General features: G+C 40.4%; 7 protein-coding genes and 1 non-coding gene across 14 annotated transcripts; all 8 read right to left on the bottom strand.

Moving 5' to 3' along the window:
• Positions 1 to 53,148: 53,148 nt before the first annotated feature.
• Positions 53,149 to 53,276, bottom strand: LOC114910799 (U6atac minor spliceosomal RNA). The gene has a single exon (XR_003797804.1). It is a non-coding gene; the product is annotated as a U6atac minor spliceosomal RNA (small nuclear RNA).
• A 3,247-nt stretch (positions 53,277 to 56,523) lies between these two features.
• lhx5 (LIM homeobox 5) lies at positions 56,524 to 62,490 on the bottom strand. The gene is made up of 6 exons (XM_018736706.2): positions 62,415 to 62,490; positions 62,099 to 62,308; positions 60,249 to 60,472; positions 58,520 to 58,782; positions 58,157 to 58,328; positions 56,524 to 56,684 (listed from the first exon to the last, which is right to left on the bottom strand). The coding sequence occupies exons 2-6, from the start codon at positions 62,266 to 62,268 to the stop codon at positions 56,524 to 56,526; spliced, it is 990 nt and encodes a 329-aa protein (XP_018592222.2). The 5' UTR covers positions 62,269 to 62,308; positions 62,415 to 62,490.
• A 12,929-nt stretch (positions 62,491 to 75,419) lies between these two features.
• On the bottom strand, positions 75,420 to 83,204 carry mzt2b (mitotic spindle organizing protein 2B). Of its 5 annotated transcripts, none has more exons than XM_018736661.1 (5): positions 83,066 to 83,204; positions 82,034 to 82,224; positions 79,234 to 79,385; positions 77,925 to 78,062; positions 75,420 to 76,499 (listed from the first exon to the last, which is right to left on the bottom strand). In XM_018736661.1, the coding sequence occupies exons 2-5, from the start codon at positions 82,216 to 82,218 to the stop codon at positions 76,348 to 76,350; spliced, it is 627 nt and encodes a 208-aa protein (XP_018592177.1). In that variant the 5' UTR covers positions 82,219 to 82,224; positions 83,066 to 83,204; the 3' UTR covers positions 75,420 to 76,347. The 5 variants fall into 5 exon arrangements, with proteins under 5 accessions (XP_018592177.1, XP_018592178.1, XP_018592179.1 ...); XM_018736662.1 differs by having other exon boundaries at positions 83,110 to 83,204; XM_018736663.1 differs by lacking the exon at positions 83,066 to 83,204 and adding an exon at positions 82,938 to 83,051.
• Positions 83,205 to 85,908: 2,704 nt separating this feature from the next.
• Positions 85,909 to 92,462, bottom strand: LOC108925026 (uncharacterized). Of its 2 annotated transcripts, none has more exons than XM_018736726.1 (8): positions 92,335 to 92,462; positions 91,508 to 91,706; positions 90,159 to 90,349; positions 89,663 to 89,836; positions 89,318 to 89,473; positions 88,661 to 88,798; positions 87,403 to 87,495; positions 85,909 to 87,041 (listed from the first exon to the last, which is right to left on the bottom strand). In XM_018736726.1, exons 1-8 carry the CDS (start codon positions 92,347 to 92,349, stop codon positions 86,628 to 86,630), a joined length of 1,380 nt encoding a protein of 459 aa, XP_018592242.1. In that variant the 5' UTR covers positions 92,350 to 92,462; the 3' UTR covers positions 85,909 to 86,627. The 2 variants fall into 2 exon arrangements, with proteins under 2 accessions (XP_018592242.1, XP_018592244.1); XM_018736728.1 differs by lacking the exon at positions 92,335 to 92,462 and adding an exon at positions 92,120 to 92,305.
• Positions 92,463 to 95,266: 2,804 nt separating this feature from the next.
• LOC108925045 (cytochrome b ascorbate-dependent protein 3-like) lies at positions 95,267 to 97,626 on the bottom strand. Its single transcript, XM_018736752.1, has 5 exons — positions 97,440 to 97,626; positions 97,139 to 97,347; positions 96,634 to 96,788; positions 95,675 to 95,825; positions 95,267 to 95,420 (listed from the first exon to the last, which is right to left on the bottom strand). The coding sequence occupies exons 1-5, from the start codon at positions 97,624 to 97,626 to the stop codon at positions 95,397 to 95,399; spliced, it is 726 nt and encodes a 241-aa protein (XP_018592268.1). The 3' UTR covers positions 95,267 to 95,396.
• Positions 97,627 to 110,281: 12,655 nt separating this feature from the next.
• Positions 110,282 to 113,904, bottom strand: ddias (DNA damage-induced apoptosis suppressor). Its single transcript, XM_018736705.2, has 5 exons — positions 113,741 to 113,904; positions 112,852 to 113,013; positions 111,601 to 111,715; positions 110,847 to 111,500; positions 110,282 to 110,323 (listed from the first exon to the last, which is right to left on the bottom strand). Exons 1-5 carry the CDS (start codon positions 113,860 to 113,862, stop codon positions 110,282 to 110,284), a joined length of 1,095 nt encoding a protein of 364 aa, XP_018592221.2. The 5' UTR covers positions 113,863 to 113,904.
• Positions 113,905 to 116,015: 2,111 nt separating this feature from the next.
• Positions 116,016 to 130,973, bottom strand: tnfrsfa (tumor necrosis factor receptor superfamily, member a). 2 transcript variants are annotated; one of them, XM_029252995.1, is made up of 10 exons: positions 130,782 to 130,973; positions 123,591 to 123,744; positions 122,658 to 122,786; positions 119,972 to 120,083; positions 119,717 to 119,835; positions 119,263 to 119,370; positions 119,086 to 119,126; positions 118,660 to 118,929; positions 117,494 to 117,530; positions 116,018 to 117,209 (listed from the first exon to the last, which is right to left on the bottom strand). In XM_029252995.1, exons 1-10 carry the CDS (start codon positions 130,800 to 130,802, stop codon positions 116,908 to 116,910), a joined length of 1,293 nt encoding a protein of 430 aa, XP_029108828.1. In that variant the 5' UTR covers positions 130,803 to 130,973; the 3' UTR covers positions 116,018 to 116,907. The 2 variants fall into 2 exon arrangements, with proteins under 2 accessions (XP_029108829.1, XP_029108828.1); XM_029252996.1 differs by lacking the exons at positions 122,658 to 122,786; positions 123,591 to 123,744; positions 130,782 to 130,973 and adding an exon at positions 122,480 to 122,651 and having other exon boundaries at positions 116,016 to 117,209.
• Positions 130,974 to 148,720: 17,747 nt separating this feature from the next.
• Positions 148,721 to 268,205, bottom strand: unc5da (unc-5 netrin receptor Da). The gene is made up of 17 exons (XM_018736713.2): positions 267,790 to 268,205; positions 199,659 to 199,874; positions 193,540 to 193,683; positions 192,465 to 192,568; positions 184,207 to 184,387; positions 182,256 to 182,423; positions 179,558 to 179,722; positions 178,813 to 178,845; positions 176,967 to 177,152; positions 168,518 to 168,868; positions 166,566 to 166,647; positions 159,003 to 159,174; positions 155,781 to 156,008; positions 154,133 to 154,282; positions 152,529 to 152,693; positions 151,998 to 152,176; positions 148,721 to 149,359 (listed from the first exon to the last, which is right to left on the bottom strand). The coding sequence occupies exons 1-17, from the start codon at positions 267,869 to 267,871 to the stop codon at positions 149,173 to 149,175; spliced, it is 2,793 nt and encodes a 930-aa protein (XP_018592229.1). The 5' UTR covers positions 267,872 to 268,205; the 3' UTR covers positions 148,721 to 149,172.
• Positions 268,206 to 270,811: the final 2,606 nt, after the last annotated feature.

Below are 270,811 nucleotides of genomic sequence, written 5' to 3'. Positions count from 1 at the left end.
AACTAAACCTCCAAGTCCACAAATGCCAAAATGAAAGAACCACCACTTCATTTCAATCAAAATAAGTATAAGGAAGAATAGAGCACACGTTTTCAGAACCGTTTGTCCCAAACGGGGTCGCGGGGAACCGGAGCCTACCCGGCAACACAGGGCGTAAGGCCAGAGAGGGAGGGGACACACCCAGGACGGGACGCCAGTCCATCGCAGGGCACCCCAAGCGGGACTTGAACCCCAGACCCACCGGAGAGCAGAACTCGGTCCAGCACAACTACATAAAAAAAGAAAAAAAAAAAAAAACTTTTTCATGTAGTACTTTGCAGGGGGAGTGGTGGTGCAGTAGGTTTGGTGGCTGGTGCCCACTGTGTGGGGGGTCTGGATTCGAGTCCCGCTTGGGGTGCCTTGTGATGGACTGGCATCCCATCCTGGGTGTGTCCCACCCTCCCTTTGACCTTGTGACTGTATTGCCGGGTTAGGCTCCGGCTCGCCACGATCCTGCTCAAGCCAAGCAGTTGTTGACATTTGGTTGGTAGAACGCTTTTCTGTTTTAACTTTAGTTTCAATTGAGCTTTAAGTGAAAACAACCCGTCTGATTCTTCCATTATTATTCCTAAGTGTTACAAGAAGGAATGAGATCAGACCTCTGACAGGAACAGCAACTGGGGAGCTGTGGGAAGAGCAGGTGGTGATCTTTGACATTGTAAAGCATGAGATACTATTTAAAACTCAGGAACATACCTCTGAATTCAGACCTTTTTAAACAACTCCTGCCAGGACTGCAGTCACAAGTATAAAGACTTTTGGGGATTTGTGTAGAAAAGAACCCGGTAAGGGGATGGGGCAATGTGGGGTATACCATGAAAATTAGGTTTTTACAACATAATTGTGATCTTTTTTTTTTCTATACAGTTCACACCTCAGGATAAAAAATTTTTGCGGTTTGTAAAGGTGCGTCTTCTCCTATAAATATCATTAATTCCAGAGCTCGAACTGAGCCTAGGACAGATCTGAATACCTGGAAGGAGACAGCTTTTTTTGGAGGAAGCCCTTTAAATAAATCAAAATACGTTTTGTGCTATTAAAAAAACAGGACTGCAAAACAGAAGATATGAAGTTTGTGCAGATGCACTGTACTTCAACATATATTCTGAATTTACATCTGGGAGTACAGCATCATAATAGGTAGCGCTCTTCCCTCATTGGCCATGGATTTTATGTATTTCATCTGATATATTTGTTTTTTTTTTTTTTTGCATTATGTCTGTGTTCAAGTGCTCTGTGTCACTGTGTGAGAAGAGTGCTCTATAAAAATAAATTGAATTGGGCAAGTTCTTTTTAGGACTTGTCAAAATATTTTGACATACATTTACCTGATGCTTTTCTCAAAAGCAGCTTACAATTATTTACCCATTTATACACACACACTGGCTGAAGCCGCTTGTCCTGAGCAGGGTCACGGCAAACCAGAGCCTAACCCAGCACCACAGGGCATAGGGATGGAGGAAGAGAGGACACACCCTGAATGGGACACCAGTCGATCACAGGGCACCCCAAGCAGGACTCGAACCCCAGACCCACTAGCGAGCAGGGCCTGGCCAAGCCCGCTGCGCCACCACACCCTCTGCCTATTTATAATGTTTCATAATTTTACTGGAGCAATTGAGGGTAAGTAGACTACATTGCTAATAGACACACAGAGCGGGTAGCATAGTGATTAGAGATGCTACCTTTGGACCCAAAGGTCACAAGTTAAATTCTCACCCTCCTTTAGCAACATACATGCCCTAAATTACTCTAGTAGAGTTACCCCACTGTATAAAAGCATCACTTAAATGAACAAATGTCATGTTCAAGGTCAAAATGGAAAACCAATTGGCAGCATTGCTAGCCACCATGCTGTTTGTTATCCCTCTTTTGACCACTGCATGGGTGTGCACCCTGAGATGGACACCACCTCTTTCTATGAACTATTTTAGGACTATTTTGTTATTCAGTGGTCCAGAGACTCTCCCAGAAGCACAGGGTGTGAGGCAGGGTACAAGTGAGACAGGATGCCAGTCCATGATAGGGCAATCACACACTATGCACTATTAAGAGTTAAAAGTTCACCTATAGCACATACTTGGACTGTGGGAAGAAACTGAAGTACCTGGAGATGCATCATGCAAACATGAAGAAAACATGTAGCCTCCACAGTGACCGAGCTTTATTAAAATCCATGCCAGACCCTCCACACCAGATGCTGTCAGGCACCGGTGCTAATTGCTGGACCACTTTGTAACCCTGAGGTATAACTTAAAAAAAAATTAAATGCTAACCGCGTAAACAAAAAAGAAGGTATACAAATGCAATGGTAAAACCAAAGGAGACAGGAGATCAGAGCAGCTTAGCCTATAGACTTGAAAGTATATCACATTACTTCATTTAGCAGATGCTTTTGTCCAAAGCAACTTCCAATGAACACTACATAGTGTTACCAGGCCACACACCTTATTCACCAAGGTGACTTACTGCTATACACACAACTTATAGCGGGATACTCATCCATACATCAGTGGAACACACTCTCCCTCAAACACTAAGGGGAGAACCAGAAGAGCATGTCTTTCTAAGGAAACCCACACAGAGACAGAGAGAACATACAAATTCCACACAGACATATTTAAAAAAAAACAATAACCATAATACACACACACACACACACACACACACACACACACACACACACACATTTTCAGAACCACATGTCCCATACAGGGAACCAGAGCCTACCCAGCAACACAGGGCGTAAGGCCGGAGGGGGAGGGGACACACCCAGGACAGGACACCAGTCCATCGCAAGGCACCCCAAGCAGGAGTCAAACCCCAGACCCACCAGAGAGCAGGACCGTGGTCCAACCCACTGCACCACCGCGCCCCCATAACCATAATATTTATCTGCAAATAAGCCATCTGTCATAATCCTGTAAATTCATTATACATCAGTACACTTCTCTTTAAACATTATTGTACAGTTTTAATCCACAAAGTTTTCAATGAATTTATTTGCATTTTCATAATTTCTGTTAATTAATAAGTCTATTTAGAGTACATACAAGTCTTTACTGAGATTGTACCAACATAGTCGTAGAAATATTTGAATTTTGGAAAGGTTGCATTTCAAAGTGAGTAGTCACAACAAAGTGACTACACAAGATTACTGTTTTTCACAATTGCTTACACTGTGATTGAAACTGCAGACACAAAGATCAAATGTTATACCTCATTTAGCACAACCACAAGCCCCGTCTGCAGAGTTTCAAAAATAGCATTTGCAGTGGCTGTAAACACTTTTGCCAAAACATTACACACATGTACTTTTTCATTGTGTAGTCTATTGTGTCCTTAACACAAAATTCATGTCAAATTGTCAGACTGAACTTGACAGTCAATTCCAGACAATCCCATTTTTCATAACTCCAGCTCTCTAGCATTAGAAATAACAGAGCTTTGCAACTTAAGTGTAAAATAAAACACACTTTGTAATTTTTTTATAAGTTTGTCTTTTTTTATTACCGACTCCATGTTGCACAAAGATGTGCATGATGGAATCATTCAGTGTTTCTACTCATCATCCAGAGCAGAGGTGATGTGGTTCCCCTTTTACAAATGCCATCTGTAATACACTCAGTTTCTGGCATTGAGATAAAATGAAACTCTTCAGAAATGCCTAAAAGCCCACTCCTTTTGAAGCCAAGCTAACTCTAAATGAAATAAGATGAACCACCAAATGTATTCTCATTGGCAATTGAACCTGATTCAATCCTTCTGCACACCTGGAGAAATGCCCTTCTCCATAAAAAACCTACTAACTTGTAAGTCTTGAAATTGATTAAAGCAGTTTAAAACTTAGCTGTTCTAAGGAAAGCAAATAGCCTGGTGGGCAAGGACTTTGCCTTTCGATGGATCTGGAGTTTGTTCAAGTCTCTTGATGGAATCTAATGTACTCATTAGTGATGTGTGAGTATAGAACAGTAATGTCTTTAGTAAAATGCCTTATACTGTTTATAATAATAAACAGTTACAGTAAAACACTGCAAGGCTAATTAATGAATTTTTTCCTATGCAGCTATAAAATAAGTAATTAAACAAGACTCCAGTTGCCAAAAGATCAAAAAGTGAATTAAAGCTCATTTCCTTAAATTACACATTTCAGCAGAAAAACTTCTCATTATATTCATGCACGCAAATTAGCAAAACCCATATGTTGACGATTTAAAAAGCCATCTGTTATGTGGCCTTGGGTAGATTCATCCCAGCCCCTTATTGCTGACCTGCATGTGTTTCTTGGTGAGAATGACAGACAAGCTGAACCCAAACAAAGATTTTGGAAAACTGTGTACTCTGGAATATCGTATGTTTCATTTTCAGCAAATAACACTAAACAGCAGTGCAAGACCTGAATACAATTAATATCAAAGGGCATTTTTGTTAATGTATTTACCATGTGTCCTTGTTACATACTATCATATGCCATGATTTTTTTTCTCTTTTAAAAAATGACTTAAAACATTGCTCCATCCATTTTTGACTACTAGAGATAATTTTCCTTCAGAGAGATGTAAAATATCCTCAGTATTAATACAGAAATTTGAGTCGGTCAATATTTATATCGATGATTTAATGGCTATCTTCAGTGCTGAGTTTGTTTTTGTCAAATTTCTGAAATGTTAAAATTGTATTTATCCTGAAGGAAACTCACTCATTTTGAAACTCGCTTATGAGAAACTCATTCATTTTACCCATCTCCTCGGTTAAGAGCCTGGGAGTGATGATTGACTAAAGTCTATCTTTCCCTCAGCAGACTGAAGCCACAACCCAGACATGCAGATACATCTTGAATAACATCTGCAGGATTTGTCCTTACCTCACAACAGACTCCGTGCAACTACTTGTCCAGGCCATGGTGACATCCCGTCTAGACTACTGCAACCCTCTCCTGTCTAGACTTCCTGCTACTGCCATCAAACCTCTACAGCTGATGAGAACGCTGCTGCCCAAGTTGTGTTTGACATGCCAAAGTGGTCCCATGTATCTCCTCCAATCATTTCCCTGCACTGGCTTTCTATAGCTGACCGTATCAAATCTATGACCCTAGTTATGGCCTACAAATGCATCAATAGAACTGCTCCCAGCTATCTACAGGACTTGATCATCTGCTACACCCCATCCAGACCGCTTCACTCTTCTGCATCTGCCCGCTTGGTGGTCCCGCATACGAAAGGTAAAGCAAGGAGGTTCTTGGTTCTGACTCTGTTATGGTGGAATGACCTCCCCCTCTTGCTCAGAACTGCTGAAACTCTAAATTTAAAAAGGGTCTTAAAACTCACTTCTTCCAGACTCACTTTGCCCCTAATCTCTTAAATTCATGTAAGGTGTAAATGTTCATGCACTAAAACTTTTAAGATCATGCCTGGATAAACCTTTACGCAGCTACTCCTGTAATGTAACGCAAATGTTTATATGTGTATTTCCCAAAAAAACAAAGCAAAAAAATAAAAAATTACTAGGAAGGTGATCAGGAATCGTGAATATTCTGATAAAGTTTTATGCAGCTACTTGTGTGATGAACATTGATTTATACGGTGGAAAGAAACTAACTGCACTTAAGCATCACACGTCTGCATCTAAGTTTCTCTTCCTGCTAATGTAATGCACACATTGTATTTTCCATGAGCTGTATGTCACTAGGTGGTGGGGTGGGTTGGCCCAGGTCCTGCTCTCCAGTGGGTCTGGGGTTCGAGTCCCGCTTGGGGTGCCTTGCGACAGACTGGCATCCTGTCCTAGGTGTGTCCCCTCCCCCTCCGGCCTTATGCCCTGTGTTGCCGGGTAGGCTCTGGTTCCCTGTGACCCTGTATGGGATAAGCGGCTCAGAAAGTGTGTATGTTGCTTTGGAGAAAAGCATCTGCTAAATGAATAAATGTAGGAAAGATCTGAGCTATGAATCTATGACACATTCCACAAATATAAGGTGTCAGTAGTTTCCAGTTGCTGTTCTGGATTACATTGCTCAATTCATTATTTACATGTAATATTGTTGACAGGATGATTTTAAAAGTGTCATACCAATTATGTCACATGTGCATGGCCAGAAATAAGTCTACTTGTGTTAGTGAATGTGGAAGTGAAGATTTTTGCACATAACCTTTAACATTTTTTTTGATAGACTGGGGATAGACCAAGAAGAAGGATCTCAGAAAGATTTCAGCATATTATCTTTTTTCGTTGGTTCCTGCTGAAACCTAGTAGTGTGTGTGAGGTGCAGGAAATCCCTCTGTAAACCAAGTTTCCAGTGAATGTATTCTATTTACAGCATTTATTGGGTATGGTATTACGAAATGCACAAATTTAGTTTTCAGTGACAGCCGGACAAACATATTCCACAGGATCTTTATTGACTATAACCATTTTTGTTTGTATAATTTTAATTTTGATAATTATTCTCATGAGTACAGATTTGTTTTATTCTAATTTTTGTATTATATGCCTCTGTGAGCAGATCTGACCCCTGCTGAGTTTCGGTTTAAACTTGAGCAATGATGCTGTTTGAATTCCAAAATACCAATTGTATGTAAGCACTAAAGACACATTCCATCAACTTCTGAGAAAACACAAATGTCTTCCCAGTTAAAACTGCTGAGCCAAATTTAAAAGTTTCAATTGTCCAACAACCATCAACCAATGGTTTGCTCTTCATATAATATTGGGCAAATTACTGTGCACGTGTACAAGTTTTGACTTTTTCCTATAAGCATTTCTGACTCCTGAACTCAGTGAAAGTTTATATTTGCCTCTGGTCAAAACAATGCATTGTCCCCAAAGCATTCAAGCATGTACCCTAGAACATCTATTGCGTCATGGCTTCTACAGAAAAAATTTTTTCGAAATTATGCGAATGCCACAAAACTGCGGACAAAAAATTCCAAACTCCAAACAGATAATAGCGCAGCTGTTCACATTGTTAGAGTTTGTTTAGTATAGTTACATGACATGCTTTCCATGGTTCCTGGCAACCTGAACAACATGCAGCCCATGAAAGGCAGAAAACAAATATTGTGCTTTTAAATGCAGTTTTCCAGGTTAACAGCAAAACACTGGTGGTGAACTCCACTTAGCAACTCTGAGTTTGGATCTGATTTTGACTTTAAAAACATTGAAATACGTTAATATTTGACAAGGGAAGAACTGAACTGCATGTGTGACTTTTCTCGTTATTCCTTGCAGTTGCTATATGAAAGATATATGCATACAGAACATTGGTATTTCTTTTTGTCTGGACTTCATTATGCATTACATTATTGTTATTTATTTGGTAATTATTTCTCGAGTGTTTCAAAGTTTTTAATTGATACAATATTTTCTTGCCCTGAGAAGTTCATGTCGTAATTTTAGCGAGGCTCTGTCATCACCCTCTCCTCAATTGTGCAAGGATTTCTTTTGTGCCAGTGTAGCATCAGTCTGTAAAGAGCAATTATAGGACCTCCCAGTGCACTTAATACCTGAGGTGGGTAGTAAAGGTTTGCATTTACTCTGTCACATGTACCTAAGTAGTTTTTTTTAGCATTAATACCTTTTTTAACTTTTTCTCAAGCAAATCTGAAAAGAAAAAATACATTTACACTCCATTGTATTTCTGTCACCCTCTCCTTGTTTATTTTTATTTTTTTTTTTGCATTTAATCATTTAACTGTTTGTTTATGACCTGAGTGAGCTTCTGTTGCAAGATTCCGTACATCTACGTAGGTCCATGCCACTCATAGCACATCCAACCCCCCACAGTTAATCTTGCAGGTACCGAGCCCACAAGATGGCTCCATATTGCCACTTCAGGCTGAGCCTGGCACTGCTATGGGATCTGACTGGTCACCAGGTTGCTGCAACTCCAAGGCCTGCCTCCAAGCATGGGTCTCAGTAACCCCAGTCTGGGAAAGGTAAACTTGGCTGTAATTTGTGAATTCATTGAGACTCTTTATGGGCCACTCTTAGAGTCTCCCCTCACAGCTGTACACAAAGGAAGACAGTACCAGCACTGGAGTAGTTCCTGTCCTTGTTGTTTTTTAGTTATTTGGAGAGTGTTTGTTCCTGCATTTTCTTATTATGTGGCAGATTGTATTGTAGCAGCTAGGGGTCATGACCTTTAACCTTAAGGTTGTGAGTTTTCCTGCTACTGCTGCCTTACCTGTGACCATTATGTTTAGTGCTCCAATATCAATATCCTGATCTATAAAGTAAACAGTAAATTGGCTAAATGGCAAATGAAATGACATAACTTTTTGCTAAGGGGAGCAGGAAACACGGTGGTTAGAGCTGCAATCAAAGAACAATACTTCAAGTCACAGCTCCTGCATTTGCACCCTTGATTGAAAAATTTACCCTCATTTGCCCCTGAAATTATTACAGAAGCAAATATTAGACTGTGGTATTTCTTTTTAATTTACTTATTAAAAAAAAAAAATAAAAAAATACAGCTGCCTCTTATTTTTGTAAAATTGCTCAGAGTCGTAGAACAGTAAGGACCCTTTCTGATCTGAACTGTAGATCCTTAGTCTCACAGTCATTACTCAGTCCAGCTGTATGGCTGTGGAAACACTTTGTATTTGTGTATTTGTCAGTCTCTTATAGACCATGAGGGAAAAAGTGGTGCATGGCATGCTACATTTTTAAGAAGGTACACAACATAGGGCTATTTAAAACATAGTGGAAATGTCTATAACCTTAGCAATCTTATCACACTCTTGATGACTTACAGAAGGAAGGCCTTTCCTAATTAAAGACGTGGTTTGACTAATGAGAGACTGATGATTATAAGAGCAAGTTGTGGTAAAGAGGAAGGCTGATATGATGTCAAATGGGAACACTGTAAGAGGGTTTTATGTTCTTTTCTTTGGTAAAATTGTTTGTTTTTGACCTCGTCCTGCGCCTTCTGCATAATCCATTAACTAAGACCTGGTCTTCCTGAGGATATGTGGTTTTGGTCTGCTCGTACTCAAACCACAGGTTCCCATTCCCATGGCCCAATCAAGTTTAAGGAGAAGATAAGTCATTTGTTGGGTTTGAAATGAAAGGGTGGACTGAGAAATGATGCAAAGGCTGTTTAGTCTTCTCTTAATTTTTCATAAGGACTGCAAATATGGATACCATTTCAACTTTGCAGAATGTGAAACATGCTATTCTGCTTGATCGCAGTTAGTACTGAAAAAGTACACTAAGCTACTATAGAGTGACTAAATATTGTAACACAAAGACAGTGCAACAATAGGTTCATCAAATGATGTGTACCAGGGCAGACTGAGTGATACCAGTCCTCAAATCGCTGTCTTTCATATAGTTAGAGGTCTGTTTAAAAAAGGCTTTTACAGTGTGATTACTCACATGTGTGTAAGAATCTGAGTGTGAATGTGCATGTGGTTAACAAAATCTGAGTGTTTCTTTCTCCCTCTTTCGACTCCTTCAAAAACATTGGCTGTGCTGGAAAAGGCAATATAAAAGTGAAAGGCAGGACTGTAATTTGCTTTAAGTGTAAATCCACAGTGGCCACTTTATGTCTCTTCACAAAAGCCAGAGAAAAACCTTTGCACAGAAAAATCCATTGCATAGGGGTCAGTGACTTACCTGTGGAAATACTGGGAGGGAAATAGTAGAATCATCTTAAAGCAAAGACATTAAAAAAAAGAAAGCTGCCAAATTTGGCACCAAGCAACCTAAATTTACAATCTTTCTTTCCAGAACTATATTCGAAGATAGTATTTTTGTTATCTTTTTGAAATCCTGAAAATGGATGTCAGTATAAGTAAGATTTCCGGTTGTGGAACAGCGCACGTAAACTTTTAACGACTAGCACAAACATATTGTAAATACCCATCTACAGCCATCCCAGTGCTAGTCTGGATATTTCTTCTGTCACATTTGCATGCTACTTGTTTTAAATGTTTAACTTTCAATGTGGATTTTAGAACTGATTGAAAGACTTGAGACTGAAAAAGTTTCGGAAGACTCCTGCAACAAAAAGTGTCCACAAGAAACCTACATCCTTGTTGTAACAATTACTTCATTCAGCTATAAAATCTTCTTTGCCACCATAGAGATGTTCTGCAAACCTCTAGCTGCAGCACTGTATTGTGCAACTTGGTCCGGTAGTACAGTACGTCATATTGTTTCATTGTCCTATAAAACCACAATAAGGTTACAAAATCATATAATTATAGGCTGAAACGGGTCCCTTGTGCACTTTGACAATTTAAACATTGTGTTCCTAGGTAAATATATTATTGCCGTGACAGAGAACAGCTGAGCCAAAAATATCTGAAAAGCTATGACCACAATATAACTGCATCAGATTTCAGAATCTACTGGCTCTGCAAATTTTGGCTATCCTTATGAGACTTTTCCAGCAAACAAATGCTGGAGCAATGATGGACACCAGATATCACAAACTATAAACTCTTCAGCTAGCAGGCTGCACAAGATGCCACAAAAGTTTCATTTTGCTAAACGTTTCAATGAAGTAAGGTAAACATTGTGTCCCTTATATCAAAAAATCTGTTGTTTTCAACTTACAGATAAAAGCTCAGCATTTTTTTAAAAAATATGTTTTTTTTTAAAAGCAAAGTTACTCAGATGTTACCTTTCAGAGTGAATATACTGTAGTCTACACAAACATAAACCATTCTGCTTTCAACATTTGCACACTAACTGCACTGAATGCAATGCAACTGATCCAAGTCTGTTTCCTTTTAACCCTCTTAGGAACAAATCAATACTAGCAGCAGGAAATGCTAGTATTAGTAGTCAATTAGTGATGCTAATTTGCAACATCGGCCTGGAGATGGTTAAGTAAAAAACAAATGTTGGTTGTTAGCATTAATGGACCTGCAATGTGCAAAAGGTCCATGTTACACGAACATCTCCCCACCATTGCCAAGAACCCTGGTAAACAAAACTGACAAAAAATAACTAGCATTTAATGTTTCTGTCATTGTGTTATAATGTAATGAGTTTTGCAGCCACTGAAATAAACATGTTGGTGAATTATATTGAAACCAATCAATGCAAGCATGTGCACAAACAAATGAGAAAATAGCTGTTTGATGAATGCTCTCCAGAGAGGCAGATGGATGATATAAACACTTTGCAATTCAACCAAGCTCAAAGTAACACTGTTATGTTCTTGTTGGAGTTGTGTATACACCGTGTGTTTTGCAATAAGTTTTCTATTACTGTATGCATGGACTGTACTGCCAGGTGAATATCCTGTCTGTTAGGACTGTATTGGCTGTGGTATCTCATTCAAAGACAGCAAAGAGCCAACGACAAGTGAAAGCCTTCAAAGGTGTCTTTTTGCAGCTCTTATTTTTGTTTATTTTCTCTATTTCTATTAGCAGTGTAATCAAAAGGCACTGAAGGCAAGTCATAACCAGGGATTCCAGATATAACAGTGATGTTTTTGAAATAAATCAGAAGCTTTGTCAGTTCAACTATGTTCAACTTGACGTAGCTCTTGTGCTACTGCATTACACTCATAAACTTGCACTGTCTGTATGAGCACAGTTTTTCAACCAAGAACCATTTTTTAGCCACAGCTACCCCTTTACGGAAATAACTCGCTAAACTGGTTACCCTCCAGTCCTGTATTCTAGTGACTGTAGAAAAAAGTGTTTTATGTGAACTCATAAATTGGCTATCAGAAAACCAAACATCAAATCTTAGTTATGATATATTATATTATCCAAAATCTGTCACATCCATCCATCTGCCCATTTTCAACAACCCCTTGTCCTGAACAAAGTCATGGTAGTTCCAGAACTGTTTCCAGAAACACTGGGCACAAGGCTGAGACGGCGTACACTACGGAAGGCATGCTAGTCAATCATAGGGTAGCCATACACACAGCCACAAAGGGTGATTCAGCATCACCAAGTCACTTGATCTGCATGTCTTTGGACTGTAGGAGACAACTGGATCACCTTAAGGAAATCCACGTAGACACAAGGAAAACATGTAAACTTTACACTGAACTGGATTCCAACCTATGCCCTAACGGCCCAGGCACTGAGAGGCAGCAGCAGCACTCCTTGCACCACCATGCCACCCACAACCTGTGACAGTAATTTCAATATTGCATTTCTGAATCATATGCTGATGTGGCATTAGGTGCATAAATAGATATAAAATGAAGAATGGCAAAAACATAATTTTAACTTTTAACTTTAACTTAATTGGACAAGGCTACCTTGCATGTCATTCTCCATCCCCAGAAAAAGAATACTGAGGACTACAGGCAGGCATAAGCATACAGCTCAGATTGTACAGGCTTAAATCATAACCCATGCTCTTTCACCCCTTCCCTTTGCTGTCTTTCTCTCTATCTCTTTTCCTCTGCACATGTTTCACACCATCTCCTACAATGTGATTCCAAAGTAGTCCACCAGCCCTAATCTGTACACCAGATGTCTTATGGAAGAGACTCCAAAACTGAATTCTCATGCATGGTCCGCAAGCAGATGTACACTTTTCCATCTCCCAGGGCTCAGATGTCAAAGGCCTGATCTCCTGGTTTCTACAATTCATCTAACAGAGGAGATCATCCACCTCTCCCTCCTCCTCCATCTTTCCCTCCAGTATTCCCACATCTTACCTCTCTCACCCTCAGGTTTATTTCATTTTTTGTTTCAGTTTCCCCCACTTTAACAGATGATCTTTGAGAAACATTTCACAGACAAAATTTCTGTCACCTCCACATACTTTTCTTCATTCCCATTTTTTTTTTGGTTTCTGACCAAACTGTCTAATGTTTCCAACCATTGAGACATGTGGAACCCAGCTTGTTCCCTTGGCTCAACACTGTTTTTTTTTTCCTCCTTTTTTTTTTTCCTTTCACTGTCTTCACGTCCTGGCAAGTTGATGTAATAAATTAAACATTGCAGACATGCTGTAATAATAGAGACCAAATGTAACAGTAGTGTAAAGGTCACTGTCTAAGATACAATTCCTATGATTGGGCCTCATCAACGCCAGCTCTGTACCATATAGTAGGTTATCACAGGTGTCAGAATCCAATTTTTATCTTAAACACCATGCAAATGTTACATTTACCTGACACTTCTCTTCTAAACAACTTAAAATGTTAAGTTACTTACTCATTTATAGAGCTGAGTAACTTCACTGGAGCAATTTAGGGAAAGGACCATAATCAAGGGTGTGCCAGTTGGAGGTGACCTGCAATGTTTGGGTCCAAAGGAAACACCTCTAGCCACTAGGTAACCAGCTGTCCCACTTTTGGAAACATTTGGTTTATACTGCACATACTTCTTTGATTCATATGTAATAAACATTGTAATACAAACATCATTTGTAATATACTCGGCATGACTTCGCAAATGAAGATTAACAAGGATAGGATCTACGTCTGCTGCAGGCACGCTGGTGGCTGATAAGACCAATGCCAGACAGGCAGAGTCTGCCACAACAGCTGCATGGGAGGGACTGGTTCTTTCGCTTTCTAAAGGAGTCACTGATGTATCCTAAAGCCTGCGCAAAGGGGCTTTTAGGTGGAATACAGTGTGCGCAGAGCTGATCCCACCCTTTATGCCCGAGGTTCATCTGCCATAGCCTAGCAAACTGGGACAGTGACGATGAGGTCCTCAAGCCGTAGGTTTTGTGTTGGAGTTTCCCTCTCCTAGGCAGACTGCTGACCAAAGCTGGAGAGGTCTGCCTTCCCTGTTATTTCAACTATAGCTAGTAGGCCACAGCTACTGTCCACAGTGAACTAGAGGCGTGCCCTGGTCACAAACACTTGGTCAGTGAGATCTCCATGGCTCTCGACATGCTGAATCATGCATGCAGAGATGCAGTGTTAGAGATGCCAAATTAGCATCTCCCCCTCACACATGGTTTAGCCGGCCAGCTGAGGCCATTGCCCGGGGTGTGGTACTCAGAGCCACCACATGAGAGATTTGTGAGATGGAAGGGGACCAGTGTCTCCGGCCATCCTATTGGTAGGATTCAGCTGTCAAAAAGCAAAGGCGCTACCCCTACCCAGAGCCCCCTTACACCCCCCATTTGTAATATAGGCATTTACTAAATACCATCACCATCAAAGTTTCAGTTTTCTATAATTTTATACTGTGAAAACTGTACAGTTTCCTTGGGATAGGTGGATGTAGACTCAATTATTTTCGTTGACTGTAACTTTACTTCAGGCTTCAAGAAAAGAAAAGAACTGTAGGCAGAGACTCTGACTCTCTGATCCTTCTCGCTTCTCACTACAGCTGCAGGATTTAAAGGTCTCCTCACTGAGAACAGAAGGGGCTTGAACAGTGAGCCATGGTAACACACTTTCAAGCAATCATAGCCAATGGTAGTCAGACATGTCAATGTTATTTGTTAGTTGTGGTTTGTTATGTTAGCTCTAAACAACACAGATTGCCAGGTGTGAGTGGTATGTCTTAGAGTCAAGGTGTCAGGGTGTGGTCGGGTATGGCTGTGTACCACATATACATTTTCATAGAAAATCAGTATTTAAAATGTTGACCCTTTTTAACAAATGGTACTAAACTGTTGATAAATACTGTACATAACTGGTCATAGTACAAAGTCAATTTTGAACTTAGGCAAGTTACCAGTGATAGCAGACACCCATACAATGGGCAGCAAGAAGCAGATGGTCCGAATCTTGAGCAAGGTACTCTCTCTTATATTGCTCCAGTAAAAAGAACAGCTTAATTAGCTTAACATCGCAAGTTGTTTTGAAGAAAAACATGAACTAGGTGAATACATGTACTTTAAAGTGACATTTGGAATGATTATACAAGTATTCTGCCAAGGTCTGGCAATAGTATGTGCTGAGAATGTTTCCAAGAGGAAAGAAGCTTGCAGAATAGACTGGTTCAAAATTAGCTCAGCTGATTTATTTCAGCCCATTGCTTGATTTGTTAACCAGGTGTTTGGCTCTAAGCAACAGAATCAATGGTTTCCTGTCTAAAGAACAGAGGTAGTGCTTCACAGTACATAAGTGCAGTTACTTTCAAAAAAAAAAAAAACATAAAAAGTACTAATCCAAAAATTTACTGGAGCAAAAGTGGAAAAAAAAAGTATCAGGTCAATATACTTCTCAAGTGTCAGTTTACTTTGATTCAGTTCAAGTTTTTTGTTATTATACAGTAACAGTAACAATAATAGGGAGTCTACCAACAGAGACCACCGGCTGCGTGTTCTGCGAGGGATGTTGCATCAAACATGTCGACCATCAAAGTTGTCTACGGCAACCAAGCTGTGCGACACCGCCACCACTGGAGACCTGAAAGCTCCTGCTGCTACAGTAACCTGGTTTATCTTCATCTGTCAAACCCTCCTTCCTGCTTCAGTTTCTCCATGGGACTCTGGAACTGCCAGTCTGTGGTGAGAAAGGCTGACTTCATACCAACCTTTCTTACCGCCTTCATACTCCTCCCATCTCTCACTGGACCTCCTGGCCATAACTGAAACCTGGATCACCCCAGACAATACAGCCACACCTGCAGCTCTCTCCACTAACTACTCCTTCTGTCACACCCCTTGTCCCTCCAACAGAGGTGGAAGGACAGGCCTGCTCATTTCTACCCGGTGGGAGTATTCTGTTCTCGCTCTCCACTTGCATGATCTGTCCTCCTTTGAATAGCATGATATCTCTATCACTACCCCAATCACTCTTGTTGTGGTTGTTCTTTATCGGTCTCCTGTCCCTCTCGGCTGCTTCTTTGAGGACCTTGACATCTTGTTGAGCTCTCTCCCAGGGGACAACACTCAACCTGTATGTCAATGACATTCATGCAAGCGGCCTTCTGTTGCTCCTACATTCCTTTGATCTCTCCCTGTCCCAATCCCCCGCGACTCACAAAGTAGGCAATTGCCTTGACCTTATATTTTTCCCTAACTGTGGCTGTCTTGTCCTCTGCATCTGTTACTCTGCTGCATGTCTCTGATCACTTAAAAACTCTGCCGCAACTTAAAATCTCTCTTGCCTTCCTGCTTTGCCTCTGCCACACTGTCTGCTTTCCCTTCTGCTGCACAGTTCTCGGATCTGTCAAAAGATAATGCCACTAACATTTTCCTCTCTCCTCCCTTGACTATCTCTGTCCACTGTCTTCCAGACCAGAACGCCCCAGTGCTACACCATGGCTGACTGAAATGTTTCTTGCTAACAGGACCAAACTCCGGGCTACAGAGTAAAGATGGCAAAAATCCAAGACTCGCTTGGACCTGGATGCCTACAAACTACTCATAGCTACTTTACACTCTGCTGTCTCCTCAGCTAAAACAACCTTCTACCACAACAAAATACAGTCTGCAGTTAACAAAACCATACAGACTCTTTGCCACCTTCTCATCCCTTCTGTGTCTTCCTCCTCCTTCTCCTCTCACTGCTGATGACTTTGCTTTGATTTTCAGAGACAAAGTCAATGCAATCACGAACAAGTTCTCAGTATCACCCTGCCCGGTTCCCGCTAGACCTCTGTGCGAAGTCATGCTCTCCAAATTCAAACTGCTCTCCGAATCCGAAATCTCCGACCTCCTGATACTACATAGAGCCACCACCTACTCGCTTGATTCGATCCCATTGTCACCCCTACAGAACATCTCTCCCAACTCTCCACCTACATCTCGAAGATCATCAACTCCTTGCTCTCCTCTGGCTGTTTTCCAGCTGCCTTCAAAACTGATCTCATTTCACCTCTGTTAAAGAAACTCTCCCTGGATCCCAGCTCAGTCCAAAAGTACAGACCAGTCTCTCTCTTCTCCTTCTTGTCTAAAACTCAGGAGCAGGTGGCCTATGATCAACAATCTGAATTCCTTACCTGGAACCATCTCCTCGATGAATATCAGTCTGGTTTCAAAGTTGGCCACTCCACGGAAATGGCATTTCTGGCACTGTGTGATGCTCTCCACTCAGCTACAGCCGCCTCCCTCTCCTCGGTCCTCATCCTCCTCGATCTGTAGCATTTGACACTGTCAACCACTGGATTCAACTATCCTGTCTTAGTCAGCTTAAGATCAAAGGAGCAGCACTAAGATGGTGGGAGTCCTACTTATCTGATAGATCCTATCAAGTAGTCTGGTGGTGCTCCCATTCTTCTCCTCTACCTCTCTCAACCGGTGCCCTGCAGGGCTCTTCTCTTCTTGATCTACACCTCCTCCCTCTGCCCAGTCATACCCTCCCATGGATTGAAATATCACTACTACACTGATGACACCCAGCTCTTCCACTCATTTCCACCTGGAGCATCAGACATTTCTGCACGCATTGCTGCCTGCCTGTCAGACATCTCTGCATGGATGTCTGATCACCACCTTCAACTCAACCTCTCCAAAACAGAGATTCTTCAGCACCCAGCTGGTCTGTCCTCCTGTCACAATCTATTGATCAAACTGGACAACTCACTCATTTTGCCTACCTCCTCGGCTAAGAGTCTGGGAGTGATGATTGACTCAAGTATATCTTGCTCTTAGAACATCGAAGCCACAACCTGGACCTGCAGAAACATCCTGCATAATATCCACAGGACCTGTCCTTACCTCACAACTGACTCCGCCCAACTACTTGTCCAGGCCATGGTGACATTCTGTTTCTCTCTTGTGTGGCCTTCTTGCTACTGCCATCAAACCTCTGCAGCTGATATAGAATGCTCCTGCACGAGTTGTGTTTGACTTGCCAAAGCATTTCCATATATCTCCTCTACTTGTTTCTCTGCACTGGCTTCCTATAGCTACCCAGATCAAATTTAAGACCCTGGTTATTGCCTACAAATGCTAAATGAATAAATGTAAATGTGAACAACAAAACAAAGTCCATAGTTTGCAAGGTATCATAACTCACTATTGACAATAGCTTGTCCAGCACAGGGTGACAATGATTGTGAACTTATCCCAGAAACATAGGCTATAAAATGTGATGTGATGGACCCTAGATGGGAGCCCAGTCAGTCACAGTGTAATCACACCGAATCTCATTCACTCACACATACAGACACAAAGGGGAATTTAGACATCAGATACATGTCTTTGGACTGTGGGAGGAAAACCATATGAACGCAATAAGAAGATGAAAACTCCAAACAAGGTAAGCCAGATTTAAACTGACATCTGATTGCAAATCCATTCACTGTAGGGCACCAGTGCTATATAGCACAAGTGATTGATAAAAATGGAAAAAAGGAAAATTTTATATACTGGAGCACTTCAGGGTAAATGCACTGCTGAAAGGCAAAACAGCAGTGGCAGAAGCAGGATTTGAATCAAGACCCATTAGACATTTTCATCCATAACCACTACACCAGTGACTTGCAAAGTGAGAAAACCCAGACACTATATACCGTTAGCCACGTTCTCTGAACTTGCTTTGCTCAGTCAGTCTCTCATATATTTAGCTGTGTTATTGATTTAGGACAAGTGGGAAGCATGGGGTTCACTCATTTAAGCACCATTTCACTTCAAATGGTGACACAACATCCTGCTTAGAAAGAACACGGACTGTGTTGTTTAATTAGTTAATAGTTAGCATCCTAGCTACACAACAGGAGAATAGCAAGAACTTACTCTAAAATACCCCTGGATTTTTCTGTTTCTGGAATGGATATACACTGAGACTCACATCCTTGGGCAGACAAGGATATCAAATCTCATCTGAGATATAAGCGGATGTGTAGCCAGTATACCCCTTAAGCTGGATAACCCACACATAGACAGCTGGCTACAAAGAAAGGTAGTGATGTGCAAAATGTTTAACTTATGAATGCCTTGAAAAAAAATGTGATGAGATAATCAATATTCTTAAATTTATGAAATAGCAGCAATGCACAAATAGCTTGGTTTAAAAATAGTGAGACCTGATTAACTGTCAGAATATGAGAAAAATGTCTTAACTTATTAAAAATATTCAAATTCTTTTTCTTCTCTGAATTTGTTTCCCCTGCCCATAAGTGAAATAGGTTGACAAACAATGAGAGATGAAATCCAACACTAAACTCTCACTGGTGTCACTGCAGGGAAAACTCTAAAGAACAGCTAACTTTGGCCAATGAAATCAACAAAGGAAGTCATGTGACAATGAAGAATTGCTGTTGATGGTTCACGATAAAAGGCTGAGGCTGACAGCTGAAATAGCCAATGAAATCCACAGAAAGTGTCAAAGCTTGCGGTAACAGTGACTTTATTAGTTTTAAGAAAGCTAAAAACATCCAAAAGGAACAAAAATGTGAGTTGCAACTGCTCACCTCTTCTTAAACAATGATGGATGAAGTACTAAAATTATTTTCCTCACAAGTCATACACTGTCAGAAAGATATAGCTTGAAGTAAGAGTAAAAATGTTACAAAAATGTACAAAATGTTACATATGTATTAATCAGTAGAAGTATAGATACTTTTCAACAGACAAAACAGACATTTCCTAAATGTCAGTCAACTTAAATATGGAACTATTGCATATTTTTAGTTAATAAGATATGAAACACCAGACAACATATGACTGTATATTTTACTATTGAGTCTATGGGTTGATAATCACTTTGCATTTTTGCTGACCATGGCTTTGTTCCCCCCAGTGTTCCTTCCAGTCTCCAAACAAGCCTAGTGTGTTCCCATGAATAACTGAACTGAATACTACTACTACTGCTAATATATTTATGGTCTGCTAATAGTTTACCAGTTGGTATGCCCCTGACTGAAACTGCTTCTCCCAAGTTGGGTTGTGGTGCCAAATCTGGCAACACAGGGCACAGGGCTGGAGGGGGAGGGGACATACCCAGGATGGGACACCAGTCCACTGCAGGCCACCCCAAGCGGGACTTGAACCCCAGACCCACCCAAGAGCAGGCACAAACCAAACCCACTGTGCCCCAAGCCCCCCACTTTATTAAACTAAAATTGAACTAGTGGTAAAGTATTACCACTTTTATGCTTCATGAATCCTGTGCCTCACTTACTGAAATGCAAATCAGTCACTGAAGAAAACTAAGAAAATGTTTAGCTAAATCATGGGGGTGTGGTGGCGCAGTGGGTTGGACCACAGTCCTGCTGTCTGGTGGGTCTGGGGTTCGAGTCCTGCTTGGGGTGCCTTGTGACGGACTGGCGTCCTGTCCTGGGTGTGTCCCCTCCGGCCTTACGCCCTGTGTTGCCGGGTTGGCTCCGGTTCCCCTGCGACCCCATATGGGACAAGCGGTTCTGAAAATGTGTGTGTGTGTGTGTGTGTGTGTGTGTGTGTGTGTGTGTGTGTGTGTGTGTGTGTGTGTGTGTGTGTGTGTGTGTGTGTGTGTGTGTGTGTGTGTGTGTGTTTAGCTAAATCACCATTTGTAAAACAAAAGGTTTTGCTAAACCTCATTTGGCAGAATTTGCTCCCAGAATAATATTTGTCTTATTTTGCTGGTTCCTTTAAAACAGTCCACACCAAAATTTTAGTACATTTCATTACCATGAGGCAAGCCTTTTTAAACAGTCTGCTTTTACAAAAAAAAAAAAAGTATTATTAAACCAAGGAACATATGGTTGGAGAAACTGCTTCACTTACCATCTCCCCTCCCTCACAGTTTTCTGTGAAATTACTCAGCTCAGTCTCTGTGCCCCAGCCATGTTGGTCCATTCAGCAAATGCTGGGGTACTTTGTAGTTCCTTGTGTGAGAGATTGTTCACTTTTCTCCACAGCTGACCTCAATGACAGTACAAGTTCTGAACATGAGTCAGAACCACACAAAATTTCCTTATACTCTACCGCAGACTGAAGACCTTATCAGACTCTATAGTCAGAATCATTTTTTACTGATTCTTGCTTATGTTGTTTAAGCAGAGTATTTTCAGTGTTGGTTTATTGCATCAGTAGTGTAACTAAAATCTAGTACTGCTCTAGGTTTGGCCATTACTTATCTTCAGGACAAGAGAATGTTCCAAGTGTATAAAGAGAACTGTGCATTTTACTTATTAATGATTTTATAGAATTTGTGTAGCCTGGGGTCTTCCAAATATTGAACCTCCAAAATATCAACTTCCAGGTCAGAATTTTGCTGTGGTCAAATCCTCAATTAATTCCTTTTATGAGAATCAAAAAATTCTACAAAATCTTCAAGAAGCAAATTTTCACAAGTAAATTAAATTCATTATCCAAGGAAAACTTGTATATTTTACTAGTATTTTGTTACTACAAACAATAGCAAAAGTTAAATTAAAAGCTGATTTGTTACATCCTCACTTTCTGTTACTATATCCATGATCATAGTAGTGCAACAGTTTTCTTTTAGCTGTCCTTTTAATAATGCTAAAAAAACAGGAAGATGAGTGCTGCGATATGTCAAAGTATCCTACAATGGTGACTTGTGTTAAGGACACTGCTTAAGTCGCTTTAAATTTCTAAAATATTTTTATGAAGCTGATGGTATACTTCAGGCATTAAAGCTAAGGGAATTTAGTGTGTTCAGCCTGTCACTATGTTGTGTATGTTTCATAAACACAGATTATCAAGAGATCCACACAGCATTTGCACTCATGATCCACATCCAAGTCAGTGCATTCAAGACATTCATCCAGACATGGTTAATTGATGAGTCATGTGATGCATTTTAACATTGCTTTTATAGATAGACTTCAGGTGAATGAATGCAATAAACAAAGGAAACAGGGTAAACATGGCTATTAAGGTTGAAAAACAAGACAGAAATACTGATGAATGTCTAATGACTACTAATGAATGTCTAAGGATTCAAAAGTAGAACACATTTTCCATGTCCTTTTTTGTTTGAAGATCAGCATAATTAAAACCTGTTGTTTTATGGCAGATTTCTGTCTGTAAAAGTTAAAAAGCAAATATCCAAACTGTGATGAAGGAATATATACTTTTTGAATAAACAATGTGGAGGTTTTAATTTTTTTGTGAACCTGTGTGCATTATATGTATGTCCCATAAAAACAAAAAACCCTGAAAATACAAAGCTATTATTAGTTATTAATTATATGTTATTGTAATAGGGATATCCCCACAAAACATTTTTTAATTGAAATAAATAACTTGGCTTTAAATTAAAAGTTTTACATGCAAAAAAAAAGAAGCTATTTTTTTTCTCATCATTCTTTTTTATTTTAAGTTTCATTAGAATGAAACTGAGACACATAAATTGCATTATGGGAGTAAAATTGCCAGAAAGAAAATCCTAGTTTTTGGTGAGGTAGCAAGGCACACACACATTTGAAAACCCAATTTGTTTGTGCTGTCAAGGAATCTTCATTAAAATACAGACATGAACAGCCAATGGTTCAAGTATGCAGACAACCACTGGGCGATGACTAGGCAAACAAAACCCGGAGTTCTCTGAGAACTTTCCAGGACAAATATATCTGGAGAGATGCGGGTGGAAAGGAAGGGAATTCTCAGCATTTTTTTATGGATTTTTAAGCACGAGACTGAAGACAAATCTAGCATTTGAACATGTTATTCATATCAAGCCCATATCCAATTTACCCTGTAATACCACTATCTTCAGTTTCATTATTACATGTCTGAAAATACTCACTCTCATTCACTGTCATTAAACACATGTCCGAGTCTGAGTTGCCGTGGTTCAGAGCCTTTCCCAGAGGCACAGGACATAAGGTGAGGTAGGGTACACCACAGACATAACAAGAATGCATCACAATTGCATTTTGATTTAATGGCACTGGGATGTATCATTCATTTAATAGTAAATGAACAATTACATTTATCTTAAAAATATTCCTGTGACAGACTGCCATTCCATCCAGCTTAAATTAGATTGATGGATTGGAAAACTAAGCTTAACTCATTTTAAGGTTGCCATGCTCAATTAAAATTCCAGTGTAGATGTTAATAGTAGTGTTTATTTTTGGAAATTCAATTATTAAAAAATTCAACAAGCACAAATAGATTACATCTGGTATCTAAATTCCCAGCTATTAACTCTACTTTCTGAAGTTAATTAGGGGATTCCCAGCTGAGAATACGTTTCCAGGCAGCTTATTAGTATTCCCTGTACCACCAAATGAAAACTCTGTGTCACATTTAGTGGTGACACAGACAGAGACGTGTATTACAGTCACGTCCAAATACGCACGTAAAAGATGATGATCTTAAGTGCAGAGTGGATATACAAGTGCACGGTGTAAAGTAAGAAATGAAGTACTGATGTGCTACAAGGGTCACGAAACAAAGAGACACACAGAGTGTTCTCACAACAACCACAAGTGGAACCAAACAGGTATACAGAAACATGACTTAGACAGGTCTGGGACATGGGACTAGGACAGGAACATGGCAAACATACATGGACAGGACCAGAGCATGGGACTGGCAAAGAAATACACTGTGAATGGTACTTTGGAAACAGGCAAATGAACAATGCATCTTCCTTCACATTTGTGCATTTAACAGACACTTTTCTCCAAAAAGACTTCCAGTGAACTCTATGTAGTGTTATGAGCCCACACACTTTATTCACCAAGGTGACTTACACTGCTAGATACATTACTTACAAGGAGTCACTCATCCATACATCACTGGAACACACTCTCTGTGTCTCTCACACTATGAACCTGAATAGCATGTCTTTGGACTGTGGAAGGAAACCAGAGCACCCAGAGGAAACAGACACAGGAAGAACATGCAAACTCCACACAGACTGAGTGGGGATCAAACCCACATTCTCTTGCACCACCATGTGCTGTAAAAAAGCAGTACTACTTGCTGTGCCACCATGCCGCCCATCAGCTTTAAATCTTATACTTGAACAGGATAAAATGAAAGATTTTGAGAATGTTCAGAAACCTCAGGCACATGGGTCTCAGTGTATTGTGAAGAATCACAAATGCAATCTTCAAAGCGTGATACGATGGCAGCCCAGGAATAGTCTAAAGATGATAGATCTCCACTTGCTTCATCCTCACTCCCCACCACATCCATTTTACAGCCTTCTTGCATAATGGCAGATGTGATGCTACAGCAGTCAGTGCAGCCTGAATATAGGGTCTTGTATCACAATGCTCTTGTTTACATTCTGTCTGCTATTCTTATGGTTTTCCCAGCTGTGCAGACTAAACAGAGCCAAGTAACAGAACAGTTCTCTTTTCCAGAAAGAACAGTAATAATACAGCATACAATGAATTCCACTTATGACCATGATATAAACTACACTGATGTGCTGTACTGTTCTGAATTTCTCATTTTTAATAATAATAAAATCGGTAATTTGAAAAATTACGTTTTTTTTTTTCCTTATTCCCATTGTACCAAAACAGAACTAAACAGAAATACAATAAAAGCAAATCCTTATTAGAAAAAATACAGCAGTTTGTTGTATTCCCAATGCTAAAGTATAATTTTGGGTCATTAAGTGTGCACTGGAATTCCAGTCCTCCACGCACTGGTAATGACACACAGCAGAGAACAAAAAACATGAAGTAAAATGTATGCATGAACTGATAAAGGACTGAAAGACAAATTATCCTTGTAACAGTGCTCAAGACATGCTTTATGTCTGAGTTCACCCTTCACTTATGTTAGCAGACTAAAATCTTAACCAAATTTTAGACCCAATGCTTTGTTAAGTGATCATAATTAGTAGTCTAACCTTGATCATGGAAATTATGGAAAGCATGATTTTAAACTGTTATACTAAATCTTTGTGCCCTAATGGTGTGCATCTGTACAGGAATTCAAAGCAAAATACATGTGTTCTCGCTATACACAATCATCACTGTTTTGAGCTGGAGGGAAATCCTGTATAGATTTAGGCATGAAGTGTAGTACTGGTCTCTAAGGAAGACTGGCAAAGTTTCTAGATTTATAAGAAATTCTAAGGAACTGAGGAGGTGGAAACATTTTGATTGGAAGATTGGGACTGTAAGTGATTATGCTGCATAACTCAGAAATGCTATACCAAGACACTCATTAAAAGTCTGTACAACATTTTGTACTCATTATCAGCCATGACCTAAGTGCTATTAAAGGTGAGATAAATATGTTGTGGGCATTTTAGCACAGAAGCACAGCAACCACCTCGATATTCTGCCAGTAGACATGTGCTACAAAGAATTTCAGATGTTTCTTGGGATGGTGTGGTACACCAGAGTACGTACTTTTTCACTCCTCATAACCATCAACTAGCATAAGGTTTTGAGAATGATTTAGGCAGGGATAACAAAAACAAAGGTTTGCTGATTTATGAAGGTATTTTTCCTCACATTTTGCAGAAACAAATGGCTGAAACAAAAATATTTGAAGTTTGCAGGATTTCTAAAAAGAGGGAGAAGAAAAGAAAGAATCAGATGTTCCACAAAACAGCTGCTCCAATTCGTCATGGGTCCTGGAAGGAGCCCGACCGTGTGTAAAGACGTGGAAACAGCATGTGGGGGTGGAGGGACATCCCTCGGGCCAGCAAGCTGTGCTACCCGCTGAGGAGACCCTGAGTCATGGCAGACGTGGCCACCTCATGGGGACAGAATCCCACACAGCTCCAAGGGGTACAGGAGGGGGTCAGACGGCTGAGAGTACATGCACCTCCCTTTCCAGCTCTGCAGGGAGCCCAGGAGAAAGGAAATGATGAGTCTCCTCCCATTGCATACGTCAGCTACTGATACAACCATGTCTACTTTCCTTCTCCAAACAGGAGCGCTTTTCAGTTTCCCTGAGTTAAAGTGGAACATCCTTATATGGAATAGTTTTCACAGTGTATTGTAAACATAACCATATTTTCACCAGTCATAGAAGATACGGGTTGTTTTAATTTTTCTTTTGGTCAAGCATTTTTTTAAAGAAATCTTTAAGGAAAAACTTGAGCTATGTTCAGTCTATTGAGTTTCCCCTTAAATATACAGTATTCAGCTTTATGCTTAAGCAGGTCAGGCCAGTGCAGACCACTGTGACTGCTGATTTTGCCGCAAAAAGCTTCTGAGAAGTTAAGTTTTTGCAAACTGCTGTAATTTTTGTGTTTTCCTTCACTGTTATTACATGCCAGCTCATACACGTTCCTCTGAGTCATTGTTCAGATGAGATGACTATGCTGTGTATTGAAGACATATGTTCTTCACCAGTCTCAAAGTTCAGTAGAAAAAGGCTCAGTCCAGTGTGCGTGTGCATGTGCGTGTGTGCGTGTGCATGTGTGCAGCCTGGATAACAGATGAGAACATCATTGATTCCTGACATCAAAATCCAAACTCATGATATGTTTCAAGTCTACCTACACACCCATCAAAGGCCTTGTTTTACCACATTTACCACATTAATGGCTTTTTAATGCAGAATTATAACCAACAATCAAGCCTTTATTCTTCCTAAGTTCAAAGAATAATTTCTCTCTTCTTTCTGAATCTTTCAAAGTAATTATGTCTCTGTGGCCATAAAAAAAATGCTATTAGAAAAAAGTATCCTTAAAGACTCATCTATTTTGAACGTTGGACATGTACATGGCAATAAAAAGTTTCAGGGCCTATTTGCTTAATTTCCTCTGCATCAACCATGGAAAAAAAGAAAAATCAGCAAGTTTAAGGTTTAGCACCTCAGGAAGGTGATTTATTTACAACACATGTCTTCCATGTAAAGCAGTCAAAATTGAAATGTCCGCAAAATAAGTACCTGTTACGTTTAAGCTTTGTGAACTAAAGGTTGGACGTGAACACTAACATTTTTCATGGCCATTCTTCTGAAAGTGTAGGCGAGGGCATCATTTTAGAGCAATATTATTTGCCATCATTTATGAGATCTTTGCATTTGCTGAGTTGAGAGAATTTGCTGAGCGAGAGGTTCCACACTGACTGACGCACACTACAAATGTCATTTTTCTGCATGTTTTCCCAACCATGCTTTGTAATTTAATCCAAACTGTGGAAATTAACAGTCTCTAACATACTGGAGGATGGCAACCTGTCGAACTTGGGTTTGGAGTGGATCCACTGGACACTCACAGTCAGCATGGGGTCACTTAAAACTCAGGAAGGCAGGGTGCAGAAATCAAAACATACTTATAGAAACACACCTAAAGTCACGATGTGTGACCCATGTTAAAGTAGGCTATGCCCAGTAACAACTATGAAGTTGGTGGCTGTCGTACTCTAAAAGCTGAAACATGACCAGTATGCCACTCATAACATGCAACAGAGTGACTTCACCACCCATGAGGGCTGTTTCCTGTGTAAATGTAATGTTATTCTTCATTCTACATTTCAATTTGCCTTTCAAATTCACTTGAGCTCAGTATTTTAATTAACGTCATACTGTTCAGGAGTGCAACTATACAGTAAAGGCCTGCAAAAGGTCTCAGTGTATGGAAAACATGGCACTGACTGATGATGGTTCATTCACCATTCCTCTCTTTTTTGATGAACTGAGTTGAAGCCATGTGAGCATCAGTGTCAAGCTGTGACAACTTACTATAAATTATTTATCCATTAGTGATCCATTCATCTATTCTATCTATCCAATAACTGCTTGTCCAATGCAGAATCAATGTGGTCCTGAGCCTACCCTTGGAACGAACGACACGAGGCAGGACATTAGGTACCCTGGATGGAATGCTAGTCTTCCACATGCACACAATAAGGGCAATTTACAGTCACCAGTTCACTTGAAACACATCTCTCTGGACTGTGGGAAGAAACCAGAGCACCTAGAGGAAATCCAAACAGACCACAAACGGATCAGCCATTGTAAATCTCAAGAAGAGAATTTTCACAAAATGCCAAAACACTTATTACTATATAACATGGTTTTATACTACACCAAATCAGTATAATGAATTGCATTAATTTTCTTGTCAGCTGTAGAAACCAGTTAAATTACAGGATCCTGATTCAAGAAATGCATCACTAACATGCAGATACAGGTATTATATTTACTTACTTCATACAAAACTACAGAGCAAAGTCAATGGACTGAAAAAATGTTTTTACCTCTTAAATCCAAAATTCAGACATTTTATAGTTTATTTTTACATTTTTAATATTTTAGACATTGCGTAAATGGTTTTGTCGTTCAGACTACACTTATTAATCATGTGCATAACTGAATATTTAAAGTCACAATGAATGACCCATGTTAAAATAGGCTACATATGCCCAGCAACAACTATGACATGGGTGGCTGCCGTAGTCTATAAGCAGAGACATGACCAATGTGCATTTACTCAGGAAATGCAAACAAACAACCATAAAATAGACTAAATCAAGGTGTGTAGGACAAGTTTCTTAATGAAGCCGCACTTAATCTTTATTTAAATACGCTGTAGGAAAAGACTGCACACACGCAGCAAAGTCCAGCATCTAATGAAACCAATAACATCCTTGAAACACAACATAATGGAAAGACCACGTATACATCCTTCAGATACTTAAAGCTCTCTGTTTTATTTCATTTGTCTTCTAAGCTTTCATTTCATTTTATTTTCTCTGTCATTCTGAGAAAACTATGTTAACGAGAGGGGGGACATGGCAGGATCCCACATTTTTCCAGTTCTCACTGAGAAGAACTGTTTCCTATACAGTCTCCAAACCCATCATGTATTACAAGAAACATATGCGTGCTGTGACATAAGATGTAGATGTGGATGGGTCCAGAGGGAGGATGGGGGATTCATGGTGAAATGAAAAAAACCGCTCATTTTCAGTCTTCAGTGGTTCCAGTTTTTTCTCATTTTCCAGAGCCGCTTCCAAGTTTCAGCATCTTTCCCTCTCTTTTACATTTTCATTATTGCCTGCATTTTGTGGAGAAGAAAAATCCCTGACAGCTGCAGATTTGTTGTGGTATAAAAATCTCCGTTACATGGTCATTTTCTTTTCCCCATTATTGCTCCCTTTCACATTTCACTAATTAAAAATGGTGCTACATAAGAGCTATAATTTTCTTTTACATATGTAGGAGTTACTATACCTGTAATTGTATTTTTTATTTTTTGTTTCCTGTGTTGCCCACTCACTTGTCGAACCATGACATCTCTTGTGCTAGAAATGGGATAAGCTGTAAGCTTTTAAGTCACGTGGTATAAAGAATATGATCTAAACTGTTAACTAAGCCACACAAATATACCTTGTTAAACCCAGCAAGACAGGGCACAAGGGCCAAGGGGGAGGGAACACACCCAGGGAGGGACGTCAGTCCATTGCAAGGCACCCCAAGCAGGGCTCGAACCCCAGACCCACCACAAAGCAGGCACCATCTGAACTTGCTGCACTACCACGCTCCCTCTCCTTGCTAAACCAGTAGTGTAAAAATATATTTGATTAGTTAAATGGGAAGCTGAAAAGAAAGGAATGCCACAGGAATCCTGAAGATGTTTCAAGGGGTTTCCTAGAGTCCACTGATCAGTATGGTCTCAGCAAAGCTTAGTAATCAAAGAAATAGCACTGACACATTTGTAATTACTGGGATATCTTTGTCATACAGCTCCTATTTGCTGGTTAGCTATGGGGAAGAATTTCAGGATAGTTCACAATAAACCAATATGGACCCACTCAATTTTCCTTGCAATAAGTTACCAAGCAGGTGACTTATCCAGGTTTTTTTAATGTCACCAAAATCCTTCAGTGATTGTCCACTCCCTCCCTCAACTTGGCTGATTTTGGGCTCAGAGCTGCAGTGTTCTGCCAGGAAGAGTGTCTTAGTCAATGGCTGTGTGAGAGGCCCAACAGCTTGATATTTTGACCTTGGATTATACAGTATCTACAGCCCCATTTTGATCTTTGTTTTGGATTAAAGCTTTCTCTGACCCTTTTCTACCCTCACTTTGAACATAATACAGGTACACACCTCTTCCGCCCACTTGAGAACTCCAGCTTGATTTATTTTGACTATAACATGTAACCCTAACTAAATCATCCGTTAATGGAATATACAAGCGTACTAAATTTAGACAATGGGTTTTATGCAGTTTTTGCAGGATTAACTTTTTTCCTCTCTGTAAATATCAGTAACTAATGTTTTACTGCAAAAACCTTCTGTGGATGATGTTACAATACGAAAAGAGAAAAGCAAAACACATTTAAAAAATGAGGGAAAAAAAAAAAAAATCAACAGTGAGCACTAATGAACAAATATATTGCCTTGGGATTTTTCACCTTTTTGTCAGAGAGAAAAATAGAACACAGCCCTTTCCAAGGAAGTTTCCACTGTTTCCCCACAATCTTCGAGGAGCATGTCTTATAATACACAGCGAGAAACATCCAGACTCCTGTTTATGGTTGGGTGGGAGGAGTACAGTAACCTTACAAGGCAACAGAGCATCTCACATCAAGGCTGTAACCTAAGATGCAATAAAAAGAGCTGGATGTTTCCATTGTGCTCTTTTCTTTAATAGGTGTTGTGTGGAGGAAGGGCAACAGGAAATGGAGGCTGATTTTGGGATGAGAAGCAGATTGTCTAGAGGATGCCGGAGACTGGCAGATGGAACAGTACATCGTTTTTCTGGTGCAACAATGTTTCCCTATGATTTAGCTATAGTCAGAGACAATCTCGTAACCATATTGGGGGTAATATCTGTGTAGCTGATATTCTACCTGTTACCTGAAAAAAAAGAACTCAATAGCAAGCATTTAAATGGCAGTGGGGAAGGGGGATAAAAATTAAACCATTTCCAAGGACAAAGTAACATCAACTTTATTCACCTTAGAATTATGAAATATTTACAAGGGAAAGTTAAAAAGTATCCACATATAGTCTGTATTTAAATGAATACAGAATATTGCAATTTCTTTTTTTTTTTTTTAACTTAATCTTGTAGAAAATAGAAATGCAAGGCTTGGGAAAACTCCAAGTTTTTTGCACAGGTTAATGATTATTGCAAAATGTAGCAACTCATGAATTTTCAGTTCATAACTTTTTGCCCAATAAGTTCTTTGCACTTGAACTTTTTTAATTCAGTACTTGGAAGAATGATGCGTGTGGAAATGCTGGTGGTTTGGTAAGATTTCTTGCTCTTGGGTCTGGAAGGTGAAAACAAGGCCTTAAATCATATTTGCTGCAGGCTGAAGGCATTTTGCAGCTTCTGTATGCTATATTTAAGCATTGTTTAAAATAACTCACCCAAAGTGTGGCGTTCATACTGCTTGTTTTCTCTCAAGTCACCCACGTGGGCACTGTTCGGGAGGGGACATTCAATTTACATGTCAGCCAGCTTGACATTTGGTGTAATTTAGAGTGAAAAACAATGAAAATTTATTACCAAGGACCTCATTTTCTCTGACTCTGATAACAACAGAGAAGCAGCTATGGCGGGAAGCCCCTGTTAATACACGAAGTGTAAGCACCTCTGAACATGCATCATTAAGACATCTGAATGCATCTTTGAATCCTGTCAATGTAAAAATTCCATTTTTCCATGATCTTATGATTGCTTTTTTGCCTCATTCCCCCCGAAACTTCTCTGAACAAGGCCTGTAATGCTTGCAACCACAGCACAATTACACATGCAGCATTGACCTCCAAGGTCTCCCAATAGAGTTGTTGTGGCAAAATTCCCATGGCCATGGACCAGCCAAGCCAAGAAAGCACGGATATTGTATAAACATACAAAGTGAATATTAGCCAACACCCCAGTCACCTACCTGTTGCTTTTTGTGATGATAATGGTTTCCAGCCTTTCCTTATTTTCAGCTTTCCTTTTTTAGACATGGGACTGCTGTCAAGTCCCTAGAAATAATCATCACCCCAATTTTTAAACAGGGCATTTCAAATCAAATCAGACTGCTTGAGAGAATTTTATTTCAAAGGAAACTTTTTTTGGGAAGGAAGCTTATTCATACTGTGCTCCCTAGAAAAATAAAATAAAAGAGAGGCCTAAATTAAAGCTTTGATTTAGAGACACCTGGAAGTACAGTAGTTGGAACTGCTGCCTTTGTGACCAAAGATTGCAGGTTTCAGTCTCACCTCTGGCTCTTGAACCCATGTGCAAGGTACTTACCCTAAATTGCTGCAGTTAAATTACCCAGCTGTATAAATGGGTAAATAATTGTATGTTGCTTTGGAGAAAAGCATCAGCTGAACATAATTCTGTGACATTAACTTCAGTCTTGCATGAAGGATTGAAGAAGACACTGCAAATACAAATGCTTTCCCAAACAGCATATTTTGACTGCTTTATTATTCAAAATGATTGTGGTACTGAAATGTTACAACTTTGTTGTATTCTTATTCTGAGGAGTCTGCAGTGAACAAAACCCATACTGCCTGTAGTTTACAACAATAAGTTCTGGAGTCTTTTCACCACCTTATCTGAAGGGTAATTTTTGTGCCATAAATTCCAGTGTATTTCAAAAAAATACTGTATTAAAGCTATTTCAATGGATTGCCATGGACTGGTGCCCTGTCCAGGGCCTATCCTTCCTTGCCTTGGGCCCAGTGATTCCAAGATAGGCTCCAGACTGCTGTGATCCTGACAGAACAAACGGTTAATGGAAATTAGTGAATGATTTTATTGAAATGGAAACTGCCGAGCTAGAATTTGTCACTGTTCATGGAACTGAAATCATTGCTTGCAAGAATACTCATGAAATTAAAATTAGTCTCTGTGCACTCAATTTATAGCATAATTTATAGCATATATATAATATATGCAGCATATTTATAATTTATAGCATAATCATCATTTACTGTTTTTAATCAAATACAATACCTCATGCATAAGCTGTCTCATTTATTAATTTATGAATACTTTAAAAGTACATATTAAAGCTATAAGTGATTAATGTTTTGGTCACCAAAAAGCATGTATACAAATCAAGCGTAGCATCCCCCCATGGAGTTATTAGAGACAGAGGTTTGGAAAAGCATTTGTTTTTAAACAGATAGATATCTTTGAGCAGCACCCTCGATAAAGGTACACAAAACAGTCTTTTCAAGACTTGAGAGTTCCCTCAGCTAATTCTGAGCCCCCATACTCATGACAATGGTTAGGAGGTCTTCCCTTGAACCCCCAGAATTCCCCAGTGGCAGACAGAGCCTCAGTAACATTACAACCAATCAGAACGGAACACAGGACTGAATATAAGAATCAGCTCTTACACTAAGTATTTACATGAATTTACATCAGCCCCCCCCCCTTAGCACCATTACACAAGATTCTTTTTATTTTTATTTCCTGCTTAAACCTGTACAATTTTGAGTCCAGAACCAAGGTGAAGTTGGCACAGTAATAGAAACTGAGAAATGTGAGGTTTTTTTGAAGTATGGTGAAAGTTCTGTTTTTTCTTTTGTATTTAACAATGTGTTTATTCTGTATATAGATTGTTCACCATATAGATATCATTTGCGGTGTAGAAAGTAACATTTTTTCCCAGCTGTGTATATAAAAAATCCTTGCAGAAGGTTGAGTTCAGCAGACTCTGTAATTGTTCTGCTGTGTTTCAGTTCTGAATCAGACTGCAGTTTCGTGTGCAGTTCAGATTCCAAACCTAAACTCCTCACTCACTGAGATCTTGGAAATTGTGGTCAAAGATGGCAGCTGGTAGCGTAGTGGTTAGAGCTGCTTTCTTTAGCTCCACAGGTGGTATGTTCAAATCCCAGCTACAGTACACTTGAACAGGGCATTTACTTCAAATTGCAGGGGTTGCAAACGGGTAAATCACTCTAACTTGCTTTGGAGAAAAGCATGAGTAAAATGTACTCATGCTATTTGCTTTAATACTTGCACGATATTTAATTCTCTCAATAATTAGATAATTGAGTAAATGAAAATCAATGAAAATGAAGGCGTGGAAATAAGAAACATAGCAAAAAGCATAAGCAGCATTAGGAAAGACTGAAAGTTAAAAATGGCAAGGAATTATTCATATTTACTGGGTAGAAGTAAGTTAGAGCTGTTGTCCAATTCTAAATTTTCTCAGTTTGTTTCCCAACCCTGCACCACCGAGCAAAGCTTTTATACAAAACTGCCCCAATAAAAGTGCATTGTTATAAAAATGGATAAGAAATTGCATGTTGCTTTGTAAGCAAAATTTCTTCCTGTCTGACAGCTTATTTATCTGTTAAAACCAAAGACAAAGCCCAGAAGTTCATCTCTGCAAATCCATCAGTGCCTGATAGCAAGCAAACAAGCACTGAAGGCACAAGAATGCTCTCAGGACTCCACTTTTTGGGTGGCAGCTTGGTCACAGCACTTGAGTTTCAGCAACCATAACACCTACATTTTTGGAAGAAATGTGACTGTTCTCAAGAATACAGGTAGCAAATGACAAATTCTATGATAGTGCCAGGTTAGACCAAAATAAAAACATATTTTCCACATATGAGAATATATTGATCTCATAAGTTTTTAGATCATGCACTTCATTTGTATTATGCTGCTCACGACTTTATTAATCTAACAGGGTATTTTACTAAAGGACACCACAGCAAAGTCCCTGATGCACTAACTTTCTCTAACATTGGTATGTAGCAATCATAATTTCGAAATTGTTGGCTCAGTCAATTATATGATATTGTGACATTCACTTTAACAAACAGCCAGATGGCTGAGGACTACATATATTGCACACTGCATGGCCTTACAACATTACCTATATGCTGCCTAACTATGTACACACATTTTATTTCAGCTTCAGCAATTTCAATTTCCCATAGCCTGAGGTACACAAAGCATCTCAGATAATAAGCAAAAATGTTAGACTGAAAGAAAACAAATGGCTGATATATTGATCACAAAAATCATGACATATGCCAAGCATAGAAACACATCAGAAAGGAACAGTGGCTCAAAGAAGAAGCTCACTGAAAACCAATAGGTGGGACGCTTGGCTTAATATTTGCTAAAACACAAGACAACAGTCTCCAATTTGTTTTAATCAAAATCTCTGGGTGCCAATCTTGGGAAAAACTTTTGTTTCATAGAAACACTGTTCAGAAATCATTTCTGTTCTGGCTCAGGATGCAAAAATAAATACAAAATCTTGATTCATGAACACCTTAAAAGAGAACTCAATTTTTTCTTACATCCAGATGGGTTGATATTCAGAGAAAGTTAAGGGATGCCTGCAATCCCATTTTGTCTATTGCCATGGTGGTGTATTTGTCATGGTACAGATAGCCATCTCAAGAGAGTCATTGGCTCTAATAATTGTTCTTCATGGTGGACAAGACAAAATTAATTATTTAGATGAGTGGGTGAAACCACAGTTCTCCACAAAATTCCCATGTCTACTGCTACTTATTCACTGCTCAGTAGTATTTTTCAACTCAAACACAAATTTAAAATCAAATGACTTCCATGGACGTCCCAGTCATCAGGTATAAATATCATGGAATCTTTATGGAAAGTTCAGGAGTGCAGAGATTTCACATGCCTCCAGCCCTAAAAGTACTTGAAACATTCATTCTTGAAGAATGTACCAGTCCCCCACTCCTTATACAAAAATGTTTTAATTATGCAAAAACAGATCTACTGTTGTTCTGACAATAAATATTGGTTCTATATTAGTTACTTAATACTCATAAATTGTTTCCTTATTTTTTGTGTCGTTACATAGAGGAATTATCATTCAGCGAATAATACTGAATGTAAATAAAACCAGTGATGTTGCACTGGAAAACATCTGAAAAATGTCAAGAGCATGGTCATCTTCACATGCCTGAACCATTAAAATAAGGTTTTAAGTCTGTTTAGTTGGTTCTTTGATCCCTGAAATTAGATTTGGGAAGCTTTTACATTTAAATCCCGAACACACTTTAAACAAAACTCTATGACATGCAATGTTGTACACATTAAAAAAAAGTATTTTTAACACTGGTTGTAAAAGTTTTTGTATTAGCCTCTCACTTTATTCATTGTGGTCAAAACAGTGAAATATGAGGGTGAAAACTGGATGCTTGTAGGGTGAGTCAGCTCAGACAATACATGTGTGCTCCCGAAGACAGATGTCCCTGTGACACAGGAAGCTTTTTCTTTCTTCCCTCCAAAGCAATTTACATTTCCTGGTACTGGTGGCATCTGGTGCTGAAAGGTGAGATGTGATAACTCTTTTTTGGGTGGGTGGTGTGAAACTTGTGACCTCTGTCCAGCGTGGGACAGAACAGAATCACAGAATCACAAAATCAATCAATCCTTCAGCCCACACTTTTCTTCATCCTGTGAGATGACCGCTGGGTGGGTTGTGTTTGTACAACATCAAACAATGTGATGCATGGTGCTGTTCTTGTGTTTGTTGGTTTTTTGTCCTCTTGGTTTCAGTTAATTTCCCTATACTGATCTTTGCTTTTACAACCCACATTTGACCACCTTAATGATATTTGCAGATGTCCCCCATCTCTTTTGAAAAAGTTGATATGAATTACTACTATAATAAGGCTTTGATGTATTGAATGAGTAATAAAGTTCTTGCATTTAATTTTTCCCACTTATCTATCAGCCTCACGTTCCTTCCCAAGCACAACTTGTACTACGGTAAACATGTTTACACATAACGTTAAAAAATTACAGATTTACAGTTTGGTAGTGACTGTTCTCCAGCACTTTGCTTGTCACTCAACACTTGAATAGTGAAATTTTTTCTCTTTCTTTTTTTTTTTACACAGGATACATGTCTAATAACCCTTTCGTGACAGCCCCCTCATCACTAAAGATTTAGAATAATCAGTTTAATTGTTCAGTTTACAATTGATATTAGCTAGAAAAACAATTAATAAAATATGTTTCAGGACTTATTTTGGAGTTGTCTAGTTGGCCTGCCTAGCTATCTCTCTGGAGACATCTAAAGAGTGAGGGTTGGGTCAAACCATTTAACCCCCTCCTATTGATTCAGGGCTCGAGGTTGAAGGGTACCAATGACTCTCCTTCATTTCCGAGGTTAGTCATAGTCCAGGAATCTGGAAAAACTGACACAAGCCAACCTCTCTCTTCCACAAGCTCTAGAACCTCCCAGCAGAGCTTTTTTCACCCGTCTGGGCTTCTCCTGACGTGTCTCCGTCTGGATGGGGAGGATGTGCAAAAATGAGCCTGCTTTACACTCCCCCTGGTTAACTTGTATACCGGCTGCCGACCACATTCTTTCCACCTCAACCCCTTCAGACACGCTCAGAAAATTGTTTTTCCTTTTTGTGCAAAAGTCAAGTTGCGTTGTAGGGGGAAGTGGAACTCGTATGCATCGAGGCAAATCAGTTTTTCCAGAGGTTTCTGTGGTTTTGTATGTCAGAAGCTTTGTATGAAAATGGCAGGAAAAAATGCTTTAAATGTTAACACAAGAAATGTCTCAGCAGGTTAGTGTTTCAATTCTTAACGTGACTAAAATCTGCCTTCTGCTGCACTTGAGGCAAAATTATTTTTATTTTTTATTTCATTTTTGAGTTTATGCTGGCAGACCTTTTGTTAATGTATTTGGAAGAAGTAAAAGCATAAATCTAAGTGAGATGTCTTGTGGAGGTATTAAGATTAGTGTTTTTGATTTCCTTGCAATTGAGAACAACACTGCTGGGTTTGCTTGACAAAAAAAGATCTGAGGTCCAGAATTTTGTTGAAATTTCCTCATTTCCTGCAGGGACAGAGCAGAAACTTTGTAAAGGGAACTGCAGAAGACTTAACCTGGTGTGAAGATGAAGGAAATATATCTCTAAGAGTAACTATAATGATATCCTTCTCTCTTTCTCACAAATCCCCCCAAAACCTCATGGCCTCCACAGAACTTGACATAAAAATGAAATAGAAGCATAATTAAAACTTGCTTTGGGCATTGCTGAGGAAAATCTGTTGCATTTTATGGCTTCAGTTCAGCTAGAGCTCCTCCCCTCTCCTTATTTTAATGGCAGATACATCTTTAACTGTTTGATGACTTAGAGAAGAAAGGAGGACTGTGGGGATTTGGTGTAAGGGGGAGATTAGTTCAGTATCTCAGTGACTCACCAATAACTCTACAATACATTTGGCAAGCTATGTTATTTCTGTAGCTACACTTCAGAAAATGCTGTTGGAGGACGAAATTGCTGAAGATCTATCTGTCACTTCACCTTGCCCCTGCATTCAGAAGCTCTTTCGTGGGAAACTAGGAGAGGTCATATCTTGGTGGTTTTCCATCTTTAGCCGTTGAAGTTTTGTATATTCAGGCAACTTAAATAAGCCTAGAAAACCTTCTGAAATCAGAGGGAAAATACTTCATCAAAAGTTGGTTAGGATCATTTATCAGAGTTTATATCACCTCATGAGAAACTATTTGAAGCACCAGTGAAACCTCAAGTTTAATGAAGTCAGAACATGCAATGTGACATAAAAAAGGGTTGTTTACTTATAAAAAGAACTTATAATGGTGTCTGTTGAAGGCTTGCAGAAATTACATAATTAAACATCTGGCTTTGTACTGCAGAATCACCACACACTTTTCACTCTGTTCTATAAGTCATGCCTATATCTTGTAATAAGAAGTGATGCAGTATTTAAGATGTGTTAAATTGCTCTTGGTCTTCGGTGGGCTCACCACCTGCCAGAGAGACCATAAGGGGCCGGTGCATTGTGATTTGGGCGGTGGTCAGGGCCGAGTGCCCGGCCGACCCAAACCTCGGGCACCAACTCTGATTTTTGGGACTTGGAATGTCACCTCACTGGCAGGGAAGGAGCCTGAGCTGGTGCTGGAAGTTGAGAGATACTTCTTCTTCTTCTTCTCCTCCTTCAGAACCGCTTGTCCCATACAGGGTCACAGGGGAACCAGAGCCTACCCGGCAACACAGGGCGTAAGGCTGGAGAGGGAGGGGACACACCCAGGATGGGACGCCAGTCCATCGCAAGGCACCCCAAGCAGGACTCGAACCCCAGACCCACTGGAGAGCAGGACTGCGGTCCAACCCACTGCACTACCGCACCCCCTATGTTGAGAGATACCGTCTAGATATAGTCGGGCTCACTTCCACTCACAGCTTGGGTTCTGGAACCACTCTTCTCGACCAAGGGTGGACTCTCCACTATTCTGGTGTTGCCCAGGGTGAGAGGCAGCGGGCGGGTGTGGGCTTATTAATAGCCCCCCGGTTTAGCCGCCATGTGTTGGAGTCTACCCCGATGGATGAGAGGGTCATCTCCCTGCGCCTTCGGGTCAGGGAACGGTCTCTCACTGTCGTTTGTGCTTATGCGCCTAGTGGCAGTGTAGAGTACCTGGCCTTCTTGGAGTTCCTGGAGGGCGTGCTGGAAAGCGCTCCCACTGGGGACTCTGTCGTTCTACTGGGGGACTTAAATGCCCACGTGGGTAGAGACAGTGATACCTGGAGGGGCGTGATTGGGAGGAACGGCCTCCCTGATCTGAACCCGAGCGGTGAGTTGTTATTGGATTTCTGTGCTAGTCACGGTTTGTCCATAACGAACACCATGTTCATGCATAAGGGTGTCCATCAGTGCATGGACTATGTTCCACGCCTCCATTGTCGGGGCGGCGGTTTGGAGCTGCGGCCATAAGATCTCCGGCGCCTGTCGTGGCGGCAATCCCCGAACACGGTGGTGGACACTGGAGGTAAGGGATGCCGTCAAGCTGAAGAAGGAGTTCTATCGGGCCTGGCTGGCTCATGGGACTCCTGAAGCAGCTGACGGGTACCGACGGGCCAAACGGAGCGCGGCTCTGGCAGTCGCCGCGGTAGAAACTCGGGCTTGGGAGGAGTTCGGTGAGGCCATGGAGGAAGACTTTCGGTCAGCCTCAAAGAGATTCTGGCAAACCGTCCAGCGACTCAGAGGGGGGAAGCGGTGTTCCACAAACACTGTTTACAGTGGAAGTGGTGCGCTGCTGACCTCAACTGAGGATGCCCTCGGCCGGTGGAAGGAGTACTTTGAGGATCTCCTCAATCCCTCCGACACGCCTTCCGTAGAGGAAGCTGAGGCTGGGGACTTAGAGGGGGACTCGTCCATTACACTGGCTGAAGTTGCTGAGGTAGTCAAAAAAACTCCTCGGTGGCAAGGCTCCGGGGGTGGATGAGATCCGCCCCCAGTTTCTCAAGTCTCTGGATGTTGTGGGGCTGTCTTGGCTGACACACCTCTGCAGCATCGCGTGGAGTTCGGGGACGGTGCCTCTGGACTGGCAGACCGGGGTGGTGGTCCCTCTTTTTAACAAGGGGGACCGGAGATTGTGTTCCAACTATAGGGGGATCACACTCCTTAGCCTCCCTGGGAAAGTCTATGCCAGGGTCCTGGAAAGGAGAATCCGACCGATAGTCGAACCTTGGATTCAGAAGGAGCAATGCGGTTTTCGCCCTGGCCGTGGAACACTGGACCAGCTCTATACCCTCACTAGGGTGCTGGAGGGTTCGTGGAAGTTTGCCCAACCAGTCCATATGTGTTTTGTGGACCTGGAGAAGGCATTCGACTGTGTCCCTCGTGGCATCCTGTGGGAGGTACTTCGGGATTATGGGGTTCGGGGCTCGCTGCTACGGGCTGTTCGTTCCCTGTATGACCGGAGCAGGAGCTTGGTTCGCATTGCCGGCAGTAAGTCAGACCTGTTTCCGGTGCATGTTGGACTCTGCCAGGGCTGCCCTTTGTCACCGATTCTGTTCATTATCTTCATGGACAGAATTTCTAGGCGCAGCCAGGGAACGGAGGGTGTCTGTTTTGGTGGCCGCGAGATCTCGTCTCTGCTTTTTGCGGACGATGTGGTCCTGCTGGCTTCATCAAGTCAAGACTTGCAGTGTGCACTGGGGAGGTTTGCAGCCGAGTGCGAAGCGGCGGGATGAGAATCAGCACCTCCAAATCCGAGGCCATGGTTCTCAGTCGGAAAAAGGTGGATTGCCCCCTTCGGGTTAAGGGGGAGTTGCTCCCTCAAGTGGAGGAGTTTAAGTATCTCGGGGTCTTGTTCACGAGTGAGGGAAAAACGGAGCGGCAGGTTGACGGACGGATCGGTGCGGCGTCCGCAGTAATGCGGTCATTGTACCGGTCTGTTGTGGTGAAGAGGGAGCTGAGTTGTAAGGCGAAGCTCTCAATTTACCGGTCAATCTACGTTCCTACCCTCACCTATGGTCATGAACTCTGGATCATGACCGAAAGAATGAGATCACGGATACAAGCGGCAGAAATGAGTTTCCTCCGCAGAGTGGCTGGGCGCACCCTTAGGGATAGGGTGAGGAGCTCAGTCACCCGGGAGGAGCTCGGAGTAGAGCCGCTGCTCCTCCGCATCGAGAGGAGCCAGTTGAGGTGGCTCGGGCATCTGTTCCGGATGCCTCCTGGACGCCTCCCTGGGGAGGTGTTCCAGGCATGTTCCACTGGGAGGAGGCCTCGGGGCAGACCCAGGACACGTTGGAGAGACTATGTCTCCCAGCTGGCCTGGGAACGCCTGGAGGAGGTGTGCGGGGAGAGGGAAGTCTGGAGGACTCTGCTCGGACTGCTGCCCCCGCGACCCGGCCCCAGATAGCGGAGGAAAATGAATGAATGAATGAATAAATTGCTCTCGGTAATCGGAAACAATTCGGATTGAAATAGTTTGTATTAGAATATAATTTCAAGATGAAGCCTTAATAAAATATAACTACTGTGCAGTCACAAATTTCAGGGAATTTTTTAAATGTGTAAACTAGCAGGTCAATAGAAAGAGGGAATGAGTTTCCCATGTGAAATATTCTGATTTATAGGTAGCCATACAGAGGTCAGCATATTGAAACAATCAGAGTCTCCCATGTAGAGTAGAAAACATCGTCCTCAATTTTGCAAGACAGATCAAAAGAATCAATATGAAATTTGTCCACCAAAAAAAAGCCAAGTTCTTCTCTAGTAATGGATGCATGTCATCAGAGGCAAGAGTCGTCACCTGGACTGTAGACATATGCTTATAAAGCAAAACATAGCGCAGTCTCGGTGGGTGGCCTGCTGGATTCTACATTTTTGACATAGTGAAAAGAAAATTTTATCCTAAAAAAAGACTAAAGAGGTTTGTTTGCTGAGAAATAGCAGCACAGGAGGCAAAGGAGCAATGAAACATGCCAGGTGGGAATTTACCAAAAAAGTGAAGAGTGTGTTTTATAAAACACGTCAGCCTTAACATTTCTGTCACTCCCTCACTCCCTGGGATGATTTTTAATTACTGCCGTCTGTTTCACATGGCAGCAATGAGCTTGCAGTGCTGAAATTCTGAGTAGGAGTTTTCCTAGGGTTAAGGATGGGCTGCTCAGTCTGTAACGTCACACACAGATTTCTTCCATTACCTTTTACATTATTCTCCACACCATATGGAGACTTGTGGTGGGGGGTGTAGTGGGTCATTGGGGGGGGGGGGGGATCTCCCCACTGTATGGCCTTGCATAAAGCCTCTACAACTAACACAGTGCTGAATAAAGTGTGTCTCAGTGGTTGAAAGAAACTGAATTTAAAAACTAAATGGCAGGAGTTACACAGGGAGAAGCAATATGTACTTTGCAACTTAATATGGAAACACACACACACACACACACATTTTCAGAACCGCTTGTCCCATACGGGGTCACGGGGAACCGGAGCCTACCCGGCAACACAGGGCGTAAGGCTGGAGGGGGAGGGGACACACCAAGGATGGGACGCCAGTTCATTGCAAGGCACCCCAAGCGGGACTTGAACCCCAGACCCACTGGAGAGGAGGACTGTGGCCCAACCCACTGCGCCACCGCACCCCCCTAATATGGAAACATTTGCTTAAAAATTACTGATATATTAACTAGATAATAATGCCATTGTCATAAATATGCTAAAACATGTGGTGGCATTTACACCAGATCTCAAAATACCTAAGACAATCTGTAGTGAACATTATGTTTTGTGCAGAATGTATGGAGATGTTTGGAAGTAGTGTTAGCAGATACAATGTGCTATGCTTATAAAAAGGTGCTTGAAAATGACGGTGGCTCATATCCTATACATAAGAATAAAATACTTTCAGAAACAAGAGGATCAATGTGGCAAACAGATTAAAACAGAATCTGGACATGGTTTTACATGAAAAAGTCCATCATTTCACACAGATGCTACAAAGTTTCGACAAATGGAGAAAAGAGCCCTTCATATGCAAAAAAGTAAAATCACCTGGCCGCACAAGTCAATATAATTAACCCTTCTTTAAATTCTTTTCCTCATGGTTCTGGCTTCTGTTTTTCATAGACATGGACATTTTGGAATGGTGAATGGCAGGATGAAACATTGAACTGATCCAGTTTCTGGAAGATGGAAAGTATTCCTGCGCAGAGCTTAAGTCACTCCCTGTTTCGCAGGATGTTGGGCACATTACACACTCTTGGAGCAAAAAAGTGGCAGGCTCCACTCTCTTAGGAGAATACCACTTAACATTCAGTTTTTGGCCTGCAGAAGGTGTGAACATTTCCAGATGAGGTGAAATTATGTCAGCTATTAATATCAGCATAGTAATAATGGACAACAAATCTTATGAAAAGGGGGGCAAAGGGTGTTGACTTGGTCCTCATCGTCTAACATCTCTGTGCTTCTTGAAGATCTGGATCCTGTCCACAGAGAAAGCATGACTGCTGAGAAGCCAGATTAGAAGGATCACTGCTTTTAGCGAACAGGTTACTGTGTGTTCTTATCGGGTTGGCCTCCGCCGCCAGCAGGGTTCCATTCCAGTCTTGGAACAGTCCCCTCACCCCCTCACCTTCACACTCTATCACCCCCAGACAGCTCCCAAATGAAACACAAGACCAAAAAGGGTTACTCGGGCCAGAAAAAAATAGTGCAGTTATCCGGGCCTGCTGCTGGGCTATGCTGAGTGTCTGGGGGTGAAGTGATACGACAACGGCTTAAGTGTACAGAGCAGTGCCCAACAGGTACCCATGGAGATTTTGCTGGGTAATTAAAAAGAACATGGTAGGGCCCTTTCACAAAAATTAAAAAAAAAACCCTAATTTCAAGACAAGGTGAGAGAATCTCAGGGAACAGGGTACAGAACACATGGCAGGCCACTGGCTTTTACCTGGACAGCAGAAAAAACTGAATGTGAAGGCCAGCAGTGGTGAAGCGTGGGAAAAGGGCCCAGGGGAAAAGGAATGGAAAATACCGAAGAACCGGAGACGAAACACACACCGCAGCTCTTGGCTGCATCCGGCACGCCCCTGAGGGAACTGTGGTGTTGGGGGCGATGCAGAAGGGGCATATGGCTGCCAGTAGTGAGCTTGGACCTAAATTCACAGGAATATCTCACACAATGCCAGCCAGCCACAGCACGCTGGGACAACTCCCCTCTCCACATCCCGCTTGCCTGAACAAAAACATCTGTCTGCCCAGACGCCTTTCAAGTCTCCCAGCGAGTGGCATCTGTTCTTTCCTTCAATTTTATTTCCTTTCTGTCAGGACTGTGTCCTCTACACCTGTGTGTCTTTAAGGTTTTTTTTCCCCCTTTTATAATGTCGTTTTTCAAATGACTAAGACGTGTGAGAATAAGAGAAGCATTCCATCTAGCGGCAGGCAAGCAAAACTGAACAAAAACATTTTTAACCCTAGCCTAGACTCCTGGAAGTACAGTATTTGACTTGTGTGATAGCAGTAGTTTTAATCCATCTAATACTGATGAACAAATAAGTAGCATCACTTGGGTCTTAAAGCCCTGGCTCTAATGCGGTAACTTTAAGGATTTTGCAATACGGAATTCTGTAAGAATTTCTTCAACTGAATTCAATTTATTTTTACGCAGGACTCTTGTCAGCAATGTAAAATACAGTGCTGACACATACAGTAAGTCACTGTAAAAGGAAGGTCAAAATAATGAAAGAGAAGATGTTTTGCTACAAATTGTTGTGAAGAGGGAAAAACGCATCTATTTCCATGTTCACTTTACTCTGTGCACCTCCATACTGTTAGCGTCACCCTGAATCTCATTTGTTAATAAGGATGTAAAGAGGAATGAAATATTTTGGTGGAGCTAACACCTGCAAAATCATAAGAGAACTCACACTGCATAGAAAGACTTCTGTCACTATATAACCTTTTTGCCACACATTCAACAGTATTTTTAATACAGAAACATGGAAAAAATGTATGGAAATATGTTTGGAAAACATTCTATTTACTTCTTGATTAAACGGGATGTGTTTCAAATGGCATAAAACCTGAATGTGCACATTTTTGAGAGCGGAACTGAAAAGAAACCAAAAAAGTTATGGTTTTGCTTGTAATAACAGGCGACATCTCAGCCAAATACCTTTCCTAAGTCTTTATCCACAGCAGTATTCTGTGTGTTCCAAGCTTGTGTTTTGGCTTGAGGGTTTGACGATATATCACATGTTGTGCAAATTTGCCTGTGTGGATATGCTGAGTGAATTCTCACGTGTTGCCCAGCCCCCTCCCCCAACCCCCAACCCCCAACCCCCATCTCCCAGTGCTCCTTGCCCAAACCCCCTTCAAACCGAAGCGTTTCCAGATGTTGACTAGAATGATGTCACCACATCTTGGAGTGGGGCTCACATCCTGTTTGTTTTCTGTAGAAGTGTATCGTGTAAGAACGACAAAGGAACTGGAGCTTTGATAAGGAGCTAAACCTGGGCAGCTACCAAACACAATGCAAGGGCTGTAAGGGACATTGGCTCTGCGTGCCTACAACATCATCCCTTTGTGCAGTGCCACACATATCAGTCTGAGCAGTGTCAGTGAAAAGAGCTGCAGCAAACCTATACTGTCAAAAATTCAGTTGCAGTTATTTCTGCAAAATGCAGGGGGGCGCAGTGGGTTGGACCAGGTCCTGCTCTCCAGTGGGTCTGGGGTTTGAGTCCCGCTTGGGGTGCCTTGCGATGGACTGGTGTCCCGTCCTGGGTGTGTCCCCTCCCCCTCCAGCCTTACGCCCTGAGTTGCCGGGTTAGGCTCCGGTTCCCCACGACCCTGTATGGGACAAGCGGTTCTGAAAATGGGTGTGTGTGTGTGTGTGTGTTTCTGTTTCTGCGAACCTTTACAACACAGAACGTCTGGAAATAGTAGTGAATGCAGTAATACACATAATGTGCAATACAATGAACAGCTGTGGATGTTTATGTGAGGAATGATGTGGGGAATATGATAAAACGATAAAGCTATACATACAAATAGACAAAATTTTTCATTTAAACTATCATTCTCATAACAGCATACTATAGAGGAAAAATATATGTACACGTAAATTCATATTATATATGAACACATAAGTAGGGGGGTGCTGTGGCGCAGTGGGTTGGACCACAGTCTTCCTCTCCGGTGGGTCTGGGGTTTGAGTCCCGCTTGGGGTGCCTTGTGACGGACTGGCGTCCCGTCCTGAGTGTGTCCCCTCCCCCTCCGGCCTTATGCCCTGTGTTACTGGGTAGGCTCCATGACCCTGTGTGGGACATGCGGTTCAGAAAATGTGTGTGTGTGTGTGTGTGTGTGTGTGTATTAGCACATATGTACATACATGTAAAACAGCCCATTTACAAGGGTTTATAGTTTCCTTTATGAAAATCAACATGGGTCAGCTGCGAGTCTGACCCGGGATTTTGTCTGTTTGCGTCCTAAGCCCACCTCAGGGCTTTCCTGTCCCCTCAGGTCATTTTCAGAACAGTGGGGTAGACGCAACAGCAAACTGTTGACTCCGCATAGCTTTCCCACCACTCAGGAGCATTATCAGCCACAACTTTAGACAGAGAGTGATGTTCCTTTTGTCTTTCCCTCAAGTAACAGAGGAATACCTGGACATCTGTGGACACAATCAGGCCTCACCACATGCAAAGGTTTCAAAGGGGTCAGCTGTAAAGCCCATGTTTACTGCAAACAGAGGGAGGTTATTTTGGTGGTTGCTAGGTGACCTTCACTTTAACAAACTGAGAATGAACACTATTTCAAAAATCTCTTTTCCCAAACTGCATGAAGGACTTTGTGTGGTTTCAGTGAAACGTGGGATTAAGGTTAAATCGACAATTATCCACATAACCATTAACATTTTATCCTGTTTGAAATTAGCAGCTGACTTAGCTGGGCATGGAAAGAAACGGAAAGAAATGCAGAAAATGAATAAAATGTATTGGATAAATGCGGCTATCTTACCGATTGTTCGTGAAATTGTCAGCCTCTGATATTTTAGACAATGAGGTGTGATTCTAATGCAGATTCATTTTTCTTTCCAATCTTTGGTTGTGAAGGGTATCCAATAACAACACTACCATCTTTACGAACTACTACTTATCCATTGTTATTGGTAGCTGATAGGCATAGTTGTCTCAGGATAGGATGGTAGTTGATCAGAGGGTGTTAAAACACACACAAAAGACACACATACACAAACACAGAAGTGTATATTTAAACCGACCACTTCCCCTGAGGAGCATTTCTTCGTGATAACTCTCCCTCACCTAAATAATGTTTGTCCTGACCCCAGTAAATAAAAAGGGTTAAACTTTAGCAAAAACCTCCACCTTCCATTGTTTAATTACAGAAGCAGCGTAATGATTAAGTCTGGCCATACTCAGTGCCAGCATAATAACATCCAGCCACATCATCATCAAAAGTTGCCAAGAGCATGAACGAGAAAGGAGCCAATGCTGGACCATAATTATCCAAGCTGAAGTCAGTCCAGATGGTAAAACTCTTCTTAGCAAGGCTGACGGCTGATTTGCTGAGTCATCGTCAAAAGAAAAGCTCTCCATTGGCAGGTCAAAATGTATTATTTGTGACAGCGGGTAGAGAACTTTAAAAAAAAATGACACAATGGTTGTACTTGCAAAACACTGAAATAAGTCATGGGGTTCAATGAGGACACGTTAAGGATGTGTAAGGAACAAAATAAAAATTTCCTACAGTAGGTCAAGTGGAATGTATTCTTATACCACATTCTAAGTTAAAAACTTGAAAGAACAATTTTCAGGTATTAGCAGATGTAAGATCAGAATATTTAACCGTTGTACTGTGTTCCTGACACTGTTTTTGGTACACACACACACATTTTCAGAACCGCTCATCCCAAGCGGGGTCACGGGGAACCGGAGCCTACCCGGTAACACAGGGCGTAAGGCCGGAGGGGGAGGGGACACACCCAGGACGGGACGCCAGTCCATCGCAAGGCACCCCAAGCGGGACTTGAACCCCAGACCCACTGGAAGGCAGGACTGTGGTCCAACCCACTGAGCCACAGCACCCCCCACACTGTTTTTGGTATTTCAATCCAAATTTGGGCAGCACATTTTAATGAAAAAACAGGAGATCAGTCAATGTGTTAGACCTCTTAATTAGCTTGATTCCGAGTGATTGCCAGTTCTACACTTCTCTTTGAAATTTATGGTCTGTAGACCCCATAGAGAGAGACTCCTGAATCTGGCATTTGACACTCTGCTTTTTATTATAGTCTCACCATTCATTTCCCAATTCCATCCAGATCTGACTGCACACAGACCACAGATGTACAAAATTTGAACAAAAGAAGTAATATTTAGTGAACCATGTGATCATAAACTTTATGTATTCAGATGTCTAGAATGAGGGGACGCGATGGCGCAGTGGGTTTGGTTGGGTCCTCTAGTGAGAATCACTGACTCCTCAGCCCCACCTCCTACTGTACCACCCTTGAGCAAGGCAGTTAATCTGAATTGCACTTACATTATCTTAATTTCCAGTAAGAATTACCTAGCTGTATAGGTCAACCAGTCAACCCCATTGACTATAATACTACTCATAAATGCCTGAAATCTAATGTCATGAGAAGACCAGCACTCAGATCTGCCATAATGGCCTGCTTCTGAAAATTAGACTCATAATTCACAAACCTATATGAAAAAGAACATCACATGACAAATATCAGATCTGACCTATGAACATGGCAACTTTTAATGTCTTGGCATATGAAAAACCTTTAGTATTTTGCTCCTTGTATGCTTCAAAGAATGTGAATCTTGAATATGGGAACCATTAAAATTTCATGTAAAGTATAGATCAACTGCATGATATGATTGACAAATCATAACTTTAATAGGCCATTTATAGTCCAGGGTGATGCCTTGACAGTGAGTGCTGGAGCAGATCTTGCACAAAAAAGGGAGATGAGCAACCATTTTTGTACCTGAAAAGAATATGATGGCCGAGACAGACCAAATGCTCAAGTCACAAAAAAGAAACAAATGAGCCTTGGACAACATCCAGCATTATCTCCTACATCCAGAAATCAATCTGGCAATGGACCGCTGTGCTTTATCTGGATTCACACTGTGAAAGACTACAATGTCCATATGACCACCTCATATCATGGTCTACTACTCTTCCATTTCACTATTCATCATAAGTTTGGTCAGCAACATATCACAGCAGATTGCATTTCCAGCTTACCCACCATAGCAAAGCCATGTGGTTGTAATACACGTGAGTACCAGTTACCATAGGAAGCTTCATGATTGCTCATTCTTCGCTTAGCTGGCTACAGTTTACCATATTACATGGAAATACTAACACCTTATGCAAACAGTCATTGCAGTATTTGTACGTTAATTGCGTGTTACTGACCTGTGAGCACTGTTTATTCTCAGATCTGATACAATAAAAAACCCATGCTTTTGCAGGGGGCCTTTTGTATAGCCTGCACATGCTCAGTACGACATGAATGGGAAACCCCATTGTTAGGGAACTTCATGTTAAGTTTGCTTAGAATGATCAATATTTACCTTACCATATGATCAAAGAAATTATTTATTGGATTAAAATCTGTATTACTCAGATACCTCTTTGCTTTAAATGGATCAGTCCTCTCTCATTAAGGCTGAAGAGAGGCTATATAAAGCCTTTTTAAGCTGCAATGCGTTGGTGCAGTTGCATATTGATGGTATATGCATTTGGAAACAATGTTGTATCTTTGTGAATATTCTACTTTGTGTAAAATAAGCATGATTTTTTCCCCCTGGTATTTTCACATCACATCACTAGATATATTTCCATTTCACTGGTTGCTACAAAGGGGGGGTGTGATGGCACAGCAGGTTTGACCAGTGCCTGCTGGGTAGTGAATCTGGGATTCAGGCCCTAGATGGGGTGCCTTGCAGCAGACTGGCATCCTGTCTAGAGGGTGCCCCCTGCCCCTTTGCCATGTGCCCTGCATGGCCCTAGCTCGCTGCAACTCTGCTTGGGACAAGCAGCTGTTGATGTTGGGTACTGCAACTAACCATCAATTAAAGGAAAACCTGTACAGCATGTTTATGTCCCAAAAAGGCAAGAAGTATGATACATTATAAGAAGGTGATCAATTTCCTGTAGCCCAGTGTCAGATGTTTCACGTATCAGGTTTATTGTCATAGATACAAGTACCATGTACATGTATCATGAAAATCTTCCTGAATGCTTCTCCACAGACTATGGGCAAGGACAATAGGAATACTGCACAAACAAAACAATGACAAACAAAACAGTGTCAATGACAGTAAATAACAATAGCAGCAGTGACAGCAATAACAATAAATAATGGTAACAGTAGTAACAATAATAGTAACAGTAAGAGAACTTGCTTAAAGTGACATGTGCTTGGGTGGAGCAGTCCAACTCTAGTTACTAGGGGTGGCACATTGGTTAGTGTTGTATATTCTTACAGCAGTGGGGTAAAAGCTGTTCCTGTACCTAGCTGTGCGGGTTCGAATAGACCTGAGCCGTTTTGCAGATGGCAGGGAAGAGAAAAGTGCCCGTGCGGGGTGACTATGATCTCTCATGATGCACATCATCTTTCCGAGGCAGTGCGTGATGTAGGTGTCCTGGACTCCTGGTAGCTGTGTGCCGATGATTCCCTGAGCTGTTTTGACCACCCTCTGTAGGGCTTTCTTGTCCCGTATGGAGCAGCTGCAACCCCAGGATGTAATACACCCTATGAGGACGGACTCCACAGCACACCTGTAGAAAGTGATGAGGACTGTAGTGGACATCCTGGCTTTCTTCTGATATGTCAAACTTAGAACTGAAATAGCACACTATTCCCTTGTTTACTTTATTGTAATTCATATTTAATGGGTGGAACAGGCCAGATAAAAATCCCTCTTCATGCATGATAAAGGTAATAACCTTTGTATTTTAATTTTGTCCGTGAAACTGAAGTATAAATATATACATATGAAGTATACGTGTGTTTCCAATTTTTAATATTTTCCAGTATTTTAGATGCCACATCTGAGCATTCTTTTTCCATTTATGAAACATGGATCAAATAATCAGTTGACAGTTAATGAACTATGCACACAGCATGGCAGTTATACAGTGTTGCAAAGGAGAAATCTGACATTCAGCATCTTCTTAACATCATCTTACATGCATTAATTGTTCCACATGCTACTGAAATCCAGTACAAGTAATACAACACCAGCACAAGCAATAAAGAAACTGACTAATCTGTGCTCAGTGGACCGTCAGGCTATCAAGACATCCCTCGTGGAAGGTGTGGCGTACAATGAAACCCAAAAGTTGATTAACGCCCAAAAAAGACAAAGCTGGCAAAAACAATCAAAGGTTCATGTGGATAAGTGAACAAGATGAACTCTGATGAAAATATGATTCTTGAAAATATGACCATAAAAGCTTCCAGCCTTTCTAATTACGTATGAAGGAGAAGCAGTGGAGTGAAGAAATTTTTATATGACATTTCATGGTTTGGTTTTGAACAGAATGGGATCTGGGAATAACTTCCAGAAAACCTGGGAAGGGTTAGAATTACAAGAAACTTTGTTTTAATAAGCTGGCCATGGGGTGCTTCAATTCCGTAAAATAAAGCCAGACACAGTGAGGTTGTGGAGCAGTGGTGACTGTGGTGGTGGTGAGAGGAGAAAGACCAGGGGAGGGGGACTAAATTAACATTTTCACCCTCTTTTTGGAAAGATATTGTCATCATCTGCCAGAGAACAGAACGAGGTTGAATCCAATGTGTGCAGTGATACGCAGCATGTTCCCTTGGGGTGGAACTGTGGTCTTGGTTTTATGGAAAACAGCTGAGAATCAAAGGTGGTAAAATGATACAGGGCATATATTGTGGTTATACAGTAGACGTTAAACGTCTATGAGAAAAATGTCAACATTACGCAGGTTTTCCTGAAACAGACTCTCTTTGTGCTCCAGAAATATATTTCTTACATTCAGATGTTCTGGTGCTTATTGTTATTCATGGCATAGACACTGGTATATATTTAAAAATGTCATGTTCCATGCTTTTGCTACTGTATAGATACTTCACGAACCACAGAAACCTTTTCCTATGGAAACCAAGAATAGAAGAAATGAAAATATGCAACTAATACATTCTGAATATGAATGTAATGCATAAAACAGCAGTGTTCTCGGGGCTTAGAACATCGCTGAAAAACATATTTGCACCTTCTGGGTCAGACACTGAAATTTATTGGTTTGTAACTATGGGTTTTGTGTATGTGAATCGAACACAATCAGGAAACTAAGAAAACTTTCTGAGTACGAGTGTGGCCCTTGAGAGGACACAGAAGGAGCAGGACGGTGGGGAAAGGTGTGAAGAGAGTCTCACCTTAGCTTTGTCTTTCTTTTGTCTCCAGCCTTCCCACGGGGGGAACTTAAATACAGATATGTGCTATGTTTGGTTTTCTTGTTGCTGGAAAAAAAAATAAAATAAAATATATACACCTCTTGTCATGTCTGCAATAATTGCAGAAAACTTATTCCATTTAATTTATATAGAATTGTTAGGTCTAAACTGTTTCCTGTCTTTCTGCAGCTGCCAAAGTTTACATAGCTTTCCTTGTGTTTACAGTGTCCAACAGAGCATAAGTTGTTTAATTTTTTTAAGTATTCTGGAAAGACTGGGAATTTTGGATGGCTGCAGCACTCGCAGGCTTTCCAGTGTGCATTGCACTGAACCAGCTATTCTCTCACTTTTAATTTTATTACCTTTCCCTCCAAAGGTCACATTTGCCGAACAATGACGATGGAAGGATGAAGGCCAAGACAAAAATTCACTGGTTTGTTCAATTAAGCTCCTCAAGCATTTTATGAGACGCCACTGCCCTCGTGTGGTTCATATGTGATCGCAAAGCAGAAATAATGTTTGTTTTTTATAAAATTGTAGGCTCCTTTTTAAATCTGAGTAGCTATGTGCAAACAATATCGACTGATTGTGGTATATTAGGCTACTGTTACTTATATATATATTACTTTGGAAATGATACAGCAGTTTGCGCATGAAAAAATAAAATGAGTTCGATAAACAAGTTCAAGTATGCATAAGTATTATTGTATTCATATACGTAATGCATTTACGCTTTAAACAAAAAAAAATTTGGTTAGAGATGCCACAAAGTAGGTGGCAATGCCTTAACCATATGTGTGTTGAAGGCCACTAGGACCTCTTCCATCCTTGTCAAGGGGAGTGCTAACCTTCTCTCCTTTCATACAACACGCTTCACTATGCCTACTGGGGTTGTATATAAGAGGCAAAGACTGACATAGATATTCGTTCAGAGTGGGTAAAAATTTACCATGGGTAAAAATTATAATTTTGAAACAAAGAAATACTTTAAAACTACTCAAGAAACAAAAATTAAATTATGTCAGTATTTTTAGACGTATACATTGTCTCTTTTGGGCGACTTTCATGTCATTTTAATATTTGATAATATTATCCAATAGAAATTCACCACCTACTTGCGTCATCTGTACTCGTCGCTTTACGTCTTATTTGAGTTCCAGGAAGTAACTACAATAACTACTAGAAACCAGAGGCAGCGCAAAATACATTCAGAAAAAAATATGCCATAGTTTATCGAGAGATTGCTGAGTAGGATTGTTATCCGCTGTTTTGTAAGACATCACGAAGAAGCCACTCATTGTGCAGGCAACTTACTGTTATGATCTTCTCGCCAAATGAATGACTGAAAATTAGGTTACGTTAAACTTGTCACACTGACTTAAAAATTAAGTTTAATCTAAATCTTGATGTGAGGTTTATCATGTGAACGAAATGTTTATGAATTTAAGTTATTTTAGTGTATGCTGTACTGAATTTAGACTGTATTTAGAATGTATAGTAAAGTAAGACCGGCAGCCAGTTGTTGCGTAGCAAATTTGAAATTTAATTCTACAAGAAAAAAAAGACTGACTTAGCTGCTGATACTCCCGAGTTACTTCGCTTTACTAACGCCTGGAAAATATATTTATTTGTGCTTTTTTGCGCTTTCTGTAGACGGCACTAGTGACTTACCTGTTCGATCAAGGCAACTCATTCACCCATTTATACAGCTGCGCTGGGTATTCTTACACTTCGTAGTACACATTTTACAGACAAGTTCCTTCTCGCTGCATCATCATGCATTGAAGACTTGGCTCTCAGTCAAGGTCTGTAGTTCTGTATGTATCTTTTTTGAAATCTATCTATAGATTCTATGTGAGGACACTGCTGGATTTTCATTTAGTTCTCTTCATAATGTGAAAATTAACTGTTCAAATGATTTTTCATGCTTCTGTTGTATGCAAACCTTTTATGCCGCTATCAGTTTTGGTCTTTTGCAGGGCATCAAGAATGTGTTTGTGATGACTGAAAAAAGCACAGGAAATCAAACACGCCGACCACCAAAAAAACTACAGCGTATTGATGATTGTGTGATCATCTGTATGGGGTGCACTACCAAACTGATTCTGAAATAAAAGTCATGTGAGTAGTATTGGCTCTCTGTGAATAAAGAAGGAAAATCTAAATACGTGGTCAGACAGACTTGAGTCATTGTTTATTACTCTGACATTTACAGGTTTGCTGACCGTTTTGCCATAGTGAATAAGAACACTGTAAATAGTGTTACTTTTTCAAGTATGTAGTTTTAGTGATGGACTGCAAATTCCTTGAGCAAAAATTTCTTAAAAAATAAGACTTTTAACTCAACATAAAATTAGCCGTTGAATAAACATGTAATATTTATGGTTGTGCAGCTTGAGAGGTATATTATTTTAGTTTTTTTTTTTTTCTTTCTTTTGGGTTAATTTCCTGGCAATTCTGAAAGTGACTAACAGGACTTCTGGCTCATCCTTATAAGTTCTTCCACCTTTCTGGTGATTCTAGATGCACGGTGGAGTTGCAGGAGAAGGCCTATGATAGTTTTAATGTTATTTTGGAAGTATTTTCTTTGAAATGTTTTTTGAAAGAAAGAAAATAAATTGAAGATTGGAATTGGAACTGAACAAAGTGGGTGACATCTCCTGTAAAACTTGCACTGATCTGTTTTAAATAATTGTACAGTCATTTTAGACCTCATCATAATGACAGTTATAAATGGACAGATTCAAAGAAAGACTACATTTACATTTACATTTATTTATTTAGCAGATGCTTTTCTCCAAAACGAGTTCCAGTGAACTCTATGTAGTGTTAACAGCCCACACACCTTATTCACCAAGGTGACTTACACTGCTAGATACACTACTTACAATGGGTCACTCATCCATAAACTGTAGTTTGTTTCATAACTAAAAGTTTTCCTCGACCTTCCTTACATTATCTTAATTTTATGTAACTCATGCGGCACACAACATTTACCTTAACCTATTCCCTTAATACTGGATTGGTTGCATGAGTGGTTAAACATATTTTACTTAAGCTTTTCATGCTTTTTTCATTTTTTACATTATTATAAATATTTCATTTTGGCTGCCACGATTAGTGTTAATGGCAATAAGCAATACAACTCTTGTGGACACATACTCAGGTTAACACTGTGTTAATGGGTACAGTATATGCTGTACTTCTCAGTTCAGCAATTGCAGCATGATTACACACACAGTCTGAAACTGCTCGTCCCAAGCTGGGTCGCAGAGAGCTGGAGTCTAACCCGGCAACACAGGGTGCAGGGCTGGAGGGGGAGGGGACACACCCAGGACAGGATGCCAGTCTGTTGCAAGGCACCCCAAGTGGAGCTCGAACCCCAGGACCCAGCCAAACCCATTGCACCTCCCCCCCAACATGATTGCATTTTCAAAAACATATTTGTTTCCGTAAAATTCAGTAAGAAGTGTGACAATAACACTTTACATGCCACGGTCTTTTGCAGTGACAAATTTGTGATTTTTTTAATTATTACCCTAAAATTACCCACATTTCCAAATTCAAGTATTGTTTTTAACGCTAACATTAGTGTTCAGCATTGTTTGAACCTTTTTGTAAATCATCCTTCAAGAACTGAAAGCCTTTACTATACAGTATACATGTAGCCTACAACAGAATACGAATTAAAAAACTATGATAATGACTTCATTGCTCGTAGAGTTGTTTTGTTACACGTAAAATTCCAGAAAAATCTTTGGAATGCTAAGGCAATATTAAGCCTATATTGTATAACCTTTGTAGTCAAATACCTAGTTGCATATGATATTTCAGTTATTACATTTCAGACAACATCTTACATCTGTGGCTCACTCAGTAGTGACACCCTGGTATGGTCCTAAATTAGTGTATGCATTTTTGGATGACAGAAGGAAATGTATTCCTCTGAAATCCACCCCACGCACCTCTACATGTACAAAATTCACAATATTTCTTTGGAAGAGATGCTCTGTAGCTAATCTTCCTGATGAGACAAGGGCAGACTAGACCACCCCTTGGCAGTTGAGCCTGGCTTTGGTTTTGGTGCATTACTACAGAAGACCTTATCTGTGTACCTTTAGTTATCTGTGACATGATGATTTGAGATGGACTCCTCCATGGGGTCATGTCTTGAGGCAAGAATGTAGTTGGGCATGACTGTGGACAATGCCTGAGTTGTACAGCCATGCGAGAAGAAGGTGTAGGTCCTTTCAGGGCTAAAGTAGTCACTTTCATAATCTGGAGACAGATGAGGGAAACGGACATTCATTAACCGTCCTAATCTTAAAGTGATTAGGAAAGGTATTTGTCGGCATATTGTACGTCAGACACTCATCCACTTAGTTTTTTTTTTTTTCTTTGATAATCAACTGAAGGATGTTTGAAGGTAGGGTTGCCACAAATAGTTGGGAGCTCAGCTAAAGGCAGAAAACCTTGAAGGTGGCAATTAATGAAAAAGAAATACATCTGCCTAAGGTTGTTCAATGTTGTAATAGAAAAAAAAAGTGGAATTTCATTCTGCAACCGGAGAAAATGGCAACTGGACTACTGAATTGCTATAAGGATATGATTATTGCTATAATCATCCCTCAAGCCAGGCAAGGAGATGCAGTGCTTCTGCTTCCGCTTGCTGTTAGATCAGGTGCCAAGGTATGCTTAAAGTATAGCTGGGGGAGGGTTTTCCCATCAGGGAACAGTTGATGTCAGAGAGAACCTACAATGGTCAAGGTCATGTTAAGCATTTTATTCATTTAGAAATGCACTGAATAGACCTTTTTGTAATGTTGTAGTTCTAATAATAAAGTTGATGTTAGCTTGATGTAGGTAATTTCAGCAATAAGTATATCACACTACTGTGGCTTTACGGGAGTTTTCATAATGACGGGAACCACCTTGCTAAGTTGTCCATAATTTAATTAAAATGAGACAGTTGATATTCAATTCCACCCGGTCGTATGCCATTGTGAAACCCTGACAACACATTTGACATATGTGCTTATTTTAAGAGAAATTAAAATTTAGAATACAACCACTGCTTTAGTATAGGAAACGTCTTTCAGATATGCAACATGGAAGATTTTGTTCATTTTAATGTGCCCCATGTGCTCAGAGAACAAAGATGCCATCCCGTGCAGCCCACAGCACTCACACACTATTTGTTCTAGTACCTTGAAGCCTCAGTGGGGAGTTGTTCAGAAAGAGAGAAGCTTCAGCTTCCTGCTCAGATACACACTGTATACACACTCTTGTTCATTCAAAAATCGCAATCCAATAACACAACTGTGAAAACAAAGCTCTCTTCAATAAGTTTAAACCTTTCTAACAAAATTCGCTTTTAAGCTATCTAGAAAAATGGCAGCTGGTACCCCAGTAAGAATGATCTGGACTTGAGTTTTCATTTGGGGGGGAAGAAAAAAAAAAAAAAAAAAAAAAAAAAACTTTGTTTTTGTTTTTTATTACTGCAAAGGCTTAAATATATTAATAGTCATACTTCTCATTTAAAATAAACCGATGAGGAAAAACTCAGATGTCCACTTTGAAAGGCAGTTATTTATCATTATGGATTTTCATGTGGGTTAATAACAGTGGTACCTATGAAGGGCCATTGACCCATCAGTAGAATCCCTTACAAAAGTGAAAGTGACATTTTATTCCCTTGAGTTTGTTTATTGACAAAACGAAGACTTAGTACATAAGACACTAACACTTACTTCTGTAATAGTTATAAGGCTCTATCTCTAGGAATGCTGGGTCCTCCACTCTGGCACCCAACGTGCTCCTTCTGTGTGGGCTGTGAATGATGGAGTGCCGACGGGTGGACCTGTTTGAGCTACCATACATCTTCATCCGTCGGTCTTTGGACCGTCTGTTCTGGAACCACACCTGTAACACATTCTTAGGAGTTAGAATCATGGAAACAAGCAGCACAACAAATGGTCATGTATTTGGGGATGTAAAGACATTAACAACACAGGCTACATGCAAGCATGTTTGAATAAGCTGGGGAAACATGTCCTCCCCATTATGGCTGTGATTGAAACATTTGTCAGCAACAGGAGGGAGTTATCGTGTACCTGTATGACACGCATGTTAAGTCCGGTTTTTTGAGCCAGCTGCTCCCGGACGTGCCGGCTGGGTTTTGGTGTGGAAGCGTAGGCAGCCTTCAGCATTTCCAGTTGTTTGGCTTTGATGGTGGTTCGAGGCCCCCTCCTCTTTGTACACGAGTTCTGATACTCATTTTCAGTGTCATTAATTTCCTTATCTGAGGAAGCTGAGATATCGGTTTCTTTTGGTTCATCTTCTGTGTCGTCTTGAATGTCAGGAGATAAACTTTCCTCTGTGAATGAAGGGATATATAAAAAAAACTCACGAAGTCTTGAAACATGTTTTAAACAGGAAAACCAAGTTAAAAAAATAGGGTGAAAGGGAAACAACATATCAGTCAATCATTTGTGAGCGCTATAATTAAGTAAAATTTTTACCAGCTACAGTATATGAGTAAGCCGACACCAGTACAACAGTACTATATAATATTTTAAAGTACTATTTTATCAAATCATGACCTGCAGCGTTTTGACTGTTCATGTGGTTTACCACTAATTCCATGAAGACCATGTCCTCAGATTTACACTGAAATTGGCTTCTCTTAAGGCAGGGTCACTGCTCCGGAGCCTATGCCGGGAGCATAAAGTCCTAGGTTAGGTAGGGTACACACACAGAGGATGCCAAGCCATCACAGGGTACCTACACACATTCATACACTATATTGAATTTAAAGTCACCAATTGACAGTAAATGAACATCTTTGAACTGTGGGCAGAAATGTGCACACATTCAGTCTCCACAAAGACTGAGCAGTGATCAAACCCACATGCACTACTGTGCTGCCCCCTCACCCCAGACATATTTTAGATATTTTAAATCACCATGTTTAGAGACATTGTCTTGTATCATGAAGGACCCACAGTTTCAATCACACATTTTTTTATAGTACCTTTGATCAAAGTACTTACCCTAAAGTCATACAGCAAGAACAGACTACTGTATGAAAGTATAAATCACAGTAAAATTACTTATCTTATATTGTAAGTCCTCTTAGATAAAGGCATCAGCTAAATAAAAATTATTATTACACTTTGTTCGGAATCACAATGAAGATTGTGACAGTGAACTAATGCTACATGAACAAACATAAATATAATTGATAATTAACTGTAGTAACTGATAATTAAAGTTGGACACATGACAGCCCCAGCCACGAAGCATAAATAAAACAAATAGTAGCTTTGAAATAGCTTGATTTTAACTGATGAGCTAAAAAAACTGTATTCTATATTTGAGGGAATTTAATCACACACACACACTTCTGAACCGCTCCTCCCATACGGGGTCACGGAGAACCGGAGCCTACCCAGCAGCTCAGGGCATAAGACCAGAGGGGGAGGGGACACACCCAGGGCGGGACGCCAGTTTGCCGGAGGGCACCCCAAGCAGGACTCGAACCCCAGACCCACCAGAAAAGAGGAGCCGGTCCAACCCACCACACCACCGCGCCCTCCTGAATTTAATCAATGTCAGCCAACAGCCATACCATCATTAACACTCATTGTTGTACTTCCACAGCTTCAAGCAATTCTGTCCCTTTGTCCAACATTTCATAGACATGCACCTCAAACTGATATCCTATATATATAAAACAAACTTGAGATTTGTAAGCTTTTCTAATTGTTTATATGAAATAAAATGTGTGTTTAATGAAGAAAGACAGTAAGGGGGGGGGGACTTTTGCTATAATCACATTACCTGAATTTACACCGATTTCCGTAACGGTGCTGCTTTTCAAATAATCATCTTTGCACACAAAGTTGTTTTCATCAATAATGTACATTTCGTCCCCGGTATTGAGCTGCTTGTTGCAGGCTGTACAGGTGAAGCAGGTCAGGTGGAACACCTTTTCCCGAACCCTTCGGACAAGGTCGCTGGGGAAGATGGCTTGAAGGCAGCCGGCACACTTCGTGCCAAAACGGCTGGAATTAAGCAGGAAAAAGCAGGCCAGTATTAGGACATCAAAGTTAATGGGAGAATACATCAAATGACAATGGAATTAGTATTTTGAACACAAAAATGTCAGTTATGCAAAAACAGTCGCACTGGCAAGATCAAAGGCAATAATATAATACTAGTAATAGAAAGTTTGTGATACTATAATATTATGGATTCAATTTTGTCCTTAAATGCGCCTAAAGAACATACTGGAGTAGTCAAACTTATATTTAACTATCTTCACACCATAAAACAATTTGGCACCCTATGAGGAGTTCTCTGCCAAAATAGACCACTCCTTACATTCATATTCTTCTCTTTCTTTTACAGAAAATAACTACAGTGACCATGGGCAGGAGTGTGCAATTAACTGATTTTGAGGAGTAAAACATATTTGCAATATAACTGTTACAGAGCATCCCCCACCTCCTCTGTTTATACACATATGACAGGAGACAACCACCTATAACCCTAGGAAGGCATTGTTAGGTAAAGTAACAATACCAGCAGAAACAATCTTAATAAAACCCTTATGCAAATTTCTCTTCAATGTACAAAAATGGCATAAGAATTTTGCAACAGAACTGTAACTGCAAAAAACTTTATATGACTCCTGCTTCCGTTCATTGGCCTTCATTTAAAAGGGTCAATTAATGTGAGCAATAAAGAAAACTCAAGAGATGTAAGAGTCACACTGGGCTTTCCCTCATCATTTAGCCTACCTCTTCTGTAAATTCTGTCTTCATATAGGCTAATTAATATACATACATACATTTTCTGAACCGCTTGTCCCATACAGGGTCGCAGGGAACCGGAGTCTACCCGGCAACTCAGGGGGTAAGGCCGGAGGGGGAGGGGACACACCCAGGACGGGACGCCAGTCCGCCACAAGGCACCCCAAGGGGGACTCAAACCCCAGACCCACCGGAGAGCAGGACCCAGTCCAACCCACTGCACCACCACACCCCCACACCCTCTGCTAGCTAATATATTCTGGGGGAAACAGGAGTTTGTCAGGATTAAGCACAAAACACTTCATAGACTGAAAAAAAGTTTTACTGGGAAATGATTGTGTACCCCATCGTAAGAGACACTAAAGTACAGGGGAATCTGGTCCTGTAGTGGTTAGAGCACCTGGCTTCAGACCCAAAGATTGCAGGTTCCAATCCCATCCCAAACTCTATAGTATAGTATCCTTGAGCAAGGTACTTACCCTAAATTGCTCCAGTAAAATTATCCACTGACATAAATAAGTAAATAACTGTAGGTACCTTAATTGTAAGTCACTTTGGAGAAAAGCATCAGCTAAATGAACAAAATTATGTATAGATGTGTGTGTGTGAATATATAGCATACACACACAAGTAAAAACTGGACAGGAGTTTAACCATATAATATACACTTATATATACATAGGTTCTCCTCAAAATGAGTTAAGTATATAATATATAAATACTTATATATATAGTTATAAACACACACACACGTCGTAGAATGGACAGATTAATCGGTCCATTAAGGACGGGAAAAAAACCCGAGATAAATTTCATTTTGAGGAGAACCACAACCGAAGCCTAACCAAGCAAGGAGACAAGAAAAAAAAGTCTTACCGGAAGAAATCGTCCTTGCAGTAAATCTTTCCATCGCGTGAGAAGCAGCTGCGGCTCAGGCTACAGCGGCAGTCGGAGCAGCGCACGCAGCGGCAGTGCCACACTCTGTCCAGCACGCTGAGGAGGAAGCGCTCCAGGATGGGCTGCGAGCAGCCGGCGCAGCGCTCCATGCCTACAGCAGCACCAGCAGCGCTACCGACACGAACAACACTGGAGAGTGACAAGGGGGCGGGGTGAGGGAAGGAAAGGCTCCCTGTCCCGATCCAGGTGACCCCCCCCCCCCCCCCCCCCCCCAGCAGCCGGTTGGGGGACTCACCCGTTGAGCGCCGTGGCGGCAGAGGGACTTCGGCAACTGAGCTGTCGCACCTTCCCTCCTTCAACTCACACTTTCCTTCTTTTTTTTTTGTTTCTTTTTATTCGTTCTTCGCCTCTCCAATTACCCCATTAAATTGTTTCTGCGTAACGTGTCAGTCCCCTGTCTGATGTACGTGACGTCGACATCTCGCGGAGCGTTTTCCCCGCTGCGCGTGCGGCGCGCGAGGAGCGGCTCGCCGTAGGAGCTCGGTTGTGTCCCGCACTATATTTAAATAAGTTTAGCAGCAAGACTAAATAGCGCCTTTTAGAACGTGGGCGGCTTGAACTCCTCACTACTAGTTGCTGTGGTAAACCGTAGGGTCTTACATTATTGAAGGCCACGTAAAGCCATAAAACAATGATTAGCTTTCAGTCACGACCCGACAAGCTCTTTCATTTATTTTGTCATACTTACGTATCATTGGCATTTATTTATTCAGCAGACTTCCAGTGGACACTATCACTATGTAGTGTTTAGCTGACACCACCCAGGTGACTTTTAATTTAATATTTAATAGCTATCAATGAGGGTTTATTTAAGCTTAACTGACCAGCTTTGATTTCATGCCATTTTGTCTAAAAAGGGCCATTAGGCAAATCTGTATTTTGTAAAATATGCATTTCAAGGGTCACTAATTATCCGTTTGCTTTAATTTCTCTTAATTATATTTGAAGATATATGGTGAGAATGGCCAAGTTAAAGTCACTTTGAGGAGGAGGGGATACTGTTAACAAATCCTAGTTTTTGTAATGCAGTATTAACATGGAAAACTACAGGACTAGGGCTGGATCTCATTTGTCAATGGGCAGGGAATGTAAGTCTCTTGATTAAGTAGCTGCAAACAGAGGAGAATTTAAATACAGTACTGGTTATATTCATTAGATATGGTAATGCCCATTGTGAGCAGTAACCAAGGAGTTAAAAATACCCTAACCACATCAGTGTACTGTAAACATTTACATTTAATTATTTAGCAGACGCTTTTCTCCAAAGCAACTTCCAATGAACTCTATGTAGTTATCAGCCCACACACCTTGTTCACCGTGGTGACTTACACTGCTAGATAGACTACTTACAATGGGCCGCTCATCCATATATCAGTGGAACACACTCTCTTTGTCACTCACGCAAGCGTAAAAGGTTTAATAATAACTTAAAATGCATTTGTCATTCACTGAAAAGTGTGTGACATTAACTATGAAAAAAAGAAAAGCAGAACTTCATTTGCAACCCCAAATAAATTGTTTATTGTATTTATTCGGATAATAATTGTTAATTTAGGAATGCTTGATACTGTGAGATTAAGTGTTTAAAAAAAATCATTTACATTAAAGTTTATGAAAACTGACTAGGAGTTAAACAAAGATGGCAGTATTTTCTTTGAACTTATTGTCATTAATTACTGTTGAAATTAATTACTAAAATAAGCACTCTTTTCCTTTCTTAATCCATAATGCCATGGGTTTGAAAATCATCTTACTTTCTGTTCAACTGCTTCAGGCCAAGTCCCTGACTGATAGGGAATGTGGTTTTGTAGTGGATGGAGTTGCTGCCTTTGGACCCAAAGGTCACAGGCTCAAATCCCACCTCCAGCTGTAGTACATTTGAGCAAGGAACAGGTCACATCTACTGTCGAAATGGTGTATCATGCCTGACCAGCACAGAAGGTAGCACTAGTGCCTCACACACCTGGCTGTGTGTTCAGGTGTGGGTTTTGAACTACCTCAACCTGCTCAGAACTCTACCTGAGCTCTCTTCATGTCCACATGGCTTTCCTCTCAATATCCAAAGATGTGTTTCAAGTGAACTTGTAACTAGAAATTGCTTATGGTGTGTGAATGTGCTTTGTGTCACTTCCCTGTTATGGACTAGTACCTCAACTAGCATGTATCCTGCCTCAGGCCTCATGCTTCATCTTAACCGTGACTCTGCATTAGGACAGGTTGTGAACAATAATGAATGAATCTCTTTTTACCTATAGACACACAAGAGGTCAGGCGCGATATCCTGATGAAAAAGAAACCACGTAACCTTCACTCTGCTTGTATCACCGGATCCTTTCTCACTCTGACTATTCTAACAATACCTACATGAATTAGCAGAGGAGGATAATAAGGCCAGGACCTCATTAATCTTGGTGACAAACAGGGCAGTGTTAAATCTGCAGGTAGGAATTACCATAATGAGATCTGTTTAATTGACAGCATGATAGTGTCTTAGTTTGGAATCACACACTGTCTAAAACCACTTGTTCTAAGCTGGGGTCGGGGCAAAACGGAGCCTAACCCGGCAACAGAAAGTGCAGAGCCGGACACATCCAGAACAGGACACCAGTCTGTCGCAAGGCGACCCAAGCAGGACTCGAACCCCAGACCTGGCAGAGAGCAGGAGCCAGCCACACCCACTGCACCACCATGTTCCTGGTTTGGAATCACACACACACACACACACACTTTCAGAACCGCTTGTCCCATAGGGGGTCATGGGGAACCAGAGCCTACCCGGCAACACAGGGCGTAAGGCCGGAGAGGGAGGGGACACACCCAGGACGGGACGCCATTCCGTCGCAAGGCACCCCAAGCGGAACTCGAACCCCAGACCCACCGGAGAGCAGGACCCAGTTCAACCCACTGCGCCACTGTGCCACCGCACCCCCTAGGTTTGGAATCAGCCGCTATTAAATATCAATATGCCTTGGGCTTTCTCATCATATGTGTTTCCCTGTTTTCCTCCATGGATGTGTGGGCAGGTAGGACAGATCTTAGTCAGGTTCAAACACTATATGAATCTTTAGTAACCATTTTTAGATCAAGGATAACTTGTTGTTCTCTCTATGTCCTCTGATACAATAGTTATCAGAAAATCTTTCTGCCTTAACCTTGAAATTAAAGTCTTTATTTGGACAAACGATCACATAAAAGCATGTATGATGGCAGATGTCAGCCCTCAATAATGTTTTTACCGAAGAGTGAGGTGCAATGGGCAATACAATGCATTGTTATCAAAAATATTAGTATATGAATATTTGCTTAAGTAAATTTTTTTTTTCTGTGCCTATAAACATTAAAACATTTTCAGTTGGAAAAAAGAACAATAACTACACACCAGTGGGTGGGACTTGACACCTTTTCTGGTTTGAAATTTATTTCAGTTTGCTTCAATGTACAGGTTTTTATCCTTGTCATCTGACAGTATACCTACAGAGCAGAATGTGAAGACAACAGATTATTATGGCTTATTATTGTTATAACTGCATCTCAGTGTTTATTTTTAAATTAATACTAAGCTTTCAAAACATTTTCCTTTCTGTGTATTTTTGTTGGGGGGGTGCGGTGGTGCAGCAGGTTCGGCCTGTGTCTGCTTTCTGGTGGGTCTGGGGTTTGAGTCTTGCTTGGGGTGCCTTATGATGGCCTACCATCCTGTCCTGGGTGTGTCCCCTCCCCCTCCAGCCTCATGCCCTATGCTGCTGGGTTAGGCTCCGGTTTACCTCGACCCCACTCAGGACAAGCGGTTTGTGTGTGTGTTTGTGTTTGACTGTTTAGCAAAAGAAACTATAAAATACAACATGTATAGTTTGTTTAAAAAACAAAATATATTGAATGGTATTGGCTCTATAGCAATTAAAACAATAATACAATTTATAATGAATGTAAATGCAGAAAGTTAAAGAAATTCCCTAACATTAAGTATGCTTATATATTCACATTTCATCTAAATAATCCAATGGGTTACAACTGTATTGTTAATTCCAAGGATTATACACATACAACTGCATACAACCATTCTGAGTCCATTTTTTTTCTTTCTAAGTTAAATTTCTGAAAATGTGAAATTAAAAAAATGCAATAATATTAAAGACCTCAATACTATGTGACAGAACTGTGTACGTCATACCCCTGCTTACAGTCTGCTGACCTTGATAAAAAAAAACCTTGACCTCCACATCAGGAAGTTAACACTTGTAATGTGCCTTTACTTTGGCAATAATGTGGGGGTCTTATCAGCTTCCCCTGGCTTCAGGAACAGCCACAGCAAAATACATTGTCCTTGCACACAGGCTGTGACCTTGTCATCGTGGGCATCACTACTTTAAAGCAGGATCTTGGCCATTGATATTTGTGGTCCAGCAGCATTAACCTCTTTTCTCTGGCACCTGGGTCCATTCTGTAACATAAGGCACTACTAACATGTATGTGCTAACTCTGTGGTGTTTGTGCATATTGCCCATCACTTGGGATTTTAGTCAGCATCGAATGGTACATATTGCCATAGATATGCACTTTCAACATTTTGTGCAGAAGACATTTAATTTTCTGACTTAAAAAATGGAAGAGATCTGCATCAAAATGTTGAAATGTGTTCGGAATTATGTGCAGAAGCAATAAAGGTACTGATGCAGGGAAAATATTTTCCTGCTACACTTCATCAGCTCAAGGATTTTCACTCCTTGTATCATTCTTTGAAGCCATGTAATAAAAAAAAAGAATTAAAATCCTTGATTGAAATACAATGATCACAACAGGGGGTGTCACACAGGGAGGATGGGGTAGGGGGTCCCGTCTTTTTTCTCATCTACCACCCACCACAAATGATCCAGATTAGATGTTTTCTTTTTGAAAGGTGACAATGACGTAGAATGTTGACTGATTTCTCCGTTTGTTGGCAGAAAGACTTAGAGAGCAGGTTTAGCAAGAACTGTAAGAGACCACTTATGTGGAAAAAAGGAGACAAAGGACTTTTTTTTAGAAGAAAAACTTCTAGAGGGAAATGCCTCTCTTGTGCTTCCTACATCAGCTCATTGCCTTGCTGGGTTTTGAAGCCCTCAAAGCCTGAGTGTCAGCTGCCAGTTTGGTCAGATGTTCTTTGAGGGACTGGAGGTGCTTCCAGCACAGATACATACTGTATAAGAAGCATCAATAAAGCTTTCAAGGCTGGTCTAAAATGATTAAAACATATCCCTTATTGTCACCCCGTTTTTCGTCTTTTTTCCAAACAAGCTTTGAAGGGATATGGCAAACACATCTAATTCACACTCCTCGTTCACTGTTCTCATCAGAGAAATCTCCCACCTTCAGGCATACAGTACAACCTCCTGCTTTTTGCTGGTGTGAAAACAGATTGATTTTCCTTGAAGCAGAAAAATTAGGTCTTTCTTCTTGGCTACCATCCTTCTTTATAAAAACATAACAAAATATCTTCATAAATATGTGTCTTCCAGTTAACTAACCACTTCCTTTAATAAAAGCATTTTCCTTCATTTTTATCTAAGAACTTTTTTTAAATTGATGTGTGTGTCTAACACTTCACAGATGACACATAATTTGAAATTCTAATTCTAAAGTTACAACCTTGCAAATTTCAACATTAATTATTTTATGGAAGTGTACATGATGCAGAACATAAAGACATTCTTACTAATTTGCAATTACACTTTACACTGCTGAAACAAAATCATCTCCAGTATCGTCACCATTGTCTTTTTTTACAATGTTTGGCTTCTTGCATTTAAAACCTGCAGGTTTATGTTCCAATGAACGTATTTAAATGCTAATGTGTCCTATGGATTTGTTTCCAAAATAATGTGCTTTGTCTTTTACCTCCTGAACTTGTTTTCAAACACTTTCATAAAAAAGGGGTTTTTGATGCCTGAGTCATTAGAAAGGTTTTGCATGCATACAATGTTAAAAGAAGGTGGCAGGACAGTTGGAAAGGATGTTTGAAGTACCATGACTTTAGTTAAAATAAGTAAATAACCAAAAATTTGGAATAACTAAAATATGAGGTTTTAACAGTAGATTAGTAGATTTTAAATAAAGACTATACCTTATTTCCCTGTGCTTTACAAAGTATTTTAGGAGACATTTTTAAAAGCTTGTTTGTTACACAGTTGAACTACTGCAGATATTTTCCCACCTAATACTGTTTTCATGTTTCTTTTCTACAATAAGAGTTTCTTTAGTGCATTAAAGGATAACTTCCTATATACCGTATCCATATTATTTTATAGAATATTAGTTCACAGCTCCCACTGGGAATGGCATGCAGTGATTTGGAGCTGGTGCAGTTGTTCCTCTTTCAATAGAGGACCATATTAGGGCCATTGTAACATGAATTTTTTGATTAATCAAAAAGTCGAATTCTTTTTAAAGCTCAAAACTGTGTTAATGATGCTTTTCCCACACTGTTTTGCATGGAAGGATGGAAGATAGGGGGTAGGGGGGTGCAATGGCACAGTGGGTTGGACCGGGTCCTGCTCTCCAGTGGGTCTGGGGTTCGAGTCCTGCTTGGGGTGCCTTGTGACGGACTGGCGTCCTGTCCTGGGCGTGTCCTTATGCCCTGAGTTGCCAGGTTAGGCTCCGGTTCCCTGTGACCCCTTATGGGACAAGCAGTTCAGAAAGTGTGTGTGTAATGGAAGGTAAAAAGGGCTGAGAACAGACTGGATTAGTCTGTTAATGGAAACAATACCTGAACAGCAGTATAGCTGGAATCATTTCTGTGACATTGGTAGCACTCCACAGTCCCAGTATGCTTTCAGTCACTGGTTCTACAAATCTTTTTCATTTGCATGGTAAAAGAAGACAGAGAAGTTGACTTAGATCCACAGTCAGAGAAAGACATTCTTGAGTAGCGACAAGCTACTGGCTATAATTAAAAAACAGTGGGTGTGGGAACAAGCGTTTGCACGTGTGTCACTGTGAGAAACGTGACTGCATGTCTGTGTCTCTCAGACAGCCACGGTACTACCTCAGCATCTTGCAAATAACGGTGAGAAAATTGCAGAATATTCACAAATCACTCAGGGGATAAAAAAGTCTCATAACTTCATTACGTAATTTTTATTTATAATGTTGTTATCCAAAAAATAGACTTCTATCCATTTACGCAGCTGGATTGATGTAGAGCAAGATTCATGTTCTATGCTTCCATCTAGCTCGCTGCTTCCATCTAGAGTGACCTGGGGCACATTTTGTAATACATCATATGCAAACAGCAATCCAAGGTCAATGTAAAAAATACAGGGTTTGTAGTACCAAAGAATTGGTACAAAGAGGCAAAGTGCAATATCAGGATTTTCTGTTTATATGCAATTGCACAGTGTCACTGATAAAATATTTGGCACAGAACACAAGGCCTGCAGGGGGCGCGGTGGTGCAGCAAATTTGGCCAGGTCCTGCTCTCTGGTGGGTCTGGGATTCGAGTCCTGCTTGGGGTGCCTTGTGATAGACTGGCATTCTGTCCTGGGTGTGTCCCCTCCATCTCCAACCCTGTGCCCTGCGTTGCCAGGTTAGGCTCCAGTTCGCCACGACCCCGATCAGGACAAGTGGTTTCAGACAATGTGTGTGTGCACAAGGACTGTTTTAATAATGTCTGCTGAGAGCTTAAAAATTAACAGGCTTACATCTCCTTTTTAGGATGAGAACCCTTTGATAACCTCACTCTACCTCGTGGAGTTGGGATTGCAATAGAGAGGATTTGAATCGCCAGGCACAATGCACAGGAAAACTTTACCCTGCCCGGAATAGGGTCACCGGGACCTACCCCTGGAGCAAGGCCTGGGGGTAGTGTTCCTAGGCAAGCACCTGGTGGCCGGGCAGCCCACGTAGCCCGGCCGGGCTCAGCCCGAAAAGGCATCGTGGGGGGTCCATGTGGGCCCACCACCTGCAAGGTCCAGCATGGGGGTCCGGTGCTGTGTAAACCTGGTGGCGGGAGAGGGCGGGGTGGCGCATGGCGTCACGGTCCCTCACAACGAAAACTGGCTCTTGGTACGTGGAATGTCACCTCACTTTGGGGGAAGGAGCCAGAACTGGTGCAGGAGGTTGAGAAATACCAACTAGATATAGTTGGGCTCACCTCCACTCACAGTGTTGGCTCTGGAACCACACTCCTCGATAAGGGGTGGTCCCTCTCCTACTCAGGAGTTGCACAAGGTGAGACGTGCTGGGCGGGTGTGGGGATACTCACAAGTCCCCAGCTGGCTGCCATACAGTTGGATTTGCCCCGGTGGACGAGAGGGTTGCCTCAATGTGACTTAGGGTCACAGAGAGGAAAACTTTGACTGTTGTGTGTGCTTATGCACCAAACAGCAGTTCAGAGTATTCGGCCTTCTTGGAGAAGGTGGGAGGGGTTCTGGACAGGGCCCCACCTATGGACTCCATTGTCCTGCTGGAGGACTTCAATGCTCACATTGGCAATGACTGGGAAATCTGGCGGGGGGTGATTGGAAAGAACGGCCTGCCCGATCTGAACCTGAATGGTGAGATGTTATTGGACTTCTGTGCAAGTCATGGTTTGTCCATAACAAACACCATGTTCGAACACAAGGATGCTCGTAAGTGTACTTGGTACCAGAGCTCCTTGGGCCAAAGATCAATGATCGACTTTGTAGTCGTCTCTTCTGATTTGAGGCCACATGTTCTGGACACTCGGGTGAAGAGAGGTGCTGAGCTGTCAACTGATCACCATCTGGTGGTGAGTTGGATCAGATGGCAGGTAAAACTGATGGACAGACCCAGTAGGCCCAGACGGTTAATGAGAGTGTGCTGGGAACAACTGTCAAAGGACCCTGTCCGGAATGAATTTAACTCACACCTCTGGGAGAGCTTCTCCCATGTCCCGGTGGAGGTAGGGGACATGGAGTCTGAATGGACCCTGTTCAAAACCTCCATTGTGGAAGCAGCCAGGCACAGCTGTGGCCAAAAGCTTGTTGGTGCAAGCCAGGGTGGCAACCTGAGAACCCGCTGGTGGACACCGGTGGTGAGGGAAGCCGTCAAGCTGAAGAAGGAGGCCTTTAGGGCCTGGTTGGCTCTGGGGACTCCTGACTTAGCAGACAGGTACCGGCAGGCGAAAAAGGCAGCAGCGGCTGCGGTTGCAGAAGCAAAAGCCCGGGGATGGGAGGAGTTTGGAGAGGCCATGGAAAACGACTATCGGTCGGCTTCAAAGAGGTTCTGGAGAACCATCCGGCAGCTCAGAAGGGGTTGGAGGAGTTTCGCTCAGGCTGTGTTTCGCAGGAGTGGAGAAACTCTGACTTCTGATGAGGACATTGTCGGGAGGTGGAAGGAGCACTTTGAAGAACTCTTAAACCCGAGTGATATGCCTCCCTTACAGGAGTCAGGGCCAGAGGCTTTCGGGCTGTCAGAGTCCATTTCCCTGGTGGAAGTCACTGAGATAGTTGGTAAGCTCCACAGTGGCAAAGCACCAGGGGTGGTTGAGATCCGCCTGGAAATGCTTAAGGCCTTGGATGTTGCAGGGCTGTCATGGTTGACATGCCTCTGCAATGTTGCATGGACCTCGAGGACAGTACCCTTGGATTGACAAGCTGGGGTGGTGATTCCTATCTTTAAGAAAGGGGACCGGAGAGTGTGTGCCAACTCTCAGGGCATCACACTTCTCAGCCTCCCTGGGAAAGTCTATGCCGGGGTGCTGGAGAGGAAGCTCCAGCCAATAGGTGAACCTCAGATTGAAGAGGAACAATGCGGATTCCTCCCTGGCCGTGGAACAGTGGACCAGCTTTTTACCCTCTCACAGATCATTGAAGGGGCATGGGAATTTGTTAATCCAATCTACATGTGTTTTGTGGACTTGGAGAAGGCCTATGACCATGTTCCCCGGGAAATTCTGTGGGAGGTGCTTCGGGAGTATGGGGTACCGGGGTCACTACTGCGGGCCATTCGGTCCTTGTACATAGGGAGCGAAAGCTGTGTCCGCATACTCGGCATTAAGTCAGGCCTGTTCAGTGTGGGTGTTGGACTCCGCCAAGGTTGTGCCTTGATGGTATGCCCCCTCCAGGTAAGGGGAGAATTTTTGCCCCAGGTGGAGGAGTTCAAGTATCTCGGTGTCTTGTTCACGAGTGAGGGAAGAAGGGAGCATGAGATCGGCCACAGGCTGGGAGCAGCGGCAGCAGTAATGCGGTCGCTGTACCGGTCTGTAGTGGTGAAGGGGGAGCTAAGCCATAAGGCGAAGCTCTCCATTTACCGGTCGATCTATGTCCTTACCCTCACCTATGCTCATCAACTCTGGGTGATGACCGAAAGAATAAGATCGTGGATACAAGTGGCCGAAATGAGTTTTCTCCGCAGGGTGCTGGGACTCACTTTCCGTGACAGGGTGAGGAGTTTGGACATCTGGGAGGAGCTCAGAGTAGAGCCGCTACTCCTTCACATTGAGAGGAGCCAGTTGAGGTGGTTCGGGCATCTCCCTTTGGAGGTACACCGGGCACAGCCAACTGGGACGAGGCCCCGAGGTCGGCCCAGGACCCGCTGGAGGGATTATATCTCACAGCTGGCCTGGGAACAGCTGGGGATCCCCCAGGTTGAGCTGGAGGAAGTGCAGGGGCAGGGGACAGGGGCAGCTGGGTCTCTCTGCTCTCCCTGCTGCCACCGCGACCCTTTTAGGATAAGCGGGACATAAGATGGATGGATGGAAGATGGAGGCACAATGCTACTATGTTACTTGGTCCAGGATAACAAAAAGCTGCTACAACAGAGTAATAAAATACACACACACAAACACACACACACACACACTTTCGGAACCGCTTGTCCCAAACAGGGTCACAGGGAACCGGAGCCTACCCGGTAACACAGGGCGTAAGGCCGGAGGGGGAGGGGACCCACCCAGGGCGGGACGCCAGTCCGCCGCAAGGCACCCCAAGCGGGACTCAAACCCCAGACCCACCGGAGAGCAGGACCCAGTCCAACCCACTGCGCCACCGTGCCTCTGCTTAATAAAATATATACACATAAAAAATATATACATTCATATAACATGTTTGCCAACTACATGGTCATTTTACCTCTACAACAGGTATTTTATTCCGTAGAATGGAATTCCTGCTTGTAATATTTTGAAAACCTATACACACATGGTGTCTCAATCCCTCAGGAGTTTATATGGTGTCAATCTAGCTTTTTCTAGCTAAATATAATGCATGGACCTTTAGATAACTGTGGAAAGATGAAGAGTTAGAATGACAGTGCTTGAACTCTTCTTTATTAATGCTCTATTAACAGGCACTGGTAACATTGTCACACTTCCATTATGAAACCAACCACTGCGTAAAGTTAATTTCCTACTACATCACGATCACACAGAATGTTCTAGAGTAAAGACTGCCACATGAAACAGAACCAGAAGTGGTGGCACTGGCTGGGCTCTGTGATAACGCTATCACTCAGAATGGAGTAGGGTTGGGTTGGGTAGGTGCCGTCAAGTCAAACTCAACTCATGGCAACCACTTGTGTGATTTTCTGATTGAGGGAGGGAACACACAGCTCTTTGGATTGCAACATGCAAAGTGCACTCGCCTTGAGCCAGATGTGAACCTTTCTCTCAACACAGAATAGGAGGTATAAGGCACTGGTGTGACCCACTGTGCCAGTTTCAGAAGGGATTACTGCTCAATTCACCTCATCCCTCTCCCCTTTAGGACACACAGGCACACACAAGCAGAGGCCTGATTGAGTCCTCTCAGCCAAAACATCAGTGAATGGATCAGCGGTTATAAACACATCCCCCAACATGAAATTTACATCACAATTCCTGTTCCAGCTAAACAGAGAGGAGGAGTCCCATCAGTGTATGAAACATCCATTGAACAGATATCCCAGAGAGATGTGCATTGTAATGGTGATTGGCTTGGCAGTGCTGTACTCTCAATGGCATGTAGCTCTGGGTGGCAGGTGAAATAACAGGTTCAAGTATATAAAAGCATCATGGAATAAGGAACTTAACCAAACTTGTTTAAGCCATTTGTTAAGAGAATGAAACAATCAGAACAATAAGGGCCAATAGGAAAATACAAGCTACTGTACCTTACCTGCTTTTTCCTCAGACAGTATAACATTAAACAGTATTAAATATACAATAAATTTAAACTGCATTAAAGTATTTAATAGAGATTCAAACAAAGTATTACATAAATTTATTTAAAGCAATAATTGAGATGGCTGGCAGTGTAGTGGTTAGCGTCTTTGGAGCCAAAGGTCACAGATTCACATCCCACCTCCAGATGTAATATCCTTAAGCAACATGCTTACCCTACATTGCTCAAGTGAAATTTCCCAGCTGTATAAATGGGTTAATAATTATAGGTAGCTTCATAAGGTGCTTAGGAGAAAAGTGTCAGGTAAATGTCAGTGACTCATTTTGAATCTTTGAACAAAAGGGCTCATAATTATCACAGAAAAACAAAATAAGAGGCGTCTTGTATAAAGTTCTGATATACAAACATACTAAGGGTTTTTGTACCTTCATTTACTCATGAGATGACTCTAAAGCACCATGGCATTTTACCTATTTATACAGCAGGACTTATTTTTTTCCGAAGAAGCACCCAGAACATTTTACCAGTGGTGTTACAGTGAATCGAGTGTGATCGATATTGTAACATGCTGCGCTCTGGGTTCGGATGGAGCGAAGAAAGAGACACTGACAGCATTCATTCACCATTTTTCCTCAAAGACCTGCACTTCAAGCGCCCCGCTTAACGTCCCTTTGGTCTTTGATCACAGAATACCGGAGCAAGGTCCTGTCTGAGATTCAAACTGGCTGCCCTCTTTATGACACCTGTGAGTGCTTACATCATTGAGTATGCAGAAGTGTGACACTGGATGGTATCTTTGGGGGGGCAGCTTATGGTAGGTAAAAAAAGGGAACGAGAAAGACAAAGAGCATGTCATTCCCATTAAAATGCAGCAGTGGGGAACTAGCTGGGATTTGCAGTAATTAGATGAGAAAACCACAGCCAGTGAGGGCTCTGTGGGGCAGAGCAGCAGGTGGGAGGGTCATCTGCATTGTCTCCATTGTTAGACCATTTGTAAGAGTCAGTCACAGCCATGCCAGGAGAAGGAAGAGGAAGAGAAAAAAAATGAGGAAAACAAAACGTGTTCTGAGATATGGAACATTCTTTTATCACTTCATCTTTAGCATATATTAAGAACTGGAACAAAGACTAATTGAGACCTCAAGACATTTATTGCAAACATTAATATAAAAAGCTTTTACATTTACAGACTTTGAGGTAAAGGGATGAGGAATTTTCCAGTATGCCTCCCTCAAACATTAAAACCACAGCACAAAAAATAAATATGTACAAAAATATTAATTTTACAGAGAACACCACAGTTGGTGTTGTACACATTTGCAATCTCCATTCTTTACAAGACCCAATAATCTGCTGCATCAAACTTAAGCACTGTTTCTTTTCACAATGAAACAATGATGTATGGAAGGCAGAGACAACAGAGAAGGTACAGCTGCATCCTCAAAGACGCCACATACTATGATATCTGAATATTTGGGCACGCTGATAGTCGTAAACATACACATGTTAAGATAACATTGCCAGCACATTCACAAAAGACTTGGAAGCACGAAATGTGCTGGATTTTAAGTGTGCTACAGTACTAATCACAGTTGTTTCTACTATAGCACTGACATACTGTTGACAGACAGATCAACAGCCATGTAGTAAATTAAACTAGTCTGAACAAAGGTAAGGGGTATTATATGGTTATTCTGTCTTGGGAATGAAAAGTCACAAGAGCAAAACAACCAACGAGAATTTAAAGTTAAGCTGCTAAAACAGTATTCAAAATTGACTACATCAGGCTTCTTTATAACCCTGAGTTAAAGAAAATTTTTTTACACACAAATGCTTCCCAGTCCGAGTCCTGGCACTGGTGCAGCGCATACTCAGGTTTTTAGCCCTATTTAAATTCCATATGGACTCTAGCAAGAGAATGCTGAATTAGTTCAACCAAGAAAATAATAAAAACAAGACCTTCACTTGAGTGAAAACTTGCACACACACACAGGCTAAAACAGAATAAAGAGTTCTGCATATGCAGTGCACCACCACAAACAAGGACCCCACTGCACTTGTGAGGAGGGACCCTTAGCTGGATGTCAGCTGTGAGGATGAGCTACTGCTGCCGGAGCTCTTGCCACTTTTGGGTCCCCGGGAGGCACTGGGTTGACGTGGCACACGCTGGCTGGATCCATCCCGGCCACCCTTCTCCCCATGGCTCTGGCTTGTTTTGGTGCGCACTGGTACCAACACAAAATGGAGAAAACAGAACAGGAGGGGTGTCAAGATCACCTACTAGTCCTTTAGTTGTGATTTCAGACCCTGTCATATACAACCCTACCCCAAAAGGCAAAAAAGTTTACAGAAAAAGCCACACATAAATTGTTACCTACAAATATTGTGCTGAAAATAAACAGCCCAACACATCTGAGATGTTTTTTACTTTTAAACTGCTTTTTGTTGTAATCAGGAGATCTAAGAGCAAAAGAAAAAAAACTCAAAGGTTATTTAAGAATGCTGATTGACTTTTGTTTTAACAGGCAATTACTCATGCAAACAAGGGAAGAAAAAGCTTGATGAGAATGAAAGCAAATGGAAACTATGGAGATAGCACTGCATGACAGCAATGATGATCAATTCTGAAATCTCATGGAAGAGGCATGCAAAGCATCTTTAAGTAAATGTGCTATTGCGCTATACTACTTTGGTATTAAAAGTAAACAATACAAAAACCCTGTCACATCTGGAGCCTGAAGAAACACATACCCGCTTCTCACTTCCTTTTTCAATTAACGCTTTCAAGCATTCTGCTGATATATAAAGATTTTGCTTATAAAAGTATAAGAAAAGGCACACAAACAATATTCAAAAGAAAACCATGCTGCCTGCCCAATGCAGCACACTGTTGAATGAAGCGATTTCTGGATTTGACTCACACACATATACAGACAAGCATATATAGAGCAAGCGGGGGGTTTAGTGAAAAACAGTCCACAACACAGTTTGGATGGATGGTGACTACTACTACAGTCACTACACAGCTTAGAAGGAAAAGGTGGGAACTTATTAGTTTATCACCGATGAATCAACTGCTATTATATGTAACACTATCAATATACTAATTTGTCAGAAGAATAGACTAGTAGTAACAACGTTACTGCCAATGCAGGTTCACAGTTGGCTCTATCAAAGGACTGGCAAACAACTTCCTTTGACATGGAAACTCTGAAATGCACCAACTTGTGACAAACACAGTCCGATCACACCTGGATCCACACTATCGTTAACACCCAATCCAGTAAACCAGGGAAACTTTAGTTTTTTTTTTTTTTAATGAAATAGTCATTTCTGAGAGTGTGTCACATTAAGACTGACACCTGTGATGACTGACGTCTGTGGAGTAAAATGTTCTGGCTTGGAAAAATATGAAACACAGTGATCCTATCAATATCCCAACCTCTAGTAGTTCACCGTATTGCGTAACCTAGAATTAAACTCTCTGCACTTGCCCAGATTCTAGTGTAACATATACAAAAGCTAAAAGACCAAGGATCTGATCTATGCCTGGCTCCTGGTGTGATGGAGGACCGATACAAACACCAGCGAATAAACTAATAAAGGCCACCATCAAAGGGAGAGGAAACACAAAGTGGAACCAGGGGGACCTTGAGAGAGAGGTGAGCAAGCATCGGTGGGGCTGTAGACCACAATCTTTGTGTTTACTCTCGCTGGTCGCAAGCCCGAGGATGGGGGAAGAGGAGCAGGGATTTTACTGCTCTTGCCAGACACAACAGAGTCTTCCACTTTTGGAAAGGAAAGAATCACACGTAAATACGCACACACACCCACACAGAAACAGAAAAAAATAGAGGACATTAGCACACTCAGAGTAATACAGTCTTAAAAATTGCTTTCCCACTGGATACTTCCCTAGTGATTTAATATTGCTGGAGTTACAGATGGCACATACGGCATTTCGATCTACAAACAATAGTCTACAGCATGAAGTTTGTAGCTCCCAACCTTGTGCATCACAGGGTATGTTGTTCCGATCCAGTGGAGTTCTTAATCCAGTAAACTTAATTAAGCTATATATTAAAAGAATAACACAAATGAATTCATTGCAACATGAAGGTGTCAACTAAGGACCTCAATAATTTTTTTAAACCCTGCAAGAACACAAGACCTGGGGTCGGTCACTTAAGATCTATAAAAATGTCAACATGCTCTCTCAACAAACATGTTTGCATCACAGCAAAATTAAGCAACTTAGAATGAAATGGAGACTGGAGGAAAGCACACTATATTGCCAAAAAAGCAAATTAATTTTTTTTTAGCTTTGGAGAGACAGCAGAGGTGCAATGGATTCAAAGCTTTAATAGAAAGTGAACAAAACTTTAGCTTAAGCAGGCAAAGCTCTTTTCAGTTGAACACCCCAAGCCATAAAATAGTTGCAAAACAAAAAACAAATATTTAAACTATAATCTTTTCCATACCTCTTTAGTCAATGTTAAGAACAACATGTTTTTACAACTCAGATTAGAGTTTAACTTTCAGACTGGAATCAAAAAATAACTCCTGAATTGTAAAATTCATAAAACCATGTTCTACAGTTTGATAAAGTTATTCATGTTAAGATAGATGACTAATGCTAGACAGCAAATGCTAGACAACAGAATTAAAGTGAAATCCTTCATACAAACCACTCAGATAACTTTTAAATTTGTAGCATGCATCAAAGTTTTCAACATAATTCATTATCCTCGCCACCTTAAATGCTTAACTAAGCAGGAAAAACGGTTGCTGTGACAGAGCTGCAAAGCAATTACAATTATGCCAGCGTTAGGAGCATGCGACTATGCAACAGCTCTACCTAAAAGCTTGCAAGTGTAACAGGACAGACCTGGAGGTGCTGCCTCTAGTCTTCAATACTGATCCTGATACTAATTTTAAGAGACATAAATTAAGGCTGACCTCTGGGCTCTTGAGGGGCTGCAGAAGCCTGCATGGCCGTGGAGGCATCCCCTGCCGAGGTCTCTGTGATCCGCTGTCCTGCGCACATTGCTTTCAGAGTCTGGAAGACAGCTAATGGTGCAACATTCATCTTCAACAGATCCACAATGATCCTAGGGCATCAAAAAAAAGACATTTTGATCAGAGGTGGGCAAAAAAAATTTGGCACTGATACTTTTTACTTTCACAAGAGTACATTTGTAAAGAAAAAAGCATTTATGACATTGCTGACAACCTCTTGTCATTAATTTCAAATTTTTCATGTTCAACATTTTCTCCTTAAAATTGATGAAGTTACTATTACTGCAAGCCATAACGTCCTGTTGATTCCACCAGCCACAGTCAGTCAGTTTCTGATGCAGTACCACCAACAACAATTCAGTGTTGACCAATAAAAACTTAGTGCTGAATTTCATCTCACATTGATTTTACAACATAGCTCATTCACAGGGTGGGCAAATAAATTCTGGGGGGAAAGCAAGTTTATGTTTAATAGAGAGCCTGGGAAGTACCATTAAAATAAATATTTCTAAATTGAGCTTAATAAAGTAAAGATACAGCTTACTTATGTCAATCCTATAGTGGTCCTGCATGTTTTGTTTAGCTTTTTAATGTATGCTTTGTGTGCAGTCTGTACCTTTTTCACTTGCACAATTTACTACATTGTGTACCTTTTCTACTGATTTGAGATATATATATATATATATATATATATATAAAATATATATATATATTTTTTTAAGGGGGCCGTGGTGGCGCAATGGGTTGGACCGGGTCCTCCTCTCTGGTGGGTCTGGGGTTTCAGTCCCGCTTGGGGTGCCTTGCGACGGACTGGCGTCCTGTCCTTGGTGTGTCCCCTCCCCCTCCGGCCTTACGCCCTGTGTTGCCGGGTAGGCTCCGGTTCCCCCGTGAGCCCGTATGGGACAAGCGGTTCCGAAAATGTGTGTGTGTGTGTGTATGTATATATATATTTTACTGGTACCTCCTGGGCTGCATATTTAATACAGCTGACATTTTGTTGGCAACCAAATTACATTACACTAGAATTCTAAGCTATTTATTATTATTTCCTGTTTATATAGCTGGGAATTTTTTCTACTGGAGCAGCTCAGATTAAGTATCTTTCTCAAGGGTACAACACCAGGAGATGAGATACAAACCAACTGCAAGGCAATAGCTCTAACCACGATGTTACCTGCTAATTAATACAAAGTCCCCCTCCTACTGTGAATTTATGTAATTTAAACCTGGACAGTTTATTGGAGCAAACAAAAGCTTAGTACACCCCATCTTTCACTAAACAACTTTAATTTGTTTCCTGAAATCACCTGCACAAATAAATATTACTTATTAAGTGAAGCGGGGGAATCTGAAATGAAAAATATCCTCTAAAATAAATTCAAAGTACTAAAACAAAGTTATTTTTGTGCACAACACTGTCAACACCAAACATTTTGCAATTTTTATTACAGAAATTTCTAGCTTGTCATTTTCATGAGACACACAGAAATGTGATAATTTGCCTTACAAATTTTTATGATAGAAAGAAGCAACTTTCTCAAGAATACTTTGTGACTCTGCAAAGCTCACGGACACTATGCTGTTAGAGTTTGACAATAAATTCACTTTATTTGATCACAAGATTGAGGCTTTGCACCAAGTGCAAGGATACTGATATTTTGTGTGATTGTGATATGACTGCAAAAGCGCAAATCCAAGAACAAGGAGCAACAATGTGTTCAGTATGCCTTATTTAAACCCTCACAGGCGGTAGGACAGTGTGCAACAATTATAGAGTGCACCTCTCTGACACAGACGAGCAGGCCTTCCCTTTGCTGAGTCCGTTATTTTATCCCTTACCAGTCAGTTTTTGTAAATAAGATGAATAAAATACAATTCTGCCCTCAGCCCTGCTCCAGTGAAGAACACAATAATGTTGATAACTGAGTTAACAGTTACAGGTTTGGAGTTTATGTCTATAAGGACTAAAAGGACCTGGGTTCAAATCCCACCTCTTGCTGTGGCACCCTTTAGCAAGGTACTCATGCTGAATAGATATAATGAGAAATAATCAGCTGAATAAACGTGTAATCAATTTTAACTTAATATTCTAAGTCGCTCTGGTGAAAAACATAAGATAAAGGACTTAATTACAATGAAATTGCTTGTTTCAGCTGTGATTATAGACTGACATTATTCAATGGTTATGAAAGGTTTAAAGTGTCATGACAGCATGTTATCCTCCCATATTGGCTTATTCTAAGCATAATTAAGTTTCTGGAAACAGTTAAATGAATTTGTGCTCTGTAATTTTATTAAATTGCTCCCATTAATGTTTGTTCCATGTTTTTGCAATGAAAGACTGCTTTAAACACCAGGGGTGGGAATTGTGTTGTTAGGAATCATGTATACAGGGTGGACTGGATGTGTCTTTGTACTGTCTATTATGTGTTTGTCAGGATTGCATGAAACTAAAACAACAGGTAACCACCACCATCACCTACCCTAAGGTCAAAAGTCAGGGTCCTTTGCACCTCTCTAATCTTGTGCAAAGAAAATTGTGTGAATCTGAACATGTTTTATACCCCATTTTAGCAACATTTATGAAGATTATTTCTTGGGAGTACAAAAAAAAAAAAAAAAAAAAAAAAAAAAAAAAAATCTTGTGTACCCTCATAAGAAAGGCCCCCAAACGTATCACATCATATAATAGTGTAACAAGCCAAAATGGTGTGTTGATGAAATTGAGGGCCTGACTCACTTGAAGACCTCCTGATCAATGGTGATACCGGCCGCCTGCGTCAACTCAAACAACTCGCTCTCCTCTGCGTTAAGGACCTTTTTCTTCTTGATAGCATACTTCTGGACACTGCCACTTACAGTGACCCCCAGGGCAGGGGACTCTGCGCCTGAGGGCATCGCCGTGGACTGCTGGGGGTGAGCCATGTTTCACTGAAATGTGAAACAGTAGAGTAAAAGGAGGAAGGGAACAAAACTAAAGGGAAAGCACAGTTTTCTGGGGAATATATGAATACCACTGGGTTAGCTCAATGTTTGCCAACTGGAAACCGGAAGTAGTAACAAATGCAGTGGCTAAATGTGATAAAATGAATTCCCCCTCTCCCTCAGAACTGCTAAATCCCTTCTAGTATTCACAAAGGCTCTCAAAACACCTTTTTGAATAAAACAAAACCATAATCTAGTCTTAATCACCTTAGGTGTACATATATGTAAATATGCTATCATAACGGTATGAAAGAAACTGTTCTTAACAATACCATGTTTGACATGTAGCTCTTCTCGTAAACCTGTGTTTTACCCTGCCGGCGTTTGTCGAGCGTCAGATAAAACGCTGCGTTGGAACAGTCACACTCACAGTTTTTAATAACTGCTCCAGAGAGACACACAGACTCAAATCATCATGCTCTTCACTTGTCCCCTAAAACCGTGCGAGCCACGTAAAAACCATGAAAAACACACCATGGCGCATGATGATGATGAAAGATATGCGGTATTACGGTTTATTTTACATTCATTGCGGACGCGTTTCTACTACTATCCAGGTCCAGGATAGTAGAGCAGAGCAGAGCCACAGGTGCTGTTACAACACGGAAATAAATAATTCAATGATATGCAGCAATTCACTTTTGTTAGCATTTACTCACAGCAATAATATCTTCTTTTGTTAAAATTGTCAGCTAGGCACCTAAGCCTGAAGCAAGGAAGGAAGGACAAGACAGGAGACGAGTGCACAGCAGAGCAGAGTAGCTACAGCCGGCGGCGGTAGACTTACGAGAGTGTATCTATCTATCGTCGAACCCAACGATTTCAACGTACCTACACAATGAGTACGGGTCTCTGAAGACTCATATATACACAAGGTAAAATTATTTAAAGTTATTCCTCTGTATTATGACACAGCATCCCTATGTCTATCAAAACAAACTCCTACATTCAAACTAAGCTGAACTGTTGTACATCGCACCTAGAAAAGTCCGCAGCTACGGGGAGCCAAATGTGTCAAAATTCCTCCCGCTCGCCCCCTACATCATGCGCTTTTCCACTTCTCCTTCAGCGTACAAATCATGCCCAGCAAGAAAATTCACATTGCCACCCACTTCGTTAAAGTACAGAATAAATAGTGGAATCACACCTAGCTTTCTAAAACAACCTATTTTAGTGGTCTTCACTCAAGTTCAAATCCCACTCCTGCCGCAGTGATCGAGGTACTTTTTTTTTTTTTTTACCTGAACTGATACAGTAAGTTACAATACTCTAAAATCATGGATGTAATTGTTGACTTTATAATATAGCATTTTAAATCGTTTGGAAAATACTGTAATTTACTTATTGTAAAGTTGCAGCAAAACTTAGAAAAGGCAACAACAGACCGACAGTTCAGATACATTTTTTTTTTTTTTTTTTACACATTTTCAAATTGATTCAATTCAATTTATTTTATAGAGCGCTCTTCTCACGCAGTGACACAGTCACGCACAGTGTGCTTTAACACGGGCATAAGGCAAGAAAAACAGATACAAACAAAGAAGACAGTCGACTAATGGCTACCATAATGCAGTACTTTTTATAGAGCTATAAGTATGCTTACTGGCCACCAGGGAAAGGAACAAAAACTCCCAACTGAAGGTTGAGTGAGAAAAAACCTCTGGGGGTCCACAGGCCAGTGGTTTCCCACCCCTCCTTGGCATTCTAGAAAGTAACAATTGTAAGCCAGTGTAACAAGTAATAATGATTATGTTGCTAAATAGCATCTTGGATCCCCAGCTCAGAATGGGACGCCTCGTTCATCGTGGCAGATGGACATCATCCTGTGTCAGCAAGGGATTCGTCTGTCACCACTGGCCGGCCTCCTCAGGTCTTACGCAGCGAGGAAGCGCTCAACATTTCATTTATTTATTCACACAAAAGCCAGTGATTCAAGTTGACCCAAGTTGTACCTCTGCTTCCACCAACACCACATGCAATGCTTCCTTCTTGGTCAAAAAGCAGGGTAAGTAAGCTTGCGTGTACCGTGTCCATCCCTGATATACCTCCACAAGGTTCAAGTGTAGTTACAGTATGAAACAATGGTTTACAACAGTCTATATGAAAAAGAGAACAGTAAAAGATGCAGAACGTGCAATAAATATACATCTGCTGTAGCTTGTTTCATCTGCATTGTGCAGCTTTGGAGGATACAGACAACGGTTGTCAAACTGGCCTGGTCAGTTCTGTGAATACAATGTTGTCTTCATTGATTTCTCTCTGTATTTGCCTAAGAGAACCCTGTTGACAGTAGCAGTTTCTTGTTTAGGGTAAAGAGTTGTTGTCTACCAGAACCTAGCGGGCATTTCTCTGCCCACTTCTTCACCTCCCCCTCTCTCAGACCAGGTGTGCCGCACTATATTTACAGATATGTTCTGGAGGATACAGTACATGTATAGGAAATGTTACTTACCGATTTTCAGTTCTTAATCGAGGCTACAATGAAGTATTTGGTCTGACCGCCTGCTCAGCATCCTTCTATTCCTCAAATCACGGACGAGTATATGGTCCATCAAAGCAGCGCAGATCTCATATGAGTTATTTGTACTTCCTCCTCCTCTGCCTCATTTCTTGAATCCATTTCAGTCAAGTAAAGTATTACTCACAGACACACAAACACACAGAGTCTGAAACTGCTTGTCCCGAGCGGGGTTGCGACAAACCAGAGCCTAACCTGGCAACACAGGGCGTAAGGCTAGAGGGGGAGGGGACACACCCAGGATGGAACACCAGTCCATTGCAAGGCATTGATTGGGGTTCAATGACTCGAGCCCCAGACCCACCAGAGAGCAGGCCAAACCCACCATGCCACCACACCCCCCTCTAAAGCATTACTCGTAACCCTTTATATACATGCTGATTTCTGATTTGTGAGCAAAGTAAAGCATTTGATTGCTTTCACCAGGAGGCCTGAGCTCCTGGTTACAAATGTCAGTTTTTTTATATGTGAAAGTATGATTTTTATCAATGAGACTTTTGCTTAATGAGGTTCTTGTATGCTTTGTTTTACAAAAAGTTACCATTACATGCGATCTTTGTGTAAAACAAGTGAACAGTGTTTGTATTTTGGTTCATAAGGTCTCTTTTTTGGACAGCTACTTTGATTTCAGAGTAGTGTTTATAAAAGCAGTGTTAGTGTGTAAATGTCTAAAACCAAGTGAAAAGTCATAGAAAAATTAAATATTTGCTGATGTTACAACAGGGGGGCGCGGTGGCGCAGTGGGTTGGACCGGGTCCTGCTCTCCAGTGGGTCTGGGGTTCGAGTCCCGCTTGGGGGTGCCTTGCAGCGAACTGGCGTCCCGTCCTGGGTGTGTCCCCTCTGGCCTTACGCTCTGTGTTGCCGGGTAGGCTCCGGCTCCCTGCAACCCTATATGGGACAAGCGGTTCAGAAAATGTGTGTGTGTGTGTGAAGTTACAACACTACTGTAAAAGCATCTACTTTTATAATTCATTCATTAATAAACAGAATAAATGCTAGTTTGCCTGCAGTCGATATCATTACAGATTTTAACAATATATTTCTTAAAGCTTGGGGATACTTGACAGCAACCATGAATGTTCTTTGCTTGTTAATAAAGGCCTTGTGGAAAAGAAATGAAAAATTCTTATATATACCACACATAACTTAAGATACCCTGCTCCATACCCTTTAAACAAACACTGTATTGAACTGAATATTTTCCCCTTATTTTCTTTCAATGGGCTGTGTACAAGTGCATTGTGTCACAATGACTCTTTCTTAAACTTACATGTCTTCAATGACCACATTCATTTTCAGATTCTTAGATTGAGGGTCAGTGGCTTTTCAAGCCTTTTTAATTTTCTTACTACATGATCTAAATTAAAACACTATTTTAAAATAGTTACAGTTAAACTGTATTAGTGAGGATCATTCAGGGTTCAGTGAGACTAATGCTTTACAATATAATTAAGACAACAGGAAAAGAATAAGGCAAATATTTTAGATGAGTAACATCCTTAGAATTATTACAATTTAAATAACATTACATAAATAGTTTAGTGCTGGTCCAGGCAATGTCTTTAATCCAGTGTGAACCATGATGCTTACAAAACTAGACCTAATAGGTATAAAAACAGTCCAGTGAGCACCGCTCTGCAAGGGAGCAGTTTGTACAGTGAAAAGTGGGGTGGGCCATAACAGTCATGTGCAGGAGTCTGGAGTGATTCAGTAGTATATTTCCTCCTGACCCAGCACAACTTTTTTGCAATGTCGTGACAACCCTTGTGCACCTTTATGAACAGAACGCTCAGAGAGACAAAGAAAAAGATGGCTGAACAATCCCTTAGCATTAGGTGGTACGCTGCACTTTGTTCCTGTTTCCCCCTTCGGGTACTTCTTCACATGCACGTTTTTCTGGTAATGTTGCCCCCTGCTGTTCCTGGAGCACCTTGACAGGGCAAATGGGGTCGGTAGTTGTTGCACTGGCTGCCGTCTTAGCCTGTTCAGTATGGAGCTGCACCTCCACAATTTCAATCCCTGTCAGACCGGGCCCCTCTTCCCCGGGTGCCTGCTCCTCGCTCAGGAAGGAGATGCCCATGGCGCTTGCTTCTGCATCTGTGTCGGATTCTACGGGAAGGCGGAGATGCAATGGCCCTGTTTGCCCGTTAACGGTGAGCCCACTGTGCTGCTGTAAAATCTCTTTTTTCAGGGTGGCCAACTGGGTCTGTAGTAATTGATGATGTTGGGCTTCCAGACTCTCTACCTTTAAATAAAACAAGTCCCTATTACCCACTCAGTATCAATAGAGGATGCTGAAGCACTGCTGAAAATTCAGTCATGCAAGTAAAATATGAAAATCAGAGAAACGCTAAATTCTTCAACTGTATATAGATGCAATTTTATCAAAGTATTTCTTGTCTCATTCATTATATTCTATGTAAATAGAAGTAGAAAAAATAGAATATGACACAATGGGCTCTAGCTTCACAACCGAAGAGCACGCAAAACTGACTTTTTAATCACCAAACTGTTGCCCATTGCCATGTTTAAGTTAGGCCATCTTCATGTAAACTCAGGACTTACAAAACTTGCAGGTTCCCTCATCCAAATAAAGCACAACTCACAAGCTTATTGATCTTCTGTTCACTTCCTTCTGCATTTTTGTAGAGTTGTAGCTCCTCAAACATCTTTACATTAGCCTGTACCAGACTGGCCATCTGGGGGCAGGAAAACAGATCCAACATCAAAGACATAAGAAACTTTTATGCATACATTTACATAATACAGTCCACGTGAACAACGGACACCAGAACTACAGATTTCAGAAACAACGGACACCTGGAAAGAAAAAAAAAAACAAAAACTTTTTTTTTAATTTGTGGAAAAAATAATGAAAAATACAGTAAATGGAAAAAAATAAAAAGATTAAAAGAAAAAAACACAGAAAAATTAAAACAATTTTTTTAAATGTGTGAATAGATACAAAACATACAAATGAAAATAAGCACACACCTGTGTGTACGCACAAACATTTGCAAAAGTGTGTTTAGAAGAGCCATGCGTGTAGACCTATTACAGCTGACATTATACGTACGTTAGTCAAAACAAGCCTAGCATATGACCTAGGCTCAATGCCTTCCTCTCACAAAGTTTACAAAGCATGCTCTCATTCGCACGTTTTGCAGCACTCATTATCCTTTGTGTTTTCAAAATGTTTTATTTAACTTGCTTTATTTCAGGATGGAGGGGGGTGTGGTGGCGCAGTGGGTTGGACCGCAGTCCTGCTCTCCAGTGGGTCTGGGGTTCGAGTCCCGCTTGGGGTGCCTTGCGACGGACTGGCGTCCCGTCCTGGGTGTGTCCCCTCCCCCTCTGGCCTTACGCCCTATGTTACCGGGTTGGCTCCGGTTCCCCGTGACCCCGTATGGGACAAGCGGTTCTGAAAATGTGTGTGTGTGTGTGTGTATTTCAGGATGTGCACACATACATATTTATTTAAGTTTCATATTTGCATGTATATAGATGCATGTGATTATGTGTGTGTATATATATTCATATATACATACACATACATACAGTACATGTATTATATACAAAAATAATGAAACTTCGGGAACAACGGATTTTCACAGCAACCGACACTACCCCCCAAATAGTCCGTTGCTCCGAGGATGGACTGTACTTCGGCATATTTTGCTCACGGAAATGTGTCTTGTACAATAAATTAATCCTGTTGGCTCTGAAACATCAGAACTCTTTCTTTTCACCATGTAATGGGTACATCATATACATATAAATTATGATTATATCACTACGTGTGATTTCACCTCACTTTTAACAGCAGCCAAACACCCTCCAGCTAGACCACCAAGCAAAAATGCCTACATGGTCTTTAAGTTGCTGGATTTCAGCCTGTAGCTTCTTCTCCATGAGGTCCTTCTCCTGCTGTAGTGCCTGGTTCTGCTGATGAAGTTCAAGTAATTGCTTCTCTAGGAGGAGGCTCTGGTCCAGGCTCTCCCCAGTCTGCAATACAAAGAGAAGCAGTGAGCATTCCGCAGCAAGAAGTCAAGTGTTAGTTAAACTTTAGCACCAGAAAGTGCTCCTGCTTTATAAAGTGAGATGGAAATGAAAGTGACAAATTATCCAAAGTAATTCCATATTTAAGAGGAAACACAAGGGGATCTAGTAGAGTAACAAACTTATAAATCATGATTAGCCACCCAAATGTTTTGTATTTCTCCTTGATGCTGCTGAAACATTTTTTGTATAAGATGCACATCATTTTGGAGAAAAGCATCTGTTAAATGAATAAATGTAAAATGAATGACAAGGATTACCTCAACATATGGTTATTACTTAGACCTGACACACCCCAACCTGTCAACAGATTGTCTTAACTGTTGAACTGTGCAACAGGGAGTTATTTGTGAGAATGCTGACAAACTTTACCAATACTGTAAATTTACATTTACATTTATTCCTTTAGCAGATGCTTTTTTCCAAAGTGACGTAAATAATTCAGGTTTCTCAGCACTCAAGTACCTGCTCAGTAATGATGCTGGATGTTTCTTCAAAAACAAGACTGCCACTCTCCCCATCAGGGTTCACGAGCACTAGTGTCTCCTGGCCTGAAGCTTGCTGGGAAGGGCCCACTGTCTCCTCAGCAGCCACAAGAATTCCGTTACTCACACTGCTGTCCTTCAACCACACAAATTACAGGTCATTAGTACAGCAGCTTAATGAAAACAAAAAAAACAATTGATGCAGACCAATGAATTAAATATGTTGTATTACGATCACAAAATCTACCGAAAAGAAAGGCATGACTTACAATGCTCAACAAATGCTCAAGGTTAATTTTGCTTCGACTTTTGGGCCACAGTGTACCTTTGGCGCCTGGGTGAGCAGAGTTTCGGCACTTGTTGATGTGTTGATGACAGTTTGAGCCAGCATAGAGCCAAGGGTGCAGCCATCTCCATTAACGGTACCAACGGCAAGGCCACCATAAGCTTTTGGATGAGCTTCTGCACTTTGTTCATAGTACTGCCTGTTGTTCACTTCCTAAAATTTAAACACATGAATTAGGATTCCACATCAGTGACAATAAATTACACATTTTCATGCTGTATGATGATCATTAATAAAGATTAATATTGAAAGACATAAAACCAAATTTTTAAAAGCAAGCCTGCTACACTAAAGAACCTTGTAACAATATATCACAACGTGTACAATTTCAGTTCCACCTGATATGGACAATACTTCAGACATTTAGTAGTGAAGGTTTTGTTTCTCTTAGTATTGACATATTTACTCTCCAAAAAATAAAAACTCACTGTTTATCTAAATTTAGTTGACAAAGACAATGCTGAAATTAACACACCTGTGTGACCTGGATTTGAAATGTGGTGTGTGGATTGCGAAAGTGGGTTTTGTAATGCTTGATGGCCTCATCTCGTCGATTGAAACCATTTCTGCACCTGTAGCAATGCCAGTGGGCTCCTTTGAACTTCTTTTCACCTTTTATGGTACCAACAATCTCACAGTGATTGCAGCATCGTAGTATTTTCAAGCCTACAGTAATAAAAGAGGAAAAAACATTGATGCAACCTTTACTACAGCAACTGACAAGAGATCAACAAACCTACATGTAATATGTTATACTATATGGTGTTAAAGGTTTCATATAGCATCTTTATCTCCTCATGTTAGTTGAATAATGCTTATCTTTATCTGAAACCCAGTTTTAATCAGGATAACCAGTTACACTCATAAAATATGTTTTCATCATTTACAAAGTCAACAAATCATTTCATTAGTAATGACTGTAACAAAACATTTTCAGAAATTATTTATCCTGTTTGAGGGACTCATATCCATTACTGTTCCATTATGGAACTGCTTCAGCCGCTCCAGATTTGTAGTCTGTTTTACATGAACAAGCTTACTCCATGTCTTGGCATTACATTTCTACTGATTTTAAATATCATTCCAAAACATGAAGTTTATTTCTCTTAATCTATTCTTTTACCTATTCCATTATTAGGATTATCATGTTCAAACACCCATGTTAGTTGAATGGGAAGTCATAAGCAGGTTGAACATTCTGCAATATTTTCCTTATTATTCTGAATTCATGGAAAGCCATCCAATTCCATAGGCAGAAAGGCGGCCCCAAAACCGTGGTGCCTGCATCACACCTAACATCTGAGAAAAGGCAATTATGGTCACAGAAAAATAAGTGGTTTTTTTTAGTTCCATTCCACACATTAATCTTTTAAAAAGCCTATAGGATTATCGAGGTGAAATGAAAACAACAAAATGTTGTTTTGGGAGGAAATGGTTCCTACTGGTAACCCTCCCATGAATACCACTACATAACAATTCCTGCAGATTACAGTAAATGGTGGCGTTCTAGTTATGGTTTATAATTACTCTTTCCGATACATTTGAAAAATATGCATGAAGAATCCAGTTCATATAACTTAACACTTAAAAACACTTAAATCTCCCAAACCAAAGTATTCAGAGGTTTCATTAAGATCTTGTTATTGTGTTCCAATATATTTAGGTTCAGTGGATGCAAACCCTTTCATTTAGAAAATTAAGGCCTGACCTTGATTTAATGAATTTCAAAGTACATTTAACATGTACAGAAATGCATCAGGGGATCATATTCTTTCAGGCAGTCCTGTATGTGGGCAGTGGGGCTAGGAGACAACTTAGAGATACCTGCAAAGTCAATACCCTTGTCCACATGTTTGACTCGGTAATGGGCCTGTAGAATGACAGGGTCCTGGTATGCTTCTGTGACACTGCAGAAGGGGCAGTGCATGTGGCTGCCCTTGGCCCTGGCAGAACACTTGTCATCCTGGCACAGTACCGGGCCGTAGATTTGCTCAGTTCCTTTGATCCTCACTGAGGGATGTGCCTTATTAAAAGGAGAACAACAATTAACCAGCAGATACTATCGTCTGATACCTGAATTTGAATTAGTAACTCTCTATCCGATACATGCACCCCTATAAAAATACCATTTACTGCGCAATCAACACAGGGAACACACTGGAGGTGTCACGTGACTTGTAGATTATTTACAGTCTCACAGTGCACAGACAAACAAAGTCTCCAGACTAGTCACCAGGTTCCCTCAAAAGCTCTGATGTTTGGCAAATGCATACCCTGGTCAATGGATAAAACCTACAAGTACTAGTGGAAGTGGCACACGTGAAGAAGTGGTAAAAAATGTGTTTACAATGACATTTTTACTGATTTCTCGTAATTTTTTCAGAAAAGTTATTTATTATTCTCAAAAGGTAAAGTAAGTTGTATTAATATACTTACTGGACACGCCTAAAAGCGTACAGATATTATGGGATACCTTCTCTCCCAATAGCTTCCTACCGCTATTGCTATTACCTGCTAATAGCTATTTGAGCTCCAGCTACTTCAAGTTCAATGTGAATGTAAACACAAGGCCTGGCCAGCATGTTTCAGCTATATCAGTCCTTAATGCGCATTTCAACAGCGCTTGTTTATTACTACAAACTGACACTTACAATAAAAGCCGCCATTTCTGTAGAAAAACGTCGCAGCAGAACCCAAAAGGTGGAATCTATCGGCTTTTTCTTAGTTTTATCAAGCGCTGCATATCGCCCTCCAGGAGGGTACCCTGTGTTTTCGTCATCGGGACCTGCACAACTTCCGGTCTCGCGTGCCTACGTCACGAGTTCTGCGTGTTTACGAAACTGGCGTCGTACGTCGTCAAAACGAAACTAAGTGACAGTTTAAAAGGAAGGAGAACTGTTGTTATAAGTACGTTTACGTTTGCATTGATTCATTGAGTAGATTATTTTTCCAAAGGCGGCGACGTACATATGAGATGCATTTGTCAGGATAAAGTATTACTTCAAACACCAGTCGTCATCTGTCTTTTGGCAAGAATCCCATTTAAATGACCAGCCTTCCATAAACCAGGTGCTTCTGTCCTGCTCTTGACATTAAAAGCGCAACTTCTCTCCTGTTTCATCTGGAATAATATAGCTGCCTTGTATTTAAAAAAAAATCTAAGAAAAGTGCTCTGATATCATTTTATTGGTGACCAAATTATAAAACAGTGAAGGACTTTTTACTTTCGAGGAATTCATTGTTCACATTGAACTTCCCATCTCACCAAGATGAGAACTCTCGTTACGCTGCTTTAATCTACCTTCTCTCTGCAACTTTTAAATGTTGATTTTGTTATTGGGCACTTTGTAAAGTATTACGTCTGTTGTTATGTGTCATGTTGAGCTAATGTGTGTGACCTTCCCTGCAGTGATAATAAAGTATTATCTTATAAATAAAATCTGAGACGTCCTTGATGAAATACACACACACACATTGTCTGAAACCTCTTGTCCTGAGCACGGTCACGGTGAACCGGAGCCTAACCCGGCAACACAGGGCATAAGGCTGGAGAGGGAGGGGACACACCCAGGGCGAGACACTAGTCCGTCGCAAAGCACCCCAAGCAGGACTTGAACCCTAAACCCACCAGAGAGCAGGACCTGGCCAAACCTGCTGCACCATTGCACTCCATCCTGATGGAATATTAAAAAAAAAAAAACTGAAGTATTTTTGTATGGTGAAAATTAAATAGAACAACAACAATAATAACATCTTTGTATTGTATTCCAGGTAACTACTGTCCTTGTTGTTCTAAGCACCTCTTTTCCTCAAAAGGGGTAACTGGTAGCATAGTGGTTGCAGCTGCTGCCTTTGCACCCAAAGGTTGTTGACCTGAGTATCACTTCTAGCTGTAACACCCTTGAGCAAGGTACTTACCCTAAATTGCTCCAGTAAAATTACCCAGCTGTATAAATGGATAAATAATTGTAGGTACCTTAATAATGTAAGTCACTTCAAAGCATCAGCTAAATGAATAAAGTGCAGCACATTCCACTTCTTCAATTCAGTAAGAGAAGAGAGGGCTGTCTGTGTTCTCAAACTAAGTGTAATGTTATTATATTATCATTTGATTTACCAATGAAAAGATAAAATAATAAGACAACAATAACTGATGGTTTTTTTTCTTGATCTTATTTTCTATTTTGTACTGTAATTCATTGTTGTCCAGCACCAGTAACATTTGTTAACCCTAAGATTGGGTCTGTCTGCACTCTATGTTCTCTGGGCAGACAGCTGTGGTACCTGGAGCCAGTAATCCCATGCAACTTGTGTAATTAAACAGCTGGCATAGTGAAATGCATTTTAGTCTTTTTGCTGTATGTCTGTAATGACACAGTTTTTTACAACATTTAAACTGGAAATGAACCTGGGGTTGTGGCATTTAAGGGAATACAGGCTTGAATTTTTTTTTTTTTTTATATATATAGGTTCTTTTTCCCATTCTCTTATGCTATGCAACAGCTGGAAACATTTTGAAATCTTCATATATTTTCATATTCAGAGAGATGTTTAGCAGTGTATTCTTTATTACTGTCTTTCAAGCCTGTCTGAGATAAACTTAAAAAACCTATACAGAGACATGCGATTAATAATGAATACGATTTTTTTGAATAATTATGTGAATTGTAATTTTTTTATTGTTCAACATTAATGTCGAATAAAACTATGAGCTACTCTCCCTTCAGTAAACATTTTCTGAATAACATATACAGTATATCAGATATGTTTAAGAATAACGCAATACACCAAAGGAGGAGGAGCATTGTTGTTACTCTGAACACACACACACACACACACACACACACACACACACACACACACACACATTTTCAGAACCGCTTGTCCCATACAGGGTCGCGGGGAACCGGAGCCTACCCGGTAACACAGGGCGTGAGGGGGAGGGAACACACCCAGGACGGGACGCCAGTCCGTCGCAAAGCACCCCAAGCGGGACTCGAACCCCAGCCCCACCAGAGAGCAGGACTGTGGTCCAACCCACTGCACCACCACACCCCCTAGTACTCTGAACAAAACCAACAAATTCAATTCATAATCACCATTCAGTGTATTGTATGAAATAATGTAAATAGGTGACATTACAAAAAAAGAGATTATAAAATAATATATGAAACATCAAGTCTCTGTTGTACCTGTGGACAAAAAGGTTTTCAGCTACATTCCCAAAAATACTAACTGCAAGAGATTTTTGATAAATACATGCATTTCGCATCCGTAGCAGTTTTATGCGCTGATGTTATTTTTCAACTGGGTTAAGGAATTTTGGGAGAGCATAATAACACACTCTAGATGTCTCTCAGTTCTGTGTCATAATACCACAGGAGGTTAATGTGGGAAAATTCCTATTTTCCTATGGCATAAAAAAGGGACTTATCTAGTATACTGAAAAAAAAAAATATTTTCATGCCAATAGTGAAAATATCAGCAATGCAAAGAGTAGCATTCAATGTTTTACATTGTTTATATAGCAGATGCCTATTTTTACAGTTTGAAAATTACATTGATGTCATTTATGTTCGGCAGTCTAACTGGAGTTTGCTAGAACAAGATACCATTCAGAGAGCTGCAGAAGGAAACTTTTGGTTGCAAGGTTCTTTATGCTGTGTGGCTCTCCCTGGTCAGAATACATCTGGGATCTGGATGGGTTCTGTCTTCAACTCTCTTCATGAAGTAGTGGCTAAAAATGAAACTGAATGTCCATGTCAAAGCAAAACACTTCTGAAAGCATTGTTTAGCCAGATTGCATGGGGCTGCCTGCCAGCAGCTGACAAATGTTTCCCTGCATGGCATTTGGATATGAACTGAAGCGATAAAAGCATTTCACCTTAGGAGTCCCCATCTTAGTGCAAAAACAGACATATGTAACACTAGGGCTTTTGTCTCAGACCATATATTTCACATTGTTGCTTTTATACTCACAGCAGCACTAACCTCTAAATGGCCTGGCTCTGACCATTCACATGTTTGTCTGGACAAGATGTTTAGGACGACCAGTCCAAACCCCACAATGAGAACTCCCAGGGAGTTGGCATGAACAGCTTCTGGGGGCAGTGCTGAGTACCTCTGGGTGGAGTTGCGATCACTGGACAAACAATCAGTAGTTCAGATGGTACAAAGACAAAGGGCAAGTATGGGTGGGATAGGGATTAGAGCTGCTTCCTTCTACTAAATGGACCCAGGTTTGAATTCTACCTCCTAATACAGTATTCTTGATCAAGGTACTATAAACTGTTCCAGTAAAATGTACTTAGTTATATAAATAGATAAATAATTGTGAGCATTTCAAACACTGAAAGATGGAAAAAAAAAATACCAGCTAAACACACACACAGTCTGAAACCACTTGTCCCAAGCAGGATTACGGTGAGCCAGAGCCTAACCCGGCAACACAGGGTGCAGGGCTGGAGGGGGAGGGGACACACCTAGGATGGGAGACCAGTCCATCACAAGGCACCCCAACGGGGACTCAAACCCCAGACCCACCAGAGAGCAGGACCCAGTCAAGCCTTCTGTGTGTTACCACCCCTCCCACCAGCTAAACAAATAAATGTAATATGTTTGTTGTAGGGGGGCGTAGTGAGTTGGACCAGGCTCCTGCTCTCTGGTGGGTCTGGGGTTCGAGTCCCGCTTGGGATGCCTTGGGACGGACTGGCGTCCCGTCCTGGGTGTGTCCCCTCCCCCTCCAACTTTTTGCCCTGTGTTGCTGGGTTAGGCTCCGGCTCCTCGCGACCCCAACTGGGACAAGCGGTTCCGAAAATGTGTGTGTGTGCGTATGTTTGTTGTAACACATTGGCTATGTTTTATTTGACAGTGAAGTGAAAGCTGTATTTGAAAAGCTTTTTGTTAGCTGCAAAACTTTTTGCTAAGGAATGAGTGAATGAGACCCTTACAGAACAAGGAAGAGTTTTTCATTGATGCCAGAGATGCATGATGCAATGCTTAGGATGAAGATGATGCTTCCCATCCATATGTGAATAGGCTTCAACAGTTTACGGAAGAATACTGGACTGCAAGGGAAAATGAACGCAACCAGTCCCAGCACCCACTGTGGAGAAAAGCATAAATCAAACACATAGATAGGTCCTGATTCTTTAAAGTAAAATCACTGTCACAGACATCATTGCAAAGTCCTACAATACGGAAAGAGCATTGTATGACCTGCAGATGTTTTGCATGTGAGCATATATGCATGCTTATAGAGGTTGTGCATGCTGTCCATAGATCAAACGCTTTCATTTTTTTAAAAAAAAGTGGCTAATGCTATGAGCATGTAGAGTTTGAAGCTTTACCTACACCTAAACTCTGAACTCGAGTAATTAGTTAATAAATCCAAGTTCATTACAAAGAGGAAACACCACTGTATTGATGCCATGATGGCCATCATGTCCACTGTACCTGACAGGTGAAGAGAGCTGCTGTGGAGATGCCCAGCCAGCTGTGTAGAGAGTACAGATGGGCGATGCTGAGGGTATTGTGGAAGTTAAAGACAGCACAGAGCCCCAGGACTGACAAAAGCAATGCCAGCAGCAGCAGACCTGCATGCAGGAGCTTCCAAGGCTGCTTGTTCCACCCCCAGGCCAAGGGAATACGGTAAAGGACTATAGCTACAACACAGAAAGAAAGAGACTGTCGCTGGAATCTGAAGACTTCTTTGCATAGCACCCAACGTGCGCCAACTTCTCGGCCCCATGCTCACCATATCCATACAGCACCACCATCCCTGTGACCATGAGGACTGGGTGCCAGTTGAACTGCAGGCCCGAGCCATCCCATGCAAAACCCCCACGCCACCTCGTGTTCCAGTAGCACACAAAGATCACACAAATGATCCCCAGGACCAGGCAGAGAAGGAAGGATGTGTAGAAATAAACTGGTGATCTCATCTTTTGTTACTCTATGGAAGAGAAGGTGGGGAAGAAAAGACAAGTACTATTCTTCTTCAGGTGGCTGAGAAGGTAATAAGCCTTTTAGAAAAAATGTTAGACTTGTGGTCATACAGCATGTATCCATATTAATGTTTCTTCAATTTGCTAACACAAAGCAACTCATAATGTTAATCTACCTACAGTTATTTACTCATTTATACAGCAGGGTAATTTTCCTGGAGCAATTTTATGGTCAGTACCTTGCTCAGGAGTACAACAGCTGGAAGTGAGACTCCAACCATAGGCAGCGGCTCTAACTACTATGCTATCAGCTGTCCTCTAATATAAATGAGATGATGTTTAAGAACATAACCATCTCTAGAATATCAATTAGTATAATAGAAATATTAATATGGGAACCAGCTATTTATTTTTATGCACTCACTTACCTTCACACAGCAATTTCTTTCCCTGGTAGTTACATCTACTGTCTATTTTTCCTATAATCTGAAAGCCAAGGAAAGAAACATGTACAGTAAAAAATAATGCAACAAAGTAATGTCTATATTGTCAGCAGTACAAACAACATTGTAGTTTTGCATTACTGAAAGTACAGTTTATTGTCATTTGGCACTTACTCAAGATGTTCCCGGGTTTCTGTTGGTTCTGTGATTTTCTTTGTCTTACAGGTAAATAGAGCTGGTTGTGGTGTTGTAAACTTCTCAGTGAATCTTTTTCAGAGTCGCTCTGTGCCCTCAGAGATTTAAAAGTCTTAGACCAAAATTTTCCTTTTCGTGCAACTATACTGAAGTTCTTTTATTATGTTTTCTTTATTCTATTTTCAGTTAATTCACCATGTCTCTCATGGTAAAACTCTCCTCGCTGGATGTCATCTCCGAACAACTTCGCAGGTCACCACAGTTTTGATAGAATCTTGTTTCTCTATTTGCTCCCGGCAGGATATTTAAGAGTGGGTTGTTATGTGATTTCGTCAGGAGTGGAGGGAGGGGAATGGAAGGAATGTTATTCAACTGGTAATTGCATTATTATGACTAAAGGTATTATAAAAGGGGGGTGTGGTGACACAGTGGGTTTGGCTGGGTCCTGTTCTCTGGTGGGTCTGGGGTTCAAGTCCAACTTGGGGTGCCTTGCTATGGACTGGCGTCCTGTCCTGGGTGTGTCCCCTCATGCCCTCTGTTGCTGGGTTAGGCTCCAGTTTGCCACGACCCTGCTTAGGACAAGCGGTTTCAGACAGTGTGTGTGTGTGTGTGTGTGTATATATATAATAAAACTCTCCTGGAAAAGTGATGTTATTTTTCTCTGATGGAACGTCGGTGTTATTTTTTCAATAACAAGGTTCGAAGCCACAGTTTTTCACAATTATTAATTTTAAAATAGAACTATCAATACCAGCAATTACAGCATTTTTATTATTTCTATTATTATTATTGTTGTTGTTTTTATTGTTGGTGGTGGTGACAATCAGACTAGGAAAGTTTCATCCATGCCCGTGCAGGAACTACTATACTAACATGGTAATTTGGCAGAAACTGATACACTAACAGAGTAGCATAGTGGCCCAGGGAGGGGTGCAAGAACATCACCACACTTGGACTGTGTGATCAGACATAGGTTTGATTTCCATTCAGTCCATATTAAGTTTGCATGTTCTTGCCCATGTTGTTAAGGTTAAACATTTACTATACCTGCAATGTCTGATTGTGTGCATATGTGGCTACCCTGCAATGGACTGATGTCCCACCCAAGGTGTGCCCCAACTAGTTCAGCACTGTGTGCCTGCTGGATAGGCTCTGGACCACTGGGAACCTGCATTAGAACAAGTTCAGCTGGGTTTTTATTGTCATTCCTCTATATGGCTTGTATACAGTGGAACGAAATGTCATTTCTCCAGGACCACGGTGCAACACAGAACAGTACACGAGACGACATAAAGTGCAAATACACAATGTGAGATGAGTACAGGACAACAAATATACAGAACAGAACGGCAGATACACAGGACATGGGCTGTAAACTGTAAACCGTTTTGTAGTGTAGTAGCAATAAGTATTCAGTAGCAGCAAAAAATGAGTGTCTGATGCAGCTTTGTAAAGTGCAGGTGTGCTGTGATATTGAGTCATGCTGGGTTAGCTGGATGACTTTGCCAGGTGAGTGTTGGGAGGCAGCAGGATATTGAGTAATCTGACAGCCTTAGGGAAGAAACTGTTGCAGGGTCTGCTGGCACGGATGCTCCTGTACCTTCTGCCAGATGGCAAGAGGGCAAAGAGTCCATGAGAGGTGTGCGAGGGGTCGTCCGCAATACTGGTGGCTTTGTGGATGCAGCAGTTGTTGAGGTGTCGATGGTGGGTAGGGAGACTCTAACGATCTTTTCAGTTGTTCTCACAATTTGCTGTAGGGTCTTGCGGTCGGAGGCTGTGCAGTTCCCGCACCACACGGTGAGACAGCTGGTCAGGATGCTTTCTGTTGTCCCTCTGTAGAAGGTGGTGAGATAAGAGGGAAGGGTTTGGTTCTCTTCAGCCTTCATAGGAGGTGGATGTGCTGCTAAGCTTTCTTGGCTATGCACATAGTGTTGAGAGTCCAGGAGAGGTCCTCTGTCATGTGCACACCAAGAAACTTGGAGCTTTTGACTCTCTCCACAGTTGTTCCACTGATGTGCAGAGGTGAGTTGTCTACTCGGGTCCTCCTGAAGTCAACAATTATCTCTTTAGTCTTGTCAACATCTAGAGATAGATTGTTGTCTTTACACCATTCTGCGAGCTGGTTCACCTCCTCTCTGTACGCTGACTCATCATTGTTGCTGATGAGGCCCACAACTGTAGTGTTCTCAGCAAACTTGATGATACAATTTGAACTGTACTTTGCAGTACAGTCATGAATCAGTAGGGTAAACAGCAGTGGACCGAGCACACAGCCCTGGGGAGCACCGATGTTCAGTGTGGTGGTGCTGGAGGTGGAGTTGCCGATCCTGACGGACTATGGTCTCCCAGTCAAAAAGTCCAGGATCCAGTTGCAGAGGGAGGTAGTCAGACCCAGCAGGCTCAGCTTTGTAATCAGTTTCTGAGGGATGATTTTGTTGAATGCTGAACTGAAGTCAATGAACAGCATCCTTACATAGTTGTCCTTTTTGTCCAGATGTGTCAAAGAAAGGTGGATGGTAGCAGATATGGCATCTTCCGTTGAACGGTTGGGACAGTAGGCATACTGGAATGGGTCCAGTGTGGTGGGATGACTGCTCTTTATGTGTTTCATGACTAGCCGCTCGAAGCACTTCATGATGATAGGCGTGAGTGCAACCGTGAGTAGACATCGTTCAGAGCATCTGGGAGTGAGGCATCACCATCACAGACAGTGGTGTAGAGCAAGTGGTTCTTGATAATGAGTGAGTTAGAGAAATAGTGACAAGCAAATATAAAGCATGTTCAGTGTAGCTAGCCTCCGTGAAGAAAACCGTCACATTAAGAACAAGTTCGTTAGTGAACGGATATTTAAAAAATTTCAACATATTAGAATCTTAGGATCAGTGCAGTATGACTGGAATATTAGTGACCCTGGCAGAGAGTCACAAGCGAGTTTAAAAATAGCTTGTTTTTGTGAAATAATTTTGGCAGAATTAAGACTTGGGATTTGTTTGGTCATGCAGTCGTGCAAGCCTCACAAAAGAATCAATGTTCTTTTCACTTGAAGAACCCAGTTTGAATTGCCATAAAACTCCTGCCTCGCTAAAATTTCACATTGATGCCAGTTCTCTGCCACAAGGAAGCAAACCATGACAGCATGTGACCGATCATGCTAATGGAAGAGATATCTTGAATTCATGGAAGAAAACAAATAAAACCCCATTCACACTTAAATAAATTGTGTAACTGGACTGCTGCAGGCTGATATGTCAGATTTAGTGCAAACATTTTCTACAGTACAAAGGCTTTAAAGTGCATTACATGTCCCTATTTATGTCCATGTTATTCCTAAGCTTCAAACTGCACTTTACATCATCCTTTGTTTACGCTTATGAGAAAGCCCTGAAGAGACTTCTTTATTATGATTTTGATCGAAATCATAGCATTACTAATTAGACAACCCCCTGTTATTTCTTATTTTTAAATTTACATTTACATTTATTCATTTAGCAGATGCTTTTCTCCAAAGCAGCATGCATCTCAGAGAACAATAGAAGGACAAAGGGAGAGATCTGGATGCAGATGCATGATTCCCGAGCACAGTTAATTTGTCACGTTCCATCATATCTAGCAGTATGTGTTACACAAGTAGGTGTGTATAGTGTTCATAGTGACCAACTTTACCCAGGTATGCGCAGGCATGACATTTCTTTTAAATTAGTCTTTGAAATTTTCTAAAAGAGCGACTTTGCCGCTAGTAATGATTAGCTCAAGTTAATAAAAATAAAAAAAGTGCTTGAATAAAACAAGAAGAAATATAACAAATTTCATTTATTGTATTACTTATTTAAAGCTGCAACAAGTTTTTGTATCGGTGAACTAATGCATGGTTGGGATTCAAGGTCAAGTGTCTTGTTTATCTCTTACTTGCTGAAGTCAGTACCGTTTGTGCAACTTGTTATCGAATGTTTCATATTAACTGCGTATAACTGAGGCTTCCACGCTTGGCTTTGTTTGGACTGGACATGTTTTTCGTGGAGCTGTTGCAAAAGGTTAAATGCGTGAGTTGCAAAAATTTGCTAGTGTGCGTAAAGAATTCATTTACGATAGTCTTAAGCAAAGCATACGTAATACATTATGTATCTTCAATACGTGAACATCAGTAAAAGGCAAGTGAACATGGAAATCTATGAAAGCAGAAAACATGGATGCTGTTACCCGGCTTTCAGTAATCGTTGCGATCCAGACCTGAGCTATTCCATGGAGGGTCTGCTTGGGTTGTTGTCAATTTTGGACAGCGTTTGCTTGGGTCTTCTCAGCTGAGGACCTTGAAATCCCCGAACAGACCAGTTTTTTGGGTTGGAATGCAATAACATTTATATTTAAATACTATATAGTTGTAACAAATGATGCAGGGAATATAAATGTCATCATCCAAGAATTAGCACCTTATTTTTTTGTTATTTTTCCATCAGATTTTTGCTTTAATATACTGTGTAGTAAATTGTTCAAGAGGTCCATTGCTTGTTTTTTGAAAAAATCTTTAATTTCGATTACACATTATTGTATCAGCAGGTCTTTAACTTGAGCTACCAGCAGCTACACTCAATTCCCGTTCCCTGCCACACCAACTCACCTGAAACTGTCAGCAGTTAAATACAGAGGTTAAAAAAGTAGTGGGAGACCCAAACAGAATATGATCAAGAGGTAACTACCGAGAGAAACGCCAGTCCTGTGTGGAATGGTGTCTCAGTTGGGAAGTGCGTAAGGGCATGTTGGAGCAATCATTGAAAATGGGTGAAGAAGCTGAAAAACTGCTCCTCACCCTGAGCTCATAAGCTTCTTCATAAAGCATAATTAACATTTAAGACTCAGGCGTGGAAAGCCCATAACATGACCCCGGCATTTATGAAACCATTTAGTTTGCACTCCACCAGCAAGCTGCTGATGTACCATGCAGTCTTGTGTGAAGGCCGTCTTGTTCCTGAGCGTGCTGCTCACAGTGGCTTTGTGAACACACGCCCATTGTAACTTTTCCCGGCTACGGTGGTTAGCTGTCGGCAGTCACACGTTTACGGGTCAGTTTCATCAGATTGTTTTTTTCTTTAAATGATCTGCTGAGACAAACACAATGTACAGTGTGACTGCTTGTGTAAATATGTAAATTAATTTAAATATGTTTTTTAAAGAGTAAATGCCTGAGAGAAAATTCTTATTTACTGGAAAAAAGGAATAAAGCAGTAAGGATGAGTACAACAGAAGGGGGTGTGGTGGTACAGTGGGTTTGGCCTATGCCTGCTTTCTGGTGGGTCTGGGGTTCAAGTCTTGCTTGGGGTGCCTTGTGATGGACTGGCGTCCCGTCCTGGGTGTGTCCCCTCCACTTCCAGCCTTACGCCCTATGTTGCCAGGTTAGGCTCCGGTTTGCCGCTACCCTGCATGGGAGAAGTGGTTTCAGACATTGTGTGTGTGTGAATGAGTACAACAACATTTGAGATGTGTTTTGTCCTGTCCAGTCACTTAGCACTGCAGTAATGTAGCTGGGTTCTGAACGCTACAGGGCTCAATGTGCACTCTTTCTAACTTGCCCCACAGTCCTAGCAAGTGGAGATATGCAAATTTTTGAGCCAGGCAAATAAGGCAATTGCATTTTTTATCAGGATGATGAGACTGAGCCATGGCTTTTTTAAATGTTGGAAAGAAAGAAAAAAATTGGTGCAATTCAATACACAGATGACAACATTCTATAAAGGTAAAGTGCTTGAGAATTTTTATGACTATCAAACCATTATCTTGAAAGGATGAAAAAATATAATAACTTGTGTCATTGCTAAAAAAGAGTCATTTTGACTTATACTTTACTAATTCTTGTGGTATTTTGGACTATAAAACAAAAATGCACAGACAGCAGAGATACATATTTTTTACAAATCACAATCTGTTTATGTGTCCGCATGGTGGTGTGGTGGGCAGAGCCAGTGCTTCATAACTCCTAAGCTGTAGGTTTGAATTCTGCTTTGGGGTGTATAATGTAGAGGTGGTGCGTATTGTATTGAGCATACTCCCTGTATTGTTGTCGGGTTTCTGCAGTTTCTCTAGTTTCTGTGAATAGTTTGAATATATGCAGTTTAGGTGAACTGATGAATTGGCATGCATGTGTGTGTGTGTGTGTGTGTGTGTGTGAGTGAGAGAGAGAGAAAGGTCACCCTGTGATGAACTGATGTTCTGCTCAGGGCGTACCCCATTGTGTAGCCTGTGCTTGGTGGGATTGGCTCTTGATCACCTGAACCCTGTTCAGACAAGCGGATTGTGAACCTGGAGCGATGGATGGTAGTTCGTGGAAATATTCAAAGCACTGGAGAGCTTTTAGCGAAGATAAGGACTTGGTGTCTTTCTGTTTGCATCTGCAGCAGTCCTGGATCGTTTTCCGTCGGTACAATGAGGTTCTGGTGCTTGGCTGTCGCTGTGGCCACCTTCTACCCCCAGTTTCACGGTGGCAGGGTGAAGAAGTGGTTTACTGTGGCTTCAGATGGAGGTCCCTGTGCAAAACTCTTCCTGAATGGACACAAGCCGCATGGCTTGGAAAAGATGGCTGCTCCGATGGATCACACCTGCCAGTGCTCTGGAAGTAACTGCTTTTATGTGGCTGTGCTTCGCCAACACAGACAAATCCCCATCTACTGGGCATACAGTGTACAAGAGGAGTGGTCTTACAGTGATTCCGCAGAGGAATTTTCACAATGGATAAGTAACTGGTACATTGATCCTGCGGTAAGAATGTCTCAAAGTCTTCCTGAACTTCCACAGCTGAACCTCTCTATGCATAGCAGTGGTAGTCTTCTCTAGCATTTCATTATTTTAAACAGCTCAATAGAGCTACTTACTGCAGGCCAGTAAATACCAGTAAAACATGAGGTAAACAAATGTGATGCAGTGTGACAGTTCTGAGTAAAAGGATAGATGCTGATATAAAGGAGGGAAGCATCACTACACAGGTAGTACTTGTTTCGCCATTATTTGATAAGAAACATATTTAAAAGTTTTGTGATGTCTTATTATAGTAGATTAGTAGTATTGTCTAAATCTTTTATTTATTTTATTGTCTACTATTGTCTCAAATTGTCTACTTAAACGTTTTCATATTCAATATTCAATATATTTTTCCTTAGGTTATAAGTGTCATTCTAAGGAAGAATGGAAGGATAAACTTTAAGAAAAATGCCACTAATGTTCCTGGATTTACCTACATAGTAAGTGGCATAGTTCCACTGAATGGGGAGGATTGGTCTGGCATCACACAACAGCCCAACAGCACCGCTGTCACCTGGAGCGCTTACCATCACAGCGGCGCTGGCAAAACTTTTGAAGGAGCAATAATGAAAAAGAATCACGGTGCTAGTGACTGGGTGAAAATAAGCGTCGAGCAACTTGGAAAAATTCTCGGCGAGAAGTTTGTCACTACTGAACCTGTACAAATTTTCTGCAGGGATGCTGGAACAAGGGCAGGGCAACATTTCGAGAGAACGGATGGTGGACAGGCAGACAATGGAGTCCACATGGAAGTATTCACTGGCAAGTCAGAGTTTAAACTGGCTTTTCAAAAGGAGGACACGGCAAGCCTAAAAAATAAGAACAAACATGAGGCAGAAAGAGGAAAAACTGCACACTTAGAACTGGAGTCAATGACTAGGATAGATTACATACAGCCAGAAATTCTTGCAAGAAAACCTGCCAGAGTAAAGGATATTTTACAAATACAAGTGCTTCAGATGCAAAAACAAAAGCGGAAAAGAGAAATAGGAATAATGCTAACAGAACAAATATCAGTCTTTTTAAGAAAAAAATGCATGCAAAAATGCAAGAAAGTTCTGTGTATCTGCGGTGGAGGGAAAGAAAATGTTGGAAAACAACATCCTGGTACTAAGCACAGTGACCCGGGTTTAAGGCCCTGGAACGAGGGCAAAACCATTGAGGAGAGGCCGGAGCCCAGCGTGACCCCACCGGATAACTCCAAACCTCAGAATCAGACAGGTCCTCCTAGGGGGAACGAGGAAGGCACACAGTCACCAGTCGACGACAAACACAAAGACATAGGAAGCCCTCCAGAAACTATACACTTTGAAATAACCCCTTACAATATGGAATACGCTTCACGTACGGTCTCGGGACATGTAAATGAAGGTGTGCAATCAAACGGCCAAGGAATCTTTGTAGACGAGCAAAAGAGCTTGTCTTGGAACAGCGCTCCCGATGGGGAGGACGCAAGCCGCATCCTTGAGGAGGATGCCGGGTGCAACATGACAGTCCCAGCGCGCTCTCGCTGCGTCGGCCTCGTTCACCACACAGCAGCTGCTCTGCAGCACTGTTCGTTTCGGGCGACTGCGTTCCACTCGAAGCAGTTGCATCGCAGGAGGAATCCCTGCAGAGTACCTCAAACACAGAGTCGCCAACAGGAAAAGGAAAGCCATTTCTATTTTTTTGATCCTGAAATGTACAAGACAACGGGAAGAAATAAACGATGCAGGGGTCTTGTGCATCCTAGTAGAAAATGTCGAAGAAGACATTTAAGAATGCTACATCAGAAAAGGACTCTTGGAAAATGACCCCCAGAGAGACTACAGAGTATTAAAACTGCACATCAGTTCTGCTCAGACCTTGAACATTCAGCACTTTTGTTATTGAAAAAACTAACAAAAACTGGGATGTCTGAAATCATACAAGATCAATGCAAATGCAAAATTTCTCAAGCAGATTCTTCTCGTATTGATCAAGCGGAATTTCAAAAGACTGAAGACGAGACGGTGGGATGGCCTTTTCCAGCCAGCAAGCGGGAAAGGAAAGTGGAGTCAAAGTCATCAGGCTCTATCTGTCAGCTCTTGTTGAGGGAGAAGTAACACGTGGAAAAAATGGAATCGTGGGCACAGCCTTTTGAGAGCCACACAGTGAGGGGGGATCCAGACACAGACACTCCTCGCCTGCCACAACAAAGAGAGTCCTCTGGCAAACACGTGTATTCCTCTCTGCGATGAAGGAGTGAGACGAAAGCTGTGCCGAAAGGTCGTAACGCAGAAAGGAGTTTCCTCCAGAGACACCGCATGCTGAAAGCATCCAGCCGCAAGAAGCTGGAATTTCATTAGTTTTAATTCTGTTATTTTAAGGATTGCAGTTTTTTTTTACTTTTTAAAACTTTTAACTTTTTGTATTGATGCTTATGTTATGCCACTATTATTATGTAACATGTTTAGAATTTTTTTTTTATTTTATAAATAATGTGCTGCTTTATTTCAAAACATTGATTAGTTTAATGCAAAACAGCACGACACCCATTACTGTTGAACGTGAGCTGCCGTTACTGTAACTGAGCGCTAGGGGGCAGTATTCGTTCACTAACACACACATAGTGGAACAAAGAGGCAGGGAACATTAACACTGATCAACTAACACCAACAGTCACCTTAACCAAGAAGTTCATTTGCAGCACTTAACTTTTCAGATTCCTGTTGACTCTGTAATGTGTTGTGTTCTTCTAAATTGTTTACTTAGCTGAAATAACTGATATAAAAAAACAGTATGTGTGACATTTCACATATTTAGTAAAGATGCCATATATATTTTTACAAATAGAAAATATTACCCAATTATTATGATACAGCTGCAACAACCTGCAAAGTAGAGAGTAGAATGTTTTCAGCAGGTAGTATTTTTTCCAGCAGCTGGGGCAAGCCTTTATATAAATATGAACCAGTACAATGGTCAACACTATGTAATACAGAAATTATATTCTTGCGGAGATGTACGTCGCTTCAGACAAAAGCGTCTGCTGAATAAATGTAAATGTATTCACTAATCCCAGGTTTCATTTGACTATAACGATTCCCCTTGAATTCCATTTAGAATACTGAAAAAAATTTACCTTAAATAAGAATCAGAACGAGCTTTATTGCCAAGTATGTTCATACATACAAAGAATTTGTCTTGGTGACAGAAACTTCCACAGCACAGACAGAATGACAGTGACAAGACACAGATGAGAAGATAGAATATGTGAATGAAGGACAAAAAATATATAAAAATATAAAGTATACAATATACAAAAAATGGCCACTAGACATATGTATGTACAGGTATGTTCTATAGAAATGCAAGGGAATGTGAGTAAGACATATGATGTGATAAATACATATAATTACAAGTATAAATAGCATTGTGTATTGCACTGGTTTACTCTCTAGGGGGAATTTAGCTGTTCATGGGGTAGATGGGCTGAGGAAAACTTTTCTTGTGCCTTGCCGTCCTGGTGCTCAGTGCTCTGTAGCGGCAGGAAGATGGCAAAGGTTCGAAGAGGAAGTGGTCCGGATGTGAGGGGTCTAGAATGATTTTGCTAGCCCTTTTACTGACTCTGGACAAGTGCAGTTCTTGGAGAGCTGGGGGTGGTGTGCCGCTGATTCTTCCAGCAGTCCGAACTATCTGCTGTAATCTTCTGACGTCTGATTTCGTAGCTGAGCCGAACCAGACAGTTATAGAGGTGCAGAGGACGGACTCAATGACTGCGGAGTAGAACTTCATCAGCTGGCGCAGGTAGTACAACCTCTGCTTGGCCTTCTTCACAATGGAGTCTATGTGGGGCTCCCACTTCAGGTCCTGTGAGATGGTGGTGCCCAGGAACCTGAATGACTCCACTGTTGCCACAGTGCTGTTCATGATGGCGAGTAGGGATAATGCTGAGGTGTTTCTCCTAAAGTCCACAATCATCTCCACTGTTTTGAGCATGTTCAGCTCCAGGTTGTTATGACTGCACCAGGCAGCCACCTCTTAAGGAACTAAGAGTGGCAAACTCCCACTCTCACATAAATAATACCTACATGAAAAAAACCCATATGATCCCCAGCTGTTTCCAAACGTAAGCAACTTGAAATTAAGGTTAAAAAATGTATTTCTCACTACTGGAGAAGGTCTTAAAATTGAATTTACACAAATTTGTTTGTCAACCATCATGCAGAAGAATGATTTTGTGAAAAGAAACTGATTTTAGCAAAAAAAGGAGAATTAAAAAAATGAATACTATAATTTTATAGTGCAACATCAATACTTCTTAACTGAAGGTTTGTGAGCCATAAAGTGGTGCACAGAGTAGCATTGTTATCTCACAGCATGTGGGTTCAATCCCTGCTTGGTCTGCATGGAGTTTGCATTGTCCTCCCTATGTTTGAATGGCTTTCCAGACTATTCCAGTTTCCTGCCACACTCCAAAGATGTGTTTCAGGTGAACTGGTGATGATAAACTAACCGTAGCCTCAATCAGTGGTTATTCAGTGCCAGTCCCAAGCCCAGGAAAACTATAAAAGCTGATGCCAGAAAGGATATCAGCGCTCTCTCTCTCTCTCTCTCCTCACCTTCTCCAGCTGCAACTCTAAAACACTATGGCACTTGAAGGTAAATCAACTAAAGTGAAGTGAAAAAAGCTGAAGTTTTACATATTACTGTAAACTAGTATTTACATTTTGGGTCTGTTACAGATTTTGGCCTTAGACTTAGTATATCAGATCAATCAGCAAAAAGGTCTTCAGACAAGTCAAACACCACACTATCACGTTCTGCACTGGTGTTAGAGATAACATTTTCATATGAACCGTGTTCTTTTAAAAATAAACACTCACAGTGTCTTTTCACCCCTACATGGTCCAAGTGTTCTGAGTCACTTTCGTAACTTAGTTGATATTTATCAACCCTCTTGTTGCCGCAAGTGTGACACCATTTCAGATGCTGCTTTGTGAAGATGCTATCTCCTTGAAATTGGCCTTGCTCGTTTCTCCAGGGTCGAAAATCTTTTACAGCAGCTAGATTCTTCGAAATAGGAGTTGACTGACAAAAGGGAACAAAGTGCAATGAGTTTGACTCGCCTGGCTCAGACACACATGAGCTGCGGTTCCTTTTCACATTACAGAGATTCAAAACTAGATTGCCATCGTTGTTTTGATTCAGAAGGGGACAGCAAGTGAAACTTCGAGATATGTCTTCTGGGTCTGTTGATGCTTTAATCATGTCTTTGTTTTCCTCTGCTTCAAAGCTGCAAAACAAGTCTGCAGAGACATTGTAAAGGTTTTCAAGACCAGAAAAACCTCTTTGTGCATTTTGATGTTCCCTCAACGACGGCTGCACGGGGACAGCTTTTAACATAAGAGACCCTGATGGCGACAGAGACAATCCAGTTTCTCTTCTCTTCAGGACATGGAATATATGGGAAAGTTGACTTGAAGCTCTGACTTCAACAGATGTCTCTTGTATTCTGCTGTGATCAATGCTGGACATCATGGCGTACACACTGACATTTCCATTAGGTGCACAAGTATCATACAGGCTTTCAGAAGTACTATTATGTTTTTTATAGTAGGAATTCACACCCCCATTCAAGTCAGAAATATGACCTACATTTGATGAATTTGCATTTTCCTTTGATGCAGAATTCTGCATATTACTTATGGCCATTGCTTTTCCCCCTGACACCACACCTATCTCCCCTGCTTTTAAATCAAAAACATATTGATCAGGATGTTTTTGAAGGATTTCACTGCTTTTCACTGTTCTCAAAGCATTATGAATTACAGTTCCATCGGCCAGAGATAATTCCAAAGGGTTGCGCAGGGAGAAGCTGCTTTTGAAGTCAGTCACAACGATACTCTTAGCAGATTCATCTGCTGACACACAGCATGCTGAAGAGTCCAAACAGCTTTCATCCAATTTGTTTTTATTCTTACACTTCCTCGTTATATCTGAAGAGCAGTACTGAAGAGAAAGACAGAGAGGTATCCCATGAGCAAAAGATCCTCTACACCTTTTCCTTTTTTTGTGCAATCGTACAACTCCTTCTGGAGTAGTGCAAAAATTTTCTTCTGCTGCTGGCGACATAATTAGCCCCGGTGTCTGTTGAAAGAATCCGCATGCCGAGGTATCTCCATCGCTATGCTGCAAGAGGGACCTTCCGTGTGAGGCCAAAGTGCACTCAAAGTCATTCAGCGACGCACTGTCCTCATGTTCTGGGCGAGCCGATTCCCAGGATTTTTGCGAGAGACTGAGGTCTGCATGTTTACCTGCATTGAGAAGTCTTCTGAAGTACAGCACAACAGGGAAACTCTTGAGAGCTGAATCTGGCAAAAATATCTTGCTGGCAATAAATCGTCCTGAGATTTTTTCACCATTCAGAGAAGTGGGAAAGCTGCTGCCAGAAAACCGAGATCCATCCAGGTTAATGCCAGGCATCTATGTAAGACAGAAATATTTTTATTTAAAAAAAAAAAAAAAAAAAATGTAACAAGTGAAACTGCTCACACATACAAAATATAGCATAAAAATAAAGTACCTTTACTCCAAATACAAAGCATCTTCCTATGAAGCAATTTTCCACTGCTTTTACGAGTAAATGTTGCACATGATCCGCTTGCAGATCTTCCATTTTCTTTGATTCTTCCACCAATCTTAACCAGAGAAAACAATATTTGATCAGATTTTTCCTCTTTAATTACACCATACAGCATAGAATTTTACAACATAAAAATGAATCTAAATGTTAGCTTATTTTGAAAACTACGGCCATTTTTGTCATCACTAAATTCATAGTGTTATACAGAAATGTAGTGAAGTTGAACTAATCCCTCTTGATGTTGGTAGGGCTAAGAAATTAACATGAACTTGAATAAAATGCTTGACAAGTATAATACTTTGGTGTACAGTATGTCACGTAACATACATTGCTCACAACCACATTTGGATCTCCTTCTGTCTAACTTTGGTACTGTGAGTGATGAACATGAATAGAAATTCAATCAAAACACTCCTGCCATGGGGGAAAAAGATCACCAAACCTGCTAACAGACTATATGTGGACTCTCATTACAGAAGTGCAAACTAAGTGCTCCTATAAAAGGTTTTTAAAAACATAATGCTAAACTTTTTCTTAGCTATAAATGCACTGTTGAAAACCATTTTACACAGTAAATGATACCATTTACATTTATTCATTTAGCAGACGCTTTTGTCCAAAGCGACGTACATCTCAGCAAACCTACAATTTATGCATTGCATTAAGAGAAGATTAACACTGTATTTAGTCCATAAACTAACGGAGAGCATTCTAAACAAAGAGGGGTGTGGCGGTGCAGCGGGTTTGGCCGGGTCTCGCTCTCTGGCGGGTCTGGGGTTCAAGTCCTGCTTGAGGTGCCTTAACGAACCGGCATTATGTGCTGGGTGTGTCCCCCTGCGTCTCTGGCCTTGCGCCGTGTGTCGCCGAGTTAGGTTCCGCTTCACCGCGACCCCGCTTGGGACAAGCGGTTTCAGACAGCATGTGTATTTAGTTTCTGCATCTTTAAAGAACGTGTTTATATAATGCCTCCAGCACTGATAGATAATGTACTAAATGCAACGTTTTTAGAGAAATCATCAAAAAAAATTAAGTGTTCATTGCTGAAAAACAGGTGATGTACATTTTTTTGGATGTCATTTTTTGAGTCAGGCCATGAGATTAAGCAAAAAATCACTTGTTGTGTGGCAAGACAAAATTTAAATTGATCAGAGTTACCGGATTTTGCTTTAAAGGACACGAGCCGGACAGTACCTATGCAGGGAAAGCGCAGAAAGGCCAAAGTGAGGGTTCAGGCAGCTTCCGAAAACAGTCAGTTGGAAGATGCGACAGTCCCTTTGCACACTGAGCGCCAGCCTGTACCTGTACTCCACACGGTGCACCGCGCACCTCAAGCCACACTTCAGACACCTGTACCTGCAGGGGAAAGAAAAAAAGTGCTCATTGGAAGAGGGAAATGAAGCACATGATTCTCCGCTGCACCCCAAAACAACACTTCTGCTTTCATTTCATTGAAGGAAACACCTTTAAATACATTTCTTACGTCATTCGGCAGACTCTGTTCTCAAAAGCGACTTCAAATGAACGTCATCAGGTTATCAGCCCACACCTTATTCACCAAGGTGACTTACACTGCTAGATACACTACTTAATGAGTTACTCATGAACATACATAGCCATGGCTATGGATGAGGGAAATGGATACCAGCCAGGCAGGGTTCCATGACACGTATGATTTAACAACACAAACAAACAAACAAACAAACAAACCTTTCTTTTTTAAAAAAAGAAAACCTCATTATAAAAAGCACTGCAATAGGTACATTCCATTTAAGTTTTAAACACCATACCGCCCTATTAAAACATGATACGGGTGGTACGAGGAGGAGATCATCATGACGTGATGGGGTCGATTCCCACTCGGTGAGTCTGTGTGGAGTTTGCGCGGGTTTCTGCGGGTTCTCCGCTTTCCCTGGATCCAAGATGAGCTTTAAGCGTAGGTCGTAACTTAAACATGCATTTTATTTTAAGCGACATCTACGCATTTCACACTCTGGCGTGTCCACGTTCTGCGTCATCATTCCACGGAAACACACGGGACGTGAGAGACAGTCACGTCACCGAGAGAAGTTTTAAGTTTTACCTTTGCTCCGTCTGCTTTCTCTCCACTCTCGACAAGCAGTTCGCGCAGCTCGGGTAAAATATACATGAGTCCTGAAGTGACAAGACGGAGCATTTCACAAAAAAGAGTTTTAAAGAAGTCATTAGTACTAGGAAGGACTCCACGTAAAATACGTTTCAGTTACAACTGAAAGGACAATTTGAAGAAAATGGGGAAAAATAAAATGGCTTCCTCCATATTTTAAATTTCCTGCGAAACTGAAGCAGCCAATTAAAAAAAAAAAACCATTCCACCAATCAAAAAATAGGCCAATCAGAAAACAGAATTTAAGGTCTAGTAACGCCCAAGATTGGATGTAGGCGTGGTTTCCGCACGAAAGCTCCGCCTCCTGACACCTTCAGGGGAACGGAAACATTTCCAAACGAATTACTGTATATATTTTATAAGTCGGTGATGCCACTTCAAAAGTCACAAGAACCATCTCTTCAAACTTCCCATCTACAACAACAGTAACTTTTTGGATTGGCTCTTCACAGTACACACCAGCATTTATTTCTTTAGTCAGGGGTTGTGCCAATGCATTGTTCGTGGTACTGTAAGTTCTTTAATGAAATAATAGCACACAGAGTACATTTACATTTATTTAATAGACGCTTTTATCCAAAGCGACTTACAATAGATACTATGTAGTATTATCAGCACACACACCTTATTCACCGTGGTGACTTACACTGCTAGATACACTACTTACAATGGGTCACTCATCCATATATCAGGGGAACACACTCTCTGTGTCTCTCACACTATGAACCTGAATGGCATGTCTTTGGACTGTGGGAGGAAACCAGAGCAACAGTATAATGTTCACTGCTGCTGTCCTGAGGTCACTGCGACAGGTTGGTGTCTCTCAGTGCTGTACGCCTGTAACTCTTAAACTCATAAATGACTCAGTGATTAAAGCACAATCACAAGCAAGCCTGTGTATGTGAGCAATATTCTCAATGTTTTCAGTGTTGCTGAAATATTTTACTGCCTCAATACCCGATGTAAGGTGTTAAGCCCATTTTTGTGTTTTGTGTTTTCTGACTGTCTCCTGGGTATCAGTTACTCCTGGTTGATCCCTCAATCCATTTTCAATAACTGCTTGTCCTGATCAGGGTCGTGGTGGTTTGGAGACCGTCCCAGAACAACCGTGGACCTGGCAGGGGGAGGTACGCCCTGGATAGCACATATTACTGCCTTATTGCAGTATAGACCAAATATACAGCCATTCCATATTTTCCTCAATTTTTCATTAGTTATAACTAGGCATATTTTTTATACTAATTATGAAGCACATTGTGCAGGTGGGTCTCCAGCACAGAGTGATGGTAAAGTGTGATTCTTATAAGCATAATCAAAGTGATTTGTCCAAAGAGCCTAAAAATACAGAATATGTTCCTACTACAGCATGTTTTAAATAATGCAGAATACCTACCCCTCAATCCATCATGTCGACCAAGAACAATCTTTAGCTTTTTAAAGAAATATTTCCTTAAGTTTGTTAAAAACAGATATTGAGCTTACTACCAGTTGGTAGTATAGAATTAAATTTGAACATATAGCATTTAGATGTTAATCTTTTCATTATAATTTTGAGCTTGAAAATTAAATTCAAAGTGATATTCTGCACTGTACTATTGCACTTATGTAAAAGTACAAAGTAAAGTCTCATAATATTTACACCATGAAACACTGAATTAACTTGGTGAAAAATTGGTAAAATTTCTAATTGGTTAATCTGCAAAACATAGAACAGAATGACAATACTGGCACCTAACATAATACAAACTGAATTTGAGAATTTCTGCATTAACATTTTATTTAAAAAAAGAAGCAGGACCTTCACTAGCAAGTGCCATAGTTATTCATGTAAAAACGTTTAAAAATTCAAATCAGCTAAATGTAGGAAAGACAAATACTGCATACTTTAAACACTGCAAAAATGGTGAACAGGAAGATAATGGAAAAAGTTGGCTATGTCTATACATTCAACACCTAGAACGGACAAATTTAATCAGCAAACCTTATCTACAAAGTCTCAAAGTAATCTTACAAAGAATAGGAGAGGAAAAATATTTTATTTTTTATTTTAAAATAAATATAAAGCAAATACTATGTTGCAAAAAGAAAAGCATGTAAAAAATAAAACTGATAAAAAATGCAAACAACCACACACACTTCTACATACACAAATTTTGTTATATATATAAAAAACTGCCTGGCAATTTTTTTTTTTTTTTTTGAAAAAACAATAAGTTATATGTTGAAGAAGATATTCTTCCAGTCTTTTGAGCTAAGAAAAGTATTTCTTTACATTTACGGTACCATGAATGTGGACGCATTTATGTATTCAATTTAGTAGAAATACCTGTCAGGAAATGACGTGTTGAGTGTGTAACTCTTAATGGGGTACTAAACCAGCTTCTTTTTAATCTGCTCAATTCACAGCAACCACATAGAATGCACCTGACTGAGCTGAAGCAATAAATTTTGTAACTGAAAGTTTATTTCCCCTACAATTTAAAATAAAATCATAGAAATTTTAAGATAAATAGCTTTTCATTCAACCAATTTTCTTCAGATATACACACATGAACTAAAAACCAAGTTTGAGACAAGCAGAAATGTTTAAAAAAAAAAAAAAAAAAACCACACACAACAAACACCTTCTTTCACTAAAGACAAATACATGTAAAGAATTTGTTTTTTGTTCCAACTCTGTCCACAAAAGATTCTGGAGACATCTCTCATGCTCACAGACGTACTTTTGAGATCAAGTCGTCCAAACACTGCTGAAATATCATCAAATAGAACAATACACTGACACTTCCTATTGTCTAAATGCAGATGTTTCTACATGTTAAATAGTCAAGTATATTCAGGGCACAAAAAAAGAAGGCCACAAGTGTGGCATTTCATTTCAAACCAGTGTACATCGAGTTCTTTATACACAGTGAAAGAACCAACTGCAATGGACAGTGAGTTACGTGCACCAGCCCTCGTGTGAATATGAGGAGAGGCCAACGCTTCCTCATTTCCACCAAGGACTCATACCTGAGGTTGTTTTACGTATAAGAAAGGCCCCATTCTGATAGCGGAACCCTACTCATCCCTCTTTTTTTCAAGTAGCAATACAGCCGTATTAGTTAACAGCAATCCTCATCATACTTATAATATTTATTTTCAACTGCCTTACAAATTATATGTTCTGCTGAAAATTTCTGATCTAAATTAAACAATACATCAATAAGGTCATTAATGTCAGCACTTAGCCCTTCCCGCTGCATCCAGGCTTTGAGAAGGTCATAAACCCTGTCTTCAGGATGAGTGTTCAAGGAGTTTTTTATAAGATTATCACTGAGTCCTATACTTCTGAAGAACCTATTATGGATCTTAACGTCCAGGAATTGTTCAAAAAGGTCAAAACTTTTCTTCAAGGATTCTTCACCTAAGGAAAGAAAAAAGGAAATGTAAGTCTAACTGATTATTTCACAAACAGGAACTAAATCTTAATAGCTTTATGGCCTCGGGTTGCCCAAAAATGAAAAGCACTACAATTTCCAGGTTGGCTTTAACGCATTATTAAGTTCTGTGTGGTATTAAATTCCATAAAAGAAAAGACATGACATATCCTTTCAAAGCTTAAGTAATGCACTTTTGTTTACCAAATTGTATGTCACTTTGAAGAAAAGCATCTGCCAAATAAATGAATGTAATGCAAGAAAATCTTACCCTTCAAGGGAATAAGTCTCCTGCGCTGAAACTCACCCTACAAACAGACAAAATGTTTAGAGAAGATTAAAACACTGAACAAATTGGCACCTGGGATTGAATAAAAAAGATACAATAATAATTAACGGTTTTAAATATTCCAACATTTTAAGTTTTAAAGAACAGCTCTAAATATGTGCAGAATTAGTCTATATCAGAGTTGCATAATTAATACTATAATCATAGTATTTGGCGCTTACAAATGCCATCGATCTTATGAAAACAACAGTTGAGAACCAGCTGCTTTAATACTTGCTTTTATAACTGGCTTCTTAAAATCACTCCACTGTGGGTTGCATTAATGTTGGTTTTTAACTTATTACCCCGGCTGAACTCGCCTAAAACCTTGTTTAATCTTCCAAATATCACCCATTTACTTTTCAACATTTGTTTGTTTGCAGCTAAATGTCAAATTTCTTTCCCAGTAGACACAAATAGCTGAATTTGTACATTTTTAAGTAATATTATCATAGTTAAGGACTGTGTTGTGACCAAATTATTCCTAGTTTACATATCATGAGTGGTCCAACTCTCAGACCCTCTGGGAAAGATGGAATTTTCCACTTGCAAAGGCAAATTAAGAAAGAGAAATGTCTTTAGATGCACAATTTTTGTGGAATGGTTTAATGGGCTGTTTGTGCATAGGTTCAAATCCAGCTCAGTCTGTATGAAGTTTGCATGTCCTCACTGTCTGTATGGGTTTCCTCTGAATGCTCTGGTTTCCTCTCACAGTTCAGATGAACTGGGCCTCTGTGTGCCTCTTTGAGAGCATGTGTGTGTGTTTATGGCTACCCTGTCATGGACTGGCATCCTATCCCTCCTCGCTTCGTGCCCAATTATAGGCTTTGGACTGCCGCATCCCTAACCACGACAAGTGGTCAACAAAAGTGACTGCATGAATGTTTGCTGAGCAAATGCAATTAAAAACTAATAAATAGAAAAATGTTCACCAGTCATGCAGTTTCAAAAAGTTGAAGGAGCAAAATCCTGCATGTACATGGCCCTTCAAGGACTTAGTCTGGAACCCCCATTCCCACCTTCTGTATCCCAGAGAAATGGTCTGAAATGCCATATTCACACCTCCGTGACCCTTCAGCAATTCAGTCTGAGACTCTCTGCGCTCTTACCTTTGAGTCCAGCTGCCGCTGTGGCTCTGGGCTGTTGCGGGGGGTGCTGCTGGAGGAGGGCACCGTCTGCAGGGCAGACAGACTGGTCTGAGATGAGCTGGTGGTATTGGGTAAGCTGTCTCCCAGGCCTTTATCCTCGTCCTCTGCGGCAACAGGCTTGGCGAGCGGCCGCGTCTCCACCAACAGGGGCGTTTCTTCCTGGCTGGGCTCTTCCCTCCTGGCGTTGTGGTTGTTCTGCTTCTCCTCTGTCGTCTGTTCGCTTGTGCTGGTCTGGGGGCGGGAGGATGTCATTAGCAGCATTATGAGCAACATTCTTTTTGTAATTTCATAAATACAAAATAAATACGCCTATTCATATAGTACTGACAGAATGAATACATGATTTTACATACTTTTGCTGAAGTGAAGAGAATTTGAAGAACTCACCATTTGAATTTTTACCATGTCACACTCATGACTTCGAGTAACTGTGACAAAAACAAAAAAGGTTTTACAAACATATTTAAAAGGTGCATTAAGGTATCAGTGACTCAGATCTACATATTGATGTGAGATTCAAATTTTTAGAAACGCTTCACTGCATAACACTGGATTTAGTTTTACCTGGGTTTTGGCGTGATTGTTTCTTTCTCCGCCAAAAAAGGATGCCTCCAAATATTGCAAGCGGTATAAACAACAGCAGTAGTAATAAAAGTAGAGAAGGTCCTTTCCCTAAAAATGAAAATAGACCATTTTTAGGGATAAAACAGATGGCAATGCAAAGATCACTAAGATGATTCATTATCCTGTGTTCAGCTACTGAAATTTGTAAATAAATCCTGCAAAAGTCAGTGAAAACAGCCTCGGCATAGGGAATATATTACTTCCAAGTTATCTGAGAACCTTTATTACTGATGTCAGTCAGGTAACACCATTATTCCCTCACATCTTGAAAGCAAGTTCGCACGTAGCCTCGACGTGTTACTTATTGAGGTTCACAGTAGAAAGAGCACAGTGGAGACGCTGGAGTGTTGCTGAGCACAAAGAGGCCCCTCAGTAGAGCAAACAGAGACTCTACCTGAACCAGGCGGTTCAGTCGTGGGGGTGGGCTGGGCAGGCAAAGAGCTGTCTCTTTTCTGGCACACTGTGTTGGAGGTGCTTGTGCACTCAATCACCGTCTCCTCATCCGCCTTACACCTGGGGGGTGAGGAGGAAAAGAGGCGTACTTCCATTAATGAAATCTCAAAGATGTTAATGACTACCAGTGAAAAGGAGGAAAATGCTGATGTGGGAATGGAAGATCCTGCAGGGGTCGCTAGTGCGGACCACTTACCGGGTGCACTTCTTGCATACTTCGCAGGCCTGTTCCGGCACGCAGAATGTGCCGGGTTTGCACTGACACTGCGTGTCCCTGGTGCGAGTGCACGCCGCTACCATCTGCTCATCTACAGAAAATACCCATGTTAGTCCCAGTTTAGCCTGCTGTAATGCAACTGCAAAATCTGCATGCTTTTTTGTAGGAATTAAAGAGAAATTAAAATGTAAAAGATGGATAACATGAGTAAATGACCATTTTGTAAACTTCGTACTGGTACAAAAATTTTTGAAGCATCCGTGTTCTGTGGCATGTCAAAACTAAGTAACTTTTAATAAACTATTACTAGTACTATTGCGGAGGGGGGCGCAGTGGCGGAGTGGGTTGGACATCGTCCTGCTCTCCGGTGGGTCTGGGGTTCAAGTCCTACTTAGCGTGCCTTACGACGGACTGGTGTCCCGTCCTGGGTGTGTCCCCTCCCCCTCCAACCCTACACCCTCTGTTGCCAGGTTATGCTCCGGCTCCCCGTAACCGCGTATGGGACAAGCGGTTCAGACAGTGTGTGTGTATGTATGTGGTACTACTGCACAAAATGCATGCAATAGGTTTGAGTATTAAATAAATATTGCAAATTTTACTTAAATGTGCAATTATGTCAAAAATTGGAAATTATTCATCTGGATGACTTCTACAAATAATGGAAATGAAAGTGAACAGATTTAAACCACAATGTAGAGGATTCAAAAGCAACATTACAGGTTTGCCTCAAGCTCCCCCAGAGCAGCCCAAAATGCTACACTACCACTGTATAAACCCATAAAAATCGTAGGAAGAGTGCAACAATGCACCTTTATTATTCATAGTACTTCTAAGAAGTGTTACAACAGCTGTTTATTCTCAATGTTTTTTCATAAATACCAAAGCTGCAGATGCCACACAGATTATAAATTATTGCACCTTTATCATTTTATTAATGAGAGTCAGGTTTAGTGATTAATATATCACTAATACTTTGAACACTATCAAAAATATCTTAAAACAAGAACCAGCTAATCCTAAGAATACTGGTATCATTAACTCTGATGAATCAGTTAAACCCCATAACTACAATTACTCACCATCACTGAAAAAGAAGAAAGCAATAACATCCTATTCTTGTATATTAACATTTTATTTTTTAATCACCTGAACCAACAACCTAGAAATAAAACAGAAGTGAATGTACTTCACACATTATCAAATTATTTACGAGTGGAGTTCCTACATCCCAATCGCCAGCATTTTTCGAGGAACTCTCCTATACCAAACAGGCTGTGTAATGGATATTTAGGTCTAAATTCCACACTGAGTTGAAGCAATTAGATCCCCCCCTCCACAGTCCCATCTCGTGCACATCACATGTGCACTAATGCTCAAATTTGAGGCAAGAAACAAAATGTCACTGTAATCGGGTGGGTGCAGTTTTAAAGTTTGTCCTGTTAGCCTGTTGAATAGCAGGTTTATTTAATTGATATAAGGCAGTTAACCATAATGCCAGTATTAGACTGGATTTTACCTCCTGTTGGTTCATAATTGCAGTACATTTCCTTAAATTAAGGGTAGTGAAAGTTTTGTAGTTTGCTACAATAAACAGCTGGAAACAAATCTATACAAAAAAATTTAAAAAATTCTACATTTGCATCTGATAATGTATGACATTAACAAAAAACAAAAAAAAAAAAAAAATGTTTTTGCTTTTCAGGACTGATTCAATAAGAAAAATCCTAAAAAAGAAAATCAGAGTAAATATTTGTGGTTACTGAGGTGAGGGAAAGTTGTGATTCCATCTGAGGATGTGGTGCTCGTGAATTTCAAAATATTGGGGCAGCACGGTGGTACAGCGAGTAACGCTGCTGTCTCACAGTGCCTGGGTGGTGTGAGAGGACATGGGATTCGATCCCTGCTCAGTCTGTGTGGAGTTTGCATGTTCTCTCCATGTCTATGTGAGTTTCCTCCGGGTGCTCTGGTTTCCTCCCACAGTCCAAAAACATGCTGTTCAGGTTCATCCATAGTGTGTGAGTGACACAGAGAGTGTTCCACTGAGGTATGGATGATTGACCCAGTGTAAGTAGCGTATCTAGCAGTGTAAGTCACTTTGGTGAATAAGGTGTGTGGGCTGATAACATTACACAGAGCTCATTGGAAGTTGCTTTAGAGAAAAGTGTCTGCTAAATAAATGTAAATATCATCAGAATTTAGCTGACACCTTTATCCAAAACAACTTACAATGTCAACTTTGTACACTAAGTTTTTTTTTTCCCCATAATTATTAACTGGAGCTCTTCAGGGTCAGTATCTTGCTCAAGGTTACTATAATGGAAGCAGAGATTCACATCTGGGTCCTGCATTTACAAGGTGACAGCTCTACCACCCACTGCCCCATGCGCATAATTTGGCATTTCAACTTTTCAGTCCTTCTGAATAATTAAAAACATTGAGCACTTTCATGTAACAGAAACAGCCCCTGTCAGAAAAGGCTGTACATACCAGACTGTATAAGTAAGGCTGTCAGGGGCGGGGGCGGTGTAACCATGCATCTCTGTTCCAAGAACTTGTGTGGCCTCCATACCTTCCATGAGTCAGTTTGCTGTTAATGAGTCCTTGGTCTGTTTCTTGGTGCTTTAAAGAAAATGCAGCAAGACACAAATCTCAGTGTGGTCCTTACCCTTGCGACACTGCTTGCACTGAAGGCACCGGTCCATCCCACTGGAGTGCTCTGTGAAGGTACTGGGCTCGCAGGGCTCACATGTGCCCATCTCAGAATCCCGGACGCAGGGCGTTTTCACATGCGTACCTGTGTGGAGCGTGCACCTCGGTGTTAGCAGCGCAGCCAAACAGAGAAGCGACATATGCCTTACACACGGCAAGCTGTAATGGTACAAGCACCACATGGGGCATTTTTGATCGTAATGGATGTTAAGAATGGCCTACTCCCCTCCAGTGCTTCTGAGTTAACACTGAGCTTTCGCAGTAATGGTCTTGCAATGGAAAAGCTCTGAACTGCACTAATCATCTAAAACTCACTTTATGGCTGCCCTGACTCAAGAACACTTCAAAAGTGTACTGTACAGAAGTGGGACAAGCAAGCAAGTCAATTAATAATAATAATAATAATAATAATAATAAGCCCAGTTTTTACTTTTTTAGATGTGCAGCAACACTTCGCATTGGCTCATACTGTCACAAAAAAGCTATTATTACAATTTGCCACCACTTTAAGACACTAATAAACACCCAAGGAAATTGTGGGAGTCCTAATGTGGGCCAATGATGCAACGGGTAAATATAAAAATTGTATTAGTGGAAAGTTTACTGCTTTTCCATACGGCTCATCACGAAGTATGCCGCTTATTGTCCTAAGAGAGCTTAATTAAATTAACGGCTTCCCTCTCGGAAGCTGTGCAGCCTCATCTCCCTGCACTTAATTTGTGGCAAAAGATGGGGGCCAGACATCTCACATGTGTTAAGCCTCAGAGGGATCTGACCGGCCAGGGATTCATGTCCCAAAGTCATGAGAACTTAGAATCAATTCACACTGTTGAAGATACGATCAACCGCTGCGGGCATTTCAAGGCTCAGCAGGTCCATTTCTCCTTACCAGCTTCACAGTTCTTGCAACACATGTTGTCATGTAGGTACTCCTGGTTCTCTGTGCAAGAACGCTGGCGAGATGTTTTGTTCCTGTCTTCATCCGGTGACCAGGGTGAATCAGATGCCGTCACGAGGCCCAGGACGGAGATAAAAAATACAACCTAGGACAGAGAATGTTGGTCCCAATTACGAGCGCATAGAGAGAGTCAGTATCCTCGTAACAAACCATGCCTGAGCAATCACTTGCTTAATTTGAAACATCTGATCTGAACATCTGCAGCGGAGTGAATTAAGGGGTTCTGAGACAAAAAACAAAGGAACAAAACAAGAGGAGACTGTGCTTCAACAAAAGGGCTCCACTTCTGTAGCAGCAAGATCAGGCAAAATGTCTTTAGCAAGACACTCAATTTATCATGATCATTTTCTTCAAGGTCATGAAAGCGTTCAGTTGCCTAGTCGTTGCTTCCATCGCAAGCGATTACATCTTCATCTTTTCACACAGATGAGAACCGTAACAGAGAAATTTGGCTCGAGTATGTTTGCCTAGGGTCCAACAGCAGTGCCCCTGTGAAAACTCGAAACATCTACCTGACCCAAGTCGTAATCCATAGCTCCAGCAAGGAAAATATTGTTATTACAAACAAAAAACTATGTGCTAAACCCATGAGGCCATTGACTGCCAAAAAAGAAATGCATATTTTTTTCCTACTGGCTAGAGAACATCTAGGTTCAAGAAACATGCTGAGAGCGTACGCATCTGGTTAACACCCTGTTTATACCTAACCCATCGGACTCGATCCTTCAATGCTTTTCATGTCGAAAAAGTAAGAAGTGATCGTAGTTGACCGCGCCATCTGTCTCAGCACAACTGCGATCTGTACACTGGGCAGGAAATTTTACGGTCCCAGGAGTCGCATGACTGATCCGTTTTCTTTAAAACAAGGCCAGTGAAGAGTTTTTGATTTGGCACGAATAGTGTGAAAATGTGAAACACTGTGTGAACGCAGTATCTTTTAGGTACATCAGTGCCCCATACGGTTCTAAAAACACAGATTCAAAAGGTGACACAGTCCACCCTTGCGTACGTGTTGACTGGTTTGAGAACCTCCAGTCTTTTAGGATCTCCGGCGTTGATGAGTGTAAAAATTACGCTTGATTATACCTTGAAAATTAATCATGCAAGTTGAATAGAACTCGTCAGGTTTTACTCCTCAGCTCAGGGGCTTTGGATAGAAGTTTAACAGAGCTGTTTTACAGCCCGGACTCTTGCGGCATACTCTGGAAAGCAGCCATGCCTTGTCTCAGGGAGTTTCCTTTATGCGAACACGGTGCTGGTCTCTTGGCAGACGTCACACTTTCCGAAAGCTGGGTAAAGAGTGCGGACCAATGGCGTCGCAGCAACAATCACACCATTCTGATTTATCCAAACAATCTGAAAAGTGCAATGAAACTCTGAGGCAAGACAAGGCGAGGAATCAAATTCTGGGAAGAAGAAGAAGAGGAAAAAAAAAAAAAAAATTCTTCACAGAGAGCCAGGAAAAAAAAATATAACTGTTCAGACAAGAAAGTAATGAATGTCAAACATTCAGAATTAAAACCTGAAGTAAGAAAAGTCAGACAAGTGTTAATGTTTGACCTTTACTCTGAAGAAAAAGGCACATGACTTCAAACCTGCAGAACCACTTTGTACAGCACTCTCAAATATAAGGTCTAAGAAAAATATTTCAGGAGTTTCTCACCTTTAAGGCAGACTGTACTATTTGTTCACAGATGTACAGCTTTGTGGGAACATCAGTCCCTTGTTCTTTGCACTTCTGTCATTATACATTTGGGTGGCAATGACATGATGGCGAACCCTAGGCTGTGGGATTGGACTTGGGATCGAATCTGGCTCAGTCTGTGGTGCTCAGTCTCTGCTTGCAAGCTCTCAATGTTTGTGTAACTTTCCTCTGGGTGCTCTGGTTTTCTCCCACATTCCAAACAGGTGTCTCACGTGAATTGGTAACAGTCCTTAGTCTGGGAGTGCCTTTGTTACCTTGCTCAGTCATGCTAATGGGTAGATTGTTGTAAGTTCCTTAGCATCACTGCAAGTCATCTTTGACAAAGGTGTCAGCTAAACACAAATTAATGAAACTTATTAAATTTTGCTGCCATAAGTACCAACATTAGCAGAGGTTCTACCTTACTGCACACTTAACACAAGTAAGAACTAAAAACAGCTGTCAGATAAACTGAAACGGCATGCTCGCGGCCGAAATGGCATTATACGTTTTAAGCTCAGTTGGTCTGTGACAACTTACACAAACCTCTTCCCACAAACCCGTTATGCTGAGGCTGTTTTTTATGGATCCATTTCACCATTTCTAAACTGGAACCCTTCTGTGTTCACACCAGGTGGCTCTTTTATTGGAGCAAAACCTGCCCGTGCGATGGCGTCACATCCTCTGGCTCTTCATTCCACTGCCACTGAGTCACAGCGCTCACACACCCATCTGAAGCAGCCCGCTGCTCGCAAACTTTACAGGCGCAGTTAAGCCGTAAAGCCGAGGGAAAATGGAGAAGACGAACTTCTAACAAACATTTGAGATATAAAGCAAGTGATTGATGCACTACAGCAATCCAGCAAGTACCTCAGGAAAACACAGTAAATGATAACAGCGTAATTCATAGCACATGTGAAACTCCCAAAATGTGACCCCTTAAATCACGGTTTTATTCTACTGCTTAAACAAAAGCATATAGGATACATACTCCTGGCACCATTACTGCGCCTGGCAAACTGACCATGACACCGCATGACATGAACACACACTGAGACAGCCACAGAAATGTGCACATGTGAGCTTGCTCACACACTCATACGCTCACAATACTGATAACCTCACCGAACAGAAACACTTCTGCTCATCAACAGACCATGACAATTATTTCCTGCTTCTAGGATATAAGCAAATGCACTAAAGTTTAAAATAGTATACTGTAATGTAAAATAGTCTCGGTTTTTTTGGCACCTCTGGTAAACTTCTGGAAGCAATATTCCTTCAACTGCACTCAACTGAAAGCGTAGTTATTCGGACTTCTGTAGCAATAGGCTATCGAATAGGCTTTCCTACTGCACTTAACATCTTCATTCCAGAGGCACTGTATCCAGGAGTTCTTCCAGTAATTTATGAAAGATGATTTCTATCACAACTGTCAAATAAGGAAAAGCATGTTTCCCTCAATTATTCCATGCCCCCAAGACAAAGGTCTGACACAATGTGAGTGCAGCCCCAACACACTATAGTATCTTCCATCTTTTTAATCTTCCCTCGGTTTACTCCCAAGATTTTTTTTTTTTTCCCTTTAAACATTCCCACTTGATTCCCGTTATACCATTTAATAATATTAAAGTTTTTTTTTTTTGCCATGAAAAGATATCGCCAACTGGCACAAACATCTTTTAAATTAATTCAAGCGAGCAGTTACAATTGTTATTTAAAATAAAACGGGTATCTAGCAGGCTCAGTCTGCAAACATTTTGTTTACAGGATTACAGATTCCAGATGTTTTCTGTAATGAATCATAGAAAGAAAAAAAAACCTATTCTTAGAAAAGAGATAACCTATCCCATGACCTGGGTCTTTGCACAAAACATGTGAACAAAGTGTGGCAACAAGGTCTTGCAGGTGACTTCAGCATGGCAGGAAACACAAGTACAATGAAGGTTCCAGGCATGGCTCAGAGGGTCAGACTGATATACAGGAAAATATTTATAACTCTTGGAGCAAACACCTAGAAGTAACACTTCCTGTTTCTTTTCTCACCATATTTATAATTTAGAGGATAAAATGCAATCCGCACCCCTACGCAGCCTTTACAACGGACTCCCGTTTTTCAAAATATCCCCCTTGTATGTTTAAAAGAAAAAAAAACCCCATTCACTCTTAAAAAGTTGAGAGTTCATAACCCAATACTACATTCTGAGTGTTCACACTGAAACCATCATCACGTTTACAATCACAGACATGTTACAGATTCAAGGCCCAGAAGGAATCTTGCACCCTCAGCATTTAAACAAACTAACCCAGTGTTTACTCAGCTGACTAAATGGCTAAAATCTTCACTGCAAACTGAAGAGCTACACTCCACAAAAAAAGTCAGCTAAGCTTTTAAAAATTTTATCTGCAATGCAAATTAGACTTGACTTTAGCATCGAAACTGAGGCTACACAAAAAACTGCATCAAGCCAGACTAACACATCATGCAGAGCCTATGGCTATTACATACTTACCATTGACATATTATTGCTTCTGCACCTTAATTGCCAGGAAAAAAAAAAAAAAAAAATCTTAAGAATACTTCCAAAAATACAGTAGAAAACATGTATGAAGTATAAAATTTAGGATACCCACATTGTAATGTAATATTGCTTACTTCCCATCTTAAATTACTGAATCAAATACCTGTATATTTAGAGTAAATTTTCAAAAGACGATATATGTTTACGTTAATTCACTGAGCAGGCGTTTTTTGCCAAAGTGACTTCCAATGAACCGTATGTAGTGTTATCAGCTCACACCTTATTCACCCAAGGTAAGTTATACTGCTTATACACTCTTAACAATGAGTACAGGTGACAGAGTCACCAATCCACCTCAGCAGCATGCCTTTGGATTGTGGGAGGAAACAGGAGCACCTAGAGGAAACCCACAGGGAGAGCATGCAAACTCCAGACAGACTGAATGGAGTACAAACACACGCCCTCTCGCACCACCCAGGTGCTGTGCCACCGTGCTGTGATATATAAGCTACTGTAAATTGAATCATTTTTGCAGTCTCTGTATCAGAAGACTTTAAAAAAAATCTATACACATTTTGAAGTGCATTAATTCATATTAATGACTTCAAAGGCACTAACACCAATTTTCCTGTCAAAACAATCAGTAACATTCATGTTCCGTCCAAAGAATAAGTTTGAGATCATTACTGTTGAACAATAAGCAAACCTTCACAGCTACTCATGTAACATAATGTAAATTATTAAAAAGAAACAAAATTATTAGAATCTGATTATGAATTGTCGATATTTGGACAAAGTTTTATGCGGCTACTCGTGTGATGTACATTTGTTACTTTCCACTATATGAACCAATTAACTGTACTTTAGAATTATACGTCTGCATCTAAGTCTCCCATTCTCCTAATTTAATGCACATGTATTTTCTGTAAGATGTATGTCACTTGGGGTGTGGTGGTGCAGTGGGTTGGCCCGGGTCCTGCTCTCTGGTGGGTCTGGGGTTTGAGTCCCACTTGGGGAGTCTTGCAATGGACTGGCGTCCTGTCCTGGGTGTGTCCCCTCCCCCTCCAGCCTTACGCCCTGAGTTGTTGGGTGAGGCTCCGGTTCCCTGCGACCCTGTATTGGACGAGCGGCTCAGAAAGTGTGTGTATGTCACTTTGGAGAAAAGCTTCTGCTAAAAGAATAAGCATAAATGCAAAAGTACATCTGGGAGTGCAGTCAGAGAATGTGGCAATATTTATTTATCATAGAAACTATACAACTAAACGCAAACAAAATGAGTGAAGGCACTAACACAATTAATGCGAACAATGGAAATAAATACTACTGATCATTCTAAATTCTGCCTTGCTCCACACTGCCAGCTTTTCATACACTCACAGTGATGATGCAATGAATGGGCAATATTGCTGCGCTGTGCTCCCATCTCGGGGGTTGGGGGACAACTGCAGTCCAGCGTCCTCTTACTATGAGGGGATCTTCGTGTCCAGCAAATTTTAACTAGTTCAAGTTTCAAGGTGACTTTTCAGAGCATTTAATAACGTGTTGCGTTGTAAAGGTCAATCCAGTTTACCACGCGCAAATAAAACCAGGATAGTCAGTTGAGCAGCTTGGACGGTAAGGGGGCAGGACAGAGGGACATGTTTCCCAAGGGCCAGCGAGTCCCCCCCAAAAATAACTCCATGACTTGTTATTTGTAACACTTCCGGCTCCCCAATAGCTTACAAGTTGCAAGACATTTACATTCATTCATTCAGTTGATGCTTTTTCCCCCAGAGCAACTTAATACTTGAGCTATTTACAGTTATTTACCTCATTATCCAACGGGTCATTTTTACAGGGGGAATCGACCCTTATTCAACTACACAGCTGGATGGACACAAACCTGCCACATTTGACATTTGATTTGGGACCAAAAACTTTAAGAAGCTTTTACGCCGCACTACGCTACGGCAGTGACTACCAGCTCAGCTGCTCTCAAACACTGAAATATAAAACAGGAGTTTCCGAATTTTAAAAACTTTTGAGTTCAAATAAAAAAGGGTCAATGACGACGTTGGCCTATGACACCGGCGGCTACACGTTCGGAAACAGACGGCACATTAATTATTCTCGACTTTCATTCTTTCCCACAAAGAACCCACTTTCACACACCACAAAGGAGACAGAAATAACCAAAGAACCGAGACCACATCATTTCTGTCTGTCTGTGCGCGCGCCCTCAATGAACGCTAAAGAGTAAATGACTCCTTTCAGCTTCTCCCCGACAGAACCGCGTTCGCGCGCTCGCGCCCCGGCGCCCGTGCGCATGCCGCTCGGGGCAGGTCGCGAGGGCCCTCCTAGTGTTCTGACGTCATCGCACTAGGCTCGCTAGTTCGCTGGTTAAGTTGGACGTCTGAAGTTTATTTTCACCCAACCTTTAAAATGTTATCTTTCATTTTTTTTTTGTGAAAGCAGGATATGGAGCAGAAAAAAAAAAAAACATATAAATCTTTAAACTGCTGACATATTATATATCTGTGTAGCATAATTCTTTGTCGCAGAGTTCCGCGACGCGTTGTTCAGTCGGCAGCCCAGCCGACTCGAGCGAGGTCCCCTCACTGGACGTGCTCTCGGAAGACTGAAGAAACGGATTAAACGGACTCGCTCACGTGTGTCCATACTTAGTACAGTATCATGTAGATAGTGAAGTGGGCAATAGTTACATTTTCCTCCACGGGGAAAGTGGACATTCTGTGTCTACTTCTCAAGTGTCCCAGTTCAGACATGCCCGGGCAGACCGGCTCAGCCTCAGGAATCGCCGCCGCCCCCCCTCGCGCCCCCGCCTCAGCGCAGGGAAACGACACACATACTCTGTGTACACCCATTCCAAAACCACCTCCCCCTAGCATGAAAATTAGATACCGTCCACATACTTACGCGAAAACGTGCCGTTGCCATTATCAGTGAAAATTGAGATCAACAAAACGAAAAGTTGAAAGTAATTTGTACTCTAACTGGGAAAGTACATATCCTGAGTGTTTCTTGCGGAGGTTTGAAAGGCGAGCTCTCGCTCCAGCGCATGGGCCGTCCGAACAGTACTGAACACAACTCCTGAACACGAGCGCTTCTTTTCACATTCTGCGCCTGAAGTGGGCGGGGCCAGCGGGCCGAGCCGGGAAAACAGGCACTAGGGCGGCGTGTGACAGCGATCAGGGGAGGAGTCACACGTGCTTAAGTCGGGGCACAGCTCCGCTGGCTGGCGTTTAGCTAATACTCACACACTGTCCTATTCCAACATTATATCAAATGTAATATAGTATTTATTGGTGTGACCTGAAGGTTGTAGGTTCAGAATCAGCATCCCAGGCTGCTGCCCCCTTCTGAACACACAAGGTGCTTCACCTGGCTGAATTCTATTGTCGTAAACCACCCACTTATTTATTCAGTTCAGGGTTGTGCTTCTTAAGAACAATGGGTTATGAGGCAAGCTACACCCAAGATGGGACCCCAGTAGTACATCAATTACATACACTCTTTCACTCCTGTGTACACACACATTTATTCATTGTAGCTGGCACTTTTTTCCAAAGCAACTTACAATGTTAAGGTTATAATGATTGCAAGTTTACTCTTGTTTACCCAGGGGGTGCGGTAGTGCAGTGGGTTGGACTGGGTCCTGCTCTCGGGTGGGTCTGGGGTTCAAATCCTGCTTGGGGTGCCTTGTGACGGACTGGTGTCCCGTCCTGGGTGTGTCTCCTGCCCTGAGTTGTCGGGTTAGGCTCTGGTTCCCTGCACCCCTGTATGGGACAAGCAGTTTGGAAAAGGTGGGTGTCATTTAGGGTAAATTTTACTGGAGCCATTTACATTTCTTTATTTAGCAGGCACTTTTCTGTAACTCAGCTTCAAATGAGCTCTATGTAATATTATAAACCCACACACTTCAGGAGGAAAGCTGTATCGACACAGGGAGAACATGCAAACGTCACACAGATTGAGCAGGAATTAAACCCATGTCCTCTCACACCACCCAGGTGCTGTGAGACAGCAACACTACTCACTGTGCCACCGTGCCACCATGCCACCTGTTTAGGGGAGGTACCTTGCTTAGGGGTACTAGAGCTCGAGAGATCGAACCTGCAACCTTTAGATCCAAAGGCAGATATATAAAACTACTGATATTTCAGGGAGAAAAACCTTTTACATGAAGGAAATGCTTAGAACGTGATAGACTATTATCCTCCTGTATAGCTTGTTAGTGTCATAGGAGTATGTAATACGTCACACTTATGAAGAAATTACGTTGTGTGCCTAATATGAATATGAACGTAAACATGACAAACCAGTTCATCTGATGAATGACTAAATGAGTTCAAGTGAGCAGAGTATTTTATTGCATTTAAGTTGGAGAAATGCTGCTGAACGAGTTTCCTGGCCTTTTGTTTGGGACAAGGAATCGCGTAAGAAGTCAGGTTGACTTACCATGTTACTCAACAAAAAGAAAAGTCAACAATGAATTAAACTGCTGTTTACCTCACCAGGAAACAGCATGTTGTCACTTTCCTTCATGTCTGTCTCCATGCTTTGTAGATTCTCCAGGATATGGGTGGTGAACATGAGGCTATCTGGTTTCCTTAAATTGGCTCTGAAGCTCATCCAATTATTCTTGGCTGGCACAGTGAGTAGCACTGCTGTCTCACAGTGCCTGGGTGGTGCAAAAGGACATGGGTTTGATTCCCTGCTCAGTCTGTGTGGAGTCTGCATGTTCTCCCTGTGTCTGTGTGGGTTTCTTCCCACAATCCAAAAACATACTGTTCAGGTTCACCTGTAATGTGTGAGTAACAGAGTGTTTTCCACTGATGTATGGATGAGTGACCTGGTGAAAGCAATGTATTTAGCAGTGTAAGTCACCTTGATGAATAAGGTGTGTGAGCTGATAACACAACCTAATATCTGCTGAAAGTCACTTTGGAGAAAAGCATCTGCTAAAATTAATATTCTTAATTACTTGTAAATGTAGGGGTGCGGTGGTGCAGTGGGTTGGACCACAGTCCTGCTCTCTGGTGGGTCTGGGGTTTGAGTCCTGCTTGGGGTGCCTTGCGATGGACTGGTGTCCTGTCCTGGGTGTGTCCCCTCCAGCCTTATGCCCTGTGTTGCTGGGTTAGGCTCCGGTTCTCTGCAACCCTGTATGGGACAAGTGGTTCAGAAAATGTGTGTGTATGTGTGTGTGTGTGTGTGTGTATATTTTCACTTGCCTGTTACCTGTTACTTATGCCTGTAGTTTTGCTAATAAACTTGAATCTCAAGGGGAATTCCATATGTTCTGAATCTGTCTTCACGGGGCCTTGGTAGCTGTCCAGGGATATGATGCAATGACTTTAAGTAAACCACTTTCCCTGTGCAAAATACTGCTGCTACCATTACTACAAATGTCAATTTTGCCATCTTTTTGTTTTAATTATTGCTTGTCTGTTTATAATATATACATTTTTCCTCCAGAGACTGACCTAAAAAGTTTTTATGTATATTTGTAATATTTGCAGGAAATTATCCAATACCCCCCATATGTGACATCATTAAAAACCATGGAATGTCCTATATATGATACATTAGGACTCAGCACTGTGGCATCCACAGCTTGGAAGATAAACTAAGAAACATATGTCCTCTACAGTGGAGAAAAATTATTGGAGGATATACAACTAGGACAACTTCCCAAGAAGATTAAATAAATATATTTAAAATACTCTATAATAAATTTAAAAAAATAACTTACTACTGACATAATATGCTTTTCATTTTATTTCTCGTTCTCGTTTCTGTAAATTACTGACTCATTCTGAAATATTCTGATGCCTCACTTTTCAAGCACATCACCCATCTTTCAAAAACAGTTTTCATTATGAGCTGCTCATTTTGCTCTTTGCCTGGATTGAAATCAACTAACCAATATCAATAATTGCTTGTCCCAAGCAGGGTCACAGCAAGCCAGAGCCTATCTCAGAGACACTGGGCACAAGGCTGAAGGGGCAGGGTGCATGTCCTGGACAGGACACTAGTCCATCACCAGACCACAACTAGATACCCAGGCAGATGTTCTAGAACAATTACAGGGCAAGCACCTTACTCATGGACACTACAGCTAGAGGTAGGGATTGAACTGGCAACCTTTGGAGCTAAAGGCAGCTGCATCAACCACTACACCACCAGCCACTCCTTGCCCTGAAGTCATGATTTTTTTTAAAAAAAGTGAGCTATGTCCCAGACCATCCAATATCAGGCAGTAAAAATCAAAACAAGCACCCATACCCAACTGTGCTAAAGTACACTAGGGGGCATAGATTTTATTATAAAAACCTGTTTGTTGCAAAATACAACATATAATATTGCAAAAGGCCACAATGCCTGATTTGTGGGAACGGGGGATAAGAATCTTCATAGGTCACCATATTCAGAGTTGTACAATTCATAGGCATACAGATCCAGCACAAGCCTTCTTTGTTCTTGTCTTGGATGCCTGGAGAGACCCTGGGACTGTCAGAGGGCTCAGGGATCCCCGCAGTGGCAATCTTGCAGTCCTTCGGTTGAGTCACTTCCCTTTTCTGTAACTCAAAGGCACAAGGGATGTGTATGAACTCACACTGCAATAACAGCAACACCTGCTAAAGCTGTCTCTCTCGCCATGAGTTCTGGCCCATCCACCAAGCATGCCAAAGTTGCTGTGTTTCCACTTGGTTTCGGACCGTGGGGGAGGGTTTTAGAGACAAATGCTTATTGTTAATCTCCACCATAATATGCGAGGAAGTTCTCTGTACACAACACCTTGGGCCTTGCTATGCAGCTGGAAAGCTGAGTCGGTGCCCAGAAATGCAAGGGAGTCCTGCCCTTTACGAGGGAAGTAATATTTTATCAGGGAAAGTATATTGTCAACGCTGAGTTCCAACTCCTCCGCACGAGTACCGAATAAGGTTGTTAGAAAGATACATGGTGTGAGAGCTTCGGGAATCAAGGTACTGCATGAGGAATGTGGAGCCTGGTCTTATTAGGTTGCAGCAGGGCAGCACTACTTAGTTTGGTCTCTTCAGATCAGCTGCCAGGGATCCAGACTTAGCTACAGTAATACATAATGGCCCTAAGACTGGGCGGGGATGGGCTTAGTTTGACGTAAGAGAGCTACCTGATCTGACGTCTTTTGGAGGATAGTGGAACTGGCAGGGTCGCCACTTACTCCAGAAGAAGGAAGTACAGCAGGAGCCCACTTTCTGGGTTATTGTACATTGAAAAGGGAAGTGGGAAAACACGTAATTGGACATTTCCTCATCCATTTGTGTGCACTTAATACGGAGCTCATTTTCATTCGGTTAATACCTGTACATTGTTGCTGAATCTCAGAGTGCAATGTAACTTGACTGATATCTCTGAAAACCTTTACATCCCACTGCCAGAAAAGTTCTTAAATATATGAAACCCATTCAGGTAGTAAGCTGACTTTTTTAAGAAGCAGTCTTTAGGTTTATGAGCTTATAAATGAGTATGAGATTTTAATTAATCATCTTTTTTTTCGCTAAGGAGGTTAATCCACAGCCTGTGAAAATGATTTTCTTCTTTTTAAAGTTACACACGCTGTCTGAAGCTGCTTGTCCCAAGCGGGGTCGTGGCGAGCCGGAGCCTAACCCGGCAGCACAGGGGGCAAGGCTGGGGGGACACACCCAGGATGAGGCGTCAGTCCATCGTAAAGCACCCCAAGCTGGACTCGAACCCCAGCCCTGCCAGAGAGCAGGAGCCAGCCAAACCCGCTACACCACCACATCCCCCCTTGTTAAAGTTATATACAATAAATATATACATGTGTTGAGTGCCTTGGTTGTGAGAGAGAGTGTAAGTTGGAGCCAAGATCAGCGTGTGTGGAGTTTGCATGTCCCCTCTGTGTTTGTGTGGGTTTCCTCCCAGAGTCAAAAGATTGGATTGGTGATGCTAAATTGCCTGTAATGTGTGAATGACTCTGTGCGTGTGTGTGTCACTTGTCACCACCCTGTACAAGGTGTACCTCCCCTCACGCTTGCACCCAATGCTGCTGGGATAGCCTCAGGATCACTGCGACCCTGCTAAGGACAAAGCAGTTTGTGTAAGTCCTTAACACATTCATGAGGTTGAGTCATTTGCCTCTGACCCTGATCTTTTTTGTGACCCTCAAATGACAAAGTGAACACGATATAATTTTAATATGAATAACGCACTGGTTAGCTATAGATGTCAGAATAATTAGAGACAGGGATCAATATATAAACAAAGGAACAGTGAAAAATCTGCACTGGAAGATAATCCTGTGCAACTCACAGGAAATACTTACTTTTCAAAAATGTTTATATATAAAACTATATACGAGAACACTGAGCACAGTAAAAAAAAAAGTGAACTTTGGGCCTAGATGAGGTCATACCTTCTTCAGATCAGGAAAGACCCAAAGGTCAGAGTCCAGAGTCTAGGTAACAGAAAAAGTGTCTTGTTTATATATACATAAGGAAAGATATACATGCACACATACATGTTTGGCTTCATTATTAAATGATGGTTTCATATTTAAAAGCTGAAAAGAAGTAGACACCATACAGTAGTGGTAATTCAATCACCCCTTATCTGAAGTGATTTTTGTGATAAATGTGGATGCCTAGATTACTTGAAAATTGACTGTCAAATAAATAACATAATACTGATATTTAACTAACAAGGAATCTGAAATGCATTTTTATAAAGTCAATGTGCCCTGTATGCTTTGTTTTGGTCTTGCAGACCTGTTTCAGTCAGTTGGTAAACTCTCACTTGTAATTATACATTAGCTTTACGAGACTTTTGAACATGAACAGAATAATGAGTGGCATATCATGATGGCACCTTCAAAAGGCTGACATCATAGTCAATTGTTATGCTTGCTATTCTTTACTCCTGTGCTTTAAAGAACACTGAACGTAGTAGTTTTTTGCCAGATAAGAAATTTTTTCCCCCACTGCAGTACTATCAAAGGGGGTGCAGGCAGCAGGCAGCAGGAAGCGTGGCAGCAGGAAACGCGGCTGCGCGGAGCAGGCAGCATGTAGCAGGCAGCAGGCAGCATGTAGCAGGCAGCATGTAGCAGGAAGCAGGCAGCAGGCAGCAGGCAGCAGGCGGCATGTAGCACGCAGCAGGCAGCATGTAGCAGGCAGGTCTGGCCTGTGCCTGCTCTCTGGTGGGTCTGGGGTTCGAGTCCTGCTTGGGGTGCCTTGGGACGGAGTGGCGTCCCATCCTAGGTGTGTCCCCTCCAGCCTTGCGCACTGTGATGCCGGGTTTGGCTCCAGCTCAGCATGACCCTGCTCGGGACAAGCGGTTTCAGGCAATTTATGTGCGTGCAGTACTGTTAAAACTGGATTCAAGCATAATCTCATGAGAATCACACACACACACGTTTTCAGAACCGCTCATCCCTCACGGGGTCACGGGAAACCGGAGCCTACCCGGCAACACAGGGCGTAAGGCCAGAGGGGGAAGGGGACACACCCAGGACGGGACGCCAGTCCGTCACAAGGCACCCCAAGCGGGACTCGAACCCCAGACCCACCGGAGAGCAGGACTGCGGTCCAACCCACTGCGCCACCGCACCCCCCTCTCATGAGAATCAATTAACTGCATTTTTCCTCTGAATTTTCAACTTTTCCTATCTGATTAATCATGCTATATATATATATATTATATACATATATTTATACACAAATATTTATACACACATAAATACATACTGCATACTGCATCATAGGGGGAATGAACTATTACTTCCCTTAATGCGTTTAAACTTACTGTAAATGTAGAGTAAACTCGCAGAAATTCACAGTAAACACTGCACATTTTTGTAATTAAGAAAAGTTCCTGTGATATCCATCAACCAAACCCCACCCTGTCCCTTTCCAAACAGCCTCCCTAACACACACGGCGCGCAGACGTGATGAGGCTGAAGACAGCGACTGTGCTTTGTTTTTCATGCTGTAAGTGACACAGCAGTGTCGGACAGTGGTGTCGTTTGGAGTACTGACACACGTCTCTCTGTGGGCAGTCCTTCAACTACACAATTCCCCACTGCCATACCAATGCAATTCGCACACTGTCCCTATGTCCACTCTCTGCTGGCATCCTAGGAAAACATCAGTAATGTCAATTTATGTCTATTACATGGAAAAAACTTCTCACAGTTGCTAATGAGTGCAGGGGGGTGCGGTGACGCAGCGGGCTTGGCGGGGTCCCACTCTCTGGTGGGTCTGGGGTTCGAGTCCTGCTCGGGGTGCCTTGGGACGGACCGGCGTCCCGTCCTGGGCGTGTCCCCTCCCCCTCCATCCTTGCACCCTGTGTTTCCGGGTTAGGCTCCGGTTTGCTGCGACCAAGCTCGGGGCAAGCAGTTTCAGTCAATGTGTGTGTGCTAATGAGTGCATTCTGCATGCGTTGTAGTCAGTATTCAGATACCTACTTTAAGTGCTATGATTTCTCAAGGTTCCATTGGCATGAATTTATCAAAATGATTTCTAAAGGTACATTTTTCATTTCCCGAGGTCGTGCTCACAAAGGCCTTTCTGTTCCAGCAAGAAGTAGTAGTCCCAGCATAAGCAGCTACTTGTAATACTATAGTAAGCGTGTGCACAGATTTGCCATTGATACACACAGCAGATTAGTGTCATGGCAATGTGAGGAAAACGAAGACACCTCCCAAACTTTGAGAGTGTTTATTCTTTCAAACAAACTAAGGATGAACAAGCAATTTCCTGTTAGCTCCTTTACAGGAGGCTTAAGCACTGCAGAAAAGCATGAGTCATACAACATGATTAGTCACCTGATGTTGCTGCACCCCTCACCTATCTATGGCTTGTATCTAGAACATTTCCGCGGGTAAATGCTTCCAGAGATTCTGTAAAGATTAACGAAAGCCCTGTATAAACCTTTTCTTCTCCTGCTAATCGTACCGAATTGCATCGACCGGAGGGTCAAAACCGTAAAAGGGCACACAGTCACAGACAGAGTTGCCAGCTGTCTTCTCCACAAGCACCGGAAACGGATAAACAACACCGCGTACGCTTGCTTTAATTCAACTGGGTGAAACATAAACCGTGGTTTATTGTCTTGTGCCTCTAGCGACTGCAGACATGATTGTTTAAGATTTTTGCTTCCACAGTGACCACCCTGTAGCCGGTCTTCTCGAATCAAACGATTCCATGTTATGGTGATCTGAAGCCTACGCAGGAAGCACAGGAAATTAGGCAAACGCAGTAAACTTCCCTCTTCCTGGATGCATCCTGGGAAAGAGAGACTCACGAAACAGAAAAAGGAGAGGGTGGTCCAGAACTCTGAGTCAAAAGTGATCTAAAACAGCACTGTGGCGCTGACCCACCGCACAGAAGGGGAAAGTGCATCATGAAACAAATGTGCACGGAGCCAGATCTGCACCGAAGGAGTGACACTGCCTCGAAAAGCTCACATCTGACACATAAAAGCAACTTTTACGAGCACCATATCACCCTGGCAGTAATAAAAAAAAAAGGTCACAGCGAAATGCTCAGACTGAAGGGAAGCAATGAAAGCAACTGCGCAAAAACAACAGCACACAATTTCTTTTGAGGCCTATTTCTGCAGTGTTACAGTAATTATGTTTTTTTTCCCCCCCTTTTTAATTGGATAATAAAGCGATAAATTCCAGAATTCTTATTCTTCCTTAATTGCCATGTGGCAGGCCAACTTTCTTCAACTAACCCCATCTGGCAAATGAGGTGAACATAAAAACTGAATTGTTTTTTTAACCCGAGCAGGAATAAAAGCACATCTTTACTGTCCTGAAACGGAGCCTAAATGCGCAGTAATCAACATTTCCATATGCAAAAAGAAATAAGTGATAGTGACTGTCGTGTCCCAGTTGCCAGGTATGGAGAGCGAAGAGGAGCTGTTCCGAAATGAGCCGGCGGAGAGCAGGCCCTCCCTGTTCCCATGCCATTCACATGACTCTCATTATTTGCCTCGGCGGCTGGCTGCCCTGCCCCCTCCACCCCCCCCCCCTCCCCCCGCGGGAGCACACAGGCACTCTGTGTGTTCAGGATCGAATGGTATGCAAGGAGAGTGGGCGGCTGGGAGGGCCTTTCATCCGGCTTTGGAAATTAAACATCTTAAAACAATTTGAGCGACTGCATGACAGAGGGAGCGAATAAAAGAATTCATTCCTCAATAAAAGTAAAATTGTGCTGGGCTTGGGTGGGACCTGGGACTGTAGACCGGTCTGAGCTGGATCAGGAGCTGAGGTAATTTTCCCCTGACTGAATAGCATCGGCGACATCAAAAGATGACTAGATGATTACTTATTAAACAGATTATTTGCACTGGGAGAGAAAAATGCACTCGGGTTCCAACTCTTGCACATGAAGGAAAATGCTTAAGACTGCTAGGAGGATACAAACGCAGAAGACCAAGGAGTGGCTACTGATGGCCACAGGAAAGGTCACACCGGTCTGTAGATTGGCTCTCGGCAGCATGCGGGACACTGCTGGGCATGGAAGGCAATGTGAGTGGAAGCGCGTGAATGCTGGGCGCTGGGTGGGCAGCAAGCGGACTGCTCATAAAAGCTTATCACTACGTTCGGGTGCCATCTGCTGGTCAAGAACAAAGAGCCCTTTGTACCCACTTGCAAGAACTCGTGATTAGTCATAAAGGTCCAACTGGTTCAAACCTGTGTTCACATTTTTAAATAAGTAAAGTGATGACAAGCGGGCGCTTGGCGAAAGAAAAAAAATGAAGTGGAAGTAAGGAGGCATGCAGAACTTTCATCCATCCGTTTTCATAAAGCAGTCATTGTTTGTGAATTGAGTCGATGCTTTTTGATACTTGGGACAGCAGCTCTAACCATTACGCCACCTGCTGCCCAGCTTAATCCAGCACAGGGTTGTAGTGGTCCAGAGCCAGGATTTGAGGATGGTTTAAAGGTGGGATACACCCTGGATAGGAGACTAGGACATTGCAGGGTACTAACCGATACACTGACTCACTCACTCACTCACTCACTCACTCACTCACTCACTCACTCACATCAATTCACCTGGAACACACATCACTGAACTATGGGAGACATTCACAGGTAAAAGTGATTCCATTCCAGACCCAAACTTATAGCCCAGCGGACTGCCAGCTCTGTCACTCGCACCACTCTGCATACGGTATTTGCATGTCTATTGAAATTAGGATAAATAATTGTCACGTATACGAGGACAGAAAGCCACACCATCGAGACAGTAAAAGGCACATAATTAGGTGGGTCTGAGGGAAAACAAAAATCAAAGGACCCTGATGATATGCCCCCGAGGTGACAACTCATAGCGTCGAGCCACCCCATGAGCTGTGGTTAGACTCACTCCCATAAAAAGTAACTAGTCACAGGGCTCAGCAGAAGTTCACAAACTGAGAATCAGCAGGACACTGAAAAGCACAGCAGACCTTGTTCTGCTCCATTTCCCATAGAAGATAGTATTTCTCAATGTAAGTGCAAGACTGGGCATATCTCCTTCACAGTGACTACAACAGGCAAGTGTGCTTGGCTTGCCGTTTCACTAAACCATTCACATCCAGGTAAAGTAAACACTGTAACTGGATGTTAGAGCGTAGCCCATCTTTTCAAACCTGTGTTGTTTTCTTGTGAGAAAATGTGTCCACTGCAATTTTGCATATTTGTTTCACAACCCAGTGCGATGAAAGTCTTCCCAAAGATGGTTTCAGTTAATGTGTAGTACTCATTTCTAGATGTACATTTTTTTGTCCTATTGTCCCTACTTGAAGTCCACCTTAAAGCACTATACACTACGTCAAGGCCCTCTGGATGTCTAAACCTTCAGATCTTAAGGGCTGAGTGCGTTGACTTCCTGTAGCTACTTACTTTTAGTTCAAGATTCGAGTTGTGGCCTATAAAGACAGTCAAAGGGACTGCACTTTAATACCAACAGAAATTGATCCACACCCACACCCCAGCAAGAATGTGACGCTCCTCCACCTCAGGTTCCTTGCTTACTGCCTCTTACAGGGAGCCCCAAGCCGGGCAGTTAGTTCTCAGTTGTCACAAGGATCTGGTGGAATGAATTGCCGTTGTCCCTCAGAACTGCTGAATCCCTTCCAGCATTTAGAAATGGTGTCAGAATTCATCTCTCTGAGATCCATTTCCCTCCTGAGTTCCTGATGTTTTTGTATGTTAGTCCTTCACCATCTGTTCTATTTTCCCATTGGTATATCACTTCTTTAAGAAGTTATTGGAACGTGGGTACCACATTTGTATCGAACAAAAATGCTCATCTTCAAAAATCATGTATATGCATCAAAGTCTGCTGTGGAATGCACGGTGTATGCTTTGAAGAGAAGCATCTGAGGAGGTGATTTCTTGTTCCTGGCAAAAAGGCCTGGGTGGCCTTCATCTTGCTCATTTATAGCTTTATGAGGTTTCCACTGAACACACAGCCCAAGTGCTGCACCAAGGTCTTGAGCAGTAGGCACCCCTGTATGGCAAATATGTCCAGTAAATATGACAAAGCAGAAACTCCAATGCTTTGCTTTCAGGTGAGGTCAGTTCTGTAAGTCACTGTTCAGTGCCATTCTGAGAAAGATTATTAAAAGACACAAAAGGTCACAATCAGTGCAGTTGTTCCTCCAAAACTAAAATGATTGGGCAGGACATAATTTTTATAGCTGATGCAGTAAACAGTAATTTATTCACTTTACTGATAAATTTGTTCCTAACTTTGTCCAAATCACTACATTTGATCACCTGGCAAATACCTATTCCCACAAAAGGCACTGAAGTGCTATCGAGTCACCAGCAGCCCTCTCACTAGATATAGACACTTCACATTCCTCCAGCTCAACACACTTTCCTCTGCTCCACGCAGACCTTGCACTTAACCATCTGCGAATGAAATGAAAAATATTTAACCTCTATCACTATCGTGGTCTCAGACACTTTTTTTTTCATTCTAACATACATTGCTGAATGTTGCAATACACTCCCACACACACACACACACACATAGTGCATATATACTTGTATATGCAGTATAAATATAAATATTTACTGAGTGCACATTTTTCTATACTTTTTCCTTGCCTGAAAAACAGATGGTGTGTCGCTTGGAATCACCCATCTACTGAGGCTACTGCTGTTTTTCAAAATACTGTCATGCAAGCGTTAGGGGGTGCGGTGGCACAGTGGGTTGGACCGGGTCCTATTCTCCAGTGGGTCTGAGGTTCGAGTCCCGCTTGGGGTGCTTTGCGATGGACTGGCATCCTGTCCTGGGTGTGTCCCTTATGCCCTGTGTTGGTGGGTAGGCTCTGGTTCCTTGTGACCCTGTATGGGACAAGTGGTTCAGAAAGTGTGTGTGTGTGTGTCATGCAAGAACATTGGTACAGTTTGGACTAATGGCACACCTTTCGCAGCTCTTTTCCAGCAGCCTGCAATCGCTTGGGAAGCACTCGTGCGGTCAAGTGGCCCTCTTGGCCCACTATAACCATCCCCCACTCGTGTCCCCGCTGCTCCGGAATTCCTGTCCACAATAGACCCCACAAACTGTGCTCAGGAAAAGCCTGTTTACAGCCTGAGTCACTCAGGAGCTCTATCATCAGTACATTCACCCATGGGCATATTTTATGTCAGGGACAATGGCTTCTTTTTTTGAAAGAACCATTCTGACCCCTTTGCTTTTTCAAAGGATTTGGAGCACTTTACTCCCCATCAGTTAGAATGCTGGGTCTCCGTATTATCAAATATCCTTCTCCTGCATTTGAAATCAGTTACAAACCTGTAATCAACTACCGATTCGAAATGAGTGCATCTGTTCTTCCGTTTTACCCTACGAACGAGGTGTAATGTAATGTAAGCATGGGAAAGATAAGATACAACGCTTAGAGAATTAGACACAAAAGGGACATTCTGTAGGTGGGAAACAGTACCCTCTGAGCACTGACCGGTGTTTTAGAAAAGAACTTTAAATGAATACTTGGGTAATTTCATAACAGCTAATACACACACACATCTTCAGAACCGCTCGTCCCATACGGGGTCACGGGGAACCGGAGCCTACCCGGCAACACAGGGCATAAGGCCGGAGGGGGAGGGGACACACCCAGGACGGGACGCCAGTCCGTCACAAGGCACCCCAAGCGGGACTCGAACCCCAGACCCACCGGAGAGCAGGACTGCGGTCCAACTCACTGCGCCACCGCACCCCCTAACAGCTAATATTCCAGCAAAAAGAAACGTTAGCATTATGAAAATGTGCTCGGCCTTTCGTTATTCCGGGTTATTGCCGGTCTGCTGTGTCTCGTAAATGAAAGCAATTTCAGGAAGCTTGTAGGGAGGCGAGACAAGAAGGCAGCGTGACACCAGCCAAGGCGAAAGCAGTGAACACACTAATACATAAAAGATAAGAATGCAAGCGCTGAGCTGTGCTGTATTATTGACAAGATGATTTTATTCAAATCGGTAGCTTTCTTTTTTCCCAAAATATCATGTATTTATAGATGATGGCGAAACATAAATACACTTATAGGCTTACATTATCTCTCATACTATTTACTAGGCCGACAGCTTTATAAAATAACATAAAGCAACAAACTCGTTGATGCTGAATACAGAAGGTCACATCTGGGTTTCCTTTTCCTCGCTGTGTTTATTGCACAGCTAACATTAAAAAAATATCCAAAGTTTAGAGCGCAGCCATTTGAAAGGTTCGTTCGTGGCCTCACGGTAGCACTGCAGCGCAAACATTTTGAGTGTCGCTCGGCTATGCGCAGCTACACACAGCATATTCTTCTTCTTCTGCTTGAAAAGGAATTTAAATTACGGTCAAATCAGTGCGTATCGGTGTCAGTGGAAATCAGCGGAACGATACATGAACAAATACTCATTTGCACTTTGACATTTACAGTTTACATCACATTTGCTGTCATGGTGGACTCAGGAAGCCGGTCGACGGACTCAAGAGCAGGTGCGTCTTTATTCGGTCGAGGGCAGGCGAGAGAATGGTCGGGGACAGGAGAGGGTCGGAGGCTCTTCGTACTTCGTTTCGGGGAACGCGCGGAGGCCAGAATCGGGAGAATGTAAGCAGAGGGTCAAAGCACGAGGCAAGCCATCCACAGGGAGGTAAACAAGGTACAGGACTGGGAGTGATGTCGAAGTGCTGCGGTTTCTCTTGCCGAGGTTCCGCAGTTCGGAACGTCCGGACAGCCTCTTTTTACCCTGCCTCCTTGAGCAGTCGCAGGTGCGGTCGTTGAACACGTGGTCAAAGGCGTGACATTTGCATTGTTTTGGGGGCCCTAAGACTGAATAGTTGTGCATGTCGCTACGCTATATTCCTTTTAATGTGTTTTCATGCACAGCATGAAATTCTTAAATTCACCCACATCACACCGATCCATACAATATGGAACATTTATCAATATTGTCCACATAACAGCCATAAAACAGAAGGCTCCATCTACCTGTCTGCTGTGCGCCTTTGTTCTCCAAGGTGAATCGTTGATCCAAGTTTTTTTGTTCGGCTGCCTGGTTCCAGCCAGCGAAGCTCAAATTCCCCGCAGACGACATCTGAGTTTCCGCATATGGGTTATTGGTCAATAACTTTCCTATTCAAGGTCCTTCAAGAGAATCGTGACTAGTTTTCAGCAATTAAAACCAGACCACAAACACAACACCTGTTCATGTCATACTGTACATACATTACAAAAGCATGTAAGGAAAGAAAAAACAAGTTATCCACCTCCTGCACTGTTTTGTTTTTTCTGCTTTTTGTTCGAGTCTGTAAAATAATTCTGGAATACCACATGTGTATGCGCTTGTTATGTTTAGTAATGTTCAATAACAACCAACCAACGTCTACAACCGCTTGTCCCAAGCGGGGTTGCGGCAAGCCGGAGCCTTACCCCTTAACACGGGGCGTAAGGCTGAAGGGGGAGGGGACATACCCAGGATGAGATGCCAGTCCATCACAAGGTACCGCAAGCAGGGCTCGAACCCCAGACCCACCACACACAGCAGGTACTGGCTGACCCCACCACGCCACCATACTCAATGTTCAATAATCATTTGTTTAATAATGTAGAAGGCTTTATACCCCTACTTGTGTAATGTATACTGGTTCACATGGCGGAATGTGACAAATTAACTGTACTCTGGAAAAAAACACAAAATTTGTAGGACGGTGATCAGGAATCATCTGAGTTTTAGGCGCCTACTCGAGCGATGAACATCGGTGCATAAAGTGGAAAGACGCAAACTAGGTTTACTTAACAATCACACGTCTGCATCTATGTCTCTTTCTGTTAATGCAATGTACAAATTGTATTTTCTCTGACATGTATGTCGCTTTAGAGAAAAGCGTCTACAGTTTGTACATTACATTAAGAGAATGAGACATAGTTGCAGACGTGTGATTCTTAAGTAAACCTAGTTTGCTTCTTTCCACTTTATGCACCGATGTTCATCGCATGAGTAGGTGCATAAAACTCAGGATAGACGATTCCTGATCACCTTCCTACATTTTTTTCTCAAAAAAGGTACACAAAGATTTACATACGATATAAGAGTAGCAGCTGTGTAAAGGCTTATGTGGGGATGATCATAAAGTTACGGTGCATCAACATTTACACCATACATGAGCTTGAGAGATCTTGGGTGAAGTGAATCCGGAAAAGGTGAGTTTTCAGACCCTTCTTGAATGCAGATAGAGTTTCAGCAGTTCTGAGTGAGAGGGGGAGGTCATTCCACCACAACGGAGCCAGAACCGAGAACCTCCGTGCCTTAACTCTTGTGCACAGGACAACCAAGCGGGCAGAAGTAAACGAACAAAGGTGTCTGACTGGGGTGTAGCGGTTGATCAGGTCTTGTAAATAGCTAGGAGCAGTTCTATTGATGCTTTTTGTGATTTCGTCACAATAAGACTCTCTGGCCCTTTTAATAAACGGTAAGAAGTTGCATGTGATCAGCTGAGGCTAATAGTCCCGCACTTTGAGGTCAAATGTGATTTGTTCTTCTAACGAGTCATAAACTGGAATCACCTAATTATTCTTTTCAGCATCGTCAATGGGATTTTCCAATCAGCATGCAAAACAGCCACAAACTGACCTTGGGTGCCATGTGTGTAACCTCAGTATGCAGTGTAATGAATAAGAGGGTCACAGTCCTTTCAGTTACACTGAAACTGATGGTTAAATAGAGAGTGACTTGGCATTTTCATAAAATTAAGAATTTACGCAGGAATTCACTGCTCGAAAGAAAGGTACCCGTCAAGCAATAGAATCCTTGGAGGCATAATTCAGATTTTACCTTGGAAAATGCAATGCAGCTCACAGCTCTTGAGTGTGCACATTAGTTCAAGTCCTTATAGCATGTAGCTTGATTTATTTCAGATACCCTGGGTGTGATTTGATTAACAGAACTGCACACCACTGGCATCTTAAATTAATTCTCATCAGGTTCATGCATTCATTACACTGTAAAATCTGTCAAAATGACCGTGTACGAACATAAATTAAAATGTTAAGTGGAAAAATACTTCCTACTAATGTTGTATTAAGCAGCCTAGATAAGAAAAAATGTGTCTTCTTGTAAAACACAAAATATAAAGTAAAAATAAGAATATCTATGTATGTTCCGTAGAGACTACAAGTCCTTGCTGATGTGATTACTTATGTCATTTTTCATTCCAGGATCACATTTAAAATCACTTTTGGCATTTTTGAAACGAGCGCTTTATAAGTTACCTGTTGTAAGGCGAGATCATAATGAATAGTGTTGCACAAATGGAAGATGTAAGAAAAAAGAAAAAAGAAGATTGCTGCAGGTGCCCTTGAGCAGGCTCACACACTCGCATTATTTTGAGTTATTTGATTTCTCTACACCACTTTGAGTCCTTTTAGTGTGATGATCCCAGAAGAGAAATTAATAAGTCATAGAGTCATAATGGAACCATTGGCTTGTCCTCAGAACATTCCCTGAACACTCTTTAAATAGGCCTTAATGGGCCTCTCCAATGTGCACAGACCAATGAGGGCTGAAATGAATTAAATAGATCATTTGTTTAAAACTGCTGGAACTGTGCCTCGCACCCGCTCTCCTTCCCTTTGTTTGCCATTTAACGGCGTCTGTTCTTCAGTGCCGGCTCCGCATTTCTTTATTGCCCATGCGCCTGAATCCGTCAAGGCGGACAGTGGCGGTTTTGCGCGGACGAGGCATCTGCTCTGTTGAGCATCAAGCAAAAAGCATGGTAATAATCTGTCTTGACAGTGACTCGCTTGTCTTTCTTGAGGAGTATCAAAATATTCAGCCCCCTTTTTTCCTTTTGGCACGCATGACACAATAAATATATTAAATGTATGAAAGGCGGTCGAGAAAAACAGCAGAAGGAGTATGGACATGACCTGGACAGGCCATTTATATCAATGCAGCTTATTGGGCTGGTCAAAATGGAACTACGCAAATACTCTGATGTCACTGGTGTTAATCAGTTCCATATGACTTGAGAAAGGCGAATTAGCAATGTCAAATCTGCATCAGTTCTTAAACACACTATAAGATTTATTCACAGGGTTTACCATCCTTTTCCCAGTAGGATTGATGCCATTGTAAATATCAACTGTATATTAATATTTTAAGAATCTGAGGACCAAATTAACCACAGAATTGTACATTCACGATCAACTCTTCTTATTAAAATGCAATGGAATGATAATAATAAAAAAACAGGCAAAAAGTAAAAGTAAAACGAAATAAAATAAAAAACAACAGAAAAAACCTCCATATCCCAGTAAAGTGATCCGGGCATGTGGTAGCACAAGAGCAGGGAGAGCCGGTCCAGCTGTAGAACTCTTTCTTCTTCTCTGTGGTAGCTTGGCAACATAGACCCCTTCATATCACTTGCCACTGTAGTCAACAGCAGTCAGATGTTGGTGAGCCTTTCTGATGGACTATAGACCGCCTCTGGTCTTCAGGAGTGAATATGGATGCATTTCACCTGTGTTCGATGGCTTTTTTCACTTCATGCTATTAATAAAAAATATCCCATGAGTTCCTTGTAAGCGGCTCGGGGTGCAAATCACTTCTGCCCATTCTCTTTGGCTCACATGACCTCCCCCTGATGGCAAACTGGCGTTTGTGCAGTCTGAGTGCTGTCCCTCTCTTCTCTGATCTCAGCTGCTCAGTGGTCCAAGAAGTTAGTGTGCCAGTGGTCTACCGGATCGTGCACTTGAGTAACCGAAGCGTGGAGTTTGCTCGCTTCATTCAGGGAGCACCTCTGCTCCACTGGCTCTAAGTGAGGTACGACTTCGGCTCATCGGACCCATTGCTGTTGACCGGGATGTTTGGATGGACCTTGCTGATCTCTTCAAGGGCACTGGCTAGGGAGTCCAGGTCTCTGTTGTCTTGGTGCATTGCCTCCCAGAGGTTCAGTATCACTCCGGAAGGGCTCCGCTGCTTGGCAAAGTATGCAAGGTTCCTGCAGGGGGAGAACAATGGAGCTCTGTCACACCGCTGCTTTGTGGGACTGATCGATTTGGTGTGTGACGCGGCAACAAATAATCAAGCACACATGTACCTGGAGAGTCAGATGTGTTTCAGCTCAGGGCTACAGTGCAGTTTGCTGGTTCTATTAAGAAAATCAATAAAGCCTGCTGAAGGCCAGGCTATAAAATGTGAGCTTTTCTACTGTAAAACTTGGGTAAAATCTTTTTAATTAACCTTACACATCTGGCGCCCATAGTGCAGTGTCCAAATCTGACCACCAGGCGGCAGTACTCCACTGCAATCACACTCCTCTGCGTTGTACTTGGTTTTGATTTTTGGGTTTGAGACATTTTCATATGCAGACAGATCATGTATGACAGTATGGAACCAAGGCCTTCAAGTGCGGCTCCCCAAAAAGTGCTCGTCTCCCAGGGCTTTCCATGAAATTACACAACGCAAAGGACATTCATCACTGCAGCACTAATCTGGGAGCATTAGTAGCAGCCTCCCCATACACTCACTATGACAACTGCAGGCCACTAATAAACAAGGGTATTCGTAATTGCATTCACAATTGCTGAAAAGTTTGCAGGGCATGTTTGCTCATTTTTCTTGCAGCCACGGCACAGAGGACGGTCGCATGCGTTTCTGAAAATTGTCTTGAAAAACAAATGACTTCAAACACGGTGAAAGTGAAGGGAGCGATAGCTCAACGTGACCCTGCTGAATACAGGCTTTTGCGCATCTTCAATTAATTCAAAGTAAAAGTTGAACAATTACTGAAGGGTGGTCTCAAGGAGGGGAGGATTATGAATGGGCGCAATAGCGGCACGGTAAATGATAAACGATGCTAAAAAACGCCTGCAGTTGCTTTAGGTGGCATGGCGGTGCAGCGGGTAGCACAAGTGCTTTGCAACTCTTGGGAGGGGTTTAAATCTGACGCAGTCTATGTGGAATTTACAAGTTCTCCCGTTTACACGTGTTTCCTGCTGCAGTTGAAAGATATGTTTCAAGTGAACTGGTGACTCTAAATTTGTCTTGGTATGTGCAAGAGTGTATGAATGAATGTGTGATTACCCTGCATTGGACCGACACCTTGTCCATGGTGTGTTCTGCCTCAAATACTGTTCCAGGACGAGCTCTGCACCACTGCGATCCTGCCCAGGCTGATCGATTATTGATAATGGATCAATGCATGGTACCTCTGTACATGGTGCCTCAAAACTCTTACAAACCACTGCTGTTGGTTGGATATATTTAGCAGGCTGCCACGCTGTCTCACACAGAACTTACTACTTTGCATAATACTTAACATGGTTTAAGGAGATCACTGTCAGTACAGGTAGCCAGTCACATCTTTTTTCCATTTAGTGTCTTGCATATTTGATACACAAACTCAACACAGCAAGCAGCGCGGTGGCACAGCGGGCAACACTGATTTGTCACCAGTGTGCTTTTGAGCTGTGCGCTAGAATGTGGTTTAGGGTGCGTGGAGTTTATGCGTTCTCCCCGTGTTCACAAGCATACAATATTAAACCCCCTCTATGCCTTCTTTTACCCTGAACATCACGTAAGGGGTTGCTATTACCTGAACTCAAGAGCACTCATCTTATGTACCATATAATTTCTCCATATATGTCATCTCTGGATGAGAGCATCATTTAAATAAATAGACGTAATGCAAAAATTATTTTTGCTTTTCCCCATTTCCGCTTGTTCTTCATTTTAAAAATGACAAGTGGGCAAACACAGGGCAGAAGGTAGTCCAGCTGCAGCTTTGTGCTCAGAGGACCCAGGTTCAAATCCCACCTCCTGCTGTAGTACTTCTGAACAAGGTACTTACTCTTAATTACTACGGTAAAAATTACCCAGTGGTATAAATGGGAACATCATTATAATTCCTTTTGCAGAAAAAGGTCAGATAAATACATATTAAAATATGGTTAAAAAGCTTCAATTTGTGAGAAAATCAGAATTCCAAAATGAGGGAATGTGTGAAAGGCATAGCTTCCTGAAGACTGTATGCTTGGGAATAAATGCAGCTGATTTTCATCACTAGAAATCATCAAGCCAATTTATTTTGAGATACATGTCATCATGTAGTTTTTCTCAGTTGGGAAAGTTTATGAAAGCTGTAAGCCATGGTAAAGGAGGGTCTTCAAGTCATATTGTTCAGTAATGTTCAAACAGGGCTGAAAATATATATTTTAATTGGGTTATTCCCTTATTCTTGGGACCATAGCTGTTTTTGTGAAATTTTGAGAAAAAGCCAAGCAGAGGTCATTGCTGTCAAATGGTCACTCATCTAATGGCATCTTAATATGTTGGTTCGTGTCTCTTTGTGAGGATCACTTCTATAGTTTTCCATAGCATCTCGTTTGCTGACCACCTATCTAACTCTGAACTTGCACTTAGTTAATGATCTGAAAAACAGGTTGGGAAGTGCTGCATCTGCCATATTTCAAAATAGTATCGCTGAAGACGATACTACTCGGTTGTGTCAAGGAAATTCACCATATCTGAGGATTTTAGATGTGCCAATGACAAGTATTACTCTGTCCTTAAAGCCCTGTTTGCTGTGAAGGGTGGGAAAGGTTCACCGCTCATTGCCCAATGAGGCAAGGCCTCACCTCTCAATATGAAGCTTCCGTGCAAGGAGCCTCCAGTCCTTGCCCTTGGCATGTGCGGTGTCAAAGGTGGTGCAGATCCTCTGGCGAATGGACAGGGGGATTTTGAAAGCCCGTGGTCCAATTTGAGAAGTGATAGCGCAGCCCATGTGCCGAAAAGCCGGAGTCATGTCCTTTTCTCTCTGGGAAGGCAGTGCAATTATAAGGCAACTGAGCTATGAAAAGCAAACCACACATCTGCTAAGAAGCCAATAGTTATAGATGAAGATTATAATGAGACAGAATATTCAGTTAAAAACATTGCTTTCACTCTTCATATAGTGTAAACCAGAGAAGACAACTAAGAAACGAGATTCACGATAAATGAATTCTAATGACTAGATGACTTACACCTGAAAGACAAAGAATTATAACTAGAACACCTGGAGGCCCTTGATTTAGACCCCTCAGGATAAAAATTCTTTTAAGCGTTCACCAAAATGCAAATGCGTGTGAAGGTCAGAATCAGTGGGACCCAGCTGCTGAGCGCCTCACCTCTGCTACGCACGTATAGACCTGGATGATCTGTTCATGCCCCTTAACCTGCCGCACGCTGACTTTGCAGGAGAGGTGGACGGTGGCCGGGCTGTATCTCTCCAAGGAGAAGGCACAGTGCAGCGGCTGCTGGTTGCTGCACCAGACTTGGGAGAAGGAGAATTCCTGTGAACGGTAAGGAGAGAAAACACAATGCACGTCCTATAAAATGCTTAGGTGACACTTTATTCCAAAATAGCTTAAAGTATTTGACACATTTATACACATGGGTACTTTTACTGGTGCAATTTATGGTAAGAACTTTGCTCAAGGGTACTCCAGCGGATGCGGGCAGTTGGGCAAGTACCGACAACTTTCAAGGTACAAGTCCATGTCCTTAAAGGGTATGTTATATTACAATTTGAAATGTCACCCATTTAAACCACTGTGCATTTTGACTTAAGGTTAAACACCTGACTTGATAACACAATGGAAGAAGACCCTTTGGGACTTCATCCAACAATCTTTTGGTCAAATGCCTAGATCCATAACTACTACACTACCTGCCACCCAGATGCACATTACATATTAAAGGCAAGCCAAATGCCTGCCAAGTTTTCCTTTGCAACAGCACTTTGGCTCCTATCCTGATAGGTGTTCAGACAGCTGAGAAGGTATATGAATAAATACGCAAAAGATGATGCCAGTTTGATAAAATCACACTTTAAATTTTTCCACAGTCTATGATAAAATATATTACAAATCGTCTCTTTATGATCTGAATGAATCCATCGTAAGAAGAGTCTTATTATTATTTGAAGCTACTGGTTAACTTTTAAATGACGGAACATGACATCCTGTCAACTGATAGAAGCAAGGGAACTCTGGAGGGATGCCTAGGATGAATTATTCATCCCACCGACTCACAGGTGGTGGAGATATCCTTTGCCTCCCAGTCTTTCTTCTATCACCGCACTACAAAGTGACCAGTAAGGGTAAATGCTTGAGTTGAAGTGTAATAAAAAGAGTGAAAATACATGCGTGGGCACCTTTAGAGGAGCACTTGAACCCACCCCCTGCATCTGGCCCAGCTTTGATTCTGCGTCTGCCACACACTACAGATATGGAGCCATATGTAAAGTCATGGGTTCAGCTCTCAAGGATCTCTCTGGCACTGAAAGCTGACTTAATAAGGGAGAAGGGCAAAAGAAACCTCTCGGTATGTTCTGTGCTCTTCAGTACGATCCTTAGGTACCAAAAGATTTAACAAGTGCTTTTGCATCTAGATTGAGGGGAACAGTGAACTACCGCACTCACACAGCCTGCTTCCTAAAGAACCTTTACATTCACCACTTGGAACAAAACAGCAGTCTATTTCATCTTAGATACCTTTGCTTTGTGGCAAGTGCACAACACCTGCTTTTTTGACTCATTACATATAGAAGACATTTCCATTACTTGGATAGACGAATGATTTGCTGCAGAGCTGCTCTCTACAAACTGTGTAATCTCTCCATTTTAATATGCAATTGCGGTGATTGTCGGTGAGATGAAAAATCATAGAGCAGAATTGAAGGCGAACATTTACTTTTTGTAGATATGGAAACGGAAATTCCTTGATGTACCTGACAAGTTGTGAAAGGCTTGATGTTCCACAGAAACTGAGGGAGGTCCTGGATGGAAACCTGGAGGCTGTAGGAGTTTGCTTTGAAGAGCAATGTTTTTGGCTCCTCGAGGAGTTGTCCACCCCTTCTCTTTTCTGTGGTTAACACCTCCTGCAAGGAATAGACAAAGGAGAGCTGATGAGAACAGCTTGATTTAGACTTGTCCAACTAATGGCAGACCTACTTTTGCTGAGGGGCTCCCAACAATTTGGTGAGCATGTGATTAAAATACAGTACAGCCTAGTGCCCTGTTCTTCTGGGATAGGTGCTGGACAACTGCATCCCTACCTTAGGATAAGCGGTTACAGATGCGAGTGACTGAGTGATGTGGTTAAAATATTTATGCATAATTACCATACTTTTCATCATTGAACATGCTCAGATTTGCTCGTGTCTAATTGCATTTCATTAATGAACGAGAAAAAAGTCACACTTGCGAAGATTCATTAGAGTATCAAAAATCTTTGCATCGAGGTGCTGGAAAATGTCAAGAAGCTATTTGCCAGAGAGGGTTAGACAATCTCCAAGATCCACCATCTGGAAAGTAATTGCAAAATGGATGGCTGCCACAGGGGATTGTTGGAGACGTAGCTGGGATTTTCTGGAGAAATGGCAGCAATTGAAAACACTACTTGAGTCTAAAGCCCCTGAATTTTATGTTCAGACAGCTGGGTGCTTAACTCTTACACGAGTGTGGAGTGAATGAACAAAAACAAATGGACGAGATACAGAGACAGAGTGCAGTATAAGGTCTGTGGTCTTTCACCTGGATATTAGCAAATGCAAAAAAATTAAATAAATAATACTACCACTTGCTACTGTGATTACCATAATTGTATTTTGAAACAGAAATTGTTACAATGTTTGTACTTGTGTAAACGTGTCGCTTTTTAATATTAAGATTCTTGTAGGACTTTGCTGGAATCTTAGTTGACCTTTTCTTCCAAGGGGTCAGGGAACAATCTTTGCTGTTTCACACAAACCAGATTGGGTTTTCTGTTTTTTTTTTTCCCCCTTCCCTCTTGAAAACAACCTTTAGAGCACTTTGGAAACATGTGCTTTTATGAAATGTGCTACATTAAAGAAAACGTGTAGCACTCATCTTGAGTGATTGTAACTTAAGTACATTAAGTACCCTTATTATTAAGACCATTAAGTACATTAAGGACACTTATTTTTAAGAGTATTGTTTTTATAATTATTATTGTAAGACGAAGGTTCACTGAGCATCTTATTTGAGTTAATACACTGAAAATATGGTGCTTCACCCTCGCAAAATTGCCCTCGTTAAAGTTCCCCTTATCATGTAAATCTTACTAAATTGCATGAACTTCACTGAATGCTTGAGCAAAGTTCATACCTTAATATCTAGAAAGTTTATTGGAGGTACAGCACATGTGATTGCAACTAATGTTTCAGCAGAAAAAAAAAACTGCTGTATATCATTTTAATGCGAATCTGATGTATTCTTCCCTAAGCAAGTGGTATCAGTAAATAATCTGCAGAAGTTGCTCCAGTGTTTATTATGGGAAGGAAATATTGAGCTGATCTATGAAATGTATGAAGAGCATTTAAAAAGCCTGGCCCTCCCCCTGACTCCTGTTTGTACCTGAAAGGCATATGGGGTGTCGTCCACACAGTAAACCCGCAGGCTGTAGTCCAGACAGCTGGTGTCCATGCTCCCAAAGGCTGCCAGCTTTAGCCTTTTCACAGCAGCCTCGGTGATGGGCTCCCCAACCAACGCGTAGCGGCCAGGTTGGTCCAGGAGCAAGTGGCAGCTATGGCACTCCATCATGCAGTAACAGGAAACATTCTCATCTTCCACAGACATCACTTCCTGTAACACACCATAAATACTAAGGTAAGACATCTTAACATTTGAGAAAGTTTGTTTTCTAAGCTTTGATACTAAAATGATCCCATCTTCTATAAAACACTATACTGTGTACCAATATATAGGTTGAAAGTTAAATGCTGTTTCGTTAGAATTCACACACACACACACTTTCAGAACCGCTTGTCCCATTCGGGGTCACGGGGAACCGGAGCCAACCCGGTAACACAGGGCGTAAGGCCAGAGGGGGAGGGGACACACCCAGGACGGGACGCCAGTCCGTCGCAAGGCACCCCAAGCGGGATTCGAACCCCAGACCCACCGGAGAGGAGGACTGTGGTCCAACCCACTGCGCCACCGCACCCCCGAATTATTAAAAAAATTCAAACTAATATCAAGATAATGGATTGTAAATCACAAAATACAGAAATATTGTCTGACACAGGTCATATGATACTACAATGCATACAGTGTATGAAAATATTGCACAAGCACACAGTGTTACAAAATCAGAGGAAAACTAAAAAACACAATATATTTTTTCTTCATTTTTTTTTCCATCACTGAAAAATTATTGTTGTGTTTATATTCTTTAATTGGAATTTGAAATCCTGCTGGGTGATACATCTGTGGATATAACAGCACACCTTGTATGGAAGACATGGATGGTTGAGGTGTAAATGAAGGCTTAAAGGATGCAGCCAGCATGGTGTCGCCTTTAGTGCTGGAAGCCAATGAGATGCAAAGCCAGGATGCATCATTTACAAGCCAGTAACAGCTTTATTGATTGCGGATATGTATTTGGTATAACTGTTCAAGACACAAGTGAAAAACATTTTGGAAGTGCAACTTCATGCTTTTAATTGGACTTTTGGTAAAATGGAGATATTGAATTACTTAAAGTAATAAGGCCTTGGTTTTGTTATAGTCTATTCTACCTGGATAAGGTAAAAATGGCCACATCATGGAAAATTTAATTTTTTAGACTGGCCCCTACAAATTGGCAGACTAAAACTCATGACGTGTAAATGAAGACTGAAAGGGTTCAGCCAACATGATGTTGCCTTCAGTGCTAGAAGCCGATGAGATGCAAAGCCAGGATGCACCTACAAACTGGCAAACTAAAGCTATGATAAAACTGATTATTAGATTATATTAAATATAAAAAAAGAGACTATTAGTCATTGTTCACATGAACTTCTTTTAGTTCTGGGCTGAGTGAAAACAAATGCAGAACACCTGAAGTAAAAAAAAAAAATGTCTTCTATCTTTTCTTGGTACAGGATTCTACTGTACGTTTCACAGTAAAAGCAGACATTCACGGTATGACGTACATCAAAAAAAAAAAAATAGTCGCTATAGTACCTTATTTAAATTCAAAGGAGAAGAAATGTGGCTTCAGTAGAACAAGGATGCATATAGAGCTTCCCTTTAGGTGCTGCTAGTAAGCACAGATCACAACAGTCTAGAAGCAATAAAGTTAAATTTGACTTAACCTTCTTCACAGATGATTTTAACAAAACAACGTGAAAGTCTGACATAGGTCTAAGTGATATAACATAATGATGTAAAAAATGCATTGTTTTTAAACACTGTCAAAACTGCAGATGGATGGTAAAAAATGGTTATATTACATAGAATCAGAGGTTAATTCCCCTTTAGTCTGTGTTTCATGTCTCTAAATGTGTTTAAGAATAAGATACATTTCGGCACATGTCAATATTGTCAAAACATTACATACTATGTACGTATATTGCACTTCTGCAAGAGATGAAAAATGACACATGAATTTGTTATTGAGATATAAAATTTACTACCATTGTATATACTTTAATTACAAAATGAAATGAAAAGAAATGAATAAAAACCAAAACTGTACCAAAGCAGAACACCCGTACTTCTGTGTTGAGCATTTTTAAGATACCCCCAGTGTTGCTTTATAATTAAAATATTCTCTGATGAGCAGAAAATTACTTTGTGTTCACTTTTGAGGGAAGTCAGAGATTTAACCACAATTCCCAGCGCTATGAGAAGTTGATAGCGCAGCGGTTAAGGATACAAAGTCTGAACTTGAAGGATGCTGACTCAAGTCACAGGAGGTGCTCTGTTATAATGCCTTAGGGTAGGATATGTAACAGGTAAATAAACTGCTCCAGTGAAGTATCTATCCATATAAATGGACAAAATTTTCATCAGCCTTTCAGAAAAGCATAAGGAACTGAATAATTATCTACCTGCAATGAACTAATTTAATAATCTATATTGAGCGCTAATACATAGTCATTCAAGAACTGTGCGGTCAGTCACTTTCTTTCAGTGTGTTTTCTGTGAATCTCATCTTCATCTTCTTCCTAGTGTCAGTGCTTGATCCTCTTATCCCTGCTCTCACTTTACTCCTCAACTGCCTTTATGCACTGCAATTTTTCACATCCACATCAGTCTATGCAAAAGTGGAAAAAAAAAACACTGTGTACTATTATATACAAAGTTATATTTTTATTTTGTATGCACAGAGTAGTACACTCCCTCCAGGAAGTTCTTTTCCTCTTAAATTTAAATATACACAGTAAAGTCAGCAGTATTAAATCACCTTTGAAGCAAGTTCATTCTGACCGTGCAGGGACCATATAAACTCGCCGGGAGTTAATTTAACACTGCTGATTTTACTGTGTAGCATTCTAGCCTCATCTGAATGCAGCTTTCATATGCAGCTTGGGGTTGGGGGGGTGGTGAGTAACACTTGTTTACCATCTTTGCACCGAGATCAAATGACCGCGCACAGGGCTGACCAAACAAACAAGATATTGAACTGAATAATCAATAAAACCTATGCTTTTGACAAGCACCAGTATTTCTGGAACAACTGTGTAAGCTTTCGCCTTCCAACTGGATCTTTGACAACATTTTGACAGATCTGGTCACATAAAATGCACCCGCGGGAAAGAGTGTATCGACACTGCGCTTTTCAAGAATTAACATGACCAGCGAAAGTCCTACCTCCCACTTGTTATCCTGGGTTTTGCGTTTGAGTCGGATGCTCCAGTCTTCCAGACTGATCTTGGCGCAATGGGCTATGGTCAGAGCCACAGGGTAGCACAAGTCAAGACCTGGTGGACCATAAGTGACTTCAGGCCCAAGCAGTATTTCAAAGCCTCCATCCACTGGTGCACTGAAACACAGATATTTGAAGAAAAACTATTCACCAGGGGCTTTGCCTCAAAAAATGTAACAACACAGTCTTTTTTCGATCAGAATTTATAACTATCCTATAATACAATTTCACAAAGATCAATAAATAAAAAGAAATAAAGTGTGACAACATATTGCTACATGTCTATAATGAATATCCAAGAATGGAAAGAAAAAAAAAAAAAAAAACAGGCCAGGTGTATTTTCTGTTACCTGCAAGTAAGTTAGTTCCCGCACTTATTAAAACAATAAATTGTAGGCACTGGGTATGGGAATACAGAAAACAAAAAGAAAACAAAAAAAGAATGATTTTTATGTGAGCAATATAGTAGATACCTGGAGAGAGGCAGTGGTTATACAACAAGGCAATGAAGTACTTTGTTCCTGTTCAACACATTGAAAATTGTAACACTAAATATGCTCACAGATTTTTATAAGGGCATTGTATTATATTCAAGTCCCTTTCCTACCCTTTGTCTGTGAAAGCCTAAACAAATATGATAGATTTGGTGGGAGAGCAGGAAGGGAGTTATACAACAACTTCCTAATTTCGTAGTGAAAGCTAAATCACATTTATTTATCTAGCAGACACTTTTCTCCAAAGCGACTTCCAATGAACTCTATGTAGTGTTATGAGCCTACACACCTCATTCAGCAAGGTGACTTACACTGCTAGATACACTACTCACCCTGGGTCACTCATCCATACATCAGTGGAACACACTCTCCTGTCACTCACACACTACAGGGAACCTGAACAGCTTGTCTTTGGACTGTGGGAGGAAACCAGAGCACCCGGAAGAAACCCATGCAGACATGGGGAGAACATACAAACTCCACACAGACTGAGTAGGGATCAAACCCACTTCCTCTCGTAACACCCAGGCGCTGTGAAACAGCAGCACTACTCACTGTGCTGCCCACTTCAACATTCACTTCATTTACCTTTAGTTATGTAACTGACACTTTTCTCCAAAGCAACTTATTTATCAAATTATTCATCCATTGATAGAACAGGGTAATTTTTTTTTCTTTGCTGGAACAGTTTAGGGTAAGTAAATATTCTTTCAGGATGCTAGAACTGGAGGGAGGATTCAAACATGCAACCTTTGGGTCCAAAGGCAATATCTTTAAGCACTACCCTACCAGCTGCTCCTTATATATGATTATGGTAAAGTCCAGTAACACGCCAACTGACATTTAAGGTTTTCTAGTCTTTTTTTTCAAAAGCATACAAGACAACATCATAGTAATAAGCCTGATAACGTGATCCTCAAAACAGATGAATTTTTATACTTTATTCTAAGACTTGCTGTTATTGTAACACTTGATTGTGTACTAGCTGCTATGACTGTATACTAGCTGCAGTGATTTTTTTGCTTTTGAACCAAGTCCATGTGTGATAGGTTTTCTGCCAGTGATGAGTGTTCTGGAGCAACAGTGCTTTCCTCTTCCTCTGCGTGTCTGCAAACAAAGCAGGAACAAAAGGACTGTGCTATCTGATTGAACTCAACGCCGGGATGTTATTTAGTCATGAGGATATCCTGCCTTTGTTTGCTGCAAAATAAACAAATGAAAGCAAAGACGTCGAAAGGGTCAGCTGTTTGGTGAGGTCATTGTTTTCGAAGAATTACCTTCTCACCTTTGGCCATGATACTTTTTTAGCTGAGTAAAATATGTTTTCCATGTTCATTGAAGTAACTGTTAAGCAACTTTACCTATTAAAAGTGTCTAAGTGTGCCAAGAATAGCTTCTTTGCAGAGGGTAAAGAGCCAGACAAACTGACTGTTCAAATCCCAGGAAGGACCCTAATGAAGTATCCTTAGGGAAACCTGTGTTATTTAAATTGCTCCGCTAAAATACTGGCGTAAATGGGTAATAAAAGTAAGTCAATTTGGATAAAAGCATCAGGCAGATAAAATAATAATGACACTGGTTGCATGCTTATTCCAGCCTAAAGACAAGATCTAACTGACACAGGTTTAATGGATGATTTTCCAATGTTTACAAGCTCACAGCGCCTGGGTGGTGCGAGAGGATGTGGGTTTGATCCCTGTTCAGTCTGTGTGGAGTTTGCCTGTTCTCCCCATGTCTGCATGGCTTTCCTCTGGGCACTCTGGTTTCCTCCCACAGTCCAAAGACATGCTGTTCAGGTTCCCCCATAGTGTGTGAGTGAAAGAGAGAGTGTGTTCCACTGATGTATGGATAAGTGACCCAGTATGCCCCAATGAAATGTTGACTTTTGCAGTTTTTTTTTTTTTTTTTTTTTAATTTATTTTCAGATTTCTAGTCTGTTGCTCCTGACCAGAATAATGTATTTGATTTATGTAGCCTAGCAGGGAGTACAGTAGTTAATTAAATGAATGGTTGCTAGTTTAAAGGCAGCTCCCTTCCAGCTGTACAAACGTGTCAGATACTTTGTGTCTTTAGAGAAAAAAAGTGTGAGCAAAGCAAATAACCGAAAAGTATAATGCCAAAAAGTGTAATGCGCAGTAATTATCAGAAAAGTACTTGTTACTGTTAATTACTGCTTTTCAGCCGTTCTGAAAGGCGTAGACCTCACAGTCATGTTGTTAGGTTGCCCAGGGCTTTTAAAACTTGCCATCACCCTGTCCTCCTGCAGTGCAACCCTGGTGTCAGGGAGTGTGAGATCAAGCGTGTGACTGATAGTCGTATGCCTGCCAAGTGAGACCAGAGTGTGGAAACACATCTCCCGGGCAGTCTCTGGTGACAGGACTTGAAGAGTAGCATGGGGGTTCAGCTGTGGCTCCTCCACAGGGGGCAAAGCAATTCTGAAGGCTGAGAGACCCAGGTTTCTTGATGTCACGGTTAATGGTCTCCCCCAGGATCAGGAGATTGGGGTTTGACCATTAGGGTCTGAATCATCCCCTCCTTTAAAGCCTTAGGCTTTTACCCAGACAACCTTTGCAAGGTACAAATCCCATATCACAGTGTGGTGAACAACAGCATTCAGACAAGGCAGAAGAAAAAAAGAAAACATCTTGAGTCAACGTCTCTCTGGAAATTTTGCTTTAATGGTAAATAACCAAAAAATGCTACCTGTTTGATAAAGGGACCAGGAAATGATTAGTCACAAATAACAGCCACAGCAACAACGCAAATGGCAATATGAAGAAACAGTGCTCCTTTAATATAAATTTTTCAGTGTGAACATTTCAAGAGATGGAGCCCTACCCTTAATGCTAAGGCTGCCCTTATTCAAGGAAAACACTGTATTTTTGAGAGAAGCCTTCATACAGGAACACTGGAGATTTTCACCATTCTGTCCATCAATGCTGCGAGCGGCCCCTCGAGGGAGACCCCTGCCACAGTAACATGGCAGCTTTCAACATGTAATTTCACACAGAGGAATCCAGTTGAGATCAACATTATACAACAGACAAAGCACCAAGCAAGACACTACTGAGCAGAACTGAGTTCTTGTTCCCTACACCAGCAAGTCAGGGGTTTAGACTGGCTATATACTAACAGAACCTCTCCAAAATCACATAGAATAAATAAAGAAAGTATAAAGACAGGAGTATGTGTGTAATGTATATTAATGGATATAGTCGGGGTAAGTGTATGATGAAAGTCTTTGCATTAGCAGTTCTACCACCCCATTTATTTCACACAGTACAAATTGACATAAAAATCACTACTGTATTCTACATGTACTGGAACCAGGCTATAATAAGTCAGTCTTGTTTGGATTGACTGTTCTCCCCTCCCATAGCTGAGATGTACTGAAAATGCCCTTGAAATAAATTCATTAAAAAGAAATTCACAGAAAGTGGACAATGTAATTTATCTAGTTTGATGAAAAAATTTAGTACAGATTTTTTTTTTTTTTTTTTGTATTTTGAGAATCACAGGCCATTTTCTCACAATGGTTTTTGTATGTAATAATTTTCTTTCCACTCCTTTTCCACTAATTTTTAATAAGATGCTCCAGCACCAGTTTCCAGCTGCCTTTCTGTTCTTGCACTTGGTGGAACCTGCTAACTATAACATTTGATGCTATTTCTTTTCTTTCAGATGTTTTCCTTTAAGTCAGTAGAACTTCAGGAGTTTTTAATAATAGTGTTAAATAAGCTTTCAGAAATGCATCCTCTTCTACAGCAGTAAATCTACTTGTCAGGCTTTTCTGCCAAAGCAGACCAGAGGCTTTACTTTGACAAAAATACCAGAAAGAGATTAGTGTGTGGTAAAAGTATATTTTAAACCTGGGGAGAGTGAGTAGCCATGATTTTCCCTTTCAATTTTCTGAAAATGGTGGGTGATGATGGTGTCCACCAAGAGAACTTTGGAGACAAAAGTTCTATTCTTGGCCCTTGAAAACTAAGTATTGTATATTTTGCAGAGAATTAAACTATTAATGTGATTTATTTTAAATACGGGCTATTCAAATGTGTATCTACCAACACAGCCTATCCAGTTGAATGATCAAAGCAACAGGTGATCTATAAATATTAATTTACATATGACTTCCAATGGACTGGTATCCTGATTACCCTAGTGTCCTGTGCTTTCAGTGTAGGCTCTGGAACAGTGTTACCCTGACTTTGACAAGTTCTTAATGATAGTGAGCGACAGCATGTTCCATACTGGGCAGCATGGTGAAATAGTGAGTAGCGCTGCTGCCTCACAATGGTTGGGTGGTGTGAGAGGATGTGGGTTTGATCCCCGCTCAGTCTGTGTGGAGTTTGCGTGTTCTCCCTGTGTCTGTGCGGGTTTCCTCCCGCAGTCCAAAGACATGCTGTTTAGGTTCCCCCTAGTGTGTGAGTGACAGAGAGAGTGTGTTCCACTGATGTATGGATGAGTGACCCAGTGTAAGTAGTGTATCTAGCAGCGTAAGGGGTGTGGGCTGATAACACTAGATGGAGTTCATTGGAGGTCGCTTTGGAGAAAAGTGTCTGCTAGATAAATAAATGTTTGATTTTTAATAGCTTTTATTTAATTTAATAATGAAGAAACTTTAAAGACAACTGTACCTGCCACATAATTAATTGTTTTCCAAAACATAAAAAAAAAAAGTTTTTGTAAAAACATAGCTAATCACATAAAACGGTCCGTAATGAAATTTCTAATAAAACATAATATACATTTTTAAAACGAGCATACGAATAATCAAGTAATCTAAATAGTGATTGAAACACATGTTTTTGTTGGAAAAAAACTACGGTGAAAACTACAGCGGATTAATTTATTTCATTTCACATGGTGAACATGGATGTGAGACCATCTGTGCGCTGTACATTGCTGTCAGTGCAGCCAAGCAAAAACACTTTTGTAACACCTTTCCTGTTAGGACCAGGTTTCTGTGGGCTGTGGAGGCCTGTGACAATTTCTTATGAAACTTGCACAACTTCAGTAGCACGCTGTTGACAGAGCCACTTCAGAGACACCACGCCTACACAGACAGCAGCACGCTGTGAACTTCGTCTCACCTGGCAGATACTTGACGTACATCTAGTGGGAGCCCGAAACTTAGAAGTTGAACACTGTCCACAACATACAGTACTGTCCAGTTCTTTGCCCCGTTTCGCTGGACTCCACTGTGAAAAGGAGCTGTGTACTGACTGACGGTTTCATTACGGAAACAGGGGACCTGCTCTCTTTTCAGATGGGGGAACAGTTCAGCCAGCCCACCAGCGAGAGCCCAACAGCACTGTGGATCTCCATCCTTGCCTACCCTGAAGGATACTAACCAAAATGAGCACTGCTTAGCTTTAGCCAGCTGGAAGAAGTTGTCAGAGTCTGGCAGCCAACCATGTGGGGCAGAAACCACTTCAAACATGGCAGAACATCTACCTGATCTGTTTCCCATTTTGCTATGGCAAAGCCAGCCCCTTCCAAAAGTTTCAGTTGGGGGGTTGGGAGGGTGGGGGGTGGTTGAGAGGGGAGTGGAAAATTTTAATTTTCCATCGACCCCACCAGTTGTCGCGGTGATTGACAGCTCTCCAGTTTCTGTGACTCTGGGAGCCCCTTTTCTGCCGGGAACTGGGAGTAAACAGCATTAGGCTTATCGGGGCGAACCAGCAGGCCGAACGCAGAGGCTCGATGAGATTGGGCCTTTGCGGGAACACTCCATTTGTTAAGCCTCGTGACGGGATCCGCAACGGCATCTTAGAACTTCAAGAAGAGTTGGAGTTCTTGTTTGTGCTTTTCTGGCGTGGCTGTTTGTTAGTAAGCAAGACTCGATTCCATTATCAGGGTCTGAGAGTGACTGACTTGGCATGAAATGGATTGTAAAAGCAAAATCATAATTCTACTAGTATGCAAATACGTTTGTTTGGAGTAGTTTAATCTCAACTTCATATTTATTACAGGTCTCTGTTGTTTTCATCCTACTGCTCATCATGGGAAATTAACACAACCTTGATGTAAAGAAATGAGAATAAATCATGCTATGTTTAGTGTTACGTATCAGTTTTTGACTTCTTTGAGGATTGCTTATACAAATAAAATCTGTGCCAATTTTTCAAACATTGATGAGAGTTTTTTTCTGGGCAGGCAATAAACTACAGTTCAATTCATTTAACTTGATAATGAGCACTGGTTTGGAGATGGCGGTGTTTTGCTGTGACATTCTAGCTTATGAGGAAAACTTTGGGAAACTCATTGCTCTAATATTGTCTTTCACAGAATAAAAGTGATTCAAATTTTTTTATTCGCACGTTTTGTTTCAATACAAAAACCATGAATAAGTTAAATTATTGCTAAACATTTAGTTTACAAGAATTATTCTAAAAGTATGTTTCTACTGCACCCTTGCCTAAGTTTTTAATTTAGGAAAATAATATCTGTAACTGTTTCTCTGAGTGCATAGCACAAAAAAAAAAAAAAAAAAAAATCAGTATTAGACTGCACCACTGACTTTCAGAGATAAATGAACATAAAACTTTTAAGTTTTAAACTGATATGAGGATTTTGTACTGGTCAGAAATCACATTACAGACACCCAAGCAGAGAAACTTTATAAAATGTAACCTGTAAAATTTATCAGAGCCCTTGATACATATAGTGCTTTCACTGACACAGCCACTGGATCACTGTACTACCGCAGCGTGACAAGCTACCAACCAATGTTGGAGCTGCAGAAACACTCGGAAAATGGCTTTCTTACTGTTCCACATCACATAGTCCATAGCAGGGTGGACAAGACACTAATCCACACAACAATCAAAGCAGACATTCAACTTTGTGGTCTCTCACTCTTTGCCCAGCTATAAAGTATAGCGAGTGACTATGTCCTGATTTAAAAATTCACTGTTCTTCTTTATGTTTCTTTTTTATTTTTCCATTTTCTCATTTTTCACCCTGAACACCCTCCCTGAACTCTAAAGGGCCCCAGGAAGTACTCCTCACCTGGACTCCTGATTGATGACAATGTACATCTCCCACGTTGTCTCTTCAGCAATCGCCCCATGGGGAACCAGCAGGCTGACTCCTGAGGAGAAGCACACAGGAGATTTTGGGTAAGAATATATCTTGCTGGGTTGTCATGGCACTGCCGTTTAACAGAATGACCATTTCAGTGATATTGCTACAGGCATTTTACTTAGAAAAAATGTACTGAGGATTTCATAAACAACAATCATACAGATAGACTGTCACATAAGGAAAATAAAAAAAAAAAAAAGAATAGAAAATCGCTCATGTTCAGAATCCAGTCTTTGTAAAATCTTTATCATTTCACTGGTGTTTATAATAATGTACAATCCTGAATATTTACACATAATCAAGCACAGCAAATGTAGAGGTACAGGAGGATTAGATACTAACAGCTGCTGTAGAAAATTCCCTACTGGTAGTGCTTCCAGAAGACATAAATTCTGGAGTGCATTATTTGTGTTCTGAAGGTTTCAGCTCGCCTGTCTACCAGTTAGCTTTCATTTTCAAAACAAGAAATAAAACACCTGCTCCCATGTCTGCCAATTTTATAGGAGACGATGGAGTGATCAGCTCACAGGAGGTCTTAAATAATCTCCGCAGTACTGGTTGCGATGGGGCCCCGAACAAGTATTCTCCTGTGTGCGGTTCCAGTCTGCCAGCTGATAAAAGTGCCACCAGGTAACATGGGATATGTATTTGTGTGTGTTTGTATGTGCCTGTGAGAGGGGGGAGCATTTCATCTAGGGACCCAAGGGAGAATACTGACACAAGTAATTATGCACAGCTGCTTCAGGTTCCATTCTCATCCAGCTTTGTCAGCCACTGACTGGAAAAAGTTGACAAGGACAGAGCCACTAGGGTGGGGCAAGGCTGGGCTCCAGGGTCCAGGCTGCCCTTTTTACACGCTGAGCTCACATATTGGCTGACATGATGGTTCCAGGTCCCTCGGTCTGGCTGGAAAATTGCCCACGTCAGCAGGTCAGCAAAGCAGACGCGAGACTAGTATTTCTTCACTTAGGGGGAAAAGGGTAGGCGGACGGCAGTGTGGGGGCCGCCTGCGGCAGTCTGCCTGTCATCCAGCCCGGGGAAGGCTGTCTCTCTGAACTTTTGAACATGAGGTCAGACTCTTTCATGAGGTTGTGGAGAAGGTGACTCCTGCTGAACTTCTCTTTGAACGCTGATGTCAACCACTGCGGCAGCAGAGCACTTAACAAGCCTATTTGAAGTTGCTTTTTAACAGCCCTGATACAATATCGAAATTGACATCTCATCAAAGAGACAGAGCACGTCATAGTGTCAGGTCCAAGTGAACTAGAGGGGTTGAGGGTGGCAAATCAGCATCATTCTTGTGCTAATAATAAACATTACTTTGGAATGCTGTGAACATTAAAACATAATCATCAACAAATCAACACTTCTTTGACTTAGGCTATATCTTTAAGGGAGTGTGGTGGCATGGTGGGTTTGGCTGGTGCCTGCTGTGTGGTGGGTCTGGGGTTTGAGCCCTGCTTGGGATGCCTTGCGATGGACTGGTTTCCCATCCTGGGTGTGATACCTTCCCCTTGTGCCCTGTGTTGCTGGGTAGGCTGCGACCCCGCTTGGGGCAAGCGGTTATAGATGATGGATGGATGGCTTCGTTTTCAGTATTAATGTAGGGCGAATATTTTAAGTTTATACACACGTACAAAATGATCGCTGCACTGTAGTAAAATGCTACAAAAAGGACAGGTCTGGAGAAAGCTGCAGCCAGGTAAGATCGATTTGTGTAACTCCAGGATGGCACCTGGGTTTCTGAAAAATCATCTATACTGGCTAAGCCAGTTGGAAACTGTGCAATGCAACACCTTGCAAAGATTAGCCTGATCTGTAAGTGAAGATGAAAGGAAGGATTACTGCAGGAGCGCGGCACCTTTCTATGAGCTCACCTGAGTTTGGCATCACCAGGCGTCCACCCAAATGCCCAAACACACCCGAAGTCTTCAGCTGAGAATAAGCGCTGGGGACAAGCAGACTCATATCACACCTCTCCACTGTTCTGTATTCTGGGTTCAGCCCTCTTGGGAAGGTGTCTGTGTAGCCTTTGACGTGGTACTCTGCCCGATCTGTCACCCCCAGCGACACAATGAAGGAACTTGGAACTTTGACCTTGATATCTGGTAAGGGGTCGAAGAGGGAGGAGTCCTTGTCCACCGAGTCCCGGAAACACATAGGACTGCTGTAGGCGCGTCCCACTGTGAGATCTGGCTGCATGGAAGGATTCATGAGAAGAGGGTTTCCTGGAGGAAAGATGACATACAGAAAAAGAACTCAACACCTTACTCACAAGAGCTGCAACATTAGTATACCTAAAAGACACAAAGAGTTTATATGAAATCCGGGAAACCCTAGTAACAACTTCATAATGAAACTCGGAGAACATGTAACTTCAGCTTGATATAAGAGAATTTTAAAACAAATTCTCCGGATGAATAAGAAATTAAAAACAAAAAAAATGGAAATATAAATGAAAAAACAGAGAAGCAGAAGCGATTTCTGTTCTTGAATGACCAGAACGAAGACAATTGTGTTTGATTTTGTACTGTTTTTAATGGCGAAAATTAACTTCAGTGTCCTTGAAATCATTTAACAGACATGAAAAGAATTCGGTGCTGAGAAGACAAGAGCGTCCTGTTCTGTGAGCGCTGTGGCAGAAGGGATAAAAAATGCACATGTAAATAAAGAGCTGGGTCCTTCAGCTCCTGCCAGGGCTTCAATGAACTCTGGGAACATGTTTCCTACGGCGGCCCAGCTGGGCGCTAGTTCTGACATCCTGCACCAGAGGCACACACTGTGCCTGTCGGTTGAGGCTCAACAGCCAGACCCTGAGATGCCTCTCACAAGAGACTGCTGGTGCTGTTGGACACCGTCTGCGTAACTGTCACCTGGCACATGCTGTCACCGGGTGGCTCACGGTGCTTTGTCTGAGAGAAGACTGTTAATTAGTGGGGGGTTTCAGTTGTAATCCCAAAGCATTTTGTTCACACACTAAGTAAGACATGCTTAGACTAAATAATAACGTAAATGAACACATTACCTTCTCTTACTTTGCTCTGAGTGTAATAATTTGATTCAAGTTGCATTTTGTCGATCAAGTAGGTGTTCGAAGTTTATGGGCCTCATTTTTTTATGCATTGTTAAATTAAGGACAATGTCCCTTGACATATAGTATGAAAACTGACCCTGTCATCACTTCTGGAGTAGGGGAATTAAAATGCATCAGATTTTAATTAATGGAGGAGAAACATACCATGTTTTATGGCAAACTAACTGTGACAAGGACTGCTGAAAGCATTCTTTCTATACTTGTCTTAAACATTTCATATAATCTGAATTGCACATATATATATACACATATATATATGCATGTGACAAAAATCCGGAGTCTGAAGCATAACAGAGTAATAGGTTGGGCATGGTACACCTCTGTCAAAGTGTTTTCAGACAAGGCAAGGGTGTGGTCAATAGCAATTTAACAAGTGTTTTCAGGAGAACAGACAATGCATGCACATGAGGAGGCTCCCCCAGGGTTGGTCTGGACAAGGAGTTTAAATAGACAGCAGGGGTTAGTTCTTCCAACCAACAGGATTATTTTGACACACCAGAAGCTTGTGAAATGCATAAAGCCATAAAAAAGAGAAGCAATAGCATGTGGGGAGAAGTATTGCTTGTCATGGGCCCAGGTGCAGTTCCTAAAATGGACACAAAGGGTAGGAATCAGCACAAAAGCAATTGTCTCCGGACTGTGTACGTATGTTATTTGTTATGTATACATAACAAATGTCAAGACTTTTCTTTTACACCTTGGGTGGAATCCCAATCCATCACAGGTTAGCCGTATACACATTCATACACTATGAGCAATTTAGAGCATGCAAACACTTATACAGACTGAACAGGCATTGAACCTATGCCCAAGTGCACAGTCCAGGTGCTATGAGGCATCCAAGCTGCCTACTGTGCCACTGTTCTGCTTTGTGATGGCAGTTTACTCAAAAAACAGTTTGGCAGCCACTGTGCTCAACATCAATTAGAAAAGAAGTAGACTTAAAGCTTAATTTGAGCCAATAAGACTCTTGAGCTGACACAAGGAGCATCCTTTGATGAAGCTTGGGTAGACTGACCAGATGATTTGCTGTAATCTCCTTTATCAGTTTCTTACACAGCCAGGGAAAGCCAGAGTGAAGCAATTACATGGCACGAGATACCACTGCTTTCCCTTTTATAAAGTATTGGAAAGGATTTTTCTGTAATTTAGGGCGTTTTAATTAAGACAGGGACAATCTCATCTAAAGATGTGCCCTCGTGAAATTAAAGATTTTCACTTTTATCTTGTATTAATTATTTTTGTATATCTGCATATTTATACACATTTACACATGAACTAAAATAACAAATGTTCTACAATTCCTTGGAGGACTTTCCATGAAAAAAACTATATTCTTCTGGACAAAAATAGATGTTGAGAGTTTCTTTTAAGCAAGCACGGAAAACATGCACATTTGTTGTGTTTCTGTAGCTAAGGCACCTGACTGCACAAACCTGAACATTTTCAGCTTATCATCATGTCTAATTAATCGATTTGCTTTGCCCTTGAACATGTCAGAATGAACAAGAATGTGTGAGCACGACAGACCTTGAACATACTGAAAAGCCGGTGTCATTACTTCCACGTTATTATGGCTTTCGTGTTGATATTTTCATTCAATTTTATTTATCAGAAGTTTAACCAAAGGCTATTGAAAAATAGCCTTATCGCTACAATCCAAAGAGGTCTCGTGTTTCTGGATTAAATCAGTTCGTTAGTTAGATGGTTGCAGACTAATTTTCACATAATGTTGGTGACTGGTAAATCACATCTTTAAAATTTCACTTTACCTATAAGCATGCCTTCGTAAATAATGTCATCATTTGCAACAAAAACTGGCACTAGCACTCAGCCCATGTCTATCTGTTCCTGAGTCACTGTGGGTGTCAAAGAGTAACATTGAACATAAGGAAGATTTGAATCTGTGTTTCCTCTTGGGAGGTGGAAAAGTGTGTCCCATATAGACAGAAATGCACCTATTACAACTTGTCCCACTCCATTGTACAAGAGTTAGAAATGAGATATTTCTTGGTTAATTCAAAGGAGGGCATTGGATCTAGTAGCTGGAGAAATGCCAATTATGAATCCAGTTTTAAGGTATGGTTTGTTATAAACCAGTATCAAAAACATAAATACCTCTCTCTCATGTTGTTGTAGAGACACTAGCTATGGGGGGTGGAGGGGCTCTGGGGTTTGCATATTTTCCCTGTGTTTGTCTGGATTTCCTACAAGCCCTCTAGTTTCACTCCCCTCAATTCAAAGAAATGTGTTTCAGATAAACTGGGGCTTCTAAATTACCCAGAGTCTGTGTTTGTGTGTGTGTGTGTGTGTGTGTGTGTGTGTGTGTGTGAGAGGGAGAGAGAAAGAGAGAGAGAAAGAGAGAGGATAAGTGTGCTACATTGGACTTCTGTATAAATAGGTGGATAACTGTAGGGAGTTTATGTTACATTAATGTACAGTCTCACTGTACATTACATTTTCTCCAAAGCAACATACCACTCAGAGAAAACAAAAGTAAATTTTGCTCATAGATATTTACTGTACTTCATTACAACTGAAGCTTAAAACTCAGTATATTAACAATAAACCTTATTTTAATCTTATTTATTTGGCCTTATTTCCCAATAACCTTCTTCAACCATACATCCCTTATTGATAATGATAGTTTAGTTGAATTGACAAGATGACCATTTCATTACTCATTTTTCAGGCGAAATATACTAACCCTCCGTCTTGATGTTCTCAGTACTACAGGTGCTCCTTCAATAACAAAAAGTCAATTTAACAGAGTTAAAAATATTTTCTCAAGATATAGGCACCTGCGATCACAGTTCATACTGGGTAAAGTCACACCATGCAGGTATGGTGAAAAAAATAATTAAACACTAAAGATTTTCAACCTAACAATGTTTAACACCTCTCGCATAAACACAACAGTATGAAACTATTCATTCAAGGATACAGTGATCATGGTAGGTAGAGGTTTCTGTCCAGTACTACAGAGGAAAATTAAACTAGTGGTATGCGTTCAACTATGGGTCCTCTATACACAGGCGCCAGTGATTGATATAGTTCAGATAAAATGTCAAAAGTCCCCATAATCATGAAATTCATGCAACAAGAAAATTTAAGTGCTGCAAGTGTAGGTCCATTGCTGAGGTTGGCGAACAAATGGGGAAAGGAAAAAGGTCAAGTGCAGTCAGTAAGAAGCCAAAGCTAAAGGGTGATTTTTTAAAGGCCATGTTCCTTATGGCTTTGTTTCAGAATGCCCTAATGACCTAAAGGAGTTCCTCAGTTCAGACACACAAAGGGATTCCTATAATGAGTACAGAGGGACAGCAACAGCAACTAGTTTAGATAAAAGCATTTACATTTGTCTGATGCTTTTCTCCAAAGCAACATACAGTGTTGAGGTTACAATTGTTTACCCATTTATATAGCTGGACAACTTTACTGGAGTACATTGCTCAAGGGTACTACAGCTGTGGGTGAAGCTTGAACCTACAACTTTTGGATCCAAAGGCAGCAGCTCTCACCACTAAGTAACCAGCTGTCCCCATGTACCTTGAAGATTGATGACTGAAGTTCCAGAAGGGCTCTAAAATCCACATGTAAAAATTAGTCCAATTGTGGCAGGTTGAGTAAAAGCATTGGAGATGCTTATCATCAGAATTATGATAATAAAAGGGAAGCTAGAGCAGCTAACATAAAATCTGGAGAGATAAAACATTTATTTGCTTTTAATATTTGCATGTTGTTGAATAAGTAATATTTTTATTATTAATTTACATATGCACTGTTAAACCAAGATCAACACTGATCTCTCAATCAGGATGCTGTGCAACAGTTAAAGCAGCCCTTACTTCCTTACTCAAAACAGAGTTTTTTGAAGCACATAGACTTCCCTTTTCCAATTTAAAATGAGACATAGATGGACATAATTTTCTCCAGAATAAAGTAAATGTCAAACCAGAAGAGGAACAAGATCTAATTACGTAGATAGACCAGCTGCAGGCTAAGTTATTAGTGGATCAAGTGCACTACTGGTCCTTCATGGAGGAATGTAACACAAAGATAAAGCAGAATATTATATACTAGGTTAATCAAAAAAGAAAAACAATACATTTTACCAAAGGAGACAGAGAACTAAATGACTGAAGTCAATCTTGGACTCTCAAGGCACTTGCTAACCTTTGCTGTCTCCTTAATGGTGCTTTTGACTGACATGAGCATCTCCGTAAAAACATCCCTTTGACAGCTTCTTCTGGGGAGGAGGCAGACAGTTACATGAACATACCAGACTACACACTTTCTGTCTCTTTCAGTTTCTGCTGAGGTTTCATTTCCTTTGTTATTTCGGACAAATTATTCCCCGCTGCCTTTGCCCGTTCTTTGAGCCCTTCAGAGGTTCCACAAACACACAAAGTACATATATGTACTTTTATACAGTATATAAAATACCTGTCTGTATTTGTACCTTTATCCTGTGTTGATACAAATAAACATTTATATATCACATATCAAATAAATTCATATAAACTCAGAATCTAGTAAAACACAGAAATATGTATTTATATGTTTAATTGTTTCTATGAGCTTGTCTAAATTGTTCTAAATTTGAGTTATTGAGGAAATCACTGCTGATTTACTAGTTAAGCATATGGACTGTGGTGACAGAAATGGCTTTTTGTGTTTTACTAAACTGTAAAAAATTGTGTAATGTGTAGCGTAAAAAATTGTAAAGTGTTTGAAATGATTTCAAGTTAAAATGCTGGAACTCATATTATTTAAATAAATAATTCATCAGAAGAACTGATGTGAGGAGGAGCAGTATGTCCAGGGTGTCTCAATATGCCTGGAATTGGCAAATGGATGCAGGTTCTACTATCATTCAGTCTGCGTGAAGTTCTCATGTTGTTCGTGTGTGTTTCCTTCCGCAGTCCAAAAGACTGGCTTTAGACAAACTGATGGCTCTGAATTTCATGCAGAGTGACAGTGTGTTATTTTGTTTTGCTGTATACATGAGTGAATGATTGCAGGGAGTTCAGTGTAGCAAATCTAACACTGTAAGTCACCTTGGATAAAAGTTTCAGCTAAATACTGCATAATAATTTTTGAATGTTGCTTTGGTGAAAGGTAAATGCTAAATCAATAAATGGGAACTACTGAAAAGTTATGATTATGCATTTATTTTAGAACTCAGCTCTAGAAAGATTGCAAAGGCAGTGTGGTTATGTGTGGGTCTTCAGCCCTAAAAGGTGTACTGGCTACATATCAGCCTAAACTTCACGTGTCTTTTTCTGCTGAGGACGATCAGTCTTGCTGTACATGCACTCCACATCCACCGTAAAAAAAAAAAATAAAAATGGTGTTGCTCTTCTCTTGTTGTGTGGCCAGCTTGATAACTGTTCACTAAATAGGTAACACCGTGTTTGCTTTCTAAGAAAATCAGTAGAATATGACACAATTTGATATTATACCTTATGCCCTTTCCAGCTAAAATGTTGGCTGAAAGAAGAAATTTAAGAAATAACCTCATTTGCGGCCGCAGGTAGCGTTGTAGTTAGAGCTGTCACCTTGCAATCAAAGGACATGTGTTTGAATCCCACCTCCTGCTGCAGTACCTTGATCAAGGTACTTACTGCAAATTGCCCCGTTTAAAGTTATCCTCCTGTATAAATGTGTAGACTATAATCACTGTAAGTAGCTAAGTATATAAACCTAAACCTGTAAATCACCTTAGACAAAGGTTGTATTTTTGTTTTTAAATTTGTATTTTATTTATTTGATTATTCCGAAGGGGGACAGTGGTGAGGTGGTGCAGTGGGTTGGACCCTACCCTACCCTGCTCTCTGGTGGGTCTGGGGTTCAAGTCCTGCTTAGGGTGCCTTGCGACAGACTGGCGTCCTGTCTTGGCTGTGTCCCCTTCCCCTCCAGCCTTGCGCCCTATGTTGCCAGGTTAGGCTCTGGCTCCCCACGACCCCATATAGGACAAGCGGTTCAGATGGTGTGTGTGATTATTCCAATTGACAATATCTAGTTTTATTTGCACAGCAGATATAATTTAATGAAAATATGACTTTAAACCGTATATTTTAACTGTTAACATTCTTAATGGTTCATAAAATTAAAACACTTCATTTGAAATAGAACAGCTTCAGCGTTTCAGTAGATTTTTGAACTGATACTTTTTTATATTTTACTCAAGTAGTTTACAAATTTCTTGTGTATGTAAAAACTAATTGTGTGTATGACTATAGATGCTTAAAGTATCGCTAACCATAAAATATGAGCTCAACTCAGAACAGCAACACTAGTACTAAAAAAAAAAAAAAAAAAGTTCATCTAATTTGCAAGCAAGGCCTGATTTCTAACATTTGGTGGGACTTCAGCTGCTGACCGATCATTTGGAACCGTGTTTAAAAAATGGATATTCCAAGCTGTACATCTGCGAGCATAGTCCCACTTTATAAAATTCAGAACAGTCATTCTGCATGTTTTTTTGCAGATGTATTTGGCAGTCATATTTCTTGTAGGTGATATAGTTAAATTACTGCACTAGGCTACTGCATATATATGCAGAACAAACACTCAGCTTGTATTAACTTTTCTTGTTCTTGAAACGGGTGGAAAGAAAATTTCGGGTTTACGTAGTCTGATTGGGAAGGTCTATCTATCAGGGGTGAAACAATGTAATATTAACTTCCCAGGCCTTGGAAATGAAAGATCCTTTTGTACCAGCCTTGATTTATCCTACTGAGGTGCAGCCCAAAGGGACTTCATAGTATTACTCTCCACGCCGGCTGTCATTACCTTGTTACCTTGCTAGCTACTGAAACTTGAATCACTGTGTCATACTTTAAATGCTGACATTGAAAAGAAATTATCAACATGGAGGCTAACCTTCAATTCCCTTACAATGTACATATACATTTATATTCATTTATAAATAAACATGTTAATGTTTGACAAATGACAATCACCAGAACGTGTCATTTTCACTGAAACGCAAAACAGTAACATAAAGTCAGAAATAAAAAAATACTGGGACAGTACATATTTTACATGGATTATTCTGGTATTGGTATTATCTATTTTTTTAATTGTTATTAATTAAAATTAAAAACTATAGTAACTATTATAATTTTCTTTGTTCTCTGTTTTTACCAGAATTTATTTAAATTGTTTAAAGATTATTTCCAGTTATTCATTGTGTACAACATCCAACTCTTTTAATTAGTTGCCCTCACCTTGTCTTGTGGTCTTGAAGTTAAGGGACTGGAAGCCACCCGTAAGGGCTGATGAATCGATGACGTCCACACCGTACTCGCTTTGGTTCTTCCTATAGAGCATGACTGCTACCACAAGAATGGTAACTGCGATTACTCCAGCTGCTAGGCCAGAGTAGAGGGCCACGTCGTTGGTGCCTTCCACATCTAAAGCAAAGGAGAAGGGTTAGAGGGTTTGTTCTTGGTTCAATGTAGAGTTTATAGAGCTTTATAAGCATATTGTAGAGGGATTTTGGAATTTTACTAACGAGGAACTATCTAATGCAAACAGGTAATTTGTGCAATTCCTGGTACAAATAATTAATTCCTAGATGCATGTGAGGTAGCATGCTCTGACTGACACATTAGTAAATTAAAGAAGGTAAATGACAAGTCCCTGTTTCCTATATGCTCACAGCTGCCCCAATGGATCCATTGACCATAAATTTAGTGTATATATAGTATAATATAGTAACAGTTTCACAGTTAATATAGCTCCCTGGATACTTGGGGGTAGTTTGTGTTTTTGAATGTTTTGCAATTCTAGATTAACTGAGACTCACATTCATTACTGGAGTATGTTAAACTAATGGATTCTCTCCAAATTAAACTGACTGTAATTGATGCTGCACCTGACAATCATTTGTAAGCTGTAAAGACCGGGCATTAAAAGGCACTTGAATTTCATGGGGAGCAGGGTATTATGGTAACAGAAAATTCATAAAATTAGCTCATTAGCAATAATTACACTCAATTAATTTTCTTACAATACAGCACACATTTACTTCCAAAAAAGTTATTCCTCCTGCAAACAGAAGAGCTCAAAAATACTGTAGGGAGGTTAGACTGCAAACTTAGATGCTGTCATGTGAATGGCAAAGTGAGCTTATGGGATCCATAAAGTGGAATTCACTTTGATTAGATTGATAATATACTATACAATCCATTCAGATTAGATGAGGTAAACTGGGACCATAAGTCATCAGGAAATTTTAGTGTGATGAATACATTGCCATGCATTAAAGCAACCTAATACCAGTTATCTTGCTTTATTTTAATAGTGCTGCAACAGCAGTTTATAAAAACGTGTGTGTAGTCATGAAAGGCAAGCCAGATGTTGGAGAAAACATTGTATTATACCAGGGAAGGTACAATACAAAAGTATCTCTCTGAAGTTCCAAAGCTCTAGAAGAAAAAATATAAAGTAAATTTCTATTGTTATTGTGTTTTCCTCCAACTTGGTGAACACCATTAAATTTACAAATTGCTTTCTGCAATTGAACGTTGCACTGGGATCCTGGCGGCACTGCCACTAAAGAGATTTTCAGTGCCCTTGATTTTGCTGACTATTTATAACTTCTCCCTGGATGATATTTTGATATGTAGCAATATTCAAATGAATAAAGGATCAAAAAGAAGAAATCATTTCATGGGTAGGGAAAGACTGTTCCTGAAGACCGTTCTTGCATTTATGGTGAAGAACATGCAGTTGCTCGGCAACGTTAAGTAACACTCTGGAGTGCCATCAAAAGCAAAGGAGTTTGACTGGTATGTAGAAAGTTAAGTCCACTGACAAATTTTATTGTATTCGCTAAACCTGGTGTATTGACGATGATTATGACGCTCTGAAATGACAATCTAAAGATGCTTTTGGGAAATATCCCTATCAGAGTGATACAAGCTCCCTTCAGCCCTACATCACAGCATGCCTGATGAAATTAAGTACATTAGAGCTCTCAAATTAACTGGGGTACATGATTTGCATGGAGCACATGTTTGTTAATAAGGCAGGGAACCTGGCAAATGCCAGCAAAGCTCAAGAACTCACTCTGAGGCTTCACATCATGCAGCAGCTTTCGATCTGCAAAGGCAGAGTCACACACAAAGAGGTTACAATTTATGCTGATACATTACAGCCCTAAAAGTTTTATATAATGGTGTGCAAAAAAATGTCAAAGTATTAGACAGCATAGACTGATACAGCAGTGATATAATCTGTAGAGTTATTATCTGGCATTTTGCAAAAGACTTCCACATTGTCGGCTCTTTCCTTTGGGAAAAAGAACTGCAGACGAACAATGGAATAATGCATTGGAATGACCCAGAGCAAATAATTCCACTTTAGTAAATGACTAAACTTTCTGTCAAAGTACTTTCGTTTTAACATCTGAACACCACTTATCATTTTCTCTCGCCTTATTTCATCCTTTTCAGCCGAGTATAATTTTTTTCCTGTGCGTTTTCATGTAGGTCCGAATTTATTTATATGCTTATCTATGTTTCTTAATTGTATTAAGTTATCATAATTTGTTTGTTCATTTTTTTTTACTACATTATGTAAATTCAGTGAAACCAGCAGACTGCTCATATTTCTGAGGTAGTGTCCTAGGTTTGGGTTCAACACTGTGTTTTACCATGCTCAAAAGTTCCTTGTGGGAACCTCCAACTTCTTGGTCAGTTCCTTAACCATTCTATGATACAGATATGGATCTCAGCATTACAATATGATGATGATGATGATAAAAATAAAGGTAGTATTGATGACAGCAATGATGAAGGTAAAGGTGACTCACTTTGGGTGCACAGCCCCCCTGTGCAGTTCTCTGTGTGCTGGGCAGGCCCGTCGCACACCTTGCCCCCATGCTTGGGCGTTGGGGCAGTGCACTCTCTGCTTCGCTGCCTCTCACACTCCGAGCTGCAGGACGCCCACTCGGTCCATGTTTCCCAACCACCGTCCACTGTGGAACACAAGTTAGAGAGGCTTAGTCGGCTGCTTTCCAGATTCCAGAATGTGTTTTCCTCTTAGGCGGGAATGCCATGCATTGTAGAACATGACCTGGTTGTACGTGAGGCCATCCATGCATTTATCTGCCAGGGTTTAGAAAGCTGCCCAGAGGCATACCTGAAGAACACTGTATACACTTTATGTGTAACCTCTCCACAGATATTAAAGTCTGTATATGTGGCTGGTGAGGTATTACTTGTCATAATTTACATATGCATTTTATAGTTCATCAAGGGATAAGCATGTTTTGTTACAGTGAACCAGTTCAAATACACATAGCCACATGACCCATGCAAGACCTTCTTCCTTTTCAGCATTTACAAAGAAATGATCTTTTCTGTACAAGCTATTGAAAAAAGTACGATTTGACTTTTCTCTTGTTCTATCCAGCCTGCACCCTAATAACTCCAAAGCCTTTTAAGGTTCCTTTCCTCCTAATCTAAATGCAAATTACATGTTTACACATTGCAGCAAATTCAGTCCTTTGAAAAGTGACTTGGATGTAGATTATGTTGCTGAATGTGCATTGCTCTCACAAGATAACCTTTTTTCCCCTGAAATGGCAAAAGCTTTTCCTGTTATTGACTTTTTCCTATAGCATCAAGAATTCTGTCTGTCTTGAACAACAAAAAACACGATAACAGTCAAATTTACTTTGGTAAAGCTTAAAAAAGTAGAAAAATGCTGTCATTATGATTATTTATAAGTCTCATTATGAAAACAACAACAGGCTAATTGCCTAAAACCTGATTTTTTTTGTTTTTGTACTTGACACTACAAACCTACTAAAATAGAAAAAAAACTAAACATTTCTTTTTAGCTCAGTTCTTATAAGTCTAGTTCAAGATATTCATGTTCAGGGTATGAAAAAAAGTATTGCTAATGAATGAGTACATTGTATGCCAATTAATTTATACAGTTGTTACCTATGAATGGTACATTTTGTGTAATACAAAGCAATGCGGTTATACATGAGCCTGGGTAAAATGAGCATTTGAATTGTGAGCATGTCTGTCTTGTTCAGCCATGCCTACTTTCTATCTCTAAATATAAAATTAATTTTAAAAAGCTTGCATTTGAAAATAAATATAACCAATATGTTGCTATGGAAAAAAAAATCACAGGTTCATTTCTTTGGTTGCTATAATAAACAAATAAATACAATTGTGATGTAACTTGCTTGTACATTTTCACTTTGATATTGAAGAGCAAACCTCAAATTTAAAAAAAAAGGCAGATTTCAGTGTGGGACGGTGCTTTTAGTCTGCACTATTAATATGACTTTATATGCATAAATATCACCTGTGCTATAATATGACTGATAATCTGCCTATTGTTAGGTTTATTGTTTTTTGGGTGGATCTGCTGTGGTCCATATTGCACCTAATTTGAAATGTTTGCAATCATGTGTTTTTGCAAATTGCATTATTTTTCAGTGATTAACAGCTCAACAGGCATATGGATAGAATATTACATTATCTTGTTAGGCCTGATTCACTGTAGTGTCCCTCTAGGAGTCGCTTGCTGCTCACTGTCACAGGCTTAATTTTGATGGACAGACAATTTGTACATAGATGTGTGAAATATTTACTCCCTGGTTTGTATAACAGGTTCACGTCAATTAGGTCCACGTGTAATTATTTTGTGACAAGTTGCAATGCCATGAGTAATGTTAATTTCTTTCAGATTTTTTAGTTTATGTCTGTCTGTCTGATTGTTACTAAAATACATACAAGTTGCTCTGGGGCAATCTTGCTGAGAAGGGTGCTATATAATTAAACGGAACTGTCTCTCAGATTGACTTTAGATTGTTAATATACCTTTGGTCCTCTGTTTATACCCATAACTGTACCCATAACTATATAGTTGATGTTTTAGAGCGCAGCGCTTTATGGCTGTCACGTCCACGCCCACATCTCAGACGACAACACCTGACTCTGCTCCAGCACCAGATTAACCGCTCACCCTTTAAAAGACCCTCCTCAGCTCCCATACCTTTGCGGAAGCTCGTCAGAGACAACCGCCCTTTCCTTGTGACTCCTCGCTCATCTCCAGCTCTCAGTTCACGTTCTCCGGTTGTTGACCTTTCGCTTTGTTTCTCGACCACGTCCATGGATCTTCGTTCTGACCCTGATCGCCGATCGACCGACCACCCGCCTGTCCCTGACATCGAGAACTTGCCTGATCCTCTGAATCCAGACGAATGACCCCGCACTTGGGTCCTTCCGTCCCAGTTCACCGTGAATCTCAAGTGCTTACACAGCTCTTCCAGTCTGGATTAAAAACCAGTGCTCTCCAGATGTGGCCACTGAGGCCAGCTGGTTATGCAAGGATTTCACTACACCTCATACTGTATTTAACATTCCTACACTGAAACATTTTCCTGGATTCAGTGTTTTGTGTTAAAATGAGGCACAAATGAAACTGTATTCTTTTAATCATACAGGAACCCAGATTGGACACCCTGATGTGGATACATCACTCACCTGGACATGGTATACTGCAGGTGCTCTTCTGCACTGACATGCCTTCGCAGAAGGTTCCCCCATTGAGCGGTGCAGGATTGGTGCAGGTGCGCGATCGCTTCTTGATGCCTTGACCACAGTGCACATTACAGGACGACCACTCTGTCCATAATGACCAGCCACCATTTACTGAACATGACAGGAATAAAAATAATTCATGAAACATCTGGCCCATGAAGACATTTGCATTGCACATGTATTGCACATACATAATGGAAGTATTTAGCTTGTTTGAATTGTGAAGATTTGAAATGGTAAGCAAGAAATTTGCTATTATATTTTTAGAAAGCACATTGTCATAAGGCACTGCTGAGCTGTAGTTTTCAGAGTTTTGGACTGTAAAAGAGAAAAGGAAAATTTTCACCCTTCGTGTTAAATCTTATGCGTGTTTTACACAGTTTTTATTTTCTGCAGTGTAGGTGTTTTCTTTCTCAAAGTTTTTACTGGTAGCTAAATGCTGTATTACAGGCAGAAAAACAATAATCAAATGTAAGCAAATTATATTTGATGCATAGCCTTATGTCAAAGAAGCCTGCTTTGTCACAGTTCCAAAAATATTTGCAATATTCATCCTTCCAATTCAATAACTGCTTGTCCTGAACAGGGTCGTGGTGGTCCAGTGCCTATCTGAGAATTATCAGGCCCAAGGCTGAGGGGGGTAGACCATAGGCAGGACACCAGTTCATTGTAGGGTAACCACTCACGCGTACATTCACTCGACCATTCACATATAAATAAATAATAATAAATTATACACATTAAAGAATTCTTATTTATGTCATTAAATTCAGTCTTGCTACATCCAACCCCCAGTACCTGAACAATATAATTTCTGAGACTCAATCAAAGAGGGTATTTGTTACATTGAAGAACTAATCCCAAATTTTTGTAGGGGGAAAATTTTAGTCAGTTCTTGGATCCACATATCACTCAAAAAGAACATCCAAAACATACATTACCATTCATAACATTATTCTAATCCTTTTAAAGAAGGTTGTCCTTATTAAACTGGTTGTGCTTATTATCCAGTTTCACAGGATTCTCATATAGGTTACGTTTTATATGATTGAAGTGAGTGTGTTATGGATATTCCACCATTAGAGAGCCAGCTGAAAATTTTCACTGTTACACAAAAACAGAATCACAACAAAATTTTTCATCACTTTAAGTATACTGTATATTTATATAATAAACCTAATTTGAAAGTAATGTTAAAGTGAAGAATGGAAATAATCAGTGTGAACTGTGGGCACGACTGGAGTGTGAAATTTGGCTATGATGTGATGTTAGAAAATAACTCAGAAAATGGTTGTACAGCACTTTGTATGGTAAATTACTGTTATCACACAGCTTTATTGCTCTCACTATGCTCAGTACACTTCAGCACCATAAATAAGGTGTGCACATGTGAGCACAATGCAGCGTTTCTTATAGTCTATTCTCAGCATGCTTAGACTGTACACACAGGTACGCATGCAGAATTTTGTGTATTCAAATGCTGGCACTATTTATAAATTGTAGCTGGCATTGTTTGGTCAAAGATGTTTCATTCAGGATTTGGTGCACTGATGATTAATAACTAGGGATGTAGGCGGGGGGGGGTGAGCGGTAGATGTTCTTTAAGTCTGGATAACTGCATATGCATGCTCAGAGTGCATGTATAGCTGAGGGAGGACACAGGGGGTTTGGCTGGGTCTTGCTCTCTGGTGTGTCTGGGGTTTGAGCCCTGATTAGGGTGCTTTTTGACAGACTGGCATCCTGTTCTGGGTGTGTCCCCTCCCCCTCCAGCCTTACGCCCTGTGTCGCCGCGTTAGGCTCCGGCTTGCTGCGACCCCACTCGGGACGAATGGCTTCAGCCACTGTGTGTATAGCTGAGAACATGTGTATGTGATGGATATCCTGGACATCTTACCAAAAACCACCACTGCAGCTGTGGCACTTCGTCTCTTGGCCACTATGTTGCTGGCTACACAGCTATAGTTGCCAGAGTCTGACAGCCGTGCTTGGCTGATGATGAGGTTGTGGTCGGATCTTGTATCGATGTGATCATCCTTGAGAGAACTCAACAGCTCCTCGTTCTTCAGCCACTCAACCTATATGTTAAATGAAATTATAGATAGATAGATAGATAGATAGATAGATAGATAGAATTTAATTAAAAAAATCAACATACAAACTAACGATCCAGCGCACCACACACTTTAACTGCAAATGGTGCTGATTCAAATATATTTTAATCTCTATGCTGAGATGCAAAGCATAAACCGATACGAGTGTGTTGTATCCCTTGAGAAAAAAAAAAAAAAAAAATCCGTTACTGTAAAGCAGTCTCAAGAACGTGAAGATATGTTTCTATTTTTATACACTGAGGGCTTATTTTGGGCCTTTTTTCCCTCTGCCCTCTTCTGAGAATGGTTTCCAGTAGGTGTATTGAAGGTGAGTGCAGCACACTTAAACTCAAATTTCGAGCAATAAAGACCCAGTGCTGAGTAACAACGTCAGTTATTCCACAAAGGAAGAAATAATTTATATGTTGGCAGTTAACACAAAAACAGTCTTTCTCACACTTGGGAGATCTCTTTGCCTATGTCTCGATGCCTTTGAGGGTGCAGTACTTATACAAACTCACAGCATTACACATTACAGTGGACTGATTTTATGGCCCGAAGGAACAGCTCACATGGTGAAATCAATAAAATCCAGACACTATGAGATTATTGTTTATTTCTGACGGTGCTGCAGACTTTCATCACATGCTTTTAATTTAATTTGCGACAGTGTTCTGCTTCAGAGCCTTCAAAGCATCTGTGGGCTCCCCTCGCTCCTTTCCTCTCCATTTCACCACAGAATTAATTGTAGCACTTTTCCCCTCCTAATTATTTTTCTGTTTACTTTTCCCAGTGCCATCAATAACTACGCGAAACTGGGCCTGACTGAGACCTACTGGTGAGTAAAGATCAACCCGCCTGACGCCACTGAACTTAAGTTTGGCTTAAAACTTTGAAAAGTGAGGCTCTGATGAGCCAAAATTGCTCTTTAAGCATCACGTGACATTTTTAAAGGATTAGCAACTCCCTGACCACTTACAAATAACCAGAATGGTGTGAAAATATATAATATGTGACCTTGGAATTAGGCTGCCCAAGTATACAATCTTCGTACATGTGTGAATTTTTATTTTTGCATGTAAAGTTCACGCTTTATATGCAAAATATAAAGTTCTAAAGTCTGTGAAAGTATTTTTTGTCATTTTTTTAGATACTAATGTTACATACAGACTATATCTAAATATAAGCATACATACACTGCATGCAATACATACACATAATAGAAGTACTCAGTGTAAATGTGAGCAAATACATACATGTAAATGTAGGCGTGACATAATCTGCATTTTTCACAGTTACGGTTATACTGACAAACAAAGACACAAACATGTATTTTTTTATATGCACCCAGAGTTCTTAGTTTTGTTACTGGCTATTTTCTTGTGTTGAACTTCGGAGACCATGCAGGGAGAATGTTCTGATCATTTTGGAAAGGAGTAGTTCAGTCGGTTTCAGTACCCTCACCAGTCCCTTAACTCTGCTTCCCCAGGTGGCTGGTTGCTGTACTCCAGACAAAAAGGGGACGCGGGAAGCACTGCTGTTTGCCTCGCAGGAGCCAGCTTCTTAATTAGGTGCCGGGAGAGCTAGCCTGATCAGAGAGCAAGACAGACGGAGCGAGGGTGGGGGTCTGTGTTGCCACTTGGGCTCTGGATCTTCTCTTTCACACATTTCCCATTTCCCATTCATGAGGTCCCACCCGCCTCCAGGGCTGGGGGTGATGGGGGCGGCATTGGGTCTCTGTAATGCAGTGACTTCATCAAGGCCAAATGTTGTGCTACCCTGGCAGCTCTGAAATCATCCAACAGTACAGCTGAACTTAGTGGAACACCCACACTAGTGCAGGTGGCTGAAGCCGAGCGATGCACCTGGATTGTGATGTTCGTGTGCATCCCTGACTTAGCTGGGATACCTTCTCTGTTGCAAACCTCACCATTCAGGATTGCAAGTAAGATCTCATTGTAGTAAGCACAATTAGACCAGGGTTCCACTGCTGCAGTCAGGTAGTCCTCCAGAGGAGTGCTGCCACTTCATTATCACTCCCTGGTGATGAGTGTGGTACTTCAAGCCAAAACTTTCTGACCAACTGTTGTGCTACCATGCCTTGGGTTCCAGCACTACCCACGTTTGCGAAACTAGGCATAGTGGATGTGGAGAGCTGAAAACAGTCTGTTTGTTAAAATCATTGAATATTCTTTAGTATGTGGTAGAGTCAGTCAGTTCTAAGTCTGGCTGCCCAGTGGTTATGCTGTGGTTGCAATCTGTTGGTACATATAGCACAACAGCATCACATGGCAGCTAGCCTTGGGACGTATTGACTGTTCCACATTTATTCTTAATATAATAATGAAATATTATTTTTAATCTGTTTCAATTGACACATTAACATTACATGCTTTGATCATATTTCCAGTAAAATGAAAGCCTCTGAGTTGAACAACTTCCACAAAAAAACCTTCAGTAGTGTAACCTATATGATAAAGATTATACTGTAGTACAAAATACAAACCAAACAATAGTAGCCAGAGGTTTTAAGAAAGCTCAGAGGTTAAGTGTGTTTTTTTTAATTTTATTGTATTAAATCACAACAGTGTCAGGCACTGGTGACACTTGGTGCCAAGAGCCCACCCCTGTGCTGCCTGGTCCCTCTCTGCATTCTGCATTCTGCATTTGCTACTAAAGGGAAAATGATTAACGGATCCACAAAGCATGCAATTTCAGGGACAGGCAAAATTAGGCCAGCAAAGCTTATGCTGGAGAATGTAAGAAATTATGGTGCTTAATTGGCACATTTTAAAATTAAAACCCAGCAAAAAGATGTTAGGGTTTCCATAGGGTTTTTTTTAAGTGAAAAGAAAGTCCTTTAGTTCAGTTTCTTCTGGTCATTAGCCTTAACCCTATGGCCTGATTGGGCTTCTCGAAAGCTACCACTCAAGTCCCTGTTTTAGCCTTTCCGAAGGATTTGCAGGGTGTGTAATCACTGAAGGAGGCTGGGTGCGGAGTGCAGTCAATACGCACTTGACTGTAGAGAAGGAACCTGGTGTTAATGAGTTTATGAGCACAGTGGTTGCCAGTTGAAGTCCCTGGAGGAACCCTGCTGATGTCTCGCCCTTGAGCACTGCACTTATCCTGAATTGCTTCAGTAAAATCATAAAATGCCAAGTTGTACAAATGGGTAAAATAAGTCAACCTGAATGAAAGTAACATTTGAGGAAAATTATAACCATAATGGTAATAATCAGAGGCAAGGAACTACAAGACTGTTATGGAGTTATTAAACTCTTTTGTGGCTCCGAGTCTGAAAAGACTTTACAGTATATTCCAATCACCTTTGCACAGCTTAATCCTTCTATTCAAAAGATGGGAAATATTAATCCTAGAGGACTGGTGGTTTTACATTTCAATGTTACTTTTCAATTAGCTACAGATTTAAAGTGAATGAACCTGGAATATAATGTTTTTATATTCAAATGATTTCCAACGCATAGCTGAGGCTTGGGAAAGGCTGATGAAGGACCAGGAAATCTCCTTGTTTCAGGACAAACTTGAAAAAGTAGGGTAAAGTTAAATTAAATTGGCACAATTTGGTACTAAGGAAATAAACATATACATTGTACACACAGACACACACACACACACACACAAACACACATACACACACACATACATATATAAAACTACTCAGTAAAATTAACTCAGACTGATAGCAAAAGAAGAACTCTCTATACACTGTGTTTCTATGTGCAGTGTAGGAGTACAGCAATTCCACAGCCAGAGAGGTGGTTTATCCCTCCTTCTGGACATCATGACCTCAACAGAAGGTAGGGACATGGTGGAAGTGGAGTGCTGTGATCAACTGCCACAGGTCTACCATGTAAGAGGCCCACATAAACAATGCGCTCAGTAAGGTATCAGGGATAATATATGCTAAAAAAAAAAAACTTCCTCCTTTGGACACAGGAATCTACAGAGAATAATGAGTCCTGTTTTTGAAAATATTTGCATTAAACAGAGTGAGTCTTTAATGATTGCATTTTTTTACTTTAGTAATGTGTTAGTTAAAGAGTGATACGCTACATATGCTCAGTAGAACGTTCATTCTATGTACAGTGGACTTACTTTGAGGCTACACACATCAAGTGCAGGGTTTCCAGGTTTAGAATCATAGTTTGACCATGCTGTGTTCTTTCCATTTTTGATTAACTCTTGAGACTTGAGATGTCAACGCACCACAGGGCTCACGTTCCTGAACACTTGCCTTGATGCAAACACACAGAATCTTTCAGACATTGAACAGTAGCTTTATTGTTAGACTTCAATATCACTTATACTGTGACACAACTATAATAACTACAGACTGCACGTAAAATGACCATATGAAATAAACCAGAGAAGACCTGGAGAACAGCTTTTAAATGTTCACTGTATTATTATTATTATTATTATTATTATTATTATTATATACTCTTCTACTTTGGCTTAACAAGAGTGGGAAATTTCTGAATACACATGAAAGATAAAAATGTTTTTTATTTGGTGCATGTTGCATTTTGGGCGTGACACGGATTTATTTGAAAGCGTTCCATTTATAATGAATACTGGAACAAAAATAGAAAGATTTTTTAGACAGCTTGTCAGCCACATGTAAAAATGATGTAACTTGTCTTCCTAATACTGCAATAAGTTGAAATAAGATCTGCTGTGATTCCCAACACTTGAAATTTGAAATTAGATCTAAAATATTGCTTCTAAGTAATAGTCAGTCAATAGTAATAATCAGTCAGCTGAGGTGCAGTTCAGTTTAACTCAACTTCTCAGGTAGAAGGACCAAGTTAAAATTTATTGTATGTGTTTGGAAACATACTGACACCTCCAGTCACTTTAATTTATTATTCTTACTTTTGTCTAACTTTAAATCTGCGGGTTTTCCAGTATATTCACTTACTGAAAAAATACTTCATTGTCCCTGTTTCAGCCATAGCTGTGCTCTGGCAGCTCAAGCACTGTGCAAATCCTTGTACAAAGTATAGGGTACTGACATTGAAGAAAAACAGTGGGATAGCAGATTATGAAAGTGAAGGAGAATAACCACATGAGATGCACTGTCCACATGTACTGGAGACTGACAGCTGTTCTTTGTCCTTCCAATTCAAATAATTGCAGTGGCTCAACCGAACCTGTGTGTATGTGTGTGTGTGTAGGGGGGTGGGATAGTTGATGCCTTTTAAAAGCTCTAAAAAGAATGCTCAGTGGATGAAAACATATCCACGCAAATCTTACCCTTACTAAGATAAAAAAGCTAATGAGACACATTGTGCTCCGAATGATGAGAAGAACTTGGGTAGCAAGGCGACCTTTCATTGCAGTTGTGATGGTTCATCATTGGAATATGACAGCTCAAGTAGCAGTGACCTCATTTAGCTGGTAAACATCAGTCAAGTTTGTTTCTTCAGTGTTTATGTAGTTGACTTGATGGGAACACTAGAAGCAAACTGAACTCTGCTCTTTCTCGGTGCAAACCTAAAATCAGCACATATCTTAAATTTTGTTTTCTTCTCCAATGGAAATGAATTGCAAGCACTCAGATCATAATAAGATAGCTTGCAACAGCATTTCTCCATAATAGTCGCTATTCTTTTTAACAGGCTGCACAGAAGAAAACCTTTCTCAGTATCATTTAACTGAATCAATACCATCTTACGTTACTGCATTTGTCATTCAGATGTTCTTTGCCCTCTTAGCCAACATTAGCGAATAAAAAATGTTAACCTGGAACAGGTTTAAGTCTGCCTTTAGACTTTCAATTTAGGAACAAGTATAAACGGATTTGAAAGGAAAGAAAGTCATTAAATGCTCATAGTTATCAATGGACAGTTTAATCTGTGCTAAAATGAGAAATTTCTAGCATAGAAAATAGTAAAAGTTTAAAACTTTATATGCTGGGAAACTTCCTGGGTTCTAGGGAGAACCCCTCAAATCTATATTAAACTCCCTTAAATCATGTTCTGTTACAGCGGAGGGTAAGCTTCCGTCCCTGAGCCTTGTAAGCATTTTTCCTGAAGTTTACACTGTCACAAACACCCAGAGAAGAACTTTCAATATTTTACTCTGAAGGTGTGCAGAGAATGACTCCAGCTGTGCGCCTCTTGTTCTGCATTATTCATTCTTTCCTTTTTTGTGGCTCTGCTCATTCATTAATTTATGAAATATTGTCGATTGTTGACTGTCCCTACATTACCTTTTCATTTAATGCTAAAACATTCATTAAGTACGGGTCACCCTTGGCAAAACTCTTATTGAACTACATTTATTGTAATGAACTGAGACGGCTTCTTAGGAATCTTACTTTAATGGAGTCTTGGGATGAAAATGACCTGTAACATTAGATGCAATCTCAGCATCTCTGTGACATTTCAGTTAATTAGCATTATATAATCCCTTATGTTTATAAAAGAAGTGAAAAAACTCCCAAGTGAGTAAGGACAAAGATGCAGTAAGAAGTGTGTACACTGCAGGGTAGAATATATAACAAAAAGTATGGGAAATTGTGAGCATGAAACTGCATGCAAAGTCTGGATGAAAAAAGAAATGAACTCGAACACAAAAATTACACATTCACTGATACAGGTCAGTTATGTTAAGTTGAATAATAATCACAGTACATAAAAATGAGAAAAGAAGTCTGGGCATTTTGTTCGGAACTGTAATTTGTAAGTTTCCGAACAGCAGAAGGCTTATAGTCTGAAAAAAGTAAAAAAATCAAAAAAGATAAATAGTGGTTGTAAGATGATGCTTACTAAGGCCTTGGAAAGGACCACAAAACAGTCACCAGAGCTCTGTGACCCAGCAACAAATACTGCACACCAAAAGCATCACAATGCTGTAATTTATTGTATGACTACATTTGGAAACTACCTGCTTTCAACCCTGTAAACTGAAGTAAGAAGCACAAAACTTGAACAACTATGGTGTGACGAGTTATTTTTTACTCTTGTCTTGCATAGTCTGTAGATGAGAGATCTGTAATAATATGAGCAGTCATTTTTCAGATTCTTTGTGTCCCTTAGTTTCACCAAATGGTTGTATAATGGTCAAGAAAAAGAAGGATGCATCCTCAACGTTTTTGACCCAACAACACACCCCTACCTACTGCTAGATGAATTTGAGTGGTTCCATGAGCCCAATAATGAAATTATACATGTTCCATGACCTTCTCAATAACCTTGCCTAAACATTGGGTTGTCTACCTTCTTTTGCTCTTATTAAAGAACAGTAATGTTCTACTGCATACACTTCAGGACTCTTTACTAGCTACTTGATATGCATAAATTGTTTGACGTTTCAGATATTTATTCCACCCCATGCACATTTACATATTTACACCAGATTATTATTCTGTTAAATTTATATTATTTAATTTGACAGGCATTATTGTCCAAGTCAGCTTCAGTGCCAAGATGACAAAGGTCAGCATTAAGGATAAGCATTCTTTGGGAAGACATGATAAACACACTAAAATACTGTTACCATTATTACAACAGTACAAATTTGCTTTTCTTGCCAATTTATGCTACTATTCAGAATTAGCATTTCATTTACATGTGACGCTTACAGTCCAATGACTTTGATAAAGCAATTATTAGCATACACTGCAGACATTTAGGACTGAAAGTGTGCACCCCAGAGTACATTTACAGTTATTTATTCACTTAGCAGACACTTTTCTCCAAAGCAACTTCCAGTGGATACTATGTAGTGTTATCAGCCCACACACCTTATTCAGCAAGGTGACTTACACTGCTAGATACACTAGTTACAATGGGTCACTCATCCATACATCAGTGGAACACACTCTCTCTGTCACTCACACACTATGAGGGAACCTGTGCAGCATGTCTTTAGACTGTGGGAGGAAACCAACACAGACATGGGAAGAACATACAAACTCCACACAGACTGAGTGGGGATCAAACCCATGTTCTCTTGCACCACCCAGGCATTGTGAAACAGCAGCCCTACTCACTGGGCCAACATGCCGCCCAAGAGTAATAAGCACAAATCTTACCTCGGCCACCGGAACTCCCTCTGGGGGGCGACAATGAAGAACGATCATGCCCTTGATTGGAACCTCCTTTCCCTGTGGGTCCTGCTCAAAATTCTTGCGCAGGTCTGCTCATGGGACAGAGACAAAAAGAAATGCTTGTTCAGTCTGCCTATTCCTGTAGCATTAGGTAGCCTACCTTTATCAGTTCAGTTCAGCTTTTATACAGAGCCATTCCAGACATAGCTGTCAAAAACCATTTAGTATGAGTTCTTGCAACATCACAAGAAATCCCCTATGCAATACTCAGCTGAGAAATCCAGATCACCAGTGGGCACTGAACAGATTTTCTCAGAGACATTGCTTAACATACTCTGCAATCAACTCCCTACTGAATTCTTTAAGGGTAACAATAATTTCAATTTTGCTTAAGCTGTCTTGGGATGAATAACTTGTCGTAATAGTAGTCTATATTTATAAGGTTATCAGTAAAAATTTCATTGTTATCAATATCATTTTTATTCCTACTTTTCTTAATATTATTAATGATACTTTTTTTCAGCTACTACAATTACTACTGCTACTACTAGAACTATAGATTTTTTTTCAATTATAACATCGACGTTAACTAAAAGGTCTGTACTTTGTATAAATAATTTAGCTACGACTGTGCAAAATCACTTACGAATCACTTGTGTTATGTTTATTCATTTAGCTGACACTTTTCTCCAAGGAGACTTACAATGTTAAGCTACTTAAAATTGTTTGCCCATTTATACAGCTGGGTAAATTTACTGGAATCATTTTGAAGTAAGAACTTTGCTGAAGGGTACTACAGCTGAAGATGGGATTCAAACCTTTGGATCCGAAAGCAGCAGTGCTAACTACTACACTACCAGCTGCTGCAAGCTACTGATACCATTGCTACACTGCTAAACTGTCTTAAAAGAGTAGCATTGACCAGACTTGTAGGTCAGCAAGGGTTGGGTTATGTTTGGCAGGACTGTTCCTAATCGAATAAAGTTGCTCTGTTAGCCAGAGCTGTTCCAGGTTGGTCAAGAAAGCTCTAAGATTTAACTCTTGCAGTGATGGTGCTCACATGCTATGCGAACCGTAGCCTTGCGGGATTTGGAAGTGCCCAGATGACTCCAGGCCACACACAGGCACCAGTAATCCTCTGGACCGTGGAAGTCCTCCACCTGCTGACGGGACACATTGATCATCACCTCACGGATCTTCAGGCCTAAAAAATAAGAGATGTATTCAGTCTGATGTTCTTCTTGAGTGTTGCCAAACATAAATCAAAAAAGATATTTTGAGATAATGTTACATATTTTTTATACAGGGTACCAAATGTTCCAGAGTGTAATGCATAAATGTGTCAGCATGAAGTCAAATCTGTTCACATTCCGCTTTTTAGTGTCTGCTGTACTAAGTGAAGTCATTAAAGACTACATTCAAGGGCATACCGTATAATGTTGCATCAATACCAAAAAGCAAAATTCACAAATTGACAATGATATAAACTTACAACGTTTGCACTTGAATACAAAAGATATGCCTTGGCTTTGGTCATATGATATTTTGTCATCAGTTTTCACTAGATATGGTGCCAAAAACAGATGTTCTATCTCCCATGTAATTTTTAATCTTTTAACTTTGGAAAACCACAGTATTACTTTGACAGTTCTTTTTACACAAATCAGGCAACCTATACAATTAGGGATAGAACTGCTTTGATGCTAAAGTTTTCTGTCAATAAAGCTCGTTGTCTCAATGTACTTTTGTATGCTATGAGTTCTACATTGCTTTGGAGACAAGCATCTGTCAAATGAATAATGTAAATGAGTTATTTTTCCTGGAACAATTTCTGCATCAGGGTTACAAGGCCATGTGCTCATCCACTGTACCATCCACTGTAATCAAAAGAAACATTTGGTAATGTGCAATGAGCTAATACATTGCAATGTTTTTCCATCATTTGGGGGTTGGTGTGTCTGAAGCAAGCAGGAACACAACTACCATAAAGACTGTTACAGAGGCACTCTGTATGAATGAATGAATGGATTAATATTGATAAAATATTTAATTACAGATATCTCTATCTTTGAAATTGGCCTCTAAGATATTTGCTAAACTATGGTCTTTGGTCCAGCATGCTAGTTTTATGGTGCTTGTAAGAATTATGTTTTCACTGGTTTATCACCATTACTTGGCTCATACAAAATAGAAACATCCTGAGACAACTATGCAAACTCTAAACGCCGCTCCTCTTTAATTTGATGATTTCATAATTGATAGTCTACTCTTTCAGCCACCACTCCATAATACATAGGCTGCCAGGAAAACAAACATATTGTGGGGCGATGCGCTCTGGGTTCAGATAGGGAGAAGAAGGACACATAGGCAGCAAATATGATGAACATTTATGAGAACATCAGCACAGAAGGAAATAATGCTCTTGGTCTGAGGACCCCTTTTCCTCAAGGACTTGCACCCCAAGCCAGCCTCCCCAGCCTGCTTCATGCCCCTCAGGCTTTCTCCCTTTCCCACTATCATTGTCACCCCCTTATATTCCCCTGTAAATCCCCCGCTGGTTGAACACCTTACTCCAATTTTCCCACAATACAGCTATTTACAATAGACCCATTTTCCCCCTCGAACTCTTGGTAACGTGGGTGGTTACAATACAGATATTGGATCAAATCAGTATGGAACTCTTATGAGAAGCACAAATGATGAGACTGAGGTTATCATACTTTGCACATGTAATGTGAAGATCAGTTTCTGTCAAAAAGACTGCAATGCTTGGGAAAGGTGAAGGAAGACGAAGAGGAGGATGGTGCCATTGAATTTATAGGATGGACTTAAATCACAACAATAGCAGACACCTTTCAATTACTATGGACACAAGCAGGCGACAGAAGTTTCTAGTGACACTATATTTATTTGGTCATGAAGAGCTGATGCCATCAGCTTGATGCCAATTAATAACAACAATAAATCTGCCCATCAACAAACAATAAACATATATTAAAGGCCAAATGACTGAATAGCTAAATGAATGAATGAATGACTCAATTAATAAATTAAATGAATTTGACAGTTATTTGAATAATGAATGGGGCATTCACTAATATCTAAGTTATGCACCTCTTTTACATTAACCATTTCTATGTTTTTTGAGTTAGAGTGAAAGAAGCCTTTATCAATAGATTCCTCTTAAAAAAATAGATGTGTCTAATTTGAGCCTCTAGCAGGGAGAACATGCACAGCTGGATGTAGATGACATTTCACTGCAACCCAGCTGTATTATGATAGACTCATTGAGGAAAGTCAGGGAGAGGAGTCACTGTAATGAAGTACATTTCCCTTTCATTCCCTTTTCCATGGCAGCATCCTCCCATAGCTAGAGAGCATCTCTCTGACATGCCATTTCCGCTCTCCTCTCTCTATCTCTCACCAAGGTATCACAATGATTATATTAACATTTATTCATTTAGCTGACACTTTTCTCCAAAGCAACTTACAATGTGAAGGCACTAACAATTATTTACCCATGTATACAGCTGTGTAATTACCAATTACCTTTCTGATATAATATTTCCATGGAGCAAGAGAATTTTAGCATGGGCTAAATGGACCAAACTCTCCATATCCAAGCTTTTCCGAGCTGTCACTAGCAGTATTCTGGTAATAACCAGTTTATGTTTTCCAGAATACATCAGCTAGCTACACTGCAGGGAGGCGGAGCTTGAACACGGAAAACCTCAGTATGCTTGTTCCCTTCCTGAAAAAGAAAGGGATGATATTATGACTTATGACAGGGCATGTTGAGTGAAGACAGAATCACAGCAAGTGTGGCTTTTCTGATCACCCCCTCGGTGAGTCAGCCCATGGCAACACAGTGAGAATGAGCAATCAGCACCATGGGAACTGTCCAAAGTCATCTTAACAGCAGCCACTGTACCTGACTGCAGCTGAGATAAATGAGCAGAGCTTTTCTGTGATGGTAGATAGAGGAAAGAGATAAAAACCTCATACACTTTAATGTGACTATTAAGATATCCTTGTTGTTACCAAACCCTAAGCTCTCCAGAAGTATAAGAAAAGATAGTTCTTAAATCAGCAGGTGACAGTCTGCTTTCAATATAATGCAGTTCTTACTTGCATCTGCTGAAGGTAGTATTTGAGATCGCACTGTTTATGACCCAAAATCTTATAATGGGATCAAAGATGTTTTGATGTTTTGAGCTGTCAAGGTGCTACACATCTCAATGGGACTCCAAGTCAGAACTTTTTTTTTGGCACTACGGAAATTGACTTCAATCCTTTCAACTCCATAAGTCCCACAGGCGAGTGCAGCAGTTCTGAGTCTGCAGTCGAGCTCTTTTTCTGGCCCAGAGCTGCACAGTTTCACAGCTGCTCCAGACATCTTGGTCAACCTAGGGCCTTTTGAGAATATTCTCTATACTGCGGGCTGTCCCTCAAGCCAGTCCAAGGTTAGCATGCTAAATATGATTGTTTCTGTCTTCACAAATCTCCTTTCTGAACCAATAGACCTTCAGGGAAGACTTCTACCAGGTGGATGGAACCTGATAGACCTACGAAGATTTCACAGCTTTATTGTCAACAAAGAGGATACTTTATTACTGCTTTTTAAATAGACTGAAGGCTTAGTGGGCACCAACTGTCCTTCTGCCTACTCTACATATGTCCTCTTGTGGTCCACAAAAACAGCCCCTCTTCCTCATGCTTGTTTTACAGCATAACATTTAATGACATATAAAATATGTATTACATCAAAACAAAATCCAAATTACCAGCAAACAGTGACAGTAAGTAGTATAAGAGTTAGAGCTGCTCCCTTACACTCAAAGGACCCAAGCTTGAATTGCTCTGCCTGCTGTAGTACCCCTATGCATAGCATTGACAGTCAATTACTCTCATAAGATTTACTCAGCTGTTTAAATGGGTTAATAATTGCACATAGCTTAACATTGTAATTTATGTCATTCTGAGCTAAATGAATAAATAATAGTAATAATAACCACCACTGTAGATTGGCAATGCAACATACCCCACAAAAAATCTACAGATCTGCCTAGCAATACCATCTACAACTTCAATGTGATTTGCAATGCAGTGGAGGAGTGTCATCCTCGATCCATGACTAGACTTTGTGGTTTTGGTTCCAACCAATTTACATGCATAACTGGTCTGGTTGGTTCATTATTTTGACATGTATAAGCATGTGCACACAATTTTCTCACGAGTGTTATGAAGACTATTCTGAGTATTATGGCATATTGACGAAGTTCTTGCGTGAATGCTGTTATTCAGTGTTGTGATTAAAAAGCGTACACAGTGGCCTTGCATGGATGTAAATTGCTAAAAGCACTGCAACCACAGGAATGTCAGACAGCCAACTGGGAGGCAATCAAGAAGATTTAACGAGTTGAATCCAATGTCTGACATGCTGTTTGTCACAGACTTAGTCCTTCTGGTTAAAATAGTCCCTCCAAATCACCCTGCAGAATCATCACTGCTGTACAGACGGTTAATTTGTTTATGATAGCATTATGATGTAAAAAAAAAAAAAATCCCCTTAAGACCAGAAAGTAATAATAATAATAATAATAATAACAACAACAATACCTTGTTATTCCTAGAAATATTAAAGAGAGAGTATAATATCCATAGCTAGAGCTATCTTGACATGTGTGGCAAAAAAACATATTGTACAGACAGAAGAATTCTTTTGTTTCTATTATGTTGGAACCATGAAATGAATGGTAAATAATAGCCCTGTTTTGTGTTCAATCAACAGCTTGGTAAGGTGTCCAATATACCCACATTGAAAACCACAAGTTCTTAATATCTACTTGGAAATATCTTGCTTTTGGGGAAGAGCCTCACTGATATTCCTCAACGTGATAGTGAAGATCAAGACAAAATAAACATGACAAAAATGTATTTAACCCATGGTAAGCAATAATAAGTTTGAATTTCATTTATATTTTTTTTCCAGGAAATGGTTGAATGCTTTGAAACTTTTTGGTACTGCAGTAAACAAGTAAACACCTCTTGCACCAGATGATGCAGCTTGTCTAGCTAGTCCCAGATTTACCTAAATTCTTGATTAGCATGACTACAAAAAAAAAAGTTAAAAAAGTATAAAACACTACATCTTTTTAACCGTTTCTTTAAAGCCCTTTTAACAGTTTTTTTTATTTTTTCCATTTTATGCATTATTTGTTACATGTCATGCGAATTCTTTTTTTTCACAGAAAGAACTGGGTCTCTGAGGATTGCCATTTTAAGTCTGGTTTCTGAATAACAATTTCAGAGTCAATATTCCAAAGTCATATGTCATATTAAGTTATCTGCAAAACAGGTAATCTCAGTGCATGCTAAAGCAAAGCACTTTAGATAGCTTGAACAAAGGAGAGTCTGAACAACTGCAAGATAGGGGAGTATTTGCCTGAACATTAATCTAAAAGAATAAAGCTCTCAAAAGTGTACACACATAGCAAGAAAAGCACAGCTCTGCAGCAGAATAGTTCAGTCTGGTAGATTTTTTCCCACCATGTTTACATCGGCATCCTTGTATTTTCTTATTGCTCTCATTCTGTCAGAATGCACACAAAACAATTCATCTACAGAATACCAACGGGATCTGTGGGTTTGTTAATTATTGATTAATTAAGCAACTTTGTTCCAACAAATTCGGTGTTGTAAATTCTTGAAGTTCTCTCATGAGATGCTTTTTTATATAATTAGTTTGATTTACCCCACCACGAACTGGGTATGTTTGATGTGAACAAACAGAAAAAAATTCCATTTGTCATTATGCTGAGATTACACCTCCACAAAACTGACATGTGAAAGCTACCGTAACTCTTGGTTTTAACATTTCCTTCTTTCCTTGGCTTAATTGGACTCATTTTGACTAGTTCTCATTCATATTTATTTAGAAAATTTAACAGTATGTCAAAAATAACACAATAATTTTTACATAAGACATAGAATAAAAAGGAGCCTTAGTAAACTAATATAAATCTTTCTCATGGCATGATGTAATGGGAACAGATCAACCTGAAACAGAATCTATATTTGCATTTACCACGGAGATGAACTTGAGTTCCCTGAGTCCCGGATCCAGGAAGCATCAGGGAACTCCAACATTAAGGCCAGGCCCAAATTCCAAGTTCCTACCTGTGGCATCGTCACGGAACTCACGGGACACGTGCTGGCTTTGGTGCACCCACTCCCCGTTACACTTGAAAAAGATCTGCAGGGCTGGTGCAGCTCGGCAGCGCAGCTTCACAGGGTTGCTTTTGACAATGTAGGCATCATCAGGCTCCTGGAGGAAGTGTGGCAGTGTGCCCGGGACGGAAGGCAGGAAATCGGGAAGTGCATCACTGCTGCCTCCTGTGGAAGGCATTCACAAGTTAGAGAGACCAAAGAACTTCTACCACTCTGTGAATGAATTAATATATAAATAAAAGAGAGACTTTCAAAAGTGTTTATCTCATTCATGCATTTTGCCTTCCCCCACAATCAATGGAAATGTTGTAAAACAATGTGTAGCGGAGAGAATACACTATAATCTATTGCACAAAGAAGGTTCCCATCTAATGTAAACTGCTAGGGCACTGACACTGAAAAAACACTGTCACTGTTAAGTGCACATCTGTCAAAAATGTTTCAATTGCTATCTGTCATTTTCAAGCTATAATTAGGGACTGACAAGAGAACTTGATGGTTAAAGCATCTTTCAAAAATCACAGAGAGTAAACTGGTGACAAAATGAGCAAAAATTACTTTTTTCAAAATTTACTTTTAATTTATTACACTTAAAGAACATGGTATGAGTTGATTTTCATCTCAAACATTCAATCCTAAAAAAAATGTGAGGCTGAACCACAAAATAATATCTGAACTTTTGCATAAATGAAAAATGATATTTGGCACTTCAAAATCCTAGAACGATTTGAAATTACTGGAACAATTCAAAGTGCATTCGAATGTCCAATGTTTCTTCCATACAATAGTTCAGATGTAAATGACAGACAGCAGCATGCCAACGTAGGGACAATCTGTTTTTTTAGTTAGAAACTATAAATGTCCAACAACCTGTACTTGTTTGCTTCCTCAATGACAGATGAAGACGTGCTCATTACAAGCAAAGACTGCAGCCAGAAAGAGCTATAGGGAGTTCTCACTGTTGATTCAAACATATTAACCACTGTCATTTATTTCACTAAATGTTCTTCGCCATTGAATTTTCCTAACTTTTTACCCTCAGTACTTTTCTCCTACTTTTTCCCTATATGTAGTGCTGCATTTTGCAGTCTGGAGCAATTATTTTACTGAAAGAGCTAAACTAGAAAATATGATTGAAGGTTATAACAAGCAAGGTTCCGAAAATAGCTTTCACACTGGGTCTTAAACAAATAATTTGTAGAAATGAAATAAAACTAAACTTTTGCCTTCTGATCTTTCCTGATTGCAGCATTACCCTTAAATGTCAATCCTCAAACAGCGTGATTAGAATGGTGAACTTTGGAGTGTGCAATAATTGCCTCTTTGACATGAAATTTACATTTCTGGACAAAAAAAAAAAAAGACACAAGGGGTTTGATTCACTTTAATGAGGCAACGGAATCCTGAGAATATTTATATAACCTGGCGTTGCATTAGTTAACAACATAAAAGGCATGTTAATCCAATACTGCTTTCACCTACCAAAACACAAGGGAGAAGGCAGGGTCCATTTTCTGGACATACATCATATTGTCTCTTGATATTATGTAGATTACAATGAAGAACATGCCAGTTTTTTTTTTTTCGTCTTATTATGTGAACATCAAATAATGATGGTAGTTTTAATTATGGTTTGAATTGAGCATGTAGTCATGTTAAACATGAAACTATACAGCCACTGTTTTATTTAAAGTACCCTTTGAACCCATGCAGATCTGTTTTTTCTTTGGAGCAACTCCTTAAATATTCTTATTCATAAGTATACAAAAGCAAGGCTCCTCCTGGGACTTGAGCCCACAACCTTTTGTTTTTAAATTTGGTCCTTACTCAACATGCTAAACCCAGCAATTATTATATGTGACAATAAACTGCTGTCCTTTCTTTAGATATGTTAGAATAAGTCTAATAATGTATTATATAATGATCTCTTTATGGCATTGTCTGGTCTTAAAAATCTCCAGTTAATTCCAATAAAACCTACACTTCCTCAGTTTTAATGTGGGTCACTCATTTCACTTTACACAGAGGAATTTAAATGATTGTTAGTAAGTATCAAATGGTTTGAGTAAAATGTGACACTTTCCTATTGCAATAAACTCTGATCTAATCAAGGGCATGGGCTTGTCAGGTTCACAACCACAACGATGTGTTTGATTTAGCACGAGCTCACGTTTACTCTACGCTCGCTCACACTCTAACAGCCATTTTTTTCTCGCAGTCCTCGTGCGGTAACAGCAGTTGAGGGTAACAGATAATTGGATTGCAGTAACAATTTCCGCTCCATTAACCCTGCAGTAATTCTAGAGTGTGCTCTTCATTGATATAGGCTAAAAAAATAATATGTGCCTAAATGAACTCAGCAGAACACTGCCAATGTGCCGCTCATTTCCTCATTATGCCAGTTTGTTCTTGTTTGATTTCCAGCTGCTCCTCCCAATTCGCAACTGTACATTGCAGCCTAGGAAAGATACAGCAACACCCCACAAGAGTAAAGTGTGCAGTGACAAGAAAGTGGAGCATAAGGTGGAGTCTGCTGAATATTTCAAGGCTGAGCCAGATTTCAAATGAATTCTTCATGGGCCATGGAATAATGACGTCTGCTCATCTACAAACTCTTCATAGAAATACTTAATGCCCATAAGTCAGTGCTGATTGCTGTTGATGGTTATGTTTTTACTGAAAATGTTTGATAGAGGAGGTAAAGATTTTGGAATCGCCAAGATAAATTGGCTTTCATCCATACTGGACAATACAGAGATAAAGGATATCAAAAAAGAGAATGAAGTTAAGTGCAGTTAATTGTTAGGTTTGGTAATTAACTATACATAAAGTACACACACACACACACACACACACACACACACAAAATATCTACAACCACTTGTCCTGAACAGGAGCCTAACCCAGCAACACAGGGTGCAAGGCTGAGGGGGCACATGCTGGAAGAGATACCAGTTCACCACAAGGCATGAATTGAACCCTAGATCCACCACAGAGCAGGGCCTGGCCAAACCTGCTGCGCCACCGTGCCATCACACCCCCCACATATAGTGCAATAGATGTTTAATAGCTTTTTCCAGCGTAAGGTCTATGACTGAAACTGACAAATGCAATAGGCCTACTTCATGTGACTAGAGATGAAATTAAGATGTGCTTTACTGGGTGATTTCCAGGTCATGTGGGATGATCTAAAAACCCTGTATGCACAAATGTCTTTTAGGTATAGTGCTAAAGATTAATGTACTCTAATCCTCTCAGAACACACATATGCACTCACTGTGTGGACTGACAATGGCAAAGTCCTATAGCAATATTTGCCACTCAGCACATTTTGCTGAAAGGAATGTGTCCACTTGGGGTGCATTGGGTGTGGTTTCAGCTCACAAGCAAAGGACTAGATAGCTATTCAAATGGCAATTTCTAGGTCCATGGGGAAAAAAAGCAAAAATAAAAAAAAGAAAGTTAAATATGTACGACTGAGACTTTAAATGAATGCATTACCTGATATTCCTAGCGAGAAAAACACAAGCAGTGGATAGCACAGTCACTGAGGCTAGCAGTCAATATTCTCCATTCTGTTGCGGAGATAGAACAGAACACTTCATATGAGGTTCTGTTTTCTTTTCAGCTAAAATATTCAGTCAAAACCTGGCCAAATTAACTCTGATGAGCTGTGATATTAGTTCATTTGGAACATCAAGTGTGCCTGTTGTGGCAATGGGATGTTCAAAGAAACCTCTTTCCTATCGTGTTGACAACTTTCCATTCCTGGTTCCAAAGTTAGCAATACTGCTTCATCAACTCCCTGCTATCAAAGGAAACACACAGAAGACACAGAAGCAGAGGTAGGGGGGTTGGATATCAAATTGAGAGAGCTTTCTCTTCATCCATAATACTCTTCTGTTTGCATGCACATGTGTACGCATGCACGCAAAAAAAAAAAAAATCTCTGCACTGCTTTCATGTTTCAGGAAGGAAGAATCCATCTTCTGTGACTATGCAGGAATATGCATTACAAGTTCTGGGATTTCTGCAAGGTCTCAGCTACAGTTTGAAAGTGAGACTGTCAAAAAGTGTCAAACTAATTCTTTTACTGCCAATCAGAATAGATGAGAACAGCAAAAGGTCAAAACTGTGCCCCCAACTTGCCTTCACTGGGAAAAACTAGTCATCCGATTTTTCATAGAATAGTATCATTTACCAAATTACACACTGTAATTAAGAAAATCTGAGAATGCTGGTCTTCAGGCAACTGAGCATTTTAACATAAAGTACATTTACATTTACATTTATTCATTTAGCAGATGCTTTTCTCCAAAGCGACATACATCTCATAGAAAATATAATTTGTGCTTTACCTTAGGAGAAAGAGTTTACTAATAACTCAAAACCATATTGCCCAAATAAGCTTGTAAAAGACGAGTGAAGAAAAGAACAAGTATGAGTTAATGAAACATTAAGAACTACAATAAAAAAACCCCAACATTTTAGCACAGGATAGGATAGGACAAGATAGGATAGGAAGATAGCATTACACATGACACTTAACAAGGTGCACAGTAATAATCAAGCAAAATGTATAAATAACAAATAATTACACACACACATTTTCTGAACCGCTTGTCCCATAGGGGGTCGCGGGAAACCGGAGCCTACCCGGCAACACAGGGCATAAGGCCAGAGGGAGAGGGGACACACCCAGGACGGGATGCCAGTACGCCGCAAGGTACCCCAAGCGGGACTCGAACCCCAGACCCGCTGGAGAGCAGGACCCGGTCCAACCCACTGCGCCACCACACCCCCAAACCAAATAATAACAGTTAGCAAAATAAATAACCAAATAGACAATTACAAATTACAGTTACAATAGATGAACTGTATATTTCTGCTTCTCACTGCTGAGGAGCTAATAGATCCCTGAGTGGCATTATGGAGGTAGCACCTCTTTGGCGGGAATGTGAGCCATTGTCCAAAATGGACAGTAACTTCCTCCTCATCCTGGCTTCTGCCACTGCCTCCACTGAGTTGGGGGTCAGACCCATGATAGAACCCGCTTCTTCACAAGCTTGTTGAGTCTGCGGCTCTCGCCAGAAGAGATGCCCCCCAGCACACCGCAGCATATGACACCGGCAACTACAGCCTGATAGATCATGTGCAGAATTTTGCTACAAACATTTATCAGCCTAAGCCTTCTGAAAAAATACAGTTGGGTTACATCTGTATTGTGAGACCAGTCCAGGTTGTTGTTGATATGGACCCCAGGTTGGAATGAACAACCTCTGCAGCTGTACCCTCAACGGTATCTGGGTGCAAGAGCTCTCTAATGGTGAAAATCAACCACCAGCTTCTTCGTCTGCATGCTGAGCTGAACTTGAAATGGTTTACTTTACACCATGAAACAAAGTCATCAGTTTGTCACCTGTACACCATTTCATCACATTCCTCTCTACACTCAACAAAACAAGTGGCCCAGACTTGCACTTGAAGTTGGAGATGTAGAGGGTGAAGAAGAATGAAGACAGTACTGTTCCCTGAGGGACACCTGTGTTGCTCACCTCTCTGTCAGAGATACAGCGCTAACAAACTAAAGTCTAACAAACTACGCTCTGTCTGTTAGATAGTCCAAAATCCAGGACACCATAGTTATGTTCACAGTCATTTTGATTTTGATGTCTTGTCTCCCTTGAAACATCAAATTTTTTTGTGATGCTTCAAAAACTGGAGGACATAATTACTATTCTGTGCACTGCACAGTCCCAAAAATAAAATGCACTTTATTTTTTCTCCGAAAGCTGATGTTGGCAATTTTGTATCTTTTTGTCAAGGGGATACAATCTAATTCCTTAAAAACATAAAGAATTATATTGGCTTTCAGACTGAATTCTTGCTGTAATACATTTCCTTTCAGAGGAGAGGATAAACCAAATAAGTAAGTATTCACTGCAGAGAGCTGAATATATTACTGACTAGAATATATTACGGAACTATCTGCAGATGCATAGGCAAACAGATAAATATATTTGAATGTTCTTGCATAAGATTGCAAAGTAAAGCAGGAAACTCACAGGCAAGTTTTATGAAATATGTCACTCATATGCAAATTTGCACAGGGAGAATTTATTCCTCTTTTGTAGCATATAACATGAATTACTGTTCATAATAACAAACACAAGCCCTCTTCTAGTGAGATCTTGGTATAGCTGTTTCTAACAGACCACTATAAAACAAGTATTTTTCCTTTGTGAATTTTAATTATGAATGACATCACTTCTTACAAACCACATTAGTTCCACACAGTCTTAAGTGAGTGAAGAGTCTGCTACATATGTCATGCAGTACAAACAGCCCTTTTTAAAACTTTTCTCAGGAACACTTAAGGCTGCAATCAGTCAACTGGGAGAGGCATGCCTCAGTATTGATTGCAATATGTCCCTCTTCAAGCACCCCTTTTCAAGTGAGAAAAAAGAAGGCTTGCTTTCAGCATTGCTGCTACGCCTCCAATTTTAAATCACACCATGGCCTTCTCAGCATGAATCACAGTGTCCTTTTAATATGACCTAAGAGGATGAAGTGTTGTCTGATGGAAGAAATCTAAATGAAAAATAAAGTGTCCCAATGAATAAAAAGGAATAGTGACAACAAAGGATTTGAAATAACAGTGCTTTAATGCTTTATGAATCATGCTTTATGAACTAATGTTTTATGAATCGTGCTTCATAGAACCAAGGGACTACTATATCATTCTGTTTTCCAACAGCCAGATTCATTGTGTTACACATTCAAATGGATTTTCACCAAGATCATGAGCATGGGCAAGTCATATTCAGTGTAAATTCAGACATAAACTGAAGAAGCCTTACTTTTCAAAGGGTTGTACACTGCCATGCACAAGAAATTCTGCATTTACTGCACATGATATATTGACCTTGGTGCAAGTAGCTTCGCATAGTTGGATGGTGCTATCTGGTTGTATTTAAAGGCATGTTTTAAAGCATCCAGAATGCTTTGCAAAATTGCCATTAGAGGTGAATGTGGAAGGTAAACAGGTGTGTGAGAAAATTGTACTTATTTATGTGCATAATATCAGTATCGTGTTTATATGTATATGGTTCTAAAATCTCAGATTTCCCTTAACTGAAAGTACTTTATGCAATGTGTTTAAATCAGAAATATGAAACATACAGAAAGAATAACAGTCAACAGAAGGCTTTGAGTTTCTGCTCAAAGTGTGTTAATGTTCTTTTCACGATCTCATCTGGAGGACTGCAATAGACACTAAAGATTACCATTGGCCTTTTGTGCATTAAAATGTTTTAACATATTATTGAAATGACCTAGATGCCTCTTCAGCTGCCTAGTGCTTTCACTGTTAGCCAGTTACTTGAGATGAACAGTCAGCTTTTTTCTCTACCCATTTGAGATGAAGATGCTGCATTTCAAGGATATTTCAGCCATGCGGAGAATTCTTGCATGCCCACACTTTTCCCCTAAAATTTAAAATGCATGAGGCATTCATGGAATAGATTTATTGAGCGGATCCAATCGTTGGATACTTTTCTAACTGCGATCCCGTCTGGGAAACAGTAATCCAAATTGGATTCAGTCAGGGGTTTAATTAAAACTAAAGCGAATGACTGACATGGATGGTCAGAGATAACTAAATGTAAACGCAGAGGAATCATTTTGCAGACCCGCTGTTAGCTTTGGCCTGTCACTTGTGCTTGTTGTTGTTGTTTTTAAGTGGAAATAATTAATACACAGTCATCAGAAGAAAGAACGTACTCATTTGAAAAAAAATGCTTATGAAAATATGTAAAGCTGTCACAAACAAATCAAATTTAAATGCTCGTCTCCGTGTTGAGGGAAGTGATAAAAATTGGCCTTAATCATCAAAATTGTTTCATCACTTTGCATCATAAGAGTGAATCACTGAGAAGCAATTCCAGATTTTCAGCTCTAATTAAGTCACCTGCTCGGTATCAGTTCAGGTCCTTTTTAGACCATTTCCATCTATACTGATTCCAGCTCAGCAGTTTTCCACTTTGTCTCATGCTTCTGCTGCCCCCCGAGCCAGACCACCTGAGCCGTTTCTCAATCCTGAAACAATCCTACAGAACCAGTCTGACCAACCTCACCCCACTGGAAAGTGCTTGGACATTGAAACCAAGACCATAACACAGATGCTTCAGCCTGCTGAAAGAAGGGTGCTTGGTTATGAGCTCCTGCGTTTGACTCAAGGCACTCCAAATTCGACTATGTGACCGTAAGCTTGATTCTGACAATCCCGTCTGTGTCTGACAGGGGTGTCAAACTTTCTGCTACTGAAAGTAATGTGCCCATGGGATCTGGACTGTGACTGAAGAGCACCAAAGAACTGCTTGCTTCCTTCTCACATCTGGAGCAGAGGTAGAAAAACGTGAGCAAAAGGCTTTATGCACAGTGTACAAATGCTAAAAAAATGTAATAAATGAACATTTTCCCTAAATAAAATGTTGTTAGGGCATAACAAGAAATGTTTCATTTCATGAATGTCTAGTTTGTATATTTTGTATACTCATGCAAGTATATTTTTATTATCTGCTGTAAGTTAGAATAAAACAAGTAAATATCCAAAAGTAGGAAGTGTATTTTATTGCTATAGTAGCTATAATCTAAATGTAGTTGTATTATAGAAAGATACGGTTTCAGACAGGGCAGAACAAAACGTACATAAACCTATTAAAAACAGTATAAATTAGTTACATGTTGGACCATTAAAAAGAATATTTATATTTAATGTTTTTTAACCACAGAAAACATTTTTACAGATGCAGAGATACAAAAGGAGTTTTAATACTTTCACGATTTTGATTTTGAAGTGCAGAAAAAAAAAACAATCCTCCTTCGTTTAGCTGTAATAAAATGATGCACGCCAGAAGACAGGCCAAGGCAGTCGTACCATGAATATGTATTTGTGATATGGACTGTAAAGCCTCTGTTACGAAAAAGACCGTAGTCTGACATGCTTTAAAAAAAAAATCTGCTTTGCAGCAATGGCTCTTAGCTCAGAAACTTCAAAGTTAGTGAGAACTAACCGTTTTTGGTGTAGCACAACAGGCATTTAATGTGGTAGGAGAGGAAAAAGAGCAGACTTTCCAGCTGAGTAACCCATAGGTTACTTACTTTAACAAGGCCATCATGAGGTAAACACACTAGAAGAGTGACAAGCAACAACAACAACAACCTGACTGAACTGTAGCACACACACACACATATTGGTTGAAACCGCTTGCCCCAAGCGGGGTTGTGGTGAGCCGGAGCCTAACCTGACAACACAGGGCGTAAGGCCGAAGGGGGAGGGGACACACCCAGGACGGGACGCCAGTCCATCAGAAGGGACCCTAAGCTGGACCCGAGCCCCAGAACCACCAGAAAGCGGGCACAGGCCAAACCCGCTGTGCCACCGCACCCTCTAACTGTAGCACAAAACAGGCAAAGCATAAAAGAAATTGAGTTAGGAGGCTTCGACCTTTATTAGTATATGGCTGCTAAGTCCATTCAGGGAAATTTTTTTTTTTTTTTCCAAGTGTTATATACACACAACTGGCACAAAACGGCATTTCTTGTTTCTTTGATCTCAGACTTGGTGACAACCTTTGTGCCATTATGATTTATAAGCAGTACCTTTGCTCATGTCCTTAAGGCCTGGTGTATGAGAAAGTGAGATTGCCTTCGGGTTGTTAGGTGCTTAAAGGGCAGGCAATTTCCAAATCTGGTATCACACAGTTAAAAAAATATTTCTTTTCTACTTTTGAATGCATGGAAAGATTCTAAATTTAGGAGCTGTAGCCTCCTTAGAATTTTACTGACTTTTGGAGCAAACCCAGTGATGCACATGCTGACACTGAGACCATATTATAGAGTTGTGTGTCAGAAATATTTCCTCCCTCACACGCATTACAGCTCAAGCCTTAGTGGCAGCTACACACACTGGCATTCCCCCGCATGATTCAGACGTGTCACAGAGCGGAAGTCACCACGCACGGGAAGGATTTGATCTGATGTTCGACATGAGCCGATTAAGTGGCGGTCTGGATTACCACCGTTTCAGCTCAGTTCTGCCTCATTATGGCGCGCTCACCGTTAGACAGCCTCCAGATTGCTGGGTGGCGAGACTGTGGCAGGTACATTTAGTTACAGAGGATCACTGTTTCCTCTTCTTCCCACTGTTCTGACAAAGAGCTTCAGTTGTACCAAAGAAGTATCAGAAGTGAAAAAGACTAAACCCGAAGACTTAAATTCTGTCTATAGCAGATGGCACGTCTTGACTGCAGATTTCCTTTCATACAACACATCTCATTTGAAGTGCTCAGGGTGTCGAATGCTGCATTTTTTACACTGGAACACACAGATTAAAACAAAACAAAAGAAAAAAAATGTGATAACAAGCCGAGATATCCCATTATAAGACTCAACTCAACGGCACTGCTTTTTCAATGCAGTGGCTTGCTGCTTTGTTTTTGAAGTGGATCTTATATTCGTTGGTGAAAGGGAAGAAAGATTCTTCGACCATCTCATCTACTGATGTTCCCCTGGTACCAGTTTGTAAACTTAGTGGTTAATTTTTTCAAAGTGTTCTCATCGACAGTGAAACTAGTGCATTGGGATATAAGCCTGAAGCATGTACTGTTGTTTATCTCATCTCATATAACCTTTAAAAAGCACTTTGTTCTTTGGTTTGCACAGCCTCGTCCAGCACGTTTGTGTTCTTGTTCTCCTCCAGCATTTCTGCATTTTGCAGTCCAGGGGGAATTCATTACACGCTTGTTCTTTTAAGTTTCTGTCTTTTATGTCTGACCAATGAAATAAACATGAACAACAAATGCTGGTCAGAAACATTACAGATCCACAAAGACTCATATCCCTTAGTTTTTATGTTCAGGGATATAATAGCCATTAATAGGCATACAGTACTTTTTTAGATTTCTAGTTCGATGTCAGAGTCAACTTCATTGGTATAGATTGACTTCACAACAAAACTTAACACAACCCCATCAAAAGGCATCTAATGACTAACTAACAACATAATTATAGTATAGCAGCCAAACTGATACAGTAGCACATTTTAATAAAAGAAATAAACTTTCTTCTTCTTTATCGCATGAGTGGAGTTGGTGGGCCTTGATGCAAAAACTCACTGGATTTATTTTTCAATATGTAATTGATGTAATTGGTCTTACTCACTGATTCCCAGGCTTGGTGGTCCAACTCATGTTCCCTTTAACTGTGGTCTTATAACTGTTTATAAAAGTTGGTGTCAGAGAGGGAAATGCTTCCACATGTATAAAATGATTGCGGTCTAAATGCAGAGTGCTAAGCACCGTGTTTAAATGCGTAAGATCAAACAATACTAATTCCACTGATCTTACAAATCGAGATGAGGACTGATGGTAGACAAGGCATGCGTGACTTTCACAAAATCCGATGTTGGGTTTGTCCCTTGAATTGCCTTAAAACTGACAACAGCAACATTTATTTTACAGACACAGTTTCCAGCTGTTAAGTAATAACTAAATTTCAGTGTTGTGATGTCCTAGATAAATAGTTCAAAACATTTTGTGAGATGATGGGTGAAAAACAAAAATTGAAAGTAAAAGCATGAAAATTTTTAATGAATTAGTTGAGAGGCAATTGACTAATGTTTTATGGGGATACAAATCCAATTAAATCACTCAACTTTTGCACATGAGTTATTGCATTAATTTATGCCGGTAAATTTTCCATATTTATGCACACGTTAATGATCATATAATGTACTACATGTACCGTTTTATCACATTTTTCCATTTACAATAAATAAATGGATAATTCTAATAAAATAGATTTTATTTTTAAGTTTAATAAAATCCAGCACTAGTTGCTGATGACAGCACTGGGCAGACAATGCACTCTTCTACTGTAAGTCTCACTTGGACCCCAGAGCCAACAATTTATTATTCATAGTGACTGTTCGTTGTGAGAACATATCCCCTTTAATGTAAGATTTAAGGATTCATATTCTCAAGATATCCCATGAGAACACTTTGGGCTTTAACCTGCTATCAGAGCTTGAACACTAATAATAAGAAAAAGGAATGTAAACAGTAATGTCTCATCAGCGAATTTAGAACACCCAGAGAGAACGTGACTATGCAGACATTTCCTGTGCTTAGAATAATTTTTTTCATGATTTATCTCTGGGGGGCGTGGTGGCGCAGTGGGTTGGACCAGGTCCTGCTCTCTAGTGGGTCTGGGGTTTGAGTCCCACTTGGGGTGCCTTGCGATGGACTGGCATGCTGTCCTGGGTGTGTCACCTCTGGCTTACGCCCTGTGTTGCCTGATAGGCTCTGTGACCCCGTATGGGACAAGCAGTTCTGAAAATGTGTGTGTGTGTGTGTGTGTGTGTGATTTATTTCTGTAATTCATCTTTCTGCATGCAGGAAATTCATATTGTTGCTTTCTAAAGAAAAAAAAAAGTTTCCATCCATCCATAGTCATTAACCGCTTGTCCTGAGCGGGGTTGCAGCGAGCCAGAGCCTTACCCGGCAACACAGGGCACCAGGCTGAAGGGGGAGGGGACAAACCCCGGACGGGAGGCCAGTCCATTGCAAGGCACCCCAAACAGGATTTGAACCCCAGACCCGCCACACAGCAGACACTAGCTGAACCCACCATGAACAAAAATAAAAAAGTTTCCCCTCATTCCATTTTTTACTTTATCATAAACTGCTTGTCTGTTGCAGTGTGATGGGACATCAGGCTATTTCTGGGAAACCATACACATTCATTCATTCATTCACACAGACAAATGTCAACTTAGAATCACCACACACACACACATTGACTGAAGCAGCAATGAACTGGAGCCTAACACAGCAACACAGGGCGCAAGGGTGTAGGGGACACCAGTCTGTTACAAGGCACCTCAAGTAGGACTTAAACCCCGGACCCATCAGAGAGCAGGACCCGGCCAAACCAGCTGTGCCACTGCACCACCTTAGAATCACCAGTTCACCATAAAAACATCTCATGAAAACAGAACTAAGAAACTCTACAGAGCCTGAGCCAGATTCAAATCCACATCAGAACCCACAACCCAGAAGCTGTAGGGCACCAGAGTTACCCACTGATTAATTATTCTGCTGTTAATTTTTCAATTAATTCCCACTTTTTCCACCTTGGGTTGAACAAAGCAGGTAAAACTTCTGGGCATTTGGGTGTAGGTTCAAATCTAGCTCGGTCTCCTTGTATTCATGTAGGTTTCTTCTGAATGGTTTCTTCCCGAAGTCCAAAGACATGTGTTTGAGGTTAGTCCGTGTGGCCAGCCTGCGATATTCTGGCTTTCTGTCCAGGATGTACCTAGCCCAGCACCCAGAGATTCTTGGATATGTTCTGGACTGCTGAAAGGACAAATCAGTTAACGTGCATGAATAAGTATTTTCCATCTTGACTTTGTGCAAAAGATTACATTATAAAATATGAACAAAATTTAGTTTCTTTGTGCTAAAATAAGGCTATAAGGTTATGTGATAATAGCCACTGCAGTAGAACCACACCAGAGCTGCTGAGATGGTAGCAAAACCGGAACCCTGGAGTCTATCGCATTTCCAAGCTCTGATCCCAAATCCCAGGAGAATCAGTTGGAACTGAAGCCGTGAGACACAGTTCCCAGCTGCAAAACCTTGAGCAGGCTTGGCCCTAAATGAAACCGACATGTTTGGCACTTGCAGTAGAGGCTGGGGCACGCGTGGTTTGAGGGCCGTGCTGCCAACAAGCAGCTGGGCTTTAAAACCAATTAAATCTACCTGGACGGACTCACACTAGCAGCCGACGGCTACAGCTGGTCAGAAAGATGACTCGGCAGTCAAGTACTAATGAGAGCTGATGTGACCACCTGGACAGGAAAATCTGAGATGCTACACTGAGTAAAAATATAAGAACAAAAACAGAAATCATCAATAAAAGAAACTTAACAAATGTCTTAGCTTGGCACTACAGATATTTCATGAACTGCAGCCTCCAGCACCATGCCACTTATGTGAATGTTCTTATAATGCCATACAAATGGGCTGTATGTGATCTATTGGGTCATTTTCAGTACTGCTGATATATCTAATTCTTTTCATTGCCGTAGACGTTCAGCACAGATGGCCTCTTGTAGAGATTAGCCTCAGTGTCACTAACATGACTTATGTAAGAGCGCAACTATTTGGAGATTATGCCACAGCATGCTTCACACGGCTATTTACATTTAGTCCTTTCCTGTCAAGAGCTCAGCAGTTAGGTAGCAAGTTAATGTCACAAAAGAGGACACGATGTAAAAAGTAATGCCTATCACTGTTTTAATCTGGCTTTGCCCTGTGCTGGTTGAATGATCACGGTCCACCTGGGATTTTTTTTTTTTATGAAAGGACGAGACTGGCAAAGGCCGAACACCAGGTGTGAGGGTAATGAAACTGGGAAGGTGATATAAAGGTTGCGGAACCAAATTCATGATGGAATGGTTTTCATTTCAAGTCCCAGGAAGGCAGCTGTTGTTACACCTTTTGAGAAAGGTTATTAATCATATCTGATGAGGGGGGATTTAGTAACGTAATGACAAGATTCCTCAACAGCCCTTTCTGGTCAACAGTTTGTCTCCCTCTGCTTTTTCGTTGGATGTCAGCTGCTTCTTCTCTCTGGCTGTTTCTCTTCCAGCAGGCTTTGTCTGCATCATAAACTCTGTTTCCCCTTAGCCCTGGTCTTTCATGCCCTCACCTTTGGTGCTTCCCTTTTCCCTTTATCTGATATCCTGGTTTGCATGCCACATGCCCAGATGGTTTCCTGTCACACTTTTGCTCCCAGGAGGTTTATACCTGGCCAGAGCTTCTCTGCATGACTTTCCTCTTCCAGCTTCTTCTTTCTCTTTCACTCTCTCATTTGCCTGTGAGGGTAAATTCTTCAGTTGTGGTTCTTGTTACCCTTCCCACTTGACCTCTTTCCTCCTTTTCTCACTCTATCTTGCGGTCTATTTTCTATTCCAACTGTACAATTATTCCCTGTCAATGCCTTAACCCCATACCCTCAACACTAATATGTAAACTTTTCTTACTACTCTTTGCAGGCTTATTCACCACTTCTGATTCAATGACCTCATAGTGTCCCTCACACCTTTGCTGCTCTTTTGCAGTCCTTCTTGTCCTTCCAAATGAGAAGTGCTCACCTTTCACAATTTTTCAGTGCTTTTTCTCATTATATTGACATTAACTGTCCAAAATGTCCCCATCACTGCCAAGAGTTGGGTTACTATTTAGTTTTAATTGGTGAACTGTCAGTAAACTCAAGAAGCTTCCTCTTCTATATATAATGCTTACAATTTTAGTTAAATATGTAATTAGGGTATTTCAATGTAACAAGTAAAAATTGATATGTTATGGTTAAGGGTCTCTGTGATAAAGTTATTATGAGTATAAAATGGCATCTTGCCCCATTTGTAGCTTCAGGGTTACTAGCTCATTAAAACAAAATACTGTAAGTCTAAAACAAATCCTGTAAATCTAAATGAAATCCATAATCCTACTCTCTAACATCAAACACTTAACCTACCATCTCTCTTCCCTTTGAGCAATTTTGATTTAATGGACAGCACAATTGCCCCATTTTACTTCTAGAACCAAACAATTCTGGAGGAGACAATCTACAATGAAACCCTTTCTTCTTTGTACTTTTGCAAGAGTTCAGTAATTATTTTCTCACCTAACTGAGACTTAACTTCTTTAAAACTTGACAATATTGTGTTTAAAAATGCCCAGTAATCAAGTTTTATGGTCTTACAAATTATTTCCGAGTACCAACAGCCTCATTCATATGTCATTTTCTTCTTAAAAAGGCTTCATCAAGCAATTCCACTGGTATTTTCTATTACTCTCAGTTGTTTGAAGGTGGAAAAATTTATTTTCATTTCATCATCTACCTAACCTTCAGAGTCCAAAGCGGCCATATATTGTTAAACACAATAATATCATGCTATTTTAAAAAACACATAGTGGATCTGCTGGACAGCTTCCTAATCATAATCACTCAACTTTTCTACATTTGAACTTAGTACTGTGCACCACTTTTAACCAGGTGGTTCCAGTTGTTCCATAGTAGAAACTCTTCGGACTTTCTACCTCTCTAGAATATGTAGGCATTTTATTCCATTACATTTCAAGTTTACTTATCTGAATTTAAATTCAGCTGTATGACAACAAGGAGATCTACCTGAATCATTTTGTTTTGTTATACCCAAAACAAATTACTTTCATGTTACGACACCTCTGTTTAGCTAAATGAATCATCCCACTAGAATGGTTGGTTTGGTTTCCTTCCATATTTGTATAGCTTGCTCCACTCCATGTCTGTCTGATCTAATTGCTTTACACTCAATAAGCATGGAAGAGTTCTGGCTCTATTATGATGTCCTCACACAATGGAACAGTCACTTTCAATTTTTGTACATTCATACCAGAAAACATGTAGCACCATTGTTGTTTTGGAGTTTCTATCATAATTAAGTGGCTTTCAGCACTGTTTAAATGTTTAGCAGAATCATCTGCACTATGCAAGCTTTACCCTGTTTTCACAGTAGCTTCTCTTAGGGAATAGGAATAATATTTTTACTTTGTTCTAATTCATACAGCCAACACATTCTTAGAAATGATGATTAAAGTTATGCATATCAATGAATTCCAAGTGCTGACCCATCTAATTTTTTTTTTTGTTGCCAAATTCAAGACCTTACTTCCTGATATTGTTTTGTCTTTCATTGACAAGTATAAGATATTAGTACTGAAGTTACTTTGATTGAAATTAAACTTTTTAAAGCTATGACCCACTAGCAATGTTAACACCTAAAATAACTCATCTTTTCAATAAATTAAATCAACTGTGCAAATAAGATTAGCCAATGACGCAAATCAAATAAGTACAAAAAGAGAGACCAGTCTGCTAAGTATTACTATTCACACACACACATTTTCAGAACCGCTTGTCCCATACAGGGTCACGGGGGAACCGGAGCCTACCCGGTAACACAGGGCATAAGGCCGGAGGGGGAGGGGACACACCCAGGATGGGACGCCAGTCCGTCGCAAGGCACCCCAAGTGGGACTCGAACCCCAGACCCACCGGAGAGCAGGACTGCAGTCCAACCCATGGTGCCACCGCACCCCTCTATTACCATTCAGTATAATTTAAGTGCCCCCCCCGTCCGACATATCATACAGTTTTAGGTTTGAATGCCAATCTATTTACAAAGATAACAATTTACCCATTTATACAATAGGGCAACTTTACAGTATCAATTCGAAGCAAGTACCTTGATTCAGGGGTCAAGAATTCAAACCCATGTCCTTTCACTGCAAGTTGACAGCTTTAACCATTACATTAGCTGCCCCAAATTAAGTAATAACATTCATTGGCCATTTAGCTGACACCTATAAAGAAAGTGATTTACAATTGTTTACCTTTTTAAACAACAGGGTATTTATACTAGAGAAATTCAGAATAAGGTGGAAGAACAGTGAGGCTATTTGGGGTTGAAACATACAACCTTTTGGTTACAAGTCATTGTCCAAAAATTATTTACTACTGACTGTCCTACAGTAAGAAAACACAGACATAAACTAACACTACTGACATAACTAAAACATTAAATGTGAAAAATTCAAAAGCAACAAAAACCTGGGACACTGCTGCCTTTGGACCCAAAAGTCGCAGATGCGAATCTCACCGCTGGCTGTAGTACCCTTGAGTAGGGTACTTACCCTAAATTGCTCCAATAGAATTTCCTAGCTGTATAAATTGGTAAACAACTGTAAATAGATTAACATTGTAAGTTACATTGGCCAAAAGCACCAGCTAAATGAATAAATGTAAAAAAGATGGTGAAAGAAAAGATGTATTTAAACTATTTATAGGAATATTCATGTTATTCAAGGTGTTTATATGGTTTATACTGTGGTGTGTTCATGGGCATGGCAAAACAAAGTCAGGAGATTGAATGTGCTCACTACCATTTATTAAATGCTCCCTGCCAAAGTTTATCCATCCCAAGTGTTTTTGTCATAAAAGCACAAGTTTTACACATACACTGAGTCCTGTTTTCTGAATGATTAAAGTAACTGGGTGTAAAAATTACAGAGATCACACACACTTTCAGAACCGCTTGTCCCATACGGGGGTCACGGGGAGCCAGAGCCTACCCGGCAACACAGGGCGTAAGGCCGGAGGGGGAGGGGACACACCCAGGACAGAACGCCAGTCCATCACAAGGCACCCCCAGCAGGACTCGAACCCCAGACCCACCGGAGAGCAGGACTGTGGTCCAACCCACTGCACCACTGCACCACCGCACCACCACACCCTCTGCTGCTACTATACACTCAGTGTATTTATTCTGTACCTGAACAGTAGGCAAACTATCTGTTTACTCACTCTAAGAATATAATACATGGCTAAGAACTATTGTCATGTATTATCAAAAAATATTTAAATAATTTTGCCATTAATTGGGCACTCAGCATGTTAATAATAAAGAAGCGTTGTTATTTCTGTTGCTAAGAGCCACTTAATTTCTTGCAATCACAGGGATACTAAACTGGTGTTACAGTAATTATATTAAAAATATTATATATAATGACATGCCATCCCTAATTATGTGCACCTGCAATTATTTGAATGAGATGAACTCAATTTAATCGTTGCCACATTGACTTCAGTGGAGGTCATTCCGCAAGTGAACTTTCAAAGGTTAGTTTATTTTTGTATTATTCAGAAAGCTTACACACCGGCATTTAACAGTGTAAAAAGGTTTCCTGAATGACTAACCTAGCAGGTCACTTGCAGAAGCTGGCCAGCATGCCTCTGGTCATAGTTGTCATTTGATGACTTCTGTCCAATTAAGTCGTGTAAGATGCAGGCTTGGGGATTTACAAATAATTCTTCCATCAGCCTAATACTTCTAGAAATAGTAGCTGCCTCAAGCTTCCAGAAATGATCTGGAGAATGCTCTTTCAAGGGATCAAAAGCCCAATAAACACAAACATTTCCAGACATATAGCTTTTTAAAAATCCTACAGTCCTGACTGGTCTCACTTTTTCCTAAAAAAAACCATAATGCATTTTTTGTTTTCATTTTTGAGGAATAATTGCTGTGAACACAACGAAACTTTCAACCAAGTGACTAATGATGGCACCAAGTTAATAAAAGTAATAGGTTAACACCTCAGACTTCAAAACTTCCTAAATCATTAAAAATCTACAGTGTTGCTTCACTCCACACTTTGACAATTGTATTTTTATTCAGGCAGAGGACTTTCCTTTTTCCCTAGTTTGTGCATTTGTCAACCTTGCTTTGCTGTGCTGTCTCTTTCCATTCAGGCCCTTCTACTCCAAATCGCATCATTTGAGGGGATTTTTTATGTGTGTGGGGATTTAGTCGTGGGCAGAGAGTAAAGTCAGCGGTTTCATTGCGGTGGGGCTCAACATCGCTGCCAGACCTACCTTGATTCCATGCCGATGCTGCCCAAAGTAATTACCTTTACTGTATGCCAACCTGCAAGGTGTTGCTTAAAGGAGAGTTTGCCAAAAAGGGAGTGCATTTTATGAACCCTTGCTTTTTTTAGTATTACATAATCATTGCAATTCATGGTAGCTGAAAATATGCCATGCAAAATTAATAATATAAACGTTTAAGTGGGCCTGTTGAAATGTCCCATTAAGCTTAGTTGATATCAATTATGTATGCCTGTGTTTTTATGATATTTAGTTCACTTCTAATGAACAATTTTATGTTTCATTTTTAGTTGATGCACTGCATTTATAATCTTGTAATACATAAGGCATTTTATTGGTAAAATTCTCGCAGTTGCCATAGGAACCATTATAACTTCCTAAGTATCTGCACCAAACACTTTGTAATGCTGCAAATGATATGACTTGATAGTATATGTATTTTGGGGTGATCAGCTGAACATAGAGGTAAAGTCACTGAACATGACTATGCTGATATAAGTGATTCTTCCCTTCAAATAAGCAATGCATTTCTGGCTCGTTTCCCTAACTAGCTAGGGCTCTCAACTGAGAAATACCACTGTGCAATTGATCAATCAAGTTTGGGAGATGGGCCCCTCAGGGATGCCTAATTATTCTGTTTAAAGGATGGAATTAACATGGTTGAGAAGACAGAATCCCATCTCTCCGTAGCACTTCCGAAAAGGCAAATGAAATCTCTCCGTTGTGGACCACTATGTCCCTTATAATTCAGCATCTCCTTGTGGCTACCAAGACTGAAAGTTGGTAGCCATTTGGTTTTTCTAACTGCTGAAAGGAGATAGTTTACAACCCTCTGTACATTATGAAAAGGTGGCTTGGCACAAGTGTGCATCTGATGTATTTGGCTAGATGTGAGGTGGCTCCATTTCCTTACTACGGATACGGAAGCAAAGTCCCCATCTAAATATCTGCCGGGAGTTCAACTACAGAGGATGTAGAATGCCAGGTTTAACCGCTGTCAAGAAGACTTGGGTGGGGGAAGGAATTCTGGAAGACATGACTGATCCATCTTTGATTTCTGACATACGCTTCCTTTACATTTCATAATGCATTAAATAAAACAACTAAGTGAAAGATCAGCATTTACAGAATAAACATAGTAATTCAAAAAAATAATGTTATACAACTATTAACAACTATGGTAGTGATCATACTTCATCTGAGGTTTCTTTACATGTTACAGCTGAATGATTTCACCTCAGATGAAGAAAACAAGCTTTCCAGTCACCAGCTGTGAACTGGGCATACACTCAATGCCTCAAGACAATCTACATATTATAAGTCATCCTGTTTTCCTGCTCTGCTCATGAAGACACTTTGTGTGGCTCTTCAACTCTTTTGCCCGGAGATGCAACACTGATACTGAATCCTCGCAACTGTGCTTCAACCACATCAGTTCTTAAAGAATTTCTAAGAAAAACAAAATCAACTTCTGTTAAAAGTTATTTCAATGCCCAAAGATGGCTGCAGTAAAACCTTTAGGAAATAAAGCATCACTGTTGAAATTCTGAGGAATGTCTTTCAAGCAGACTTTTCCAGAATCCTTGTACTACAGAGGATCTGGGAGGGTAAAGGGTCATCTGAGGGCAAATGGTTTGGTAGAGCAGGCCTGTAAGCATGGACTGTCTTTGGCAAGTGAAACATCCTTTTGACCTTGATTTGGCACTGGGACAGTGTTTTCTCTGTGTGGTCGGGTACAGAGAGACGCATATGATCATCTCTCCTCATGCTCAAAGGGAGAAAAGGGCTATTTATTCGGCCATGAAATGAAAGGGGGTCGCTGACATCCACTCTTGGCTGTGCTACACAGACTACCCAGACTAATGTTGACATCTGACTCTGCCATTGAGACTAAAAAGTGCCCATGTACTCATTTAACAGCTGCTGCATCTTAAAACCATGCAGCTGAAAAAGCTTAAAAATAATTACTATCCTTGTGCACAAAGGGAATCTGAGACATTACATTGGATATTTTTATTTATTCTTTAATTAGTAACTCTTCTGGACTACACACATATAATGTCGAACATCATATTGTTCTCTTTGTATCCCCCCACCTCTAAGAAAAGAGTTTTTATGCTTAGACCATTACATACACTTATAAAATAATAGCGTTAGGTCATTCTGTCTATTAACAGGCTGAGCCTCCTCAAGCACTAAGTTCTGCAAAACATGACCTGTGTTCTCTTGACCTGTATTCTCTTGTTCTTAGCAGTTAGGACAACCTTGTAGCACAAATACATGGAAAGAGCAACATTAAAAGAGTAAACAGTCCTGAAGTCATTTGACCACAGTGACCTCTGCACAGCAAGAAGGCACAACTTACTTAAACAGTTTCATTCTGTAGAATAATCTTTTTGATTATTATCTTTTCCACAATTACCCTACAATGCACTGGTAACCTGCCCTAAATGTATCCTTCATTGTGGCCTTCGTTTTCAGGGATAGGGCTCCAAGCATTGTGATCCTGCACTGCAATCATCATCATGTTCATAATACATTGTCATGTCAGGAATCAACTACTCCCCATTTCCTAAAATTAAAGTAAATGTATTCAGACTGTATTCAGACTGTGTCATAGTTGAAAGTGTCAGACTGTGTTATTTTCATTAGCCAGGTGACTTGGTACCACCTAATAGCAGCCTTGGGAGATGTTACCCAATTAAAAAAGATTAAAAAAAAAAAAAAAAAATGACACAGCAAAGTTGATTTTTGTTCCCATTTATCTTGCTGAAAGCTAGACTACTTATCTACCACCATCTCACCTTTTTCTATCGTGACCATTTGTTAAAACTGAATACCCAACTCCATTTCCTACAGATTAAGTTACAAAAATTCAGCCACTTGATGCATAATTAATGTGCCACAACCTTTGGGTTAGAATCAGATCTGTCCTGCCAGTGAATGCGAAATGTTCAATGGCTACTAAAGGCGGGCTGTTAAAAATATTGTGCCACGTTTTAGGTGGCTCGCCAAGGCCATCAGAAATGCACCAATGCTTTAAAAAATACATGCGTTCATGATGGTTTCACTTTGCCACCACAGGCAGACATTCCTTACACCCAATTTCAATGGCATCTAAGAGTAATTCGAAGATATATCTTAAAGTTGCCACACTGCCTGCGCGGGCGAGATGTAGTGCTCTCAAACAGAATGGTGGACCCTGTGATCTTCACGCAAATGACACACTGTTAAACACAGCTACCGAGTCCATCAGGGACCTAAAAGTAGGACGCACATTTCAAAGTTCTTTGTGTTAATTGCATAATGGTAAAACTCAGCCGAGCTTTCGGTTTCAAAGGATTTGCCAGTTGTTCTCTCTGCATTTAAATAACGTTCCCTGTGGAACTCTACAACCGTTCTCTAATCGGAAATGCACACCTCTCGAAGATCTCATCAGAGGAGAACAATAGCAGCAACGTGGGTATTTATTTCCAAAATGTCATCTCTCTTGCTGCAAGAAGTCATTGCAGAATTTCTATTTTCATTTTGTCCTCACTGTATAAAAAGAATGAACTATAAATGTAATCAAGATATGGGAAACTTTGTAAAAGCAAAGTCTGCTTTGTAATTTTTTATGTATGTGTGCTGCATGTGTTTGCTTTATGAATATGTGTAAGAACTCACTTTTTAATTCAGCTAACTTTTTTTTTCTTTTAATATATTTTCGTCCTACTTGCAGCAAGTACCAAGGAAGTATGGTGCATTTATGTGCAATAGTCAGCACTTTTTGATTTTGTTATCAATTTGAATTTGAGAAAGCAATGAATATATACATATATACATTCAAACATGTCAACCAAGTTCACATTAGACCTTAAAATCAATTGGAATATGTCTTTGAATGATGTGGTCAATAAACTCTGCTGTTGCCATTTTTCTTAAAAAGCATTGTGTGTTTTATTTTCAAACAAGTAGTTTGATTGAGATGCAATCACAGAAAAAAATGTAGCATGAACAGTGATCGAGTCAATATAAATTATTCATTTAGCTTTTTATTTCCCCTGAGGTGTTTGGGAGTAGGTTTGAAACTGAGTCTGTGTGGAGTTTACGTGTTCTCTTGGTGCCTGCATGGGTTTCTTCTGGGTGCTCCCACAATCTAGATGTATAATTCAAGTGGATTGGTGATGCTGGGAGTTGTGATAGTTGGCAAGTGTTGATGTTAATTTAAAAGCAACAATAGATGGGTTAAGTTTGAAAATTTTGTTGAAAAGAGAATTTATCATAGTTTTCAGCTGTTACAATTAGTTAGCTGTTGTAATTAGTGTAGCAGAACTTGTCAGAATAATCTTTCAAGACATACAGTATCATAAACATTTATGCACTAATGTCCTCTTACACAGCAAATTTGAAGCAGGTTGTAATGAAGAGTAATTCATATTTCATGAATATTGAAAATCTACTTGAAAAATTATTAAATAATACTTTCATATCTTAAGGAATTGTTTGAAATAATTCACAAAATGTATTAGTATAAATGAACACTTGACTGTTTTGTATGTGAAAAACCTATGCACATTTTCTTTAGACATGTAAAGGAACACCTAACTCATTTTTTATTACTCTTTAATTAAAAAAAAATAAATTAGATCACTGTAAGGGGGGTGTGGTGGCGCAGCAGGTTATGCTGAGTTATGCTCCCTGGTGCACTGACAGTTCGAGTTCTGCTTGGGGTACCTTCTGATGGACTGGTGTCCCCTCCTGGGTGTGTCGCCTTGCACTCTGTGTTGCTGGGTTAGGCTCTGGTTCATCATGACCCAGCTTGGGAGAAGCAATTTCAGCCAGCATGTGTGTGATATCACTGCTTTTTTGCAGGGTCTGGAAACTGTTTGAGTAGTTTGTGGTTTTTGAAGTTCATTGTTCGGTAGCTTTTTTCTTTGTAGTAACTGCATTCACATTTTGATACTTTCTTATGGTATCTCTGCACAGAAGACTATACCCCTTGGCATTTTTCTTATCTATTTTTACTTCAGATTGTCTATGGAAAAAAAAAAATCAATGGTGATGAAAATCAAATTCTTAAAATAATGTCATGTGCAGGGATACCTCACTTGCTTAGAGTTGCTTCGTAGGATTCAAGGAAGCACAGTAGGACAGTGAGTAGCACAAGCTGTTTACAAGCTCACAGTGCCTGGGTTGTGTGAGAGGACATGGGTTCAATCCCCACTCAGTCTGTGTGGAGTTTGCATGTTCTTTCTGTGTGGGTTTCTTTCCACCTTCTGAAGACATGCTATTGAGGTTCACCCATAGTGTGTGAGTGACAAAGAGAGTGTGTTCTACTGATGTATGGATGAGTGACCCAGTGTAAGTCACCTTGGGGAGTAAGGTGTGTGGGCTGATGGTAACACTACAAAGTATCCATTGGAAGTTGCTTTGGTGAAAAGTGTTTGATAAATAAATGAATGTAATGTAATTGTTACTGCTGGTGATGACTCAAAAATCCAGTCCACATAAAGGTGGGATTCTTCAGAGAGATAAGGAATAGGAAACTGTCTGTTATAGCAAAGTGCAAAAAAAACATTAAAATTTGAAATTACTGCACTTAAGCAGAATTTATCATTAAATTTCCAAGAAAAAACAATCAATTTAAAGACTTCAGTGGTATTATGTGAGAAAGCTTGTAGCATAGTGATAAGAGCTACTACCTTTGGACCCCAAAGGTCACAGGTTTGAGTTCCACCTTGAGCAAAATACAGTACATACCTGGAAATTGCTCCAGTAAAATTACCCAGCTGTATGAATGGGTAAAAAATTGTAAGTACCTTGATATTGTAAGTTGCCTTGGAGAAAAGCTTCAGCTACATGAATAAATTCAATAGATTTTTATAGAGTGCTCTTCTCACGCAGTGACACAGAGCGCTTTAACACAGGCATAAGGCAGAAAAAACAAGTACATCAGAACAAAGACACAGAGAAGACAGTTGAGTACAGACTACTGTAATACAAATGCTTTTATAGAGCTATAAGTATGCCTACTGGCCACGGAGGAAAGGAACAAAAACTCCCAACTGAAAGTCGAGGGAGAAAAAACCTCTAGGGGTCCGAGAGCCAGTGGCTGCACACCCCTCCTGGGCATTCTAGATTAAATTAAATGTTAATTCGTTCATGTGACTCAGTCTTGCAGATTATCTGCAAATTTTTTCCTGCTGAACAGTTAAAACACAAAGTCCGTAGCTTTATTGACAGATATACTCATCAGCATTTAAAAGATAAATGTACATACCCAAAATGTTGCACTGGTTAACAAGCTTAAGGCCCTTTTCTCACTGGTACATGTTTGTTAAAAATTTTGACACTTCTTAAAGGCATATAGTGTTAAGGGAAAAGCAAAAATTAAATGAATTTGCAAAACTCTTCACGTTTTAATTAGAATTCAGAAAGAACATTTTAAGGTAACGCATACACCTAATGTTCATCATCTAATGAGGTCTCAGTGTGGGACTTCCAAATGGAACAACCAAGCAGCCAATTGTCCATAACTAAATTAACACATGTTAATGAGTTCCTCCAAAAAAGATAAATAATAGAGAATGAATAGTCTCACTCATAGCCACTTGAGAATGATAATATAAAAATATATACCTGAAGAGGGCCCTCAGAGAACACCAAAGGTTCCATAAAGTTCGGACAGTAGGCTAGAAATCTCGCCTCGTATGTGATTCATGCAACTGATCAATAACCTCCTGAAAATTTTATGGGGATGCAATTAAGTTTGTCTAAGGAACAGGATACATGAGGTGTAAACATCGTGAAAGTGAGTTGAATTGAGTGGTTCCAAATTTCCATTCTATTTGTATTTTACTGACTTCCATCTATCCAGTGGGTGCATGAAAACAGAAAAAGAAGTCTTTTTTAAATAAAAATGCGCGCACATTGGCTGAAGCCACTGCTCCCAAGCAGGGTGTGGTGAACAGGAGCATAACCTGGCAACACATGACATAAGGCTGAAGGGGGAGGAGACACACCCAGGGCGGTACGCCAGTGCATCACAAGGGCCCGGTCAAACCCGTTGCGCCACCACACCCCCCTTCAAATATAAATAAATAAATAAATAGCAATGTTCTGAATATCCTTTATGGGGCATGGTGGCACAGCGGGTTTGGCTGGGTCCTGCTCTCTGGCAGGTCTGCGGTTTGAGTCCCTCCCTGGGGTGCCTTGTCACGGACTAGTGTCCCGTTCTGGGTGTAGGCTCCAGCTCGCCGTGACCCTGCTTGGGACAAGTGCTTTCAGTGTGTGTGTGTGTGTGTGTGTGTGTGTGTGTGTGTGTGTGTGTGTGTGTGTGTGTGTGAACATCTTTTATTCACTGTGTTGTGCTTCACACAAACAAGGCAGTGCCATGTTTCTCTTGTGCTTCAGGCACCACTGGAGAATGGAACTGTTGATTAGAGAAAAGTTGAGTAGAGTGAGCTGTGGAAAGTATTGGGAAAAATATTGGATGAGTTTTTTACCTTAAAATCAAATCTGTATGTTACTGACCAGAAGGAAGCAACAGATTTATCACACAAAAATGTTTACCAGAATGATTCCTGTAACCATAAACAGCAAAAAAGCAAAATAATTTACAAGTACCTTTATATATTTGCTGTTTACTTTCTGCAAAAACCTTAGATATAGCTATAATAAATAAAAAGTATTCAAGATGAAATCCCTCCTGAAATCTCTCCTGCACAGCTTTGCAAAGTTGCACCCCCTCCATCCACATGCTTTCGCCTTAATTTCAAAGTCACTTTTACCCATATGTTTCAATCAATAAAAGCTTAATAGCGTATTTTTCCATTTATTTGTTGGTTACATTGTACAAAACCGTCGGACAAAGCAATAAAAATAAGTATAATTTAAAAATTAATTATAAAAACTATATCTATGTAAAGTACATTTAAATTAAAAATAATTTAAACTGGGGGAGTGCGGTGGGTTCAGCCGGAACCCACTGTGTGGGGTACCCACTGGGGTTCGAGCCCTGCTTAGGGTGCCTTGCGGCGGACGACATCCTGTCCAGGGTGTGTCTCCTCTCCCTTTGGCCTTGCGCCCCGTGTTGCCGGGTAAAGCTCTGGCTCACCGCAACCCCGCTTAGGACATGCAGTTGTTGACAATGGATGGATGGATAATTTAAACTTAGTGAAACTAAAAACATGTACACAAATTCCTGTTCAGTCCCAGGTGTTTGCAGATTTACCCCATAAGTATGTATAACATTCATTAACACATTTCTTTTCTATCTGCAGTTTTGTCTACATGGTGATAGCATGCTTTCTTTTTTTTTTTTTTTTTACTGGTGTTAGAACTGCCAACGCTATTGCGCTCATCAGATGGGGATAATAACATTCCTCAGAAATTTACAAAAGGCACAAACACCAGATACGGCCTGTAATGATTTTTGTTTAAAAATACACATGTGAAGGCATTAAGAGGAAGTATGTTAAAATTCAGTTTCCAAAGAACTTCCATTTGTAGTTCTATTTCGAACAAAATGGAATTGGTTCGCTTCTTAATGCACTTTAATCTAAATTCCTGCAGTTTTCACTTTCATTTGGCAAAAGACTATGTGATTCGTTGCTTCTAAGCTAAATAGCCAAGGAAATTGACGCACGCTGACTCAAAAGCACGTTAAAATCTCAACACAATTAGCAACTGTCTTTACTACAGGAAATAAGAAACGGTGGAAATGGCAGAAAGTGTGTTTACCCAAATGCATATCATTCACTTGTACCGTCATTAAATTGTATTAAAGTATCAACTTCAAAACTTCAGATCATAACAGAAATGACCAAACCACTAAGCAAAAAATAACAAGTGTTCATGAAGGAAAAGAAAGATATTTCTGTGGATACTAGTGTTCAATAAATTAGCCCAGAAAAAGACAAACAGGTTTGCATTTCTACTTTAAATAATGAAATGTGTATTTAGAATAATCAGTGAAAAACTGGAAAATTTTCAACAGTTCTATCCTATTCTTTTCTAGTTCTTCATGCACAGTATCCAAACCTTGTGATGGAAGACATACATAATTTTTACTGTATATTCCGAAGAATTGTCCCAGTCTCAGAGAAGGAACTGTTGGGACTTATCAGTCTTGGAAGTGTTGTGGATGCATTTCCAAACCACATGAAACTCATTGTTCAACAGAGAATGCGAGAGATAAACAAAAAATTAGAAATACGGATCACTATCATCATCATCATAATCATCATTATTGTCATCATCATCATCATCATCATCAACATCATCATCATCACCACCTTTTCTTCTTTGATTCATATTTCAAGTGTGCATAAGACTCACTGGAATTGTTCTTTGTGCCACATTCCACTCAGAGAGTTGTTTTGCTTTCTTTAAGATTATTTAAGATTTATTGAAAGAAGCATAGAGATTTACAGATGTAGCCTAGAGCTGGCCGCAACCATCAAATATGACTGAAAGCCGAATATTATCCAGCAGCAACTACAGGCTGACGGCATGCAGTACCACCTTCCTGAATAAATGACCTGTGTCATGTTTACTGCAAAGCATTTTGGAACAGCCCTAACACAAGCCAAGTGAATTGGTTTGGGAATTGCAGTTTGTCTTCTTAGGTGGTTCATATAGATATATATTTTAAACTCTGTCCACATCATGGAAGTAAAAGCAAACAAAATCCGTTCCAATCAAATTACACGCATCACACCCAAGCCCTGCATACCCACTCACGAACACCATTGTTAAATCCACAGAGAGGAACTAATGAATAATTTGAAAATGGAATTCACAGCTCAGTAACTTTGCAGGGATTCTGCCAGGATAAATAAACTACTCCACTCAAACACAGTTCTATTGCCCCAGTTTGATTGCCCTGAGAATGCAGAGCCATGTTCCACATATTTAGAACTACCTTTAGCACTTTATAGTTGGCACAGTATGTTCAGTCCAATGACATTATGAAGTTAGTGCACAGATGACTGCAGGATGTAAAGGATGTATAGCGATTTCAATATCTCATCTGAACTTTTTCTGGGTGTCTACAGCTCCGCTGTACTTGTATCTTAGATTTCCTATTTACTTTTACATTCTGACAATCCGAACAAAGTACAATTTGTCAAAAAAAAGGATATATATATATATATATATAATGACAAATGTTCATACATCATTGAAAATATCTATACTATATATTTTAGAAAGCATATTATTCCCTCATCAGCTTTTTTCAAGGCAGTTCATCGTTATCTAAGCAAGTGATTGCCATATGCACAAGCAATGAAACAAACAGGCGATGCTTTAGAAAGTTAACGAGCCCACTAAAGACTCCAATTGATTTCTTCCTAAGCTGAAAGCTAAAGCTTCATTTTTTCCCCCCTCCCCATCAGCAACCAAACACTCTCTGCACCATCCAAGCCTCTAAGTCCCCAGCCCAGATTTCCGCAGAGCAGTCTTTCTTGGCAACCTAAACTCTGCTGAACCTGCAAGTCCAACACATGAGCAAGCTTCAGGATACAGGGACAAACTAATGTGCACAGGTGGCAAAGTGAAACCCCTCCTCTAAAAAAAAAGAAGAAAAAATAAAAAAAAAAAAATTTATTGACAACAATATAATCTCATAACAGGTTTTCAGCGCAGCAGGAACGTCAGTGTTTGAAGTAAAAAATTTGCTCAGTCCTGCTTTTGGATCATCTCTGCTCACTAGACCAGCTGGTCTCCAGCTCACACTCTTGAACTGCAGTTCCAATAGAGTAAACCTGGGAATGGAGGACATGCATTTAAATCTGCAAAAACATTCATGTGCTCCTGTTATCTTGTTCTTTCTGCTATACCACACAAGTTTTGAGAATTATATAATTAATATATTGATGAACATTACCATTAGTATAATTTTCAGCAACTCTGATATCCTTATTCTACATAGAAATATTAGCTAAAAATAACAGAGCAACTCAGCCAAAACCTGCTTGTGTGCTTAATGTGTGCAGCGCATAAGTTCCCTGGAACCCAGGTGAGACCAGTAATTTATCACTGACAAGAATACATTAATGACAACATTAAGCACAGGAACTGAAGATGAGGCTCTAAAAATGTCTCCAGTTTGCAACATAAATTTCCAGTTAATTATCCTACAAGCTATATGATTCCAACAAATGAAATAAAATACTCACATCAAAAATACCAGACAGATAATGCATAACAATGACTGTGTATCTAAAAAGCTGGAATTTAGGCTTTTTTGAATAATTAAACAGAATTTACATAAGCAAATGCCAAATTGCAGAAGTTGTTTTAGTTCACAGCATACATATAAGCCTTTTTTTACGTTCTGTCCTTTTACGCATGTTAAAATAAAATGAACGAAAGTATGAAAAGTACACTGGGATATATAAAAGTCACATTACCCAGTTTAAAATGTCATTACACCAATTCTACTTGCCCTACAGTTTTTCAGCTATGCAGACTTTCAGAGATCCTGACCTGGTGGTTCTGGTAGTGCTCCTCTACGTTCAATACAAATGGCATCTCAGTTGCACATGTCTGTTGGAAATCACATGAGTCTGAGAAAAAGCAAGAAGTAAAAAAAAAAATGTGGGGAATTTAATACAGCTTTTTTTTCCGTAGTGACAGTTCTAAGTACGTTGCCAGTTTATAAATAGTAGTAGAAAACATTTCAAATTTAATTTTATGAATATATTTTTTCATATGGTGTTTTCAAACACCAGGTGGTACTTCTTCAGCCCAGTTGCTACCAGTATCAAGGTTTCAAGACACTTTCTTTTAACAGTGCAGGTTCGGTCGATTGTTGCTAACTCCTACCATCTGGGTCACTCTCACTAGTGAAATGTATGACACTCAATTCCAGTAGCTGGCAACCATAAATACCTCCTACTCTGAAGACTCAGAAGATAGTGATATTATGTATTGAACATATAATGCAGTGAAAGATTAGAATGCATTAAAAAGTTTGTGTGTAAATGGAATTGAAATAAACCCAATTATAAATGTATTTAATGATAATTAATTTAAGTGGGGTGCGGTGGCGCAGTGGGTTGGACCACAGTCCTGCTCTCCAGTGGGTCTGGGGTTCGAGTCCTGCTTGGGGTGCCTTGCGACGGACTGGCGTCCCGTCCTGGGTGTGTCCCCTTCCCCTCTGGCCTTACGCCCTGTGTTGCCGGGTAGGCTCTGGTTCCCCGTGACCCCGTATGGGACAAGCGGTTCTGAAAATGTGTGTGTGTGTGTGATAATTAATTTAATCCCTCAATTTTATGTATGCTTATGTTATTTATTTGAAGGGGGGTGTGGTGGCACAGCAGGTTTGACCAGGTCCTGCTCTTTGGTGGGTCTGGGGTTTGAGTCCCAGTTGGGGTGCCTTGAGACAGATTGGCGTCTTGTACTGGGTGTGTCCCCTTCCCCTCCAGCCTTGCACCCTGTGTTGCCGGGTTAGGCTCCGGTTCGCTGTGACCCCGCTTAGGACAGGTGGTTTCAGCCAGTGTGTGTGTTATTTATTTGTCCTCATTTTCACTTGGATCTGAGATGTCATTTTCTTTAAACAGTGTCAAACAAACATACCTAATACTCACAGAAAAGAGCTGATCGCTTTATAATCTTGAAAGAATCTCCTTTCTGTGGCTGTGAGTGTGGCTGAACATGATACAAGTAATGTCTTTCCTGAATACTACTTCAATTTGATTATTAATAACTAATAAAACAGCAGCAAACAAACAAATGTTTCCATCTGTTATGCTCCAAAACGAGTAAAAAATTAGTTTTTGAATTTTTGCCACCTTTTACCTTTTCAGTCAACATCGGTGTAAGCAGAATGTGAAACTTTAGATGAACTTTAGGGTGTTATTATGAGTTCACTTCAATTAGTACTGTACAAATTGCAGTTAAGGGAATTTTCATATATGGTCCCTGTTAACTAATACTTTGAAAAATGGCTCTTGGTTAGGAACAAATGAAGTCAGCTAGCAAAGAAAATTTTCTCTACAGTAGTAGCACACTATATAATGAGGAATTTGAGCAAAGAATCTGGCATACATGATAATGAGATGCAGGTTGTTGTGTGAAGGTGGAAGGTTGTGTGCGATGCTACGATAACCGCATTTCCACGGGGGCAGCAACCGAAGCAGGTAGCACAGAGGTGAAGGGCACACACTCGAATCCAGAAGATGGTCAATTCAAGCCCCAGGAAGGGGCCTTTAAATCGATTAAATGTGCAAAGTATTTGCTATAACTTTAATTTCCTAGTAAATGTTGCACACAGCTGAGTGAATGGCAAATGTGTACATTTATTCATTTAATATATCTTTTTCTCTGAAGTAATATACTACTCAGAAGAAATAACAGTGCATTTCACCAGCAGACAGAGGCAAAGATATACTTTCCACAGTACTGTCAATTAGTCCAGTACCACTGCTTTTGCCAACATAAATTACATAAGTAGCAGGTTATAGAATTTATATGTAGTATTTTTTTTTTGTGGTGAATTTCATGGAGCAGATAGAAGATCAGGAGAGAAGTTGTCCCAAAACAGATATGGTCTGGGGCCCCTTTTAAATGCTGAGAGTGATTCAGCAATTCTGAGTGAGAGATGGAGGTTATTCCAGACAGCGGAGGCAGAACTGAGAACCAAGAATCTGTTTGACCTGCAAATTTTGCAAATCAAATAATCCTTGCAGTTATTTCAAATCGCAAGCATGAACATTTCACCATGCTTTGCTGCAGATATTACAAAATGAAAAAAAATAATTACATTGCGCAATTTAACAAGCAGTTTGCAAACTTTTTTTTTTGGAACTGGACAGTCCGACCCCAACATGAAATTATGACGGAAATCTAAGAAAAGAAACGTGGCTACTTAAAATGTAAAATAAATTATTTTTGCTTACATTTATAGGCTGTAAATTGTAGAATATGGAAAAAAAAAGCAATTGCTAAATGTGTGAACAGTAAATGTTTGTGTCATTATGCCACGCCCTCGCCGCACACCTGAAACCACTCACAGACTGATGCCTGATGGCAGAGGAAGACAAGGAGCTAGTGCGGAACCTTGTTCAGCCTACCTGCTCGCTAACTCCTTTTGCCACCTATTACCTCCTCCGTGCCTCTCAGCCCTTTGTCCTGTTCCCTTATCCTTCTCCTTTGCCCCTGTGATCATTCTTGGATTATCGACCTCTTGCCTGTTTACTGACCTCATCTTTTGGATTAACTTGTGATTGACGTTTGCCCATCGCCTGCCCACCGACTACGAGTTTGGCTTTGCAAAATAAAAGTCCTGTTCGCTCCGAACTTGAGTCCGGCCACTTCCTTCCAGGACTGCACCATGGCACATTAAAGGATGAAATATAAACTTTATATTATCTTTCACACACGCATCATCTGAAACTGCTTGTCCCATACGGGGTCGCGGGGAGCCGGAGCCTAACCCGGCAACACGGGGCAAAGGGCTGGAGGGGGAGGGGACACACCCAGTACGGGACACCAGTGCGCCACAAGGCACCCCAAGCGGGACTTGAACCCCAGACCCACTGGAGAGCAGGACCTGGTCCAACCCACTGCATCACTCCCCCCCCCCCTCTATTTTGTCTTTCCGAAACGTTAAATAATTCGACTGGTGGAAAATTTGATGGGAAATGTAAAAATGCAAGATGTACCTGTTGTATGAACAACCAAAACAAAATTTAGCTGTTGAACCCTGTTGGTGATATACGTAAAATGAGAAGTAATCAACCCAGTTCTTTTCTGTGAAACATGGATTTAAAAGATTCCTCGTACAGTAAAAAGCCCACGAAATGAGAAAATTCTTACCGTGGAGAGACATATGCTGCCAGTGCCAGCAGTGAAATCAGCTTGGCAGAAACACACACGTGCTGAAATTATACTCCACTAACACTGTACCCATTGCAGATCAGGGGGAACTCTCGCTTAGTAATGTGTAGGTACTGCTGTGAGGTTCAGAACAGTGGCATCGCTTTTTTTTCACATCAGCAGTGTAGGTTGCTCTCTCCAACTGCGTTTTGGAAATCCTGCAGTTTGGCACTGAAAAGCTGTCAAAAGCTGATTTTTGTGGCTCAGCACTTGAACATGATTTTGTTTTTTCATTCTGCTGGTGTCTTGTAGGCACTGGAAAAGGTGAATGAAGGTAATACTTCTCCATTGAAGGCAAACTTTTAGGTGGCTGGGAGATTATTCTTGCAGAAAGTCAGTTTAGATGATTCATGGCATCACTATGGTTTAGAACGCAGATGGGTACAACAGAGTTGCAGAATGTCATATGGTTTCAGAAACAGAGCTCAAAAGAAATCCCATGGAATGTTATTATTTTTTGTAATTGTTATCATTGCAGTCAGTAATAATGTTGTTAATACAAGATATTTTACATACATACATTTTCGGAACCGCTTGTCCCATACGAGGAACCGGAGCCAACCCGGTAACACAGGGCGTAAGGCCGAAGGGGGAGGAGACACACCCAGGATGGGACGCCAGTCCGTCTCAAGGAACCCCAAGCGGGACTCGAACCCCACACCCACCAGAGAGCAGGACCGTGGTCCAACCCACTGCGCCCCCACAAGATATTTTATCAATGTTTTATTTGTTATCAGCAGGTAGTACTTCGTGGCACAGTCTGTGTGGAGTCTGCATGTTTCCCTATGCTCATGTGGGTTTCCTCTCAGTGCTCTGGTTTCCTCCCATAGTCCAATGACATGCGCTTTGAGTGAACTGGTGATTCTAAATTTCCGCTAGTTGTGTGTGTGTTTGTGTGTCATTGCCCTGCACTGGACTGTCATCTCCTGCAGGGTGTACTCTGCCTCAGGCCCTATTCGAGGATAGACTCTGGACTGCTATCACTCAGCACTGGACCAGTGGTTATTGATATTGGATTGGAGCATGGATGGATAGAGAGATGAATACACAATATGATAAATAATAAATTGTATATTATGTTAATATGTGAATGCGGTTGACTTCCTATATACAATGAGCAAAGAACTATTTCAAAACATGTTCTTGAAAGAGATTTACAGTGGTGAGTTACCACTAATTTGGAAATATGCAATTAATTTAAACGTGACACATGGAGACACCATTATAAAAGAGATTTTTTGTGAAATTTGGTTGAGTTTTTACAAATTTAATAAGATCCATAAGGAGGCAGATGAAAGCTAATGAGGCAGACAAGCTGAATTATGGGAGTGACCTTCAGAGGGCATTTGGAATTTCCTCTGCCCTGAAAAGGCAGATTTTACAGTTAAGCAAGTCACTGACCTGCTTGCTCAATTGCAAAACAATTACGCTTAATGTGTAATGCTCCATCTAGCACAGTGAGCATGGGCTTCATGTCAATTAACCTGTCAATCCATCAAGGTAGTGGAGCTAACACATGGCTTCAGACATGACAAAGAGACAATGTACTTCCATTTAAAGTGATTTCCAGATACAGGGATAATTTATTTAATGGTACAATGTCTCACAGTAAAATATGCTAGAGGATAATAGACTTTAGAGGACAAATCTTCCAATTTTTAATACAACTAAATGTTTTTGGAAACCTAGTAAAGGATGTGGAACAGCAGTTGAGAAAATATAAAATTAGCTCCTGGACAATGTTTAATACAATGGACATTTGCCTTGGCTATGCATTGTATCATATTTATTAAGATCTCACCACCTTTGTGCCACTCTTTTTCAAGTGCCAGTAAGATATACACTGGCTCAAGTCATGAACACTTGAATTTAAAATTTTCAAAGACATAAACATGTTTTATTAGATTTTAACTTTTTTTAAAGGCTCTGTTTGCAGCAAAATGAACATGACCAATATCCTCGGAGCCAATCGATAACTGATTTTTTTCTCTAAGAATAGTGAAGGGATATCAGTTCACTCCACACCTTTTACAGCTTGCGTTGGCGTTTGTGCGTGTTACTCCCTCCAACGGCCCAGTAAGGAAAGGTGTAGCCCTACCATAGAGATGAAAAATGAAAGTGAAGATCATTAAAAAAGTTGGAGGTGACACAAATATGATGGACACCAGATAATGTAGGGATGAGAATGGTTGCCTTGTATTCAAAGGACAAGGGTTTGAATCCCCACTCCCAATGTACTATCCACGTGCAAGGTGCTAGCAAGATATAGACAGCAGGGTAATATAGTTGTTAGAGCTACTACCTTGTATTCAAAGGGCACAGGTTTGGGTCTCACCTCCTACTGTGAAATGCTTGATCAGCTTGCTTGTACTGGTGCTTACTGTCATATTCATATATCTGCTAACATGCTGTGTGATGGCATCTTGCCACTAAGTCTAGGAAGCCTGGTGCAGAATCTGACAATAGTTAGCTTAGCCCTGAGCTTCTTTCTTATGTTAGCTGCTGAGCCATGTAAGGCAACATTCTGACAAACTGCACATGGGATTTTCTCTGGATTCTTGTGCTTGGACAAGTTCCATTTGTAGATTTGAGCCTTGGTATCTAGAGTGTAAGTCATCAATTTCAAGTTTTAATAGGAGGCTGCTCCTGATGATGTTTGAGCAGTGGGAGCCTAGACGTTTTCATGTTTAGCGTGGATGATGGTCTTTTCCTTATCTACAGTCCCCTTATGTTTTTCATGTAGCACTCGTCATTGGATGTGTTGTTGTAGTAGCGTTCCATCCAGTCCACTTGCCGTCAAGTTGTTGAATACCGATAATTTATATTTTCCTTGGCAGCTTATAGTGGGCTGAAACTGTCAGTGTGTTAGGAATTAAGAAGTATATATCAGTTCCCTTATGTAAAAGTTGAGTGTGTTAATACACACACACACTTTCTGAACCGCTTGTCCCATACAGGGTCGCAGGGAACCAGAGCCTAACCTGGCAACTCACTGCGTAAGGCCAGAGGGGACACACCCAGGACGGGACGCCACTCTGTCGCAAGGCACCCCAAGCAGGACTTGAACCCCAGACCCACTGGAGAGCAGGACCTGGTCTAACTCACTGCACCACTGCACCACCACATCCCCCTTCTCTTAATACAATGAAGGAAAATAGCTAGACTGACATCACTGAGGAACAAAGACCTCATGGGTCTGAGACAAGTGTACATCTCTGTCCTGAAACATCTGACACAAGTGTCTGATTAAAGCTCATGCACAGAAGAAAATATTGGTTGCGGAAGTAAAATGACCACACCCCAAGCAAGAATGAAAAATAGTTATACTGACTAATAAGCAATAAGCATGTAAGAAAAAATGCATAAATTGTGCTTTTGCTGAGATGTACATCGCCTTTGGACAAAAGCATCTGCTAAATGAATTAATGTAAAAGTAAATAAATGTAAAAAAGATTATATATTTTCATAAGCCATTGTAGCAGTTTTTCATTGTATGACCCTGCCTTATAGTGGCTTAATGCTTTACGCAATGTGCTCATTTCTTTTTCAACATGATGTAATATAGGTACTAGGACAAAAATCATGTATTTGTTGAGTACATTAATACGTAATATGCTACAGTACCTCCTAGTTACATTTGTCATGTAGTAGACACTTTGCTTTAACAGGTTATGCAACTAGCAACTGATCATGTGTGAAATCTAAAACACAAAGTTAAGCATACAAATAAAACTTACAATCAAGGTTATATTATATGTATTTAAATGGATATTTTGTAAAAAATATATTCAACTATCTATTGTATATAGATTTATATGTGTTGCTTCTGCTTGACTGATGTGTTACACTCTTAGCCAAATGCTGTATTCCATTAAATTTAAATAACCTATTTTCCCATTTTTAAATATGTCCTATTTTTCCGATTTGCTGTGCAGTACGTATGTGATCCAAAAATGACTTCCCATTTGCTAAGTACATGTGCCTGATACTCTAGGTCCATTATTTATTAGATTTTCTTTACTAATGGATTACTATAGATTAGGAATCACTCTTCTCACAATTCATCTCTTGAACTCAGTAACTGTCAAAGACATCACAATCTTTAACTTCAAAAAACCTAAGCTCTTATGTTAACTGACAAAATACACACAGTAATGTGGCTATTGTACTACTGCTACAACTACAATTACTGCTACTGTCACAACAAGAACAACAGCTAATAATAATAATAATAATTCCATTGTGTGCAAGCAGGGAGAAAGAACTCTAGTCCTCACCAGTGTCTGTTTTTTGCACACCTGAAAATTCAGATGACAGTGCCTCTGCTGTCAATAATTGTGACTTCTGTGGCAAGGTCTTGCTAGAGTCCTTGGGGTCACCTCCCTGTGGTCGATCATTGAACATTCTGTGACCAGTTGACCTGCATTGTCATTTTCAGCTCAGTAGGCAGAATCATGTGATCCGTGACAGCCAAGGTCGCTGGGAGGCAGGGGTCCACATCACTGGACTGTGGTCTGACCTTGATGGCTTGGAGAGGTGTGTGCAGGAGGGGGGGGCACAATCTCTGACATTTAAATCTCAGATCTCTTACCTTTATCTACTCCTGTAATACATTTTTTTTTAATTCAGATATTATTTTTTTCCATGTACTTTTCTGAGCTTATGAAATACATTCTGAACATACATTAGCAAACAATAGTTATTTCATTTTCCAGTGACACTTTAGTACAAAGTGAAGCATATAAAATTCCGTGTTTGGTTTGCTTTTAGGCTCCCAAAGTGACATTTGAGCAATCCACAGCCACTGGAATTCATTTGGTCCAGGATTCCATGCACGACATATGTCTTTGTGCAACTGGGACACTTGTTCCTTCATAATTGATACACGACTGAAGACAGGATTCTTTTGAAAAGATATTCTAACCATTCTAACCATTTAAGCCAACAGAGTGCAAATAGTCAATCTGGAGAAACAGTGGAGTTTGCTTTGTTTTGAAATGTTTTCGTATTTTCAAACACATAGTGTTTCCAGTGGCTTCGTGGAAGAGAGCAAGTGAAAGCTTCACACATCCGAGAGAACAGACTGAATCATTCCTGAGAGACCTATACTGTATGCTTTGGCTGGTAAAATTATTTTAGTATCACTTTCAGTCTGCAAAGCTCGACAACCATTTCTGTGGGACAACAAACAAATCTTGACTGACCTCTCCCTGTAGAATCACTACTACACATTAGATCCTCATTCTTAAATCTCAACCACCTGGTTTCTCTGACAGCTGGCAAGAGAGACTAGAGACATCCTAATTCATGACTGAGGTTATCGAAGCATACATAAACACAGACAATTGTGAGAGTATACAAGGCTGTTTAGAGAAAACTGACAAAGATGTAAATCAAAGGCCACAGAACACGACGTGAGAATTTATGGCCTAATGCCTCTCTTTTAGGCCATGTTCCCTGTTGCACCGATTAACTACGGCCTGCGTCACAAATGGGAAATCAAAATGGCACAATGTCAAGAGCAGCCATAAACCCAAGGGATTTGTGTATGTGAGGCATTTGTTTCCTTTCCTCATTTTCAGGGAATGGGTCCAAAGTAACAAGGCCCACAAATTATACGAGAGGAACAGTTTCTAACTGTTCAGCGTGTTTTTAGAAAACACCTCCTTTAAATCTTCTTAACAGGCCACATGCCTATACTGCATTTGTAACGTACCAAGTGCCAATTTATGAGACTTATGGGTTAGCTGAGTCCAGAGTCCAGGAGAGATTTTTGTCTTCTACGTGACTTCCTTTTTAAAAATTTTCATCACAAACTTGTTTTTTTTTTTTTTTGTGTGTGTCATTTAAAACACACACACACATTTTCAGAACCACTTGTCCCATACAGGGTCATGGGGAACTGGAGCCTAACCTGGCAACACAGGGCGTAAGGCCGGAAGGGGAGGGGACACACCCAGGACGGGACGCCAGTGGCCACAAGGCACCCCAAGCGGGACTCGAACCCCAGACCCACCGGAGAGCAGGACTGTGGTTCAACCCACTGTGCCACCACACCCCCCTTATTATTTAAAACATTTAAAAGTAATATTTTACTTTCTCAGGTGTAGGAAATGAGAGAGTCCTCATAATACTACATCTAAATATGGCATCCTGCAATACCGCATTAAAGAGATGGTAACTGCAAAAAATGTCAGACACTTTATTGGCCACTCTGTGATGAAGGGCATCCCATTGGAGATGTACCCTGGCTAGCATATCACCTTCTGTTTCTGCGACAGGCTCAAGACCACCATGACCCTGATTTGGACAAGCAGTTAACAGCAGTGAGTGAGTGAGTCAGTGAGGGAGCGAGCAAGTGAGTGAGTGAGAAGTCAGACCGCTTACTTACAAAGGTGAAAAGGAAGCAATGAAGAAAAAGAACAATTCAATACACCTTAATTTCTGAGAATGGTTCTTGCAGTTGTTAAACCAGTCACTTTGACAAAACTGGTCATTCCTAAGGTCTGAACTACGACAAAATACCATAAAAGAAAACAGTCTGAACCACAAGCAAACAGTAATTAAAAAATACAGTACAAAATCATAAAATGAAATAGTACTGCTGCAACTTTAATGGTCAATTTCACTAAAATCAGACATTTAGTTCTTGACAGCCCCTTAATGAAGAATCCTGTCTGCGTTCTTTACGAACATTTCAAAGCTTAGGGTGATCTACATTAAAATCAGGTTGCATATATCATGTGCAGGAAAAAAAATGCAACAGCCTGCTTTAAATGAGCTCTAATTAGCATAATTATGCTAATGTAGAAAAATATAATTAAGCCCAAGTGACTAATTGGCACTGTTATCAGTTCCTTACTTCAATATCTATGCATACTAAAAAGTTTATTTACACCACAGATTTATCAACAATGTTTCTAAAAAGGCTATACATTTAAAACACCCTGTAATTAAATATGCAATCGTGAAAAGAACAGTAATTTAACAAAAAATCAACAAAATTCTCAGTCTGAGTTAGTGAGTTTTAAATATTGTGACAGCTGGAGTAGATGCAGTTGAGGTCATGTTCGTGACCCTTCATGGGTGAGAAATTACTCCTGGGTTATGGGTTTGGGGAGACACACACACACAAGCTTATCCAGTAGGTCAGAGCCGAAATCAGGTTGGCTTGAGGTTGCAACCTAACAGGGAGACAGCAGTGGGAGTTACCAGGGAGTCAGGTTGCTTTTGTCAGCCTTGTGCTAATCTGTCCATGAAGTGATAGCAAGACAGTTTTAATCAAGATGACTAATTTTTTACACAGCTGGACTGAGTCATGAAAGGAGCTGTGAGAGAAGGTGTGAGCTGATATTTCCGTTACTCTTAGCATCTTTAGTACCTGTTATGAACTGTGTTTAGAAGCTTTACATGTCTGATAAAAAAAGCTTGGCAAATAATAAAAAGGTAAGGTTTTTTAAAAGGTGCTCTTTTCAGTTTTCATGGTTTTCCAGAACAAAGCTCTATATCGTAAACCAGTGCTTTTGGACAACACCTTGTGCTACAAAATGAATCTGCCACCAATATCAAGGTTTCCATGTCACTTTCTTTCTGTGTTCTTTCTATCTCAGCTTTAGTGTCAGTGTATGCATCAATATTTTGCTCTTTTAGGAATAATTTATCAGTTTATGTTGCAGTCCTTGGCACTGCTTTCTTGCCCGTTTGACCCAACAGCCTGCCTCACTATGGAATGTGGTTCTTCTTTAAGGTCTTACAGAAACAAAAAATGTAAAGTCAGTCATTCAAAAACATTCAATTGTCTTTATCCTCAATTGTTATTGTGTTTTTCTGCTGTCTTGGTCACAATATCAACAGAAGGTCAGTAGTGATACAACAAACAAATACTGCATATCTACAAGATGGTATCTGAGGTGATAGCACACTTTTGTGCTGATAAATATTACACTTGCTTGCCACTTTCCGTGATAAAGTTGGTCTTACAATCTGAAAACAGGCTAGTAAACTGAAGCCATCTGATATATAACACAAAGAAGATAAACCAGTGGTGACTGTTTGTCAAGTCAAGCTAAATTCCCGCTTTATTAAATTATGTGTGCACCATCTAGCTGCCAGTTTCCCTATTTTCTTGAGATTTTCTACTATGTTTGTCTCATTTGGTCCTTATTTTACATTTTTACCAGACAAGAATACATTTGCTACATATGACCAAGCAATGACATCATTAAACTGAAACATCAAGATTGTCATTTTAAGTTTCATTTTTACTGTAAGAGAACACATTAATGATTAATACAGACTTCATATTTTATTAATTGACTAAATAACATTTGAATGGTGTAAGGCAACAAGTGGAAAGCTACACTCAGGTTCACAGACTTGAATGTCAAGACATTTTAAGAAAATGATGTGTCGAAGAGTTTTGAGAATTTCAGAATATTTAAAACATATCCAAAGATGTCTGAAGGTGTACACTCTGAGAGCACTTCCAAATTCACAATTAAAAGTTCTGAATGAAAATTCATTTAAACTAAATTTAAATGACATTCCAAACAGGCCTGCTTCTGAAAATACACTTAGTACCAAAGAAGTCCAATATATTTCCTGAATTTTTGCAACAATGTATGTCTTCAAAAAGAAAATCACTGGCATCCTAGATTATCTTTTAAAAATACATTTACAAGCATGGCTTGCTTGGTTTTGTATAAAACGCTTTCTTGCATGTTGCTAAAATCTGAGAAAGGTCTTACTGTACATAAAAACAGTACATATATTAGTTGCAACTTCAAGACATTTTCTAAAACTACAGGGATTTAGTCTCATTTATAATATCCATCCATCTGTTGATGCAGCATGCACTAAATTGGTCATGCTCCATGAATCTGAAGCAATCCTACTGTCTTTTAGAATAAAGCCTTTGGCAAAGCAATCAAATATTACCAAAACACTTTTCTTCAGTCATTTACTGTTACTTGTCATATAACACAACAAATCCGCTAAGAAAAAACATGGAAAACATAGAAACAAAAGAAACTATATATATTTTTCACTGTAAATGTTACATATTTGCTGTGACTGAGCTAGTGATGTGGAAAAACACATTTAAAGGGCATAGTAACAATGTATAATGGGCCTGGATAAGCTTTCTTGCACTGTATTAAGGCGACTGCATTATGTAGCTATGAAATGTTTGTGAGAGTGTTCCTTGAAACACGGTAGTAAAAGTCGAAAAACAAGGTGACCTGATCTATGACAGTATCTTGTAGTTACAATGTACCTTTATCCATAATATTTTATATCTTGACACACTTGCCTGACACACTGGACAACAGTTTTCTCAGAAAAAAAGGATAATATTTTAGCCCCCGAAGCAATGACAGGCAGCACAGATGTATTTTTTAGGGAAAAAAAAAGAAAATCTATAAGATGTCATATTGATATCCAGTCCCCATCTCTCATGATCCACCCCAAGACACCATTGGAATCTAAGATGCGTTTCTCTCCTTGCTGCTTCTCGCATGCTGACAGGCTGCAGAGCTTGACAACATGTCTCTGACTGTTAATACAGAAAGATGAGAGGGGTGAAGGGAGAACACAGGCTGCTTGGTTTGTCAAGACTGTCAGCTTTGTTCACTGAATTGCATACAACACAAAAAGCTGCACGCGACTTCACTCTCGGAGTTTGATTGATTCAGGGCCGCAATGACACGATGAAGGTGGTTTTGAATAGCTTTTGTAATAGTGGCTAATAGAATGTCTTCACATGAAATGGGCAATGCACACACTAGATCAGGACATTGAAAAGGATAGGCAGAGAAGAAGCCCCTCTATTGTTACAATAAGTCTTTGATTAAAAAAATGTAGCCAATCAGAGTTATTCCAATGATACTTTTCATACTCTGATTAAACTTCAGGAACTGAACCCCATGTCAAGACATTCACTCAGGAAACATGGTGTGAGTCTAGCAGTAGGCAGATGCCCTCCACACACCCACACACACACCCACAGTCTGAAACCGCTTGTCCCGAGTGGGGTCGCGGTGAACCGGAACCTAACCCGGCAACACAGAGTGTAAGGCTGGAGGGGGAGGGGAGACACCCAGGACGGGACGTCAGTCCGTCGCAAGGGACCCCAAGCGGGACTCGAACCCCAGACCCACTGGAGAGCAGGACCCATTCAAATCTGTCGCACCACTGCACCCCCCAGATGTTCTCTAAGCATTTCCAAATATTTTCCAGTAAAAATTAAAAAAAAAAAAACATCCATTTGCAATAATTTGATAAGCTATTACTACTGTTCACATCTGAGAGACAATAACACAATGATCACTGTTTCTGTAGCTGCTCACGAGGACAACTTGATTGATAGGACTGCATGAGTATTACTAAATGGTAGATGAGACTGAAAGATGAAAGTCCCACTTTTTTTTTTTTGCAGTTATTCAACTCTAAGCATTGCCTTTCATTAGTTACAAAAAAAAAATGGTGCAACATTTTTCTCAAATTTGGGGCAAACCGTACTGCTTCAATATCCTAAATGTATATTGCATATTAGACAAAACATAATTTTCAAATTATTATTATCTTTTGTATTTTATTTTCTCTTGATATGAAGACAATGTGAAAAAATATTTTCTTGATGTTAATTTGACCTCTGTAATGAGATATAATGCTACAGTACATGCAGTAATTTATTAATTGTATTCACATCTATGTGTCATTTACAATAGGAGTACAGTTCAAATGTTTGCATTTGTTCTGTCTCACTATATTCGTTATCCTCAAAGGCTTAGACAGAAACAGAACCTGTGCAGGCAGACGTAGGGTGTGAGGCTAGTGCAAACCCAGGATTGGGTACAAGTCCATCAATAGAGACACATGAGACAGTGAGAGAGGCTTGAAGAGCATGAATTCAAAAATAAGAAAGAGATCCAGATGATTAATGCTCAAATATCTCAGTAGAAAAATATTAATAGAATAAATTCATGTAGCTACGGTCATGTCCACGACCACACCCCAGCACCTGGCTGTAATCAACACAGCGGGGTATAAAGGGCACCAGTCCGCCGCTCCCTGTTTTCAGAATCTCATTGAGACAACCATCCCCTCTGCATTCCTGAACCATCCATTCGCCTTACCTGACCAGCTCCTTGCTTCTCCCTTCCTCGTTCCCCTGCCCCTCTCCTTGTCCCCGAAACCTGTTTCCCACGGCCACGACCTTCGCCTCGCTCCTTTGACAACGATTATCCTTGGTACAACGTTTCTCTCTGGAGTTTGGACCTTCAACTGCCCCTGACCACAATATTTGCTTCACCCCTTCAACATTCCAATAAAGGATCCCACATCTGGGTCCACCCTCCTTTGCCCTGACCCATCTTTTTCACACCTACAATGTATTTGGATCTCTTTACACCACTAGCGCTCATCTGTGTGCACATAAATTAGACAAGCTGGTGTCTATCATACATAGACATTACAAGGGGGATGTATCCCCGCAGTGTTCAAACTAGCCAAATGTATCTTTCCCTTTCATTTCTCTGTAACTCCATTAAGTGCTATCACTAATATTTTTGGCCTCCAAATACCTAACAAGTATGTATGTCAGCCACTGACAGCACATACATCTAAAGGCAATTACAACATGCAGTCAATGCGGACAGTGTCTCTTTGGTCTGTGGGAGCAAACCGGTGCCGAGCTCTGCTCCCTGGCAACTATCAATTGTGTTAAATTATTCTATTCATTTGGTTCACATCTGCTTAGCAACAGCAGCCTACCTGTGTGAACCTCAAAATGCAATGTAAAAAAGATACTCCTGGGGTGTGTAGACAGGGAGTAGAACTGCATTCAGGGGAAATCAGATTAATGACACAGAAACAGTTACATGCTGTCTTGGAATTTCTCCTGATGATTCTTGATGTCACAGATGCACCAGCATATGGTTTTCTCTTTTATCAATAGCTGCAGTATTTGATATTAGTAGCCTGTTATTTCTGTTGACCAAAACATTGTTTGGAAAAGGTACAGGAGCAACCTTTAAAATGAAGTGAAATTGCCCAGTTGTAGCTTTCATTTGAAAATGAGGACGTCCTGAAGGAAAATGTTTTATTAAAATCAGTAATAGAATTTTAGTAAATGGTTTGATTTTTGATGTCAGCTTTTTATGGAAATTACTTCAAAGGAAGCAGGGTTCTTCATTCACATTTTTCTTCATGTTCTGCAAATGAATATTTTCAGTTCTGAAGTTGAAGGAAATAAGGGACCTCCCAATAAACCTGTAAATGGCCAAAATTATTATTTTTTTGTGTTTGAAAACGGGAGGAACAAGCTGTAAAACAGGGTCTTGGTTTTCCATTTTACAAAGCCAAGGTAATACATTTACATTTACATTTATTCATTTAGCAGACACTTTTCTTCAAAGCGACGTACATCTGATAGAAAATACAATTTGTGCATTACCTTAGGAGGAAAAGACATAGCTGCAGATGTTTGACTCTTAAGTAAAGTTAGTTTGTTTCCTTCACTATATATGCACCGTCGTTCATCACACAAGTAGCTGCATAAAACTTTACCAAAATATTGCCAATTCCTAATCACCTTCCAAGTAGTTTTTTTTTTTTTTTTGAGATACATTTAAACATTTACGTTACATTGCAGGAGTGGCTCTGTAAAGGACTGATTCGAGCATGATCCTGAACAATTATACCTTACATGAACTTAAGAAATAATGGGCGAGGTGAATCTGGAAGAGGTGAGTTTTAAGACCCTTTTTAAATGCAGACAGAGTTTCAGCAGTTCTGAGTGAGAGGGTGAGGTCGTTCCACCACAACGGAGCCAGAACCAAGAACCTCTATGCTTTACCTTTCATGCGTGGGACCACCAAGCGGACACATGTGGAAGAGTGTAGCATTCTAGTTGGTTTGTAGCGAATGGTCAAGTCTTGTAAATAGGTAGGAGCAGTTCTATTGATGCATTTGTAGGCCATAACCAGGGTCTTAAATTTTATCTGGGCAGCTATAGGAAGCCAGTGCAGAGAAACGAGGAGAGGAGATACATGCGAACGCTTCAGCAAGTCAAACACAACTCGGGCAGCAGCGTTCTGTATCATCTGCAGAGGTTTGATGATACAAGTTAAGAGGTGAACCTTTTGTTTTGTTACAATGACATTAACATTATAATATTAAAAAAAAACTGACTACATAACAGTATAGCAAGAGAGGGTGCATGAGTATTATAATGTAGTTGTGTGATCATGTTTCATATTTTAATTTAGTTTAAGTGTTTACCGTTACTACAGGGTTCTAAAGTTTCTTCTCCTTTCTCAAGAACTTCAGTAGACAAGAGGATGGCAGAACATATAACCTCTTATCAAGAGGTTATATGCTTCATGGAAGTCTCTTAGTCAAGTTCATTTTTTCAGTTTAACACAGATTTCAAAAAGTCAAGAATTGCAAGAATTACATAAGGTATCAGTTTGTCTAACATATGTGCACTTGAATTACTGGTGTAACCAAATACAAAAACTACTGCATATTTACAGTAGGTGTACATTTGTCCTAAATAAATGTTTTCTACCGAGATATTGAAGTGGAATCCATATAGATCTGTGCTTTCAATTGTTTTTTTTTTTTTTATAGTTCATGTCAGGACTGCCTGCAGTGAAAAAAGAAGTGGTAAGTGAGCAGTTCTGTTGGGCTGCAGCTACTTAGCAACAATGACAAGGAATAGCATTTCATCTCAAGCTTTTAATGCTGTTTGGTCATTCTTCAAAGTAATTTTTTTATATTTTATGAAAAAAAATTGTGCTTGTGAAACTGAAAAGCAATGTAGTAACTAACTAGTTTTACTTCTCCAGTCATTTCATAGTATCTTATATAACATCTTATATAAATGCCCATGAAACAGAGACCTGTGCAAAAATCACACATTAGAACACTTTTAAAAACAACAAATTCTGTTCATAAACTAAATTCCATTCAGTGAAATGACAGCTAGGATGACTTTCAAAATCCCTTTTGCATTTACTTGCAGTGCAAAATATAGGTCACAAAACACAAAAATTTACAGGCAACAAATCAGAAAATAAAATGCCTGGATGTCTGCCAGTTTATTTGTTTTCATGGTTGCTAAACTAATACAATATGCTGCATTTTGTCTATGAATGAATATGAATATTTTAAATATTTTAAATATTTATTACACACTGCTAGACTGTCAGACCTTTTGATGCACAGACATCTTGCAATCAATTTCTGGGATTCAAAGCAATGAAGCACTTGCTTCCTTTTACAGCTGAAAAGACTAACATCAGAAACAACTGCGGCAGCCAGAAAATTCTGCATTTTTCTGCTCAGAATATTTCATACGTTTGATGCCTTTTCATATTGCTTCAGTAGTGTTCCAGCCTTGCAAAATTTTTATGAATGTGAAAACAAGCAAAACAATTAAAAAAGGGAAAAAGACGAGCCTAAACGACCTAATTTATTCTTCAAGTGTACATCTGCTATTCATACATTGTCAATAACAGCTTGTCCATGCTGCACAAGTGAACATTTCAATTATTTTTCGTGACAACTTTGTGTTATTTCCAGTTTTAAAAATCAAACTGTGAAAAACACATAAAATGCAATAAATGTATAATTTTCTATCAAAAATGGGAGAACCAAGGAATCATTTCATAACTGCATAAGAAGCTGGTTTGAGTATGAGCAGTTTATCTGTAAAATGTGGAATTTTTTTGTTTTGCACATTTGTTTTAATACCTTAGAAAAATGTGGCTAATTAGACAAGATTCAAAAACTGCAGAAATTTAAAACTGGAACTGCAGCAGATGGTTAAAACTGCACTTGTACAACAAAACTTTTAATTTAATGGGCATCTAAGCCTATAAGATATAGGGGTGGGGGATGGTTACTTTTTTACAAGACAAAGGGTTCATGAAGGACAATGTGGTGGGCGTTCCAAAGCAGAAGTTTTGCCGAAAGCATGGGTACAAAAATGTGTGCGTGGGCATGCATGGTAATGAAGAGATGTGACCTTGAAGAAGGCAGCACGTTCAAAGGGCGCAGCACTGATAACTGTACAAACTAAACATATTTTTCTTCACCACTTCTAAGACACCATGAAACACCCAAAGTGAAAACACCTAAGCAGAGTAAACTGATGTGTGCAAGCAGAGTGTGGTGGACAAACAGCTCTTTGGAAGAATACACTGTCTGTATCCTTATCCTTTATAATCAGCACAGTCTCATTTCCTTCTTGTCTATGACTGAAAAAACATCCAAAGTGTTCTTCCACATGATATGGCATGCCCTAATTGGTGCATCAGCAGGAAAGTAGTCTAACCCTTAAAGTAGAGACCATTCCTTAGTGAAGAAAGATTATGAGGATTTTGAAGGACAGTGGTATTAGCAGTATTAGTGGTACTTTATCCTGAAGCATATCCGCTTTGTGCAGCACTTCACTTCCAGGCAACTAAAAATCACACGGCGCCACATGACCCAAGAATCTCAAAAAAACTCAAAATAAAATAATATGTAATGAAAAGACTTTTTCATGATACTGTACATTGATCTCCCTTTCAAAGAGAACAAAAGGTTTTTTTCAGCTTTTGATGAACATTGTTCGTGCAGCTTATGTTTTTCTCCAGTGCTGTTTACAATTAGATTTCTATTTTAGGCTACTTACTTGCCGAATTGTACAGGTATGCCATTGTCACAATATAGGTTAAGTACCTTGTTTTGGTGTATAATAGCCGAAGACTCAAACGTGGGTTCTTATTGGGTCTAACCACTCCTCTGCCCACTGCTCTTACTTCCCCTACCCCTGATTTCTAACATGGGTAATGTTTGTGCTGCAACAGCAGCAGCTGATGCTTCTGAACACCAGAATATCTTTATACTGTAAAAATGCATTCTCTATTTTAAAAAAATGAAGTGAAATTAAAAATAAATATTAAATTAATAGGCAAATTGAACAGAGTTTAGTAAAATAACTCAAATTCAGTTCAGCTCAGACTTTACAAGTGTATGGCTATTACAGCTCATACTGCCTGCTTAGATATGTAATGATTGTGTCGCTCGCGCTTTTCTCTCAACATGAACCAACAAAAGAGCAGTAACAAGGAAAATTACTTCTAAAAACGGTTTGGCTTCTCTATGCAGAAAATAAATAATTAAATATATTCTGTGTAATAAAAGTAGTTTAGTGGGAAATTAACATTTATTTCCTCAATGCATGGCTTTTCGTTTAATTTTTAATATGTGTGGTCCGTTCATTCTATATTTTGGTAATTAATTTCATTCATTGAACAACAGAAAAACAGTTTTTAATGCATCTGGAAGATGCAAACAAGCATTAATTTTGCTCTCAATGTAAAATAAAATTTTAGAACAGTATTTTCTCTTGTGGTTACTTCAGTGAACTTTGCGTAGGAAGAACCCTTGCCTGATTTCTAGCAGACCTCAAGTCACAGTTGCTTTACCTAGCCCACATGAGCGATTTAGTTACAGTACTCCTCCATCAAAGGTAAGAACTGGCATGTTATCACAAGCAATGTATTCTGCAGGGAGCAGAGTATTCTTTGGCGGAAGGAATTAAACTTTCCAAATTCTGTTTTACAACTCCAGAAATTGTGATGGGGGGGTTACTTTTTGGGCCAAGATAAACTATAATTCTTTTACAGTATTATACACTTGTCACTAAACGTGCAAATTCCTTTATTCACATTGCGACGAGATCAAATTGCAATTCTTTCTTCTGGAATAAATGATCAATTCATAGATGAAAAATGGGTCTCCTACATTTTTTTTTTTCAAAAAAAGGTTTTTTTATACAGAACAATTAGGCCTGGTGTAACGTTATAAACAAACGTCTGATGCTACATGATGTCCATTTGATTGTGAGGTTAAACCTCCTTTTACAATACTGTAAGTGTACGTGTGTTCGTGGTCATGGCAGCACAAAGGGAGGACGGAGGACGGACAACATCTACATCTCATTTTATTTAAACCTTTTCTGGCTGGAGGGTACATCATGCTGAGGGGCAGGTCACAAAGAATATGTCCCAGTCAATTTTTCCAGATCTTCCCTATGTAAAATCACTCTTTGTGGTCCCTCACCAGTCACAATTTTTTGTCAAGTTTCACACACCTTAGCAAGCTTCACAAGCACCGTGAGTCAGTTCTCAAAAGTCAGTTCCCTAAAAGAACACGGCACCTAATTTTCTGTCAGAGTGATTTAAACAACTGGGCTAACATTTACATGTTCACTGTTTATTTTTATAAGGAATCAAATGACGCAGGTTTACATCCCACTTACAACTGTAGTACTGTATCTCCGAGCAAGGTACTTACAGTTTTTCTCGATCGATTTGACACATTACTCCAAGCTCCGGTCACTGATCTCAAAACAATTAACACAGCCATCTGAACACTTCATTCATTGTCCTAAATAGATTGTAAGTTCTTGTCTATCTCATACTGCTTGCTGACATGTATACTTTCCCCAAAACACTGTGCACAAAATTCTGCAATGTTTGCACAACAGTTCATACAGCCAACCAGAACTGTAATATATGAGGAAAAAAAGCAATTGCATGTCTTTCATTGGTTTAACACAAATCACAAACATTTATGTACCACTACGCAAAACACAAAAAGCAAAACTCTGTCATTTGTTCAATGCTCAGTTACACATGGTATGCTCTCAGTGAGCCCCAAATTGATATCTGATGGTTTAGTAATACACACAACACAGAAAATGCAAATTTCCTAATTGATTACACAGTTATCACAATTCCTGCAATTATAAAAGGGGAAAAGAAAAAAGACAAAGAATAAGAACAAGAATGAGAAGGGGAAAAGGAAGACATGTAAGAGTGAGAGGTGGTGGAAAGGGTAGAGGAAGATGAAGAGAGGAATAGGTAGAGGGAGATGAGGGGAAAGGAGGAGAGGATGTAGGAAGAGGAGAAGGGAGAGGAATAGAGGGAGAAGAGATGGGTAGAGTGGAGGGCAATGGTGTAGTGGAAGGAGCAAGAGAAGAAAATGTAAGAAGACATAAGCAGAAAGGAAGGGGACAGCAGGGTGGAAGAGGAGGGAGGAGAGGCAAAAGGATTGAGTACAGACAGGTTTCAAATGAAATGAGGGCCACCCTAACTGACCATGTCATAAATCATGGTCTCTCCTTCAGAGAGGCTGGGCAGAGAGTTCAGCCCAACAGAAACAGATCCACAGTGACTTCAATTATCCACACATTTCAGAGTGAAAACTGGTAAGTAACCATACCATTGTACTGCTATAGTTAGACTCTAGTGCTCTAGTTCTCTACTATAAATGTTTATACTCGTCCAAACATTTGTCAGAATGGAAGTTCGACAACATTCAGGTGGACGAACAAGACTCTTTTCAGTTGAACAAGAGCATGCCATTGTTGACATGGTGGTCCAGAACAACACCATCCGCCTCAAAACAAAGAATAATAGAGGACAACCAGAATATTCAGCAATGCAGTCTTGCCACAACTGATCATGTTGTAGGGAGAAATGACATCCGGATGAAGCAGGTATACAAAGCGCCCTTTGAGAGGAACTCTATCAGAGTGAAGGAGTTGCGATTCCAGTTTGTTCAAGTACGTGTAAGCCACAGTTACTGCACTTTTACCGTAAATACAAAGATATTGTCTATATACTATTCCACTGTAAGTGGAAAAATTCAGGTATCTCTGGGCATAGTGCTGTGTCAAAGGGGGAACCCAGACTGTTCTGCAACAATTACAGTATAAACTTTGCAATCAATGGCATTACTTATTGTTCCTTGTGTTCTTACTCTTGAGGAGTTTGGAGTTGGATAGCAGTGATACTCATTTTGAGTACCAGTATATTGATAAAGCTGGCTTCAATCTTAACAAAAAAAGGAGAAGAGGGAGGAATGTGATTGGCCATCGTGCCACAGTTAATGTCCTTGGACAGCAGGGAGGCAACATCACCATGTCTGCCGCAGTTTCAACTACTGGTGTTATGGCACACTATGCTGTCTCGGGGCCATACAACACCGAAAGGATACAAATTTTTTTGAACTCCCTCAATGAAATCCTCTTCCCGCAGGTTGACCAGAAGCAAATGGATTGAGATTTTGTAGTTGTTTGGGACAATGTGCCATTCTACCATTCCGCGCTGATGAAGGAGTGGTTTGAGCATCACCCACATTTCAGGATGGTGTTCGTTCCACCATATTCTCCTTTCCTGAATTCAGCTGATGAGGTCTTCTCCTGTTGGAAATGGAAAGTGTATGATCGTAACCCTTACAGTCTTCTTCAAGCAATGGGAGAGGCCTGTGGAGATTTTAAGGCAGTAGCTTCTGTTATACAACAGAACTCCTCAGTAGAGAACTTCACGATAAACGTGTATTGCATTCATGTATTTGTGTGTGTACATCAGACCATGATATGCAATCAATAGACCACACAATTGTACATCTGATGTTAATATTTAATTTTAGTAAATGCATTAGGAGAAGAAAAGGCAGTAGTTCTTTATGCAGTGGAATTTGTAAGTCACTATAAGTTTGAGAAAAGGAGAAGATAAAGGATTTAATACTAAAATTAATATTGAATCTGCTGTTTCAGTTGTGATATTACATTGACATTAATAGATGATTATGACTGTCAATGTGATGATGTTAAATGAATTTGTTGTGTTCTGTAATTATCTTTTTAATGTTGCTATGTGTTTGTAGGTTTTTACAGTAAGCAATTTACAATTATTTACACATACAGTTTAAACTGAAGTAATTCAGAGTAATTACCATGCTCACATTTACAACAGAAGCAATGATTTGAACCCATGTATTTTGATTGGAAATTGAGAATGTGATGAAAAGGCCTTAACCTCTTTAGTTAAGACAGTGGGGGGAGAGTGGTGGCGCAGTGCTTGCTGTGTGGCAGGTCTGGGGTTTGAGCCCTGCTTGGGGTTCCTTGCGACGGACTGGCATCCTGTCCTGGGTGTGTCCCCTCCCTCACCCTGCGCCCTATGTCGCTGGGTAGGCTCTGGCTTGCCATGATCCAACTCGGGACAAGCAGTTGTTGACATTAGTTGGTAATGACAGTTTTTGAGGTTCCCAACATTCATATTTTGATAATATCTTTAGATATATATCTAACTTTTTTCACAGGTAAGCTTTCTACACTTCTATGAGGTTTTGGTTGGGCCATTACTGAGTGACAATCTATCACCTTTGAAACTCTTCAGGTAATTCAAAAATTTTAAATCCTCCAGTATGATGTGGATGATTGTTATTTTGCATGTGATTTCTGGGCCACTTGCCTAAAAAATTGTTCCGGCCTTCGCCTTGCATTAGTGAAAGGGAAAGAATAAATCAAATGTGACATCAGGTCTTCCCCACATCTCTCTGTAATTGACTGGATAATAGGATGAGAAAATCTGGCAGTGGACTTACATCCGTTTACAACCTTACAATGATTCATCGTAGCCTCTCCAGAGTCCTTGTTGAAAACATTACACTTTGAAAGGAGTTTCTGTCCCTTAAAATCTATCCAGCTGTGAAAGCGTCACCGTTTTTAATCAGATACACCCCCCCCCTTCCAAAAATAAAATAAAAACACATCAAACCACAGAACAGTCTAGGATAAACAGAAATTTTAATCTGACTTGTTTAAATATAGCTGCCATATAGTTAAAACATTATTTTAGGCATTAAGCCACAGTAAAAAAAGAAGAAAGAAAGGAGCTTTATGCTCTGCATGTTTGTCATTTGAGTTAGCTGTATTAGGAGAGTGCTAGATTTATACACATTTAATTTAATTCAGGACAATAATGTAGTTCCTTCAGTCTTTATTTATCAATAATCATTAACATTTATATAAATGACTTCATTTGCTTTAATTCAATGCTTTCTGTTAACATATTTAATCCTGCACTACAAATATTTTTCACAGGGTCGTTCAACAAATTGAGAATGACTGTTAAAAATTATTATTGTTTTATTTATTTTTCATGCTTGCAGTTTCATTGACATATTTGTGTTGGCAAATCCCTTTTTCTCACTCTCTTCCTGTATGCAGCAAAAAAGGAAACTGTATCACAATGCAAATTATAATGTATATGTTGAAACAAATGGGCAATAACCCAGTGAAATGTACATGTAAACCAAGAATATGTGAAAGAAAAATAGATTAGCAATGGATTTCACATTCATATACGAAAAGGAATTAGAAGGTAGGTAGTATGCCCGGGGCAGCTGACAACACGGAGGTTAAAATCATGACTTGCAACCTGAAGGTAGTCCATTGAAAACCTGCTCTTGGCTACTGATGTAGTATGTTTGAGAAAGTACCTTCCATCAGTTGTGCTGGTTAAATAAACTGATAAGACTGGGGAGAATGCTTCATCATTACAGCACCAAGCATCAATAAGCTGCAATTAGTTTAAAGTGACCATGGAGAAATTCAGTATAAGCATGTTTCAGAAAGATACAAAATCAGAACCCATAGTGGGACTTGAACAAGTCCATATCCTGAACTCCAATCACACATGTGATGATAAACTTAAATATTTAACAGTATATTTAACAGAGTGTTAGCAATCAGCAAATTCAAGCCTGAATGACTTGAATCTCACACATCAGTCATGTCTGACAGGCTCTCCTGGGCCATGTTTTTGTATGTCGTCAGTCAAAACACCACACAAGAGCAGAGATTTTTTTTTTCTTTTTTTTTTTTTTACATTTTCCTCCAAAATGTCTTTATGCTGCTGGCTCTGATCCCCTCATTCATTTTTCATTTAATTACAGAACACATTCACGCTGAACTACTTGCCAAGGTGGACTTTTTTTTCTTAAGCAATCAGTCTTAATTGTGCCTCCGGAGTTGCTGCATTTAATTCCCAATTGGTTAACTTGCTGATTCATTCCTAATGTTTTGAAGAATGTTAAACTAAATACATCAATGGTGCTTTTAGTGCCTTGCTGGAATAGCACCACTTTGAATTACAGTAGGCCTTTATAAAAGACAAACAGCCTTTAGCATCAGTGTGAAGCAACTGTTTTACCACTTAAATACAGCATTCCACAGGAATAAATTGGCACTCTTCAGCTGTACTCCGAATTTTAGCGTTAATAAATTGAATGGAAGATGAAAACTGAGTAAAATAATCCTGCCAACTGATGCAAAAACCCATAACAAAGATAGCAACTAAATACAAGTAAAGTGGAACAACTATTCACCAAATTCGAACAGTTACTTAGCTGACAATTTCATTATTTTCACACTTTTCGACCTGGAATTAAAATCAACAACCTTTAGGTTACAAGCTGACCACAGTGCTGCAATAATTCTATTTGGAATAAACTTTACATAAATCCTCACCCTACCACTGAGTGTACTCTAAGGATTATATCAGTTAAGCACATTAAAAGTTAAGAGTATGAAGGTGAAATATTCTTAAAGATGTGAAAAGAGGCCAGCACAATTGCTGAGATATGACTTCCTTAACACAACACGAGGAAACACTTGTCAGAGCGCAAAGCAGACTTTATTTCTATTAAATAGTTTCCTTACCCCGTATGGGGGTCTCGATATCCTCCTACATTCTTTCCAAAGTCAATTTTCATTTTTTTTTAAATCTAAAATTTTAAAGACAGTTTGAACATTTTGTTCTTTGAATAAAAACCACAAAGAATTCTTGTTGCGTAATCTTCCCACAGATGTACTATGTGTCCTTTGTACATTTATTGTTTTGCAGTTTTAAACAATCCTACTGTTCTTATTCACTGTAATAAAGAAGGTAACACTTCCATTTTACGTGACAAGACCATTTAATCTCATTGTGCCCTGATTAATGATGAAAAAGTACTGAAGAGTTCTCTGAACATTCATTTAAGTGAGCTGTGTCCAGGAGATTGTGTTGCATACTGCACTGATTTCAGACCTTTGTTATTTCCTACGGGGAAAGAAAGGCTTTGAGAGGTTACACATTCATAACTTCTCCTTTTCCCCTTTTCGGCTTTCTCGACTCGCAAACAAGGCATCAAAAAACAAGAATCACATTGACCCCCCCGGCACTGAGGTGCGAGGGAAATAAACAGCGATGCATCTTGGGAGGCATAGATGAAAAATAACAGGCTCAGAGCGGAGGCGCAGCGGGATCCACGGCGGGGCCGCCTGCGGAGAACCCTGACACCGGATCAAAAAATGGCTGCCAGCTAGAGGTAAAGGAGGACGAACAGAGAGAGACCCCTCCAAGATGCACAGGAGGAAGGGCTGGAGTTCAGCCAAAAGCGGACGCGATAAAACAGGAAAACAAGGCGGTGCAGGCGGCCAAGTTGCCCCAGGGAGCCTGTGTTGTATCACTGAGGTCAACCACAGATGATCAAAGTTGGACATTCCATGCTGCAGTTGGCATTCCTCCTGAACCCGTGCTTCCAATTATGTTTCATCCCTCCCCCACCTCCAGATAAATATTAAGCCAGGATTTCACACAACATTATCACAACTATAAACTTTACCAACAGTTTCATGACACTTTCCAGCATCCCCCTGGCTGCAGCCTTGCAAGCTGTAGAAGGTAGAAATGTTTAATCCTATCAACCAAAGTTTCTTTCCCACTGGAAAGGAAAGTAATTTTTTTTTTTTTTAACATAATAATAGCTAGGCTAATAGTTTAAATATTGAAATCAGATTGATTTTGCTAAATATTTATATCTTGTTGAGGTTATTTTAAATGAATGCAGAAGCAAATTCTGAAGAACACATACACACATTTTTGGAACCGCTTGTCCCATACGGGGTCACGGAGCCTACCCGGCAACACAGGGCGTAAGGCCAGAGGGGGAGGGGACACACCCAGGACAGGACGCCAGTCCACCACAAGGCACCCCAAGCGGGACTCGAACCCTAGACCCACTGGAGAGTAGGACCTGGTCCAACCCACTGCACCACTGCACCCCCCTTTCTGAAGAACAACTGCAAGTCATTACTTTGACATGTAATCAGTTAAAAGACAGTTTTGGGCAAAAATGACATACAACAAAACTGGATTTCACCAGCAAATGAAGAGTTATAGATGTGGACACATGATGTCTAAGCATGGTCACTTTCTCCAGTACCACTGTTTCTGCTGGTGTACATCATAGAAGATGCTGCATACAGTTGACACGAAATAGAAAGGTAATTTTAACAGCTAATACAGCACATGTTTGTGGAGCAGATAGAAGAGAAGTGGGTCTGAAAGAAATGTGTTTTAAGACCCTTCTTAAATGCTGAAAGAGATTCAGCAGTTCTGAGGGAGAGATTAAGTTCATTCCACTACACTGATTTTGATCACGATACACTTCCAGAGCTCAGATTCTGAATGTACCATACACAAATTCATATTGAGAACGTCAAATATTATTTCAGAATAAGAACATCCATCTCTACACACGTGTAATTTCCGATGTCTTTCAGTGAAACCCACATGAAAAAGGCCTAGTTTGTAATTTTACTTAGTTATTCAACTCTAATGATGTTGTTAGAGCAATGAGAATGGACTGGTTACATACTGGAATTAAAACTGGAAGCTGAATAAGACCTGTGGTAGGCTGCCTTATGAGGAACTTCCTTACAGAAGTGAGCAGGCAGTTGGCAAATTATTAAAACCATACAAAGTAAAATGTTTCACACTAAAACAGTGTATATACTGGAATATATACTGGAAATTAACCTTGTACGATGAATGTAGAAAAAAAGACCATTCAAACAGGATATTATCACAGCATCTCGAAAAGTTAGAACAGGCAAAGATACGTTTATTTCAGTGACAATAAACTCCTTGAATTTTTAAGTAGAATTCATATCGTCCATAAACAAATTTGTTAGCTTTATGCAACCATCTATTTCCCTCTCAGAAGATTTACATTTTTTGGGTAGTTGTTAACTTCTGCTCTGTAACCATCTGCTTAGAATTCACATGGCCTGTGGAAAAATTCATATGATCTTGGAACTTTCCTCCAATTTTAGGTGAAAGCAATGAAGAGATGGTGGCCGACTCATGTCCAGTGGGAGGCCTTGTTGTAGCACCCTAGAGAAAAGTACTTATCCTAAATTGCTGCAGTAAAATATTCATTTGTATAAATGGGGGGGGTGCGGTGGCGCAGTGGGTTGGACTGCAGTCCTGCTGTCCGGTGGGTCTGGGGTTCGAGTCCCGCTTGGGGTGCCTTGTGACGGACTGGCGTCCCGTCCTGGGTGCGTCCCCTCCCCCTCTGGCCTTACGCCCTGTGTTGCCGGGTAGGCTCCGGTTCCCCGTGACCCCGTAAGGGACAAGCGGTTCTGAAAATGTGTGTGTGTGTGTGTGTGTGTATAAATGGGTGAAACTGCACTGGATCAACATATCAATGAAGAAACAAGATAATCTTATTCCTGACATTAAATTCTTAATCTAAAGTTGAGTTTCTTTACCCTTCCACGATATTTTTTAACATTTAGTTAATTCAGACCTCCAATTAAAAGGAAAGCTGAGTAAACACATTAACAAAAGGCATCTGGGGGATGTTCCAAACACATTTTTCTGTCAAATTAATTAGAGGCCTGAAGACAATGACCTTTCCTTTCTGTTCTGGAAAAAGCTGCAGTTCCAAGCTAACAACCCCTAAAAGTTACAGAAACATGTGTATTTTGACGGTAAATTTCACCTGGAAAGGAAAGGTCTCTTTATAAAAAAAATTATTTTTAAAGAGCGATAAATATGTACATCCCCCTTTCATGGTGGAACACAAGAAATCTGTGCTACTCAGTCAAACTCATACTCACAATACAGTAACATTAAAACAATCTTTTGACTTTTTCATAGTGTAAAATTTAGACTGCCAATGTCAATTAAATCACACAGGTAGAATGTCAATGTGTGAAAAACATGCAACATACTAAATACATACATACATACAAACATACACACAAGCACACACATACCCGTATATACACACACATATACAGTATATATATACATATATGCACACATATACATATCACACATATCCCACATATCACACACATACCTGTATATAAAAGGTATATAAAATGATAAAAGGTGTTGATATTACCAAATATATTAAATACTTTATAAAACTGTACAATATTCGTAAAACAGTACTATTCTAACTCTGGCCATAACAACAAGTTAAAAGACATGTTATTCTGGTTTTCTGACACATTAACAGAAGACTACACTGAAAGAAGACAAAATTTACCTTCTTCACAAACTGTACAAAAGTTGTTTCTAACCCTGTTTTGCCATCCTCTGTCTCAGCAACATTATGTAAATACATCTGCAACGAAAAAAGTGCATTCTAGCCTTTTCATTTGCGCTGAATCATTTTTTAATAATTCAGCATATTGTTTTATAAAAACACCACTTTTGTTTCCAGCATTCATTTATTAATTTTCAGCAAAGAGCAAAGTTCTAACATGCTCTTAACCAGGCGGCTGTGTCAGCAATGCATTGTTGGTTTTTGTTGCAGCAGGACTCACGCAGGGTTCGACAGCCACTGATCACCAAACAAAAGATGCCAAATGAACTAAGCATGAGTTGGCTCAGTAGAGAGGGCTGAAAGCCCTCATATGCTTAAAACACTGCCAGCAGAGAGTTAGGAGAAATCAAATGACAAAATGTCTGCCTCCCACCCCCCTTCCTCCACATCCACAGGCATATACTCAATCTTACCTTCATGAGGATCAGGTGTAATGGAAAGATTGTTTTGAGCAGCAATTCAACTGAAACAGGTAAACATACATAGCCAACAAAGACAAATATGCCTCTTGCTTAAACTGAGATTGAGTATAAACAGTGAAGAAAACAATGACAGCAGAACAAAAAAGTGATGCAAGTTGGTCGTCACAGCATGTGCTTTTTGCCCTCTGTCCTGCAGTAAGGGTAGGTAACATTTCTCATTCTTATTAGTTTCATTGCTGCATGTTATTTCAGCAGTATGAAAGGAGCTGATGTATCTTAACGTGATTATTTCCGCAACTGTGCATGATGGATAGCTGCTCGCCATTATTTGCTAAAAAACATGATTAGCAAATGTTATTGTAAATAAGGGTTGCTGATCGCTGAGGGAACTTGTCACAACAGTTATGTAGAACACTTTGGAACAGTCTGTATTTTCTGTTTCACTGTGCTCTTCAGTTTCCCCATTGATCACAGTATGTCTTGGGCCACTGTGGGGAAAAAAAAACGTAGTCAGAGAAGACGACAAAAAGTGTCCTGTCCTAACCCGTCAACAATGGGCAGAGACAATGCAGTGTAAGTCACTACCCAAAAAGGCTCCATTTAGAATCTTATTTCCATATTGAGAGTGGAAGGAGCACAAAGGGAGGGTTACAGGCTATTTGTATATTGTGCTTGAATACAGGTAACGTTTGTTTCTTAGTCTTGGACAGTTTCACTCAATTCAGGATTTATATGAGTTAATTTCCGCTCTGAGAAAGTGTAAGTGCAAACGATTGTCCCGAAATGAGCTGTTAAACTTGAGGGCCATGTGCCGTGTGTGTGTGTGTGTGTGTGTGTGTGTGCATGTGCAAACATGTTTTAGTTACTTGGTTAACTAGAAATAACTGGCATGATAGGAACCATTACAGAATGAATTTTGGCATGGATCTACAGGTTTAGAAGGATCATATGAATGCAAGTACAAGTTGTAATAAGCATACAGATAAGTGAAGCCATTTTTTTATCTCTTCTGCCCTTGCAGTGCATTTCATGTCATCCAAAAAGCAATTCTTTGCAGTTCCATATTATTTGTGGATAAATGATCTCCTCAGGAGAAATGGCATCATTTCCACTTCTGTGGCAATCACCTCATTGCCTTACCATGTGTAGGAAATGAACTGTGCATCCCACAACTACAAAAAAATAAAGCAAAATACAAAACAAAATAAATTTGGCCCCTTCTGTTAAGAGCAACGTGTAAACATTGCTACATAAAGTGGAAATAAAACGTGATACAGCACAGCAGACCAATCAGACTTCAGCAATATCTGTTCCAGATTTGAAGCTTTAACTTTGTTCCCAGCCTTTTGCTCCTAGCTCTGGAGACTTGAACTCATGATATCATCTAATTTTGTTGGGTCCTGCAGTCAACACCGACATGTGTGTTGTCAAGTCAACATCACTTCAGGCCTCCTGTTCTGCGATGACCGTCTATAGTCTAAAAGGGGAGACACTTGGTCTAGTCTTCCTTTCAGGAAGCCAGTCAGCTTCCTTAAGCCTTCATCTAGTGACATTTCAAAGGCAATGGAAGGATACAATGCATCCTGACCTCCTCAGACAATGCATCCTGACCTTATAACCCCAAACCAATTCTATCCCTCTCCATTTTGTGATACCATACCCATAGTACCAATTGACGTAATTCTTGATATAACCTCTTCACCATGATTTGTGTTCTGTCCTTCCTGTTTTAACTTCATAAAACCATCCATTGAGTTCCCTGTTACAGGCTGTTGTTGTCCATGCAAAAATTACAAATAAGGCTGAGGCAGTTCAGACTACATTGAAATGATTCTTGCACATTCCTCAGCAGAATAAAATTGTCATTTCATTCACTCCATTTGAGGAAGCATCGTTATTCTGCGCCACACATAACACAGGTACAGAAGGCAGCTATTGATTTTTACATCTAAAACAAAATACACAACCTACAATATACAGATATTGACAACCAAGGAGTCTGGAGTGTCTTACTGAGCAGATAATAAAATGCAAGCAATGTCATTTCAAGCAAAAAAAATATTATAGGTGGCAAAAGTGAGAAAATGTTTTACTATGATGTTTATAAAAGTTAGCATATAAAATTTATTCCCAAGCATTAATCACACACACACTCATTTTCGGAACCGCTCGTCCCATATGGGGTCACGAGGAACCGGAGCCTACCCGGTAACACAGGGCGTAAGGCCAGAGGGAGAGAGGACACACCCAGGACGGGACGCCAGTCCGCCACAAGGCACCCCCAGCAGGACTCGAACCCCAGACCCACGGGAGAGCAGGACCAGGTCCAACCCACTACGCCACCGCGCCCTCAAGCATTAATCAATGCTCCCGATATAACAACCGTTTTATGACATAGAAGACAACTACCTAGGGTAGCACAGTGACAGTTTTTCATAGTTCAATATGTCTTATGGCTGGGTTCATATGCTGCTAACACTTTGCCGAACAACTCCACTGGAAAAGAGGGTGAAAGTGCAAAATAGGTATCCCTGAATAATGTATTCTTTTCCATCTCCTCTTAAGATTCATATAAACCGTAACCCATAAGCCACCTTCTAGACTGAGCACTAAAATAATGAGTTAAAGTGCATAGTTTAGGGGTATTGTCACAAGTGCAATAACATCAAACGTTTATATGTAGCATTATCATATTTCTGCTCCAGAGAGATCAGCAGGCCACATTATGGAGTTCCTTGACTATTATCCTTTATGATATCAATACTAGGTCTTACTGGCATTAGCTAAAACATGCTGACCCAGCTATTTTCCAAGAACCTCAGGCTTTGCAGAAGTTCAGCTAAATGTGCTGCCTGGATCATACAGCTGTTAATATAAGGTTAATTGAATGGGAGGAAAAAACAGAACTTGTTCAACAAAGATATTAACAGAGTGTCACACAGACACAATCTTTTTTACTTTTTACCATAGTGTAAAACGATAACAATGATATTAACACAATGTGTCACAAGACAATTTGCATTTAAGATTTGCCTGCTAATCGTAAAAATATAAAATCACTGTAATAAAAAGAAAAAAAGCTAGAAAAACAAGACACTCATATAAAATTCATTTTTCCGTTTTCAGAAATTGTTTAGGGTCACGGTGTTCCAGATATAATCTCAGGAAGTACAAGACACGAGGTATGGCATAGTGTGGACTGGATTACAGTCCATCACAACAGTTTCAAATTCACCATAACTGCATGTCTTGGGATTTGGGAGCAGTCACATGGAAGCTCAAAAAAATCATGTGAATACCATAGAAACACAATCTGCATGAGAGTCAAATCAACAACCCAGGGGCTATGTTACCTCTAAACTACTTGCTCTGAAACTTAGCCAACTAAATGTAAAGTATTTTATTCTTTTAGAGTTAACTCAGAGCCACACCCTAAGTCGAACAGAACAACCTAAAAACCAATTTTCTTCTGGCTAAAGTCCACAAAAGTCCATGAAACATGTAAAATGTAAAACCTTGCTAGCAGATGCAAACTGAAACATAAATTAAAGACATGCTATCTTTTACTTTTGTGAACAGCAACCTCTATATCTTGGCAAACAGCATTTAGATTCCTGTGGGACAGCCCAGCTTACAATGATGTGAGTACTTTCTTCTTAGAGAGACAGGTCCATTTCTACAGCAGGTAAAGTCATTGTGCTGTGCTGGATAACATGCTATACTGTCAAAATGTCAACATGTGCATTTAGCTGAACAAGAACACTGTTGTGGCAGCTCTTCTCAACTCCCCCAACGGAGACTCAAGCGGTTGCCTGGTTTAGAATTGTACAATTTTCACAATAATGTGTCCTCCTAGCCTCCAGCTGGTAATCATGGATGTACACATATTTTCCTTTTGGGAACAGCAGTTGCAACATCTCCCCTTTTTCCGAAAGTGATAAGCTGTAATTGTGCTAAAACCTTCTTAGACATAAATCTTCCTTTTTAAACAGGCAAAGTGCACAGTTCTGGTCATCAAGGCAGATCCTTATTGTAAAGGTATGTATTACTTTTTCCATACTTGTTCCGTATTCACTGTCCAGAAGTATTGAAAATAAATAGGAAAATTTGACAATGAATACCATCCAGCAGCCAAAAGAGGAAAAAAAGCCGAAGAAAAATGTATGAATTTTAATGAAAATGAACAAAAATACTGTTAGAAAATCCTACTGATACAGCATTTTTGCTCATGACATTGTATTCCTAACATTAGTAATTGCTGTACCTATTTACCCGGGTGTATACGTCTACTGGAGCCAGTTAAGTATACCTTTTCTACTCAAAGACACTACAACAGTGCCATTCCTAGTACAAGAATAAGCAAACATTAGGTTGTCTATAATATAATATAATATATGTCTATAATCACTATGCTACAGTGGCATAAGTTCTGAAAGTATTAACTAGGTAAAAACCATCAATTTCTACAAAAACTAGTTTTTATCTCAGAATTTGGAGGGTACTTATTTAAAAAGCTGATTTCTCATGGCAATGAGCCCTTGATTATGTGATGTTCATGATAAATTGTCAAAGACCTGTTGGGTAGTCACCATTTAATGACATTATCAGATTTTAGAAAGATTATGGAATGTCTCACTCTTCAACATCCAAGGAAAAACTCCACTACCTAATTCTTAATCCTAGAAGAATTGCAAAAAATGCTAACATTTGAAGAATAAGCACACATACTGTAAGAAGAATCATTTGACTTACCATTCACTACATAAAATGAAAAAAAAAAAACAAAGATGCAAGTACTTCAAATACAATTAGTCGAGTTGATAAGATATTACAGAGGTAAATGGGCCATGAAATATAGAATCATTATTGTATTTTTATGTGATGTTTTTACACGATAGATTTATTTTCCAAGCAATGATATAATACATTAGTTATAATTATATACACATGTTAATGAAGTAATAAAATACTAATTATATTATGATATTTCTTTATTGGTCCCTTCCTTCAGTATTTTAAATTCTTCCTCTCCCCTTTTGCAGGACCAGAAATTAGAACCACCTCACAAATATGTTTTAGATGCTATTTTTAAACTTCACAAAAAAAACAAATAAAATGATTGACAGCAGACATCAGTACACTTGCATTACTTAAGCTTATGACTGAGAATGGATGGTGGGTACTGGTCTGCGTAAGATTCATATAGCTTTGATTTAGCCCCATAAGCAAACAGACTAGCTTTAAGGTTGGATTAACTAAGAAGAAACTCCTCTGGTGTCCTTTACTGTCTTTTCTCTAACAATTCTCACACTCTCCCTTTTTCTGAAGATTGTTATCAGCTTAAATGGTCTATTCACAAACCACACAAGCACAGATAAAGAAAATGGTGAGAAAAAAAATAAAATGGCCTTGACAAAATGAATAGGATCCAGGCAATAGACAAGTAATTGTGCTTTATCTGAATTTTATCGTAGACTTATGTTGTATTGCTGATAACCATACAACATACTTTTTAGATGGACCGTGAAAGCGCAAATAATGTGAAAAATCGCTTTGCTTTGCTTTTCTTTGCCATAACTAGCAGGATACTCTAGCCTGTCTCCAGGGTATTATAATTGATACATTACTACATTAACCATTTTCTCATGCTGACTAGCTATAAAGGCCTGAATGATATTTCCCAAGGGGGTAAGACATTTTTTTCTTTGAAATTCTTTCTAAATGATGTGTCTGTAATTTGTATTTCCTCAACAGAGCATCTTCAGTTTCAGAACTAGTGTTTAAATAATAAGGTCTTTATTTACAGGTTCAGACAATCAGTAAAAAATCAGAGGGTAATGAATTACTGTTTTTTTTTCTGAGACTTTGTTTATAAAGGGTGACACTTCAAGCTGTTTTTTTTTACATGCACAGGTATTCTGATTTAGTTATTTTGCAGTAACTTCTCCAATGCACTCTACAGTTTACCATTTTATCCATGTCCTGGAGCACTTCAGGTTGCGTACCCAGCTGATACCAGGGGACCCATCCAAGCACAGGAACCCACAACCTTTAGCTCTCTCTGTAACCATGCTACATGTTCCCCGTTTAGCTCACAAAGGATTTCCCAGAAAAAGCATTCTAAAGTAATAATTTTCTTGTTACCTGACAAATATCATTTTCACCAGGCACTCAGGCTACACTATTCTTAATATAGCTGCCCTGATAGGAATAACTGAAGAAATTGCAATACTCCCTTCACAATACATACAGTACTGCCATATAATCAGATACACTGCTCTTCTCCTTTGAAAAGCGACATGAATGTAACAAGCAAATTATAGACTTTATTATTATTTTTTTTTGTGTAATTTTCCAACCATGGATATACATCCACACACTACATGCAGCAAGTCATGAATCGCACATAGGGCAAAAATTACAAAACATTTCCAAACAAATACACAGCATTTTCTTCCAAATGTGTTTTGTTTAGAGAATTGGTTGTTTTGTCTTTAAGCCTGTTGCATTCAGCAAAATGTGACATATTCTGTTAATAATACCACACACATGACCCAGGCAAAAAGGTGAACAAAAAAAAAAAAAAAGCATATTGATATACACCAATAATATTAATTCACCCTTCTATAAGAACGGGATTAATAATGAATATGTTTTATACAATCGAAAACTTGGATGCTGATATGCAGGATCTCATGAACTAACTTTCCAAACTGAACGGTGTGGGGCAATTCGTTCTAAAATAACATCATATACAACAACAATAATAATAATAATAATAATAAGAAGAAGAAGAAGAAGAAGAAGAAGAAGAAGAAGAAGAAGAAGACAGGCTGGCTATGTATGGAATTAAAGTTCAATTTGGAAAAGAAGCGCATCACAACACAGATCATCATGTGAGCTAGTATTATAGAACTAAACGCGTGGATCCGCCGGTCTCCTACCTCTGGATGTCACAGCTCTCACGCAGAAATGAAGGAATAAAAGGATCCAGAGAAAGGAGCACCTCTCCGAAAACGGCCCCATCACTACTGCACTCCTTTCCTTCTTCTTCAAGCCAGTTATCCGCTATTGTACTGAAATTTCTGACTGGGCTGCGGGCGATGATGCTGCTTCATCTGACGGTGGGTGTTTTGTCTTCTCATATTATGAGAGAAGCTTGTTGTAGCCGAAGCCGCATCCCTCCTCCTCCTCCTCCTCCTCCTCCTCCTCGCCGCGATCTCCAACTTAGAGCGGAGCGGAGAGAAGAGAGAGGAGCTGAGCGGAGCGGGACCGGCAGCTCGCGCCCCTGCGCGCGCCGATCGCTTTCGGTGGGCGGGGAGCAGAGCCGCGCGCCGCTGTCCGCCACTCCATGCCTCGCCCTCGGAAACAAAAAAAAAACGGGATGAGGCGGATTTTTGAGGGAACCGTGAAATTATCGGTTCACGACGGACGAACGAAGGCTGCAGTGTGAGTCACCGAGTCGCGGCACTCCGTGACGCGCTGTAACCTCACCAACACGAGGAGTCCGCGCTGACAAAGTAGCACAAATAATAAATGTGGGCAAAATTTGGCTGTAGGGAACTCGCACGTATCCTTTCAAACAAAGCTTTCGAACTGTCGGACATTATCGCCGCTTCGCCGGTGTCGAATCTCTAACCGTGCAGCATAAAAAAGTGACGGGACCATGATCATTAGCAACTGACTTTTTCACAAGAAAGCTTGTGTGTGACAAACACGTAGACCAGCTGTTAACGTGCATACTGTTATATAAGTGAGAATTTAAGAAATAACTAGAAGTAACTGGTTTGCCTGAAGAGGTCGTGCTGAGTCGTGATCCGTGATGCTTGGACTGTTTTCCGTTATTTCATAGGACAAAAATGTGCGGTCTGTTTCCTAAACACTTGCGGGTCCTATAGCGCTGTCATCGGACAAAATCAATGTTAGGTTCCCATTTGTAGGAACAAAATGTTTTCATTCATTTAACTGACACAATTACTTACCCAGCTGGGTAATTTTTGCAGCAGCAATTCAGGCTATCTTGGTGAAGGGGACTATAGCTGGAAGTGGGATTTAAGCATGTAACCTCTGCCCTGCATACAAAGAGAGTAGCTCCAACCACAAGGCAAACTAATGCTCCTCCCTCATAAAATAAAATAAAAAAGAAAAGAAAAGAAAAACATACACTCATACACACTGCTGCTGGTGTGCACAAAGTATATCCACTTCTGTGCTGCTCCTGCTTGCTGTTGACAGGCCCTGGGGCTGCCCTCCTTCAGATTAACCCCATTTGAGCCCTTCATTAGGTTCCAGTGCCAGGCATGACTTTGCATATCCCCCGCACTGTGGATTCAACACGTGCCTTAGTACCTTAGCCAAAACCCGTCCAACCGGTATGACTGCTGCCTTCACAGGTCATACAGATCCGCGGGTGGACTTGCTCGTTGCCACATGTCACAAGAGCACTGGAATCTCAACTAGTCTATGTCACCAGTCACTTAATGTCCTGTGATAGTTATCATTTTAGTGATTCGGGGAGGCCTTTGTGCAGACACTCTGAAATGATCTGAATTACACATGAGCATATTGCCGTTGCAATTGTATTAATTGTGCAAGGAAACTGGCTAGAGACATGCTACTTCGGAAGACTGACCCAACAACCTTCAGGTTAAAAATGTGTATCCCTAACTACTATATCTGGAGCTTAGTTATGCATCCTGTGAGGAATGTTTCATTTTTATTTTATACTGTAGACCGAGACCTTTTTCTTTTCTAACTTCTGAAGTGTAAGTCTGTGTCGTGGTAGTGCAGTAGACAGTGCTAGTGAATTGAGCCCTGCACAGCCTGCGGTCTCCACATGTTTGCCATGAGTTTGTATGATGTGTTTCAGTTGAATCGGTTACTCAAAACTGGCACCAGTGTGTGCATGTGTGTTGCATCTCTCTAGTGTATACATGGTTTAATGACTGTAGGGAGTTCAGTGAAGTGCATGTAGCACTGTAAGTCATCTTGGATGAAAGTGCCAGATAAATACTACATAGAAGTCTTTGTACGTTGACTTGGAAAACATGTCTACTAGGTAAATAATGGAAACACTATGTCAGAAGTATGTATACCATATCTGACATATATGGGCAACATTGTACATGCAGCAATTATAATACTCTGTTTCACCATAGCAAACGATTTCTTAAACATGAAACGCCACCTGTCATTCAGGTTTACTGTAAAATAAATTAAATGACCCCAGTCTTGAAAGAAAGCATCACCCTAATGTCAGATCTTTATCCATCTAAATACAATTATCCTCTTTTTGGTGAATCTTTGTAAGTCATATTGTCACTAAAAGGTGTTCCTAGCATCGTGTATGTGATCACAGGGTACATAAAACCTTGTCAGTGAGGGAGAGCATCTGAAACTCCTATTTAAGCATCTCTACTACAGACAGTTTAAACTATCAGGTAGACTAGATCTTAATCCCCTTGAGATAAATTTTGGCTGTTACCCATGAACAGAACACAGAAATGAAACACACAAACACACACACACACACACACACACTCTCTGAAACTGCTTGTCCCGAGTGGGGTCGTGGCGAACTGGAGCCTAATCCGGCAACACAGGGCGCAAGGTTGGAGGGGGAGGGAACACACCCAGAATGGGAGAAATGAAACAGTACAGAATAATTATGCAGAAGATATTTAAGTACAACTAGGGGGCGTGGTGGTGCAGTGGGTTGGACCTGGTCCTGCTCTCCGGTGGGTCTGGGGTTCGAGTCCCGCTTGGGGTGCCTTGCGGCGGACTGGCGTCCCGTTCTGGGTGTGTCCCTTCCCCCTCCGGCCTTACGCCCTGTGTTACCGGGTAGGCTCTGGTTCCCTGCGACCCCGTATTGGACAAGTGGTTTGGAAAAAAAAAATATTTAAGTACTGTGTGTACTCACTCAGATATGTTATAATCAAGCCAGGGTGAGGTGTTGTTCCCAGGGGT

This window comes from Scleropages formosus, chromosome 6, assembly GCF_900964775.1.
Source record: "Scleropages formosus chromosome 6, fSclFor1.1, whole genome shotgun sequence".
Taxonomy (NCBI): domain Eukaryota; kingdom Metazoa; phylum Chordata; class Actinopteri; order Osteoglossiformes; family Osteoglossidae; genus Scleropages; species Scleropages formosus.
The sequence above is the reverse complement of the archived record's forward strand: the minus strand, read 5'-3'. Positions and strand labels throughout refer to the sequence as shown.

What these genes read in the sequence shown, in the direction of transcription:
- lhx5 (XM_018736706.2), bottom strand. Translation starts at nt 62,268, where the DNA reads ATGGAGCGCTGCGCCGGCTGCTCGCAGCCCATCCTGGAGCGCTTCCTC. An exon ending in GGAAATCGGTGTAAATTCAG is followed by an intron (nt 58,783 to 60,248) that starts GTAATGTGATTA and finishes CTTCATTCACAG; the next exon opens with AGGAAAGTTTATCTCCTGAC. An exon ending in TTAACATGCGTGTCATACAG is followed by an intron (nt 58,329 to 58,519) that starts GTACACGATAAC and finishes AATGTGTTACAG; the next exon opens with GTGTGGTTCCAGAACAGACG.
- mzt2b (XM_018736661.1), bottom strand. Translation starts at nt 82,218, where the DNA reads ATGGCTCACCCCCAGCAGTCCACGGCGATGCCCTCAGGCGCAGAGTCC. An exon ending in ATTGATCAGGAGGTCTTCAA is followed by an intron (nt 79,386 to 82,033) that starts GTGAGTCAGGCC and finishes TTGATGCCCTAG; the next exon opens with GATCATTGTGGATCTGTTGA. An exon ending in AGCCCCTCAAGAGCCCAGAG is followed by an intron (nt 78,063 to 79,233) that starts GTCAGCCTTAAT and finishes CCTTTCCAAAAG; the next exon opens with TGGAAGACTCTGTTGTGTCT.
- LOC108925026 (XM_018736726.1), bottom strand. An exon ending in TGCTCACCCAGGCGCCAAAG is followed by an intron (nt 89,474 to 89,662) that starts GTACACTGTGGC and finishes GTGTGGTTGAAG; the next exon opens with GACAGCAGTGTGAGTAACGG. An exon ending in CCAGCATCATTACTGAGCAG is followed by an intron (nt 88,799 to 89,317) that starts GTACTTGAGTGC and finishes TTTGTATTGCAG; the next exon opens with ACTGGGGAGAGCCTGGACCA.
- LOC108925045 (XM_018736752.1), bottom strand. Translation starts at nt 97,626, where the DNA reads ATGAGATCACCAGTTTATTTCTACACATCCTTCCTTCTCTGCCTGGTC. An exon ending in GGTGGTGCTGTATGGATATG is followed by an intron (nt 97,348 to 97,439) that starts GTGAGCATGGGG and finishes TCTGTGTTGTAG; the next exon opens with CTATAGTCCTTTACCGTATT. An exon ending in CAGCTCTCTTCACCTGTCAG is followed by an intron (nt 96,789 to 97,138) that starts GTACAGTGGACA and finishes TTTTCTCCACAG; the next exon opens with TGGGTGCTGGGACTGGTTGC.
- ddias (XM_018736705.2), bottom strand. Translation starts at nt 113,862, where the DNA reads ATGACTTCTTTAAAACTCTTTTTTGTGAAATGCTCCGTCTTGTCACTT. An exon ending in AGAAAGCAGACGGAGCAAAG is followed by an intron (nt 113,014 to 113,740) that starts GTAAAACTTAAA and finishes TTTCCCCTGCAG; the next exon opens with GTACAGGTGTCTGAAGTGTG. An exon ending in GCTTTGTATTTGGAGTAAAG is followed by an intron (nt 111,501 to 111,600) that starts GTACTTTATTTT and finishes TGTCTTACATAG; the next exon opens with ATGCCTGGCATTAACCTGGA.
- tnfrsfa (XM_029252995.1), bottom strand. Translation starts at nt 130,802, where the DNA reads ATGGCAACGGCACGTTTTCGC. An exon ending in TTGCAAGAACTGTGAAGCTG is followed by an intron (nt 122,787 to 123,590) that starts GTAAGGAGAAAT and finishes CGCTCCACACAG; the next exon opens with GTACGCATGTGAAAACGCCC. An exon ending in GACTGAACCGCCTGGTTCAG is followed by an intron (nt 119,371 to 119,716) that starts GTAGAGTCTCTG and finishes TTTCATTTTTAG; the next exon opens with GGAAAGGACCTTCTCTACTT.
- unc5da (XM_018736713.2), bottom strand. Translation starts at nt 267,871, where the DNA reads ATGGGGCCGTTTTCGGAGAGGTGCTCCTTTCTCTGGATCCTTTTATTC. An exon ending in AGCTGCAGTGGTGGTTTTTG is followed by an intron (nt 182,424 to 184,206) that starts GTAAGATGTCCA and finishes TGTCATGTTCAG; the next exon opens with TAAATGGTGGCTGGTCATTA. An exon ending in CGGAAGCTTCATATTGAGAG is followed by an intron (nt 149,360 to 151,997) that starts GTGAGGCCTTGC and finishes CTCCCCCTGCAG; the next exon opens with GAACCTTGCATACTTTGCCA.